This window comes from Pinus tabuliformis, chromosome X (genome assembly GCF_031772625.1).
Source record: "Pinus tabuliformis cultivar Carrire ecotype Pingquan chromosome X, CPIR1, whole genome shotgun sequence".
NCBI lineage: Eukaryota > Viridiplantae > Streptophyta > Pinopsida > Pinales > Pinaceae > Pinus > Pinus tabuliformis.
The window spans coordinates 466,797,246-467,085,603 of record NC_142308.1 but is presented as its reverse complement, the minus strand read 5'-3'; the positions used below and the strand labels follow the sequence as shown (position 1 = coordinate 467,085,603).

At 37.6% G+C, this 288,358-nt stretch overlaps 1 pseudogene; it reads right to left on the bottom strand.

Annotated features, from left to right (window-relative positions):
- Positions 1–73,514: 73,514 nt before the first annotated feature.
- Positions 73,515–227,555, bottom strand: LOC149140688 (DNA replication licensing factor MCM7-like; annotated as a pseudogene).
- Between the last annotated feature and the right edge of the window lie 60,803 nt (positions 227,556–288,358).

Sequence of the window (288,358 nt, the reverse complement as noted above, 5' to 3'; positions counted from 1 at the left end):
TTTGCAGGTCAGTAGGCCACGATGAGCGCACCTATAGAAGTTATGAAGTGATGATGGATTGGACTCATACCTACAGAGTTCAGACCAAAACACGGGCCCTCGATCAAAATGCAGGGATGGCGCGCACTAAATTTCAGGGGCTTGGATGAGGTCTAGGTGGAATGGGACCAGGAAGAGGTCGCAGACAACTGATATGTTACAATTGTGGAGGACTGGGGCATTATGCCTACGATTGTACAAATCTGATGAGACTACCATGCTTATATTGTACCCAGTTTGATCATGAGACAGAGTACTATCCCACACTGATAGCAAGGTTGCACGGTAAAGGAGCACTCCAACCACCCCCGACTCAGAACCTACAAATGATGAGGTCTGAGCTGCACGAGGAAGACCCGAATGTAAATATCATGCTCTGAAGTGGTATCATGATAGGAGATGACAAAGGCAAGCAACCCGAAGAGAGTGCCTGGGTTTGCAAGGCTCTAACAAAGGAACTAGAATCTGGTTTAGAGTGTGGTAAGGAGACATTCATGGAAGCTAGGAAGAGCTTCGTGGATGCCTCCACTTCAGGAAGTAAAGACAAACTGGAACCAGAAATGGACCCATCAATGCTCACTACATTTTTGGAGACATCCATGAAGCTACTGTGCAACAGAAAAGCTGTGAAGGGGCTACAAGAACTCATTACTAGATGCGCTGGGACCATGCCAGGAGAACCGCACGTAGTTCGGAAGCTCGGGAAGCACAAAACGTGAATAGGAAGAGAGATGAGATTGACCATGCAGATCGGGGAATATGAAATTGAACAAGTGATTTTGGATCTAGGATCGGACATGAACATCTTGCCAAAGCAGACATGGGAGTGCATGGGCAGGCCTGCGCTGCAATGGTCTCCTATTCAATTACGAATGGCGAACCAGCAAAAGATCCTACCTATGGGAAGATTGTAGGGAATAATGGTAGATATCGAAGGTGCGAGCGTGCTTGCATATTTCGAAGTGATAAAGATTATTGATGACAATAATCCCTATCCCACGCTACTAGGAATAGATTGGGCCACTGACATGAATGGAGTGATAAATCTAAAGAAGCACAAGATGATTTTCAAGAAAAAGTCACTATGCGTAGTGGTACCTTTAGAACCAATGGAAGGATCGTGCTACACAGATCCAGTGTGTGACTACGATAGTGAAGACGATCTAGACTGTATCTACAAGATAACCGCGCAGGAGCAGGACTGGGTAAATCTAATAGCGGATGACAGACTCTCGTGGGAGCGCGAAAGCTCTTGCACCTCAGATTCAGACGAGGAAATAGAACGATGGCAGAACTGGTTACATGAGGTAACCATGCTCAATTGTAACATGATGACAAGGTCGCTGCACTGCGTGGAAACAGAGGTAAGAGATATGCCTATGTATGAAAGGTTGAGTGAGGTGGATAATTTCCTGAACAAATTTGAAAGAGAAGTACCAGACCAACAACATTTCGACGCTTTGAAATGGGTACTGTGCGCTACGCCTGCAAGATGGTGAGGTACACATCAAAGAAGTTTTGAGGACTGGAACGAATGAAGAATGGTGATGTACATGAGGTTTGGAAAGCCTCACATGCGGATGAAATTCGAGTATGATAGACGAAACAACTCGCGCACCCACCTTTCCAGATGGGTACAGGCATATGGTGTGCAACCTGCATGAACGCACACCATCCTCATGATAGGAAACATGACCGACAAGCAGGAGCAGGCAAGACAATCGCACAAGTGACCCCTCCTATTCAGACTAGGAAGTATGGTAAGATCGAGCACGCAAAAGAATATTCACGTAGATGGTTTTGAAAAAATATGCAAAGCACTGAACACGTTCCACCATGTGAAATGAACTGACTCGGACCTGCACGTACCAGCGGTTATCTGGGCTTATAGGACCACATGCAAAACCCTCACTGCACGGGCACTTCTGAAGCTGAAGTATGAAGCAAATACTGTAATCCCTATGAAGCATGCAAAGCCTAGTTCATGCGTATTAGCACCAGTAGATACTAGGGTTCATGAAACCCTGAAAGAAGGGATCACACAGCCGCAGGAAACAGAACACATGGAACTTGAGGACGAAATCCAGTAGGGAAACTATAGATTCCACAAACTTGAAGAAGAAAGGGTATGGTTAAGGAAGAAAAGTGCTTTGATGGATGCAGAAGTCAAGAAGATGGAGGACAAAATAAAGAAATATTTTCTCGGATGCCTTGGCCTGGACCGCATATTTCTAAACACAATGACTAGGGTAGTGCGTTGCAAGTAATAAAGTACATGACACTGACCATAATAGTAAAAGCTAGAGATTCTCCATGCAACATGATGATTGATCGGATGAAATTTTTCGCAGGTGGTGCGAACACCTGACAAGCCGAGGGAAGGAAAACCTCAGCGCTCTAGGCAGTTGGAAGGGAGCGCGGGACTATAAACTATTTTGTCCCAGAGCTGTGCGACATTGGAGATGCACGTAGAAGTAAAGAGTCACAAGGTCCGCGACCATGCCTAGGCGGCTGTGTTGCCACGCGAGTTGGCTAGAAAGTGACCATTGAACTCATTATTCGCAATGGGATGCTTGACTTGAGGCCAAATGGAGTGGGTGGCAGGCATTTAAGATGCGATTTATGGGAAAAATTTGGGAAAATTTTCCACCAAGGGAGCATTAATGAATCAGATTTGGGGGGAGCGATCGAATTCAGATTCCAAAAGCACTATAAAATACAAAAGGCTGCCCAGTAGACAACACTTGGTCATTTGCGAATTGAGTTGTCGAGTAGAACCCTGATTGTTGTGAGCCAAGCATTGATTAAGCTCCTGAATTCACAAATGATAGATTGTTTCACAAATACAATGGAAACAACTAAAGATGGTATGGAGATAGCAGAAGTGACTGTCGAGGAGGCTGTGTAGGCCATAACTATGGGGGATGTTCCAGAAGGTGTCGGGATTGTGGCAGAAATCCTAAAATCACCACGCACACCAAGACCCAAGAAGGACAAACAAGTAATGGCTCCTGTACGCGTGTCCCCGCAGAATCCATTGCGCAACAAACTGTCGATGGAGGAGAAGGGGAAAGTCATCACTATAGAAATAGACAAAGAAGAAGAAGATCTACAAGATCTTACCATCGTAGAAGAAGAAGATGAAGGCATGGAGGTGGATACCCAACCTACATATTCTGCGACAAAACTACTTGCCTATGTCCCCTTGCGAAAAGGGAATGCCAAAGTGCCCAAGGACCTGGATGAGACTAAGACCTCGCTCTAGACCCCGCTCCTCCCAGATGGCATTGTGTTTGAAGGCACACACCTGGGCTGCATACCGAGCATGAAATTCAAAGATTGGGACCTTGCTAACCATGAGAAGTTCCCTCACCTTGAGACCAGAAACCTCATGAAGCAGAACACCACGGGGGAGATGACAACATTAGAGCAGCGGAAGTGGTCGCGTGGAGTGGAAAAGGTCGGGCTGTTGAACCTACTCTTGGTGCCGCATTTCCACTGCACCCTAATAACCATTTTCGTCATCAAGTAGCTGCTATGCCTGGTGCATGATGGGTGTTTATGGCTGGAGGAGCGCATCCCCATCATGACAGACTTGATTCATCGCGTCTCTTGGCTTCCATACAAAGGAGAGGACCCTGCGACCATATCGGAAGGGAAAGGTAATGATTTGGCCATCGCGGAGGCCATGAAGAAGAAGTACAAGCTAGAAAAGAAGAAGAGGGGCTATGCCATCTCCAACATCAAGGACAAAGCAGTACACATGGCAACCCAAATCCTCACAGGAAATGTTATGCACAAGTGCCATGCAAACGAGTTACTGGCACTGGTGGTCACACTGGCTGAGTAGTGCATGGAGGGGGTCCAGTTTAATTGGTCTGAATTCCTCTACACGAAATTTTTAGAGAATTTCTCCGAAGCCCAGGAACAAGGCAAAATGTTCCACTATGCATGGTTGTTGCTATCCATAGTGCTTGTAGCTTGGGAATTGCCGAAGGATAGTCAATTCCCCATAATTGATAGATATTTACCAAAGGCCGTGAAGTATGCTTCGCTCTGGGCCACGAAGGATGCTAAAATGATACGCGACAACAAGATCTTTTGGGTGTTCATGGAGATGAACATCAGAATGTGGACCAACTGTAAGCCGCGATTGTCACCCATGGTTTACAATAGTCTGTAGAGTTTTGCATAATTTAAGGCAGACATGCATAACATATATACTAGGGTCGTAAGGACCCGAATAAATAGTGGACAAAGCTACCCTTTATAGCCATTGACGATGCCATTTTCAATGTCCTGAAGGCATGGCCGCCAGAATGGTGTACTCCAAACATTACAGAAATCGAGAAGTTAGCAGCGCAAAAGAATAAAGACGAGGCCAAGCTGTGCATCGCACAGTTGGCCGAAAAATGAAGGAAGGAAACAGCAGCAATAGAAGTGCAGGTAGCGTGGGATGCGGCACAGAAAGCAGTCGAACAGGAAAAGGCTGTAGCAATAGTAGTGGCATAGGAAGCAGGCATAAAGGTAGGCGAGGGCCAAACAATGCCTTCGCAGGGGTAAGAAGCAGAGGAAGAAGAAACAAAAGAAGGAGGTGTGGACCCACGAACCACGTCCACACAGCTAAAGTGCCAACACTCAATAGATCTAGTAGGGTCATAAAAGAAGGTCAAGGCCTCGAAATTGTCCATTGACCCGATCACCTTAACCGAGGGTGATCTGCATGACATCGACGAGATGGTGCGTGATGTCACCAATGAGGCTCTCCAAGATTTCATGCAAGAGAACCAGATTATGTTGGGGGTCCTCAGAGCATAGTTGTAGGAATTACAGGTGCACCCCCTCAGGTTGGTACCCTTTCGACAAACCTCGCAGTCGGATCCATGGCAGTAGAGAGAATGTTGCATGTGCAGATGACGAACACAATAGTGCTACCAGAAGGGGCACTAGTGACATCAAATGAGGCCGACAGGCCTTCGGTTAGCACATTGAAAGGTCTCGATGTTAATCTAGCTGCCCTCCCACGTGAGACATTATATGTGTTGCAGGATGGGATAACTACAGAGCTACGAGCTAGGGAGATTCATGCGCTCCAAGTCCTCAGTGAATAGAAAATAAATATGGAACAACTAATCTTGTAGTGCGATGAATTGGTGTCACAAAATCAACAGCTAGTACAGGTGATAGATGACACTTGCCAAAGCATCCCGGAGTTGGCCATCCCAGTAGATATACTAGCAAAGGCATGGATCCATAGGCTAGTAGCAGGGGTCCGCGAGGCTAGGGAGGAAATGACAAAGGTTCAACTGGAGCTGAATCTTCAAATCGTCGAGCTATGGTTAAAAGCATAGCCATCCACTACCTCAGAAGTCAAAGAACAGCGTGCTAGTGCTATCACAGCGGGATTAGAGGAAATCGGAGGTGCAGTGCGAGACTGCACCAGCATGTTGGAAGAATCACTTGGGGTCCTCACAACTTTGTAGGAGGACCCAAACATCTAGCGCTCAGTGACAGAGGTGCAAGAGCTCCAACAACAATATGACAGTGTCCGAGGAACTACGTAGATGGTGGTCCTCACCCAGAGGCTTGTACGAATGCAACAAGCTAAAGAACTGAAGGAGCAGGCAGACAAGACACGACATAAGGAAGCAGTCCTAAAAGTGCACGTCTAGCCTTGGATGGATGAGGCTTTCACCATCATGGCAGACATCGAAGGCAAGCTCGCACACATGTAAGGGATGCACACATTGATGCAGAGAAGCACTCATGGCATAAATGTCTTGAAATAGCGTATGCAACAGATCCAGCAAGTAGTAGCTTAGTGCACTATTGACCTCCACGTAGTTCAAGAATAGTTGGAGGGACTTCACACAAGGATTGTTGTGCTGACAGAGTGACTCAAGGGCGAGTCACGAGGTTTGTGTTGGGGGCTTGTTGGGTATGGAATCCCCCCAAGGCATGTTTTTGGGCTCAAAGCCCAAGTTTTGACCCAATCTTGTTGTAAAGCTCCGTGAATTGCAGGTGCAGGACGTGAAAGTCTGATAGAGTCACAGGGTTGTCTGCCCTAGTTTTGTAATGTAACGTTGGCTCGATAGACCTACCCATGGTCCGTGGACCATGGGATTGTATAAATAGAGCGAGGCTCTAAGTAGAGAAAGGAAGTAGGAAAAAGAGTCTAAGGGACTAAGATGTAAGTTGAAGTATGTCTTTGGGTCTTAGGGTAGGAGAAGGCTCTGTAGCTGAGTTCCGAGAGGCTTAGTAGTCCGCAACTGAGTGCGCGGACCCTTGTAGTTGAGTGCGTAGGGTGAAGTCGAGTTTGTAACCAAGAAAGGAATTAATAAAGAGAAGTTTTGTTATAATTATGTGTATGTATTCTTGGGTTAATGAAGGATTAATATAATTTGCAAATATTTTGTTTATTTACTGCACACACTTGTATGAATGGTTTATATTGTTAAGTATACTTAAAGCACTCAGGTAGGTAAAGCTAATTAACTAACGTTGGAATACCATTGAGGTCTTGAGTAATAATGTAGAGCACGACGTTCAGCCCCTCGGTAGGGCTGCGCGAAGGTAGTATATCAGGCTGCGAAGTACGGGAAAGTGCGCAAAGCAACCTGCACGTAGGGTAAAAACACAGACCACTTGAACTCATCAGACATCTCCAGGGTGCAGAAACCTACTTCTAGAACCATCCCATACTACTTCGAGTGAGACCTCATTCCATGCTCCATGGACTGTTGCCAAAAGTGCCAGTAGTACCGAGATTTGTTTCGCTAAATTAACTCTGAACCTGGGTCAGGCCCCAATAAGCGAACAATAGCCTATTAGAAAGGGCTATCTAAGGATACACTTTTTTGGTTGCAAATGTAGTATTTGACCTACATTTTCCCATTTCCAAAAAAAATTCCAATTTGGGCCTCAAAATGGCTCAAGAAATTCAAGACGTGAAAGATACCAAAAATAGAAAACTCCCAAGATAGGAAAATGTGCTGAAAAATAGGAAATTAATAGAAAATTGTGTTGGGAGTCAAGTGGAATAAGTGGGTGGCCACCTATATCCTCCTAGCTCATTGTTCCCCCATTATGAGGCAATAATCCCTATTCAATTGAGTGACTTCAAAATATGGCAAAGCATTTACTTAACTTGGTCCTTAGTAAGCCACTTGCCTTAGTGTAATAGCTAGTTTTCTTTGACAACATGATACAACTAGATCATCTATTAGAGAGTGTTCTTAATATTTGTGTTAATGATCTGATCAATTATGTCCTAATAAATTCAATTTGAGTTGATTTATATTGGTTTCAACTGCTTAACAATGTCTAATGTGTCATATAATGGTGGAAATTATGGTTGAAGGCGATCCACTTTGAATATTGGGTATAGGCCAAGGAATTACGGGATATTGAGCTCGAAAGCATTGTCACCCACAACCTTGGCGATGGTGAAGGCTCAAATTTGATCCGTCGAAGCTTCTGGTGGGCTCCTATAAGGAATTTCTTCTAGAAATGCAACCAAACCTTGTCTCTACTTGAAATTTGTATGACACCCAATGTTAATCATGACATTGTTTGTACTTAGTATTAACCTTATGAAATATGTCTAGAACTTACCAGCGAATGTGCTGAATGAATTCAATAAAATTGGTGGCTTTAATAGCTTCATATTGAACATGTGTGTGTTATTCCCATGTAGTTGCAAGGCACATTGCAACATCAATGGGACATAATGGTTGAAATCCCAAGCCCACCAGAAAGGGGTTGTGGCTAGTTGAGCTATGGAGAGCTCTATTTGATCTATGTTGAACATATGGGAGAATTTCATGCCATGTTTGCTGATACTTAGAGTTATATATGTGTAATATGTTAATGCTTGTCATATTGATGAGGTTTTTCTGGCGATCAATCTGTGTGTAGAAGGTAGTCGACTTGGTGAGCTTGGTGTCCAACAATGATTGGAGGATCAACCAGAATACACTTAGAAGCATGCTACCTTGATCTGATATGATGGTATGTGGGATCCCAAAATGTACCGATACCCATTTGAATAAGGTTTGGTAGTGGCTCTCTTTGTGATACTCTTCTTGTACATAACCGATATGGTCATCCTAGAAAATATATTGATGACCAAAAACACACAGTCATTACCATGTTTGGTGGAAAGAAGGCCAGAAATATGGTCCATCAATATGGATTCTAAAGGCCTCCTAAGAGTAGGAAAAGGGGTGTACAGGTCTTTCTTCTTAATGACTTGGTAGTGGCACAGGAAGTGCAAGATCTGATATATTTACCGACATCTTGTTAGAGTTCCAACTAATAAAAATAATTTTTTAGTATCTTCACTATCCTCTCCATGCCAAATTGCCCAACTACCAGATTGTAATGTACCTCCCAATTTATCTTGGAAATATTTCTTGATGGAAAAAAAAAGGTGCCCTATGTAGCACATGAATAGTGTATCCTAGAGGAGGAAGTCTATAAGTTTTTTTCCTTCCATTGTCATTAGGTATGTGGCACAAAATTGTAGATCAATTTTCTATAATTTCATCCATTCAAAAGTCTCATGGCCATAATAGTTGAGAATAGTGTTTAGTGCCCCAACTAAGGGATTACTTAGGCAATATGCAACATCATTCGTGGTACCCTTCTTGTATTTAATGCTCAAATGGAATTTTTGCAAATATGTGGACCATTTCTGATGGAAATCATTTTACACAGGGGCTTCAGTCAATGAACCTCTGGCATAGCACATGTTTTCATGGCATACTAAAAAATACCCTTAATTTGACTATATATTGGAAAATACCTCTAACAATCAATTTATTTAATGCCTTACAAATATGAACCCAATACGCCTTCCCAATTTAAAAAACCCCTTCTTTCTCTATATATTGTAGGTATCCATCTTTTCATTAACATTTTTTATACCCTTTTATATTTATATCCCTAATAGAGTAACATGATTCCTCTCTTATGATCCCACATGCATTATACAATGCACCTTTTTTTTTCATATACAATTTAGATGCATATTAGTTCTCCCATGATGTAAAATTACTCAACCCACACTCAAGCACATATAACTATGATATATGGAATTTAGTGCTCTAAGGCACACAAATATCAACCATGTTTTAGGAAGATTGATTATGTGCATGTATATAAAATGACATATAAATTAATCTATATGATGATAAAAAATGAATTGATGAATCCTTATGAATAAATTTGCACCAAATAAGGTGTTCAAGCATAAGTCTAGACGTTCCTTCTAGATTATGAAGGAAATCCATCTAAAACTCATGTTCCCACCAATGTTTTAGGCTAGGAACAAAACCCATGAATCAAAACTATGAGATGGATAGGCTATGAATTCATATTGTAGGTAATCATGAATTATGCTCCATGAGTTCATTTTATATATGATTCTGGTGCAAGGTGTGAATGTCTACTTTTTGTATGAAAGAGATTAAAATATTGCAAGATAATCATTTCCTTAACTAATAAAATTAACCCAAAAGGTGCATGAAGGAGAAAATGATTTTCCATAAGTAACCTCCAAAATGATTGCATGAGCTGAACTCTCGATATATTTTACCACCAAGTGATGGATTTGTAACAACATGTAAAGCATGCTCATGGGAAGAATCCTTATGGAGCAAGAAGGTTAGGTTTAGGTGCAATATTGTAGAGATATACAATGCTTTGGATTAGAAAATGGAGCACAATTTCATAATGCAGGCCATCTCTTTATGATAAATTGTTCAGAACACAAATAACTATTAATTCACATCAATGAAAGAAATGGAAGTGCCGAGGACTACATAGATAAGCATAAAATATGCATTCATAGTTTATGTGTTGAGAACAAGTTGAAAAAGGGAGTTCTTGATGAGAAACTACACGTCTTAAAAAGGATGTCAATCTAGTCCCATATTTTAGTTTTGGTAGTGGAAAAATAAACCCTTATAATGACATGGTTATCTTCTAATTGGTACTTGTGAATAATTCTTTTTTCTGTTTTTTGGATTTTGCATGTAATTCACTTACCATGCATGCTTTCATCTTTGACACACATATTATACATTTGTGCAAAGAAAAATATGGGTTATAAGCTATATTAAATTTTTTGTATGAACATATAAAGAGACAGATGTGAAATAACAAATGTGTACAATAATTAATGGAAGGAACAAGAAGTTTTTAAAGAATATGTTATTATATGGGCATACGTACAAAGAGTGGTTTTGGACATGTATATTCATACCTTGGAGAACAAGCCAAAAACTAGAAGTTTGTGATTACAAAATGAAAAATTATTGAATTGTTGTCAATCAGGTTCCACATTTTATTTTTGGCATTGGAAAAATTAGTGACTTATATGTTGTCTAATCAGTTTTTATGAGCAACACTTTCTTGTTTTTTGGCTTTTGTGTGTCATTCACTTATTATGCATTGGTCACATAGACTAGATTTATTGCAAAGGTAACTATGGTTTTTAAGTTGTATTAAGTACCTTATACAAAAGGATAGATGTAGGAACAAATGTGCACAACTTCTCATGTAGAAAACATGAAGCTTATGAAGAAAATATTGTTGAATGGAAATCTATACAAATAATGGTTTTGAACATGATTGTTGGTGTTACTCAAATAATATAAGTCAATGGAAGTATGTACTTCTGCATAAAAATTTGTAATATTTGGCTCTCTTCAAATGCAGTGAAGAAATATTTGTTTTGCAAGCATACTTAGGGTCCAGAGCATCTAATTTATCAACTAATGACAAAATAGATGGATGATGCATGTTATTTCACAATCACTATGATGTTGGTGAACCCCATTTTAATTAGTTATTGAGTTAAAGGAAATGATTAAACTGAAGATGCTTCTAGAACAAAGTATCATAGGATACTGATTTATTCTCCTATTTCTCCAAGATTTCTTACTCTAATACCATTACATTCTCTTCTCTATAGAATATGAAACAATAAGCCTAACAATGACAATGTTGTCTGCAATTTTTTCCATTTTAAAGAGCCTGAAAGTTCTAAGAAAAAAGTGGGCTCTCAACTATTCAAACATAATTCTATTTCCTTGCTCAGAAACTCTACAAATTATCATATTTTATATGGATGAACACATTTCTCTTGGGTTTACTATTAGGGAGATAATAAAATTAACTTAGATATATCTTAACTCGATATCTATCAAGTACAAAGAGGAATCAAATCTCATTTCACTATAAAAAATGTTTTCATCTAAAGAGATTTGATCCCTATTAGCCCTTGTAGATTGGGAGTTAAAATGGATGTAGGCTAGTTGAATTGTTAATTATAAAGATAATTATTAATTTTATGTCCCATTCTATTTCTTATTTTTAACTTAATTTAATTTTAGTTTTGTTTTATTTTGGACATGTCAAAATGTTAAACAACACATTACATTTTTATGAGAAATGTTTTCGGCGATAATCACAACAAAATTCATTTGTCAATGCATTTCGAGTGTGGGTCATCGTCAGGACAATATGAAGAACTAGATCATGACAAAAAATTAAATAGAGAGACCAATCATTCAAACAGCTAGAAAGAAACAACTAATTTTGACCAAAGGAAATGACTAGAATTGACTGGACTACATCTAAATTTGACTTGACCAAGAGTTAGGGGAAATTTTATTAATTAGTTACTTAATTAATTAATTAGTTAATTTGTTAGATTTAATTATTTTTAATTAAATCTAATTGTAACCAAATATATCCGTTAACAATTAACTAAAATTATTCATGAAGCTAAATTAAGAACATTAATTTTTTTTAATCCTTTTTACACTTTAAAAGTAATTCACTATATGTAAAAACTTATATTATTATGGGATAAATTAAGGTAAAATTAAAAGTTTATTAATTAAATAATTAAATAGTTAAATTAAATTAGCTAACTTGTTTACCATATATATATATATTTATTTAAAAAAATAGTTATTATCTTCTTTTAATTTATATAAATACTCATATATGAAGGATTATGGGATAAGCTAGGATAAAAATATATAAATATTTATTAAACTATTTATTTAAATACATTTATTAAATAGATAATATGTTTATTAAACATATTTGTTTTTATTTAAATGTATACATTACTAATTCTATCTTGTGATAAATATGTTAATTAGTTAAAATGTTTATTAACTTTATATAATTCAAATGTATATGATTATAATTATTTATGTTTATAAATAAATTTATTAATTTATATATCATGTTTAATAAAAAAAAATTAATTAAAAAGAAAAATTATTAAGAACCTAACCTAATGATTATTAAGAGAAGTTTTGAATCTTCTTAATTTCAATTCTATATGAATGAAAATATATGAATAAGTAAAGGAAATTAGTACCAAGACAAAAAGGAAAAATAACAATTCAAAAGAGAAGGGAACATAGGGGAATTCAAACAATCCAGAAGCTGAGGGAATAAAGCAAGAAAAGAAAACAATCAGAATGAATAAGGGTTAAAAACAAAAAAAAATATATGAATAAGTAAAGGAAATTAGTACCAAGGCAAAAATAATCCAGAAGCCGAGGGAATAAAGCAAGAAAAGAAAACAATCAGAATGAAGAAGGGTTAAAAACAAAAAAAAGGGGGGGGGGGGGGGGGGGGGGGGGGGGGGGGGTGGGCGCGAACGAGGGCTAGGAGGAGAGGGTAGGGATCCAACAATTGCTAATCTTCCAGCCATCATCCCTGTTGAGATTTTTCAGCCTTCTTTCAATTTCTATGGCCTCCCTAAATTTACGATGGTGAAAAGGAGAAATCTTAGCAATAACCTTGGCCTCCTCAATACATATACGATGTGTAGTCTTCTCCACATGATCTACTAAGGCTAAAGACTGCATCTTCCCATGCTTAATGTTGGTTGCATGTTCATGAATCCTCTGATTAATAGACCACCCAGTTTCACCAATATAGGGGGTCCCATAGGAACAAGGAATAACATATACCCCTTTCATGTCCTTGTGGTCAATAGGGCCTTTTACAGATCTAAGAAAGCTAATGATGCTGTTAAGGGGTCTAAAGGTTGATGGGACATTATGTTTCCTAAGGATTCTAGCAATATTGTCATTGGTCCCTCGTATGAAAGGTAGATGCACCCTTGAGACTTGATCTTTAGTCTCTTTCTTAACCTTGGGACCTCTGCTGGCTTTAAGGAAATCTTTCTGACCTTGGTGCCTACTATATGAATTATTAGCAAAAAAATTAAGGAGATGGGATTTCTCTTTATCAAGGTTCATTTGATCAATGATTCTTAGTGCACTAGAGGCTAGTGTGTTGACAACACCTAATTTTTGAATAGGGAAATGATGAGAGTTACCATGAAGATACTGCTCAGTATGAGTTTTCTTTCGAAACACCTGGTGTCAGAAATAACTATCATCCTTCTTCAAAATGAGAACATTAAGGAAAGGTAGGTACCCATCAACTTCCTACTCCATAGTAAACTTTATGGAGGAAGATTGATTGTTGAGATGCTGGAAGAACTGATCCAACTCTTCTTGGCCATGAGACCAGATGACACAAGTGTCATCCACAAATCTTTTCCATAGCTTAGGCAGGAGACAAGCTGAGGCTAAATCCCTAGATTCAAAGTCTTCCATAAAAATATTAGCAACAACTGGGGACAGGGGGGAGCCCATGGCAACCCCACATGTCTGCTCATAGAATTCCCCTTCGAAGCAGAAAAGTGTAGAAGTAAGACAAAATTTCTACTAATCGAGTGGTATCAAGGTCAGTAAGGAGATTTATGACCTCAATGGCCTCCTTAATAGCAATAAAAGTGTAAAGGGATACTACATCGAAACTAACAAGAACATCATCCGGGTCAAACATTTTCTCTTTAACTCATTAACAAATGAAGAGGAGTCTTTGACGAAGGACTCTGTAAGGCCAACAAGGAGCTTAAGCTTCAAGGAAAGGAATTTAGCTAGGAGATAGGTTGGCCCTCCTATGGTATTGACAATGGGTTTCAGGGGGATGGCTTCCTTGTGGATCTTTGGAAGGCCATAGATCCTCGGAGTGATGGGGCTACTCTTAATAAGCTTGTGGCAAAAGAAACCCACAGTATTATTGGAATTTATAGCTAGAGCTACTGTTTTGGAGATCCTTTTCAGGGGATTCTTATTAATCTTTTTATAGCTACCACTATTACACAGGTGATCCAACATATTCATGTGATAATCCTCTTTGTTAAGGATAACAATAGCCCCACCTTTGTCATGTTTAAGAATGACAATGTCCTTATTATGGTTCAAGGATTTGAGGGCATCGAATTCATCCTTCCTAATATTGTTTATAGGGGGATTTTCATTCCTAAGGATGAAAACACAGTCTTTCCTTATCATGTCCTTAATATTATCAAGTAGACCCCTAATCGCAAACTCTATGTCACACATAATTTCTTCTGTAGGGGTTTTTCTAGGAGCTATGGCAAAAGACTGAATTTAATAAGGACATTACATTACATCTCTACCATATTTGACTAGAGAGAATATCTTAACACAAAGAAGACATCACTGTCTAAATAAAGGGTTTGTCCTCTTAGTATTTTATCATGTTTAATTAACTATAAATTGCCCCAAAAAGTGCAAAGAAACGTTGGTAGGAATATTAAAATAGTAGTTAAAATATTAAAGTTATATATTACTAGGAACACTTAAAAAAATATGCATTGAGGAAATTATCAAGAAAAATAAAAACAAGTTAACCACATTAGGAAAATCCATTAGAATAAAAAAACACTTTAACCATATTAGGAAAAACCATTAACAAAATTTAACTCTAAGAAGATGTCCATGATAAAAAATGAGGAAATCTTTCATTTCCATAAAATAGGAAATGATTTTCCTTTACAACATATGAGATCCATGGACCTAGACAAATTTCTCGAACTAACTAATTAGCTAAAACATAAAAGTAAGAGGAAAAATGGCCTTGCATGTGCACTTAACATACCTCCGATGTGACGTAGCCTATACCACTATTGTTGAGAATGTCTAGTGTTTGGAACTAATTCCAAAATATCCATTTCTGAGTTGATGTTTTGAGTCTTTAACAAGACTCATCAGCAGGAAAAATCCCTACTAAGAAAAGTGAGAAATGTAGGAGATTGATATAGAATGGACGGAAATGAAAAATTAAAGCGCCGACTAGCTAATAATTTTTATTTGAGAATTAATATATTTTATTTAAGGAGAATTAATAAATTACCATAAATTTTATTAGATTAATTAATAATGTTAATTATTATTATTATTGATAATTAATAATAATAAAGTGAATAATTATAATTATAATTATTGTTATTATTAATTTGGATTATTATTAGTATCAATTTTTTAATTAATACTAATAACAAATTTAATTAATATTAATAATAATGATAAATTATTATTATTAACCTTATATCATTTATTTATTATTATTTACAGGGAATTAATAAATTATAAATTTATATTATATTCATTATTAGTGTTAATCAGTATTATCAGTAATTAATAATTTTAAAGTGAATAATTCTAATTCTAATTATTGTTATTATTAGTATCAATTAATTAATTAAAATTAATAATAAGTTTAATTAATAATAATAATGATATTAATCATTATTATTAACCTTATGAGCTAATAATTATTTTTATAAATCCATCGAGCTAATAATATGTTGTAGTAGCTACAACCACCCTCCAAAATTTTGCCTTAGCTTCGTTTTGGAGCCTCCATGCCAACCTTTTGTAACAGCATGTCTTGCTTCGTCAAGTACACAAGCTTCAGTGATTTTCTTGCAAAATGACAACTTTCCAATCAAAGCTTGTTGCATTCCCCTCACAGGGTGTTTCTTCGGACTTGTTCTAGTTGTAGGCTGAGCAACTCCAACAAGAAATTGTGCAATTCTGGAGGGCAAACAACATTCCCTCCAGAATTTGCGCAATTCTATTTGGCAGCCAACTGGCTCCAAAATTACACAAATCTTTCAGTTAAGCCTCAGACAAAAAATTGCGTAGTTCCTCCCAGCAGGGCTACTCAGCCCAGGAATTGTGAAATCTGGGGCAGCAGTCAGATGCTCTGCCTGGGAATTGTGCAAATATTCTGGCCAGCCAACCCAGCTCCCTCCTAGAAATGCGCATTTTTTCTTCCTAGCTGAGTAGACTATTGCATGTGCAGTTGAGTTGACTGGTTCCACCTGGGACCAAGAAGACTTGACTTGCATGCATGGGCTTCTTTTTCCTAGAATAGAAAAGCAACATGCAAAAAGCATCCCTGGATTTGAGGGAGCTATTTTTAGCAATTAGAGGTTACATGCGAAGATTGTTTTAGAATCTTTCCTCGAAGTGTTGCTTTTTCCTAGATTTGTGGCATGCACATCATGAGCTTCAAACTTATTTATTCGATGCATCAGAGCTCATTTCTTCACATCGATCTTGGAGCTCTAACATCCTGCAACACATACAGGACTCGTCGACACATCCAGCTTAGCTATTCATGGTAAGTGGTCTCAACTTGTCTTTTGCAACATTTTTGTCGCTTTTTGTGTTTTCTCTTGTGTGAGTGATGTTTGCTTGATTCTTTTGAACAGTTGTTGTCGTTTACATGGATACTAGCTTGTACTAGCACCATTTCATTTTTCATTAGCATCTCACTATTTTTGCATGCATGAAACTGTTTTGCACGAATGGTTGCTGATTCAGTGACTCGCTTTACCCAAATGCATGCTATTCTATTTTCTGAACCTTTCATTCACTGTTTGCATGCATGATAATTTTCTTCTGCTTACACTCAGTATCACCATGCATTCACTTTCACATTTTCTTTTAGTTTCTCGTCGGTGGGTTTGGGCAGCGTTGGCCTAGACTTTGCATCACCAAGACAACATTGCGTAATCTTGAGAGGGAAGGCTTTTTATTCCTCTAAGGAAATGCACATTTCTACCTAGGAGCTATCCTCTAGTCTTACATTGTGCAATTCTAAGTGATAGTGATTGTTGGCCCATAAAATTGCGTAATGCAGTCACTGGGCCTACAACCACTGCCAGCTGAAATTGCGCATTGCACAATTCCAGCAGTGAGTAGGCTAGCCTGTATTATACATTCCATAAATCCATTAGCTAGTCAGCCTCCCCAAATAGCCCAGACTTCCTTTTGCGTAGTTTTTGCAGCCAGTCAGCTAGTCTCCTAGAAGAAATTGTGCAATCTTTGTCAGTCAATCCCTAGGTATGTTTCATGTCTTTCCTCAAGTTCACTTTGGTTTTCGCTGATATATTTATTTCCATGCATGTCGCTTTGTCTCCATACCTAGCAGGTGTTCATCTGCCTCTTAGTAGTTAAGGATCAATGGCCTCCAAGAGATGAGGATCAAAGGACAGTTACAGAAGTGCAACTGGAGCAGTGATTGAGTGAGTTCCTGCAGGTCTACCAATCTATGAAGATACCAAGCTAATTCTAGATAAGGACATCAAGATGAAATTACTAGAGGTCAATGATGTATTCACAGGCACATTTGGGGAAGATCTAGAGGACCGCCAAGTCTATGTGAACATTCTCAATTCTGGCTTCTACTAGATTTCATGAAGGTATCCCATGTTGTCATGCGTGGAAATGATATATTGGATCGTCTCGCAAACTGATCCTAAGGTGATGACATTGAGTAGTGTTAGTGGGACAAATATTTCTATCTTTAGGGAACAAGATTATGATTAGATGTATTAGATCTCGGAGCCTCTGACCCAGTAGCAATGCCAACTCCAGAGACACTTTGAAGAACTGGGTGAAGGAGTCGGCTAAATTCAAGATGACACCCAACCAAGTCTACGAGATGAAGATACTGTGGAAGGTGTATCAATACTTGGTCATCTTTCCATGTCAACTGTATGGACAAGAAAGCAGCGAAACCTTCCCACAAAGTTAGGTGATCGCGCTGGACCAACTAGCCAGAGATGGAAAAGCATGTAACTAGTCCGACATGTTGACTCATCAACTGAAGGAACATGTAACAAGGGCTAGGTAGCTACCCAAAGGTATGCAAGCAGAGATCTACATGTCCGCCTACATCTTGGATGCAATCTGTGCCCGACAGGAGTTCCTAGGTTTGAAGTGGGTATGGACACCGGTGGAGACTGCTGTGAACATTTATTTTAAGATGTTGTCCGAATGCATCTTCAAAGGAGTTATCACATGGCTATCCGATCATTTTGTCACCCTGGTTTACAAGATGATATTTGAACAGGGTCCACCCTACATGTCGAAGGAATCAATGAAGGGACTAATAGACATAGCTGATTGGTATGCTCACCATCCAACAACTTCATATGGATGTACAATGTGGAGAAGCCTCCGCATATTGTACCGAAGTTTTCCTTGGACATGCTCGTCATGTGGGCAGTAGCATATCACATCTCAGCAAGATTGATAGCTAGGTTACACAGAAAGAAAAAGTAACCTTGGCCAGCTCTTCCATTTTGCATTGGGTTATACGAGATTTGGTGTTTCAAGCATGCGGATGTCAAAGCATGCAGATCCATTCAACCTTCAAAGTTACAATCCATATGACTAACATTGTCTTGTGAAAGATTACTATGTGAGAGTATAGTTCAATTGGATCCAAGGGGCATGTCATTAGGCATAGGAGGACCCATGAGATATTGTTACAACTCCTCCATAATCAATGAACTCGCTAGCTTCGCTGTGGAATGGTTAGAGAAGCAACATGAAGCAACATCTCGGAGAGCACCAGAAGTAAAAATAATAATAGAGGCGAACATACCAGTGAGCGACAAGTAAAAGAGGAAGTTTGTCGACCACATGGAGGAAGATGAAAGCTACGTGTTCCGAGCTGATCCACTTGTGGAGAAAGAAGCTATGGATATAGAGGCAAAGAGGTGACATTGTGACAAGAAAAACACAAAAGGAAGAGAGAGAAATGGAGAATGGAGGAAACAAAGAAGGAGTTGCATGAGTTGAAGGAGCAACTCCGGAGGGAACAGGAGCTGCACAAATAAGAGAGGAAGTGTAGAAGAAATAGGTACAATAGCGGTGCAACATGCACAGACGAATGAAATTGTGCCTATACAATTAGTGGACTCATCAAAACAACTGGCATCACGCAAATAGGGTGAACCATCGTAGGAACAAGACTTTACTTAGGAGATAGAGCAAGCACTTGAATAAAAGGATACAGATATGGTGTGGCAGGAGTTAGAGCAAGACATCAACCTCATGCCTCACCACCAAGAGGTTGACCCACCAGCTTCACTGCATCCAAAAGAGGAGCAAGTCCCATGCGACCAAGGAGACATTAAGATCCTTGGAGATCAGCTGGAAGGAGAGATGCACAACACCTCATTTGATGAGTCTCAACATAGAGTTGTGAAATCTCACAGAGTGTCAACTACGGAATATCATACATCTCATGCACAGTATGAGGAATGAGTGGTTGTGTCTAACATGCACAAACATCTAGTAGCATTGGCCGATGCTACCAGAGCATATGCTGAAGATACTATCTCTAGTGTTCGCTTCTTGATAACTGAGAATGAGCGAATACCATAGGAACTATAGATGGCCAAGAAAGGAGGAGAGTTTGTTATAGCATCTGCCCGAGCAGAATTGAAGAAGGAAATATTGGACGAAGTATTGTCCCTTGATATAGTCATGCAAGCACCAAGTTTGGTACCGTGCATAACGCAGTCATCCATCTCAATTGATGGCAGCAGTGATGTGCCAGAAGAGCCCTTATCTTATCGAGCATGCATGTTGTTGTGGATTACATGTTAACATGGATGATGAGATACAAGGGACACCTCCTTCACTTGCCTAAGATGATGAAGCCCAGAGTGGTCGAGCTAAAGGCATGCATCCGAAGTTAGATCTGGAACTATGAGGATCTCCCGTAGCTCATCACTAGTCTATAGGTTTCCCATGCACGTGTATTCAAGAGTATGGATGTTGTGGTGCACGCACATGTGATCCCATCTATTGGGACTCTCACCTAGGTGAAGAAAAAGGCACAGGTTTGATTAGAGCTTGACTCATACTTTGACGAGTTGATGTGCATAGCCACAAACCCAGACTTGCTAATCAGTGAAGACACCATGCATAGGTGTGTTGCTAGTCCAGATGCACTGAATATATTGATGCATGTGCTATCAGATGAGTTGGACAGAGGAGCTCGAGTAGTGTACTCAGATGCTATGGAGGCAAGAGTCAGGTTCCAGAAAGATATCACCTTGGAGTATATGGACACCATCATGAACTACCGATCTTGGCATCAGTTCACTACATTCAATCATTGCGATGATGTCAAAGAGTTGGAATTCCAAAATTTATCTGAGTCATAGTGATGTCTTGAATGGCTTTCTCAAGCCATTTTGTCTCACATGGGTACATGTGCATTGTAATGTAGTGTCTTCTCAAGTGTAAGTTCGAGTGTCGATAGTTGGATGTAATAGTCATAGAGTAGGTGAAGAGTCATGAGGGTAGATGAACTGTCACAAAGGGGAATTTTCAGGGCCACCCCATCCTTTGCTATAAATAGTCCCTCATAACTCATTGTAAAGGCTTTTGGTCAGCCATGCTTCAATAGGAGTATCTTAGAGAAAGCTTCGATAGTATTGTAATGCACCTAAGTTTCTCCACTGCGCAGAGCTAGTATATATCTTTGGAGGAGCAGGCGCTTGTGGTTGTAATGTTCCATTATTGGAAATAGTGGTTGGACATGGATGTATTGTATGAATGGAACTTACACTTTTGAATATAACAGAGCCAACGCTTTTTCATGCATATGTTTTTATTTTATTTGGACTATTCTGGTTGTTTTAGCAATGTATGTTATTTAACTAATGCATTTGCTTATGAAATAGAGAAGGAGTTGCATGAGTTGAAGGAGGAACTTTGAAAGGAACAAGAGCTGTGCAAATAGGAGAGGGAGGCGCAACAACAAAAGGTACAACTGGGGGTGCAACATGTACAGATGGATGAAACTGTGCCCGTACACATAATGTATTCATCAGAATAGATGGCATCAGGAAAACAGGGTGAACCATCACAAGAGTAGGACTTTGCTCAAGAGATAGAGCGAGAACTTGAACAAATGGATATGGATATGGAGTGGTAGGAGTTAGAGAAAGTCATTGACCTCATCCCTCACCCATAAGAGTTCAACCCACTAGCTTCATCACATCTAGAAGACGAGCAAGACCCAAGTGACCAAGGAGACACTGAGATCCTTAGAGATCAGCCAGAAGGAGATATGCACAACATCTCGTTCGATGAGTCTCAACATAGAGTTGTGCAATATTGCAAAGTTTCAACTCCGAAAGATCATACATCTCCTCCAAAGTATGAGGAATGAGTAATCATGTCTGACATGCGCAAATATCCATCATCATTAGCCGATGCTACCAAAGCATATGCTGAAGCCACTAGCTCCAGTGTTTACTTTCTGATAGATGAGAACGAGCAAATGGTGAAGGGGATACAGATGACCAAGAAAGGAGGAGAGTTGGTTACAATGTTTTCCTGAGGATAATTGAAGAATGAAATAGTAGATGAAGTATTCTCCCTTGACACAGTCACGCAGGCGTTGTATTCCAAGTTTGGTACAGTGCATAAGGTAGTTGTCCATCTCAATGGATGGCAACAACGATGTGCTAGAAGAGCACGTATCTCATCTAATGTGAACACTGATGTTGATTACATGCAAACATGGAAGATGAGATAGAAGGGATCTCTGCTTCACTTTTCTAATATGATGAAGCCCAAAGCGGTCGAGCTGAATGCATGCATCCGAGTCAGATTTGGAGCTATGAAGGGCTCTTGCAACTCATCACTACTCTACATGTTTCCCATGCAAATGTATTCAAGGGTATGGATGTTCTAGTGCATGCACATGTGATCCCATCTATTGGGACTCGCACCCAGGCAAAGACAAAGGCATAGGTCTGACTAGAGCTTGACTCATACTTTGACGAGTTGATGCGCATAGTCACTAGCCCAGACCTGACAATTAGTGTAGACACCATAAACAAGTATGTTCTTGGTTCGACCATGCTAAAGAAAATCATGCACATTCTATGAGACGAGTTGGACAGAGGATCCCGAGCAGTGTACCTAGATCCTATGGAGGCAAGAGTCAAGTTCAAGAAAGATGTCAACTTGGAGTACACAGACACCATCGTGGACTATTGATCTTGGCATCAGTTCTCCATAGTCGATCATCCCGAGGATGTCAAAGAGTTGGACTTCCCATATTTGTTTGAGTCATAGTGATGTCTTGCATGGCTTGCTCAAGCAATTTTGTCTCACATGGGTACATGTGCATTGTAATGTAATGTCTTGTCAAGTGTAAGTTCAAGTGTCGATAGTTGGATGTAACAACCATAGATTAGATGAAGAGTCACGGGGGTAGATGAGTTGTCAAAAAGGGGAATGCCAAGGGCCACCCCACCCTTTGCTATAAATAGTCCCTCATAACTCATTGTAAAGGCTTTTTTTCATCCAAGCTTCGATAGGAGTATCTTAGAGAAATCTTGGAAAATATTGTAACGTGCCTTGGCTTCTCCACTGTGGAGAGCTAGTATATCTCTTTGGAGGAGTAGGTGGTTATGGCTGTAACATTCGGCTATTTGAACTAGTGGTTGGACATGGATGTATTATATGACTAGAACTTACACTTTTTAATATAACAGAGCCAACATGTTTTCATGCATATGTTGTTATTGTAGTTGGACTATTTTGGTTGTTGTAGAAATGTATGTTATTTAACTTACACATTTGCGTATGAACTATTTTGTATGCAATTGTATAAATATTGTTACATATGTGTTGTTGGTTTAAACATCACTTTGGATTTCTTGCTATCTTGCTTTCCAGCTTGTGATGCATCTTTGCTCTTGTTTCCCCTTCCAAGCCACGCATTACTACATGTTTCCAAGGGGTGGACTCACCTCACCCTTAGCGTGTTAGAACATCTCATGTGCCTGCCTTGACTTGCTACAACTATCAAACCCTTGCTACCAACAAGGAAATCTTACCTACCTCTATGCGAAATCGTGGTCAAGGCATTACTGTACGACCCACTGTTGGGACTCCTACACCAAATGGTTTGAGGTCTAATTGAGACTTCTTACCGAGGAGATCCCCTGACATGTTGTGTTATGAAACTAGCTCACAAAAATATAGAAAAGAAAGATCAACGCCTTATAAATCAGCCTCTTCAAAGGGGAAACCTCCTTTACATTACACAAATGAACAATTCTTGGATGATACAAATGACAAGTCCTCCTTTCTATATATAGTTGTCTAAGGGGTCATAATACAATTAGAGCTGACATAACAATAATAATATAAGGGCACAACAATAATAATAGTGGGCTTCTATGGGTCACAATAATAACAATATGGGTACTACATGGATATAACAATATAATAAGGGTGTTGAGCTAATTACAATAAGGGGTTACAATAGTATTATAGGGACCTAACATGCCCCTCTCCTTCAAAACGTGTCATCCTCAATGTTTGAGTAGTTCTGGATGCTTTTGTATAAAATTATCATCCTTCCATGTGGAATCTTTAGCGGGTAAGTTCTTCCACTTGATGAGATACTCTGAAATTGATCAATTTCATAGCTGTCGATTTCTTTGTTCTATGATTACTTCAGATTCTAATATGATTTTTCCTTCCTTCTCAAGTTTTCACAATATTTTTTGAACTGGGATCTTCTGTAACTTTTGAATGAGTTCCTGCCCTGCTTCGTCATTCTTCCATTCATCCCTTGCTTCATTTATCGAATTTGGTTGGATAATTATACCAACCTCTAGCATTTCGGCAACCATACTTTCAATTTCACTCCTTTGGGCATATGGATATCTGTTAGGCTTGATGTTTTTAGGAACACTTCCTAGAATCAAATGAATAGCATGATCATGATCACAAATAGGTGGGATGCCTTTGGGAGTCTCAAATACCTTGGAATGATTTCCCAAGAATTTTTGGAGATATGGAGAAATAGATGATTTTGATGTGGGAACCTCTAGAAAACATAATTGTGCAATTACACCTCTTTGTTCTTTCTTTAGAAGCTTTGTCATTCTATTAGAGATGATTATCTTTCCCGGTTTCCCTGTGATACCCCTTAATTCAACTTCCTTTCCTTCTGAAGAAAATTTCATCAAAAGTTCTTGAAAATTAAAAGCTATTGTACCCAAGGATTGTAGCCATTGGACTCCTAGTACAAGATCAACACCACCCATTGGAATGGAAAGAATTGGGCTATTCAATACATATTCTCCCATGGATAGCTTGATATTATGGCACTTTCTAGAGCAATTTATGGTTCCTCCACTTGCAACCATCACTTGACACTTTGGTGCTGGATATAGGAAGCAATTCAATTCCTTGGCTATCTTACAATGAATAAAATTATGGGTACTGCCCGAATCAATCAACACTATTACCTTTTTCTTCTTGATATGTCCTTCTATATTGATATTTTTAGGAGTGGTAATTCTAGCCAATACATTAAAAGATATTATCAGATTCATTTCTTGATGCTCAATGTGATCTTTCACTTCTTGAACCTTTTTCTTCTTGATATGTCCCTTTATCTTGAGAGTTTGAGGAGTGGTAATTCTTACCAATGTTTTACAAGATATGATCAGATTCATTTCTTATTTCTCTGGGGTTGGTTCCTGGTGTATATCCTCTTATTTTGACATTTCTTGATCTTTTTCTTCCTCCTCTTCACAATCTATGTAAAATAATTTCTTCTCAACACACTTATGACCTTTAGTGTATTTTCTATCACAATTGTAAGAAAACCCTTTTTCTCTTCTTTCTTCCAATTGTTGTCATGTAAACCTTGTAGGTTGTGGAAGGCTGGGAGAAAAAACACTTCTGTATTTATAGTTGTGAGTGGTAGGATTCCTTGTTTCCATAATTCTGCTTTCAATGTTTCATGCCAACCTGAATGCCTTCTCCAATGAATCAAGTTCCCAAAGAAAAAACCTCATGTTGAATGCTATCCTTTAAAGTCCCTATGAAGGCATCAATCTGTTGCTTCTCTGGAATATCATTTACCCTTATATTCAATTTTTGGAAGTCCTCAATGTGCTCTACCATTGAATCGTTTTGTTTGAGATTTATCAATTGGCTAAAGAAAGTGTTACTCTTTGTATCCTCATAATGTGCTATCATTTATTTCGTGAAAATTAACGAAGTGACAAGTGCTTTACGAGAACAAAGCCCTTTATACCATAAAAATTGATCTGGTTCTAAATATAAAGATGCAATATGTATCTTTTGTAACAGTTGTACACCATGTAGATCAAAATATTGCTCCATTTGTAGTATCCAATTTATTGGATCCTTGCCATCAAACTTCCTCATATTGCTTTTTCTTGATCTTAGGATCTCGATCTTGAAATGACTATAACTCTATAATTTCCAATGCTTAAGTTAAGAGCTATTGGCCTGGGATAGCCCTATGAGTCTTCTTTCTAACCATGCAAGTTTGATAGCAACTGGATTCCCGAAGAAAGAGTTATGAGCAATCTCTCGCGATGACCTAATTATACACTGGTTCACTAGAGTGAACTTGTATGATGTGTCACTGTTTCAATCTTAGGTTCTGAAACGGATACCCAACAAGCTACAGTCCGTCTTCTTCCTGCCACTTTTTACGAAATTTGAATCAGATGCTCCGAGAGAGAGAGTTATGACGATTTTCCCAAGGTCACCTATTTGGGATGTAATTCAGGGGCCTGCTGATCCGGACTTAAACAGGAACGCAACAAATTACAGGGATAACCATAAACATAGATATGCAGTGGAAATAATACTTCATTTCATTAATATAAAATACTGAAATATGCTTACAAACAGTACTGGAAATAAACCAGCTAGGGCGATGGTAGCTTATCTCTGAGAAGAGATGTTGTGGCTACATGCCTCTGAATTGTGTTACTTTGAGGCTTGAAGGCCTATTTATTGTTGAGAAATAATGGAAAACCCTTAACATTCCAAAACCTAACCCTAGAAGATGAAACGCCAAACTGTGGGCCCCATTTGGGTAAATTGGTACATCAACTTCCCGGGGTCGTAACTTTGGCATACGATCTCCATTTGACGCGTACAATAGCTCGTTAGAAAGATCTATCCGAGAACTACCACTTTGGGAAGGGAAACATTGGTCCATGTTGCCACCAGATTTCCCAAAAAACGTCATTTAGGGCCTCAAAACGACTACGGAAGTTCAGGACCTGCAAAACTTCTAAAAATAGTAAGTTGTGTTATAATTAAGGAAACTGAAAACGCTGAGAGAAATAATGGTGGGGGTCTAGGTGGACAGGGCAGGTGGCCACCAATATCCACCTGGATCATTCCTCCCCCCTTAGGAAGCAATGGTCCCCATTGCGTTGAGTTCCTCCATGAGATGAGGAAACTTTTGCTGAACTTGGTCCCTAGTGAGCCACTTGCCTTGGTGAAGAAGTTGGCTTGCTTTGACAACTCAATATAGTTGGATACTCTATTGGCGAGTGTTCTTGATCTGTGTGTCCATGATCTGATCAGTTGTAGCTTTTTCCATGCAATCTAGATTTAATTCTGTGGGTGTGAGCTGTTCTGCAATGTCGAATGTGTCTAGCAATGGTGGAAAGTATGGCCGAAGGCAGTCCACATTGAACACTGGGTGCAGGCCAAGGAGTGGGGGAATGCTGAGCTCAAATGCATTGTCTCCCATAGCCTTAGTAATGGTGTAAGGACCATATCAGAGTGGTCTCAGTTTCCGATAGGCTCCAGTAAGGAGTTCATTTTGAAATCCAACCAAACTTTGTCGCCCACCTAAAACTTGTGTGGCACCCGATGTTGATCATGTCGGTGCTTGTACTTGGCATTTGATTTCTCCAAATGTCATGTACCTGCTGGCGAATATTTTGGATGTGCTCAATGAAGCTAGTTTCCTTGTCTGTTTTGGACTGGACATGAGCCGAATCTTTGGGAGTAGCTGCAAGTGGCATGGCCACATCAATGGGGCATAGTGGTTGGAATCCCAAGCCCACATGAAAAGGGCTATGGCCAGTCGAGTTGTGAAGAGCTCGGTTGTAGATGTGCTCAACATAGGGGAGGCTCTCGTCCCATGTGTGTGGATGCTTTGAGTTTTACATGCATAGTATGTGCACAATCATCCTATTGACAACCTCTATCTGGCTATCAGTTTGTGGATGGAAGGCTGTGGACTTAGTGAGTTTGTTGTCTAGTATTGACCAGAGACTGGACCAAAATGTACTAAGGAACTGGATATCTCGATCTGAGATGATAGACTATGGGATCCCAAAGTGCACCCACGCTCGTTCAAAGAAGAGTTTAGCAGTGGCTTCTGTTGTGATATTCTTCTTGCAGGCTACCATAATGGCCATCTTCGAGGACTTGTCAATGACCACAAAAACACAGTCATTTCCATGCTTAGTGGAAGGAAGCCCTGACATGTAATCCATGGAGATGGATTCCCAAGGTTGACTAGGGGTAGCTTGATGGTCGGTTTGGCAATGGCACAGGCAGCACATGATCTGATGTACTTCCCAACATCTTGTCGAAGATTCGGCCAATAGAAATACTTTTGTAGTACTTCCACCGTTTTCTTGACCCCGAAATGCCCAGTAGCCCGGCTGTAGTATGCTTCCCAAATCATCTTGGCACGCTCTTTTAAAGGAACACAAAGGTGACCCAGGTGGCATAATAGGGCATCATGGAGGTGAAAATCTGGAACATGCTAACCCTCCAAGAGTGTCTGGTATTGTGTGGCCGAATTCTGGGTCGCTTTTGTAGAGAAGTGGCTAATCTGAAGTCTCATGCCCACAAGAGTTGAGCACAGTGGCTAACCATGATCGGTGGTCGACTAAGGCAATCTGCAACATTATTGGTGCTGCCCTTCTTATACTTGATATTCAAATGGAACTGTTGCAAGTATGTAGACCACTTCTGATGGCGATCATTTTGCAATTTCCCTTGGGTCTGTATGAACTGTAGGGGTCGGTGGTGTGTGTGGATGATCGTTTCCTTCCCCAAAATGTAATTCTTCAATTGTCGACAAGCCTGCACAATGGAATACATCTCTTTATCATAAGTGGGATACTTTTGGACTGTGTCTGAAAGTGTTTCATTGTGATATGCCACTAGGTGCTCGTGTTGAGTAAGGACTACCCCAATAGCATAGTTAGAGGCATCTGTCTCGACCTAAAATGGTTGTTGTAAATCTGGTAACGCGAGCACTGGTGCCATGCAGAGGTGATTTTTCAACTTTATGAATGCCTTTTGTTGAGATTCAGACCAAAAGAATTTTGCTTTCACTCCTCCCTTGGTAACTTGACTCAAGGGCCAAGTGATATGAGAAAACCCCAGCACGAACCTGTGGTAGAAGTTGGCAAGACCTAGAAAGCTGCGGAGCTCTGTCAGAGTGGTTGGAGATGGCCAATCCCGAATGACTTGGATCTTGGCTGGATCCACATGCACCCCCTGTTCATCAATAATGTATCCCAGATACTGAACCTGGGTCATGCCAAATGTGCATTTCTCCAAATTGGCACATAGCTTGTGTTGCCACAGTGTTTGGAGAACCTGTCAGATGTGGTGGGGGTGCTCTTCCCAACTCTGGCTGAAGATCAGAATGTCATCCAAGTATACCACTACAAATGAGTTGGTGAATGGCCGCAAGATGTCATCCATTAGCCTCATGAAGGTTGCAAGAGCATTCATCAATCCGAAAGGCATAACCAACCATTCAGAAAGGCCCTCCTTGGCTTTGAAGGCAGTCTTCCACACATCAGAGGGTTCGATTGGTACCTGGTGATATCCTGACTTCAGATCGATCTTGCTGAAATATTTCACCCCCTTTAGTTGGTCTAGGAGGTCATCAATCTGCGGGATCGGTTACTTATTATGGACAGTGATCTTGTTCAGTGGCCGATAGTCAATACAGAGTCTCCAAGTCCCATCCTTCTTTTGTACCAACACGATCAGGCTCCCACAAGGCAATGAACTCGGACGGATGTGACCTTTCTGTAGGAGCTCTTGAATCTGCCTCTTGATTTCATCGTTCTCCAGAACGGAGAGCCGATAAATTGGTTCATTGGGTAGCGGTGCACTTCGGGTGAGATCGATGGAGTGCTTGACCTGACAGTGCAGAGGAACACCTGCGGGGGAGGTGAAGATGTCCTCATACTCCTTCATGACCTTGTCCATCTGTAGTTGTCGTGCGGAGGGGCCCTGTCTGGAGGCTGTGGCCATCGTATTCTTCTTTCCTTAAGGGCATATCATCAGGAAAACAAATTTCCCGATTTTGGAAATGAGCTTACTGCATTGTTTTACAGTAATCAAAGAGATGGCGGTAGGCGGTGCTACCTCTGGTATCCTGTACAACTTATTTCCCAATGTAATAGTAATAGCAGGGGGCATTGATTCATACATAGCATGTCGCTTCCACAAGTATGGTTGTCCTAATAATACATCACAAACTTCAAGGGGAGCAATGTCACACAATACCTCATCCGTGAAGGGCTTGATGTTGTATGGAAAGCAACATTGCTGGCTCACGCGAAGATCCCGTCCTTGGTGAAGCCACCTGATAGTGTACGGTTGTGGATGTGCTGTGGTTGGTAAGCCCAACCGCTTCACGACCTCTACCGAAATGAGGTTCTTTTGGCTCCTGCTATCGACAATGAACTGTAGTGGGGAGTCCTTTACCCACATCTAGGAGTGGAAGAGACGCTCCTCGTCCTCTAGATCTTCAGGTTCATTTTTCTGGATCTTGGCGGTAGCAACAGTGGCGTTGGGATCTGCATCAATGATCTGCTTCCCTTTGTCATTCCCCTTGTCAGGTTCTGACTCAGATTCAGAACATGCATCTGATTCTGAAACATTTAGCTCAACCACCAGTGACTGCTTGGCCCGACACTCACTTGTGTTGTGAGTGGAGCTCTTATGGAACTCACACCATTTTCCCGTGTCCTTTTTCGACTTCGTGGCGCTATTCTTTGCTTGAAGCTTTGGCGGGTTGTCTTGGGCTGCCCTGCCTTGGCTTTGTTATTTGTTCTATGGTTTAGGGGCACCTTTTCCTTGCTTTAGATTCGCAGATCCAAAGTCTCGCTTCTTTTGTTTAAACTTCTGTTCGACCTTGACGGCATATCGGTATGTTGTGCGGAGCGATGAGATGTTCAGGAATTCTATTTCTTTCTGGATGTACTTGTGCAAGTAGCCGCGGTATTTGAGTATCAAATGTTGCTCCCAATCATTGATACCCAACTTTGTGTGAAGGGTATGGAAAAGATTGGTGAACTCCGGCACGTCTTGGTCCCTTCCCTACCGCAGCGTGGTCCACTGTATGTATTCATCCTCATAGCTTCTGACAGGGTAATACTGCTCCTTGATGGCATCCCAAAATGAATTCCATGTGGGTGCGGATGAAAATAGTGAGACGGTACTTTCATCCTTTTGCTCGCAGTAGGTTTCCCACTAGTCCTTGACATGGGGGGCTGCTTTGAGAAGAGTGAAAACAATATTTTCTCAACTCGAAAATTCATGAACAGAAAAATAACCCTCTAGCAGATTTAACCATTTATCTATGGCATCTGTGTCTATCTAGCCCTTGAATATGGGGATTTCAAAATTAACTTGTACCTTAAAGGGCATGGCGTTTCTAGAGTAGCTGCTGGAAGCCGATGTGTCACTTCTGGGTAGCCGCTGAAGGATTTGGGCAAAGTTGTCCATCATCGCGTTCTGTTGTTGCTCGAGGGCTTCTTTGAGCAAGATTTTGATAGGATCTCCTATCTCCTCATCTTTCTTCTCATCCTCCATGGGAGGCCGTTGGGATTTACGAGGCTGGTCTTGTAAAGGTTCAACCAGTTCAAGCCCTAACTCCTTATATCCCAACCTCGTTGGGGACATGCAAAGAAAAACAGAGAAAAAGCAGACTGCTCTGAAACCACTGATCCGGACTTAAATGGGAACGCAATAAATTATAGAGATAACCATAAACATATATATGCAGCAGAAATAATACTTCATTTCATTAATGTAAAATACTGAAATATGCTTACAAATAATAATGGAAATAAACTAGCGAGGGCGATGGTAGCTTATCTCTGAGAAGAGATGTGGTGGCCACATGCCTCTGAACTGTGTTACAATGAGGCTTGAAGGCCTATTTATTGTTGAGAAACAATGGAAAACCCTTAACTTTCCAAAACCTAAACCTAGAAGATGAAACGCCAAACTGTGGGCCCCATTTGGGTAAATTGGTACATCAACTTCCCGGGGTCGTAACTTTGGCATACGATCTCTGTTTGACGCGTACAATAGCTCGTTAGAAAGATCTATCCGAGAACTACCACTTTGGGAAGGGAAATATTAGTCCATGTTGCCACCAGATTTCCCAAAAAACGTCGTTTAGGGCCTCAAAACGGCTCCGGAAGTTCAGAACCCAAAAAACTGCTAAAAATAGTAAGTTGTGCTACAATTAAGGAAACTGAAAACGCTGAAAGAAACAATGGTGGGGGTCCAGGTGGACAGGGGAGGTGGCCCCCAATATCCACCTAGATCACCTAAAGAAACCCTAAATGCCTTGGATTGTAGCTCCAAAAATGTAGCAGAAAAAAATCTGAAATCCAGGCCTGAGCTTCACCACGATTTCAACTCAAATGGGTTTTAAATTTAGAATCTAAAACTTTGTAGAAAACAAATTATAGCAAAAATTCCACGATGACCTATTTGATGTGGAATTTTGGAGCTTACAAAAAACCTAACGTCCTCAGATCATATCTCCAAAAATATTGCGAGAAAATATCTAAAATTTGGACCCGAGTTTGAGAACAATTTTGTATCAAATGGTTTTTTTTTTATCATCTGAAACGTCATAAAAAAAAGGTTATAGTGAAAATTCCATGAATGCTTGTTTGGAGCAGCGAAACCCTAGAATCCAAAGCTCTGATACCAAATGTTATGAAACCAGCTCACAAAAAGATAGAAAAGAAAGATCAATGCCTTAGAAATCAACCTCTTTAAGGGGGAAACCTCCTTTACATTACGCAAATGAACAATTCTTGGATGAAACAAATGACAAAACCTCCTTTCTATATATAGGAGTCTAAGGGATCATAATATAATCAGAGATGACATAACAATAATAATGTAAGGGCACAACAATAGCAATAGTGGGCTCCTATGGGTTACAAAAATAACAATATGTGATCTGGATTTAAACACGAATGCAACAAATAACAGAGATAACCATAAACATAGAGATGCAGTGGAAATAATACTTCATTTCATTACTGTAAAATACTAAAATATGCTTATAAACAGAAATGGAAATAAACTAGCTAGGACGATGGTAGCTTATCTTTGAGAAGAGATGTGGCGACTACATGCCTCTGAACTATGTTACAATGAGGCTCGAATGCCTATTTATTTTTGAGAAACAATGCAAAACCCTAAACATCCAAAAACCTAACCCTAGTAGATGAAGCGCCAAACTGTGGGCCTTGTGTAAATTGGTACATCAACTTCATGGGGTCGTAACTTTGGCATATGATCTTTGTTTGATGCACATAATATCTCGTTAGAAATATCTATTCGAGGACTAAAACTTTGGGAAGAAAAACGTTGGTCAACGACCCATGTTTAGTGCCTCAAAACAGTGCCGAAAGTTCAGGACCTGAATAAATACTAAAAATAGTAAACTATGATACAATTTAAGAAACTGAAAGAGACAGTTGTGGGGGTCCAAGTGGGATAGGTGGGTGGCCACCAACATCCACCTGGATCAATATGGGTGCTACATGGGCACAACAATATAATAATGACATTGCACTAATAACAATAAGGGGTTACAATAGTAGTATAAGGACCTAACATGTTGGCGGGTTGAGCACCGTCAACATTTATTGTGCTAGAAAGACGGCCAGATGACAAGTTGTGTCCTCTTATCCTGTTTCAAACCTTTTCATATATATCATGGAGTCTTGCACTCTCCTCCTTCCACGATGTTTTTCGCATGCCAAATCTATTACCATCACGAGGGAGCTTTTCGATCTCTTATCCACATACAGGTATGATGGTGAGAGCGAAGTGGCATGGCCTGAGTTCTTACATGACTTCCTTTCCATGCTTCAAGAGGACGATGGATGTTATGACAAATAGGCCAGTTTTATGCTTGCATACACACTTCGCCAATCTCCAGATCGGTGGCTGTGCATCCTATCGGCTGATAGCTTGCACTCACTTGAGAACTTCTGTGATCTCATTGAAGACACTTTCTATCATTTTGATCCAGAACATATTTACCAAAAACTGTTACTACAATGGATGGCTCGACATGAATTTCCTATGGATTTTTGGCAGCGCTTCTGTGATTTATATTTTCAAGCTCTGAAGAGACAGATGACTTTTTTTTATCTTTGGGACTGATTCAAGTACTCTCTTAAGAAGTCTACTGATCCCAAGAAGAAGTTTGAACTCAACCCTTGCTCAATATTATTCAGTGATGGAGCTGCGCAATCATAGACGGATACGGTTACTATCACAAGTGACTCTCCATTGTCCCCTCATCAAACAACTCTACCACTACAGAGTGATGTGGGAGATCATGCTCGCACATCTGTTCAACTGTCACATCCTCCCAACATCACTTTGTTTAATTTTCATGCATATTTGGTTGTGATTCCATCGAGTTGTCATATGCACTTCGTACCACAACCTCTGTCTTCGTACACAATTGTTCCTCCAGATGATACTCTCTTGTGTTCTTCCATTCAAGACTCTCCACTTATTTTGAATGAGGAACAAGCCACTGATGGAGTTGGTTTTTCACAACCAAAATGCACTCTCATTCATGAGGAGTATAACTAGGAGCTTGAGCATCAACACTCGGCGAAGGATGAATCCCTTCCGTTCAAGCCTCCTCTGTTCTTTCCTAACATATTTGGTGAACTTTCCATCCATGATTTCGCATGTGTGTCTTCATCTACGGATGCACCCATTGTTGATCACTCATAGGACACACTGGATGTCATTCCATCATTCAAAAATGGAGAGGATAAGTTATTCGTTGAAAATCCACTTGATTTTTCATCTGCCTTTTTCGGAAACTCGAAGGATGAATTTTTTTGCTTCTCATCTACCCCTCTGTTTGATTCATCAAATCATGAGGATTTCGATGAAATCATTGATTTTTCTGATCATGGTTGTTGTGATCCATTTAATCCCATATTCGATCACGATCATGATTCTATTTTAGTTGATTTTTCGAAGCCACTGGTTTATGATAATCTGTTTAATGATGAAGTCAAAACCCACCAGACTATCGAGGCACTTCATCCTAAGCTAATGGTTATGTTAGGACCTCACTGTCTTGGGGTTGGTTTCACTTGTGATCATGAAATTGTTCAATCACATGAGGCTCCTCATCGCTCATCTGTATGCATTGAAGATCAATCTCACACACAGATCATGCTTCCTCCACTCAAACTGCATTATCCTGTCGATGATGCATTGGAGGAATCTTACATTGCAAGCGCACATTCACAATGCAAGTTGTCTTTATTTCTTTCATTTTCTTGCATGTCACAGTCAAGAGTATTCATATGCTTCCAAGTTGCATGTAGTGTTGCACAACACCGTGATAATTCCATGAACCACATGTCATGTACTTACACTCACTTATGTCCTATGGACACTTTGAAACATGGAGTGTGATTTTCTTCATTGGTATGTCTTTCCTATTTGTTGGTTCACACAACCAATGCGCTAACATGGGTCAACCAATGCGCTGGTGGCTGCATTGGAAATATCACTACACATGATCAGGCCCATGCACCGTTAGCTTAGGAGTAGGATTAGTTTTTTCTTTCAGTTTGTTTGCTGGTATGCTTGTTTGCTTACTTGCTTTGATTGTATGTTTTCTCACTTGTTTGCTTACTTTTATTTCACATTTGCTTCTGCTTCTGCTTTTATTTTTTGTTTATTTGTTTTTTTTTTTATCGTAACTTAGTTTCGCATGAAACCATGTATGACTCTTGAAACAAGCTGGGTAAAGTACAAAGAGGCCTTGTGCATCTATCACTACTTGGGTACCTGTCATCCTACCTCTGCATGAAGAACTAGTTAGTTTTAGTCCATCATACATCAATGGAAAATATGTATTGTTTGAAGTGAACCTTGGTGAAAACACAACACTTGCACGCTAATTAGTGTCACCTACTTTAGTCGATCATTTTGAGTTAACCTTGTTAGCTCAGTCAAGTAGAGTAAGGTTAGGGGGGAAACCTTAACAAGCACCTCAGAGGTATATAATAAACTACTTCTCTAAATGAACAACCTCTTATGCTCTCAATAAGTCATGATTGCTCTTTTGCCTCTGAAATGAATAAGTGCTATGAACAGTTATGAAGAAATGAAAAAATGAAAAGTGAAAAAAAAAGGTGAAAGAAGAGAAAGGCTTCCTGCATAGAGAGGTGATGCAAGTAACTCCATCGGGGTACTGGCTAGACTTGCTAGCAAAAGGGTGATGCTTGTGTTCCTGTGTGACTCCGCCGGGGTACTGTCCAGGCTTGCTGGCAGCAGAGCAACACCCGAGATGAAACTAAGACTCTGATGACGCAACTCAAATCGAAACAATTGTGTTTCCTTGGCTTGGAATGTGTGTCAATCGACCAAGATCTTGGCAGATACTACCTCTTGCAATCAAGCTAGTGTGGAAAATAGGATGAAGTGAGGACTGAACAATACTTCTGGAGGTGTTAGACTTGCTTTTCATGAACAAGGTCAATTCAGAGAGTTGGAGTTCTACCAGTGTGTCACCAAGTGTTGTAGCAGCTACAACCAACCTCTATAATTTTTCGTTAACTTCATTTTGGATCCTCCCTACCAACCTGCATGTCTTGCTTCATCAAGTACCCAAGATTCAGTGATTTTCTTGCAGAATTATAGCCTTCTAATCAAGTCTTGTTGCATTCCCCTCACAAATTGTCTCTCAGGACTTGGTCCAGCTGTAGGCTGAGCAGCTACCTCAAGAAATTGTACAATTTTTGAGGGAAACTAGCCTTCCCTCCACTATTTTCACAATTTTGTCTAACACCCTGTTGGGATCCAGAATTACATAGATCTGCCAGTCAAGCCTCACATAGAAAATTGCACAATTCCTACCAGTAGGGCTACTTAGCCCTGGAATTGTGCAATCCTGGGCAGCTGTCAGCTGCTCTTCCTAGTAATTGTGCAAATCTCCTGGCTAGCCAGCCCAGATCCCTACCACAAATGCACACTTTTTCCTCCCAGCTGAGCAGACTGCTGCATGTGTAGTTGAGTTGACCGGTTCAACCTAAGACCGAGAATACTTGACTTGCATGCTGGGGTTGTTTTTTTCCCGGAATAGAAAAAACGACATGCAAAAAGCATCCTTAGATTTTAGGGAGCTATTGTTATCAGCTCGAGGTTACATCCAAAGATCATTTTAGAATCTTTCCTCCAAGTGTCACTTTTTCCTAGATTTGTGGCATGTGCGTCATGAGCTTCAAATTTATTTATTCGACACATCTGAGCTCATTTTTTCACATGAATCTTGGAGCTCTAACATCCCACAACACATCTAGGACTCGTTGACACATCCAGCTTAGATATTCACGAGCAAGTGGTATCAACTTGTCTTTTGCAGCATTTCTGTCGCTTTTCATGTTTTCTCTTGTGTGAGTGATGTTTGCTTGATTTATTTGAATGTTTGCTGTCATTTACATGCATACTAGCTTGTACTAGCATCATTTCAATTTTTGTAAGCATCTCACTGCTGTCGCATGCATGAAATTGTTTTGCACAAATGGTCATCAATTCAGTGACTCGCTTCACCAAAATGCATCCTATTCTATTTTATTTTCAAAATCATCATTTTCATGCATGATCATTTGCTTCTACTTACACAGTATCGCCATGCATTCACTTTCACATTTTCTTTCGGTTGCCCATTGGCGGGTCTGGGTAGCCTTGGTCTAGATTCTGCCTCACCAATATAGCATTGCGCGATACTGAGAGGGAAGGATTTATCTTCCTCTTAGGTAATGTGCATTTCTTCCTAGGATCTGTCCTCCAGTCTTGCATTGCGCAATTCTGAGGGACAGTGACTGTTGGCCCAGAAAATTGCACAATGTAGTCACTGGGCTTGCAACCACTACTAGCTGAAATTGTTCATTGCACAATTCCAGCAGCCAGTAGGACAGCCTGGAGTGCGCATTGCGTAAATCCAACAGCTATCCAGCCTCACTAGATATCCCAGACTACCTTTTGTGCAGTTCTACCAACCAGTTAGCTACCCTCCAAAAAGAAATTACGTAATCTTTTCCAGTCAATCCCTAGGTATGTTGCATGTCTTTCATCAAGTTCGCTTTTTTTTCCTGAGAAATTTCTTGCTATGCATGTCACTTTGTCTCCAGATCTAGAAGGTGTTTGTCCGCCTCTTAGTAGTTCAAGATCAATGGCCTCTAAGAGAGAAATATCAAAGGACACTTATGGAAGTGCAACTAGAGTAGCGGTTGAGCGAGTGTCCGCAAGTCTACTGATCTATGAAGATACCAAGTTGATTCTAGACAAGGACATCAAGATGAAATGGAAAGTGGTCAATGATGTATTCGTAGGAACATTTGGGGAAGACCTAGAAGACCGCCAAGTCTATGTGAACATTCACAAGTCCAACTTCTACCGGATTTCATGCAGGTATCCCATGCTCCCGTGTGCATACATGATACATTGGATCGTCTCACACATTGATCCTGAGGTGATGACATTGAGAAATGTTAGTGGGACGAATACTTATACCTTCAAGGCATAGGATTATTACTAGATGTATTAGATGTCAGAGCCCGTGACCATCACGGAGACACCCTTCAACTTACCCAGTAGCAATGCGAACTCTAGAGACACTTTGAAGAACTGGGTGAAGGAGCCGACTAAATTCATGATGACACCCAACCAAGTCTACAAGATGAAGATATTGTGGCAAGCATATCAATAATTGGTCATCTTTTCATGTCGATTGTATGGCCAAGAAAGCATGGAAACCTTACCGTAGAGTTGGGCGAACGTGCTGGACCAACTCGCTAGAGAAGGCAAATCATGTAAATGGTCTGGCATGTTGGCTCATTAGTTGAAGGAACAGGTAACAAGGGCTCGAAAACTACCCAAAGGTATGCAAGAAGATATCTATATGTCCGTCCACACCTTGGATGAAATCTGTGACTGATAGGAGTTCCCGGGTTTGAAGTGGGCATGGATACTGATGTAGATTGTTGTGAACAGTTATTGTAAGATGTTTTCCGAATGTAGCTTCAGAGGAGTTATCACATGGTTGTCTGATCATTTTGCCACCCTGGTTTACAATATGATATTCGAACAGGATCCACCCTGCATGTCGAAGGCAACAATGGAGACACTGATAGACATATATGATTGGTATGCCTCACTATCTGACACCTTCATATGGATGTACAACACGGAGAAGTCTTTGCATGTTCTACCAAAGTTTTCCTTGGACATACTCATCATGTAGGAAGTAGCATATCACATCTCGACAGGATTGACAACTAGGCTACAACGGAAGAAGAAGGCACCTTGGCTTGCTCTTCCACTACACATTGGGTTATACGAGATTCAGAATTTCAAGCATGCAGATGTTGAAGTAGAGTAGATGAAGAAGTATCCATTCAACCTCCAAAGTTACAATCCATATGACTCGCATTGTCTTGTGAAATATCACTGCGTGAGAGTATAGTTCAACTGGATCCACGGGGCATGTCATTGGGAAGAGGAGGACCCATGGAGATATTGTTACAACTCCTCCAGACTCAATGAACTAGTTGGCTTCATTGTGGAATGGTTAGCGAAGCAACATGAAGCAGCATCCTGGAGAGCACCAGAAGTAGTAGCAGTAGTAGAGGCGAACATGCCATTGCATGACAAGGGAAAGAGGAAGATTGTCGACCAAATGGAGGAAGAGAAAAGCTGCAAGTTTTGAGATGATCCACTTGTGGAGAAAGCAGTTATGGCTATAGAGGAAAAGAGGCAACAATGTGACAAGAGAAATACGCAAACACAAAGAGAGAAATAGAGAATGGAGGAAACAAAGAAGGAGTTGCATTCATTGATGGAGCAACTCGGGAAGGAACATGAGTTGCGCAAACATGAGAGGGAAACACAACAAAAAAAGGTACAATAGGGGGTGCAACATGTATAGACGGATGAAACTGTGCCCGTATAGGTAGTGGACTAATCATAATAGCAGGATCAGGTAAACATGGTGAACCATCATAGGAGTAGGACCTCACTCAGGAGATAGAGCAAGCACTTGAACAATGGAGATGGATATGGAGTGTCAGGAGTTAGAGCAAGACATCAACCTCATGCCTCACCACCAAGAGGTCGACCCACCAGCTTCACCACATCCAAAAGATGAGCAAGTCCCAAGTGACGAAGGAGACACTAAGATCGTTGGAGATCAACCAGAAGGAGAGATGCACAACATCTCATTCGATGAGTCCCAACATAGAGTTGTCCAATCTCACAGAGTGTCAACTCCAGAAGATCATACATCTCTTGCATATTATCAGGAATGAGTGATCTTAGTAGAGTTTAGGCTTCTGTGATCCATATCAAGTTTACAAAAGATTCTTCGGTGAAGATCACATGAACCATGAGTGATCTTGTCTGATGTGCGTAAACATCCAGCAGCATTGGTCGATGCTAACCGAGCATATGCTGAAGCCACTAGTTTGAGTATTTGCTTTATGATCGCTGAGAATGAGGGAATGGTGAAGGAGCTACAGATGGCCAAGCAAGGAGGAGAGTTTGTTACAACGTCTGCCTGAGTAGAATTGAAGAAGGCAATACCGGATGAAGTATTATCCCTTGATACAATCATGCAGGTGTTGTATTACAAGTTTGGTACCATGCATAAGGCAATTTTCCATCTCAATTGATGGCAGTAGCGATGTGCTAGAAGAGCATGTATCTTGTCAAACGTGCACACTATTGTGGATTACATGCAAACATGGACGATGAGATACAAGGGATACCTACTTATCTTGCTTAAGATGATGAAGCCCAGAGCAGTCGAGCTAAAGGAATGCATCCAAAGTCAGATCCAGAACTATGAAGAACTCACGCAGCTCATCACTAGTCTATAGGCTTCCCATGCATGTGTATTCAAGAGTATGGATGTTGTGGTGCACACACATACGATCCCATCAATTGGGAATCTCACCCAGGTGAAGACAAAGGCACAAGTCTGATGAGAGCTTGACTTGTACTTTGATGAGTTGATGCACATAGCCACCAACCTCGACTTGCCAATCAGTGAAGACACCATGCACAAGTATTTTGCTCGTCTGGTCACGCTAAAGGCAATGATGCACATGCTATCAGACGAGTTGGAAAAAGGAGCCCAAGCAGTTTACCCCGATGCTATGGGGGCAAGACTCCTGTTCCAGAAAGATTTTACCTTGGAGTACATGGACACCATCGTGGACTACCAATCTTGGCATCAATTCGCTATAGTTGATCATCGCGAGGATGTTGAAGAGTTTGACTTCCCACAATTGTCTGAGTCATAGTGATGTCTTGCATGGCTCGCTCAAGCCATTTTGTCTCACATGGGTACATGTGCATTGTAATGTAATGTCTTTTCAAGTGTGAGTTCAAGTGTCGATATTTGGATGTAATAGTCATAGAGTAGATGAAGAGTCATGAGGGTAGATGAACTGTCAAAAAGGGGAATGTCGAGGGCCACTCGACCCTTTGTTATAAATAGTCCCTCATAACTCATTATAAAGGATTTTTTTTAGCCAAGCTTCAATGGGAGTATCTTAGAGAAAGCTTGGACAGTATTGCAATGCGCCTTCGCTTCTCCACTGTGGAGAGCTAGTATATCTCTTTGTAGGAGCAAGCGGTTGTGGCTATAACGTTCCACTATTTGAACTAGTGGTTGGGCATGGATGTATTGTATGACTAGAACTTACACTTTTTAATATAACAAAGCCAACACATTTTCATTCAAATGTTGTTATTGTAGTTGGACTATTCTGGTTGCTATAGCAATGTATGTTATTGAACTTATGCATTTACGTATGAACTATTTTGTATGCAATTGTATAAATCTTGTTGCAGATGTGTTGTTGGTTTAAACGTCAATTTTGATTGGTTGCTATCTTTCTTTCCAGCTTGTGATGCATCTTCATTCATGTGTTCCATTCCATGCCGCGTACTATTACAGGTTTCCAAGGGCCGCACTGACCTCAGCCTCTGTGTGTTGGAACCTCTCATGCACCTTCCTTGACTTACTGCTTCTGTCACACCCATGTTACCAACAGGGGCATCTTACTTGCCTCAGTGCGAAATCACGGGCAATGCATTACTGTACGACCCACTGCTTGGACTCCTACACCAAACAATCTAAGGCCTAATTGGGACTTCTTACCGGGGAGATCTCATGACATGTTGGCAGGTCGAGCATTGTCAACATAATAATAATTATTAATAAAGTTAATAAAAATAATTGCTATAATTGAATTAATCATTGTTGTTATTAATTTAATAATTATTATAAGGAGTAGTGTTATCATTAGGTTAGATTATTAGAGAAGTTTTAGATGATATGATTGTTAAGATTAGGAATAAATAAGCAAGGAAAGGAGGGAATAAGGAGAAGGGATGTAGAGAGAAGATTAAGAGGGAAAATGAATGTGGAGGAGAGGGATGAAGGAAAGGTCAAATGAGGTCAAAAGTGCAGGAGGGAGCAAGGGAGAGAGGTACTAGTCAAGGTTGTGAGACTTGAGTGAGTAAGGGGATCCAACTCCTACTTACATCCATACCCCCGTCTCTATTAAGATTGCGAGGATGCTTTATAATTTCAAGGGCTTCATGGATCTTACGCTTATACTAATGTTTTTCTTTGGTGATAATTTTTGTGTCTTCAAGGCAAACCTGGTGGCAAGTTTTTGTTGAGTGTTTTGTAAGTGTAGAATATCTAGATCTACCATTTCCAATGTCAGTGCCATGTTCTTTGAGTCTAATCTTGAAGGATCTTCCCATTTCACCAATATAACATTCTCCACATGAACACAAGACCTTATAAACCCCTTTGTGATGGAGGTGATGAACACTCTCTTTTACAGATCTCATCTTTTGTTTGATATTTGTTAGGGGCTTGAAGGAGGTATTTATATTTTTATTTTTGTGAACCCTGGCCAGCTTATCTATGACTCCTTGAATTTATGGAAGGTAGGCCTTATTATTAGAAGGTTGAGTGATTGTCAAAGAGGGTCTTGCTCCATTTCTAGTTCTAGCTCTTTTGATGGTTTTTATGATATCCTTATTTTTATATCCAATGCTAGCAAATATCTTCAAATATTTTATCTCCTCTTCTACATGCTCCGAGTCTGAAATCCTTAATGCTCTAGTGAAGAGGGTTTTGAGCACCCCCATCTTTTGTGTTGGATGATGGTGTGACTCAGCATGAAGGTAGTTGTCCATGTGTGATTTCTTCTTGAACACCTTGTGTCCTAATGATCCATCTTCATTTCTAAGGATGAGAATGTCAAGGAATGGGATGAAATTGTTTTCTTCAACCTCCATAGTGAAATTGATGTCTTTAGATAAGTTGTTAAGGTGGTCTAGAAAGTTTCTTAACTCTTCATCTCCATGTGGCCAATTCACACTGGTGTCATCAACAAACCTAATCTAGTATTTTGGTTTCAGAGGGTAGGTTTCCAGGGCTTTCTTTTCAAAATTTTCCATAAAATATAGGGGCTAATAGGGACCCCATAGGCACTCTTGATGTTTGTTAAAATAATTCACCTTGGAAGGTAAAGAATGTGGAATGAAGACATATCTCCACAAGCTTCACAGTGTGAGGGTCTGTGACCTCTTTTATCACTTGGATAGATTCATCTAAAGGAATTTTTGTGAAGAGTTGGACAACATAAAAAATTACAATTTTATCTCTAGGATCCAACTTCTCCTTCTTTATGAGCTCCACATAATGATTAGAGTCTTTAATGTATGAATTTATTTTTCCAACTAGTGGAGCTAAGGTGCTTGCAACATATTTGGCTAATTCATATGTGGGTACCCCTATAGTGTTGACAATGGGTCTTAGGGGGGCTCCTTCTTTAAGAATTTTAGGGGCTGGTGGGCTCCAGTATTGTAGCAATAATGCTACAACTCCTGGGGCTTCCTATCTCTAATTTTATCAACCCGGTAGTTCGTACAAACTTGGAAGCGACGGTGCTGTATGCACAAGTACTAGCTCTTGTCGCAGCTGTCACTTGGTCAGCTAGCACAAGTCCGCTAGGGCTCAAGCCAACTTCTATATGCTCTTCAGAAGAAGCTTTCTAAATGATGGACGAAGGCTATCTCAATGGAAATTGATCTACTTTGCAAAAGTGAACTGAAAGCCAACCAAACCATGAAACTCTAGTGAACCCTAATTTGACTAGTTTGACCTTTATGATGCAATAGTGAAAGTGCAAATGTCTAAAAAGGATGCCATTACTTCTAATGATGTGAAATGCATGAACTCAAACTACTTTTATGAAAAAGAACATTGTTTTTGTATTTTTGCTTAAGTGGATGGAGTGATTATGAATGTGTTTCTTATTAGGGTTTGGATGTGCAAAGGTGGTGCGAAGAGAGAGAAAGCTTGGGAAAGGTCAGGATGGCTAGGAGAGGTCCCAGAGGGTCCCCAACATCAGTCCACAGAAGTCTACAACGTTCAGATGCTCGGCAACCAAGTTTGCAGGCTTCTACAGGATGTCTGCAGGGGATCCTACAGGAAACTAAGGAATTCTACAGGAAGTCTGCTAACTTCTACAGGATGTGCTGTAAGTGGAAGTTTTGGGTGATGGTGAAGTGATGGAACGGTTTGGGTGGATAGGTAAGGTGGAGATGGAACTTGTGATGGCTCAGGGGCAGAGGAATAAGATGGAGAGAGAGTGCACGAAGTTGGTTGGTGGATAGAAGGATGGCAGCAACGAAAGGTCAAAAAGATGAAGCTACGTGGAAATGGATGAGTTGGAAGGTAAACGAGCTGAACAGAGGTCGAGTAGGTGGCTTGAGGAGAGGTCAAGAAGAAGAAGAAGGAAGTAGAATGATATGGAGCAGTGTAAATAAAACAAATGACTTATGTCTTGCACCAAAAACGAGAATTCATTAACCAGTGCTACCTGTGCTATTAAATCAATAAACAGTGATGTAAATCATGAAGAAAAGTCGTGCATGGAATTGCAATGACGAAGTATGGCTCAAGAGCAAAAGTGCATGGAAGGATCCACGATTAAACCGACTGTGTTGCAGCTTGCATGAAAGTAGAAAAGACTGCGTTTTTTTTTTTGGTGGTTGGTATAGACTGCACCCCAATCCCTAAACAGAGATGGCAGTGATCTCTAACAACCTTTTCTTGGAGCTCCAGTGGATTACAAACCTCCTATCCTAATCTAAGCAGCTGAAAGTAATTTAACCATAAGCTAATCCTACTCAATCTTATTAAAGAAATCAAATCAGCAGACTGTGTTCTTGAAATGCATATCAAAACAAGTAAACGAAGTGCTGGAAAGAAAGGTAAATAACACTACAAGAAGAGGAGATCTATTGCTCTCAGGTTGGGCCCTAACCTGAGAGCTATAGCTCCCTTAAAAGCTCAGAATTAGATCCAAATCTGCTTGCCTTTATTCATAATCAAAAGTCTAATGTCATGCCAAAACTGGCTTACAAAAACAAACACCGAGCTATGCTCAAGAATTACAATATCAGTCCAAAAGTTCAAAAAGCTCCTAACAAAGGCTACGGCCTTCATATTTATACAAAATGAAGATCAAGTTGGCTTCCTCCATTCGTGGAGCTTGGCTGTCCAACTAAAAGTCAAACTGCTGTAAAACTGTTGATCCTGTAGAACGTGTTGGCTACCTTTAAGCTCGGTGGGGAGAGCTGTTAAAGCTCGGAGTTAAGGTGAAAATCACGAGGAGGGTCATCAAGACTGTGGACAACCTCCCTATGAACCTGCAATGTCACCTTTGCTGTCTCCTTGTCTCCTTTTGCGTGGTATTTTGCTCTCTTTAATGCCAAGAACCTGAAATCATCATGTATTAGTCACATAGATATAATGCCTGCCCTTCTTCCTACAAACAACACGAATATACTAAGAAATGAATGCATAAGTGGTAAAATATGAATGTTTGAGCAAGGTAAGTAGGCCAATATGAGCCCAAATTGTACCAAAAATTGGGGCTCATCAGGGGCCTCGTAAATATGAGGGGTAATTTCACTGTTTGGAGAAAGGCGCTTCTCTACTTTATCATCAAGGTTAGAATCCTTGATGGCCTTTCTAACCACCTTGATAATATTAGAAATAGGGTTTTCTTTGAGTCTCTTGTAGCTGCCACTATTATACAGGTGGTCCCTCATTTTGGTGATATATTCTTCCTTGTCCATTACTATTGTTTCCCCCCCTTTGTCTGATTTGAAGATGACAATGTTATCATTGTTTCTAGGGATTTTTAGTGCAATTTTCTACCCATGGCTCAAATTTCTCTTTGGAGGTTTTTCCATCCTTAAGATACTAGAAAAATCCTTCATAATTTGTTCCTTATCTTCATCCATTATACTTTTGATTCCATCCTCACGGAAGGAGATGGTATCTTCTATTGGAATATGGGCCGGGGATATGGAAAAAATTAGACCCTTAGTTAAGACCTCCAATTCTTCCTTACTAAGCTCATAAGAAGAAATATTTACTACATCTTTTCAACCTATGTTATGAGCGGAGATGTGAGAAACATTCATAGTGAATTCTTTTACAGCCTTGAGTTCTTCATTTTCATTTTCAGTGGAGATATGTGAGATGGTATCGCTTGTTTTAGAGTCTGTTAGCCTCCTATACCAATAGGGTTTCATATTTCATGATTGACAATGGAAATGCTAAAAATGATCATATTTGATGAGTCAAAGGTTCCATTTTTTTTGGTGAACAAAAGCAAAAAGTTAAAAAATGTAAAGAGGGTATGCCTTAAAAGAATAATCAAAGGGCAAGAAAATGATTTGGTCAAAAGAAAAAGAATTGAGATGAACCCCAAACAAAGACCAGGAAAGTGGCCATTCAAAATGCCACTGCTATCTTGATGTATGGCTCAACAACTTAATCTGGGCCATGCCATCTTTTAAATTGCTTGTTTTAGAGTAGGTAATGAGTACCTGTTCAAACAGTTTAAGATTGACAGATGATTAGCTGGATAGAGAAAGAAAGGTGCCCACTAGCTTAATCTAGGCCGTTGGAAGATATAAGGGTAGATTTAGATAGGAGGGCAGCAAAAAGAAAAGAGCACATGAGGGTTTGCAAGTCTAAGTGCACCCTCCCTGAAGAAACAAAAAATGCTAGGAAATAAGATGGGTAGGTAGTGAGGTTGCAGAAGCATATCTTCTCTCATATCACTGGCCTAAGCAAAGAAAACACATGGTGGCCAGTATAGTTCTTCCTATTCAGCATTTTGGTGGCAGCAAAGTGAAGCATGTCTAATTTCCCAATCATTCCCTATCAAACTTCTTTCTAACATCCCACTATCACCTTTGTTCATAACAGAAATCAAACTCATTTGTTGATTCTCGTTATATAGAAGAGCCACATTTCTTGTGAAAAATCTTTTCATTTTGATCTACTCTCATAACTAAGTTTGTTCCCTAAAAAGCTTAGTGTTTGCTTCCTCTCTTCCATATCTCCCATCCAATACTAACTACTAACTCTATTATTACTTAACTCCCTATGTTCCCCTTTTTCCCTATTATTATATCACTATTGTATAGAAAAAACCCCAAAAATATGTATATACCCCTTCCCCTAGGCAATATAGTCTTATAGTTCCAAAAGGTCAGAGCGCAAAGAAATTGAAGCGCAAAGGGAAAAATATTGCTAAACTATGTCTCGGGATTAAATCAAGACCTGCTTGGTTTAACAGCCCTAAGCGCGTTTTATTAAATCAAATGTCCAAAACCCATTTTGTTCACAAAACATTGCAAAAACCCAAAAACCCGCCTATGGCTAAAGTTCTGCCCTGGCGCGCATTCCCAGAAAAAATAATTCTTTATTGTCCACATCCTCCGTATCCATCCCACACCTCCATAGTCCGTCGACCGTCGGATCTGGGCCCTCCCATCTGACGGCTCATAACAATTTCGGACCGCCTCCGATGCCCGGACGATAGCACCCGAAATCTGTCAAAGCATGACGTCAGGGCTTGGATGCGTGTCATCCCCAAATTGTATCGGGCGACCTCCTGCCAAAACCGCTCCTGTACCATAAGCGGTCCGACGGAACCGTTTACCGCTTGCCAATTCCACCATACGTCACCCATGTGTCACCCCTACGTCACTGCCACTTCGGCATCGCATCACCACCCCATCCACCATCGCTCCGAGCTGTCTGCCATGTCACCTGTCCACGTGGGGTCGCCCACCGGCCGCCACGTCATCATTCCATACCCGACCCCACCCATGACATCATGCTGACGTCATCCGACAAAAACACGCCAAAAGCCAAATTTTCACTATTTTGCCCGAAAAACCCGTTTTTCGCGTTATTTGCAATTTTCACTCACTGTACTCCTGCATGAGCGAGTACGTCGTTTACCTGCCAACTTTGAAGACTGCTCCTAGCTGACCGGCGCCCCGAATTCACCTGCATTTCCACCATTGTGCCAAGTATACCAGGTATTTATCAGTTTCCCCCCTCCGCACCTGGTTTTTCACATAATTCACTGAAGAAAATAAGAAAGGGAGAAAGAACAGTAATAACCAGAAATCCTCGTGAACCATTGGTCTTTCTCCACACTGAAGCTCAATTTCACCCACAGAGCTGCCACATTGTGCCAAATTACCACAAATTCACAGTTTGTTTGCGCATTCGCAAATTCAAACCTCTGCTACACAAATTCACCGAGAAAGTGACTCTCAAATCCCAGCATTTGCTCCTTGAGTTTATCCTATGAGCATTTTGACTCAGTTTTACCCCAAATTTTGCCTCTTCCCCTCTACAAATTGCCCTGCTCATTCAAAATCCACTACTCTATATTGTTGAGCCCAAGGAAAACTTCAAATACAATCCCAAATTCAGTTGACCATGGAGACTCCAGTGGCATTGAACATTGCCCCATTAAATGCCCCACACAAGAACCTGGAGTGGTTAGCCCTTGCTTACAGAGATTTTCAGATGAGAGAAACTGTAGAGAGGACAAACAAATACCATACAGACATAGTTTGTGAGTTGAGAAGGAAGCATAGAGATGGTACAGACCTCCTGGGAATATGGAAATCCAATTTGCCAATTTATTATCTCCCTCAGGTCAATGAATTCCCTGATTTGATCCACCAGTGCCGCTCAAAATATGACCCCACTCAAAGAGCTGTTCTGAGTCCTTCAGGCTCTATCTTGTTCCATATTACTCCTGAAGCCATAAACCACATGCTGCAGTTCAAACCTACAAGACCACTGGTGCCTCTTTCCATGCAGCTTTTACTAGAGCAGGGTGCCAAGCTCTCCAACTCACAAATAACAAGGATTGCCCAATTGTTTATGCGCCCAAAGTACCAGCCCTTACGGCCTCCCCCTTATCTGCATGACTGGTTCAATGACATAGGGAGACTGCTGGTAGACATTATATCCTCCATCCTAGGCTTCAAGACCAGTGAGTTTGTAGATGAGACAACACTGGTGGGTCTATCTATTTTTACTCCAGGACAGCCCCTTGATGTCCAGTATGATTATGCCTCATTCATAGCCAACAAAATTCATGAACAGTTCATGAATTTGGAGAGAGAGAGGGTTTTCGAGTACACCTCCTACATATATCATCTGTTTCTATACAATCAACCGGACAGCTTTCCTGTTTCCCTCAAGAAATTGGATGCAAAGGGAGACAGAAGATCTGTAATATTCTGGACATCAGTATGTCATCACATCAATTTTTCACCATACAACTACTGTGAATTTATTGACCTATTCATTCATCCAGCCTTGTCACTGCTGCAGAGTTCCCCTCCTCTTAGGCTCACAGATGATATGCAAAAAATCCTTCAGCTGTCCAAGAACTATAGCATAGGGGATTGGTACTTTTACCAACACCATACAGTGATCAGGATATATGGCTGTGAGTTATCTCCATACAGGCTACCAAGATATGTCCCCATGAGACTCTTTGCTCTAGAGCACTTCAGACAGTTCGGCAATGCAGATGCAATCCACTTCCATAGCGAAAACAAGAAGGAACAGCTCAAAATTAAGCATCAATTGGGTCCATTCATTTTTAACAAGAGAGAAGAAGCTTGGGATGAGGCAGATCAAATGCTAAAAGCCCTCCAGCTCAAGACAAGCTTCTATTGGGCACCCTATGACCCTAACCACTTCATAAGCCTTAGAAGAATCAAGCACAGGCTTGCTACATATGACCACATTAGCATTCCAGAGGTTGAATAATATGCTAATCAAATAGAGTGGAAAAAGGGTACATTAGTGGAAGATTATAGTGAAGACGAAATAGCAGAGAAAGATATTAAAACTTTAGAAAAGGTAGTTGACTTGGAGTATTTTCGACAGGTCTGGTCTTCAGGTATTCAGCATCGTGGAGAAGCTGCTTCTTCATCCACCATTCCTCAACAACCTGCCAAAACAGCTGATCCATCAGCAGACATGACTAAAGGCAAAACAGTGCAGCAAGAAGAAACACCTCCAATTGTGGAGCAGCAGGAAAGCAGAGCCAAACAACCTGCCCACACAGAACAGCAAACACATGAACAAATTCCTCCAAGGCAGGAGGTAACAGTTGACTCCTCTGTATTACAGACACCTGTTAATGAGGACAGAACAAGGAAGAGGGATAGGCAAGAGGACACTCCTCTAACTACCTCTATGGACCAGCAAGGAGAAAAGAGACAAAGGTTAAACCCTTTTTCTGAGGAGGAAGTACCAGAGAGGCCAATTGACAATATGCCCCCTCCTAGTATTGAGACATCCACCAGTTCTTTACAGCAAGGGCAGGACATTCCACATGGGACAGAGGTCAGCTCTTCTAGGCAGAAATCAAAGGCAGACTCCAGCATCAAGCAGCAGTTTATTGATATAAAGAAAAGTAATGAGCCCCTCAGGCACCAAATCTACAACCATCTCCTGAAAATGGTGCCAACAAATCAGCAGAGATTAATGTCTGCCTATGACATCCAAGAGCAGAAAATGACTCTCAGTCATTTCAGGCCTACCATGCAGCAACCTCAAACAGCTGCAGATTACATCAGAACTAATCTGGAAATTTTTGCCAGAGATATCCACCCCTTGGATCAAATTGAGCTACATAGACAAACAGGGGAAATGATATATTCTACATTAGCTGATAAGACCCTGTTGGCACACCAACTACAAAATTCTCTACACAACACTGCAGCTCAACTAGAATTGGAGAAAGCATCATCTCAGGCCAAGGACAACAGAATCAAGTCCTTGGAAGAGATCATCATAGAGTTGGGTCATGATCCAAAGGACCCTAAAGGTGTGCAAGCATTATTGAAGAAAAGGGATGAAGATATAGCAGCAATGAGAAAACAGATCAAGCTGCCAGCTGGCCTTCACCCTCAAACTGGAGAAGTAGCAGAGCAGAAGAAGGTTCAAGATGTAATGTCTCTACTCCTGAGTTTATACAAGAGGCTAATGGAAACAAAGAGTGCACTAGAGGTGGCACTAAAATCAAGACAAAGTGAGACACCAATGCAGCCTGCACAAACATCTGCATCTATTGAAGATGTGCCACTTTCCACTACTACAGCAACACCTCCTACAGGACAGACATCAGAAATTGGTCCTTCAACATCAGCACCAGCAATAGCACTAGATCAGGGACCCAACCTGAGTATGCAGAACATGATGAAGGAACTGGAAGCCTTGGAAGCACAGATGGCAGAACTGAATGAGACTAAAGAAAAATTGGCCACAGTTAATGAAAAGTATGACAAATCCAAGAAAAGTGTAGCTGAAAAGACAAGGGAAGTAAGGGCTCTTGAGAAGAAAATAAAAGGACTAGAGAAAGAGCTCTCCCTTGACAAAGTGGTAGTTGAAATCAAGAAGATCCTGTGGACCAACATTGGTCAATATATAACAGACCAGTGGCAATACATAGAGACTATCCATGAGCATATGGATCTAATAGGCAGGGCCCAAAAAGAAAGCCAAAGAGCGAGAGCATCTCTTGGAAACATGCCTGAAATAGCCAATAGGATGATCAATGTCCTGAATAACCGCACTGGCCCTCAGCTGGCAGCAATGGGTATCACTAACAGGACTGATACCATTTTACTAGTGAAAAGAGTGCTCACTCTAAGAAATCATGTGCAAACATTGGACATGAGGTGTCAAGAGATGCAAATGGAGGTTAACAAATTCATTGAGAAGATCACAGCATTACATAATAGAGGCCTTCCCAGCTTAGTAACCAGTGCAGGAAGGTTACTATCTCATGAAAATTATGCCAAGAGGGTAGACACATATGCCACAAATCAAATCACTGCAGCAGCAAGTACCACAGAGGGAACAGGGCCTCCATCTGGGCAGGATCTCTATGACAAACTAGAGAATTTATTCTTCATTGCACATGAGATCAGACATCTTTTTGAAGTGCCTCCAAACTACTACAAATACACTGAGTAGATGAGATTCTAGGCATAATTTTAAGGAACCAATTGCCTACTCAGGAATGGTGGACAGACATGATACAAACACTGCTGTAGAAAACAGATTGTCCACTATATTTTTGGATTTTCATCATAAAAGTCAGCAATTTCAAAAGTTAATACATATTTGTTGACTGGGAAAGCAATTGAAAAGGCCAACTCAACAATCCAGCGTGACCAGCAAAGGCAAATGATCACAAAAGCAGATGACGGGGCTGAGATAGCCGCACCTCGACAGAGCAATAAAGAGCGTATCATTCAGAATGAATACAAAGTGCCCAACCGACCCGGCGGCCTCCAAAAGTCAAAGAATTTCTGACAAACTGAAAAGGCATTCATTGTATACTTAAAGTAGCAATAACTTTTGTATCTGCTATTTTGAAAGTTGGTGAACGTAGTTATTAAGCAAATGACTCAGCGTTAAGATATTTTGTAAAAATGATTGTATATATATCCCCACGCATGAACTTGCTGGGGTTGTTGATTTTTCTTCTGAAGAAGTTATGTTGTAAATTTCAGAATTTTAATACAGGGAGCTAATGGAATTTCTAAAGTTCTGAGTTGTTTCGATGTGTTGTGGTGTGATTTCTTGCTGCTACAGGATTCCTATGCTATTTCATGGCACAATAAGTTTTCTGAACCATCTTGTTATGTATTTCGTTCTTTCATAATCCGTTCATGCTCTATATTTCACATGTTTAATAGCACAGAAAAAGAATAGTTCAGGATTTGTTCATTAAAACACCCTAAACTCAATCTATGTTGTTATGAATGTTTTTCTTCAGTATTAGTTATGAATGTGTAATTCTTAGTTGCTCACCTTCATGCTAAAACTTTCACAGTAAATATTGTTCAGGAATTCAAGTCTGCTCCTGAGTGATATTTCCTTTCCCCACATCACCAACTTAGTGAAAGATTCTTAATTGCCTCTCACTGGCTGGACATATTCCATATTCACAAATTGAAGTTTGTTTCATGATATATCTATATGGCCCTGCAGTTTCATCACTCTAACTCAACACCTCAAACAACACATAATCACAGACTCCATAGCCCAATGGACTGAACCTCCTGAAGATCTCATCTCAGCTGCTAGAAGACATCATTCAACCAAAACTTTAGACAAAATACAGTACATCATAACTAGCCTAAAACATTATCAAAACAAAGCTAAATCCTAAAGAGAGAGCCCTCTCTGATTGCAGGTAGGCTAGGACCTGTGATCCAAAGATTGGTCTGTGGTTACCTCGGCCGTATTCCCTTAGGAGTCAAAGGGAACAACCTGAGTGATAACATAACTGGCGACTCCACTGGGGAATCGAACTAATGTGTCAACTGCTGTCTGTTCTAGATAGTGGTTCCAAAATTTAAGCATTCCCTTGACCATTCTGAAAATATTCTCAAAAAATTACCAAAAACAAGTTCAGAAGCTGGCTCCTAAAAAGAGAACTAGGCATACAAGGTCAAATCCTGACCCAAATCCTCCACCTGTTTTTGATAACCCTAATTTGATCCCTAAGACTCTTAGGAACCAAAAGGAACCAGAACAATCTCCTGAATCCAGCCCTGAGGCAGTTCAGCAAAGTTTTATTCCAACCCCTGCTAAACCATCAGTCCACCTGCATATAACTCATTCTTCCCCCTCTTCCTCATCCACTTCACAAAATACATTGTCTACACCTAATACACAAACTGCTATTGCTGTCCCTCTTGTTCCAGTTGTTCCCTTTCCACCCGTTGTCCCATTTATTCCTCCAAATATGGCTAATCGTTATGCACCCCTTCAGTTACCTGGTAATCTAGGGGCTATGCCTCAGGACTACAAAAGCAAGATTACTTATTTTGATGGGACCAGTACATACACTACCTTACAACATACCAAGAAAATGCAAGATTACTTTGAAAACTATGAGATAGATGATGATGATGTGGGAATGAAAATTTTTGTACAAAGTCTGACAGGTGAAGTAAGAACTTGGTTTAGAGTGCTTGTTGCAAATTCTATACCTGATTCAGGTGCTCTTTATCAGTCCTTTCTGAACAGATGGGAAAAGAAAAAGGATCCTCTACACATTCTATCTGAATATGACACCATAAGGAGAGGCCCTCAAGAAACTGTCTTGGACTATTGCACTAGATTCAATATTATCTATAATGCCATCCCTCAAAATCTTAGGCCTCCACCTGATTTGGCATTGATTAAGTTCCCTGATGGGTTTGATGCTGATATGGCATATAAACTAAGAGAAAGAGCCCCTGCAACCCTGGCAGACATGCAAAACATAGCTGTAAGCGTGGAGGCAAATCTGATTGCTAAGAGAAACTTGGTAAGAACTGAAAGAAGAACTACTTTTAAGGAAGAACCCTCATCATTTGAGCAAAAGCTAGATGCAATCATCAAAGGTATGGATAGACTTGGTGATAGAGTGGAAACCATAGAAAGAAAATAATCATGGGAAGGTCAAACAAGCAATATTAGAAATCCAAACTTTAGAAAGAATCAGAATCCCAACGTTGGAAGGACTGATCCTGACCAGCATGTCAGACCTCCTTTCCAAGAAAATTATGCTGAGGCTTCAACATCTAGTGAACCTAATGAGGACCCTCACATCAACCTAATGGGTTTGGACAGTGAACATCAAGTATTCTTAACACAAGAAGATCAAGAGGTTTACAATGACAATCAATACCACACTAAGTCAAGAGAATCATTTGATTTCAAAGAAGGTTATGATGCAGCTGTGTATGAGGTACACAAACAGTATAAACTAAGGACCAGAACGATAGATGTACCTGAAACTCTTAAACCAAAGGACAATAAGCTGCCAAAAAAGATCAATGATAAGAGTACTCTCCCACAATCAGCTGGCAATTCGAACCCACATTCCTCAGAAGTCACTGTGGAGGATATTTCAGAGCAACAAACATCTGAAAAACAGCCAGTCCCACCTCATCCAGCAAAAATGAAGTCAGATAATACCCTTGGAAGCAAACATGGTACCAATTTTATTCAAAATCATACCAACCATGAACAAAAGATCATTGATAACCCAGCTGAAAAAGAAAAACCTGCTGCACTTAATGCCAAGATGCAAATTGAAAAGCCTTTTAACTTGGAAACAGAAATAAGTAAACTTAAGATATCAGTTCCTCTCTCGGAATTAGCCAAACATGAAATATACAGACAACAGATTAACAAGTCACTCCAAGTATCAGACAATAAAGATGTTGTGAATGTCCTAGATGACCAACCAGAGTTGCTGTTCGGACCTGAGGTTAATGGAAAAACAGAAAATGGAGGGGTTCCACCCTTTTATGTCAGTTTAAACATCCATGATAAGGTTCTGCATAATGCAATGTTTGATTCTGGGGCCTCACACAACTTAATGCCCAAATCTGTAATGGAAAAACTTGACCTAGACATCACAAGACCTTATAAAGATCTATTCTCATTTGATTCAAGCCAGGTTAGGTGCTTAGGATTGATTAAAGATTTATGTGTCTCCCTGGTCCAATACCCAACCAAAACGATATTGATGGATGTGGTGGTAGCTGACATACCTCCTAAGTATGGCATGCTCTTGTCCAGATCCTGGGGGGCCAAACTCCAAGGATCTTTGCAATTAGATATGTCCTATGCAACCATCTCAGTCTTTGGGCAGCCAAAGAGATTATACCGTGAAACTTTGATGAAATATGTGGTAAGCAGTCAAGAGAAACCCCAAAACTTCCCAATCTATTCAATACACTCTGACATGGATTCATTTATTCTCTACAATGCTGACATCTGCAGCAAGGCTTATTCTGAACTATTAATAGCAGCAGAGGTAGAGAAATTAAATGAACAAAGTGCCCCCCAACACCAAGACACTTTAGGTGCCACTGATAAAACTAAGGGACATGATATACCAAGTGACCTGCAGGAAATAAATATGCCTATGATGCAATTCTCTAAAAATCTAAATCCAAGTCTTGAACATGAGACCTTATGGTACTTGGAATTTGATGGTTCTGTAAACAAGTTAGGAGCTGGGGCAGGAGTCTGGATCCATAATATGCACAATGATCAGGCTGAAGGTCATGCATACAGGTTAAACTTCCGATGTACAAACAACATGGCTGAGTATGAGGCCCTTCTGCTAGGTCTCAAACTCATAAAAAATTTGGGAGCAACTAAAATTTCAATCTTAGGGGATTCAGATCTAATCATACAACAAATTAAAGGAAACTTTACTACAAATGATTTAAGGTTGAGAGCATATAAGGCAGCAGCTATTCAGGTACTTGACACCTTCTCACAATCACAGTTGACTAAAATTTCCAGAGAACTCAATCTTCATGCTCACAGTTTGGCAACCTTTGCCAACACTTGTAAGTTGCCTTTCAAACCCAATCATACTTTTACTGCCGAAATCAAACACAGGCCAGTAGTTCCAGACAACATCAAAAACTGGCAAGTCTTTGAGAGTGACACTCAGATAAATAATTTCCTCACTCTAAAAGAGGAATTTTCTGGCATTAACATTGACTCAATCACTGGAGATGATCAACCACAAGCACACATCAATACACAGAAAATATCAGCTGAAACAGCTAATCTGGTTTTGCACCCTACCACCTTCAATAACGAAAGTATACAACAGCTGGGTCAGACAGATGAAGATGAATTGGCTGAAACAGAAACAGAGGTAATTGAGTTGAAAGATAATGTTTTGCCCACAGGTTTAACCCCTTTGGAGGATCTGTTTGATTCAAATGATATCTCAAGAAAACCAAAAATGCAACCATTAAATGCTGAAATAGAAGATTGTAACATTGGGACTCCAGAAAATCCCAAAATGGTTAAGTTATCCAAGGCATTACCACCTGAGCAGAAACTGAAATACATTGAGTTGTTTAAAGAGTTCCAAGATGTCTTTGCCTGGAGCTATGAGGACCTCAAGTCTTATGATACCTCAGTCATCCAGCACACTATACCTTTAAAAGAAAATCAAAAGCCTTTCAAACAAAAACTCAGAAGAGTGAACCCTGTGCTCCTGCCTCTCATTGAAAAAGAGGTGAAACATATGTATGAAGCAGGAATCATTGCTCCAATCAGATTCTCAGAATGGATATCAAACCTAGTGCCTACTAGGAAAAAGACAAGAGAAATTAGACTGTGTGTTGACCTAAGAAATTTAAAAAAAGTCTCTCTCAAAGACCATTACCCCTTACCAAAAATGGATCATATCCTGCAAAGGGTAGTGGGAGCCTCTAGGATCTCATTGTTAGATGGCTTTTCAGGATTCAATCAGATTCTAGTACATCCAGATGACCAAGACAAAACTGCCTTTACAACACCTTGGGGAACTTTCAAATATGTCAAAATGCCTTTTGGGCTTAAAAATGCAGGGGCTACTTTCCAAAGAGCTATGGATATAGCCTTTGCCAAGGAAATTCATGACTTTCTAGTGGTCTACCTGGATGATCTAACTGCCTTTTCAAAATCAGACCAAGAACACTTATAACACTTGAGGCCAGTTTTCACAATTTGTAGAAAATATGGCATATCTTTAAATCCAAAGAAGTCACTGTTTGGACTAGAGGAAGGTAAACTCTTGGGACATATAATATCAAAAGATGGTATTAGGATCGATCCAGACAGAATTCAAGCCATCCTACAAGTACCACATCCAAGAAACATCAAGGAACTCCAAAGCTTCTTAGGAAAAATCAACTTCTTGAGAAGGTTCATTCCAAATCTGGCTGAGCTCACAAGACTGTTAAACAACATGCTAAAAAAGGAATCCAAGGTCAAATGGACCTTAGAAGCTAGACAAGCCTTTGAGGATATTAAAAAAGCATTGACAAATACTCCAGTCCTAACAAGTCCTAGATTTGATAGAGATTTCATCATTTTTTCCTTTGCTTCTAAGCATACAATTGCTGCTGTTCTACTACAGAAGGATGATCAAGGCTGTGAGAAACCTATTGCATTCTTTAGTAGAGCTCTTAGGGATGCACCCTTGAAATATCAGATCATGGAAAAACAAGCCTATGCACTAGTGAAAGAAATCAAGGACTTCAGAGTCTATATCCTCTACTCCCACATCATTTCCTATGTCCCAAATGCAATAGTGAAAGACATTTTGACCCAAGAAGGAATTGAAGGTAGGAGGGGCAAATGGATCGCCAAAATCCTAGAATATGACATGGAAATCAAGCCTACCAAGCTGATAAAAGGACAGGGTCTAGCCAAGTTGTTGGCTGAAACAAATTTTCAAGCTCTTGACATTAATGAACTGGACAATGAACAGGAGATGGCGACTCCACAAATCAACCAAACCTTTATGCAATCCCCCTGGTATACTGATATATGTTTTGTATTGTTAAACCTGCAAGCTCCTCCAGGGTTGTCCAGGACTAAGAAAAGGTTCTTGAAAATGAAAGCGTCAAAATTTTGTATTATTAACAATGATTTGTTTTGGAGAAACCATGAAGGGATCTTACTTAATTGCTTGACATTGGATGAAACTGACAATGTCCTCAAAGAATTTCATGCAGGTGACTGTGGAGGACACCTATACTGGAAATCCACAGCTGATAAAATCCTAAGGGCTGGTTTTTATTGGCCCTCTTTGTTTACTGATGTGAGAACATTTGTAATGTCTTGTCACAAATGTCAAATCTTTGAAGGGAAGAGAAAGTTGTTGCCTTTACCACTCAAACCTGTTTCAACTGAAAGACCATTCCAGCAATGGGGTCTAGACTTTATTGGTGAAATTCACCCCCCATCCTCTGGCCAGCATAGGTGGATTCTGACTACTACAGACTATTTCACCAAATGGATAGAAGTTGTCCCCTGTAGGCAGGCCAATGACTCCATTATCATACAATTTCTAGAGACCAACATCTTGTCCAGATTTGGCTGTCCAGACAAAATCATCACAGACAATGCTGTTGCTTTCAAGTCCAAAAAAATGATCAGCTTTTGTCACAAATATCATATGACCTTAGGTCATTCCACAGCCTATTACCCTCAAGGCAATGGCCTAGCTGAGTCTTCCAATAAAAGCCTAATTAACATCATCAAAAAAGTGTTGGAGGAAAACAAAAAGAATTGGCATAAGAAGTTAATGAATGCTCTATGGGCAGATAGACTAACCACCAAAAGATCCATTGGTACAAGTCCATATGAACTAGTTTATGGAATGGAAGCAAGGTTTCCTTCATCTCTAGGTGTTCCTGTAATCAAGTTGCTGCAAGAAATACAAGCTGAACCAAATGACATTCAGAGAAGGATCAATCAAACAATTCACCTGCAGCAAACAAGGGAGGAAGTCTATGAAAGAACCCAAGTACTGCAAGAAAAGCTCAAAAGAATATTTGACAAAAGAACCAAAGCTGAAGACTTCTCTATAGGAAACAAAGTACTAAGATGGGATTCCAGAAGAGAGGACAAAGGAAAACATGGGAAATTTGACTTCTTATGGAAGGGACCTTATGTGATTTATGTTGTACAAGGTAATAACACTTATTTTCTAAAGAGCTTGGATGGCTCAAACACTGAGGAAGGCCCAGTCAATGGGAGAATGCTCAAGCATTACTTTGATCCCCTCTGATCAAGCATTGCTCAATTGTATATTGTACATAAAATTGTATTTCAGTATGTTTATTTTCAGTGGATAGATAGATCTCCAAATAAAGCAAATTTTGAGAAGAACTAAGGTGCTGTACTATTTTGATAAATACTATTCAGTATTGGCATGGGAGAATGAGAGAAAGTACTTGGAAATTATCTAGAAAATGAGAAATGATCAGAGAAGCAAGGCAAAAGCAGGGCTGTAATTTCACAATAGATCAGCTTAAGGAGTATTGCATGCAAGTTTCATGGATTTAGATACTCAGTCTTCAACAAAAGGAAAGGTCAAAATGCAGAAAGGTGGAAAAGAAGGCAATCTGACCTGCTGATCTTGACTTTTCATCTGGAAAAGTCATCCCCAAGTGGAGCCACTGTTAGCCTCCTATACCAATAGGGTTTCATATTTCATGATTGACAATGGAAATGCTAAAAATGATCATCTTTGATGAGTCAAAGGTTCTATTTTTTTTGGTGAACAAAAGCAAAAAGTTAAAAAATGTAAAGAGGGTATGCCTTAAAAGAATAATCAAAGGGCAAGAAAATGATTTGGTCAAAACAAAAAGAATTGAGATGAACCCCAAACAAAGACCAGGAAAGTGGCCAATCAAAATGCCACTGCTATCTTGATGTATGGCTCAACAGCTTAATCTGGGCCATGCCATCTTTTAAATTGCTTGTTTTAGAGTAGGTAATGAGTACTTGTTCAAACAGTTTAAGCTTGACAGATGATTAGCTGGATAGAGAAAGAAAGGTGCCCACTAGCTTAATTTGGGCCCTTGGAAGATATAAGGGTAGATTTAGATAGGAGGGCAGCAAAAAGAAAAGAGCACATGAGGGTTTGCAAGTCTAAGTGCACCCTCCCTGAAGAAACAAAAAATGCTAGGAAATAAGATGGGTAGGTAGTGAGGTTGCAGAAGCATATCTTCTCTCATATCACTGGCCTAAGCAAAGAAAACACATGGTGGCCAGTATAGTTCTTCCTATTCAGCATTTTTGTGGCAGCAAAGTGAAGCATGTCTAATTTCCCAATAATTCCCTATCAAACTTCTTTCTAACATCCCACTACCACCTTTGTTCATAACAGAAATCAAACTCATTTGTTGATTCTCGTTATATAGAAGAGCCACATTTCCTATGAAAAATCTTTTCATTTTGATCTACTCTCATAACTAAGTTTGTTCCCTAAAAAGCTTAGTGTTTGCTTCCTCTCTTCCATATCTCCCATCCAATACTAACTACTAACTCTATTATTACTTAACTCCCTATGTTCCCCTTTTTCCCTATTATTATATCACTATTGTATAGAAAAAATCCCAAAAATATGTATATACCCCTTCCCCTAGGCAATATACCCTTATAGTTCCAAAAGGTCAGAGTGCAAATAAATTGAAGCGCAAAGGGAAAAATATCACTAAACTATGTCTCGGGATTAAATCAATACCTGCTTGGTTTAACAGCCCTAAGCGCGTTTTATTAAATCAAATGTCCAAAACCCATTTTGTTCACAAAACATTGCAAAAACCCAAAAACCCGCCTATGGCTAAAGTTCTGCCCTGGCGCGCATTCCTAGAAAAAATAATTCTTTATTGTCCGCACCCTCCGTATCCATCCCGCACCTCCATAGTCCGTCGACCGTCGGATCTAGGCCCTCCCATCTGACGTCTCATAACAATTTCGGACCGCCTCCGATGCCCGGATGATAGTGCCTGAAATCTGTCAGAGCATGACGTCAGGGCTTGGACGCGTGTCGTCCCCAAATTGTATCGGGCGGCCTCCTGCCAAAACCGCTCCCGTACCATAAGCGGTCCGACGGAACCGTTTACCGCTCTGCCAATTCCACCATACGTCACCCATGTGTCACCCCTACGTCACTGCCACTTCGGCATCGCATCACCATCCCATCCGCCATCGCTCCGAGCTGTCTGCCATGTCACCTGTCCACGTGGGGTTGCCCACCGGCCGCCACGTCATCATTCCGTACCCGACCCCACCCATGACGTCATGCTGATGTCATCCGACAAAAATGCGCCAAAAGCCAAATTTTCACTATTTTGCCCAAAAAACCTGTTTTTCGCGTTATTTGCAATTTTCACTCACTGTACTCCTGCATGAGCGAGTACGTCGTTTGCTTGCCAACTTTGAAGACTGCTCCTGGCTGTCGGCGCCTCGAATTCACCTGCATTTCCACCATTGTGCCAAGTATACCAGGTATTTATCAGTTTCCCCCCTCCGCGCCTGGTTTTTCACATAATTCACTGAAGAAACTAAGAAAGGGAGAAAGAACAGTAATAACTAGAAATCCTCGTGAACCATTGGTCTTTCTCCACACTGAAGCTCAATTTCACCCATAGAGCTGCCACATTGTGCCAAATTACCACAAATTCACAGTTTGTTTGCGCATTCGCAAATTCAAACCTCTGCTACACAAATTCACCGAGAAAGTGACTCTCAAATCCCAGCATTTGCTCCTTGAGTTTATCCTAGGAGAATTTTGACTCGGTTTTACCCCAAATTTTGCCTCTTCCCCTCTGCAAATTGCCCTGCTCATTCAAAATCCACTACTCTATATTGCTGAGCCCAAGGAAAACTTCAAATACAATCCCAAATTCAGTTGACCATGGAGACTCCAGTGGCATTGAACATTGCCCCATTAAATGCCCCACACAAGAACCTGGAGTGGTTAGCCCTTGCTGACAGAGATTTTCAGATGAGAGAAACTGTAGAGAGGACAAACACATACCATATAGACATAGTTTGTGAGTTGAGAAAGAAGCATAGAGATGGTACAGACCTCCTGGGAATATGGAAATCCAATTTGCCAATTTATTATCTCCCTCAGGTCAATGAATTCCCTGATTTGATCCACCAGTGCCGCTCAAACTATGACCCCACTCAAAGAGTTGTTCTGAGTCCTTCAGGCTCTGTCTTGTTCCATATTACACCTGAAGCCATAAACCACATACTGCAGTTCAAACCTACAAGACCACTGGTGCCTCTTTCCATGCAACTTTTACTAGAGCAGGGTGACAAGCTCTCCAACTCACAAATAACAAGGATTGGCCAATTGTTTATGCGCCCAGAGTACTAGCCCTTACAGCCTCCCCCTCATCTGCATGACTGGTTCAATGACATAGGGAGACTGCTGGTAGGCATTATATCCTCCATCCTAGGCTTCAAGACCAGTGAGTTTGTAGATGAGACAACACTGGTTGTTCTATCTATTTTTACTCCAGGACAGCCCCCTGCTGTCCAGTATGATTATGCCTCATTCATAGCCAACAAAATTCATGAACAGTTCATGAATTTGGAGAGAGAGAGGGTTTTCAAGTATACCTCCTACATATATCATCTGTTTCTATACAATCAACCTGACAGCTTTCCTGTTTCCCTCAAGAAATTGGATGCAAAGGGAGACAGAAGATCTGTAATATTCTGGACATCAGTATGTCATCACATCCATTTTTCACCATACAACTACTGTGAATTTATTGACCTATTCATTCATCCAGCCTTGTCACTGCTGCAGAGTTCCCCTCCTCCTAGGCTCACAGATGATATGCAGAAAATCCTTCAGCTGTCCAAGAACTATAGCATAGGGGATTGGTACTTTTACCAACACCATACAGTGATCAGGATATATGGCTGTGAGTTAGCTCCATACAGGCTACCAAGATATGTCCCCATGAGACTCTTTGCTCTAGAGTACTTCAGACAGTTCGGCAATGCAGATGTGATCCACTTCCATAGCAAAAACAAGAAGGCACAGCTCAAAATTAAGCATCAATTGGGTCCATTCATTTTTAACAAGAGAGAAGAAGCTTGGGATGAGGCAGATCAAATGCTAAAAGCCCTCCAGCTCAAGACAAGCTTCTATTGGGCACCCTATGACCCTAACCACTTCATAAGCCTTAGAAGAATCAAGCACAGGCTTGCTACATATGACCACATTAGCATTCCAGAGGTTGAACAATATGCTAATCAAATAGAGTGGAAAAAGGGTACATTAGTGGAAGATTATAGTGAAGAAGAAATAGCAGAGAAAGATATTAAAACTTTAGAAAAGGCAGTTGACTTGGAGTATTTTCGACAGGTCCGGTCTTCAGGTATTCAGCATCGTGGAGAAGCTGCTTCTTCATCTACCATTCCTCGACAACCTGCCAAAACAGCTGATCCATCAGCAGACATGACTAAAGGCAAAACAGTGCAGCAAGAAGAAACACCTCCAATTGTGGAGCAGCAGGAAAGCAGAGCTAAACAACCTGCCCACACAGAACAGCAAACACATGAACAAATTCCTCCAAGGTAGGAGGTAACAGTTGACTCCTCTGTATTACAAACACCTGTTAATGAGGACAGGACAAGGAAGAGGGATAGGCAAGAGGACACTCCTCTAACTACCTCTATGGACCAGCAAGGAGAAAAGAGACAAAGGTTAAACCCTTTTTCTGAGGAGGAAGTACCAGAGAGGCCAATTGACAATATGCCCCCTCCTAGTATTGAGACATCCACCAGTTCTTTACAGCAAGAGGAGGACATTCCACATGGGACAGAGGTCAGCTCTTCTAGGCAGAAATCAAAGGCAGACTCCAGCATCAAGCAGCAGTTTATTGATATAAAGAAAAGGAATGAGCCCCTCAGGCACCAAATCTACAACCATCTCCTGAAAATGGCGCCAACAAATCAGCAGAGATTAATGTCTGCCTATGACATCCAAGAGCAGAAAATGACTCTCAGTCATTTCAGGCCTACCATGCAGCAACCTCAAATAGCTGCAGATTACATCAGAACTAATCTGGAAATTTTTGCCAGAGATATCCACCCCTTGGATCAAATTGAGCTACATAGACAAACATGGGAAATGATATATTCTACATTAGCTGATAAGACCCTGTTGGCACACCAACTACAAAATTCTCTACACGACACTGCAGCTCAACTAGAATTGGAGAAAGCATCATCTCAAGCCAAGGACAACAGAATCAAGTCCTTGGAAGAGATCATCATAGAGTTGGGTCATGATCCAAAGGACCCTAAAGGTGTGCAAGCATTATTGAAGAAAAGGGATGAAGATATTGTAGCAATGAGAAAACAGATCAAGCTGCTAGCTGGCTTTCACCCTCAAACTAGAGAAGTAGCAGAGCAGAAGAAGGATCAAGATGTAATGTCTCTACTCCTGAGTTTATACAAGAGGCTAATGGAAACAGAGAGTGCACTAGAGGTGGCACTAAAATCAAGACAAAGTGAGACGCCAATGCAGCCTGCACAAACATCTGCATCTACTGAAGGTGTGCCACTTTCCACTACTACAGCAGCACCTCCTACAGGACAGACATCAAAAATTGGTCCTTCAACATCAGCACCAGCAATAGCACCAGATCAGGGACCCAACCTGAATATGCAGAACATGATGAAGGAACTGGAAGCCTTGGAAGCACAGATGGCAGAACTGAATGAGACTAAAGAAAAATTGGCCACAGTTAATGAAAAGTATGACAAATCCAAGCAAAGTGTAGCTGAAAAGACAAGGGAAGTAAGGGCTCTTGAGAAGAAAATAAAAGAACTAGAGAAAGAGCTCTCCCTTGACAAAGTGGTAGTTGAAATCAAGAAGATCCTGTGGACCAACATTGGTCAATCTATAACAGACCAGTGGCAATACATAGAGACTATCCATGAGCATATGGATCTAATAGGCAGGGCCCAAAAAGAAAGCCAAAGAGAGAGAGCATCTCTTGGAAGCATGCCTGAAATAGCCAACAGGATTATCAATGTCCTGAATAACCGCACTGGCCCTCAGCTGGCAGCAATGGGTATCACTAACAGGACTGATACCATTTTACTAGTGAAAAGAGTGCTCACTCTAAGAAATCATGTGCAAACATTGGACAGGAGGTGTCAAGAGATGCAAACGGAGGTTAACAGATTCATTGAGAAGATCACAACATTACATAATAGAGGCCTTCCCAGCTTAGTAACCAGTGCAGGAAGGTTACTATCTCATGAAAATTATGCCAAGAGGGTAGACACATATGCCACAAATCAAATCACTGCAGCAGCAAGTACCTCAGAGGGAACAGGGCCTCCATCTGGGCAGGATCTCTATGACAAACTAGAGAATTTATTCTTCATTGCACATGAGATCAGACATCTTTTTGAAGTGCCTCCAAACTACTACAAATACACTGAGGCAGATGAGACTCTAGGCATAATTTTAAGGCACCAGTTGCCTACTCAGGAATGGTGGATAGGCATGATACAAACACTGCTGTAGAAAACAGATTGTCCACTATATTTTTGGATTTTCATCATAAAAGTAAGAAATTTCAAAAGTTAATACATATTTGTTGACTGGGAAAGCAATTGAAAAGGCCAACTCAGCAATCCAGCGTGACCAGCAAAGGCAAATGATCACAAAAGCAGATGACGGGGCTGAGATAGCCGCACCTAGATAGAGCAATAAAGAGTGTATCATTCAGAATGAATACAAAGTGCCCAACCGACCCAGCGACCTCCAAAAGTCAAAGAATTTCTGACAAACTGAAAAGGCATTCATTGTATACTTAAAGTAGCAATAACTTTTGTATCTGCTATTTTGAAAGTTGGTGAACGCAGTTATTAAGCAAATGACTCAGCATTAAGATATTTTGTAAAAACGATTGTATATATATCCCCACGCATGAACTTGTTGGGGTTGTTGATTTTTCTTCTGAAGAAGTTATGTTGTAAATTTCAGACTTTTAATACAGGGAGCTAATGGAATTTCTGAAGTTCTGAGTTGTTTCGATGTGTTGTGGTGTGATTGCTTGTTGCTACAGGATTCCTACACTATTTCATGGCACAATAAGTTTTCTGAACCATCTTGTTATGTATTTCGTTCTTTCATTCCGCTCATGCTCTATATTTCACAGGTTTAATAGCACAGAAAAGGAATAGTTCAGGATTTGTTCATTAAAACACCCTAAACTCAATCTATGTTGTTATGAATGTTTTTCTTCAGTATTAGTTATGAATGTGTAATTCTTAGTTGCTCGCCTTCATGCTAAAACTTTCACAGTAAATATTGTTCAGGAATTCAAGTCAGCTCCTGAGTGATATTTCCTTTCCCCACATCACCAACTTAGTGAAAGATTCTTAATTACCTCTCACTGGCTGGACATATTTCATATTCACAAATTGAAGTTTGTTTCATGATATATCTATATGGCCCTGCCATCTCTCTAACTCAACACCTCAAACAACACATAATCACAGACTCCATAGCCCAATGGACTGAACCTCTTGAAGATCTTATCTCAGCTGCTAGAAGACATCATTCAACCAAAACTTTAGACAAAATACAGTACATCATAACTAGCCTAAAACATTATCAAAACAAAGCTAAATCCTAAAGAGAGAGCCCTCTCTGATTGCAGGTAGGCTAGGACCTGTGATCCAAAGATTGGTCTGTGGTTACCTCGGTCGTATTCCCTTAGGAGTCAAAGGGAACAACCTGAGTGATAACAGAGTCACTCTCAATATTGACCCACTGTGGGATGTTATGATTGCTTACTGCGAATTCTAATGGCAATTTTCAAATTTGTGTCCATTGATAGATCCCCATGAAGCTTCACATGTTTGATGATCCATATTTATCCATCAAGTATTCACTACAATTACTAATTTCTCGATGCTTGATGTGATTACTTTATCTTTCTTTTCATCAGTTTTCTCGGAGGAGATATAGGTGTTGGAATTGATTCTCACTAATTTGTTCCCTTCATTGCGTTGGTTAGAATAAATTCTCATAGAGATGTTCCCTTCATTATGTTGGTTGTTTACGATGATCTTCCCATTTTCCACATATCTTATATTCGAATTTTCTATTTTGTTATTTACAGTGTCTCCAGGGGCGTTATTCAATCTACCAGATGCATCCTTTTTCGCAAATCCAAAAGTGAGCTGATGTGAATTTATTTGTCAGAAACCTCTCGATTTTGGTTTTAGTTTATATATTTTCTTATCTTGCTTCTCTCTTTCCAAACACCCTTCTCTCTTAGCTTTAAGAGTTGTGTCCACATCAACAGTCTTCCATAGGTCAAGGTGAAATCTCTACGTAAGTTCAAGGTGCTTCAGAGATCAACAAGTTAATAAGGAACATAGATGTTAGCTGGAGAAAGATGCTAAGTTAAGAAAGACATAAAAGCCTTGTGGGAGAGAAAGGCAAGATTTTATGAGGAAAATCCTCAAGGGAGAGAAACGAAATTTTTTTGGGAAAAGCCTAGGCAAATGGACAAAAAAAGATCCATGAAAGTGGGACACTACTAATGGAAAAAATATCATGAAAGAGGGTACTAAGCCATAAATCTTTGACCTGTATTTGACCTATATACTTAGTTAAAACACATTATATCCAACTTGTAAAACTCAAGGTCGATAACTCAGACCTCATAATGTAATAGCTATAGGTGTATATTAAAAGGATTTTTATAACCTCAATTGTGTTGCATGAAAATATACAAAACATGTATGCTCCTTGTGGAACCATCTCCATCTCAATGGATACAACAAACATATAAAGTGATATTGAAAATCAAAGATGGAAACATCAGTCCTTGTCGATCCAATTACACGTGGTTTCTACAACACATAGGAGATATAGGGTTAAGACTACGTTGATGACGGAAAGATCGAGATAACAGTTATCCACACTGACTTCTTTGCTCGGCATCCAGATCAACAGATAAAACAATAGAAAGGTGGAACTACAAATTGAAAAGGAAACAACATTCGTAAAGGTGATTTACTTAGTTAATTAAATTGGAAAGTGACGTTTTTCTTTAAATCTATCGCTAAACCAACATCTAACACCCTTTTTCTTATAAACTCAAATTCTTTAAGGATATATCAATAAAATTTAAATAACAAAAAACCATAACCGTGAGTGCACTATAGTTAATATTCTCGTGGGATTCGGCTTGACTACCTTCACTTGCTCGACCTTGTCCCATTAAAATCAGCCATGCAATGGAGGAATTTGACCAGGAAAGAAACATTTACATCATACTAGTCCCTTGTCAATATTTTCAACTAACAACACTGGTGTTTTTAACCTATGCTCAGACTCCATCTTGCAAATGTTGGGGCTTTCTTATAGTATTCCCTTTTCTATAGTTACTATCTTTTATGAACCCCATGAATTAGAGTTTTAATTTTCTTTGTGCATGTTTTTTTCATGGCTTAAGGATTGTAGGAGGGAGGTAGGAAAACACGAGCCACGAATTCAAAACACAAGACAGACTAGGAAGTCGAACTTGATGTTTGACAAAGTTACATGCTAAATACCAATGAATTCCCTATCCATGACATATTTTATGTTTGTGTGGGGCTTAGAGTCACCAATCTACCACTCCTACTATGAAGTATTGCCAACGTCCAATTAACGACTTTCTGGAGCCTTATTGAATGCGGTCAAGGCTCTCTCACAAGATAATATGGTATAGTTGAAATTTGCATTGGTCATGGTTTTGATATGAGACACTGAAATCCAAAGGAAAGGGTGAACTCTTACCCACCCGAACCACAACTTTCGGCTGAGGTACATAGGCTTCAGTTCCACATTCAACACTAAATGAAATACACATAGAGTATGAAATACCATTACACCAATGACCTGATCTTGCGTACATCATTCGAATCCACCATAAGCCTTCTTTTACAACTACCAACATCTTTAGAAATTATAAGAATAAACTTTTCATGAGAATATATGTATAAATATTGCTTAAAAAGCTGCCTATAGGCATGTAAACTTGAAAATCGATTCTATCTTCCTTTTTCAACATCTAGCGATCTGAACCAGGGTTTTAAACTACTATTTTTTTTAAGTGATCCCCTTAAGAAAATGTGAAACACAATCAGTTACATGACTCTGAAGCAATATAAGAACTTCATTTTTCATTCAAATATCACCTTATCTATTCCAAAATCCATCCTTTACACAACCTGAGTTAAAATTATCTTAGATTTGAAATAATCAATATAATATTAATATGTATATAACATGGCACATATCATATTGTATTATATTATATATGCTATTGCTTCGACATCCCCCTCCAATAAATCATTTTAAGATTTAATTTCAACCTTTGTGGATTTTGGAATATTTGTCTTATAGCAATTTATAACTGAACCCTGCATTAAACTTCTTAATGGTGTAGGACCTAGTTTAGGACCTTCATATCTTACAGAGGTGGATTGGCCCATAGGCCGCAATATTGGAACTTAGATCTCCGATACCATTTGTCACATACACCCGAGCAAAATACTACAATTTGCTTCTTTGCTCTACTAGATCCACAATGTGGACTTTTAGATTCAATTAATAGTCTTACATTCCATATCAACCCTTAAGCATAAATTACAACTTGGAGAACAAAATACATCATGGCATTCAATCAATAAGATTTGAGCATCCAAACTTCATTTATATGAGGATTCAACATAAGCATTAATGGAATGTTATCATGAATATACTATAACTAGCATTGCCATAATCATGATCATAGTCCTATTGGCATAGTCAAAAGTATTACTTATGCAATATGAATAATTAGCTAAACGAGCCTCAGTGGATAAAATTCACCTCATGAAGTGTAATGCATAGCATAAGCAACCTAAACCCCACATTATATAGTTTCACGACTTCAACACATAATTACTCCTCCTACATAGTTGTCTCATGCATAATTATTCATGATTATTCCATCATCTTAAGAACAAAGATTATTCATTCATCATACAGTCACAAATTTGAAAACATCAAGAGTAATGAATCATAAGATGGCAAATGAAATTGTACTCATAATTTTAAAGATGAGACAACAAAAAGAGTAAGGGGCCACATATAGTACATCCCAAACAATTGAAGTAAACTAGCTTAGCTAAAGAGAGTCACTTGGAAACCCAAGCACCACCACCCAACTAGAACTCACTTCCTCCAATTCACCCCCAAACCAAGAGTTATTGACATGGATAAGCTGCCTCATGTTGATCTCTTCAATGGGTATTTAATACCCTCTTTCATGATATGGTTTCCATTAGCGGCTTCCCATTTTATGGATATTTTTTAATCCATTTTCCTACGCTTTTCTTAGAAAAGCCCGCCTTTCTCTCCCATGGGGCTTTTCCTCATAAAATCTTTCCTTTCTCTCCTGCAAGGCTTTTATGTTTTTCTTAACTTAGTATCTTTCTCCAGCTAAGTAGCTTAATGTATATATATCTCCAATCCATTAATCTTATCTAGAATTGGATGTAGAAGTCTTCTCATGAAAGAATTATCCCTTCCCATTCACCAATGGGATTTGGAAAGGATCTCATCTCTTGGTGTCCCGCTTTTCCAAGTGATAAAATTATTTTATTTATTTAATAATCAAGTTTTTACTTTTCTTGTTACACATCATACCTATATTTTCTTAGCTTATGTTAGACGAGTTTTATATACAATGGAGAGGTGTTACAATTATGTTGGGAATCATTGGAAACTAGAGCATATCCTCTCTACCTTTGTCCCAGTAGAAATTATTGGCATATAAGGTTCATTGATGCTTTCTATGATGCTATCTTTGCATAAGGTGTCACAGAGTTGATGAACCTAAGGATAGAGAGACTTCATTTGTTTAGGAGGGGATTCTAAGTGAGATTGTAGAGGGTACAATGATTCTTATACAGTCAGATAATATATCAAACATGTTTAAAAAGTGTTTGTAAATGTGGTCATGAGAAGCGATTCTTACCAAAATAAATTATATGAAACACACTTACACGATTGAACATAGGAGTTGGCATGAACCCATATGCAATATGAATGATGAAGGCAATGAATCTGCAAAGGGTATAAACATATCATTTGATGGATTTCTTAATCGAATCATTGTATTTTCATGCTAAGTTTCTCTAGGAATCATTTATCAATGGTTGAACATGTCAAATCCTTCAGACATAACCAGAAAATGATAGTAGTGGATTGACAATGGAATTTAGGGAAAATGTCATTATGTTAGAATGGATCTAACATAAAAAGGTTGAAAGGTGGAGAACTTGAGAAATAATAGGCCTTTGGTCATCTAGATATACCTATATAGTACCATGAGAAAGAGGCCATGAAGTGAGTAGAGATTGTTGGTGGAAAATTTATAGAAAACTATAATTAACAAAGTAATTATCATACCCTCAATGAAAGCTTTAGATGAAAAATCATTGACACTTTGAGCATCTCAATTGACCTAATTACTATTCAATTGGAAACATAATTAACCATTATTACACTATTTACATAAAAAAAATATAATCAGTGAGAGTATTCCCTTTGTGCCTTATATCAGATGTTGCCTTGAAGGACGCAATACCTCATTAAGAACTTCAGAAAACCATACATAACTATGATTATAAAACTAATTTTGATTCATCGAAGACTACAAATAGACTTAGATTAAACTTATCTTATCCTTGAAGATTAAATTAGTTAATATTGAATTTATGAGACAATAAAAGTTATGGCTAGTGTAAGGATCCTCAAAGTTTGACTTATTTTCCTACAAAAATTTCATGTTGCATCTCTACATATCATCCCAACCTTTCAATTAATAGAAAAAGTAAAAGTTACATAGGATGCCTACCTATATTAATGGAACAGTAACTTTGTTCCTAATATTTTCATGTGACATGCCCATGAAAACTTTTTCATAGTTTAGAATATGGCATTATTTAAGAAGCTATGTTAGTAATAGTTTTTTTCCCCATTTACCATTTTCAATAAAGTAAGAAACCATATCAATTTTCCGATACAAGGGTTATTTTTTCAAATCTTTCCACCTAGAAATAAGATTGTTGTAGTTAAAAATAATTCAGAGCATACATTTCCTTATTTCAACCTTTCCTATCTACCTAGTTCCATGCCTTGTTGCAAAATTAAATTTCATATGGATCTTTGTTGTAATTGATGAGAATTGGCCACCAATTTTCTTTAAATTAAAGCATAAGAAATAGTTGAAGGTTAAGCTTATAATCAAGAAAGATAGAGGAAACCTTGTATAATAGAAACTATATGGATTTTATCTAGAAAGACATATTTTTTACATAATTACATATAATTAGGAACAAGGAAAAGTACAAAAAATTATCTCTCACACACATCCCTCCATAAGTAAACACCTAAAGATAAAATTTGAAAGAAAGAATAAAGTCAGGACAACAATCATTAAGATCACTAAAAAAAACAAAAGGGCTTGAAGAGACATATATGCTATCTCTCACTTGAAACTTACAAGCATTCATTCAGAGGTTTCTAAAACATTGATTTATAATCCAGAAAGTTATCTAGTATAATGGATAAACTCTTTTGGCTTGAACCCAGATGAGTATAAGTGTCCAAGTCGTTTCTCACCGTTGAAAGAGTATCTACCATCTCAGGCCCTATAGCCACATAAAACCACCCCCTTCCCAATGTTCGAGACATAGTCACTCTATATATCCCAGTTATATTACTTCTAGTGTTGTGACTACCTTCCCATCCATTGGCACATGATTCCTGAGCGACAAGATCGAGTTACTTTTCATCATCATGTACTCCCTTTGTGTTAATTCTTGGCTCATATTCAAGTGCAATTGGAATAACATGAATTTGAGGGATTTCTGATACACTGCTTGTATCTCCATTTCCCTCGATAAGAGAATTATCTACTTCATGAGTTTTATAAAATTTCCAAGAATAAAAATACAAAACGTTGTTTTGCACGATAAAACTCCCATGTGATGAAAATTCATAAAAGAACCCTTGATTGTTTTCCTAGTGTCCTATACATGGAATTCCACATGCAATTACTATTCATAAGATAATTTTGGACACGTCTAATCTCGTGAGTTTTCCAAGAGGAAAATTAGCCTTGAGTTTCATATTAGTTCAGGGACATCTAAAAAGAAAAAGTCACTTTTCTAAAAGAGTTGAACAATGAGGATATTTATTTTACAACTATAGGATACATTATTCATTTGCTGGAAATTTTAGGCATAAAAAAAAGAGTATCAAATGTACTGGGATCAATTTTACACACGTTCAATGTTGCATACTCTTTCAAGAACTCCCTTAGTTTAGCTTCAATGTAAGCCTACATGCAGGAGACCCAATTAGATGCATTTAAACCAACCTTTATTAGGAAATTTGAGCCAATGCTATTTCTCATGCTTTAAACAATATATGGGGAGTACCTTTTGACAAATCCAATTCAAGGCGTTAGCATAGCAAACATATATAGTATTCATTCTCAAAGCTTCATCCCTTATGATAAAATTGATGTCAGATATGGCACCTAGACCAGTTTGATTTATTTCTTCAGCATATAAGGTTAAATTTGACATTTGCATAAGCCTGAGGGACTCATATACATCACTTTGAGCCACTTTTTTTGAGAATCTAAGTCTTCTTAGTGCATAGTGACCAATAAATCCATACAAAAGAAACAAAGACATTAGATTTTGTCAATAAACAAGTTTTTGAGATTAAAAGGCCAAATTTGGATTAATGTTATTGCTTAGTCACAACTCCACTCTAGTGTTGAATATATGAGAACTTGAAAAATCACTTCTTGTGGAACTCACATGTAACACTAGGTAATTTTAAAAGGAATAGAAAAATTACCATTGAGATGTGAAAAATTCTTAGAATTCTTCTCGCAGTGGTGTAAGAATCTAGTGCATCACTTTGTGCTTCTGCTTGTCTCATGGAAGAAGAATCACTAAAAATATATTCCGTAATTTCTTTAGGCACATAAGGTGATACTCGATAAGCCCTAGAAAATATTAACCATCCTAATATTAAAAAGTACTCAAAATTAGAGTACAACAGTTTGAGCATCAATATCTAAAGGAGAGGTGACAATAACTCACCTGCGGATGGAAGACTCAAGAGGAGTACATCCTAAAGATGGCGGCTCACACTTTTGAGGCATGTATAACACATGTATTTCAATTTCTAGATCATTATCCATATTGTATTTATCAAGTATTTTCCACAGCAAGTCAAAATGAGAAAGCAATGCTGGAGGAAGATTGAAATTCTCTGTAGGTTTTCTTCATAGATCATATCGACCCTTGTGATAATGAACAACATAGTATAAAACAAAACTCAAAATTAAAGTTCCATCACAGACTAGGATATAGTGTACACTAAAATACCAAAAAGAAAACATGAACCATACTCTCCTTTCAAGTGAAGAGTATATAAAGAACTATTAATTAGCCATGGAAATAAAAGTAGATAAAAAAATTTGAGAACACTATAGCTAGTTAAAGCTTAAATGAAAAACTAGTAATCGAAAAAAGATAATGTAAAATAAGGAGTATCTAAGAGAAAGGAAACAAAATCAAACTAAAAGTAGACTAATCCTTTTTGACCAATTTGAGTTCCTAAATAGGAGAAAAATTAAGGCCACTAGGATCTTTATAGAAGTCAATATAGGAGTTTAAAGAGGTTTCAAATTTCTCCAACCTCCAATGTATCTGAAGGGTTTACAACTCCAAAATGAAAATCTACCTCATACTTTTGATCCAAGATCCTGAACTGAAGAGCACATCACAAATTTAACAAGGAAAAGTTGGAAGAAAAGACACACAAAAGATTTCGTTAAGAAAAAAAAGATGAATGGATCCCCCAATAAGAACAACATTCTGATTACATGTATCTTGTATAAAAAACATTGATAAAACAAAAGCCTTTGATTCTATATAGGACACCTTCCATGCATCTGACTAAGTTTATGCAACTCCAAGAAATCTAGAATTTAGGACATTCACAAACTCATATTAATGGTAGGACCTCATATGAAGATACCTTCAAACTATATGATAAATTTACATACTAGGAAGGATTAGAGGTAGCCAGAAAAGTTGTATGTGCATTTAGAGAGGTTGTTATGCCCAGCTTCATAATACTCATAGTGTGTACCTCCAACTCTTCATGAATAAGAGTATAATCTATCCTATTCATCTTGTCAAATTTCATATATAGCACATATACCCATGTCGACAAGCACCCAATTCATCACATACAAGATCCAATATTTGTGTCAATTCTCTGATGGTGCCCAAATATATATGTCGGTAAAACCTCTAATGCATTCAATCTAAAATAAAATAATTTCCTACTCCAAATAAACCAACAACTTAAAAATTGGAAAGAATAAAACAAGGAAATATAGTAGGGCCCCGCATTTAATGACCATTTGTTTGGTGACTAAATCCCTTTGAATAACCTTTGTCATACCAACACCACTATAACAACCCTAGGTTAAAAACTCATGTAATAAAGGTTAATAAAGTAAAACTAAGATGAAGGTCATGGGACACGTATTCCAAGTTGAATGTTGGGAAAATCATCGTAGTGGGTATTACTTGTTGTTTATTATGGCTAAGGGAAATTGGAAAAGGCAATGGAAAAAGCTTTGAAAAGGAAAAAAAACATTATTGGCATTTTATTTATGAAAATAAAGGAAAATATGAGAAAAGGGAGGTCAAAACTCACATGTTACATGTGAGGAGGAAATTGAAGGAAAATAATGGAAATTGAAGAAAACAGAGACCTCAACAATAGAAAGGCTTATGGGGATATGTTCACAACCTTTTTTCAGTTTAGTATTGGATTTTTTTTCAGAGAGGAGAAGGAAAGAAAGTAAGAAAAGGAAGGATAAGGAAAGCAAAGGAAAGCAGTGATCAAGAAAGGAAAGGTTGGATCAAGGAGGTTCAAATGGAATGCTTGCACATAACATGTTGCATGTATGATTTCCTAGATATTCTTGGCATGCATGGTATGTGCATGTGTTTGTTTGGTAGTTTTGTTGTCATTGTCATGGTTTTTCCAAGTTTCAAGAGTGGTTTTAGCCTTACATTGCTATTTCCAGATAGTCATGGTGTGATGGGATTCTTTCTTGGTTGAGCTTTGGATTGTCGAAAGGTTTTGGATCCAGATGATGCGGTCTTAGGAAAATCCAAAGGGTAGGGGGTGGAGATGGTTTACTCTTGTAATCGCTCAATAGGTGGGTGGAGATAAGAAAATTGTTCAAGGGATGGTGAAGGAATTGTTAGGCATCCAAGCTCGGTTTGGTGTTGTGATCTCGGGATTGATTTAGGTAATATCACAATATGGTGAGGGCAGAGATAGTTTAACCTCTGGACTCACTTGGCAGTTTATGGATTGGTTTATCCCATGAGATTCCACATTCATGCTTGGAATATGGAATAGAGATGATTGGCTAAAACAATATTTGGTTCAGCCCAATCTATGGTCGGGTGGTACATGGAAGTCCCTAACTTGGTTAGATTTTGCACATGTCAGTAAGAGCTAAGTTTCTCTTGTGTCTTATGAGTAAATATAATTATTATTATGTGGTTTTAATGGTTGTTATATCATATTTAATTATCTATATGATGGTCATAAGCATGGCTTTATGAAGACCTAAGTTATAGCTCATATCATGTTTGGTTGATAAATGACAGGTTAATGAATGCATGATGTAATTGGTATTATGGAAGCTATTGTGAGAAGGCATTAATCCTTCTTGGTAAACCTTAGATAAGTTTTAGATCTCTATATTCAGATATGCATTCATGACCTGTAGATTTCATGTTCATTTTTATCACCAAAAAATGATCACCTAGCCATTTCTAACTAGGTGGATCGAAATACACCATGTGGGATTAATTTTACCATAGTAAAATCACTTTCATCATAGGAAATAATTTAGTAAACCATTTTTATTAAATTATTTTCAAATTAAAATTAAGAAATCCCATGAGAATAATTAGATAAATCATTGCTTATTTAATTTTCTCTAGGAATAATTATTAAATCATTGTTTGATAATTATTGCTTGACACATTTGACTAAATCCCCCAATAATAATGAAATAAATCACTATTTATTTATTATTCCTTAATTCCATTATTGGAATAATTGTTAAATCACTATTTAATAATTATTTCAATTTCACCATTCTTAATCCTCACGAAATAATTAATAAATCATTTTATTTGTTAATTATTTCTAAATAAAGATATTTGGCTATTTTGAATATCTTTTCCCTCTCCAAAAGATATAATAAAGTATTTGTACCGGTTAGATCTTGATCTAGTCAATATTATTTTATTATTCTCCATTTACTGATTAACTCAAAACGTTGTTATAAATAGGAGGGTTTTCCATTCATTCTTCACCATTATCATTATGATCGTCATGCTTATCGTCCCTTTTCATCTAAGCTCCCACTTGAGTTATAAAAATTGTTTTGGGTTTTTCACACATTGAGTGACATAAGATATTACTGAAACATTAAGGACATCAAAGGACCCATATCATGGAGGGGGATTTCCATACCCTTTTGTAGATCTCCTTCACCAGGTGTTATCAATAAAATATTTATTATTCATTTTAAAAGGCTTTCCATTTGGGCTATTATATTGGATATATATTGTTGTTTGCGATTTTGGATTGCATATGTTGTTTTTTTGCATGTTTTTCTAGTTTTATTGTTGCATATCTGAATTGTAAGCAACCACAAATTATTGTTAGGGTCATGTGTCATCGGTGACTTAAGTGGAATTTTTTTGGTACATCTTCCAAGGAATTTTATACTAACAAATGGCGACTCCACTGAGTCATTAGCTACACAATTGTTAACAAATGATGACTCCACTGATGTAATAATTCAGTTGATGGGTGACTAAAGTTTCAGTAAATTTCATGGTTTCCTACAACTATTTATAGCCTCTCAATTTCTATTTATATTTTTCTTTCCTTTCTGTCAAATTTTTTGATTCTGGTGGTTTTCTAGTTCTTTCCATAGGTCACAAGTACCAGCCGAGTAGGATATGGAAAAATCTATATGAGATTTATGAACCGAGAGTCCAAGGAGAAAAACACACTTTTCAGCCCCAAATATGGATTCCAGAGCACACTTTTTGGCCCAATAATTGTGTTTTCCACTATTTCTAGGTCAATACCTCTGTTTTGGAAAATTTCAGATTTTTTTTTACACTTGTTGAGAGTGATGTGTGTAGACTAGGAAGGGTTTCTTATCTCTGTTTCAATCTCCCTTGGGCATAGATTCTCTTAGTTTTTCTCTTTGACGAAGAAAAAACCCCCCTAGGGTTTAGAGTACACCTCCACATTGTTAGGAAGAGATTGGATGGGTGAGGAGTCTAGGGTTTCATCATTTTCTAGCCATTAATTTTCAGAGTCTAATCCATTAATTTACAACACTTATGTATATATTTATTTTACATTTTCTCCTTTAGAGTTTAGGTCTTTCCTTTCCCCTTGAGGACCCCCTTGAGAATCCTAGGTTTTAGAGCTTCATACCTATCCTTTACAACATTTGTCACCTATGACTTTGTTGTGTGTCTGCACCATTTACAATAAATTAGTGCCTATAGATATCAGTCCCTTTGACATTAGGTATTTTATGCGTCTTTGAGTAGCTTGTTTTCCCTCTCTTGCTTAGCTACTTGATAAACGTTTTGGGTGGCATTTTGTGTGCTTGATTGGTTGTTTATTTTTCTGTCATTTTCAATATATTTACCACATTTCAACACTTTATTTTCAGTAGCACATGTCATCATAAAACATGCTCAATTAAGTCATCCACTTGACACATAATTTTCACACACTCACACACTAAGCGAACATGAGCTTGGTTAACACTGCCAAGCCAATACTTGAAACTGTACACCTTAACATATATAGATTAAGTCCACTTGGGAACCAAGGCCAAACAATCTTTGTAGTTAAGGTGTAGGATCGGTGGGATAAGCTTCCAATAACACCATAAATCACTCACATTGATACATAGAATTTGAAATATTAGGGAGCTTAAAATGCTTCACCATCCCATGGTCAAAAGCCATAGTGCATGAGAAACCTAATTCAGAGGGTTAGGCTAGGTCATCATGCAAGCAGTTCACCTCAGGGCTGCCCAACCTATCGTAGGGAACCCCATGCATCGGCTGATCACCAAGAAGCTTAAGACTCGACCAACCCCATGGGATGTAGGTAATCATAGTGACCAATCTTAGGAAAACACCCTATAGGACTGGTTGTGGGAAGCAGTTGGTCCTCAACCCTACGTTTCTCTAGATGACTTTGCTGGTGGGTGATGAGCTTCATCATTGGATAATTATATGAGCCTTAATTCAGCTCCTAGCTTAGTCAAACCAACCTTTCTCACAACTTATTACATGTTTTTTTATTATATTTTGTTTATGAGATGAGTTAGAGTGGGATATCATCCCTAGTGGACTAATATGCATTGAATGCAAGTTTGAAGGAGGAAATCAAGGAATTTTGGCAAAGACTAAGGTTGAAACTCAAATGAGAAAAGGGAGAGGGATTGTAGGAGGTAAATCATCCTCATTCACTTCTCCCCTATTTGAATATTCCTTCGTTTATCACACTAGCTCGAAGTGCAAGCAGCCAAGTCATGAGGATTAGAAGGCAACCAAGAAAGTGAGACATAAAGAGCTAGTTTATCTCGAGTTTGGGAGCCAAGCCTCCCTAATTTTAAGGAATTCGTTGGGGACTTCAGTTGTATAAGTAGAGAGGCCTAGAGCCTCATGAGGATTCAAATTTTAGTTGTAAAATTCTAAGTTATTTTCAAGCTCCAGACTTGTGGAATATTTTGATGTAAGTTTTTGTTTTGGTAATAAGAATGAGTTTTGTTTTGAGCCAGCACTGAGTTAACTCAGAGGGATGAAGATATTGGGTTAGGGCCCAACCCTAGTAGCCAAGGCTCCTATTTTTTATCTGTATGTTTAGCTTAGTTTCATAGCTTCATTGCTAATTTGTCTTTAGAGGTATTTTCATTGCAAGTAGTGTAGATTTGATTGGTTGTTTATTAGTTTGCTTCCACTTGTGCCTTAATTTAGTAGTAGGTTTGTAGTGATAAAAGAAGCACCACAAGGCTTTCAACAGGTGTTTTGGCCTCGCTTCTTCCCTCTGGGATCATGATTTGAGGAAGGGACCCTTATGCAGCCCCAAAAACACAGATTTATATTTCTTTCATAAGCTTTAAGAGTTTACTATATTGGATCAGTTTTTCGAAGAAGGATTGCATTGCCATCTTTTCTATCCATGATTGCATTCCTTTCAGCTACTTTCCTCATGCATAAGATAGACAATTAGTTCATTAATTCTGCTTTTCTAGCTTATGAGAATGCTTCTTGTTTACATGAATTCTTGGAAATTACACATGTTTGATGCAGAGTAGGCACTTCAGAAGTAGACATAGATCTCATAGAAAGCAACCACCTTCCAACTCCATTCACCCATAGGCATTCCTCGTTTCCATCAAAACCTTCACCAATTTCATCATTTTACATAGAAATTTCCTCAAGCATTTTGAGTGAATCCAACCATCTCCTAAACTTGGTTTTGGGTTTTGAGTGATCCTAGGCCTCTTCTCACTCCATTCCACCCATAAACTACCTTCCCCAAGCTTTCCATCACCTCCAACACCCATTGTTTTGCTCACGGCTGCATCATGTAGAAATACAGGGAATCCTGTAGGTTTCTAGTACATCCTGTAGGTTTTCTTGTAGTGGTCTGTTTTGAGGCCAAATTGAGGGAAAACCTCTAGGAAGCCTCCAAAGGTCACCCAAGGGTCTCCCATACCATCCATCCATATCCTAAACCTTCTAGCCATCCTCAAACATCCTTAAACCACCTGTCACATAACCACAAGAGATTAGTTTACATATTTGATTTTGCATGAAAATAACGAAAAGACAAGAATAAAGTTATTTTAGTCCCTTTACTTGCACAATAGTGATGTTTGATGATTTTAACTTCCATATTTAGAAAGCAGCATTTGGTTCATGTTAATTTAGCATTATTGCAAAGCATAGTTTCTTAGCAGTTAATTAGGAAATGGTGTGATTTAGTATTGAATTTCATTATTGCAATAGATCAGCTCTCTCTTAGATTAGATTTCCCTTTCTTTCATCAAGAAACCAAGATTCTTTTGAGTCCATAAAATTCTAGCTTGAAAACCCCCGGTGGTCTCTCGCCAGCTGAACAAGTGACAAAAGGTAGAACCATCACTTTTACTTTTGTATACAGCACTGTCACCTCCAAGTTTGTACGAAACCTAGGTTAATAAAGTAAATTTGGTAGCCTAGGAGTTGCATCATTCTTGCTGCAATACTAGTGCTCATCACTTTTTGGCATCGTTGCTGGGGAGGTGCCTGAGTAAAATGTGATTACTTTTTTCTTTCTTCTACTTCTTGTTTCTACTATTCTGTGATTAGTTTCATTTTTGCAAAAGTAATTTAGTTTGATTTCCAATTTCCATTCTTAAAGCTTTCCTTTCCATTCTACAAGTTAGATTTCAAGAAATTAGTTAATATTTTCATTGAGTTAGTAGTTCTCATTTAGTCTACAATTTTAATTCTGCAAGATAGATTTCATTTCAACAATTAGTTTTTCATTCAGTTAGTAGTTTTCATTCCATCTGAAAATCCAGTTCTACAAAGCACTTTCAAAATTTGAAAAAAATCACAAAACCAAACCAAAAACATTTCCTTTCATGCCTCATAGGAATAGGTATAACTTAGGGAAAATTTTGCCAAATACCCCCACTGCATCCAACATCCAACCTTCCCTCTTCTTCGGTGGCTATGAACTGGAGAAACCCTTAGGTGAGCAATCAGACATATTTGAAGAACCCACAGGGGAAGAAAAGAACCCATTCTTACCGAGCTAATGGCTGAAAATAGAAATGACAGAGGGAATAGAGAGAGAGTTGAGGATTCCTTCCCCATCAAGGAAACCAGTGGTGACACTAAGATGAAAAATATAAGCCCCTCTACCCTTCCTCATTTCCATGGCATGACCAGAGAAGACCCCGACACTTTCCTATTTGAGTTTGTTGTTATATGCCAAACCTATGAATATACGGATGATGAGCAGAAGTTGAAACTATTTCCATCTACCCTCAAGAATGAAGCTTTGCGCTGGTTCATGGGTTTAACTGGGGATAGCATTACAACTTGGGCTCAAATGCAGTAAGCCTTCAACAATAAATATAGAGACTACTATAGGTCTAAGGATACTAAAGAATGAATTTTTAGGATGGCCTTAGGCAATGATGAATCCCTATAGGATTATGAAGAAAGATTCTAGCTTAGTTACAAAAAGGCCATGTGCACACTTGACCTTGAGTCACTAAAGCTGGTCCTGCTTAGGGGAGTAAGGGAAGATCTTTTGGATACCCTACACTTGTTAGCAAGAGGAGATATCTAACAGTTACCCTATGAGGATATCAAGACTGTCTTTAGAAACCATTCTAGGGCAGCCTAGAAAAAGGGTAGGGGTAGTCAACCTATGGTCAGTAAATCCTCTTCCAACTCAGCCATCAAGGGTGAAATTGGAAACACGCTAGAAGATTTCAAGAGTGAGATGCTACAAACCCTTGCCTTACAAATGGACACTATGCACATTAAGATAAAGCAAGAGGAAGCAGAGGGAGCCTTAACAATTTTTATCCTAGGTGCACCAAGAGGTACCCTAGGAATGAATGTCAATTAAATTCTATTGAAATCTGCTCAGTCTATGAAGAAAACCAATCCACAAACAAGTGAGTTGAAGGGGTCACTGAGAAACTCTGCTACATAAACCAAATGAGACCTCATGGGCCTGGGCCATACTAGTAGGGCATGCAAGGGTCATCCCATGCATACAACAACCCCAACTAGACCACATCCATACCTTCTTGGGGACCCCCTGCTCATCCTTCCTAGTCTACACCTCCTCTGTGGTCCTTTGCATCTCAGTATCACTCCTAGCTAGCTAGCCAGTCATTTCAATCATATTCTCCGCCACAACCTCAGTGGAATGCACCGCCCCAGGGGTGGAGGCGCCAGTACAACAATGTTCCACCTTTATTTCCTTAACCATATGCCCAACCACAACTGTTACACTCTGATCCACCGAAACAACCCCAAATGACTGCCCATCCAAATCTAAACCCGAACAACAGACACACACAACAAGTATACATTGGAGAGACATCATATCTAGTTTATGCTATGGAGATCTAAGAAATTAACTTGAGATCTGGGAGAGTTCTCCTGGATAACCAACCTCCACCTCCACCGAGGTAGGTTGAAGAAGAAAGAGAGGAAAGCATTCTTAAAGTAAATCCACCCTTTCACGGGAGATTAACTCAACCGCCCTAGCCTACCCCAGAAGAAAGTAAACTTCTGGGAGAATTGAAATATCTACGTGTAAAGATTCCACTTCTCCAAGCAATAAAAGATGTGCCTATTTACAATAAGTTGATTAAGGATAAGTGATTCAAGCATCCAGGGAGGCAAAGAAAATATGCCCCTACCATTAATGTCATTAGACAATTATCTGACTTAATGCTGGGGCAGGTAATTTGTCCAAAGTATTTAGACCCTGGAAGCCCTGTAGTAGATGTGCACATCAATGGCACCATTGTCCCACACACTTTGATCGATCTTGGGGTTGCCATTAATGTGATGACCAAGGACATTATGCTCAAGCTCAAGCTCCAAGGTTCATTGAGAAAGACCACAATGGTTCTGCAACTTGCAGACTGCTCCACAGTGACCCCTGAGGGGATTTTGGAGGATTTGATGGTCTCCATTGAATCTTGGGAGTACCCTGTAGATTTCCTAGTTCTCCAACCCAAGGCTCAGATTACTCGTTACCCTCTCATCCTTGGGAGGCCTTGGTTGGCCACTACTGATGCTTACATCAGCTGCAGAGCTCGGAATATGACCATCAAGAATGGGCATATCCTCAGGAAGTTAGTCCTATACCCTCTTGCTCAGCCATCTCTAGAACATGATTTACCGTTATGGCTGGAAGAGGAGGAAGAAGATGAAATTTATATTACCCAACTCTATAGCTTAGAAACAACCATGGGAGGAGGACTATAGGATGAAGACAATTTGATTGAACACCTACTCCAAAGTGCAACTCCCAATACATTTTCCCTATAAGTAGTAAAGGAAACCAAAAAAAAGCATCCAATTGATCTGTACTTGGCTTCCAATCCTCTTTGTATCAAAACCATAGAATTTGGCCCTGCGAAAACTTTGAAAATCAATCCATCTCTTTCTGTTCTCCAAGAGGGGAAGTTGTGCAACATGCTAAAGGAACATCTAGATGCCTTCGCTTGGAGTTACAAAGAAATGAAGGGAGTACACCCCTCAGTGTGTACTCACCATATTTATATCAAGGAAGGTTGCAAGCCAATCCGGTAACCCCAAAGGAGGATGAATCCAGCTCTTAAAGACATAGTCAAAGAAGAACTACAAAAATTGCTAGATGCAAGATTCATTTATCCTATCTCTGACAGTGAGTGGGTCTCCCCTCTGGTGTTAGTTCCCAAGAAAAATGGTAAGTGGAGGATTTGTGTCAATTATAGGGAACTGAACAAAGCCACAAAGAAGGACCATTTCCCTCTACCTTTCATTGACCAAGTGCTAGATGGTCTGGCAGGGAAAATATTTTTCTCTTTCCTAGATGGATTCAGCGAGTACAACTAAATCCAGGTTAGCCCGGAAGACAAGGATAAAACCACCTTCAGTTGTCCTTGGGGCACTTTCGCCTATAGGGTCCTTCCTTTTGTCCTATGCAATGCTCTTGCCACCTTTTAGAGAGAATTCCCGAGTATCTTTGCTGAGTTTCTCCATGATGTGGTAGAAATCTATATGGATGATGACTGAAGGGACCATGCTGGGTCATTCAATATCTCAACAAGGACTACAGGTGGACCTCGAAAAAATAGCTATTATCGAAAGGGTCCCACCTCCTCAAAAGAAGAGAGATGTCAGAAGTTTCTTAGGATTAGTTGGATACTACCGAAGGTTCATAAAGGACTTCAGCAAGTTGGCCTCTCCTTTATTTGGGTTGTTGGCCAAGGAATCTGAATTTATATGGTCAAAAAGCTGTCAAGAGGCCTTGGACATCCTGAAGAACAAGTTAACCACTGCCCCAATTCTCTGAGGCCCAAATTGGGCCCTTCCTTTTCACATTCATGCTAATGCCTCACACAAAGCCATAGGAGCAACCCTAGGTCAGATAGATGAAAATTTGCCTTATGCCATTTACTTTATCAGTAAGAATCTATCAAAGGCTGAACTAAACTACACAATGACTGAAAAGGAGCTCCTGGCTGTTGTGAATTCATTGAACAAATTTAGGCATTATATTACAGGCTATCAAACATTTGTCCATACTAACCATGCTGCAATCAAATATTTAATGAATAAACTCGATGTGAATGCTCATACTATAAGATGGTTTCTTTTATTACAACAATTTGATCTAACTATTGTTGATAAGCTTGGGAAGGAAAATGTTGTTGCAAATTTTTTTTTCCAGATTAACTTTGCCTGCAGGTGAAGAGGGAACGGTTGATGATGAGATACCAGATGAGCACTTGTCTGCCATTTCAATTCTCTCTCCATGGTTTGCTGACATTGCAAACTATTTGGTATCTGCACAGTTCCGACTAAATTTGTCCTTTGAAGAGAAAAGAAATATTATAAGGAAGAGCACCCCCTTCACTTGGATTGGGTGAAATCTCTTCAAACTTAGCCTAGATCAAATATTGAGAAGGTGTGCCAGGGAGGAGGAAGTCTTTGACATCCTTCTAACCTATCATGATGGGCCTTATGGAGGTCACTTTGCAGCAAAGAGGACAACATTCAAAGTGTTACAATTAGGCTATTATTGGCCCACTCTTCATTAAGACGTGAAATGATATACTAGTCAGTTTGATTGGTGCCAAAGGATGGGAAAGCCTACTCTAAGGGATGAAATGCCTCTGCAGCCTCAAGTGACTTTTAAGCTGTTTGAAAAGTGGGGCAGGACTTCATTAGACCTATTGACCCTCCTTCCAAGAAAAAATATTACATCATTGGGTGCATTGACTATTTGACTAAGTGGGTTGAAACCAAGGCAATTAAGGCAACAACAGAGGAGAAGGTGGCTGAGTTCTTAAGGGAGAATGTATTTTACAAATTTGGGTACCCTAGAGAACTGGTCACTGATCAAGGCAACTAGTTTACCTCTAACATGTTTGAAGACTTGCTCATCCAGCACAAGATCAAGCATAGGACCACCATTCCCTATCAACCACAAGCTAATGGGCAAGTGGAGGTGACCAACAGAGTGTTGGAGGGCATCTTGACCAAAGTGGTTAACAACAACAGGAAAGATTGGGTAGATAGACTAGTTGAGGCCACCTGGGCCTATAATACCACCTGGAATACCACCACTGGATTCACACCCTATGAGCTGGTCTATGGGAAAAAGGCCCTGCTATCCATTGAATTTGAGTATAACACACTAAGGATGGTAGCCCAACTAGATCTAGATCTTAGCAGTGCACAAAAAGAGAGATTGCTCCAGTTAAATGGTTTAGATGATTTCAGAATGTAGGCCCTCCTGCACACTAAGGTAAACCAACTTCAGAGGAATATATGACACGATGAAAACATTGAGGATAAACAATTTCAAGAAGGTGATTGGGCCTTGTTATATGATTCAAGATATAAAGACTTTAAGGGCAAGTTGAGGAAAAGATGGCTAGGACCTTATGTTATAGAGAGATGTCATGATAATGATTCAGTGTAGATCAAAACCATAGATGAAAAGGCCATTCCTTTACTTTTTAATGGGAACCGATTGAAATTTTACAAAAGACCATTGTCAAAGAAAGAATTCATTGATGATATCAATAAAATAGTGATGGTAGTGGAGAAAGTTTCAACTCCTACCTCATCAAATCACTCAGAAAAATAAGGACTCAGGTGAAAACCTCCATGAGGCCACTGAGTCCCACTATTGGGTTGAAAAACTCTTGGGGTGATCCAATGGTGTCAATAAAGGAAAAAAGTGAATATAAAAAGATCCCTTGGTGAAAACCTCTCTTTAGGTGCCCAGGGCAAATAGCTAGGATGAAAACCTCTCAGAGGTAGCCTAGTTGTTTTCAAAAAAAAAAAAAAAACAGAGAAAAAAATCGTGAAAATTTCTATTTGCAGGTTAGCAAGGAGGACGACCAGAGAACAAAGGAGGATAAAAAAGGGACCTATTTCACTCACATTTTTATTTTTCCACTCATTTTCATTCATCACTCCACCATTTCTTCCATTTTTTCACTCCTTTGATTCAGTTTACAAGGGGATTGTGTCTTCTATAGGATCCCTTGTAAACCTACAGGATCTCCTGAAAACCTACATGATGATCCTATAGGAATCACAGTGGCTCGAGAATCCTACAGGAAGTGACCCTAGGGCAAAAAAAATGACCTACTATGTCAAAGAAATAACACCCCTACATCAACATTTCATTACCATACCTATGTCCATTTTCATCACCCATGTAGTGACCATAAAAAAATCAGTTTCAAAAAAACTAATAATAATAATAATAATATATTTGTCACAGTCTTCAAGAAGAAAAAAGAAAAAACATGAAACAAAGAGCAGAAGGGAGTGGTACCTGAGTATATCTCATTTCTCCACACTCCTCGTCTTCCTCTCGATCCATGTCACCATCCTCAAAGTCCCAACAAAGTGTATGATTAAGAGTTCTGCGGGAGAAGCAGCTACAGGACATCCTGTAGTAGTCTATCCCACAAAATACAAATCATGATTGTAGCAAGCTTCCAACATAATGATCCAAGAGAAGAAAGAGCTCCAAAGAAGCATCACCACCAACATCTTCAACACTAGATACCTGCACATCAAAGGAATCATCAGGGAGAAAATAAAAAAAAGGGAAAAATAGCATGTAACCAACACACAGCAAACACCTCTGGCCTTCAACAACTACAACAAGGGTTAGCACCATAGGTAAGTATCTCGCTTGCTCTCTCATTTGCATAATGTAGTCAAAAGATGTAAAGGTTATGAGTAAGTTGGTTTATAAGAAAAAGGTGTCCAGTTAACTTGGCCACCTTCGTTCAGTCGATGAAGACAAAACAGTTGGTCCTCCCACACCTGGCAATAGTCAAGTCAAAAAAGGAGAAGATTAGGACAAAAATAGTTAAGTCTACGGAGGCATGAACTGGGAGTTGATTACGAGGAGGGGGAAACGATAAGGTTGTAGTGGCAGTCCAAAAACAGAAAATGTACCTTTGCTGCCAGCACACCACCTCTCATAACTCGGCCATAAGAAGAAATATTTGTTGATCCCCATCCACTCATGCATACATTTCCTTGAGGCTCACTCTTGCAAAAGTCACTCTCATACCCAGGTCACAGGCCATCTATTGAAGATGAAAACTCCATCGTTTTTCTACACAAGACTTCCTACAGGATTGCACCGGAAATCCTATAGGATTGCATACAGGATTCCTATAGGATACACAGAGATAGTCTACAGGATTGGCTGAGAGGAGTTTCAGTGGGGAAAACGCGGGGGTTGGCCACAACAAACACTATGAAGTGGTAGGATCTGTAAGTACTTCCCCTTTTCCTAGTGAATTGAATAAGAAATCCCCTAGTTTGATTGAATTTGGCAGCTATGTAAGGGAATTGTATACACAGTGATTTCAGTTATTTACTGTTGCATTTAACAATTGTATCAACCCTCTCATTTCCTCAAACTTCACAAACCAAGATGATAGGAGAGTTTAATAGAATGGATCCCAATAACACTATGAGAATTCAACAACACCCTCAGGTGCTAGGAATATTCACAGGGCATAATTGGATGGGGTATTTTGAAAAATTAAGAGGGTATGATGATGAAGTGGCTCGAAAGTTTACTCTCTCCCTCATTCCACTTACCAGAGTCCATGCCACTTTTGTGGTAAGAGGCCTCTCCATGGATCTCACCCATGAACTCATCAGCAGAGTTACCACACTTCCTCTAGGAGTACCATGGAGGAAGGAAGACAAGGGAGATAGCAAGATTTTGAAGAGGAAATTCCTTTTAGAAGATGAGGAACCCATTGAGGAAAAGAATGGAGTAAGGAGAGCAAGCTTGCCATATCCCTGGAACAAGGTGAGCTACCAACTTATCAAATACATATCATGTGAGGGTAGGTATAATGTGGTCTATGGTTATCACTTTAAGCTTCTTAAAGAGTTGAGGTTTGGAGCAGAAACACCTCCTCACCACAAGCTCAGCATACCATACTTCCTTTTGCAATCACTGACAGACATAAGCATAAAGGTGCAAGAGGGAAATTTCCAACAATTAGCTCATCATGGTTTAATCAGAATCATCATAGAAGATGCCCTCCAAAACCTCAAAATTCCTATCCAATGGTCAGTTTTCAGAGACATGCTGACAGAGGAGGACATCAAGGCTCTCACATATGATGTTAGTCCTACTGTCAGTGAAAAGGCTGAGGAAGAGACTGAAGCAGAGGAAGAAGAAGCAGAGCAGGATGAAGATGAGATAGATGAGGAGGAAGATGAAGAATAAGAGGAGAAAGAGAAAGAGAATGATGAGGAAATAGAGGAAGATGACACATAAGAGACTGATAAACAAGATGAGGAGCTAGAAGGAGAAGAGGAGAGGAAAAATAGAGAGGAAAAGGAAAATGAAAAAGAGGAGGTAGAAGATAAGGAGGAGTCACCTAGGGTGTCTCTAGAGGCCACTGAGAGAGAAGCAACAGTTGCTCTCACTATTCTTAGCACCACTATCAAACAAAAAGGAAAAACACATACACAAACCCCCTTTTATTTCAGGAGAAGGAAAAGCACAAGGATAAGGCAGGGGAAACCCCAAACACCAACTAAAATTCCCATTGTGATTGAGGACTCACTTAAATAGAAAGAGAAAATGCCTCCTCCTAAGTCTCCTATCACCTATGTGAGAAGGCCTATAACTAGATCCACCTCATCCAAAGGAAAATCAATCATACAGGATACACTGCAGGACCTACAGGAAGCTGAAGCAGTCCTACAAGATACTTTTTTAAACCTATACGAGACTAAACAATTGGATAAAGAGGGAATCCTACAGCAAGAAACCAAAGAAGAGGACCCAAAGTTAAAGTAACCTAGCCCCCAACCAAACATTGACTCTTACTATAGATTTATTGAAGGGGATAGGTTCATTCCACAAAAAATTGCTATTCCACTATTTTTTGAGCTTGAGAAGGAGAGAGCCAGAACACATCGATGGATGCAGATTTCCAAATCCAAGGGGGTGGAAGACATTGGTCACATGGGGGAGAAGCTCAAGGAGATGGGTAGAGAATTAAGTAGCTTGAGAGACAGAGAGGCCATAATGAGAAATCAGTTAGAGACATAAAATGCATGGTTAAAAGGATGGCTGCAAGAAAGGGAGAACCAATTGACATGTATGGCCCATCTCTCTTTGGAAGTAATCTAGTGTAGGATGCCACCTAAATCCTATGCCCTATACCTTGAGGAATGTTGGGTTGTGTTATATTCTTTCCACGACTAGCCCACGTAGTTAACTGGGCGGCTAGAAGGGGGGTGGAGCCCCCCCTTCGTTTCGTCGATTGCGTAGCAGGGGGTGTCATAGGGGGTTTGAGGGGTGCAGGTAACCCCACTCTATGGGGTCCAGGGCAGTTCCCCAGAAAATTTTGGTTTTGGACCCTACATTAGGTTGGGCAGACCTACCTATGGTTTTGTGCATGTTTTTCGCACATGGTTTTGGACACGATGATTTTTGGTCCATGGTATTGGATGCTTCGACATGTATAAATATGTATTGTAACATTGAAAGGAACATAATGAAAAATCAAGCTGGTAGTCCCAGTTTTGGGATCCAGAGGAAAATCTCTGTGTATATGTGTTTTATGTGTTATGCTCTCACATTATTTATTTTTCTATGTTATTAGAATTTGTATACAGATAATTTCTATACGGGGTTAAAACCTACAAGGAACAGTGGCTACAGTTCCAAATTGAGAACCTAGCACTAAGGAGCACTACACAATTTTAGGACTACAGGCAGTTCATTGATCTTTGTGATCAAAGCACACTAGAAGATAGGGCCAAGATGTCTGATTTTTATTTTCATAATATGGCTTTAACAAACATGAATGTATGGGACGCTAATGCCAAGCTAGGAGATTTACAGTTGATGGCTTTGGCATCATAGATGAGCCATGAGGAAGCAAGGGCTGCAAAAATGAAAAGGACATTGGAAAGAGAACAAACAAAACCTCTTATGATCAGAGCTGAGCAGTCCAATCCAATGGCTCTCATTAGCAACATAATTTAATTTCAAATGATCCTCAACTTGCACCCAGGTATCTCGCTACCCAAGAGCAAGTATTTTCACATTTTGAGGAAATGTTCAGGTTGTTAAGGGATGACAAAATACATGCTTGCCTGAGGAGATGGAACACATTTCCATACAGCTTAAAGATAAGAGAGTACCACTCTCCTCAAAGGATGATAGAGGCACTGAACATGACACCCATGTCCAAGAAATCTATGCAAAGGCTCAAAGTAAATTGGATTGGCTTGAAACTCATTCCACCACTACTCTTAGGAATGTTAGAAGGAAGGAAGGAAGAAGAAGAAAAGAGGTAGTGGGAGGAGGTACAAAAGAAAGCAGGTTTCTATGAACAATAAGGGGAAACCACAACAGAGGCATGGGATGTCAGGGAGGCCACTAGAGTTATGAAGGATATGGATATTGATAGAGTTTCTCAGAGTATGAGCAACACTTTCAGTAGGGTCGTGATGATGAGCCTCATCAATCGATAATTATATGGGCCTTAATTCACCTCATAGCTTAGTCAAACCAACTTTTCTCACAACTTATTACATTTTTTTTATTATATTTTGTTTATGAGATGAGTTAGAGTGGGATATCATGCCTAGCAGACTAATATGCATTGAATGTAGGTTTGAAGAAGGAAATCAAGGAATTTTGGCAAAGACTAAGATTGAAACTCGAATGAGACAAGGGAGAGGGATTGTAGGAGTTAAATCCTCCTCATTTACTTCTCCCCCATTCAAATATTCCTCCATTTATCACACTAGATCGGAGTGCAAGCAACCAAGTCATGAGGATCAGAAGGTAGTCGAGCAAGTGAGAGACAAAGATATAGGTTATCTTGAGTTTGGGAGCCAAGCCTCCCTAATTTTAACGAATTCGTTGGGGATTTTAGTTGTAAAAGTAGAGAGGCCTAGATCCTCATGAGGATTCAAATTTTTGTTGTAAAACTATAAGTTATTTTCGAGCTCCAAACTTGTGGAAGATTTTGATGTAATATTCTGTTTTGGTAATAAGAATGAGTTTTGTTTCAAGCCAACACTGAGTTAACTCAAAGGGCTGAAGCTCTTGTGTTAGGGCCCAACCCTAGTAGCCAAGGCTCCTCCTTTGTATTTGTATGTTTAGCTTATTTTCATAGATTCATTGTTAATTTGTCTTTAGAGATATTTTCATTACAAGTAGTGTAGATTTGATTGGTTGTTTATTATTTTTGTTCCATTTGTGCTTGACTTCAGTTGTAGGTTGGCAGGAATAAAAGAAGCACCACAAGGCTTTCAGAAGGTTTCTTGGCCTCTCTTCTTCCCTCTGGGATCATGATTTGACGAAGGGACCCTTATGGAGCCCCAAAAACACATATTTCTATTTCTTTCATAAGCTTTAAGAGTTTACTATATTCAATTAGTTTTGCAAAGTAGGATTTCATTGCCATCTCTTCTATCCATGATTCCATTCCTTTTAGCTACTTTCCTCATGCATAAGGTAGACAATTAGTTCATTAATTATGATTTTCTAGCTTATGAGAAAGCTTCTTGTTCACATGACTTCTTGGAAATTACACATTTTTTATGCAGAGTAGGAACTTCAGAAGTAGATAGATATCTCATAGAAAGAAACCACCGTCCAACTCCATTCACCCATAGGCATTTCTCGTTTCCATCAAAACCTTCACTAGTTTCATCATTTTACGTAGAAATTTCCTCAAGCATTTTGAGCGAATCCAACCATCTCCTAAACTTGGTTTTGGGTTATGAGTGATCCTAAGCCTCTTCTCACTTCATTCCACCCATAAAATACCTTCCCCAAGCTTCCCATCACCTCCAACACCCATCATTTTTCTCACGGCTGCATCTTGTAGAAATATAGGGAATCCTGTAGGTTTTTAGTACATCCTATAGGTTTTCCTGTAGTGGCCTGTTTTGAGGCCGAATTGAGGGAAAACATCTAGGAAGCCTGCAAAGGTCACCCAAGGGTTTCCCACACCATCCATCCATCTCCTAAACCTTCCAGCCATCCTCAAATATAATTAAACCACCAGTCGCATCACCACAAGAGATTAGTTTTCATATTTGATTTTGCATGAAAAAAAAAAAAAAAGACGAGAACATAGTTATTACAGTCCCTTTACTTGCACAATAGTGATGTTTGATGATTTTAACTTCCATACTTAGACAATAACAAATGGTTCATGTTAATTTAGCATTATTGCAAAGCATAGTTTCTTAGCAATTAATTAGGAAATGGTGTGATTTAGCATTGAATTTCGGTCTTTTTCATTATTGCAATAGATCAGCTCTATCTTAGATTAGATTTCCCTTTCTTTCATCAAGAAACCAAGCTTCTTCTGAGTCCATAGAAGTCTGGCTTGAAAACCCCCAGTGGTGTCTCACCAGTTGAATAAGTGACAAAAGGCAGAACCATCACTTTACTTGTGTATACAACACTCTCACCTCCAAGTTTGTACAAACCCTAGGTTGATAAAGTAAAGCTGCTAGCCTAGGATTTGAAGCATTATTGCTAAAATACTACTGCTGATCAGTGGGGATGTGATACTATCAAGTAAAATTTCTTTGGAAGACCATATGAAACAATAGATTTACGATTGTTTGAGGATTTAGACCACCAATATGTTAGAGGTCCTTTTCTTTGTTAGGACACACTTTCTTGTATTATGTAACACCCTCCTCCCACATCTATCCAGGTAATCGGACAACCAGAGTAAACATGTGACAAGAAGTTACTATGATATTAGTCAACCTCCTAAGTCACCTTAAGGAAGTTGAATAGATGGAGACACAAAATACAAACCTTCCACATCAACAATAGGATTGTTGGGTGCAAGAATCACAATTCAAGAGACTCCTTCAACACTTAATTATCAACCTGAGGGTTTCGTAAACTTACAGGTGAAGCATAGGAAATGCCAGAAATCATACAAACTTTTCCAAACTCTGTTCCTACTTCTTAAAATCACAAATTTATAGAATCGAGAGAAAATGATGATCAAGCGACAATTGATAATCAATGAAAGTCTGGTGCTAGAATAAATGAAAAGTACTTTTGCATAAACTAAAATGGATTCTTAATTCACTGTGAACAATATTAACTAATGAAATGACCCTTTATATTTACCTTCAGTGAGATAGTGTGATAAATAAGTTATTCAGTGTATCTGTCTTCTTTAAAGATATTATTTCCTACACTAAACTATTATTCCTATACTACAACAACGTTCCTGTAACCAAATGTTGTGCCTACACTAGAATGAGGTTTAGATACCGAAAGAATGTTTTATGCTTGTACTGAAGTTTTGACCTTCCTGCAGGAACTCTAAGTATCTGGGCTAGAACACTCTGATCCTGTATCGGATCTGAGGTTCCTGCACCAGATAATCAGTATTTCTGCACTTGGTTTCTAGATTACTTTCAAAAACATAAAAGGCATGCTAAGTGAAATAGTGTGCAAAGAAAACTGAATTTCAAAGTAAATTCTCACAAGAAGAAAGATGCTTCAACAAAAATTGTATTCTAGACAGGAAATGATTTTCAAAAGTTAAATTAAATGTTTCTTTAAAATAGAAAACTCTTCTATATAATTACGAAAATTATCTGGTTGTGTAAACAAGATTTTCCTGAGATAGTTGTGCATATAATTTAGATATTCCTTTTAACATTTTAACTCAAAAGGCTCATTTAATAATTAATCATGAAATTCAATCCTTTCTTCGAAAGTGTTTAGTGCAAGCACAGACCTGTAAGTTCCTACAATGTTTATTCCATATTCACCACAACACAATTAAATCTTAAGTGAAACCTCAGATATTAATAATGCCCTTAGTTTAGAAAAAAACAACAATCTTGTGGTAAGGAATAAAGAACTTTTGTGAAAGGAAAGGAGTAAAAGACTTGCGAAATTGAACCAATGAAATCAATTTTGCAGAACCAGAAATGCACTAGTATAGGTAACGTGCTTGTACCGATCTTGCAGAAATGAAATCAAGCATTATAAAGGAAAGCTTATGGAAATTGAAATCAAATACTTCTAAGCCTGCACACAACATATCCGTAACATAATAACTGTAAATGAAATCAAATCGGTGACTTGTGAGGAAAATCAAATTAAAGAACAAATTCACGCATGCACTGTAAATTAAATTAACACACTTTTAAAGAAAGGGAGAACGAGCTGGATTGGCTGGGCCCTGGCCAACCAACTCATTTCCATATTACGAAATCGAGAAATGAAGTCAGTCAAAGATTCATCCCAATGCAAATGGAAAATGAAACTACGTACTAGCAGATTCCTTTATATTAGTTTCAAAAGCAAAAATACATCTTAGATCTGTGATCTAGCCCTGAGAGGCGATACTCCAAAATAATTAGAATCTCTTAGCAAAATTTTACCATAGCATCACTTCTTAATTCCTATCAAATTTTTACATTTTATACAAGCCTTAAGGCCTACGGACGTAATGAAATCATAACAATAGCTTAAGTAAGCCTTTCAGTTGTTTACAAAATACTAATATAAGATATTTGGCTGAGGTCCTGATCTTCAATCTGCTAATTTCTCTCCTGCTCTGAGCCCAACTCGAAGTCAACTAATTCTTTACTAAATATACGTGTCGGTTGGTGAGCTATAACAGCAGTGCAGGAATCCTCCCGCAGGTGCAGGAATCCTACCAATGAGTTGTCACGGGAGTGCATACATGGACTAGCCGGTGCAGGAATCCTAGTTGCACTTAACCATTCTATCACAATGATTAATACATTTCTTTATCAAATATTTTAGGAAAGACAAATATTAGTTGCAAGGACAATTAAACATATAAAATCCATAAATAAGTAATTAAGTCCATGACAAGCCTTTAAATATGAAAATACAAAGAGGGTGTAGGAATGTGCATGATTTTAGAGAAAGGTACAAGAATTAATAGGTTCTTAGGTTAAAACAGAGGCTTAGGTCATGTGTCTAGATTAGGATACAGGATAAAAAATAGAACAATTTAGCCTACCAACATCTTCCCATCCCTATTTTGTTGTGTGTACTCACATAACCTTTACCTGCTGCAAAAAAACAAAAACAAGGGAGCCTTCTTTTAGTCCTATATTTGTATGCTAATTCTTGCTTTCACTATCTTCCTCTTCTTTCCTTGAGCCTTCTTAAGTCATTTTTTCACCTTTCTAAGAGAACTATAACACTTTGATGCTTGGAATTTCCATATCTTCACTTGGGGTTTTTTTCTCCTTCAATTCTCCTTCTAGCTCTGTGTTTTTCTGTTTCCGCACTGTCCCTTGTTCTTTCAAAGTCCGGTTCAGTACCTCAGCCCATATATATGTTGCTTAAGCTCTTTTGTCTGACTGTTCAGGTGGAGAGCGGTGTATTCATTAAAAAATTCTTCTTGTGTATGAGTTTTATCGACAGTTGACTCCATACTAGTGTCAACATCATCGAGGTCGATATCACCCTTGTCATCAACCTCCTGCATTTCAATATCATGAAGGGTTTCAGTACCCTGCACTTCAACTTCCATTGGATCATTCAACAGGCCTTTATTTGCACTTGCACTAGGTGTCAGCATTATTTTCCTTTTCTTCATTTTTCCAAGAAAAACCGATAAGGGTGTGATGTCTTCTTCATCAATAACCCCCTCGATAATCACCATATAAGCCACAACATCTGCAAGCATTGTAAGGTTGTTTGCGGCCACTGGAGGAGGTTGGGAGTCATCTAAATTGATTAGGGAAGTCGATTGAATGTGGGATTCATTCAAAGAGGTAGTCCTCTTGACCAAGCTTCAGGTCCTCCTTTTTTATGTAGACGAGGTTTCAATAACAAGATTTTACTCCTCTACCTACACTAACTCTTCTCTGTTCTTAGTCTTGGTAGGGCGTAGGGTTAGGGTTTCAGGCTTCCCCTTCTTGCTTGCACTCTTCTTGTTGGAGGATTTCCCTGCACCTCTTTTCTGTAACTTGTTCAAAAATGCTTCCCAGGTCATATTATTGACCTCCAATTCCTTCTTAACTAAAATTGCAATCAACCCATGATGGTATAACTTGCGTGCAACTTGGCTCATCTTACCTCTCTGAACTCCTTTTGACATTTTCTCCAAGATTCTTAGCAAGAAATAAGGGAAATTGATAAGCTTACCTGACTCGAAATGTAACAATAGTCGAATATGATACAAGAAGGTCAATGAGTAGTGACCCTCGCAGGTGAGTAACTTCTGTAATATTTATAACAAGACTTCTTATTTTCCTTGCATGGCGCTACGTGGTAGTCCTTTCTTCCAAACCACTTTTTGATTTATGTCAACCACAAACCAGCGCTACTTTTTCTTCTCGATCTTCTCCTTTTTGAACCACTGCACACCTTCTGTTGGTAATCCCATGGCTTGTGATATAGATTGTTCCGTTACTTTAAATTCCAGTGATCCTACCTTGGCTCGACTCCCATCAAAGGTTCAAGAAAAAACTAATTCTACGACCTAGTCAAAACCATTAAATTTTAGTAGAAATGGGAGGAACCCAGATTCCTACAAGAGTGGAAGGTTGTTCTGGTGTTTGGCCGTCTACTATTGGAACAGGATCCAATTCTCACAGGCACCATCCTCAATTCATTGAACTTTGGCTAAAACGTTTTAGAAATATCACATGTTCAGGATTTAGGAGCTTTGTCTAAAATGAACCTTGTCATAGCTAAGCTATCCAACCACCACTATATTTTCCACCTCCTAACTGTCACACTTCATCATTAAATGTAGACCTTGGGGTGGATGCAATAGAGATAATTTGTGGTACAAGAAGAGATAATAATTAGAGAAGGCAGTCGTTAAGGTGCCATGATTAATATGAAAATCATGTGTGGTATGGAATGAGGTCAGGTCGTCATTAACATGTAACAAGTTTTTTTTAAAAAGGTAAGTATGGGATGATGGGTTAAATTGTACACATCCCACAATCACTTCATTATTTCACATAAGGTGTACATGGTACTTTAAAAAAAAATATTTCATAACTTAACTATCCTTGTACTTAGAAGATTTGCTTCCTATTTTAGCAGATGATAAAGCAAATATTGATCATAATAAAAAATTATTGAATGCTATCAATCTAGAAGTGGTGTAGTCATTCTGCCTGCACACGATTTTCATGAAACAAGAATAAACTTTCTAGATGCGCATTCTTGCACCAGGTATTCCTACACCATATTACAATTTTTTTCACTAAAGACCATTGTTCTTGCACCAGGACATGTAGTTTTGTACTTGGGAGTGCTCAGCAGTGCAGATTTCTACAGTTGAATAGTTTTGCAGCTAACATTCCTGCAATGAACATTCTTGCATTGAACATTCTTGCACTCAAACAGTCCTGCAATGAACATTCCTGCACTGAAAATTTGTGCACTAAACACATATACTTGCACCAAGGATATTGAGGCCAATAAAAAATTCTGATAAAATTCATAGGCTGGATTATGAAAGATTTGTTGAATCATAAAGGAGGTTTTATTTGCCAGCTTTTCTGTATCAATACATGCCTTTTGATCTGCTTCATAAGCTTGAATCATATTCTGCAATATGATCCATGAGGGAGAAAAGAAGTGGGAAAGGGGGTAAATTTTCAGAATGGGAAGGAAATTATGACAGGGAATTCAAGAGTGAGACTACCAAGAGGGACATATCGAAAAAGGGATCTGGGAAAAAAAATTTAGGGCAAAAAGAGGGAAGAACGAAATGAGACAGGGACAGTTTCCATGTGAAGAAATGGGTGGTAAACTTTATGGGATAGAAAGAAGAAAAATAGAGGGAATTTTATGAAAATGGGAATAAAAGAATGGTAGAATTTTACCTGAAATCTACCTCAATAGTGTTGAACCGAAAAATAAATGCAGTGGAAATTAAGTGTTTCTTCAATAAAAATTTCCATGTCGTTATCCCAAACTTGGATAAGGGCTTGGTTCCTCCACTTGAACCTACTTCTTCTTGGTGACAGTAACCACATATAAAGATCAACCAACATTCCCATTTTATTAAAATTTGATCTTCCTGCAAGCAAGCTAGGTTTCAGGCTGATCCTTCTGCAATCATGTCAGTAAACTAATTTTCACGACCATAGGAAAAATATTTTTCTTGTTTTTTTTTTTTTTTAATTTCAGAGAAAGAAAGAATCAAATTTGTAATAGGTTGGCATGGCCACCTATCATCTTCACTTCCGATTGCTGCTATACTTGTTGCATAAAATATTTCTTTGCAAGGCACTGAAAACATACCTTAAGCCTATGCTCGTTCACAAGGAATACTTAATCTCGCCCTTTAATAGTTTTGATTTCTACTGCTCCATTTTCAAAAAAAATCACCACTTCAAAAGTTCCCATCCAGCGTGTGTGGAATTCACCTTTAAAATTTTTAAATATGGAGTCGTAAAGGAGTACCCAATGACCTGGTTGGAATTGGTTATTCTTGATGGACTTGTCATACCACTTCTTGCACTGTTATTGAACTAATACATTCTATAGAACAACATCTCGTCTAAACTCATCTAACTCATTTAATTGTAGTAGACACTGTTGTTGTGCCTCTGAGAGATCTATCCCCAATTGAACTGCAGTCCTAAAGGTTTTGATCTGGAACTCTATCAGCAAAAGGACTTGTTTCCCTACATTAGCTCATATGGTGTATGTCTTGTGTTATTCCTCCAAGTGGTCTGATATGCCCATAATGTTTCCAGTAATCTGCTGGCCCAATCCTTCCTATGCATGTTCACTATCCTAGTGAGTATGGACTCAGTTACCTTGTTTGTGGATTCCACTTGACCATTTTCTTGTGGGTGGTACGGTGTATATTTATTGTGTTGAATTCTGCATTTATCCATCCATCATAGCCTATACCAGATTAGAAATAAATTGCGGTCCATTATCAGAAGAAATTTCTCTAGGCACACCAAATCTAGTAAATATTTCAGTAAATAAAAAGTATACAACAACTTTTTCAGTAGAAAAAGAAATAGCTTTAGCATCTACCCACTTTGTAACAAAATCTGTACAAACCAATATATGCTTTTTATTTAAATATGTCGAGTTTATGGGTCCCACAAAATAAATAGTCCATTTTTCAAAAGGCTCAATCATAACCTGGGGACATAAATGCATATGATTGGCTTGTCTTGGTAGACCCATTCGCTGACAAATATCACATCGCTTGACATATTGTTTGGCATCCTTAAACAAGGATGACCAAAAATATCCAGCTCAAAGAATCTTCTATGCAGTCCTCTTATCAAGGAAATGGCCTTTGCAAGGTTCATCATGTGAAGATTTAAAGATTTCAAACACTTCTTCCTCTCTTACACACCTACAGATAATGAGATCTAGTCTAGTGTAAAATAGGTCTCCTTGAACCCAAGAACATGTAGCACTTTCCTATATAATATTCTACTTTTCACGAGCGGATAAGTGAGGTGGTGTTCTTCCAGTGACTAAATAACGGGGATTTTGTTGACACAACAAAAATATGTTCATTAGGGAAATTATCATCAACATGAATTACTTCACCAGTCTTATTTAACTTAGAAATATAATCTGCTACAACGTTAGATTTTCCTACTCTATCAACAATATTAATATTAAATTCCTACAACAAAATTAACCACCTAGTCACTATACCGCTAGCCAATGGTTTATTCATTAAATATTTTATTGCAGAATGATTAGTATGCACAAGGAATTCATATCCTGTAATGTAATGTATGAATTTATTAACAACAAAAATAACAACTAATAAATCCTTCTCAGTTATTGTATAATTTAGTTTAGCGGGTGACAAGTTTTTGCTGATGAAGTAGATAGCATAAGACTATTTGTTTTCTTCCTGTCCTAAAGCTATGCCAATGGAAGTATCTGAGGCATCAGAGGAAATGTGAAATGGAAGGGACCAGTTTGGTCCTCTCAAAACTGGTGCCTGTACTAATTTTTCCTTTAATGTCTCAAAAGACTGTTGGGAAGAAAGGTCACTATCCTTAGCTAAAAGTCGAAAAAGGCGGGTAGCTATCCTAGAAAATTTCTGAATGAATCTTCTATAGTAGCCCGCATGTCCCAACAAACCTATCACTTCCCTTCATGTTTTGGGTGCAGGAAGACACAAAATAACTTCTACGTTAGATGGGTCAACCTGGATACGTTTTTCAGAAATGAGGTGGCCAAAAACTACTCCTGTGTTGCACAGTAATATACACTTTTTATCACTCAAGGCAAGATGAGCTTCTTGGCAACGAAAAAGTACTTTTTCTATATTTTTGAGGGCTTCCTGAAATGAATCACAAAACACAAAAAAGTCATCCATATAGATTTCCACACACTCAAGGTTAGCAAAAATGGCCAAAACTTCCCTCTGAAAGGTAGTTGGGGCATTACATAGCCCAAAGGGAAGCACTTGATAAGAAAATTTCCCCCATGGGCATGTAAAGGTGGTTTTGTCTTGATCCTCGAGTGTGATCTGTATTTGGTTGTAACCACTAAATCCATCTAAAAAAGAAAAGTACTTTTTACCGGCAAGGGTATCAAGCACCTGATCGATGAAAGGAAGGGGAAAGTAATCCTTGAGAGTGTCTTGGTTCATTTCTCGATAATCAATGCAAATTTTCCATCTCCCATCTTTTTTCAGCACCAACGCCAATGGAGAGACCCACTGGCTATCAGAAATAGGATAAATATAATCAACATCTACAACATCTCTTAGAGCTGGGTTCATATACCTTTGGGGTTGTCAGGCAGGTCAAGCCCCTTCTTGAATATAAATGTGGTGAGTACAGGTTTTAGGAGGGATGCCTTTCATGTCTTCATAGCCCCATGCAAAGGCATCAAGATGGTCTCGCAACAAACTAACAAGCTGCTCTTGTTGAGAGGAATCCAGGTCTAAACTGATATGTAAATATTTTCCTGGACTAATTTCAACAAGAGTGGTTTTGGGTTCAAGAGTTAAAGGAGGTGCTTCTAGAGACGATAGTGAGGAAGGTTGGGGATCATGACTTTCCTAAAAATCCAGACTAAAGATCTGACACAATGATTCAAAATTTGGCATAGTGTCTAGATTATTCAGGAAGTCTCGTATCTCACCCTCCTGAGTTAACTCAGTATGATGATGTATCATAGAAATTGACTGAGTCTCCTCATCACTATTGTAATCTAGCCATAAGGTATCTTGAAGCTCCTGGATAGATCTAGTAGGTGGATATAAGGTGACTTTCTTCCTAGAGTCCCCATGTGAAATGTACATGTCACCAGAATGACATCCAATGTAAGCATCAGCCATAGCAAGCCATGGTCGTCCCAAGATCAAGGGATGTCCTCCCACAGGATTCTTTGGCTAAAGCACAATGAAGTCTGTGGGATATTCCCAAGAGTCTATTGAAACAACCACATCATCCAACACTCCTTCCGGCTTGATCTTAGATCTGTTTGCCAATTCAAGCACAGTGGGAGTAGGACGAATATGGACCAACCCAAGTTGATCCATTGTTTGCTTGGTCATAAAATTAATGGTTTCCCCTAGGTCTATAAGCACATTGCATACAAGGACATCAGTTATCTGAATAGAGACAATAGGGTTTCTAGGGTTAGTGTATTTTTCGATTTGAACACACCCTGTCATGAACTCTGCTGCTCTTCCAACAAATTGAATAGTTTGGGGTTCTACTCTTTTCCTTCTTGGCTTCTTGAGATAGAGTTATCTAATTATTTTGGTACAGTTGGGGATCTATTTGATATCTTGGATCAAAGGGACCTTTATAAAAATATTCCTAAGCTTAGAAGCCAAACTAGACTCAGGAATGTGGTCATTCTTCTCCATAACTAGCCTCTCTGGATAGGGAGGCTAGTTTGAAGAAGATGGAAAAGGCTCAGAAGGTATAGGGATAGGTTGAATGGTGACATTTTTCCTAGAATGGCTAGGATTTTCCTCCTTGCCTTTCTCTTCAATAATCACCATGGGTTGTTTTTGTTTTTCTGATGTTACTACCTTCCCCAATCTCAGTTGGAGGTCATTGACCCCAACTGGCATGGAATGATAACTAGGTGGAAGAAGCGGGTTCATGGAATGGATCATTTGTACCACTTTGTTATTGGGATTTGGTATGGGTTGAGCAGGCAGTTGAGGTGGTCGAAAAGGTGGAGGTAAAGGTAATGGTGGCATAGGCTGACTTAACTGGGGCAATGATGGTTGTGGCATTGGGTAAGGTGCATATGTAGGAGGATATGATTGCATAGGTGCAGGATAGGAATGATGTGAATGGTTTGGCCCTCTCCAACCTTGTTGCCAAGATTGGGAGGGTTGTCCATACTGATAGTGGTTCCCATGCTACCAATGTTGAGAGTGATTAGTGTTAGGATAGGAATATGGATGTGCATTATAACTAAAAAAATGTGGTGGAAGTTCAGGAGCCATACCTGCACTTACCTGAGGCCAATTTCTCCATACTCCCATAACATGCAATGACTAAGGTTTAGGCTACCCTCCCTCGAATACTGCTTTCAATGCAGGTATGGAGGGGAATTTTTTGGTGCCATAGTTCTCTACACAAAATACACATTTATTAGTTCCTTTAATATCATCAAGACATTCTTTCAAAGGATGATTTTTCCTACATCTTGGACAAAAATAGACAATGACTCTTGTTCTTTTTCAAGTTTTTGCTGAAATTTCAAAGAGTCTACTTGTTTTCTAACAATATTCATTATTTCAATTTTCATATTATCTATTTTATTCTCCAAACCAATAATCATAGCATCAGTAGATCCAAGTTTGTTATTTCTACTTCGGATTCCTTTACCAGATCTAGATTGGTTCCTTGAGAATTTCCTGCACAGGTCACAAATTTGATCAAAAGGTTTTTGAGCAATATCCCCATTTCCTAACAAATTTAAATTATTCCTAGCATCATTAGCAAGCCCACGTAAGAGCAAGGTTATGATGGTACTTAGATCAAATTTGTGCTTCAACCTTTCAAGGATATATGATTTTTTTTCCAAATAGTCCTCCAAGGTCTCATCATCACATTGTACAATGGTGAAGATCTCGTCCTGCATCTCTCTAGTTTTACAATATTCCTGATATTTTAAGAAAAATACTCTCTTGATTTTCTCCCAGGAAATTATAGTGTTTTCTCCTAATCCCATGAACCAGCGTAGTGCTATGTCCTTGAGAGTTTTAGGAAACAGCTTTAACTTCTGAGCATCTGATGAGTAATCATAACTTCTACATAAGATATCAAGCTCAAATATAAAATAATCTGGGTTCTCATGTACCTTAGCGTGGAAATGAGGAAGAGTCGATGGACGAATATTTTTCATTTGCATGACTATATCTAGATCCATGATTGGAAATCCAAAGGTGGATTGTTCCTCATTTACCTGATTTTCTCGAGTTCCCTTAGCATGATCTTCATGTTTTGCCATTTTAATACCTCAAGATAATCCACTCTCAACAAGCTGAAAAGGCCGACTATGGGTCAATAAGTTTGAGGTCCAACATTCTCCTTCTTCCCCTTAGCTGGTTGTGTCACACTTGAACTACTATTTCCAAAATCCAAGTGGACTATTCCTGCATCATGGGTTTTTTTTTGTTTGGAATTTTTTCCTACAAAAGAATACCCAATATGCGAAAAAGTTTCATATTTATGAGTGTTTCCTTGGCCCTTATTAGGCTTCAGACCCCTGCCCATTTTAGTCATTCATCTCAAAAAATGACAAAATAAAAACTCAATAAAATGCAACAATTAAAATAAGAAATCAACACTCATAAAATCCTTGAAGCAATAGAAGCACATTGCAGAAAAAAATATTGTAGACTTACCCCTATTGTTAGGCCCCTATACTACTAGTGTAACCCCTTATCGTTATTAGTACAACCCACTTATTATATTGATGTACCCATGTAGTGACCATATTGTTACTATTGTGCCACATAGAAGCCCACTATTGTTATTATTGTGCCCTTACATTATTATTGTTATGTCGGCTCTAATTATGTTATGACCCCTTAGACTCCTATATATAGAAAGGAGGTCTTTTCATTTGTATCATCCAATAATTTTTCATTTATGTAATGTAAAGGAGGTTTCCCCCTCGAAGAGGCTGAATTCTAAGGCATTGATCTATCTTTTCCATCTTTTCTTGAGCTGGTTTCATAACATTTGGTATCAGAGCTTTGGATTCTAGGGTTTCGCTACTCCAAACAGGTCATCGTGGCATTTTTGCTATAACTTTTTTTCTATGACATTTCAGAAGTTTCAAAACAAACCCATTTGAGAAGAAATCGCACTGAACTTCGGGTCTAAATTTTAGAGCTTTTTGCGCTATATTTGCGGAGATATGATCTGAGGAAGTTGGTCTTTTTTACAGACTCCTGAATTACATTCCAAACAGGTGACCTAGGGAAAATCGTCATAACTTTCTCTCTAAGCATCGGATTAAAATTTCATAAGAAGGTACGGAAAGAGGACGGACTGTAGTTTCTTTTATATCTTTTTTAGATCCAAAGGTCGAAACAGTGACTCGTGGCACGTCGTACAAGTTTTCTCTACTGAACTAGTCTATAATCAAGTCACAGTGGGAGATTTCGCATAACTCTTCCTTGGAGAATCCAATTTGGGTCAGACTTGTGGCATTGGAAAGAGTACACAAAGGGCTATTGCAGGTCACAAATTCAGAACTGGAAGGTTTGAAATTACAGAGTTACAGTCATTTCAAGATCGAGCTCCTAAAATCAAGAAAAAGCGATATGAGGAAGTTTGATGGCAAGGATCCGGTAAATTGGATACTACAGAGGGAGAAATATTTAGATCTAAATGGTGTACCACTATTACAAAAGGTATGTATTGTATCTTTATATTTAGAACCGGATGAAGTTTTATGGTATAAAGGGCTTTGTTCTAGTAAACCACTTGTTACATGGTCTATTTTCATGGAGGAAATGATAGCACATTATGAGGATACAAAGAGAAACACCTTGTTTAGCCAACTGATAAATCTCAAACAAAAGTGTTCAATGGAAGAATACATTGAGGACTTTCAAAAATTGAATATAAGGGTAAATGATATTCCAGAGAAGCAAAGGATTGATGTCTTCATAAATACTTTAAAGGATAACATACAACATGAGCTTCGTCTTTGGGAACCTGATTCATTGGAGAAGGCATTCAAGTGGGCAAGAAAAATTGAAAGTGAAATTATGGAAACAAGGAATCCAACCACTCATGACTATAATTATGTAAGTTTTCCTTCTCCTAGCCTTCCACAACCTACAAGGGTGACACCACAACAATTGGAAGAAAAAAGAGAAAAAGGGATTTGTTACAATTGTGATAGCAAATTCACTAAAGGTCATAAGTGTGCTGAGAAGAAATTATTTTACATAGATTATGAAGAGGAGGAAGAAAAGGATCAAGAAACATCAAAAGAAGTGTATATTCACCAGGAACCAACTTCAGAGAAATAAGAAATGAATCCGACCATATCTTGTAAAGCATTGGAAAGAATCACCACTCCTCAAACTCTTAAGATAGAAGGACATATCAAGAAGAAAAAGGTTCAAGAAGTGAAATATCACATCGAGAAAGAAGAAATGAATCCAACCATATATTGTAATGCATTGGCCGGAATTACCACTCCTCAAACTATCAAGATAGAAGGACATATCAAGAAGAAAAATGTTCAAGAAGTGAAATATCACATCGAGCATCAAGAAATGAATCCGACCATATCTTGTAAAGGATTGGAACAAATTACCACTCCTCAAACTTTAGAGATAGAAGGACATATCAAGAAGAAAAAGGTTCAAGCAGTGAAAGATCACATCGAGCATCAACAACAAGTTCTCCAAGTTTTAAAGGATAACGCCACTTCGGTGCAAAATCAAATGAAACAACAGGTAGATCAACATCGTAGTGAAAAATGTTTTGATGTAGGTGATTGGGTATTTTTACTCCTACATCTCAAGTAAGCTATTTATGAGAAGGAATTGTTGGCAATACTACATGCACTTAAAAAACAGCGACCTTACCGAATGGGAAGACTCTTCAAGGATGAGGATGTGGAAGCATTGTTTTGTGCTATTTCTATTATCGAACCAGATTTGATAAACAAAGCAAGGGATGAATGGAAGAAGGACGAAGAAGTATGGCCACTTATTCAAAAGTTGCAAAATATCCCAATTCAAACAATATTTCTAGAAATTGAAGAGGAATGAAAAATCATATTGGAACCTGGAGCAGTGACAGAAACAAGAACCTGACAGCTACGAAATCGATCAATTTTAGAGTATCTCATCAAGTGGAACAACTTACCTGCTAAAGATTCCACATGGAAGGACAAGAATTTTATACAAAAGCATCAAGAACTACTCAAGCATTGAGGACAATGCTTTTTGAAGGAGAGGGGCATGTTAGACCCCTATACTACTAGTGTAACCCCTTATTGTTATTAGTACAACCCACTTATTATATTGATGTACCCATGTAGTGCCCATATTGTTACTATTGTGCCACATAGAAGCCCACTATTGTTATTATTGTGCCCTTACATTATTATTGTTATGTCGGCTCTGATTATGTTATGAACCCTTAGACTCCTATATATAGAAAGGAGGTCTTTTCATTTCTATCATCCAAGAATTGTTCATTTATGTAATGTAAAGGAGGTTGCCCCCTCAAAGAGGTTGAATTCTAAGGTGTTGATCTATCTTTTCCATCTTTTCTTGAGCTAGTTTCATAACACCTATTGCTAGAAAAAAATGTAAAAGTCTTACCAATTTCAAATCGCCTCCCTAACAACAACACCAAAATGTTGGGTGCAGGAATCGCAATTCAACAAACTCCTTCAACACTTGATTTTCAACCTGGGAGTTTCGTGAACTTGGAGGTTAAGCATAGGAAATCACAGAAATGATATGGACTTTTCCAAATTATATTCCTAGTTCTTAAATCACAAATTTACATAATCAAAAGAAAAATGATGATCAAGCGGCAATTGATACTCAAAGAAAGTTTGGTGCTGGAATAAATGAAAAGTACTTTTGCATAAACTAAAACAGATTATTAATTCATTGTGAACAATCTTAACTAACGAGATGACCCATTATATTTACCTTCAGTGAGATAGTGTGATAAATAACTTATTCAATGTATCTATCTTCTTTAAAGACATTCTTTCCTGCACTAAACTGTTATTCCTGTACTACAACAATGTTACTGTACTATAAAGTTGTGCCTGCACTGGAATGAGGTTTACATACCGAAAGAATGTTTTATTCTTGTACTGAAGTTATGACCTTCGTGCAGGAACTCTAAGTCTCCTAGATAGAACACTCTAATCCTGTACTGGATTTGAGGTTCCTGCACCAGATAATCAATATTTCTACACTTGGTTTCTAGATTATTTTTGAAAAAATAAAAAGTGTGTTAAGAAAAATAGATTGCAAAGAAAATATAATTTGAAAGTAAATTCTCACAAGAAGAAAGATGCTTCAACCAAACTTATATTCTAGACAGGAAATGATTTTCAAAAGTTAAAGTAAATATTTCTTTAAATCATAAAACTCTTCTATATAATTATGGAAATTATCTCATTATGTAAACAATATTTTCTTGAGATAGTTGTGCATATAATTTAGATCTGCCTTTTGATGTTTTAACTCAGAAGGTTCATTTAATAATTAATCATGAAATTCAATCCTTTCTTTGAAAGTGTTCACTACAAGTACATACCTGTAAGTTACTACAACGTTTATTCCATATTCATCACAACACAATTAAATCTTAAGTGAAACCTCAGATATTAATAATTCCCTTAGTTTAGAAACAAACATCAATCTTGTAGGAAGGAATAAAGAACTTTTGCGAAAGGAAAGGAGTAAAAGACTTGCAAAATTGAACCAATGAAATAAATTTTTGCAGAAGCAGAAATGCACTAGTACAGGTAGCATGCTTGTACTGATCTTGAAGAAATGAAATGAAGCATGACAAAGGAAATCTTATGGAAATTGAAATCAAATACTTCTAATCCTGCAAACCATGGATCCATAACACAATAACTGTAAATGAAATCAAATATGTGACTTGTGAGGAAAATCAAAGTAAATAAAAAATTCATGCATGCACTTTAAATTAAATTAACACACCTTTAAAGAAAGGGAGAACGAGCTGGGTTGGTCGAGCCCTGGCCAATCAACTCGTTTCCCTGTTACGAAATTAAGAAATGTAGTGGGTCAAAGATTCATCACAATGCAAATGGAAAATGAAACTACGTACTGGCACATTCCTTTATATTAGTTTCAGAAGCAAAAATACATCTTTGATCTACGATCCAACCCAGAGAGACGATACTCCAAAATAATTACAATCTCTTAGAAAATTTTTACGATAGCATTGCTCATTAATTCCTATCAGAGTTTTACATTATATACAAGCCTTCAGGACTATGACCATAACGAAATCATAACAATAGCTTAACTAAGCCTTTCGACTGTTTACAAAATACTAAACTAAGATATCTAGCCGAGATCCTGATTTTCAATCCACAGATTTCTCTCCAACTCTGAGCCCAACTCAAGGTTAATTGAACCTTTACTAAATATATGCATCGGTTGGTGAGCTATCATGGGAGTGCAGGAATTCGACAGCTGGTGGAGGAATCCTACCTACACTTGACCATTCTATCACAACGATTAATATATTTGTTTATCAAATACTTTAGGAAAGACAAATATTAGTTGCAAGGATAATTAAAGGTATAAAATACATAAATAAGTAATTAAGTCCATGACAAGCCTTTAAATATGAAAATAAAAAGAGGGTGGAGGAATGTGCATGATTTCATAGAAAGGTACATGAATGAATAGGTGCTTAGGTTAAAACAAAGGCATAGGTCATGTGTCTAGAGTACGATAGAGGTTAAAAAATAAAACAATTTAGCTTACCAACAAGGACTCCCAAGAACTATCCCAAGCTCTCGAGTAACTAGCCCCTGGGTCCCCCTGATGTTTTAGACCAATTAACCATCAAATTATCCCATGATATGAGAATTATAGCATCCAGGGGACTCTGGACCCTCCCAAAACATGGCATGCTAGTGTCTAGAGACTATTTTTCTCAGTATTGATCCAGCGTCCCCGAGATTTGAGGAACTTTTTCAGTACAAAAAAATAACAGGGGAATGATGATACAAATACAATTACTTGAACATGCCCTTGACTAGAACCCTATTAGCCATGACAGGAATTTCGTTAAACAAGTCACAAATATGTAATCTACAAGTGTAAACAACATATCTGAGCATAGGAGTCTCATTCTTATATGAGAATCACTAATAACAATTTTTTCGTTTTATCATTATTTTCATTATCATCTATTAGGTCATAGATACATTGTTCATTCATTTACTAATCAAAACATGAGAAAATCCATACATCATCATTATCATAACCAACATGATAACCAAATAAATATCAACGATACATTAACCATAAGATCCACATATAAACCGATACATTTATACGTAATATATCAAGGAGATAAACTCTTATTAATGAATGAAAAATCCAACATGGGATGGGCCTACCATGTTCCACCCAATGGTAGAATGGTTGACCCAAATCTCTCTTCATCCATTCACCCCCATGAAATATTCCAAGCATTAATGTGGTACTCAAACTGTTAGTGCCTAAATCTACCTCAGGCTGAAAAGGTAGGATCCAGGGCCAACATCAAACCACTCTCAGCCTGGTAGCTAGCCCTACTAGGTCAGGAGAGGGCTCTCTCCGGGTCAATCTCAGAAAATTATGATCAATGAGGGCTTGATATGACTGATAGAAATACTGATCTTAGGCTAGGTATAAGTGCAAGAGAGTTTGATTTAATAAAATGATGTTTTGTTGGCTCAGATGGAAAGATAGATTTTCGGTGCGGGGATTGAGGCTTAGTCCTGGAGAGATCTCAATGGGGCAAGGTAGGCAATTGTTTTTGGCACTTAAAATTGAATGAGATGGAAGGAATAGAATGGTGAGCTGTTGAAGAGGGCAAGAGCAATCATGGATCCTCCCCAAACAACAGAAAACATCAAGAAACTAAAGCAAACTTCAAGTAGAGCACTGCAATTTCAATGGATTCTACTTACACTCTTGTTTGTTTAGTTCAGAAGAAACAAGATAGAGAATGGCATACATAACACATAAGAAAATTCAAAATTACAGAGAAAAGTACTGTACCAAGACAAATTGCCACATGGATCCCAAAGAGTGCTGCAAATCTTGGTCTCAATTCCTTAGCCAAAATGTTGATATGAGTGTATAATGAAGCTCAAGGCTTTCTCAAGAGTCCAACCATGCTAATGACTGAAAAACAACATAATATAGACAAAAATAGCTCATCCTTGCCTCTAGGGGTCGAGCTCACATTTTTAGGAGCTGTTTCAACTAATTCTAAACTGAGAATTAGAAATTAGGCAATGGAACAGCATGCCTCTAGAAACAAGGGAACTGATTCATTCAGTTTCAAACAACTTTTAAACTGATGAATCTACCTCTACAAGTGAACATTTGACATATTTACATCATGATCCATCAATGTACATTAAATTACATCATAAATTTGGCATTAGGAAAGTGAAAAAGTCAAACTGGCCAAAGCTGGGCGAAAAAAAGAGCAATACTTGGTCAAACTGGCAATTTTTCCTCTATGTGTCGCGCCTGATTCTCTATGCATATCGCGTGTTTGGACCCACTTCTGAAGGCCTTTCTGGTGTCCAAATTCACTCCAAGTGTGCTTGTTGGAAAGGTCTGCTTGTCTAATTTCCAATCCAAGTAGAATTTTCCAATTTGGACTCCATTTTCCCCTCCAAAATTCAGTTCTCCTAACACTGCTTCCTGTTTGTCAAAATAGGGGCAGTGAAGTCACTTTTTGAGTGTTTTTAACCTTTTTGAGGGCTCAAAACTTGTCCAAATTTCTTGGCCATCGGTATGAAAGCATAATTTTTCATGAAAAATCCAAAAATGCTAAGTTTTTGTGCTTTGGAGACTCTTAGCAAAAGCGAGCGCCACGTGGTGCGGCACATAAGGTAGAAAATCCTATTTTTTGTGCCAAAAATTTAAAAAATGCAAAAATTACTCCAAATTTTTTTGAAATTTGGGTTGTGTCTTCTCCATAAAACATTTTTTTGGGCCAAGGAAGCCTCAGCCAATATCTAAAGTCCTTCATGCTCTTTTTGCCTCCTTGATGCTCTCTTCAACTTTGCCTTTAAACTCCTGATTCTTGCTTGGCACACCAAGTTCCTTGACAAGTGATGATATGACAAGTTTCTAAGCATATTCTTCTCAATGATGGCCTTTTCTAGCTTCCTCTCCAAGTGTGTATTGGCTCTTTCAAGCCATGACTCCTTATCAGCATTAAGCTCCTGCTCAAGTGAAGTGAACTCCACCCTCCTCCTTTGGGCAGATTGGCGATTCTCCCAAATGTTTTGCAACTCCATAATCACTTGCTAGTCCTCCAACTTATTATTCCTTTGCTCCAAGTACTGTATTGTCCATTGGGCTCTATCCAAATTGATAGACAAGGCATCAATGTCTTCCTGCTGCTCCTGAATGATTTCTCTAAGATTTGTGCTTTGTGGGCCCATATCAGTATCATCACCCTCAATGAGAATGAAATCAATCTCCTGCTCACCTGATGGTCCTTCCTCCTATAGTGGCCTCTTGCCTTTGTCCTGAACCTATTGTGCTGATGATGAAAGAGAGGCCCCTTCCACCCCGGGTGGAGATAACACTCGCTTTGCTGCTGGAAACAACCGTCTAGTTCCCTTCTGATAGGTGATAAACACTGGCATGCTAGCGTTCTATGTCTCATGACCCTCGTGCTGATAAGAAGGTCCACCTGTCTCATGCAAAGCCTCTGAAGGTCCTTTTGGAGCTCTAGAAAACTTGCGAGAGATGAAGTCCTCCCAAGTGATGCCCTGTAAGCCACACTGATGAATGACCACAATTTTAATGAGAGAAAAATGGTAAATACTGTTAAATTGCTGCTGAGGAGTCTTGTGTTGCACTAGGGTGGTTATCTTCTCTATGTTTTGGCACATGAAGTAAGGGATGTTCATCATCCTTACACTAGTAAAATGCATCAACAGCCTAATATGATAAGCATACAAGCGTGAAAACCGGCCCTCACAGCTGAAATACCTCATGATCAATTTCATCAAAGGAGCATAAGCATCTTTGAGGTACTGGAAAGGAAATACTCTGCTGAGTTGTCTCAAATAGCCCAGTTTGATGTATGGTTCATAATGCTATCGGTCAATTTGTTGCTTCTTGTTCCATTGCTCTCCGATATTGGGAATACCGGTTGCTAGTGAAATGGATTCTGGTGTTAATGTAAAGGTGACACTAGCTACAGTGGCTTGACCATCATGTAAATGTAGCACAAAAAAATGAGCCAACTCATGATGAAACTGAATGTAAGCAACCTTCTCACAAAATTCATAGCAGGACTGATGATGGAAACAAGAGATGGCAAGAGGGCAGGCCTGTAATTCAACAAGAGTGGTTGGTTCTTCTCTAATATGTTTGCCACCTCTATGAGGCCTCCTGGGTGCATGTACCTCTGTAGGTGAATCACTGTGGTTCTCCTCTTCATAATCATATGAAGGATCAGATGTCATATCTACTAGTGGATGGACTATTTTGGTGTTGTCTTGATGAGACATAGGCGAGTTGTGATGTGCTTGAATTTTTCCACCAAGGGAAATAGTGATATGAGGGAGGAGAAACAATGAGGGATTTAGGGACTGTTGGGACAAGTTTAATTAGGGAAATAGGGAATGATTTGGGAGTTTTTGTATAGGACTAGGGTTTGGGAATTAGAGAGTATTTCAGATTTTGGGAAAGGGGATTTGGGATATGGAATTAGTGAATATAAGGGTGTGTGACTTTAGTGAATAGGGAAATCAAGGGAAAAATGGAGCAAGGGAATGTGAGGTGGGAGGAATAACTTGGAAGCCAAACAGTTAATACAAAACCCTAGCACTGTTTTCCTTGGTAGGGTTTGATTTTTCTATCCAACACCATAAGACAACCACCATCAAACAAGCACTAATATTGGATGAAAAGTAATGATGGAAGCCCAACTTACTTGTACAAGTGATGATCCATGAGATTAGGGCGATTTGGAGCAAGTTTTTGGAGTTTTCGGCTTGCTGGCTGTATGCACTGCACATCAAACCCAATGTACTACACCTGCTAAGTGTGCTGCGCCCATGCAATTTTGAACTGAAGGTCGAAGCCCAGTGCACTGCGCCTGCTACGTGCGCCGCGCCACCTGCCTAGTGCGCCGCGCCCTTGTTTTTTTGGCTGATTTTCACCAATTCCTCTCTCTTGCTCACCAACACGACTTTGCCTTGCTTTCACTTTGTCTTGGAGTGCAAATGAATTTTTCAAATGAAGAAATGACTTATATATGGAGCTTTCAAATTTTTGGCTTATAAAACCCATTTTTGCAATGTTTTGAAAATGACTTTGTTTTTGACTCTATTTTTGGACTTTTTTTCACTTTATTAAAACTTGTGATGGACTGAATGACCTGTGCTTTATTTGTTTTGCAGGTAGTTGGAGCTACTAGGGCTAGGGAAAGAGACCAGGGTTACAAAGGGAGTGATTCACATATGAAGAAAATCAAATTACATAAATTTGTAACATAAAAGCAAAATTACTTTGTTTTTCCTCAAAACAGAGTTTTGAGGAAAGACACATCTCTGAGCACTTGATGATGAAATTTATTGATGCTGTAACCTCCTCATGGCCTGCTAGTTGTTATTGGACACTTTGAAACACCTTTTGATGAAACCCTAGACCTAAATGACAATGAAACCCTAAAGCAAAAATCCTTGCAATCTCTAAGACAAAAGATGACTATATATGCTTTGTAATGAACAAACATGAGCCAGCAGGTAGATAACATGAGGGAAATTGTAGGAAAGCCACTACCGTCAGGTGATCCATGCGCCTAATGGAATGCAGCTGACTGAGCGGGACACCTAATATGCAATGAAACAAGAGGATTTGATCTTTGACAGAGGGATGAAGATACCGACACTAACACAAACCAAAGAACCAACAAGGGGATCTCGAGGCTAAACCACCTCACCATCATCGATAAAAACTAGGATTTACTATAATGCATCTCAAATCACTAGGCCAACACATTAAAAATGTAATAAAATTCTTTACCGTGATCTCCACCGTATCACTAGGCCAAAACAAGCATGGATGCGATCGGATTTCTCCACCTACAGTATAAGGAATTTTCCTGCCTCCTAGTCTCTGAGGCTTTAGTGCAATCCACATTCCAATCTAAGGATTACTAGCCCCTAAACTGAGACACCACCCTCTATGATTTACCATATATCCTACCATTCACCGAAAAGTATTCCTAGGCCTAATCAAGGGCAACCACCTCTAGGCTTTACCGTATATTTACCACATATCCCTCCATTCATTAGTTGAGGATTCCTAGGCCCACTGAGGCAGCAAAAAATCTAGCTTTACTGCAACCCACAGTCTAGTTCAGGGGTTAATAGGCCACGTGTTCTATCATTCAAAGATCCACCCCACTTAGCTTCGCATCCATCTTGTAATCTATCTCAACAAAAATATGAGAACCCCATCACACCATGGCTATCCAGAAGTGGAAAGCCTAGGCTCACAACACTATCACACTAGGAAATACCCATTCCATAACAAGAAAGAACCACATGAAATACCATGAATGCAAAATATAGCAAGGATAAAACACATGCAAATCAATACTTATAAATAATCCTATTGTATTTGCTTGATTGTGCTCTTCCTTGCTTGATCCTTCCTTCCTCTTGACTTATTTTCCTTTCTTGATCCAATGTTGAGAAAAATCTTGCCAACTGATCATCAAAAGCCTTTTTATTAATGAGGCCTCTATTTTCTTCATTTTCCATTATTTTCCTTCATTTTCCTCCTCACATGCAACCTGTGATATTTCACCTTCCTTTTCACATAATTTCCATTACTTTCTTAAATAGATGTTCTACAAATGCCATTTTACTTTCCAAATCCTTATCCATTTCCTTTTCCAATTTCCTTTAGCCATAATAACCAAAATGAACACCCATTTGAATTTCCCCCCCATTTAGCTTGGAATACGTGTCCCATCAACTGTGGCCTTATATATTTTTTACATGGATTTTTAACTAGGGCTATTATAGAACCCTCCCCCTTGGGGGATCATTGTCTTGAGTTTTCAATGACACCTATAGCCAACACGACTACTGAAAACAAAACATACTACCCATCGAGATTTATAACACAACTCGTTGCAGTATTTATAATGACCATATTCTAAAAAATGCCAAACATATTGTTGGGTCGATTTAACCACTGTTAATTTGACTAAATCGCAACCATTAATTGTCAACCCAGGGTAGGTGTGTTTGTTTCAAAGGATTATATATTGTCTGTGCCGATACACTTCATCCAAGAGTAAAAATGAAAGACAGAAATAAATGTCATTGAATTTAATTGCAGAAAGTAACGCTCATGCAGAAATAAAAAATTATTCTACAGAAATGAAAAGATTCTTCATGTTGAAATTGAAATTTAAAAGGACAACCAACTCCCTTTCCTAGATGTCCTCCTCACCAAGAGAAAGGGTAACCTGAACCACTAGGTCTTTAGAAAACAAACTCACACCAAAAAATATCTTCACTCAAATTACCATCACCACCCAAAATAAAAATTGGGTGTTACCAAAACCCTAGCTACTAGAGTTTCTAGAATCTCTAACCCCGAACACTTAGTGGAAGAACTTAACTATTTCTACAAAGTCTTTAAAAACAATCGTTATCAGAAAAACATTATCCAAAAAATAATTAAAGAAGCCACAACCAAAATTCAAAAAAGAAAATCTCTTGAAAACCCTAAAATCTCCTTACCCTATATAAAAGGAACCACCGACAAAATTGCTAGAATTCTCACCAAGCATAACATCATGGTTGCTTTCACTCCCCCAAACACCATTAAAAACATGCTTGATTCTGCCAAAGACTTAATTAACCCAGAAAATCACAAAGGAGTATACTTTATTCCCTGCTCATGTGGGAAAGTGTATATAGGTGAAACAGGGAGATCCATGGGCATAAGGTTAAAAGAACACATAAATGATATTGCAAGAAATAGGTTAGAAAAATAAGCCCTAGCAAAGCATGCATGTTCTTCCTCACACTATATTTTCATGGAACATGCAAAATTAATTCACAAAGAGGACCATTATTTAAAAATAAGGGTGAAAGAAGCCATTGAAATTGAGAAATCATCCAACACTATGAACAAAGATGATGGGCTAAAACTAAGTAATACCTGGAAACCCTTATTAAATAAAAAATAAATAAATATAAAACTTAATTAATAATTAACAAGCATTCATAAATTAATATTAAGCCTAATTATAATTAATAGCCTACCCTATTTAAATTTCTCATTTAAATAAAATTAATTAAAATCTGAATAAATAAACCATCAACATTAATTTTAAATTTAAAAGTAATAAAATGAATTTAAACTTTAAATTTAAAAGTAATAAAAGGAATTTAATCTTTTAAAATTACTTAATTTTAGATTGATATATTCTTTAAATTTATCATAACTAATATTTATACATTTATATATAATATCATTAATAAATCCAAAAATTGAATTCACCCTTGATTAAATTTCTCATTAAATAATAAGAAATTAATCATTTAAAAAGATGACATTAAACATTTCTCTCAATTAACTATTAACTATTAATTGCTCCATGCTTTCATGCTCTCTCTTCTCAAAATGTAGATCACATTGCCCTGATGATGGACTCACTTAGTTAGTCCGAAACGTTGGTTATAAAAATGATAACAGGTTTTTCCACAAATATTTTTAAATTCTACCAACATGTATGGATTCACTCTTTAATACTTCATGTTACCAAGGAAAAGGCATGCCACACACCATACCACTAACTACACCAGCGGACTAAATATTATGCTCAAATCAACCCTGCATGAGAACATATCAAAAATTTGGAAACAGAAATAAACCCATTATGAAAATTACATGGTGACGGAAATAACTTCACACTTACTGAAAGGAACAATGATTAACCTACCACTATGCTACTATTGTTGCTACAATCCCTGCTAAAGAGAAGGGCCCTTCCTCCCTAGCAGAGCATAGGGATGAAATGTGAATTAGTTAAGGTCCCAACACCACATTTGTAAAAACATCAACAATTTTATTCCTTGTATTAAAATGGTTATGAATTACAAAAGAAAAATCATGATACTATCCCATTTACATGGAACTGAGTGCCCTTAATAAGATTTACATGCCCAGAATAAGAAACAGACGATTCATGATAATCTCACGATCTCATACTGATCAATATCAAGAGAGAATAGAAATCATTACAACAGGTTCTAAATACAAGTCCTATTTATGTTACATCATTTTTCGAAATCACAACTGCCTTGATTCCTTAACCACCCATAGATAATAAAATCTTTACGACAGTTGTCCTATGGAATAGTACCAACAGTCCTAGATAGTTGCAATGTAATCAACATCCCGCGGTGTAACAACAATGCTTGAGGTGTAATAGCAATTCGAGGTGTAACAATAATGGTCTGAAACAACAAGTACTGAAAACTCCTTTGTGAATTATCACACCATTGTTCATCCTTTGGCCATCGACTTTGGATCATCACCTGAAAGAAATAGAGCCAAAGAAATTTTCCATATTTGTCTCGTTTGGCCATAAAAAAGATATCACCTAATTTATATTTAATAAAAATGACAAAATAATATGTCATAACAAAAATGGATTCTTATAACTAGGAAAAACATAATTATGATATAAAGTCCATAGGTTCGAAGGTGAAATGGTCAAGGATGGGGGGAAAATGGTGTCCAAAATATGCACAAAGCCTGCACCCAACACATATCATTTATTAGAGCTTTATAACATAGCTCATTACAGTATTTACAATAACCACATATACACATACACATTTTCTTCACCCAACAAATAACCATAATGTCTATGGAGCTTTATAAATCTCGCTCGATAAAATATTTAGAATAATATACACATATGCAAATTTTCTCAACCAACAAAAAAAGGATACAATGGTTGTATCAATCAACAAGGGAATCCAGAGGCTCATACTTCCACCCTCAAGTAATACCAGGATTCACCTCCTTCATAGGAAGTCCAAAATCCACTACCAAAGTTAAACTGAAACCAATGTCCAACGTTATAATCCCACACCACTTTTCCTCTTAGAGAATAGATACCAACTCATTGTTCCAGGGTACACTCCCAATGTGCATTTGATTCCATCTAGAAATGCTAATGACCAAACGAAATCCATTCCCGGACTTCCCTTCTCTGCTACATAGTCCCTCGAGAAATCAAGTCACCCCCTTCTATCTAGTCATACACCTTCCAAGTTTCATTGGCACCCCTATCTCAGGAATTCCATCCCTTGGCAATCTTTCCTGACATCAGAAGTTCCAAAAACAAAGGCATATCCCTTCCTTAAAACCATCATACCAGTCAATGGTCATAACATGCTCATGGAAATCAGTGGACACTACTGGGTACCAGTGTCCCACAATGGCCCTGCTCCTGAAGTCATTTACTAGCATACTACTCCCTGTTCTAATTTTTTTTGTTATTGTTTCTAATTCTTGTAGTCGGTTTAGAGAGCTCGAGGAAAGGAACTAGGGTTCTGAGAAATCCCTCGACGGTGCCGACGGTACAGCGGAATACGCTTAGGCACTGTAAGGAAATCTCTGTGGCGTGACAGAGCAGCAGGGGTTCAGCGGGGTACAATGGAACATCCTCAGGGGAGGGCGTCCGAGCCCTCCCCTTCACTGCACGATCCTGAGCAAATGGTCATTTTTGGATCGGTAAATCAGGAAATTCTAAACAAAGGGAAAAAGCATCAAGATGATGACAAGGAAACCAGAAATCAGAAGAACAAAGACAGCAACGCACAAGAAGGAGAAGGAACCCCAGAAGAAGGCCCGAAAATATCCTCCTCAACATGCCGACCTGTGGCCAAAGAACGGCCACGAATAGAGCTGCCGGGAGACAAGATTGACAGAAGAATAGAGTACATGAAAGATCATGCCCTCAGTGGAAAGTTCATAGGGTTTTGGCCAACTGAGAAAGCCTTATATGGCTGGATAGCGGTGAAATGGAAACCTAAAGGAGATGTCACTCTCCAGCTAGGGCCGAAAGGCTTTTTCACCGCTATCTTTTTCTGCCTAGAGGACAAATATAGGATTCTGGGAGCTGGGCCTTACTTTTTCAACTCAGCAGGACTATATCTGAGGGAATGGATTCCAAGATTCAATCCAGATAAAGAAGATCTCACTTGGGCGCCTGTTTGGATCAGATTGTACTCTCTTCCAGATGAATACTGGGACGAGGACATTCTAAAGGGCATAGGAAATGGAGTGGGAGAATACATCAGGGCGGCAGAAGAAACCAAATCCCGTAAGTATATCTCCTATGCTCGAATATGTGTTTTTATTCGCCTGAATGAAGCTCTACCAGAGTCGGTAACTCTTGCCCACCGAGACGAGGAATGGATCCAGCCTCTTGACTATGAACATGTGCCCTTTCGTTGCAGAAAGTGCCATGCTCTGGGGCACCTCTTCAGGGACTGCCCTCAAAATGTCAAAGCCATCTCCCCTGACCCTTCTGAAACCCTAACCCAGGATGGTTTTACCAAAGTCCCCAGTCGGAAGCGCTCGCATAAAAAGCCCCAGAATGGGTCTAAACCCCAGCCTAACAAACCCCAAGACCCAGCATCTAAGAACAGCTTCGACATTTTGGCCCAGACCTCTGAAGATCAACCCCTGATCTCTGAGACCAACCCAACTCGCCCATCCTCCTCATCCCACCCCCCTCTATCTGATCCCCCTCCCAAATCCCAGCCTCCCATCATCATCCCTTCCATTCTCAGCAGAAGTCAGAAAGAAATGGTGGAGATTCACAAGGACATGGATGTTGATGGAAAGGCAGACCTCCCACAGGACTCAGAGATCAATATAGAAGAAAGCAGTCAAGTGCAACAAATGGAAGAAGAGCCAGAAAGCATAGATCTACACGGGTTGGACATTCTGGAATTAGAACTAGCTTGCAAAAAGAAAGCATATGATACAATATCTGAGAATCAACTCAACAAGCTCGAAGTGGTCATCTCAAGAGCCTACCACCAACACTAGCTAGGGATACAACCGGGAAGTCAGTGGGATGGCAGCCTGCGTCCAAAAGACACAAAAAAGAGAGGAAGGAAAACAGATCTCCAGAGAACAATAGAGATTGGGAAAATCCTGGTAGATTCAGGCAGATATGCTAAGTTGACGAAGTACTACAGGCCCTCCAACGCTAGTTGAACCATGAAGCTTGTGTCCTGGAACTTAAGAGGGCTTAATAGCCCTGGAAAACTCAGGATGTTAAAAAACATGATTAAAATGGAAAAGCCGCAGATGTGCTTTCTCCAGGAAACCAAGTGCAATAGCTCCACTCTGGGTAACATACTCTCAAAAGCATGGCCAGGGTGTCGATCGGTTGCTGTAGATGCCTCCGGAGCCTCAGGGGGGCTTGCGATTGCATGGAATACCCAAGCGGTAACACTCACAGATCTTCATGCCTCTCATCATCTCATACAGGCGGCCTTTCATATATTGGGCACCAATATTCATGGTAACCTATCAAATGTATATTTTCCGCAAGACACAGGAAGCAAAATTGCGCTCCTTGATACTATAGAAGCTCTGAGCATTAACAGAAGACATCCACTATGGATTGTGGCAGGGGACTTTAACATGATCACCAAAATCGAGGAAAAAATAGGAGGAAGAATCAGAATGGAACCAGAAGTTGCTCGCTTCAAGGACTTCATCCAAACTGCTTCCCTCATAGACATGTCGTTCTGTAATGGCACCTTCACCTAGAGCAATTGCAGAGCGGGCAAGAATCAAATTGCCTGTAAACTGGATCGCTTTCTCATATCAGATAATGCGGTGCATCTTGGAGGAGATTTCTCAGCAGAAATACTTGCACACACTGGGTCAGATCACTGGCCGATTGCTCTTCAATGGCAGAGACCAGGGGATTTGACAAAAAGACCCTTCCGCTTTGAGGGGTTTTGGCTTACGCACCCTGCATTCAAGGACTTTGTCAAGACCATTTGGGCTTCCTTCGTCCCCCCAGAAGGGGCAAAAATGTATCAGTTCCAACAGAAGCTACGATTTCTAAAAAGTCACCTAAAAAGATGGAATAGGGAGACCTTTGGAAATATATTTAAGGCGCAACAAGAGCTAAATCAGGAACTGGTGGATCTCCAACAAAAGATAATCACAGAAGGGCACACGGAGGCAACCCTGGAACAGGAACGGCTCATTCACAGTCAACTCGAAGAAAGGAGAAAGCAGGAGGAAATCTACTGGAGGCAAAAGTCAAGGGTCAGATGGCTAAGGGAGGGGGAGCGTAATACCAAATTCTTCCACAGAACTACGGTGCAGAGAAGAATGCATAATAATATACCCTTCATCTAGAATCAAGAAGGGGCAAAAGTAGAGAAGCATGAGGAAATCGAAGAGGTGCTCCTCAATCATTTCCAACATGTCCACCATGAACAAGTAGAAGATCGGCAACAGGCTATAGGAAAAATAATCAGCAATGTGCCAAAACTCATCACGGAGGAACATAATGAGCTTCTCATGTGCCCTATTCTTCTCCAGGAAGTGGACGAGGCAATGTCCCAGCTCAAAGAAGGAAAGGCCCCGGGCCCAGATGGCTTCACCACCACATTCTTTCACGCTTTCTGGGACATGATTAAATTGGAGGTTTGGCAGCTTGTTGAGGAATCAAGGGCTCTGCGCTGGCTTCTCCCCTCCCTCAACTCCACCTTCATCACTCTCATCCCTAAAGAGGAGAATTCTATTACCCCTGACAAATTCAGGCCAATAGCTCTATGTAACGTCATCTACAAAGTTATATCTAAAGTTATTGCAAACAGGTTAAAACCCCTACTACTGCTGCTCATCTCACCGGAACAGTCAGGGTACGTGGAAGGAAGACAGATAATGGATGGCATCCTCCTCACGCACGAGATTATTCACTCTCTCAAGCATTCTAAACAAGCAGGTATGTTACTCAAACTGGATCTCTCTAAAGCGTTCGATAAGCTCAGTTGGACTTATATCCAACATATGTTAAAAGCCTATGGTTTTTGCTCCATATGGATACGCTGGATTATGAGCCTTATCACTTCCACTCATTTTTCAATCCTTGTGAACGGCATCCCCTCCCGCCCATTCAAACCCACTCGAGGTATCAGACAAGGGGACCCCCTATCCCCCTTTCTCTTCGTTCTTATGGCTGAGGGTCTTGGTAGACACATCAAACACGCCCTCCAATCTCAGCAGCTTAAAGGCATTTCTGTTCACAACACCCCTGCTACCTCTCATCAGCAATTTGTTGATGACACCATGCTTTTTGGCTACCCCTCTGTCCAGGAAGCCTCTCGCTTAAAAACCCTTCTCAACGACTTCTCTGAAGCCTCTGGCACCCATGTCAACTGCTCCAAGTCGCAGATTTTCTTCTTCCACACTCCCCCTTCGGTCAAAACTGTTGTCTCTCGCATCCTTGGCTTTCCCTCTGCTTCTCTCCCCTCTAAATATCTAGGAGCTCCCCTCACTGCCTCAGCTATAAAGCAACCCGCATGGCACTCTCTTCTAGAGAAGCTTGATTCCCGTCTCAACCTATGGACTTACCGATCTCTAAATCTTGCCAATCGGGTGGTGCTCATCAAGTCTGTCCTACAAGGCCATGCCTCTCTACCTTTTTTCTATCCTGGCGGCACCAAAGTGGGTCCTAAAAAGAATAAGGAACTTACAGCGTGACTTTCTCTGGGGCAGCTCGGCAACCAATCGCAAGTGGGCACTAGTTAAATGGACTACTGTCTGCATGCCCAAAGACAAAGGCGGCATCGGGCTAAGGGACCCAGAGTATAGCAACACCATCATGAACGCTAAGATCTGGTGGCAATGGATGACTAATCCAGAAAAGCCGTGGGTAAAAATCTGGACTGCCAAATATGCCAACGACAGACCTCAAGAAGAGCTCATCAGATTTATTCCAACCGAAAAGGGGTCGCTAATTTGGAACGCGGCCAAGCAGCACTATCAGCTCATTCAACAGCACAGCTTCTGGGAAGTTAGGAATGGTCGCATGGCGAGATTCTGGACAGATGCCTGGAACCAAATGCCCAAGCTCACCAGTGTTCTTCATCCATCTCTGATACCAGATATGCAGGAACAACAGCACGTTAAAGTCCAACAATTTTGGATGCAGGAGATGGAGCATGGATTCAGAAAGTGGAGACAGAGTAACCAAATACTCATCAATACAAATATACAGGAAGCAGTAGAACTTGAGAAAGAATTAAGGAAAAGAAGCATATGGCATGATGAAGGCAATGATATCCTCAGATGGGGATATCTACCCAAGGGGACCTACACCACATCCGAAGCCTACAAGTTAGTCTGCAATTTTCCCACTCCGCCGGATCCACTATGGAGTAAAATATGGGGTCTAGGATCATGGCCCAAAATCTCCTACTTCCTCTGGTTGGTAGGGCATAAAAGAATTCTCACCTGGGATAAGTTAAGGAGACGAAATTTTCATGGCCCCTCAATGTGTCACAACTGCCTTCAAAACGAAGAAACTCTTCAACACCTCTTGGATACCTGCTCTCTATCCAACCAGTTATGGGAAAAGGTGAGCTTTAGATGCCAAAAAAGATGTAAAGGGGATAACGACATCATCAATTCCATCAGACAGTGGCCAAAGAACCCCTACAAATGTGAGATCCTCAATCACCTGTGGAATATCATCCCGGGAATCGTCCTATGGAACATTTGGAAGGAGAGAAACAAGCGCATATTCAAAAACAAGCGCTCTTCCATTGAAGAAATCTGGAACAGGCTGCATGGGAATCTCAAAGAAACGATGCTGCTTCGTTCATGGACAAAAGAGGATCTCCCTACCACTGATAATGAGAAAAACATTCTCGACAATTGGCAACTGCAGCTGCCACAAGAAGATTCCAAGCATCACCCATCTAATAACAACATCAAGGACAACAGCTGCTGGAACGCCCCTCCTATTAACTCATATAAACTCAACTTTGATGGGGCCTCCAAAGGCAATCCTGGAGCAGCTGGATTTGGAGGTATTTTGAGGAACCATGAAGGTACTCCTCTGCAGATCTACTTTGGAAATATAGGGTGGGACACCAACAACTCCGCAGAGCTAGAGGGGCTCTGGCAAGGACTCTTGCTGGCCGGGAACCTCAACCTTCAACCCTTGATTGTAGAAGGCGATTCCCAGATTCTCATCAATATGGCAACGCGCATCCAGAACGGCTCTCAAGCCAGGAAAGTTGCATCTAGCTGGAGACTAGAAGCTAGACTAAATAACATTGCTCATGATCTGCGCAACAACAAAGCCATCTCTTTTCATCACACAAAAAGAGAAGGCAACAAGATTGCTGACCTCCTCGCCAATATTGGGGTAGAAAATGAACAGATCCTCCTATCAGGCAACATGGATATCATTCCAAACAATCCCCAAGCCCAGGAGTGTGAAAGCCTTATCCAAAAAGAGGCAGGATCCCCGGATGCGGGTGTTAGCACGCCTGGCAGGGAAAGGCCACATGCCAAGCATGTGCCGCCTCGTGTTCATTTAAGGAATTCATCGCCTCTTGCCGCCGAGGAATGAAAAGCAGAGACGCGAGCTCAGTGCATTCAATGCAACCTAAGGTGAATCGCTGTGGTAGCAGAGAGCAGTTATGGAGGGCAGTTATCGAGAGAATTTTGAAAGGTTTAAGATGGGCAAAGGATTGTTGCAGGTCCATTCGTGAGGCAAGGCTCACGCAGTGCAGATTCTTGTGGGCAATCCTCTCCTACAGGCTTCCGCTCCTGTTGTTGCAGACGGCCATCAAGAAGCTAAGGGACATCTCAAGTTCGAATTCCCTGTGGGTTGCGGTTTATGTGCCATTGAGCTTCGTCCCAGATCTGCTGGGAGGGGTCTCAATTACGTGGGAGGGCGATTCAAGCAGGGTAAATCTTCATCTGACGCTCTGCTCCACGCCACCAACATCTCAGCAAATATGGTCAAACCAAGGCAAAGGTTACTCAGTCGGAGAGGCACCGCTCGTGGAAGTTCTTCGCGCCACCCCGCAGCGGAATCCCACCATCACTGTTGTTGTTGTTTCTGCTACAGAAGAGCAGGGGCCACCCCCATTCAGGTTAGTCAATTTATGGATACAGGCAGTCCCAGTGCTGGACCGCCCTCTCTGCCAGCGTTTGGGACTGCCATTTTCACCCTTGGAAGCATTAATGCACACGTCTCGGTCCTATTCATTAAGGACTCTCAGCAAGATGAAGGCGGTATGGGCAGTATGGGGGCGCTCCCAGATGAGCAGCCGGAAATTGTTGAAGAAGAGCCAAAGGGAGTACCTGAGCAGACTCCCATCCAACCTCAGGAGAAGGAGGCGTCGACCTCCCAGAAAGCCGCAGCGGAAGAATGGGAAGGCTTCCCTGAAGGCCACGGGTGGTGTAGAATTATCGAGGAGAAGCCAGAGGATTAGCATCCTGCGGCACGCTCCGTCATCCTCCTCTTTTGCTCAGGTCCGATATAAGTCTCTAGTCTCCGTCTGCGTTTGGTATAGGCCGAGTGTTTCTGTCTGGGTCTCTCTAGTTCATATTTATGTTTATGTATGCCATAGTCCTGCTTGCAGGACTCGTAATTATGCTGTCAAAGGTCCTCTGTCGCCCCTGCGAGGGAAAAATCTCTGTTTCTGTTTTGAAGCCCCTGCGCGGGCCGTTCCTGCTTGGTCTGATTACAATTTTGTATGGTGTCATGGGTCTGAAGAGGTTTTGTCTGGTAATGCTGCCCCTGCAAGGGCTAAAATTGAGTTGCAAACTGCTAACCCAAAGAGCCACAGTCGGCCTTGGGCAACTTGACTTTCTGATTGTAATGTTTTCCTGTACATAAATTTATAGAATAGTATAGCTTTAACGAGAAAAAAAAATTCTTGTAGTCGGTTTCAACCACCGAATTGGACATTTCATGCTTTCCTATACCAAGCACATAATTTCCATTAGATTCAAAATAAACTGAAATAACTTCAAATCATACCTCATTGGTGGCTCGTTAATAATGTATAGGTGCAATTCTATTCGCTTCCTGTCACAACCATTAAATCTACATCTTTGACCAAATCATCATGTATACACATATCACATCACGTTAGCTCAAAACACAACCATCGTAGATAAAAATCATAAATCACATGTAACCATCGTAAACCATAATCATAGATCACATGCATAATAAATCTGAAATAAAATATGGATACATATCATTTAATCAATCCTTAGCTTCTGTCATTGTCTTTATTCTGTACTCACACCAGATCGGTTTCCACAACCGACAAACACCTAGTCCCTTCTCCTCAACCATGTGCACATACACATAGTGTGAATCACACATATACAACCACATATGGTATATAACAACATTCAATACATGCACCTACATGTGACATACAACACATACACCTACACCTAGTGGATGACACAATACAATACATATGCCTACATCCAGTGTACACCACAACACAATACATACACTTACACTCAATGTACAACAAAATATGTATTCGTACACATAGTACAACATAATGAATACATATGTCATGACACCATGATTACACAATTCACATACATAGTACCACATGCCTGCAACAGAACATGTACGACATGTGCACAATACCATATATATATTAGTACCATATATACAACATCTACACAATACCACTTGCACAAGGTGTGCGCAACATCATACGTACACGACACCACCTACAAAACATGTACACAATGCCACATGGACATCATACCACCTTTACAATGTGTACACAACGCCAGATGTACAGAACACCACCTGCACGACATGTACACGACACCACATGTACACAACGCCACATACATGACATGTACATGACACCACCTACACACAACACCACATGTACAATCATGCACAGATCATGATATGTACATAGCACCACATGCACAACGTGTACACAAAAACATGTGTACATAGCACTGCATATACAACATGTACATAGCACCATATGTACCCATCACCACATATACAACATGTGCACAACACCATATGCACACAATATCCCATATCCATCATGGGAACAATATAATATGTACACAACATCGCATATTCAACATGTACATAGCACCATCTATACCAAACATTGCATATAAAATATTTACTCAACATTATTTGTACATACCACTTTGTACATAACATTGGATAAGAAACATGTACACATACTATATATAAAAAACACCGCATGCGCACAGTCATCACAGATGCAACATGTACAACATACACAACTTTAGTACCACACATCCAAAACCATATTGTCTCTACCAAGCAACATTACTTCTAGTGTCTCATACATGCTTGCCCCAACATGTTGCAGACCACACTGCTTTCATTTCACTGATGTATCCCTTAGAGTTACCTGTCATAACATAAAAATAGGCATAATATAAGCATACAATATCAATTCATATCCTCATGATATTGACCTTGTATATTTTTCATGACTACTCTCCCAACTTGATTCCCCATAAGACCAAGAACCTCATCATGCCATTCACCTACATAAGAAATCATTCCTCCACAAGAATGGTCCCTGACAACCTTGTCGGATAGTGACATAGATACATGGAGACATACATACATATACATAAAGATTAGCATAAAACAGTCATGATCTTGTCAAACAATGACATACATACACACATATATACATATAAATATTAGAATTAAACCAACATGATCAATGAAGACCCTATGAGACAGGACATACATACATACATCTATACATATATAAAAATCGACATAATCATGATCACAACATATTTACCATATATCATATGGTCAAGGTTAAGAGTACTTCCTTTATCTGTTCACATCATGCTCAACATTGAGAACAACGATTCCCAACATAGCCAAGTCATCGGACACCTAAAGTCCATTTAATTTACCTTTCTTAATTACTTTTCTCATGAATGTCTCGCTATCGTCCATTTACACCAATGGACCCAACCAATCTAATTGGTTGTCATACTCTTGCCTTCAACTTCCCTTATACATGCACCAAATTCATCTGAATCTTACATTTCCTACTAGATTTCATTCATCTCTCCTCAAGATCCACCAAATTTCCTCTTTCCCAACCAATTCCCAAGACTCAAAACATATAATTCAATACCAAGGAGGAAGAAAGATAAAACCAATAACAATACGACACCACAAACAATGTGGTATGGCCATACACATATGTAAACAATGTCACAATCAAGCACAAGAAATTGCAAAAGACCAAAAGAAAAAGACTAGCAATAAACACAATGAATCAATCCCCATCCAAAGCCTCCAAGGAAAATCCCAAGCTGAGCCTCTTCATAACTTCATGGCAGTCTCCTTTTCCATGCAATCCCTTTCATCATACTTCCATAAACACAAAATTGTCGGTGCATAAATAAACATAACAATACACTAGTTATTTTACCTTCCTGTCCCAAGAATGCTGCCTTGTAATGGAACATATCCATGTCATCTCTCAAGGAACTCCAATTCCTTGACGAATCTAGCTATAAGTATAAATTGGCTGATATACCTGCCAAATACATGTTCATGACTATAACACATGTCTGCATAATGTCATACAAAATCAAGGTTAAGAATACTTCCTGTATTTAAAGCACTCATTAGTTTGGAATTAGGGTTTCCAAACATAGCCAAAGAAATTCTCACCCAATTCCTTTATTTTACCTTTACTCTATAGCAACCGAGTCTTACTATGTACTATTACATCACCCAATGGATAGTTATTTAAACAAATAAACTATTACCTTGTCAAGTTAATACCAAGCATGTTTCCCTCCAACTGCTCACACATGTCCGTCTCATGTTCCAAAGATCAACACATCATGCATATTAATTTGAAATCAACATTTACCAGGTCTAATAACCATTTCATATTGAACAATCAACTCTCACTCATCAATATTAATACATACTACTACAACAATCACCTATTTACACTCAAGTACATGTCAGTTATCTCATGACATGTGTGTGATTAAAACCATCTTAAAACTAGATCATTCCTTCAAGCTATCTTACATACACATAGTCATATTATGAAATTCATCAAACATTCAACCAACATGCAAACATACCATGTTAAATAAATCAACTAGATGACATAATAAAAATGAAACACTTAAACATCAAATAAATGACACAATCAAATAGTCAAGCACCAAATATATGACATAAGCAAACTCATACCTTAATTTATCTTAGGGAGGCTATCTTATCTACACAATCAAACTATATTAGCACGATATAACTTCACAAAATATCAACTCAACCATAAATAAGGTCATGATATCCATAATAATAACTAGCTAACATGTTCAAATCATAAACTCATAAACAATTTTTTTGATACATAATAATCACATTTGCACAGTCAGTCTAGATTAGTATGACATTATATCACAGCATACTAACTCATACCCTAATGTCATAACCCTAACCATTCGCATAGACCAATCCAAATTAGTATGATACATATAACCTCAAGGTCTTTATGTAATAACCCTAATCATCAAGTTACTAGCATGTAACAATGACAAATATATATTATGCCGATCAACAACATATAACCTAATCATCAAGTTATCTAACATAAAACTAAAATTACAATGCATACAGCCACATGTTACTATCATTCATGACTATCAAACACATGTGCATATGACTACACTAATAAACTAGCATCTATAATGTATGTAACCATAACATCAATAGAATGAGGGGCATACACATAATCGTAATGCATATAAAAATCCTTAACCTACATATCTGCATGCCCAACATACAACTTGTAGGATGGAATGCTCTTGCCTCGAGGTCCAATGGTGCAACTTCACTTTGATGATTTACATCTCCTGCTCTATCTCAGCCAAAACATTAGCATCATAACATACCAATATCATCATGATGACCTAATTTCATACGATGACCTCACAATGCATGTCCTACCTACCATACATGCATAACCATAATCATGCCAATGCATGCATAATATCATATAGACACCAACATGTATAAAAAATTAATATACAACAATACACTCATGATGACACATTCCTCTACAACACCATCAACACTCACATGGCGACATCACTACAACCATGATCAACACCATGAAAATGCAACAAGCACAAGGACTACATGCATAAGGAAAACATATTCAACCGACATGAATGCATGAACAACACACCGCCCATCTAGTCCGAGGGGCAAACCGTGCCCTAATACCACTTTGTGGTATCAAATATGACCCAAAGAGAACACAACCCACTCTACTACAAATATGTAACACCCTCCTCCCACATCTACCCATGTAACCATTCAACCGGGGTAAACATGTGATGAGGAGTTACTATGATATGATTCAACCTCCTAAGTCACCTTAAGGAAGTGGAATCAAGAGAGGCACAACATACAAACCTTCCACATAAGCAATAGGACTCCCAAGAACCATCCCAACCTCTTAGGTAACCATCCCCTGGGTCCCACTGAGGTTTTAGACCAATTAACCCCTAGACTCTTCCATGATATGGGCATGCTAGTGTTCAGAGGGCTCTAGACGTTCCCACAGCAATGTATGCCATCGTCCAAGGACTATATTTCTCTATGTTTTTCTAGTGTTCCCAGGATTTGAACCACTTTTTCAGGCCTAGAGCTCATACCACTTCCCAGAATTAAATGACTCCTTTAATATAGAAAGATAGCAAGGGAATGATGATACAAATACAATTACTTGAACAAGCCCTTGACTAGACCCCTACTAGCCATGATAGGCATTTCATCAAAGATATCACAAATATGTAATATAAAAGTGTAAACAATAGATCTAAGAATAGAGGTCTCATACATATCTGAGAATCGCTAATAAGAATTGTTCCCTTATACCATTAGTTGCATTATCATCTTGTTGGACACCTAATCCTCTATGGGTTGGTGTGGAATGTGAACAACCATGGGAGTCCAAGGGATCACTTGGAATATGAATCCAAGGGTCACATCAATGTACTATAAATGTATATCATGTCAATAATATAGGCACTCTAATTTTTATCTTCCAGATTAGCTGTTTACATTTCATGTATGTTTAACATGGTATGAGAGTGGGTGATCTCCTTGCCTGCTCAAGTAGGAGCCACTTGTTTATATAAGCTTGTTTTTCGATGGCCTTTCTATACATGCCAATTTTGTACCTCTTCCCATTGTCCTAATATAGAAAAATTAGCATTTTTCCCTCATACGCAAGGTTGCAGGTCTTAGATATCTTCCTTTGTAACTTCTATACATTCATATAACTATCAGTTCTATGATTCTGGGTGTAACGCACATTCTAGCAATTGGAAAATAGAGGCTTGGGTATTTTAAGAGCTCGTCAACTCTATAGAACTTGCCTACCATTAATTTCTCTCTTGAACTTGTTAGTTATAGACATAACATTTTTCTTCTTTGCTTGGGCGCTCACCTGGCAGACCATTTCGTTACTTTTCACACCATTCCACTTAATTATTCTCTTTCTCCTTAGTCTATTCCCATTGCATTGTAACCGATATGTTGGTTGAGAGAATCTCTGTACGATTCTCTGTGCTATGAGCTAAATCATTGTTGTGCTTCCAAACGTTGTGTAATACTCCAAAAGAAGATCCTCTCACAAACTCCAAACACTGCCTCCATACTCCACGCAGTGGAACCCCATGTTGCCATACCATCGGCTCTGCTCTAGACCCTCTTCCTAATTAGAACCACATGAATAACCCTTGTAATATTCTCCATTTTCATTAGAATGGTGGGGCAATAGAAAATCGTAGTCTTGCTGCCTAGGAGCAAGGGACTCACCTCCTCCATTGTAGGGGAACTCTTTTTCTACTTCAAAGCCATTGGTCAGCATATAAAATCCTCAAATAGCTAGACTTCCCCTTCAAAGCACCCAATGGGTATGGATATTTTCGAGGAGTTGTTGATGACAGAAGAGAAAAGAGAAAGAATGGGACGCATGTCCTAACAATAAATAAAACATGGGCCTCTAAAGCCTATGTTCCTCTCGGCGACTTCACATGGGGAGTGGTCCCTCTTCCCAAGATATTTATCGATGACGATCATTCCTTCTCCAATAGCCTTTGCTTTCTCGTTTGAAGAAGAAGCATAAGACTTTCTCCTTTGAAGAAGAAGCATAAGACTTTCTCCTTTGAAGAAGAAGCAGAAGACAACTTCTTCTTTTCTTTCCCCATCTGATGAAGATTCAGCTCAGTCCTTTGAAATAAATCTTCGAAAATATTCAAGTGTACATTGTAGTATTGAGTCTCTTGGATACAAAGCTTTCAATTCATTTAGAGATGTATCCAGCTCTTCTCTTATATACAGGGGAATCATGAAAAATTAATCTCAATATTTGTAGACTAAATATGAACAAAACCCACAGGATTCACAGGGCCTTTAATGGTGAAAATTGTAACGGATGACTATCGATCGAAGAGTTTGATAAGCGAGTGGGAAGTATTTAATATCAAAGTTGAGGTTGCTACGTTGGGTGTTGTGTGAATACCAGGGGCAAGTAGGGTGTGTGAAAAATCAACACAGTACGTTTCCATTTCAGAGGAAGTGACCTTAAAACGCTTCTTAACAGGCTTGAATTTTTCTCCTAGCCATGGTCTTGGTTAATGCTCTGAGCATGTATGTCGATTGGCAAGTCTATGGCTAATACTTTCATGAGGAAATAAACTTCATTTTAGGTGTTCATATATGTGCGATGGTTCACCATGACTAAAGTGTTGAACTTATGGAGTGTTGTTATATATATGTATCAGTGATTTTATATACACAGTGTTGATATAGTGTTGAAGTCGTGCAAGGATGATAGCTTGAGCCTAACCTTCTTGTTCCTACTCCATTAATGCACTACACATTGGAGAGCTAGGAATCAGTTTGAGAATGTTTCATTTACTTTACCTAGAGAAAAATTTATAGACTTAATGGAGTATTAGAGTTTTTGAAAAATCTGATACAATCTACTACTGATAACACGATCCAAATTAGTATGGAAAATCTCTTGGATATTGGAACCTGTTTGAAAAATGCACATGAAAATATAGAGCTTTTGCAACTTGAATCACAGTTACAGAGAGATGAGCTACATTAGCATAAGCATCATGACACCCATCAGCAGCTGGCAAGGAGTCAAATCGGTAACATTGAGGTTGACTCCCAACATGTGCCCAATTGAGGAGAAAATTTTCATGCAAATGCAGAAATTCGGCCTATACTTCCCAAGCCCATCATCAGACCTTAGGAAGAGATTTTAAACAACAATCACATAAAAGGTCTTGGATATTATAAGGAGTCATCCTTTCATATTCCAGACTATTCCAAGCCCATTCAATTTCAAAGTGTTGGGCTTCTTCATGGAGGTTCACCTTCACTTGTTCCAAATTTTGCTCCTCCACATTCACAGCCAAAAGTTGTTAAATACCAAAATTGTGACAAAGTTGGCCATATGAAAGATCATTGCTTTAATCTTCATCCACATGAGCACTATCATAAAACAACTCATTATTCAAATAGATTCTTAAAAAATAATCCTCTTGCAAGAAAATGGATTAATATTGGATGGATCACTTCTTGGAAATGGGCTTCAACAATCAAGAAGATATTTTAGTCATATGTCAGAACTTGTTCTAGAGTGTTGAACAATCTTTCAATTGATTTTTCTCCATCATCTCACCTTGTATCTGACAGGGGGGAAGTGATGGTCATCTAACATCAAGCGAGCCCGAGCCACAACCTGCCATACAAGATTCAGAGTTGTAGCCAGATATATAGTTGCCACTAAGCATGCCATCAATTGGTGGTCAGCCTTAAACCATCTATGTGAGGTTAAGACTTCCCTTCAAAGAATTGGGGACACTTACTTTAGTAGAAGACTTCAACTTATTTCTAGTTTTGGAAAAGTTCCAGGAATTGCATTAAGCATTCTAGAGTTGGTGGTCATCCTTTAACCATTGTAGGTTGTATACCTCCCTTTTTTAGGTTGAAGGTCTCCCTCTCCAAAGAATTAGGGACACTTCTTGTTGCAGAATATTTCAGCTTCTTACGAGACTTGGAAGAGTTCTGGGATTTACACTAAGCATTCCAATGTTGGAAGTCATCCTTAAACCACCCCCCTTTATACCAACATTTCAGAGAGCACATTCAACCTAGTGTTGCCATGCATTTTTGCACATTTTGTACAAAAGCTCTCTTCTTGGACTAATACATACCCCTTCGGATTAAGGGGGGAATGTTGGACACCTAATCCTCTATGGGTTGGTGTGGAATGCGAACAACCACCGAAGTCCAAGAGACCACTTAGAATATGAATCCAAGGGTCACATCAATGTACTATAAATGTATATCATGTCAATAATATAGGCACTCTAATGCTTATCTTCCACATTAGTTGTTTACATTCCATGTATTTTTAACATGGTATCAAAGCGGGCGATCTCATGTCCTAATCATGTATGAGCCACTTGTTTATATGAGCTTATTTTTCTGTGGCCTTTCTATAGATGCCAATCCTGTACCTCTGCCCATTGTCCTGATATAGAAAAACTAGTGTTTTTCCCTCATACGCAAGGTCACAGGTCTTAGGTCTCTGCCTTTGTAACTTCTCTACATTCATATAAATTTCAGTTTTGCGATTCTGGGTGTAACGCACATTCCAACAATCTGAAAATAGAGGCTTTATAGCGATGCGTAGTCCGATCCAAGGATCATTGGGCCCTAAACCAAGACACCACCCTCTAGGCTTTACCATATATCCCGTCATTCACCAGAAATGATTCCTAGGCCTAATAAAGGGCAACCACCATCCTGCTTTACCGTATATCTCGCCATTCACTAGTAGAGGATTCTTAGGCCTACTAAGGAAACACAAAATTTGGCTTTACCACAACCCATAGCCTGGTTCATGGGTTACTAGGCCATGCGTTCTATCACTCACAGATCCACCTCACACAACTTCGAATCAATCCAAAAATCCAACTCAACCAAAACATGAGAACCCCCTCACACCATGGCTATCTGGAAATGGAAAGGCTTGACTGAAAACATTGTCAGACTAGGAAATACCCATGCCATAACAATAAAGAACCACATGCAATACCATGCATTCCAAATATAGCAAGGAAAACACACATGCAAATTGATGCCTCCAAAGAATATTGTTGTAGATACTTGATCCTTCTCTTCCTTTCTTGCTCCTTCCTTCCTCTTTCCTTATTTTCCTCTCTTGATCTAATGATGAGAAAAATCTTGCCAACTGGTCCTCAAAATCTTTTTTATTAATGAGGCCTCTATTTTCTTCATTTTCCATTATTTTCCTTCATTTTTCATCCTCACACGGAACCTGTGACCTTTCACCTTCCTCTTCTCATAATTTCCATTATTTTCTGAATAAATGTGCCACAAATGCCATTTTCCTTTCCAAATCCTTAGCCATTTCCTTTTCCAATTTTCTTTAGCCATAATAACTAAAATGAACACCCACTAGGATGTTTTTCCTACCCTTCATCTTGGAATACATGTCCCATCAACTGTGGTTGTATATGTTTTTTACATGGATTTTTAACCAGGGCTATTACATATTAGGGTAACATCATTAATATAGTTAGTTTACACTTGCACCACTGCACTTGGTTTTTTCTTGTTGTTTGTTTCTCTTTTACTCCTATCATCACCGTTTAGTCTTAAGAGTCATCAATGTCTTGACATCACTGCACCCCTTAGGCATTTATTGCAGAGAATTTTTGGTCTTCACCCTCAAGTTTTGTTTGGACATATTACTCCTCCCTGTTGAGTTAGAGTACATCCTCCCAATCCTCCATCGAGTCCTCATTCTAACTCTGGTTCTACTGGTTCCTCCAGTTCTTCCTTTGATTCCCCGTCTTCTCCACCTTGTACTCTCACCATGTCAAGCGCCAATATGGGTACAAGAAACTAAGGTGGTAACCTAGGTACTAAGCAAGGTAACCCCCCAAGTGGAACCCCTACTGGTATCGTCACTCCTATGCCATTGCTTCCTTTTATGTATGGTTTTAGTCTCCCTAATTTCATCCATCTCATCAATGATCCTCTTCTCCATGATCCCAATTGACCAGCGATGCCTACTAAAATTCCTTCATACATGCCAAATTTTGAAGGTAATCGTAGAGAAGATCCCACAAATCATGTTCGCTCATTCCATATGTGGTGTTCATCCAATTATATCATTGGGGACTCCATCCGTCTTCTCTTGTTCCAACGCATTCTTACTGGAGCTGCTGCTAAGTGGTATGTTGATCTACCCAAAGCCAATCATTCTAGTTTTACAACTCTTGCCAAATATTTTCTTTCCTATTTCCAGTTACCTCTCCGTTATGACACTAGTACCAAACTATTGGATTCTTTCCATCAAACATTTGCCACTCAGCTCTCTGACCATGTTCAAGAATGGTGTTGAAGGAGGAGCATACATAGAGCTCCTAAATTCGAAGACCTTATCTATTTGGATTGGTTCCCTACATTTCTTTTGGTCCCCATTGCTAAAGATGTTTCTTCTCACTTCCTCAAGTCTAAGGAAGATACACTCCAAGTAGTCTTGAAATTTGATCTGATATATGCCTAGTTAGGTTATGTTGATACTGTCATTCCCTGTTTGTCTTGGCTTGACATTGCTAATGCACTAGGGGCATCTCATGTCCTTGATGGTAATGTTGGAACCATTTCACACATTCAAATTCAACCATATGCTCCACCTCTAATGAGTTATGGTCAACCATTGGGAGGGACCAATTCCTCTTACACCTATCCCTCCCCCAATATTCCACATGGCAACTCTTATCTAGGTCCCAACAGGCCATATTCATATCCCCATCCACATTAATATATGCCAGGGCCAACTATCACTCCACCTATTTATCCTAATGTTTCCCCATCTCCTTATTATATGTATGCAATGCCTAATACTCCTGCCCCACCGACCCTAATGCCCTAGCTCCCCATGCCTCCTCGATCTCTACCACAGCAGCAAACTCCTTCACAAGGTTAGGTGTTTTCTTAGCGGAGAACGAAAAATCCCCCTAACCCCAAGAAAAGGAACAAGGAGAAAGTAGAATAGAACCAACAATATTAAGGTAATCCAAGTAGGCAGGGTCCACCACCTAATGCACCTCAGGGAAGCCAACATAATCTTGCAACCCAGCAACAGGGAAGACAACCCAAAAAAAAGGGTCTTTGTATGAATAAACATTGTTCATGTTGCGACGTGTATGGCCATTATACTCATGTATGTACCCTTTTACCTTATATGCATCAAGTATGGGAAGATCAAGTAATTCCTTCTAGAGGATCACAACCCATAGCTCCTCCTCCTCCTCCTGCTTCATCTCAACTAGTTGTGCTTACTAATCCTTTTCCTCACCAACGATATCTCACTACTCAACCTACGCAAGGTCATGTATCTCCCCCACCTCTACCATATGGTCACCACAATTATCATATTATTATGATGTATTCCGATGAGGTCAATACCGAACAAGTCAGCCTTCAGACTTGATCGCGCCAATATGATAAGCCACCTACTATGTTAGCAACTGAGTCCCAACCCCAAGTTTCCACTGACCCTTTATCATCATCCAATGGTATCATACAAATCCCTCTTCCTATGGTAGAGGTTATTCCCAAGATCCCCAAAGGTCCATTACATAAAAATGTTGCTTCTGCTAAAGTTGCCCATACATATAGCATAGTAGATGACTTGGCGCAATATCCTACTAAAATGTCAATGTTGGAAGTCCTCCAGATGTGTCCATCCCAATGGAAATCTATACTCTTTTCTTTTGGTGTTTGTATCCCCATGATGATCGTATGATTTTCTTTGACGTTGACAAGTTGGAACATCCTCCCCTACCTTCATCCACTGCATTCCAAATCCTAGTCTCCATATGAAATGCCACTATCCAGTGGTGTATCATAGATGAAGGCACCTCCACCTATGTGATGGATGCTAGTGTTTGCAAGTGACTTGGTTCATTGGACCTATCCCTATCCATTATCACTCTCCATGCTTGGGATGTTCATCCCTCACAAACCCTTGGCTTATATCGCAATTGTTTTATCACTGTTGTCGGAAATACCTTCTCTATTGATATTGAGGTCATTGATGCCCCACTAGATTATAACATCCTCTTGGGTTGTAGTTATACCTATTCTATGTCAATTTCCACATATTTCGTTCACCATAATATGTGCTTCCCTCATAATGGAAAGATCATCACTATTGATCAACTGATGTACTATGATACTAAATATCATAATTCACCTAAGTCCACTATCTCATCGATGACTGGGAATAACATTTATCGTTCATCACCAATGTCACTCCTCGAGTCTACAAATATTCCATCTTTCTTGGTGATTATTATGCTCCACCACCTACTTCTTTTGAGCCTATCTCATCTAGCGTTTACATGCTTCAACCATCACGGACTGTCCAAAGGCAGTTTAGTATGCCTTCACAATATCCAGCACCTCCACAACTTGTTGTTCCCAACTCAACCCAACCTTCCGGTACTACTCCTGAAGGTCCTCTTCGTTTTGCTACTATCTCTCCCAGTCCTTTTCATCCTAGAACCATTCCCCCAGGTCTTAACCATCTTGGAGTAGTTCCCCCAAGTAATTACCCTTATTGTCAGATACCATTCTTATTTCCACCCCCAAGAGTTTATTCTACACCTGTTATTGCTACATTTAGTTTCCATAACATTACCTTAGGGATCCTAGTCCCATACATTGATCCTCTTGCAAACACTCCCCTTGATCAACTCAAAACTCACATTGATTTAACCCCAATTCAACCTATTGTTCCTACCCCTTCCTTTGCTTGAGTTCCACGACAACCTCAAGAGGAACCTACTCCTATTAGTAAAGCATTTGGTGAGGGGGGAAAGCCTAGAAAAAAGAACCAAAGATTAGGCACCCCAAACAAGTCTAACTCCTCCTACGCTTCCAAATCGTACTCCTACATATACTTTGTATGATATTGTTGGTCATGCCACCAATAATTGTCCTGAACTCCCTCATATCAAGAATGTGGTCTTTGATACCATCCATGATTCTAACATTCATTTGGTCCATGTTACCTTACCTGAGTCTGCTAAGAAGAACAAATAATTATGCATGAATCACCCCTGTTATTTTTGTGATAATTATGGCCATTATTATCATAGTTGTCCCCATCTCAAAAAATTTCGTCATACACTTCAAATGCTTCACGAATTAGAGGTCGCGCATAGTGATTCAACCTCTCCTCTACCTAAGGGTTCTTACCCCACTCCTATGCTAGACTAGGAGCTCCCTCAACCACCCATCGTGATCCCTCCCCCTAATGTTGAGATCAAGGATAGTGCCACTCCTATTATCTACCTATATTCATACACGAGATTTATATGTTGGGACTCTCTAGATGTCTCTATTGTGATTCTATTGAACCTTCTTCAATGAATACTTCAATCTCAACATTGGTAGATGTCACATCTACTAGTCACTTTTCTTCCAGCCTTCACAATGTGTATGTGAACTTTGTCTATCATGAATATACCTTAAGTAACTCGTCTTAATCATTTGGTTCGTCTTCCTCCAATCCCACTATCTTCCATTCTAATGAAGACATCATGGAAGCCATGACTACCCCTGATTATCCTTGGGATGATATGTGCCATCATGCATACTTCCTTCTGTAGCAAACCCATGACCAATATGCTATGGAATCCAAATACTTCATTCATGGTGACATCTATTGGCTCAAAAACTGCTTACTTAGAACCCAAGAATTAGAACCACATCCACCTTGTGGTCAAGGAAAATTTTAAGGATGGAAAATTTTCTTGAAGTTTAAAAAATTGGCGAATCTCACTAATCCCTAATATGCAAATTATAAATGTTTATTGATATATTTGTACAATTATTAAAATTTATAATTATTTTATATATAGTCTCTATATAATGTTGGCGATTTTTAAGGTAAAATAATTTTATATTCTAAAATTTGGGCGAATCGTCTTTTATAAAATTGGAAATTGGCGAATCTTTTTTGTGGAAAAATCATGTAAAATTAGCCCACTGGGCGAACATTAGCCCCTAAAATTTTCCATGCTTGTGGTCATTACATTTCCACATAATGTTTGGGTAAGGGGGCATCCACTTTCAAGAGTCCAGGGCAAGCAATTCTCCCCAACCCTCGTAGTGCATTCGGTAGTGTAGACTTTGGTACCATTATTGTTCCCCACTTAGAAGAACCACTAAAATCTCATATCCCTTTAAATCACTCTAGGGATGATCCACTTAATCATTCCTCAATCTTACATCAACAAACTTATCCCTTACACGTTGTTGTTGGTCAACCACCATGTTGTGTAGGTGAGCCTCAGTTCATTATATCCGATGCCACTCTTTGGCATAATGACACCATGTATGTGAACCTAGAGATTCAGTTCATTTGATTCATATATGCTATACCACATGATATTGGTAATCCACCATTTCCTTTCTCTTACTGCATTCTTTATCCATTCTTCCCATAATAAGACATCTATAACATAACCAAATGGCAAACCACATCATCAAAATGTGTTTAGAGTCCACTATCTAAAATACATTCGGCATACTCATAAAATGCTACATCTATCCATACAATACTTAGGGGAACATATGCCCCTACATCTCCTCACCATCCTCTTAAGAATCTTGTGCCAATAGGGCCGAATGCTTGGATCCATTATTTTAGCACTTGGTACAAAATGGAACTCCAAAAAGTCATCAAGCTAGGGGCATCATTCCCACATTTTCATACTAGATCAGTTCCCCTCGACCACATATGCTAAGGGGTAGTATCTCATGCTTGGGGCCATGATGGCCCTGTTGTGCTATACAACAACCCTCCCCATTTCAAAAATTTTATCTAAAACTTTAACAAGAAATGGGTCCCCTTTTTAGAACTTAGATAAAATCAATAAAACTTTTAAGAAATCAATAGTTGTGATAAGTCTTTTGCTTTTAGGTTAAGTTCAATGACAATCACAACTTTGCAAAAACTATACAACACATGAAAATCCTTATGAAAAGGTCCGATCCAATTTAAATATTAAACAAGACCTTGTCATAAAACAAATATAAATGAATGTGTCGCATCCTTTGTTTAAAATATAGACTTAAGGTTTCCATTGGCAATCACCGATGCGATAACGCCATCGGAAAGCGCATATCGCAACTTATCAAGGAATCATTCCAAGGGGTCATATAAATCTTCCGATGCGATAAGCCAATCACAATCGGCCATCGCTGAAAGCACGAAACACATAACAAATGCCCATTTGGAATCTGCCGATGCGATTTCATTATTGGAAAGCATGCTTTTCAATAAAGGTGAAATATAATCGTTAAGTGAATGTTTGCGGGTCTAAATTATAAGTCAATTATAAATAAAAAGCAAAATGTTTTATTCAAGTGATCTCGCTTACCATCTATCGCAATCAGAACTTTACAAAGGAAGCAGTTAAGCATAACGATTATACCTCCCGATCTACGATATGCGATTAATCGCTTATCGCTGATCGAGAAGTTACGATATTTATTTTAAAAGAATCGTTATCAAGATTCGTGATGCGACATATCTTTATGGCATTTAAGTGTCACTTTGGCAGTTACGGAAAATCATTAATTAAGCAATTATGGTTGAATCCTTCAAGGATTTCATCCGTGGTAGTGTAATATATCAAATCCATAACACTCATTGTGCTTAATTGTCGTTAATCTTGTATACTGTGTATTATATTTGAGCAAATATTTCCTCTGTTTCGTTGTGCAGAGCAAGTCTGAATTTATGAATCCAGCGAAAATGACAAAGAAATCAAAGAAACCAAAGGTTCCCATCATAACCAAAGAGGAACCAGTAAAAAAGGTCTTGATAGCTGATACTACCTGCCTCGGTCTGGGCCAGGCTTCATGGGAAAGCATATATAATTTACTGGAAGCTGAGGATCCAGAAGAGATTGAAGAAGAAAAGGGAACAACGGATTCCACTGACAAGTCAGAGAGTACTCTTAAGGATTTGGCCAGCTCTTATCTTCACAGAATAGCAGCCCGCGCTAAAATATTACCCTACAATGACTTGGTCAGATGGATAATTGAGAGTATCAGCATAACAGACAGAGCATTCTTTACGGCTGATGGAAGGATGTTCGGGTCATTCAAGGTAGAAGATATCAAAAAGATGTACCATTTACCTGAACAACAAGGCATATTTGGAATCCTTTGCCAAGGAAAATGCCATGGAGTCAGACCCTATCAGGAAGGGGAGGCATTACCCAAACAAACACAAGCATGAATCATTGGGTATGTACTCCGTAGACTCCTTAACATCTCCTTATTGCTATGTTTCTTCTATGATATGCAGACTCTTTGGATTCCATGATTCGACTAGGTTTTCTATAAAAATGGTGCCTTTAATGGAAGCAGTAGTTAACTCTTATATCATGGATTGGGCAACCATTTTATCTGATAAAATGGCCAACCAATCCTTGATTATACAAGAAACAAGTATGTGACTACCCGGGTAATACCCCCGTTTTATATGAGTGCCTACATTTTGGACACCATCTGCTTCAATTCTGATTACCCCATTTTAGGTTGGAAATGGACTCCACAAGACCCAACCCCCATTCATATTTATCATAAGGAATTGTGGAAAGCCCATTATAAAAATCATCTTTATAGAATCTGTCATGGTTTCGTCTTGCCTGTTCATTATGCTATATTCAACAAACCCGCTCCTCGGTTGACTGATGAACCTAGTGTTGACCAAACATCAATTGGTAGTTGGTTCGATGAAGAGAAGTTCACCTACATCAGAATTTTTGGTAGCACTACTGATCCACATGTCCTCCCCTTATACATTCCTGATAAACTATTTTCCAGAGAAATAGCTTATCAAATAACAGAAGCAAGGATGTCAAGGAACCTAAAGGAGTCCAAAAAACAAATGTGGCCTTCATTCCCCCTCCGATGTGGTACTTTCACACTACATGACTTCAAACATGCAGAGAAGGAAGCTGAGAAAATTAAAATGTTAAAGTTAGCAATCATCCCAAAGAGAAATATGATCCAAAAGTAGTCCCCTACAATTTCACCTCTCATGTCAAACTTGCCAAGTTTGAACATGAGAAGGATGATTATGATGATTTGTTCACTTCAACTGAGTTATTTTCTCAAGTGAAACATCTAGAAAAAATCAAATTGGGAGCAGAGGGATTAGAGGAATTTTTGAAGTTCAGGACACAGAGGTTGCAAACACTACCTCTGGACTTGTTAAATACTACCTCTATGGTGCAACTGGAAGGCCACTGTGAAGAAAAAACTATTGAAAAGACTCTTGAAAAGGAAAAGAGCCCTGAAAGGGAGTAGACAAAGGAAGGAACTAGTGATATCCTTGATACTGATATAAATATTGATCCTGCTTTAATCAAGGAATGGGAGTAGTTCGATCTAATCATCAAGAACCCGAATGACTCCCAAGAGCTCACTACACCAAAATCACCCGCAGCACAAAAGCTTGAGGTTATTAGCATATCGATTGAAGGGACAAGCGACCTACCAAAGATTCAGCATGATAAAGAAATCATTCCCGAAAATCCTACAGAGGATATTGTACTAAAAATAGAAGAAATACCACCCCTAGATGTATTCTATAGTCTGAAGCATAGGGTTGTGGTTAAAATACAAAGAAAAAAGAGGAAAATTGATCAAGGACCTCTTCTAACTCCTCAGGCTGAAATGATGAATGTTTTATGGAAGGCAGAAGTCAATCCTTCTAAGGATTTAACTAAATTATCTCAGTATGCAGGGTCTTATATAGCAACAACAATGGACAAAGCTTCAGAGGTCATCCAGCTAATCAGGGAAAAGGATCAAAGGATCACTCAACTTGAAGTGAAATCGGCAGAAGAACAACAAAGGATTAGTCAGCTTGAACAATAGCTAGCAGAGTAGAGACAACAAAATGAGCAACTAAAAGAGCAGTTGAAACTAGAGAAACAGAAGATTGATAAGCAGACTCTCCAGAAACAACAGAAGTTGTCTCAAGAACTAAGAAGGCTTCAGATGACAATTGAGTAGGAAAAGAAGGCCAAGGAAGATCAAATTGCACAAATGCAATTACAGATAGAAAAGTACAGGGGTTATCCACAGGTTAGTGAATTCAGAAAAGAAGCCTTGGAGATAACCAAAGCCTTGTCTCGGTAGTTGAACATCCTTTGCCATAATATATCATTGGCTGACCCATTGTGCAATATATCTGCATCAATGGTTGACACCGGACTGGAATTAGAAAAAGCAGATGAAAGGATAACAAATTTTCTTTCTTGGAAAGATTCTGAAGAAGGAATGGCTGCCAATTTGCCAAAAATACAAGAATCGCACAAGGAAATCCTATTTTCGGAATGGGAGTCCCAGTTAATGAAAGCCAAAAGAGCAACTTCTAGATCTAGAGCTGCAATGAACGGTGTAATCGAATTAGTAAATAACAGTTTACATATGTCTAATTTGATCTCCGATTGCTCTCCAGGTAAACTCTCGAAAGCAAAGGCACTGGAACATCATTGGAGACAGGAGCTGGCAAGCAGAGAAAAACAGATCAGAGAAGTGCAAAACTTGACATGGGATACATTCTAGTTTTTTCTAGTCAAGCCACATAGCTAGCAGATGGCCATGAAATGCCTTTCCGACGCAGTCAACTGCATGATTCCTGAACTCTCCGATGCCACCTACACAGCCCAGCTACATTCCAAGATGAGTCAACCTCTAGAAATCCAACCAATTCTTGCAATCTATCAGCTACAAAAACAAGAAAGGAAGAAGATTCAACGAATTAGTTCAATTGCTATCGCACTGCTATTTTTATAGCAAATCCCAAATTTTCATGTCTACAGTTTGAATAACTCATAGCGATTTTTGTTGATAGTTAGTTTTTTATTTTTATTATTTAAGACCTTTTCATGTATTTAGAAAGGGTCCTCAATTTGTATAAAACTTGACTTGGAAGTTGCACTTCTGTACTTCTAAATATTTTTTATCAAAATTGGATCAAGGTTCTGCATTTTTGTGAAAAAAGCTTTTTAAAGACCTACACTTCTATATTTCTTGGAAGTTTTCTCAAATAGGAAAGTGGAATCGGAGTGTTGTTTACATCAGAAGGATTCAAATGCATGCAGTACTTCTATCATTATTTTTGTCTTATTTCTTTATGTGCATGAACATTTATTAAAAGTTGCTACTGTTGATATATGTATTCTTTTTCAAATGATTCTTTATTATATCATTTCTGAAGATTGAGAATTGTTTATTTCAAAGGATATATGTCAGCGATATATGTTGTGATGAATGCGATAATGTTTTTATAATTACTTTTTTTAATTTCTTAAACAAAGTAATCATTATATGAATGCATCTTTATATTGATAGGTAAGCCATCTATATGATTATTTATCTTTTAGGAATAATTAGAAATCGCATTGTTTATAGAATACCTGGGTTTGATTAGTATATTTGTATATTTTTGAATTGTAGGATAAAACAGTTATCACCTTCATTACACATTATAAAGAAATCACCCATCAACTCATACATCATTGTCAAACTGGTCCCATTATATCCAATCAGAGCCACCATACCAAATGGAAAAGGAGTTGCACTAAGGTCCGGACCAGGTGGTTTTCCCCGATGTTGATGCTAGGATTTTAGAGGCATCAACATTTTTGGCACTAGAAGGAGGGCATGAACTGTGAATGGTGAGAAAATCCAAATCCATAGTCCATTCTGAGAGTAAATCTCCCTCACCATCTCCTCCAACTTCTCCCTCGCATTCTAAATCTCCCATTTTCAAGCAAGAAGTTGAAAAGACAACACCCACTACTGAAAACTTGAACACATCGGACAATTCTTCCCTTGAACCCCCTGAAGTTCAGTCTTTGATTCATAAACTTCAAGGGTTTTCAATATCTCAAGAATAGTCTGAGTTATCCCAAGGCAGTGTGACTTCGCAATATATCCCTTCTTAGCCTCTTACAAGATTACAGAGCGAAAATCTTGGTATCAAACCAACAGAATTTCCTCTGCCTAGTCAGAAAAGAGCTAGGAAGACACCTTTAGAGTTTGACAGTGAGACTCTTTCATCATCATCATCCATCTCATCCAAACCATTGCAAAGTCAACCATCCATTCCCCAACTACACATCATAGTCCAAAAGGGTACAGGTACTCCGATATCCTCTACCCAACCACTTTTAACTACATCCTCACTTTCTTCTATTGTTAGTGCGACAATGGCACATAATCAACCACAAATTAGGCCATGGAAAAATCCAGGGGTAGTCATAATGCCTACACCCTTGAGTCAATTACTGGCCCATCTTGAAAAGTGGTTACCAAAGTTTAATCTTGATATTGACATACTAGCAGAAGAACATATAAACAATTTTATGTTTTCAATAAACATGAATGAGGTGACAGAAGAAGATGTTGTTGTTAGTATTTTCCAATACACCTTACAAGGAGCAGTTGGATCATGGTATTTTTCACTAACATCAGGTCCATTAATAGTTGGAATGCTTCCAAGAGTAGTTTTTAACTAAGTTCGAAGATGATAGGTCCATGGTGACATTAATCAATGATCTCTCCAATATTAAAACTGAGTCAAAAGAACCCATTAAAGATTTCAACTCATGATTTAATAAGCTCTTAAATAAAATTCCTGCTACGTCTAAGCCCAGTGAAGAAGTCTGAAGTGAATGGTATATTTCTGCTTTACCTTCGAATATAGCCATCTTCGTTGATAGGGCTGCAAAGCCCACCTTAGCAGAGAATATGAAAGAAGCGATCGCCGTTGAAAAACATATTATTGCTTTAGAAAATAAAACCGCTCTTGAAGAAATAAAGTCCAAAAAAGTTACTTTTAAAGATGATTCGAAAAATAAAGCAGCTAAAGATCCATATGATATGGAGGGTTTGCAAAAATTTCTGAAGACTATGTCCAACGAAATGGTAGAGATAAAGAAACAGGTAGCTGAAACCTCCACTAAAAAACCATTTAGGAACTTCAAAAGAGTTGAATCAAAACCACCTAATGCCATATCTAATGTAGAATTAGATCCAGATGACGATGAGGATGAAGACACAATTTTGTCATCAGAGGAAATAGAAGAAGATGAGATAGTTGAATGTCACATATGTAGGACTTCATTTTTCCTAACTCTGATAATGAAAGTGAACAAGAAGCTCTCCCAATAAGTACCAGAAGTAAAATCGCTGCAGAGTCTATTCAACAACCAAAAAGAAGAAAATACAAGCCCTACTACCAAAGATAAGGCTCCCATTAAGAAAACTCCAGTTTTGCCTACCCAAAATCAGCCATCATCTTCCAATCCACCCTCATCATCTAAGAAATTGGTAGTCTCTGACTCTATGGATTACAACATTATTGGAGACATGAAGAAGACTAGAACAAACATTTCTTTATTTGAGCTTAGCAAGCTCAAACATCAACAAAAATTGTTTCTCAAAGAGTTAAATGCAGTGCCTTCTTCTCCTCTTCCAAATGTTGTATTTTCTAAGGCGGCTAAAGGATCAGGTAAGCCACCATCAGATAAAGTAGATGCTACTGATGCTGTTTTGATCGGAGATAGATCTAATTCTCATACTCCTTTTCTCTTAACCTATAAGATCTACAATATAAATCTGCACAACTGCTTAATAGATTTAGGGGCTTCATCAAACATAATGCCAACCTAGGTTTGCTCAAAATTAAACATTGAGCCCCAAAAATCTACGGTACATATTGTTCAGTTAGATAGAACTAAGGTTCAAGTCTTAGGAGAGATTAATTCAGTCATCATTAGGTTATCAGCTAATCCTACACTAGTCTAGAGAATTGATATATTGATTACTGACATCCCTGAGTTTTATGGTTTAATTTTAAGCAGGGATTGGTCTGAGAAAATCCATGGTTACATTTCTACTGATTGGTCTCATATGTGGCTTCCCTATAAAGGGAAACCAAATCAAATCAAAATCAATTGGGAGAAGCACATGACCCATACTGTAACAGAGTTTGAGTAGGAAAACCAACCGATAGCTTTCAATAACAACATTCTCGGAAATTACTCAGTCGAATCATTCTTTGGTAATTTTAATGCTCAATCATCACCTTTTTCTGTTAATAGTTTCACATCACAGATAGAAAATTTCTCTCATACGGATACCTCAAGGTGTGTTACTATTGCTGAGGAATTTGTAAATAAACCTGTAGATAAGCCTATATTTTGGTATTTATATTTTGATGGATCAAAATCTAATGACAGTGCAGGAGGAGGATGTATTTTAGTTAGTCCTGAAGGGGAAAAACTATGCTATCATGTAGACTATAATTTGAGTGTACAAATAATGTTGCGGAATATGAGGCATTGATTCAAGGGCTCTATAAAGTAATAGGCCTGAAGATTCAATATCTAAAGGTATTTGGTGATTCTGAGATTGTCATCAAATAGGTAGGAACACTATCCATTGTCTTTCAGGACATCTCAAGCATTATCAGTCCCTAGTTCAAGACCTCATATCTCATTTTCTAGCATTTAATATTTCTCCTATCCCTAGATCTCAGAATGCAATAGCTGATTTATTAGCTAATGTTGCTTCTAAGCTCCTTCCATCTAAGGATTACAATCCTAATAGGTTTTCAGTTGAATTAATTTTTAGACCATCTATTCCAGACAATGTCACCAAATGGCAGGTATTTAATGACGATGAAGACATTTTAAATTTCTTAACTTCTGAAAAATCTTATGATGACCAAATTATTGATGAAAATGATCATGATCTTCAAATAAAACAAAGACCAAATGAGAATTCTATACCTAAATCTATGGTCAAACTTGAAGATCTCTATGATATCAAAGATAGGTTCAAAAAAGTCACTAATGCAAAAATTCAAATTTCTATTTTGAAGTTTGAATTAGTAAATCTTGGCACTCAGTCTAAACCACAAAATGTTAATCTAGGACTAGGGCTCACTTCAGAAGAAAGATTTTCTTTTATCAGATTTTTAAAAAAATATAAAAATGTTTTTGCTTGGAATTATGACGATCTGAGAATGTATGATACTTCTATCATACAACACATCATTCCAATGATTTATGAGGAGAAACCTGTCAACAAAAATTGAGGAAAATTCACCCAAATATGGAGAGTCAGATCAAAGCAAAGTTGAATAAACTTCCCCAGTCAGACATTCAAAATGGGTTTCAAACTTGGTACCTGTTGGGAAGAAGAATGGTGATTAGGATTTGCATTGATTTCAAGAATCTCAATAAGGCATGCCAAAAAGATAATTTCCCATTACCAATAATGGAGTATATACTTCAGTCAGTAGCTGGTTCAGAGTTGATGTCTTTTCTAGATGGTTTTTCTAGATATAATCAAATACTGGTACATCCAGATGACAGACTGAAAACTACATTCAGAATGAAATGGGGAACATATGCGTATCAGAAAATTCCTTTCAGTTTGATTAATGTTGGAGCTACTTTCCAAAGATCAATGGATATAACATTCAAGGGTTTGATTAACAGGTCAGTGGTTGTCTACCTAGATGACATAACTATCTTTTCCAAGAAAAGAGAAAATCATCTACATGATTTGAAACAAATCTTTGAACGATGTAAAAGGTACGGTATTTCTTTAAATCCCAAGAAATCATTGTTTGAGCTTGATGAAGGTAAAGTCTTAGGATTTATTGTATCTAAAGATGGCATTTACATTGATCCAGACAGGATCAAAGACATTTCTGATATTCCTCTACTACACAATAAAAGATCAATGCAATCATTTTTAGGACAGATAAATTTTATAAAAAGATTCATTCCTAATTTTTCTCAGATTGTTTTACCTTTACAGACCATGATTAAGAAAAACTCAGTTTTCAAATGGGGACATAATGAAAAAGAAGCCTTTGATTCAATCAAACAAGAAATCATTAATGCTCTTGTGTTGAATACTCCTAATTTTTCTAATCATTTTATTTTGTACACTTTAGCCACTGAAACATCTTATGCAGCTGTGTTAACGCAAATCAATGATCAGCAAATTGAAGCACCCATCTCCTTCAGTTCTAATTTACAAGGTGTTGAACTTAACTATTCCAAAGTATAAAAACAAGCTTTCTTTGTGTTTAAATCTATCAAAAAATTTAGGCCATTCCTCCTAAAAAAACACACAAAAGTAATAGTCCCATTCTCTGCAGTGAGACAATTGCTAGTCCAAAGGGAAGTAGGAGAGAAGAGAGCCAACTGGGTTACAACATTACAAGAGTATGATATGTTGGCATTATGTTTCAAGTGTTGTCCTTGATGGCAACTCACTCAGAGGTTGGTACAGGTGATGGCAACTTGATCAGAGGACAGATCTCAGTACAGCAGGACAAGAAAGAGATATACGCAGGTTCAGCAAGGAGAATCCGCGTGTACACGCAGGTTAGCTTCAGTAAAAGCGCGTACATGTGAAAAGTACCTTTGGTCCATGGTAGTTAGACCTTGGAAGTTGTGCCTATGGTTTTGGACCATAATGTCTCGACAGACGTGTTGATCCCTAGTTTCGAGGTTGATGGTATTGTGTTTCTATGGTTTTGGCTCTTGGTATTGAACAAGGCCTAAGGCTATATAAGGAGAAGATCACTAGGCAAAGGTGTATGGATTGTGAGTGTCTGACGCAGTGAGAGGATCTGGTATTGCTGGTTATCTGTTCGGGACGCTTGGCAAGGGTCGGATCTGACAGCGAAGGCAGAAGTAATCATTTCTAGATCTGCATGCGGGTTGCCTTTGGAGAAAGCGCGTATACACGCGGTTTTGGTACAGTGAAGTAGCGTATGCATGATAAGGGTTAATATTTCTGGTTGCTGCTGATTCTGGTGGTTGTTACAGAGTTCTGGATTCTGGTTTGGGTTCTGTGTTCTTGATGACAGGGTTTCAGTGATACGGTATAGGGTTGTTTAATGAATTATGATGCAAGTATAAGTTGATGATTGTATTGCGGTAATGTTTGCTTTGTACTCTTGGATCCAGTCTGAAAATTGATGAAACGTGGTCCCTGAAGGTTGTAGGGTCAGCACCTACGTACTAGTAAATGGATCAGCTAGTACAAGAGCTGATGGGGTTGTAACTCCCTTCCAGAAGTAGTTGGAAAACGAGAGAGGGTTGTAGCCCTCTGCAGGTTGTAGCCTGCGTACTGGTAAAGGACTGCACCAGTACATTGTAAAAGAAGTTTCTCATTAAAGAAGAAAGAGACGAATTGCAGCAGGTGGTTTTCACCCACATTGGGTTTCCACCTTATATCATGGTGTTCATGTGTGTGGCTCTTGTGTGATGTTCTGTTCTGTTATACTGCGCCTGTTTACTGTTAAATTGCTTAATAATGTTCTGATGCATTTACTGAAGATTAAGCTAACTGAATTATAAGATCTCTGGGTATACGCTAGTTGCATTAGACACAGTCGCGTGTACACGCGGGTTCACTTATCTGAAGTCGCGTATATGTTTCTGAGTATGAAATTGAAAAGTTTTATCTGATCTGATAATACTGATTCACCCCCCCCTCTCAGTATTATTTCCAACAATTGGTATCAGAGCGGGACCTTCAGAAGAAGCTTGATCGCTTGAAGGAAAAGATCCATCAAAATGGCTAATCCAGAAAGAGAGGCACGCATCAGGCCACCAGTCTTTGACGGGAACAATTTTACTCACTGGAAGATAAGAACCACTGCATATCTACAGTCTCTTGGAGCAGAAGCTTGGGGAATCGTAGAAGGAGGATACAAATTCCCATCAGCAACTCCTACAGATCCAGCAGAGAAAAAGCAATATGAGCTCAATGCCAAAGTAGTTACTGTCCTATTGAGTACTTTGACTCAATCAGAATTTATGAAGATCATGCATTTCAAATCAGCTAAGGAAATATGGGACAAAATCGTTACAAGCTACGAAGGAGATGATCAGGTAAAAATAGCAAAGCTTCAAACTCTCAGAATCCGGTATGAAACTCTTAAGATGCGAAGTAATGAAAGCATAGCTAATTATTTCCTGCGTATGGATGAGATTGTGAATTGTATGAGGGATCTGGGTGAAGAATTTGAGGAAGTTGTCTTAGTTCAAAAGGTTTTGAGATCTCTGTCTACTAAATTTGATTCTAAAGTATCTGCCATAGAAGAAAAGGAGAATGTGCAGAAAATTACCATGTCACAGCTTCACGGGATCTTAACTGCTTTTGAAATGCGACAAGAGGTACCACCAGAGGCCGCATTCGAAGTATCAGAGGAAGAAGATGAGGTAAATTTTGTCAAGAATCTTGAACGGGGAACTGGACGGTTCAAAGATAAGCTACCTTTCAAATGTTTTCTATGTGGTAGAGTTGGTCACTATGCTGCTAGATGTCCTCATAACAAAGGAAAGATATATGAAGAAGATGGTAGAAGCTATTATACCCATATTAAAAGTACATTAAATGATAGTGAAGATATTAGAAGTCTCATGGCACATAAGAAGAAGAATGCTTCATCCAATAATAGCGAGGATATTAAAAGTCTCATGGCACATGAAGAGAAGAATGCAGAAACTGAAGAAGTTGCCAAATTAAAAGAACAATTGGAGACAGAAACCAGGGTAAGGGAGAAATTGCAGGATATAGCAAAAGATCAGAGCACAACTATTCAGAGACTTGAATCAAAGATCCTCTCTCTAAAAGAAGATCTTGAAGATCAAAAACATGAAGTGATCAAACTAAAGCGACAAGTGGAAGAAGGGAGAAAAGTTGAAGAAGACCTAAGGAAGCAGTATCTAAAAAAGGAAGAAAAACATCAAGTTGAGGTAAATATCTTGAAAGGTAAACTAGAAGAAAAGGATAAGCTCTTACGATTTCAAGATAGTTCTAAAGTCTTGGATGATATTCTTAATAGTCAAAGATCTCCTGCTATCAAGACTGGTCTTGGTTTTCATGAATATGTTGAAGGTGAATCTAGTTCACAAGGTGAGGCAAGAAACTCTAATGAGAAATCTGAAATGCTCAAGGAACAACCAAGGAAAGAAATTCCTCAAGGAAGATCCTTTACTCCTAACTATGGACGTGACAGACGATTATTTCCTCCGCTGAATAATGTTGAATGTTATGTATGTCATAATCTTGGACATGTTGCAGCCAGATGCAGAAGTAGAATGGTTCAAGAAAGATCATCGCATCCCAGGTATTTCAGAGGGTATTGCTTTGCCTGTAATGCATATGGACACAAAGCAATTGATTGTGATAGAAGGAACATGAAAAATATAAGGTGTTATACATGCAACAACTATGGGCATAAAGCAAGGGAATGCAAGAGCAGATTTCAAAATTCAAGACAAGGGGACCATACATCATCACAGTTGCAGGAATTGAAGAAGACAGAGACAGAAAGGTGTGGGATAACTCAGTCAGCTGACATAACAGACACAGGGGAATCTGAAAGTGATGAAATTCAGTATTCCATCCTGCATACGCTAATATAATGAAGACAAGTCGCGTATATACGTGAGTTACAGGCTGCAAAGTCGCGTATATGGAGAAAGGGCAGCAGAACAGACCCAGGTTCAGTCATGGTTGGCTCAGGCTCAGGGGGAGCAGAACAGACTCAGGAAATGGTTCAGACATGGTTGGCTCACACTCAGGGGGAGAATATTCTTCAAATAATTCATTGTTGGCACTATGGTTAGAAGTTGATGATACATCTTGTTGTTTCATCAAAGGAATGGTATTGCAGGCTGATGCTTATGATACAAATCTGAATGGCTGGTCTTAGAACTTGCATCTGCTCAAGGGGAGCGTGGATAGATTGGTACACTTTGGCATATACAAAGGGGGAGTCAAATCAAAAACTTCAGCATGTACTCAGGGGGAGTATGGACAGCAGTATGGACAGTAGAAGGTATACCAAAGAAGAGCATATCTTGGTACGCCCTTTGCCCTTGATGTCAAAGGGGGAGAGTGACTTGGTGTGGTGGTTGCCATCAAGTCCAAAGGGGGAGATTGTTGGCATTATGTTTCAAGTGTTGTCCTTGATGGCAACTCACTCAGAGGTTGGTACAGGTGATGGCAACTTGATCAGAGGACAGATCTCAGTACAACAGGACAAGAAAGAGATATACGCAGGTTCAGCAAGGAGAATCCGCGTGTACACGTAGGTTGGCTTCAGTAAAAGCGCGTACATGTGAAAAGTACCTTTGGTCCGTGGTAGTTAGACCTTGGAAGTTGTGCCTATGGTTTTGGACCATAATGTCTCGACGGACGTGTTGATCCCTAGTTTCGAGGTTGATGGTATTGTGTTTCTATGGTTTTGGCTCTTGGTATTGAACAAGGCCTAAGGCTATATAAGGAGAAGATCACTAGGCAAAGGTGTATGGATTGTGAGTGTCTGACGCAGTGAGAGGATCTGGTATTGCTGGTTATCTGTTCGGGACGCTTGGCAAGGGTCAGATCTGACAGCGAAGGCAAAAGTAATCATTTCTAGATCTGCACGCGGGTTGCCTTTGGAGAAAGCGTGTATACACGCGGTTTTGGTACAGTGAAGTAGCGTATGCATGATAAGGGTTAATATTTCAGGTTGCTACTGATTCTGGTGGTTGTTACAGAGTTCTGGATTCTGGTTTGGGTTCTGTGTTCTTGATGACAGGGTTTCAGTGATACGGTATAGGGTTGTTTAATGAATTATGATGCAAGTATAAGTTGATGATTGTATTGCGGTAATGTTTGCTTTGTACTCTTGGATCCAGTCTGAAAATTGATGAAACGTGGTCCCTGAAGGTTGTAGGGTCAGCACCTACGTACTAGTAAATGGATCAGCTAGTACAAGAGCTGAGGGGGTTGTAACTCCCTTCCAGAAGTAGTTGGAAAACGAGAGAGGGTTGTAGCCCTCTGCAGGTTGTAGCCTGCGTACTGGTAAAGGACTGCACCAGTACATTGTAAAAGAAGTTTCTCATTAAAGAAGAAAGAGACGAATTGCAGCAGGTGGTTTTCACCCACATTGGGTTTCCACCTTATATCATGGTGTTCATGTGTGTGGCTCTTGTGTGATGTTCTGTTCTGTTATACTGTGCCTGTTTACTGTTAAATTGCTTAATAATGTTCTGATGCATTTACTGAAGATTAAGCTAACTGAATTATAAGATCTCTGGGTATACGCTAGTTGCATTAGACACAGTCGCGTGTACACGTGGGTTCACTTATCTGAAGTCGCGTATATGTTTCTGAGTATGAAATTGAAAAGTTTTATCTGATCTGATAATACTGATTCACCCCCCCCTCTCAGTATTATTTCCAACATGATATAGATATTAAACCAGCGAAAATTGTAAGAGGACAAGGTTTGTGTAGGTTATTAGCAGGAGCTTCTAATATTCTAGAACATGAAGATTCAGATAATGCTCTTCAAGTAAACGAGATAAGTATCATGAATTCTGAATCTTAGTATGCAGATCTGGTCTTTTATTTAAAAAATGGATATGCTCCTCCTCGTTTCAGTTACAAAAACAAACATGCCTTAATATTAAAAGAAAAAAACTTTGAAGTCATTGATGATGTGGTATTTAGAAGGAATTATGATTCAATTTTGTTAATATGCCTTGAAAAAACTAAAGCACAAAAGGTTTTGCAGGAATTACATGATGGTCCAGCAGGTGGACATTTTGGAGGTGATACAATAGCTCACAAGATATTACATGCTGGATATTATTGGCCCACTTTGTTTAAAGATGCCCATGACTATGTAAGGAAATGCAAGATATGCCAAACTGCTACTGGGAGACAAAGGAAACTAGCCTTTCCTTTACAACCAGTGAACATTGAGCAACCATTTGAACAATGGGGGCTAGATATCATAGGAGATATTGGTCCACATTCTTCCAAGAAACACAGATACATCCTTACACCCACGGATTACTTCACAAATGGGTAGAAGAAATTCATTTGAAGGTAGCCAATTCTGATGCAATCATTGAGTTCATTGATCAATTCATCATTATTAGGTTTGGTGTACCTAATGCCCTTATTTTTTACAATGCATCTTATTTTTCTGGAAGTACCATACTTGAATTTTCTCTTAAGAGAGGATTTAAATTAAAGTATTCTGCAAACTACTACCCTCAAGGTAATGGTTTGGCAAAATCAACTAATAAGAATCTCATTAAGATTATTAAAAGAAATGTTGATCAGAATTAAAAGAATTGGCATAATTCTTTGATATTTTCATTATGGGCAGACCGCATAACTCAGAAGGCCTCTATAGGTACTTCTCCATTCAACTTAGTGTATGGGAAAGAAGCTGTAATACCAACAAACTTAGCACTCCCATCTCTAGCCCTAGTACAATTTATTGAAGAAAATCCTTCGTCCTCTATTCAATTAAGATATGATCAAATCCTTAAATTAGAGGAGGAAAGGGAAAAAGCCAAAATCACACATGAAAAACATCAATAGGTCATTAAATCTTCTTTTGATGCAAATTCTACTGGCCCAAAATTTTTACAAATTGGTGATCTTGAATTGAAATGGGACAAAGCACACGAAGACAAAGGAAAACATACCAAATTTCAAAAGATGTGGCTTGGACCATTTCAAATCATTGAGAAGATAGGCTCATCAACGTTCATACTGCAAGACCTATCAGGAAAGAGAGATTCTCTTCCTGTCAATGGGCTTATCTTGAAGAAATTCTTTACTTAAGGAGGTAACCCCTTCTTACCTGTAAATATTCATTATGCAAGTTTGTTTATTTTAAATTTTTATTTGTAGATAATAATGTTGTAAATAGTCTTCCATTGACCTTTTACTATTGGAAAGTTCTTTAAGAAAATATTGTAAATACTTACTTTCAATAGATGGAAACCTTTAAGGAAAAGATTACAGTTTTAGAAAGATAGATAAAATATAAAACTCTGAGAACCTCTTTTAGATTTGTAAAATCTTCACAAGCCTTGAAAATACTGTAAATCATTCCAAGTTTTAAAGAGCCAAGAGAGGTTATTTGTAAGAAGTAAAGACTTTTCCAGACTTAGTATCTACAACTCTAAAATTGTCATCCATAAACTCTTAAGGAGAAAGTCATTCACCCCATCCACTAAGTTTATGATTTTTCAGAGTGTAATTCTAAAATATGTCTGATATAAAAGATAAGGGGTCTCATCATGAGCCTGCTTACCATGATCATAGGGAACTAATTAAATTGACATTACCAATACTGCATATCAAAATAGGGTAATGGATTATAATCATAAGACAAGGGGTCTCATCACGAGCTAGCTTGTTCAGTTCAATTACAACCAGTGAATGGCATTGTCAACAGCTGGCCACCAAACCAGGACAATGGCTTTTTATCTTTTAAAAAATTGAAAGAATAAAAATCAAAAAAGAAAAAAATATATGTAAACATATCTTTTTGAATTTATCTTTCAAAAGTTATACTCTTAGATGGATGGGACAATGAATGATTAAGTGGTTAAAAGGTAACCCTGTCGAGACTATAAATGTCTGCTGGCAGTAGAGGCACTACCTGTGACAACAGAGTAAACTTAAAAGCTAAGTTGGAGAAGCCCCCTGCTTTATCTATATCAACCAATCAAAGCTTGAAGAAGCCCAGAATGTTTTTATTTTTAAGATTGGAAAAGAAATTACAAAAAATTGTCATTATATTCAGAGTTAATTTTTATTTAACTATTCTTAGATGGTTTTCTTTATCCTCAATGGTTTCCAAATTAAGAAAGTTATAGATATTGCATTGTTTTCTCAGAGATAACTGTTTCTCCTAGTGAATCGCCAATTGTTGTGCTATACAACAACCCTCCCCATTTCAAAATTTTTATCTAAAACTTTAACAAGAAATGGGTCCCCTTTTTAGAACTTAGATAAAATCAATAAAACTTTTAAAAAATCAATAGTTGTGATAAGTCTTTTGCTTTTAGGTTAAGTTCAATGACAATTGTAACTTTGCAAAAAATATACAACACATGAAAATCTTTATGAAAAGGTCCAATCCGATTTAAATATTAAACAAGACCTTGTCAGAAAACAAATATAAATGAATGTGTCGCATCCTTTGTTTAAAAGATAGACTTACGGTTTCCATTGGCAATCACCGATGTGATAACGCCATTGGAAAGCGCATATCACAACTTATCAAAGAATCATTCCAAGGGGTCATATAAATCTTCCGATGCGATAAGCCGATCACAATCGGCCATCACTGAAAGCATGAAACGCATAACAAATTCCCATTTGGAATCTGTCGTGCAATTTTATTATTAGAAAGCGCGCTTTTCAATAAAGGTGAAATATAATCGTTAAGCGAATGTTTGAGGGTCTAGATTATAAGTCAATTATAAATAAAAAGCAAAATGTTTTATTCAAGTGATCCCACTTACCATCTATCGCAATCAAAACTTTACAAAGGAAATGGTTAAGCATAACGGTTATACCTCCTGATATGCAATATGCGATTAATCACTTATCGCTGATCGGGAAGTTACGATATTTATTTTAAAAGAATCGTTATCAAGATTCACGATGCAACATATCTTTATGGAATTTAAGTGTCACATTGGAAGTTATGGAAAATCATTAATTAAGCAGTCATGGTTGAATCCTTCAAGGATTTCATCTGTGGTAGTGTAATATATCAAATCCATAACACTCATTAAGTTTAATTGACATTAATCTTGTATACTATCTATTAGCTTTGAGCAAATAATTCCTCTGTTACGTTCTTCTGTTTCGTTGTGCAGCGCATGTTTGAATTTATGAATCCAGTGAAAATGACGAAGAAATCAAAGAAACCAAAGGTTCCCGTCATAACCAAAGAGGAATCAGTAAAAAAGTTCTTGATTCTACCTACCTCGGTCTAGGCCAAGCTTCATCGGAAAGCATATATAATTTACTGGAAGCCGAGGATCCAGAAAAGATTGAAGAAGAAAACAAATAGCGGATTCCACTGACAAGTCAGAGAGTACTCTTAAGGATTTGGCCAGCTCTTATCTTCACAGAATAATAGCTTGCACTAAAATATTACTCTACAATGACTTGGTCAAATGGGTAATTGAGAGTATCACCATAACAGACAGAGTATTCTTTACGGCTGATGGAAGGATGTTTGGGTCATTTAGGGCAGAAGATATCAAAAAGATGTACCATTTGCTTGAACCACATAAGCAATACAACAAGGCATTTTTGGAATCCTTTGCCAAGGAAAATGCCGTGGAGTCGGACCCTATTACGTAGTGGAGGAATTACCCAAACAAACACAAGCATGAATCATCGGGTATATACTCCGTAGACTCCTTAGCATCTCCTTACTACTATGCTAGTGCTATGATATGTAGACAATTTGGAGTCCATGATTCGGCTAGGTTTTCTATAGAAATTGTGCCTTTAATGGAAGCAACAGTTAACTCTTATATCATGGATTGGACAACCATTTTGTCTAATATAATGGCCAATCAAATCCTTAATTATAGAAGAAACAAGTTTGTGACTACCCGGGTTATACCCCCGTTTTATATGAGTGCCTACATTTTGGACACCATCTGTTTCAATTCTAATTACCCCATTTTAGGTTGGAAATGGACTCCACAAGACCCGAACCCCATTCATATCTATCATAAGGAATTGTGGAAAGCCCATTATAAAAATCATCTTTATAGAATCTGTCATGGTTTCATCTTGCCTGTTCATTATGCTATATTCAACAAACCCACTCCTAGGTTGTCCGATGAAGCCAGTGTCGACCTAACATCAATTGGTAGTTGGTTCAGTGAAGAGAAGTTCACCTACATTAGAATTTTTGGCAACACTACTGATCCACATGTCCTCCCCTTATACATTCCTGATAAACTATTTGCCAAAGAAATAGCTTATCAAATAACAAAAGCAGGGATGTCAAGGAACCTAAAGGAGTCCAAAAAACAAATGTGGCCTTCATTCCCCCTCTGATGTGGTACTTTCACACTGCATGACTTCAAACATGTAGAGAAGGAAGTTGAGAAAATTAAAATGTTAAAGTTAGCAGTCATCCCAAAGAGGCAGTATGATCCAAAAGCAGTCGCCTACAATTTCACCTCTCATGTCAAACTTGCCAAGTTTGAACATGAGAAGGATGATTATGATGATTTTTTCACTTCAGCTGAGTTATTTTCTCAAGTGAAACATCTAGCAAAAATCAAATTGGGAGCAGAGGGATTAGAGGAATTTTTGAAGTTCAGGACACAGAGGTTGCAAACACTACCTCTGGACTTGTTAAATACTACCTCTATGGTGCAACTGGAAGGCCACTGTGAAGAAAAAACTATTGAAAAGACTCCTGAAAAGGAAAAAAGCCCTGATACTAATATAAATATTGATCCTAATTTAATCAAGGAATGGGAGCAGTTCGATCTAATCATCAAGAACCCAAATGACTCCCAAGAGCTCACTACACCAAAATCACCCGTAGCACAAAAGCCTGAGGTTATTAGTGTTTTGATTGAAGGGACAAGTGGCCTACCCAAGATTCAACAGGATATAGAAATCATTCCCGAAAATCCTACAGAGGAGATTGTACTAAAAATAGAAGAAATACCACCCCTAGATGTATTCTACAGTCTGAAGCACAGGGCTGTGGTTAAAAGACAGAGGAAAAAGAGGAAAATTGATCAAGGACCTCTTCTAACTCCTTAGGCCGAAATTATGAATGTGGTATGGAAGGAAGAAGTCAATCCTTTTGAGGATTTAACTAAATTATCTCAGTATGCAGGGGCTTATACAGTAGCAACAATGGACAAAGCCTCAGAGGTCAGCCAGCTAATCAGGGAAAAGGATCAAAGGATCACTCAACTTGAAGTGCAATTGGCAGAAGAACAACAAAGGATTAGTCAGCTTGAACAATAGCTAGCAGAGCAGAGACAACAAAATGAGCAACTAAAAGAGTAGTTGAAACTGGAGAAACAAAAGATTGATAAGCAGACTCTCCAGAAACAATAGAAGTTGTCTCAAGAACTAAGCAGGCTTCAGATGACAATTGAGCAGGAAAAGAAGGCCAAGGAAGATCAAATTGCACAAATGCAATTATAGATAGAAAAGTACAGGGGTTATCCACAGGTTAGTGAATTCAGAAAAGAAGCCTTGGAGATAACCAAATCCTTGTCTGGACAGTTGATCATCCTTTGCCATAATATATCATTGGATGACCCATTGTGCGATATCTCTGCATCTGTGATTGAGAAGGAAGTTGACACTAGACTAGAATTGGAAAAAGAAGATGAAATGATAACAAATTTTCTTTCTTGGTAAGATTCTGAAGAAGGAATGGCTGCCAATTTGCCAAAAATAAAAGAATTGCACAACAAAATCCTGTTTTCGGAATGGGAGTCCCAGTTAATGAAAGCCGAAAGAGTAACTTCTAGATCCAGAGCTGCAATGAACGATGTAACCGAATTAGTAAAAAACAATTTACATATGTCTAATTTTATCTTCGATTGATATCCAGGTAAAATACCGAAAGAAAAGGGACTGGAACATCATTGGAGACAGGAGCTCGCAAGCAGAGAAAAACAGATCGGAGAAGTGCAAAACTTGACATGGGATACATTCTGGTTTTTTCTAGTCAAGCCACATAGCCAGCAGATGGCCATGAAATGCCTTTCTGACATAGTCAACTGCATGATTCCCGAACTCTCTGATGCCACCTACATAGCCTAGCTACATTCCAGGATGAGTCAACCTCCAGAAATCCAGCCAATGCTTGCAATCTATCAACTACAAGCACAAGAAAGGAAGTCGATTCAATGAATTAGTTCAATCACTATCGCACTGCTATTTTTATAGCAAATCCTAGATTTTCATATCTATAGTTTGAACAACTCATAGCGATTTTTGTTGATAGTTAGCGTTTTATTTTTATTATTTAAGACCCTTTCATGTATTTAGAAAGGGTCCTCAATTTGTATAAAACTTCACTTGGGAGTTGAACTTATGTACTTCTAGATATTTTTTTTATCAAAAGTGGATCAAGGTTCTGCATTTTTGTGAAAGAATCTTTTTAAAGACCTACACTTCTGTATATTTTGGAAGTTTTCTCAAATAGGAAAATGGAATCGGAGTGTTGTTTACATCGAAAGGATTCAAATGCATGTGGTACTTCTATCACTGTTTTTGTCTTATTTCTTTATGTGAATGAACATTTACTAAAAGTTGCTATTGTTGATATATGTATTCTTTTTTCAAATGATTCTTTATTATATCATTTTCGAAGATTGAGAATTGTTTATTTCAAAGGATATATGTCAGAAATATATATATTGTGATGAATGCAATAATGTTTTTATAATTACTTTGTTTAATTTCTTAAGCAAAGTAATCATTATATGAATGCATCTTTCTATTGATAAGTAAGCCATCTATATGATTATTTATCTTTTAGGAATAATAAAAAATCACATTGTTTATAGAATACCTGGGTTAGATTAGCATATTTGTATATTTTTTAATTGTAGGATAAAACACTTATCACCTTCATTACACATTATAAAGAAATCACCCATCAACTCATACATCACTACGAAACTGGTCCCTTTATATCCAGTTGGAGCCACCATACCAAATGGAAAAGGAGCTGCACTAAGGTCCGATTCGGGTGGTTTTCCCTGATGTTGATGCTAGGATTTTAGAGGCATCAATAGGCCCCTGGCCACCTTCTCACTTGATTCAAATAAGTCTCAGCCTATACCCCAAGGATCTAGGTATGGTCGATTATCCTTTCATTCCATGGATAGTTTATCCTACTAGCCTCTCTAGAGAGCCATATTCACATCACATATTATAGATTGTTGATACCAAACATTCAAACATTATAATATATGTGATGACTCACTTACCACCCAGCCCATATGCTTGACTTGGTGGGTGGGGATGATACTAGACATTCTCTAGTAGTTCATTCACGTGTTTCTCTTTCCTTAATTCTTCACTAGGAACCATCATTCTAAGAAGCATTAAGGTCATTTTTAGAAAATTAAGGTCACCTAAATGAAAGTTGTAGATCGTGATTCTGATGATCACTTTGTCTTCTATGATGTCCACAATATTTAGGGCCTTCTCTTTCTCTCTAAATTCTCCAACAGCTCACTATGAAAATGAATTGGACTTATGGGCAAGAATCCTTTTCATTGGAAAAACCTGAGTTTTTTCATCACCCATTGCAACCAAACCATAGTTCAGTTTGATGAATTATCATGACCACTAGAAATCTCTTAGTGAGCTATATAAAGGGCCTCCCTTCATTTTTGGTAATTTGAAACTTCACCAGGAAGCCATTTTCCATATGGTCTCACTTGGCTGCCTATTAAAATCAAATTTCTTCATTTGAGCAATCTATACTTTGGTACCACTTTATTTGTACATTGGTTGAGCCACGTGTCAATTTTAGTCATGAGTAACCATCATTTAATCATGTTTTATTGTCCCCTCTTGGCCTCCCCTATCTGGCAACATCATTGAGTCACCCTTGTTCAGAGCATCTGAGATGAGTGACCCTTGCATCTATGGAGTTTTCTTCACATCCCCTTGAGTCTAGTTACAATGTTCCATGCATCTTTGTGTCACATCCATCCCATTGTATTCATATTTTTCCTCTATATATACTTCTCCATCTTTGAAAAGCCCCCTGTCTTAGTAATTGACCATCCCCTCGAGAGTCGAGTTAATCACATCCAGTTCAATCATACATATCATGCTTTGACAAGGGAAGTCATCAATCTACCACACATTTCATTTCCTTCCATCATCATCCCTGGTGTCAGTCCATCAGTCGCTCTACTGTGATACCTCATGATTTTGTTAAGGATTCCTCATTGGCTTAACTTTGGTGGGCCCTTTTATATCGATTTTAGCACATTTATTCCAGAAGTGTGGTCTAGAGGGGTGTGTACCTTAGTTCCAACCTTCATGTTTGTTCCGTTCCTTGGATCAAGCAAATGGAATCATCATTTCCCATTGACTTGGTTATTTTTCATGTGCTCAATGCCAACTCTTTATCGCATGCTTGAGAATCATACACTTGAAGGTTCAGTGATCTAGACGATTGTCGCAGTGATTACCAGGTGTGTGTGAGATGTTCTAGACCTCATGAAGGGGTGACCCTTTAGGTATCCCCACACATGCTCAGATGTCCGCAGGTGTTGATCCAGCCTCAGATGCAGTTCTGCAGATGTGATGGGATCAATTTCAACTGCCTATAGTGCTAACATCATGAATGTGTCCTTCAGATGATCCATTCAGATCTTCATATTTGTTTGCTATTTAGTGGGGATTCTTTGGCTATGATCCCCCCCTCATTGTATCAGCTTGATGGGAACTATATCTCTTGTACTTAGATGTTATTGTATTCAATCTTGTCCTATGTTTAACTAGGAGCATTATGTATATGGGATTCATTGTATTAGTTTATGGCCCATTGATTCTAGCATATCATGTATCATGTACTTTTTAGTTCAATCCCACATTGCTAGGATCACCATTATTATTGTACGTAGTTATCTTGGTGGGTATGGGTATGCCTCCCTTGCCTCAATTGAAAACATGTACTCCAACATGAAAGGAAAGAACAAAAAGCAACCGAGAAGAAAAATCTCAAAACCCAATAGCAATATGAGACCAAAACAAAGTGGCATGGCCATGTACAAGATGTTAGAGTCGGTCTGTTTAGCCCTCCGTCAAAGATCAAAACTCTTTGTTGCATTTCATCTTTATCTGTCTCGCTCATTTCACTCAATTTCATTTCGCTAGGGAGCATGCCATTGTTTGACGGAAGGGTTTGGTGTTCTTGTTTCCCTCATGCTTGTACCTTCCTGGGCTAGTCAAAATTTCTCTATGTTCATCAAAGTTCATTTCAATCATTCATAGTCATTATGCTATTTTGGTCAAAAAGAAGTTATTTTCAGAGTCTAGGTCTAGTGGTTGGTCTTCAAACATGTCGAATAATGCCCGCAGGCCATGAGGATGGTTTTCGAAGAGGTTCTTAGTTCAAAAGTTCATCATCAAACACATTTGAGGACATTTCTTGTTCAAAACTCTGTTTTGAATAAGAAATTGTCGAATTCATTTTTTGTAATAATCATGTATTTTTTCCGCCATGGAGTTTTCAAAGCAGGCTCTGGTTTTCCTTTGCCAAACATCAACGCCATCATCCCTGCACAAATCAACCAAGAGGCTATCATTCCAGCTCAGAAAATCAGATGGAGATGAAAAAAAAAGTTCACATTTGAAAAGTTCGGAGAGCCAAAGTTCTACATTATTGGAAAGAGAATTTGTCAAATGAAAACAAAATAAAAAAACCCATGTCATAAAGATATTTCTTGTGTCTTCGTATATTTTTCCCATACCAAGAGTTATGCAAAGGGTCAAAGTCTGCAACAACAAAAAGTGTGCTATCGTAAACCAAAAATCAAAGTTCAGGTCATAATATTCATTATTTCTACAATCCATTTGCACGCAAGAATCATTAGTTAAGCCAAGAGGAAAATAGTGAAGGGTGAAAATAGAGTTTTGGAATCGGACTGTTGCTGAGTTAGGCTACGCGGCGCATTGGGAGCAGGCACATCACGGCACACTGGGCCTCCTGCCTCAGTGTTATTTTTTAATGGGCGCGACGCACATGGCCCGTGCAGCGCACTGGGTGTGCGCGCGGCGCACATAGGTGCCATCGCCGGCATAGCCATCACAATAGCCGTATTGACTGTTGGGATTGTAGGAATATGTTTTTATGATTGGAAGCAAAGGAAAAGAGCTGATAAGGCCATTGAAACGCACGGACCATTCGGTACTGGAAGCAATAACTCGTAACCCTGGAGTTAAAAAGATTTCATTCATTGCTCACTCACTTGGTGACTTGGTAGCAAGTTACACGATTGGGCGACTATATGAGCCACCTTCAAATGGTGAAATTGCATGAGAAAATGGTGGGAAGTTGATGGACGTTGACTTAATTCACCATAATAAAGAGCAATCAAGGGGTAAAATTGCTAGGTTGGAACCAGTCAACTTTATTTCTGTTGCAACACCTCACCTCAGTTGTAAAGGAAAAAATCAGCTTCCAATGCTTTGGGGTGTCCCTATCTTCGAAAAAATTGTGTGTTTCGGTGCTCATTGGGCTGTGGGGAGATTAGGTCGTCACCTGTTTCTCACGGACAATGATGAGGGGAAATCACCATTGCTTCGTCGCATGGTGAATGATTGTGGCAATCATCATTTCATGTCTGCTTTACGGGCCTTCAAACGCCGAGTTGCCTATGCAAATGTGGTCCATGATAAAATAGTAGGTTGGAGAACCTCTTCAATTAGACGTGAAAGTGAGTTGCCACAGTTGCAGTCTCCCTTGGATAACAGATATCCACATATTGTAAATGTGGAAAATGAGAATGATGATATAAGTAGCCGCTTCAAATCAATGCTATACAGATCCAGAAGAAAAGGAAATGCTGGGGGTCTCACACAGGTCCCTTGGCAGAGAGTTGACGTCAGTTTTCAGAATAATAAATACGGATTTGTTGCTCACAACACTATCTAGGTGAAGTATAGTTGGATGCAAACAGAATGGCGTTCATGCAATATTTCACATGAGCGATAATTTTCATTTGTAAAGAGTAGGCTTATTATTGAAAGACAATGCCAAAGGAAGATCTGTGGATCATGAATAACATGCTTTGCGAAGAAGCCCTTAACACTAGTATATCTATTACTCCCTGGTCTACCAAGTACAATTAATGCTGATTGAGCAGATTAAGACAACGAGAAATTCTTGAAGAAGCTCAAGAATCGTATTGACAGAGTTGGTAGCCAGCTTCCAACTGTAGAAGTCTGATTTGAACACTTGACAATCGATGCCGAGTATTATGTTGGTAGCAGGGGACCTAAAATCGTTGTGCTATTGTGGGGCAATTTTAAATCCAATTTAGTTGGCTCTTTTGAAGCCATGCCTACATCATTCTCTAAAATTCTAGTCGGTGATCAATTTTGTGAGTGCTTTCAGTTTGAAGACTTTACAAAGTCAAATTTCATATATGAATCCTATATCAAATCAATCTTCAAAGGGACATACAGGTTCAACATGCGACCATCGCAAAGGCAGAGTCAAAGCCCTTCGTATCTCTGTGATCTACTTAGCAAATATCTGAAGTCTGTTCTAGTGGTATGAAGAAATGGAATTAGGACTAAGTTCTTTTATATATTTACGAGCTCTGTGTGCAGGTTTCAAACAGAGAAAAGCAATGGGACGAGTGGGGACTAAGGCAAGCTAAATTGAAAAAATGGTTTGGAATGCAAAGACATCCCAGAGGACACATTATTTCAACTACCAAAACAGAAGTGGCATGATAGCCATGATAAAGAGAAATATCAACCGGCTCACATTAATGCCTCTGGTCATGGTGCAAATTTTACCAGTAAAAATTGCTAACCATGATCTATTGTGGCGTATTGGTTACAGAGAGAGATTTTAAAGTACTTTCCTACATAAAACTATCAGCCACCAAGCTTGGATATCGACCTTCCAAATCGATAGCTTCCCTGCTTTCCAGAACAGAACAGAAAATAAAGAAAGATTATTGAAACAGTTAAAGCAGATTTGGAGAACTCATATAGGAATGATCAAAAGAAAAATGATGAATTAAAGAGGCAAAGGGATGAGGTTATTTATCACAAGGAATAAATTGGAAAAGAAAAAACAGATATCGCAAAACAATTAAATGAAGTGCTTGCAGAAAAATTTCAGGCAACCATCGTAGAGCTTGAAACTGAAAGGAAAGCAAGGCCTCTAAAGTGGCTAAAGGAAAGTGAAACGGTCAAAGACCGAACGCACAAATGTAAAACATATGACAATCAACCGTAGCAGAAAAATAAGCCACGGGGCCTATTTTTGTCTTCAGTTATAATTTGAAGGGATTCACACCTACAGATGTCACCTTTTCAGATCCGAGTAAAAATGTAACGATGCTCCTTTTAGCGAGGGTTGGCCTTTCATCTTCAGTTAGTAATGATTAAACAATCCCCTGTTTTGGGTCGATCCATTTTCCTGATGGTAGATTTTATTTATTATATGAAAAATCATTTATAAAGAGAGAGTTTTGAAAACGTGTGGAAGAAAAAAAAAAAAAAAATAGCACTATCACTGTACAGTTTTGACAGAGAAATAATTAAATGGTGCAGCTCTGATTTGTAAGATTCTTGCGGTATGAGTTTAGCATGTGTTTCTTCTTTATGTGTCATATGTTTTTGTTATGTTCACAGTTCATTCATAATCATTTTCAGCTGAATGCTTTTACAGTAAGAAAGGTAGAATTCATTTCTTGCTCTGCCTTGAGGAAGTGTTCAGACTTTGTGTGTCTTCTTCTGCCTGAAAAGGATTCATTGGTTAATGCCCTTTTCAGCTTCTTAAACAGTCTTTTCATCCCATATTATTTCAAACTTGATTGCTAAAACCTCATGCCTATCTCGCCTTATGAAATTCTCTGCACCTTTGATTAAATCTCTCTGCTCATGCTGTTCTTTGTCCCATACAACCCAAAAACTTAGTCATTTAATCAAATATCCCTCATTCATATCCTTTTACTAGCCTAAAATCAGTTCCCATTTTAAGTCATCTCGGACTCTATTGATCATTTTGTCAAGATAGACCCGAAGAGAGCCCTCTCCTGTCCTCGTAGGGCTAGCTACGAGGCTAAGCTTGGTTTGATGTTGCCTCGAAGCTCGCCTTCCTTCAGCCTAAGGCAGATTCGAGCGCTAACATAGTGGTGACCATACTAGGGAACGAAGTTTACTTGTAGATTGTCTTACCCCAGTACTTCCAATCTAATTGTTGATGGTGGACAACGGTCAGACGCAGCAAGGTTGAAATCATTCACATGGTGACTTCATTCACTAAAAAATCCAGCAGTCAATGCTTCATGGTGACTCTACTATAGAGAGATCAGTAGCTTTAAGATATTCAAGATGGAATGGGTTGCAAGAAGATACGCTCCCATGAGTCGAGATCACATTCCAAGCTTTCCAAATAAAATTCTGAAGGCAGATTGGTCAAGGTATTTGCCTACGTTTAAAGATGATGGTAGGAAGGATGCTGCTTTACATCTAGTTAGATTTCACATGCATATCCGCAAGTTGAAGGTTGATTTTCCTGAAGATTGCTTGATGAAGATATTCCTGGCCACTTTGGAAGGTGAAGCCCAATCTTGGTATGAAAGTTTGCCACCTGCTTGTATTTACTGTTTAAAGGATTTTCATGCCATGTTCATTGAAAGATATAAAGAATCTTATCCATCATTAAACTTAGTTCAGGACTGTTGCAAGCATGCTTATGGTTTTATTGAAAGCCTTGAGAAATATTATGAAGATGATAATTTCATGGATGAAGAGATCATGGAAGCCCTGTATGAAAATCCGTTTCAGCAGCACACAGAAATCTTAGAGGATACTTATCAGCAGGTTGAAGATTTCCATATGGCTGAAAATGATGAAAGAGAAAGTTTCGTTTCAGATCTGTCCATAGAAGAAGGCAGCATGCAAGGAAGTCCAGTTCTAATTTCAGAATGTGATAATGTCAAGACAGCTATTTCAGATCCAGATTCATATCATGATGACCAAGAATACCTTGTGTTGAATCCCATAAAGAAGAACTCTGTTGTTGAGATCATCTGGCATGAAGAAAACAGAGTTACAGATCTAAATGCTCTCATCTCACCATAACTAGATCTTCATGAGGAGGTCATCCAGTCAGCTCATGAACAGCAAGATGAGATCTTTGCTCAAGTAAGTGAAAAAGTGCCTCTGGATGAATTTATGGTAGATGATAAAAATGTTAGTGTTGGGTTTCAAGAATCATCCAAAGTTGCTTTTCTCATGATTGATGAATGTGATGAATGTAATGAGAATCTGGCTGTCATATCATGTCGAGATGATCAGAAATATATTCAGACTATAGCCGACCAGACCATTATGGATTCCATTTCAGATTCTTCTTCATATGTTTCGTGTTTTGAAACGTTCTTTGAAGAGGAAATATGCTCATCTACTTATTCAGAATTTTTTGAAGACCAGGAATGTGCTCTTATTTATGAAGAAAAATTAGAAGCAAGAGAAAAAGACATCTTGTTTTCTCAGCAGGAGGTGGCAATGGCTTCATGTTTTTCAAGATCCTCTGGCAAGTTTGTTGTAGCCAGCAGTGAAGGTGATTATTGTAGTGTCAGTGATGAAGGAGATCATGGTAAATTAGACTTTTGGAGACCCACTTACAAGTATCTATTGTTGACCAGAAGATCTGATCGGAAGAATCAGTCAAGAAGCCATCTTCTTGATTGGTTGCATTGGCATTTTGATATAGTTTGAGGATATATTGTCTTGTAAGAATTACATGTGGCCATGTACTGCCACCAAGCTTTAAGTTTTAAGTCCAGGTCTTTGCCATTTTGAGTTAGTTTGTTAAAGTCAAGTTTTTTTTAGTCATTTTACCAGTCATTTCAGTTTAAAGTTGAGTTAGTTTGAGTCAAGTTTCAGTCAATAAATAGAGTCATGTTGGTTTGTTGGAATAATGGACTCCATAGCCCAATGGATGAAGGCATTGTCTGCTCTCCCAAAGATCTGCAGTTCTTGGCACCTCCAGGGAGCTACCATCCCCATTGGAGCCAATGTTAGAGTCGGTCTTTTCAGCCCTCCGTCAGAGATCAAAACTCTTTGTTGCATTTCATCTTTATGTGTCTCGCTCGTTTCACTCAATTGCATTTCGCTAGGGAGCATGCCATTGTCTGACGGAAGGGTTTGGTGTTCTTGTTTCCCTCATGCTTGTACCTGCCCGGGCTAGTCAAAATTTCTCTATGTTCATCAAAGTTCATTTCAATCATTCATAGTCATTATATTATTTTGGTAAAAAAGAAGTTATTTTCAGAGTCTAGGTCTAGTGGTTGGTCTTCAAACATGTCGAATAATGCCCGCAGGCCATGAGGATGGCTTTCGAAGAGGTTCTTAGTTCAAAAGTTCATCATCAAACACATGAGAGGACATTTCTTGTTCAAAACTCTGTTTTGAATAAGAAATTGTCGAATTCATTTTTTGTAATAATCATGTTCTTTTTCCACCATGGAGTTTTCAAAGCAGGCTCTGGTTTTCCTTTGCCAAACATCAACGCCATCATCCCTACACAAATCAACCAAGAGGCTATCATTCCAGCTCAGAAAATCAGATGGTGATGAAAAACAAAGTTCACATTTGAAAAGTTCGGAGAGCCAAAGTTCTACATTATTGGAAAGAGAATTTGTCAAATGAAAACAAAATAAAAAAACCCATGTCATAAAGATATTTCTTGTGTCTTCATATATATTTCCCATACCAAGAGTTATGCAAAGGGTCAAAGTCTGCAACAATGGAAAGTGTGCTATCTTAAACCAAAAATCAAAGTCCAGGTCATAATATTCATTATTTCTACAATCCATTTGCACGCAAGAATCATCAGTTAAGCCAAGAGGAAAATTGTGAAGGGTGAAAATGGAGTTTTGGAACCAGACTGTTGGTGAGTTAGGCTGTGTGGCGCATTGGGAGTAGGCGCGGGTGCACTGGGCCTCCTGCCTCAGTGTTATTTTTTAATGGGCGCGGCGCACATGGCCCGCGCGGCGCACATAGGTGCCATCGCTGGCATAGCCATCACAATAGCCGTATTGACTGTTGGGATTGTAGGAATATGTTTTTATGATTGGAAGCAAAGGAAAAGAGCTGATAAGGCCATTGAAATGCACGGACCATTCGGTACTGGAAGCAATAACTCGTAACCCTGGAGTTAAAAAGATTTCATTCATTTCTCACTCACTTGGTGGCTTGGTAGCAAGTTACACGATTGGGAGACTATATGAGCCACCTTCAAATGGTGAAATTGCAGGAGAAAATGGTGGGGAGTTGATGGATGTTGACTTAATTCACCATAATAAAGAGCAATCAAGGGGTAAAATTGCTAGGATGGAACCAGTCAACTTTATTTCTGTTGCAATACCTCACCTCGGTTGTAAAGGAAAAAATCAGCTTCCAATGCTTTGGGGTGTCCCTATCTTCGAAAAAATTGTGTGTTTCAGTGCTCGTTGGGCTGTGGGGAGATTAGGTCGTCACATATTTCTCACAGACAATGATGAGGGGAAATCACCATTGCTTCGTCGCATGGTGAATGATTGTGGCAATCATCGTTTCATGTCTGCTTTACGGGCCTTCAAACGCCGAGTTTCCTATGCAAATGTGTCCATGATAAAATATTAGGTTGGAGAATCTCTTCAATTAGATGTGAAAGTGAGTTGTCACAATTGCAGTCTCCCTTGGATAACAAATACCCCCATATTGTAAATGTGGAAAATGAAAATGATGATATAAGTGGGCCAAGAGTAGCCGCTTCAAATCAATGCTATACAGATCCAGAAGAAGAGGAAATGCTGGGGGTCTCACATAGGTCCCTTGGCAGAGAGTTGACGTCAGTTTTCAGAATAATAAATATGGATTTGTTGCTCACAGCACTATCCAGGTGAAGTATAGTTGGATGCAAACAGAATGGCACTGATGCAATATTTCACATGAGCGACATTTTTCATTTGTAAAGAGTAGGCTTATTATTGAAAGACACCGCCAAAGGAAGATCTGTGGATCATGAATAACATGCTTTGCGAAGAAGCGCTTAACACTAGTATATCTATTACTCCCAGGTCTACCAAGTACAATTGATGCTGATTGAGCAGATTAAGACAACGAGAAATTCTTGAAGAAGCTTAGGAATCGTATTGACAGAGTTGGTAGCCAGCTTCCAACTATAGAAGTCTGATTTGAACACTTGACATTCGATGCCAAGTATTATGTTGGTAGCAGGGGACTTGAAATCGTTGTGCCATTGTGGGGCAATTTTGAATCTGATTTAGTTGGCTCTTTTGAAGCCATGCCTACATCATTCTCTAAAATTCTAATCGGTGATCAATTTTTTGAGTGCTTTCAGTTTGAAGACTTTACAAAGTCAAATTTCAGATATGAATCCTATATCAAATCAATCTTCAAAGGGACATACAGGTTCAACATGCGACCATCGCAAAGGCAGAGTCAAAGCCCTTCGTATCTCTGTGATCTACTTAGAAAATATCTGAAGTCTGTTCTGGTGGCATGAAGAAATGGAATTAGGACTAAGTTCTTTTATATATTTACGAGCTCTGTGTGTAGGTTTCAAACAGAGAAAAGCAATGGGATGAGTGGGGATCCTACCTCTTATTACCTTCATGTCCTTGCTCGTGGAACTAAGGCAAGCTAAATTGAAAAAACAGTTTGGAATGCAAAGACATCCCAAAGGACACATTATTTCCGCTGCCAAAACAAAAGTGGCATGATAGCCATGATAAAGAGAAATATCAACCGGCTCACATTAATGCCTCTCGTCATGGTGCAAATTTTACCAGTAAAAATTGCTAACCATGATCGATTGTGGCGTATTTGTTACAGAGAGAGATTTTAAAGTACTTTCCTACATAAACTTATTTGCCACCAAGCTTGGATATCGACCTTCCAAATTGATAGCTTCCTTGCTTTCCAGAACAAAACAGAAAATAAAGAAAGATTACTGAAACAATTAAAGAAGATTTGGAGAACTCATATAGGAATGATCAAAAGAAAAATGATGAATTAAAGAGGCAAGGGGATGAGGTTATTTATCACAAGGAATAAATTAGCAAAGAAAAAACAGATATCGCAAAACAATTAAATGAAGTGCTTGCAGAAAACTTTCAGGCAGCCATCGTAGAGCTTGAAACTGAAAGGCAAGCAAGGCCTCTGAAGCGGCTAAAGGAAAGTGAAACGGTCAAAGACCGAACGCCCAAATGTAAAATGTATGACAATCAACCGTAGCAGAGAAATAAGCCACGGGGCCTATTTTTGTCTTCAGTTACAATTTCAAGGGATTCACACCTACAGATGTCACCTTTTCAGATCCGAGTAAAAATGTAACGCTGCTCCTTTTAGCGAGGGTTGGCCTTTCATCTTCAGTTAGTAATGATTAAACAATCCTCTGTTTTGGGTCGATCCATTTTCCTGATGGTAGATTTTATTTATTATATGAAAAATAATTTGTAAAGAGAGAGTTCTGAAAACGTGTGGAAGAAAAAAAAAAAACCAGCACTATCACTGTACAGTTTTGACAAAGAAATAATTAAATGGTGTAGCTCTGATTTGTAAGATTCTTGCGGTATGAGTTTAGCATGTGTTTCTTCTTTATGTGTCATATGTTTTTGTTATGTTCACAGTTCATTCATAATCGTCTTTAGCTGAATTCTTTTACAGTAAGAAAGGTAGAATTCATTTCTTGCTCCGCCTTGAGGATATGTTCAGACTTTGTGTGTCTTCTTCTACCTGAAAAGGATTCATTGGTTAATGCCATTTTCAGCTTCTTGAACAGTCTTTTCATCCCATATTATTTCAAAATTGATTGCTAAAACCTCATGCCTATCTCGCCTTATGAAATACTTTGTGCCTTTGATTAAATCTCTCTTCTCATGCTGTTCTTTGTCCCATACAGCCCAGCAACTTAGTCATTTAATCAAATATCCCTCATTCATATCCTTTTACTAGCCTAAAATCAGTTCCCATTTTAAGTCATCTCAGACTCTATTGATCATTTTGTCAAGATTGACCCAGAAAGAGCCCTCTCCTGTCCTCGTAGGGCTAGCTACGAGGCTGAGCTTGGTTTGATGTTGCCTCGAACCTCGCCTTCCTTCAACCTGAGGCAGATTCGAGTGCTAACACAAGACACAAACAAAACTACAAATCAAATGTAACCAAATGACAAAGGACCAAAAGCATGAATCTAACAATGAACATCATGACTCAATCCCCATTGATTCCCAATACTTCCAAAGGAAGGTTGAACCTATGCCTTGTTCAATATTTCACGGCAATGTCTTTTTCCATGCAACTCCCTGCATCATGCTACCATAAACACATACTTTCAGTGTATAAATAAATATAAAAATATACTAGTTACCTTACCTTGTTGTGCCATGCACGCTTCCTTGTAACTAAACATGTACATATATCATTTCTCAAGGGACTCCAATTCCTTAACAATTCCAACTATAACTAGAAACCAATTATGGTTAAGGTTGTTGTATGTAATATATGTCATTATGTTGTTGTTGGTATTTTATGAGGCTAATAATTTTACCAAGATAGATTAAGAGATGATGATCATCAAAGTGAGGTTGTAGTTGTTATCACTCCTCTGGATCTCCAAGGCTAAGGAAGAGTCCAACTGAGGTAACAACAGACCAATATTTTGACTTGGCAGCTAGCCCTACCATGATGGATAGGGCTCTCTCCAAATGATCATAGCAAAGAAGGTTGGATGGATTAGGGTTTCAGGCTAGATATAGTAGCTCAGGGTTGTTTTGATTTGATTTAGTTGGGGTAGTCACTGGATGAGTGAATTAGGTCAGAGAATGAACTAGGTCAGGGAAAAATAAAGTCAGAGTTGCAGACATCTAATGGGGAAAGGTAAGCAAGTTAATTTAACACTATGTAGTATAGTGATGAAATGGTTTAGACTAGTGAGGTCCTAAAGAGAGCATGAAAATCATGAATTATTTTTAAACTGAAGAAATGAAACAAATTATGATGATTTTCCCAAAACAGAGCATAGAAGATGTATTCTGGTTATCACACCTTGAAAATTAAACATATTTGAAGTGAAATGGATCATGAAAGTTACAAAACATTCATACATATGTAACTGAAGATGAAACAATATCAAAATACCATGCCATAGGAATCCCACCAAAATAGCTGCAACTCATCCAATATATTCCATGCCAAAGTCTGAAACACTAATACAATATCCAATGGAGTCCAACCTGTAGAATGATTGAGAAATTACATGATATAGGCTTCAAACCAACTCATCCTAGCCTCAGGTCATCGAATCCATGAGAGGAGGAGTAGTTACAACAAAAACTGAACTGATAGCTAGGGTTTAGGGTGGTCAAAGCGACTCATCCCTAACTTTTTTAAATTGATTCATTACAAATCATGGAGGCCATTTACCTAATGTACTTACCCTAGGTAATAGTAAAAACATAATAATTACATCAACCACATCAATTACATCAGTAAAACATTGATTTCCCATAGGTAAAAATCAATTTTGTATAAGAACAGTGAAAAACTGGGCCAACTGTCAAACGTGCAGTGCGAGTGTCAAACACGCAGGTGAGATTCAAATGCATAGCGCCATCTTCTAGCTCACTTTTACCTACCTTCCTGATGTCCAAATTTAGCCCAGGATAGCTCATTGGAAATCTTATCATGTCTAATTTCCAAAACTTCCCTTGGTTTTCAAAATGGGCTTGATTTGACCCTCCAAAACTCCATTCTCCCAAGACTACTCAAACGCGCAGCGCCTGGTCTAGAAATGAGGCAAAAACATGATTTTTAGGTGGTTTTTTTCCTTTCTCACCTACCAGTTTTGCATTCCAAGGTTGGAAACATGGTTTTCCTATATTCCTTGGTCCTTCTGAATCCACTGGTGGCTTCCATTCCTCCAACAAGTGCCTCAAAAAAGTGCGCAATGCCCTAGACCAAACAACTAATATGAAATTGTCTCAAAAAAGATAGGAAAGACAATATTACAAAATTGAGCCAAGAGTGTTCAAAATTGGTCAAGAAGCTGATGTTTAGTGTGGCTAGGCATGGAGTGAAGCCTTTGAAAGTATATCAAGCTTCTTATTTTATTCTTGGTTGTTGGGTTGTGTTATATTCTTTCCACATAGTTAACAAGGGGTTTGAGGGGTACGTAACCTCACTTTATGGGGTCTAGGGCAGTGCCTCGAAAAATTTTGATTTTGGACCCTATGATAGGTTGGGTAGACCCACCTATGGTTTTGTGCATGATTTTTGCACATGTTTTTTGGACACGATGGTTTTTGGTCCATGGTATTGGACGTGATGGTTTTTCGGTCCATGGTATTGGATGCTTCGAAATGTATAAATATGTATTATAACATTGAAAGGAACATAATGAAAAATCAAGCTGGTAGTCCCGGTTTTGGGATCCAGTGGGAAAATCTTTGTGTATATGTGTTTTATGTGTTATGCTCTCGCATTGTTTATTTTCTATGTTTTAGAATTCGTATGCAGGTAATTTATGTACGAGGTTAAAACCTACATTTGGTATCAGAGCTATTTTTGGCTTCAAGGGGATGCCTTTGTTGCTAAGGGGTTTCGCTTAGGCCTGTGGTAGAACCTGTTCAGTGGGAGATATGCAAGATCGATTTTGGTGGTGAAAGAAGATGAGCCATGGAAAGATAGAGATTGAGAAATTTAATGGTCAGAGTTTTGAGTTGTGGAAACTCAAGCTGGAGGATCTGTTGGTGGATAAAGATCGGTGAAGCGGTAGATCTAGGTGCTAAACCAACAGGAGTGACCGATGTAGAATGGAAGAAGTGGGATCAGAAGGCAAAGAGCACAATACGATTATGTGTCCTAGATTCAGTATTTCTAATTGTATCAGGGGAAGCTACGACAAAGGCTTTGTGGGACAAGTTAGGGACTTTGTACCAATCTAAGTCTCTCCTGAATAATCTTTTCCTGCGGAAAAAGCTGTATAACCTGAGGATGAAAGATGGAGACTCAGTGACAGAGCATTTGAATGTATTTAATACTATGGTAATTCAGTTAGCATCTGTTGATATTAAAATTTCAGATGAAGATAAGTGCATCAGTTTGTTGTGTTCTCTACCAGATTCGTGGGATAGTCTGGTTATTGCAATAGGTAGCAATGCAACTGCCTTGCATTTTGGTGAAATAGTCTCATCCTTGCTGACGGAGGATATGATATGGAAAAATATGGAGAGCCAGAATGGTGATGCCTTGTCTGTATGAGGACGGTCCCAAAATAGAAACAAAAATAAGTCATTGAGTGGGAGATCTAAATCTAGAGAGAGATCTAAATATCCAGGAAAACTTGTAAAGGTGGTGTGCTGGAAATGTGGAAAGGAAGGGCACTTCAAAAGGGACTGCAAATCTAAAGCTCCTAATAAAGGAAAGGGATTTGATGATGCTCTTTCTACAGAGGCAAAAACCACCTCAGATGAAGGTGGGGATGTGTACTTGGCTTCTTCAAGTACACATGTAGATCATGAGGCATGGTTGATTGACTCAGGTGCATCATTTCACTTCACTCCCCATAGAGAGTGGTTCTGCGAGTATTATAAATATGATGGTGGTGATGTCTTCTTGGGGGATGACAAGAAGGCTTGAATCATTGGTCGTGGAAAAGTAAAGTTGAAGTTGCAAGGTGGAAGGGCTATAACACTTTTGGATGTTCTAGATATTCCTGCATTGGCCGAAAATCTGATTTCTCTAAGCAAGCTGGATGATGCGGGTGTAAAAACAGTGTTCAAGAAGCATACTCGCAAGATGGTTCGGGGAGCACTCATATTGATGCGGGGAGTTTGGACTGGAACTCTGTACAAGCTACAAGGTAGCACTATTGTTGATGGCTACAATAGTTCTGTGGTTCCTGAAAGTGGAGAAGAAAATCTAGTGGTCTCTGGAGAGGGGACAATGCTGTGGCATCAAAGGCTTGGACATATTGGAGAGAAGGGCCTTCAAATACTTCATGGTAAAGGTATGGTTGAAGATATAAGTAATAGCTCTCTGGATTTTGATTTTTGTGAAAATTGTGTATATGGGAAACAAAATCAGGTGAGTTTCCCCTCTGGAGGTAAGAGGGAAAAACAAATATTAGAGCTTGTGCACAGTGATGTGTTTGGACCTGTGAAGGTTCCATCACTGGGTAAGTCTGTGTACCATGTATCATTTATAGATGACTTCTCAAGGAATACATGGATATATTTCCTTAAGAAGAAATTTGAAGTCTTTGACAGGTTTAAAGAATTCAAGGCTCTGGTGGAAAACCAGATAGAGAAGAAGATAAAGGTGTTGAGGACAGATAATGGTGGAGAGTTTTGCAGTAAGGAATTTGAAGAATTATGTAAGAAGTGTGGTATAGCACCGCAGAAGACTACTCCATATACACCTCAACAAAATGGAGTTGCAAAAAGAATGAACAAGAAGTTGATGGAAACAGAGAGAAGCATGCTCAGCGGTGCTGGGTTAGGACATGAATTCTGGGCAGAGGTGATGGAGACAGCATGTTACCTAGTCAACAGATCACCTTCATCAGCGTTGGAGGATAAAACTCCACAAGATGTATGGAATAGTAAGAAACCCTCTCTTTTACATCTAAGGGTATTTGGATGTGATGCATATGTACATGTTCCAAAGGAGAAACCAACCAAGATGGATAGTAAATATGAAAAGTGCATCTTTATTTGGTATAAGGATGGTTTAAAGAGTTATAAGTTTTGGAACCTAGTAACAAGGAAGGTTGTGTACAGCCGAGATGTCGTGTTCAGAGAGGTGAAAGATGTTATTCAACATGAAGTTCAACCAAAGGAACCTAAGAAGATAGATTTTGAGCTAAAGGAGGAAGAATCAGACTCTACAGTAGAGGAGGAATCAAAAGATGAAGAGCCACAAACTCCATGTGTTAGAAGATCAGTTTAAGAAAGAAGGCAACCAGAAAGGTATAGTCCATCTGCTTTCTGTTCAAATTTTTCTTTATCTATTATTGATTATGATCCAAGAACTATGAAGGAAGTAGTAGATTCAGAGGATGGAAAACTCTAGAAAGAGGCCATGGTTGATGAAATGGCATCTTTGCACAAAAATGAGGCTTGGGATATGGTGGAGTTGCCGGCTGGAAGGAAACCCATTGGCAACAAATGGGTGTTCAAGAAGAAGACAAATGTAGAAGGAAAGGTGGAGAAATACAAAGCTCGGTTGGTAGCAAAAGGTTATTCCCAGGTGCCTGGAATTGATTTTGGTGATATTTTTTCTCCTGTTGCCAAGGTAACTTCTATTAGATTACTTTTATCTATTGCTACTGCTTTTGATTTTGAGGTAGAACAGATGGATGTGAAGAAAACATTTCTTCACAGGGATCTAGAAGAGGAGATATACATGAAGCAACCTGAAGGCTTTACAGTGAAGGGTAAGAAAGAACTGGTATGCAAGTTAAAGAAGTCTCTATATGGGTTAAAACAGTCACCAAGGATGTGGTATCAAAAATTTGATATATTTATACGGGGACTTGGCTTCACCAGAAGCAAAGCAGATCATTGTGTGTATTTTAAATTAGTTGGTGACCGTGTTATTTATTTGGCCCTGTATGTGGATGATATGTTGTTGGTTGGAAATGACAAAGAAATTATCCAGGATTTGAAGACCCAATTGTTTTCCAAATTCGACATGAAAGATATTGGTGTTGCAAACTATATTTTGGGCATGGAAATTAAAAGAGATCGGGAAAAGAGGAAGCTCTGGTTAAACCAGAGGAAGTATGTTGAGACAATACTACAAAGGTTTAATATGTAGGATAGTAAACCGGTGAAGGTTCCTATTCCTGTAGGTGTAAAGTTATTTGCTGAACAGTGTCCCAAGACACAAGAAGAAGAAGAGGATATGTCTTGTGTTCCATATGCAAGTGCAGTCGGTAGCTTGATGTATGCAATGGTCTGTACTAGACTAGACATTGCACATGCAGTGGGAGTATTGAGCAAGTTTATATCAAAACCAGGGAAGGAGCATTGGATAATAATGAAGCGGGTTTTCAGGTATTTGCGTGGCACTAGTAGTTATGGTTTTTGCTACCAAGGAAGACCAGGATTGGACAAAGTTTTGGATATCCATGGCTTTTTTGATGCAGACTGGGCTAGAGATTTGGATCAGAGAAGATCTACAAGTGGGTATGTGTTTAACCTATTTGGAGGTGCAATCAGTTGGATGAGTAAGAAATAATCTATAGTGGCACTATCAACTACAGAGGCAGAATACATGGCAGCCACTCATGCAAGAAAGGAAGTAGTTTGGTTGCAGAGATTGTGTTCAAGTATGGGGTTAGTATAGGGAGCTATAAGGATAGACTGTGACAGCCAAAGTGCAATTTTCTTGGAAAAGACCCAGCTTATCATTGAAAGACAAAGCACATTGATGTTCAGTATCACTTTATGAGGGATATGATAGAAGACAAAAAGGTGTTGCTGGTAAAGGTGGACACTTTGAAGAATACTACAGATGCATTGACCAAATCTGTGAGCTCTGCGAAATTCTCTTGGTGTAGAGAAACAATGGGCGTTTCAAGGCTGGAAAAATGACTAAGCTCTCCTATGGCCCCCTGTGGAAAGAAAACAACAAGTGGGAGAATTTTGGGTTGTGTTATATTCTTTCCACGTAGTTAACATGGGGTTTGAGGGGTACCCAAAACCCCACTTTATGGGGCTGGGGCAGTGCCTCAGGAAATTTTGATTTTGGACCCTATGATAGGTTGGGTGGACCCACATATGGTTTTGTGCATGATTTTTGCACATGTTTTTTAGCCGCGATGGTTTTCGGTCCATGGTATTGGACACAGTGGTTTTTCAGTCCATGGTATTGGATGCTTTGGTATGTATAAATATGTATTATAACATTGAAAGGAACATAATGCAAAATCAAGCTGGTAGTACCGATTTTGGGATCTAGTGGGAAAATCTCTCTGTATATGTGTTTTATGTGTTATGCTCTCGCATTGTTTATTTTTCTGTGTTTTAGAATTCATATGCAGGTAATTTCTATACAGGGTTAAAACCTACATTCGTAAGTTAGGGCTTCAATTCTTTCCCTAGTAGCCTTGAGCTTTGCCCTCACTATTTAATTTCTTCGATAATAATACTTTGCCATATTTCTCCGAATGTCAATGTCCCTATTGGTCTAGTCTAGGAGCTTTTCAAGATGGTTGTTCACCCTCTCAAGCTAATTATCCCGGTTCTCATTGATCATTTTGGAAAATTTCTCATTTGGAGTGAGCTCATGAGCTAGTTTAGCCTCTTTCTGTTTTTCTAGCTCCAATGCTCTTTTTAGGCCTCTGGTCCTTGGCCTTCTTCTAGGCACCTGTTCGTCCAGATGGTCACTATATTCTCCATATGATTCATCAAGTAAATCCTTAGTCTTTTAAGCCGCCCTCTTTACCTTGATGAGCTAAATCTCCATGAGCTCATGTTTGGTCTCAAACTGCTTTTTTTCTTGCTCATAATAGGAGATGATGTATTTTGCCCTCTGCAAGTTGACCTAGAGCTCCCTAATGAGTTCATCCTTTTCTTTGATGACAATGTTTTTTCTCTCACTATCATCATGCTCACTTAGGTCAAACAAGTCAAAATCTTGCTCTGTCTCATGGAGATCCTCTTGCTGCTACTGGATCTTTGTCTCTATCGTCTTTTCCTTAAGCTTATGCACTTGCGTTGCTGATGAAGAAGGTAAGGCCCCTCCCACAATCTATGGGGAAAACACCTGCCTATGTCCCCTTTGATAAATATGTGTCAAACTGCCCAAATCAGCCCCTTTAGGTTTGCTGGCCTCACCTTGTTCAATGTGTTCTTGCTCTCCGATTTCATCTCTGTTAGGTGCATGAAAATGCTCATGGAATGGTAATGATGGAGGCGATGTGAGGCTGACTCATCAGAAGAGGATGAATTATCTATGGGCTAATATGGAGGAATGGAGGTGGAAGGATGAGATGATGAAGGGATGCTTTAAACATTCTGAGTAGATGAAGGAGTGAATATGGGATTAGCTATGAAGGTACTCCATGCAATGTTGAGTTTCTTAAGATGATAAAGGACTATGATTTTAATCAGGGAATGATGAAAGAGACTCTACATTTGATCTTTATACTCCCTCTTTTGGGGAATGTAGGCCATCTTCTCAACACTCCAAAAGAGATAGTAGGGTGTATTGAGCATTTTTACCCTAGTGAAATGCATTAAAAGCCGGATATGATAAGAATATAGCCTAGAAAATCTACCTTCACATGAAAAATATTTCACAATAATCTTCATCATTGGGGCATATCTGTCAAGGAGGTGTGAGGAAGGAAAATACCCCCTTCATTCATTTCAGTACCTTCATTTCATGTAAGGCTCATAATAATGTCTCTCCAAATCACCTCGTTTAAACCATTTCTCCCCAACATCTGGGATTTTGGTAGCAGATGATATAATGGAAGTAGATAGAGTAAAAGTAATACCCACCAGAGTGACTTGGTTGTCTTGGAGTTTAGCTATGAAGAGCCTAGTCAACTCAGGATGGTGTTGGATTGCCTGAACTTGCTCATATAAATCATAAAAACCTAGCCATTTGAAGGATGTCACAGTCATACGAGATGCCAAGAGTTCCCTGAGGTCTGTGGGCTCAAATCTATGTATTTTTCCCCTTTGTGTATTTTCTTGACCTTTGTTTCTTCTCTATCTCTTTCCTCTTCCTCACTGTGTGGTTTGTATTCCTCATCAGCCATGGTGTTTAATATCAAACCCTAGGTAGGTAGAAGGTAGTGGGAACGTATGGTTTCTGCCTGTCCCTATGCTGGAAGGGGAAATGACGTGGGTAAGAGTTAGGGCCTAGTGATGAGTTGAAATCATTGTATATGGCATCATTCGATGGTCTTAACTCCTAAAGATAGACTAGATAGAGTGAGGTAGTGCTTTTTCCAGAGCCAAGAGGAGTAAGGACCCCATTGAGTTGAGGCACCAAAACCCAGAACTCGCCGAAGGAATTTCTTAAAGGAATTTACACATTTTCACCCACACTAGAGCCCGAGAAAAGGTGTTTATGCGGACGAGATGATGATAGAGGAAGAAGGAGTTGAAGGGGAAGAGTAAATATGAAGATGATGGGTGAAGGGATATATATGTAATGGAGGGGGATAAAGGGTAGTAGTATGATAGCCTGGGGATAGGGGAAATTGTCTATAATATAGGGGGTTTGGGAGCCTAAGTAGTTGTATCACCTAGGACTTAGGGTTTTGGGACAAAGGGTTAGAGGGTATCTAGGATAAACATGTCTAGGGAAAGGGAAGGAAGGTGTAGGAGAGTGTGTAAAAGGGATTGAGAGTGAAAGGTAGTTTCTGGGGGAAATCTAGGGTTTATATATCGAATAAACACCAAATATTCAATTAAATCTTTAAAACACTTTGGGAGTGACTTGAGGAGGAAGAAAAACACATTCCTTAGCTGCTACTTACCTGTTTGGAGGTTGAATGCACTTTGGAGGAGCTGAGGAGATGAATTTAGCCTTCCTAGACAAAAGTGCAACGCCAATGCAGAGTGCACGGTGCCTTAGGAAAGCACGCAACGCCATAAGGGAACGCGCAATGCCTTAAGGAAATGTGAGCACTGGGTAAACGCACAACGCCAAAAGAGAACGTGCAATGCTAGAAGAGAACGTGCAGTGCCTGCTCTATTCTGCTGGATTTTTTCCTAGACTGTGAAAAGGGTCTCTTGGGGTTTTCTCAATCAGTGGTAAGAGGCAAATGAATTTGAGTTTGAAGCTAAGAAGTCCTTTATAACTGAGTGAATTTTATCTTTTAAATTTACAACACACTTTCTAATGTTTTATTTCACCTTTTTGACCTCTTTTCTAATTTCCTTTCTGACTTTTTCCTTTGCAGGTGGATGATGTTGGAGTTTTGGAAATATTTACTTTTGAATTTACTTGGATGATATTGGCAATAGAGTTTGAGTAAACAACTAGGAATAGTGACTTATTACATATGATAAACATAAAATTACATAAATAAATAAAATTATTACATCTCTCTTTTTGAAATAAAATTACAATCTGAAACAAAAATTTTACTTTTGGAATGAAAATTAGAGCTTTGGCAACCATAGTTACATGCTTGGAAATCCTCTTTGAATGAAAAAAGGACATTGTTTCTTTCACTCTCATGCTTTTTCTGACCTTGTGCAGTGAATGGTGTTTTTATTGGACCTTGGAGGAATGAAGCCTAGTGGCTTAATGGGACCTTGAATAACCAGACTTCATGTAGACTTGACTCACACAAGACATGATGAAATGAGCTTTTAAAAATGAACGTATGCTCAGTAAGACACAGGAAGTTGTGCCAACAAACATTGATTTTTTGAGGGAGAATGGGATTTTGACTAGGGCTACCACCACTGAGTAAATTGTTTCATGAGGACCTAGGTGGAATGATAAAAAATTTCAACATGGGACAGTAATATGATATAAAAGAGGAATTTTGATCACTGATGGTAGTATGAAAACACTGACTCTAACAACAACATTAGATATTGGGGCAAAATCATACCATCATACAAGTTTGTATCTTGGGTATGTACGTATGCTGGTTAACGGTTATTATATACATTATGTTTATATACATGCCTATCATTCTATCATTGTTGTTGTTACATGCATGATATATATTAGTTGATTAATGCATTCATATGCCCATGCATCTAAGGGTCATGAAAGGTAGAAACTTATTTTTATATGCATTGCAATAACATGCATGGAAATCGTGTTATTATTATTATATATGGTCATATGGGTGAGAATTGTTGTGTTGATGGTGCTTGAATGATAGTTAGTTCTTTATATTATTATGTATCATGCATATCTAGACTAAATTATGTTGATGTGATAGCCTCCTTTGAGACACATTGAGGTAGGAGTTTGACTATGTCATCTATTTGGTTTACCTAATATGGTATGTTTACAAGTTATCTGAATATTTGAGTAACTGTATGATGTCACTATGTGTTTGTTAGATTGCATGAAAGCATGATATTGTTTTAAGATGGTTGTACTAACTAAATATATGTTGATATCGTTGATATGTACTTGAATACAAGTGGGTGCTAGTTGCAGTATTATGATTTGTGACAGTAAGTTGATTATGACATGGATGTTAGTCTTGGTAAAGGATGATTTCAAATTTATAGACATGATGGCTTGATATTTAGAAAATGTGGCTAACATTTGTAAAGAGTTGCAGGGAATCATGCTTGGTATTAGCATGACAAGGTAATAATTGATTTGTTTATGTAACTAATAGGTCAGTGATGTGATAACACAAAGCAAGACTCAATTGTAGCAAGGAAAAATTAGTGAAACAAAGGAATTGGGTGAGAATTCCTTTGGCTATGTTTGGAAAATGCAATTATAATGAATGAATGCTTTGCACAAATACAAGAAGTATTCTTAACCTTGATTTTTTCTAACATTATGTGGATATGTGTTAGATTGATGAAAATGTATTTGACAGGTACCACAATTGGTTTCCAGTTATAGTTGGAATTGTCAAGGAATTGGAGTCCCTTGAGAAATGATATATGTACATGTTCAGTTACAAGGAAGCATGCATGGCACAACAAGGTAGGGTAACCAATATATTTTTATATTTATTTATACACTAAAAGTTATGTGTTTATGATAGTATGATGCAGGGAGCTGCATGGAAAAAGATATTTCTGTGAAATATTGAACAAGGCATAGGTTCAACTTTCCTTTCGAAGTATGGGGAATCGATGGGGATTGAGTCATGATGTTCATTGCTAGATTCATGCTTTTGGTCCTTTGTGATTTGGTTTCATTTGATTTGTAGTTTTGTTTGTGTCTCTTACATGGCCATGCCACTTTGTTGTGGTGTCATATTGCTACTAGGTTTCGAGGGTTTGCTTTTGGTTCTTTCCTTTTATGTTTTGAGGGTATTGAGAATTGGTTGGGAAGGAAGAAGTTAATGGATCCCAGGGAGATTTGTGTGGTACCCAACATGTAAGATAAGTCCCAGATGAAGCCCAGTGCATGTATAAGGGAAGTTGAATGTAAGAATATGATAGCCATTTGGATTGGTTGGGTCCATTGTGGCAAATGGATGGTGGCAAGACAATCATGAAAAAGATAACAGGAAAGGTAAAGTAAATGGATTTAATGGATTGGATGCCTTGGCTATGTTGGGAACTATTTTTCTCAATGTTCTGCATGTGATGCATGGATAAAGGGAGTTCTCATAACCTTGACCTTATGGTATCTGGTAATTATTTTGTGATCATGATTATGTTGTTGACTATATATGCATACATGTGTGTATGTATGTCATTTTTTGGTAGGTTATCAGTCATCATTCTTATGGAGGAATGATTGCTTATGTAGGTGAATGGCATGAGAAGGTTCCTGGTATTAGGCGCGAAGAGTATCCCTGAAAGATCTAAGAGGTTAGTATCATGTGGATATGATTTGATATTATGTGTTTTTACTATGGCTATGTTTATATTATAGATTGGTAATCATGAGGGATATGTTAGGACCTCATATTGTCCCTTTTTGACCATACATTTTGCCATGATATCATCCTTTTCAACCTACATTTAAAAGTCCTTGTTAGTATTTTAACCCAATTATCCCAAAGGTATGTAATGATTCTTCTCATCACTATACATTTAATTATTTAGCATATAATCATGATATCTTCATACTTAATATTTAAAATTGTTAAGTGTTGAACAGTTAAAGAATGATGTGCAGTCCATGTTGCTGAAATAGCCTAGAGTTTGCGAGACTATTTTTGCAGTTGCTGAAACAATAGAAACGACACGCAAATCTCGAAGATGAAACAGTTGAGATTTGCATCCTAAATTTGACAGCAACAAAGGAACCAGACTGATCACCGAGGAAGCTGTTACAGTGGATGTAACGCCTATAATCTAAAGACAGTATTACTGTAACAACATTTTGTTGACAGGAAATTGATTTCCCTATTTTTGTATAATGGGTTAAAATAGAATTTATAATATAAATCTTTTGTAATAGATGTCTCCTCTTTATAAAGAGGAGACATCTACATTAGAGGGGGGATGGTGGAAAAAGGCTCAGTTGAAGGAACAGGACTACAATTATTTTTGTAATATGACATATTGATGGATGAATAAATTTTTGTTCTGAACATCTTTTTCTAGTTCTTGTCTCCTGGGGAATCTTGTGAGAAGGACAGGGCCCACCTTCATCACAAGATTCACCCATTATATTTCTGCAGTGTGTCAAGTGTGTCTTCTATTCATGCCTTGTTAACAAGAACTGTTTGTTGAATATTGTTTATAATACCTTTGCTGAAACTCCGTTTCTTTCTCAATTGATTATTGTATTATTCAAAGTTAATTCATGAGTGTTTCACCAGTGATTAAGTTACAGAGTGAATTTGCAAGCTTGCTAATCAAAGGCAGGTGCTGGAGATTCCCGCTTGGGGGATAGGGTCCTGACTCTCTGTTAGAGCACAGCCATTGTTTTCCTTTGCAGATTGATTCTTTTCCATTATATGACTCTTTGAATGAAATTAAGAATTCTTTGATAGTTATTTGCAATAGAGTGTAATTTTTGTAATGCAGAGTGGAGCTTCAGTTTGTTAAAGTAATGTGTGATTTGTTTGTACTACAACTTTTGTTGCTTTTAAAATTGAGTGCATATAGTACGCAGTTGCCTTTGAAATAAAAAGACTTCCCTAGGTTGACAATTTATGTAGCACTTTGTTGTTTAATTTAATAAGAAATTAAAGTGACCAACATTTTGGTGCTGTTACCGGGGAAGGAAATTATAGATTTTAAAAGTACTGATGATTTTCTTGTAGATATGCAGGATGCATGAGAGGACGCAAGAAAACTAATCCTACAGGTGGCAAGGGCAAAGGAAGAGGAGGAAGAAAAACTTTCATCGATGAGATTATTTCAAAAGCTGAGACATCCCAGAGGCTAAGCTCTCGGAGGCCACAGACTCAGCACTCTCTCCAAACGGACTACCAAACAGAGGAAGTAGTGGGACCTAAAAGGGTTGTAGAAACAGTAGAACATATCGAGGAACTAGTGGAGGAAGTTGAAGAACCAGTAGAAGATATTGAAATTGAAGAACCAATAGAAGATATTGAAGTTGAGGAACCAGTTCAGGACATTGAGAGTCCAACGGAAAACACTAAAGACCGGGCAAGTGCATCAGGAAAGCAACCAATGGATGGAAACAATGAAGGAATCTTTGGTGGAGGACGTATAGGTGAAGGAAGATATGAGAATTCTCTCTCCACCTTGGAATTCCATATTGAGGAACTTCCCAGAGGTACAACTCCTATGAATAATATTCCACTCTCAGCCCTACCTAACTTCCATGGTTTATCCTCTGAAGACCCTGATGAGTTTCTTTTCGAGTTTGATATATTGTGCAGAAGTTATGATTATGTTAATAATGCTCAAAAGTTAAAGTTGTTTCCAGCAACACTAAAAGGAAATTCACTAAGATGGTTAATGATCTTGGGAGGTCATGTGATCACAACATGGGATCAGATGAAGGAGAAATTTCTGGCCAAATACCAAGACTATTGCCGGACGAGAGAAAAAAGGGAGGAATTATTCAAGATGGTTCAGAAGGAAGATGAAAATCTGGAGGACTTTGTGGAAAGACTCCAGTATAATCTGCAGAGATCTGAGCACCCTGATGTAAGTAAAGATATTCTTAAAACAATATTATTGAAAGGGGTAAGGGATGATTGTTTAGATATGTTAAATATGCTTGGTAAAGGGGATATATCTAAAGAATCATATGATGAAATCATTAACCTCTGCAAGAGGTGTTCAAGAGGAGCTGCAAATAAATCAAAGAGAAGGGATAATACTTATTCAAGGGTCCAGAAATCAGCCAGTGGAGGAGTAACAAGAGCTGAAATAGGTAATCTACTTGAAGAATTCAAGACTGAAATGTTAATTTCTTTTGCTTCACAGATTGATACCTTGCAGGTTAAAAAGAAGCAGACAGAAGCAGAAGCTGCTTTGGCCATTTTCTGCCCTAAATGCAAAGAAAAATACCCACTGAGGGAATGCCCACTGGACAAGGTACCAATCTGTACCATTTGTGAGAAGGACCATGAAACTCAACAATGCCCCTCTTTACCAGGGATAAAGGCAACGTTACAACCAACTGAGGAGGAAGCTGAAGCAGTTTATCTGCTGACACAGAGGAGGCAATGGCAACCACGAGGACAAGGTATGAACTCTAGTATGCCCTTTAATCACTGGAATAATTATCCTTCTTTTAATCAATCAAATTACCCGCCCTTTAACCAAATGCAATACCCACCCTTTAATAAAATGAATTTCCCACCCATGCAGCAAACAAACCCTCCCTCTATAGACCCTGCAATGTGGATGCCCTGGCTTCTATAGCAATCTTATTTTAACCAATGGAATCCAAACTGGAGAGCTCAACAAACTCCGTTCACAAACCAATTTCCTCAGTTCCAGCAACAAATTTCTCTCCCGTCAGGTACCCCACTGAATAATCAAACCATGAAGCCTCAGCTGCCTATACAATCGAACCCTAACCCTAATAATAATAAAGTTGTGCAAGTCATCGACATTCAGAACCTGCCTACATCTCCCGTGCAATGTAATGATATTCATTTACGATCTGGGAGAGTAGTTGAGCTGATTATAGATGATATTACCTCTTCCGACTCTGATAAAGAAGAGACAGAAAATAATAAATCATCTAATAAGGATGCTGAAACAATCAAGCCATCCTTTAATAAAACTGCTGAAACAGCAGAGCCACCATTCCCTGAGCGTTTGGCTCTCACTAAGACGCCTGAGCCACCTGCTTTTAACCTTTTAGGGGAATTGAAGAATCTGTATGTTAAAATTCCACTTTTACAAGCACTCAGAGATGTGCCAATCTATGCCAGAACTGTCAGAGACATTTTCATGAAGAAACCAGGTAGGAAGGCTAAAGATCCCCTTACAGTTCATGTGATGGGTGATCTAGCTACTTTAATGTCAGGAAAAGTTCCTCCTATAAAATATGGTGATCCTGGTCACCCCACGGTCACAGTACAGGTCGAAAAAACTATTGTTTCACGAGTTTTGGTAGACCTAGGTGCTTCAATAAATATTATGACCCTTGAAACTGCACAGCTGTTACAGTTGAAAAATGTAATTAGAGAGACACCAACTATCTTGGAATTAGCTGATCATTCCAAAATAAAACCAGAGGGGGTTATTGAAGACCTGATCATTTCAGTCGAATCCTAGAATTACCCAGCTGACTTTGTTGTATTATAGACTAAAGCAAAGTTGGGGGGACATCCCCTGATTTTGGGGAAACCCTAGCTGGCTACAACAGATGCTTTTATCAGCTGTAGATTAGGTTCAATGACAATTTTGAATGGATGTGAAACTAAGTAGCTTATGCTGTACCCTCAAGCTACACCTATGATTAACAATGATGATTCTGTATGGTTAGACTATGAGGATAATGATACTCAACCCATTTTGACCATTGGACAAGCCTTAACTCTTAAAGACACCACAAAAGATGAAGTAATTAGTAATTTTATCTCTGAACCTTCATCAGTTACTTCTGAAACATATAATCAGTTAACTGAAATTCTGGATCCTGAAACACAAGAAAAGATTAAATCTAAAAATTTACCTCAAACATCAACTGCTATCTCCTCTAAAAGCATAACAGTAGAAATTGAACCTGGCAAAACATTGAACATAAACCCCAATTTATCAGATGCTGAAACATAACAGCTAATGAAGTTGCTCCGTGAGAAAGAGGAAGCATTCGCATGGGACTACACGGACATGAAGGGGATCTCTCCTGAATTATGTACTCAGCGTATCCATATTAAGGAGGGGGCCTGACCAGTTTATCAACCCCAGCGGCGAATGAATCCCAATTTGAGGGAAATTGTTAAGGAAGAACTTCAAAAGTTGCTTGATGCAGGGTTTATATACCCCATATCTGATAGTGAATGGGTTTCTTCATTGGTAATAGTACCTAAGAAAAACGGGAAATGGAGAGTGTGTGTAGGTTATAGAGCTTTAAATAAAGCTACCCAAAAAGATCATTTCCCCTTGCCATTTATTGATCAGGTGCTAGACAGCTTGTCAGGAAAGAAATTCTTTTCCTTTTTAGATGGTTTTAGTGGATATAACCAAATCAGAATCACACCTCAAGATCAAGACAAGACCACCTTTACTAGTCCTTGGGGGACTTTTGCTTATAGAGTTCTCCCATTTAGTCTATGTAATGCTCCAGCAACGTTTCAAAGAGCAGTGATAGGAATCTTTTCTGATATGCTTAATGATTCTTTGGAGATATTTATGGATGATTTCACCCCCTATGGTGTGACTTTTGAAGATGCACTACAAAACCTTGAGAAATTACTTAAACGATGCATACAAGCTAATCTTTCTTTGAGTACCGAAAAATGTCATATGATGATGAATGAAGGAATTGTACTAGGACACTTCATTTCATTCATTGGGATTCAAGTGGATCCATCCAAAGTACAGGTAATTTAGACCCTTCCTATTCCTAAAACATAAACTGATGTAAGAAGTTTTTTAGGAGATGTTGGATATTACAGAAGATTTATCAAATTCTTTTCTAAAATAGCTTCTCCTTTGTTTGTGTTACTTATGAAAAATGCTGAATTTAAGTGGACTGATGCTTGTCATAAAGCATTTGATGAACTTAAGCATCAGTTGTCTACAACTCCTATTCTGAGGGGACCTGATTGGGCACTTCGCTTTCATAAATTCTGTGATGCTTCGGATACTGCAATGGGAGCTGTCTTGGGTCAAGAAGAAAACAATATTCCTTATGCTATCTATTTCATTAGTAAGAATATGACCCATGCTGAGCTTAACTACACAGTTACCGAGAAATAATTTTTAGCAGTTATTTATGCTATTAATAAATTTCGACATTACATTACTCGTTATCCTACTTTTGTTCATACTGACCACTCAGCTATCAAGTATTTAATGAATAAATCTGTTACAAATGCTCGAGTTACCAGGTGGTTATTGTTACTACAAGAATTTGATATTACAATTGTGGATCGACCAGGTAAAGAAAATGTAGTTGCTGATTTCCTTTCTCGGATAAAAATTGATGATAATACTCCAATAGATGATTCATTTCCGAATGAATACTTGTTTCCAGTATCTGCTCACTCACCATGGTATGCAGACATTGCCAATTATCTAGTTGCAGGGAAGCTACTAGCACACCTATCACATCAGGAGAAAAGAAGGATCATTCAACAAAGTGCTAGGTATAGCTAGATAAGTGGGTGTCTTTTTCATACAGGACTTGATCAGGAAATCCGAAGATGCATTAGAGAAGATGAGGTTTATGATATATTGAAGGCTTTTCATGATGGCCCTTATGGTGGGCATTTTGCTGATAAGAGAACATCACATAAAATTCTCATGATGGGTTATTATTGGCCCTCACTTTTCAAGGATGCAAAGAAATATGTCAGGGCCTGCGACAGTTGTCAGAGAATGGGCCAACCCAATTATAGAGATGAAATGCCATTGAACCCTCAGGTAATACTTGAACCCTTTGAAAGATGGGCTCTAGATTTTGTAGGGCCCATCAATCCTCCATCCAACCAAAGAGTTTATATATTGGTTTGTACAGATTATATGACTAAATGGGTGGAAGCTAAAGCACTTATTAACGCTAATGAAGAATCTGTTCTAACCCTTTTATTTGAAGAAATCTTCGTTAGATTTGGGGTGCCTAGAGAACTAGTCATAGATGGAGGACCTCCTTTCAATTCTCATGGTTTTAAAGCTATGCTTCAAAAATATCATATCAATCATAAAATGACTACACCTTACCACGCCCATGCTAATGGTCAGGTGGAAAGTACAAATAAAGTCATAGAAACCATTTTAACAAAAACAGTGAAGGAGAATAGGAAGGATTGGTCTCAAAGACTACCTGAGGCATTATGGGCTTACAGAACTACTTGGAGAAACACTACAGGTTTTTCACCCTATGAATTGGTTTATGGTAAAAGCATTGTTTTTCCTGTGGAATTTGAAATTAAAACCTTAAGAACTGCTTTAGCTGTTAACCTTGATTTGACAGATGCACAGATAGCTAGGTTGCAGCAGCTGCAGGAATTGGATGAAAAAAGGTTGGATGTCATCCATCAAACAGCTATGATTTAGCAGCAAAGAACCAGGTGGCATGATAAAACTATTAAGCATAAGTAGTTCTAGAAAGGCAATTGGGCTTTATTATATGATTCCAGGTTTGAAAATTTTCAAGGGAAACTACGAACAAGGTGGCTGGGACCTTACGAGATAGATACTATTTTTCCTAATGGAATAGTAAGGCTCCTAATAATTGATGGTTCTAGAACTCCATTATTAGTAAATGGGTATCGGCTTCATCTATACCAGCACCCAGTTTCTAAGGAGGATTTTAAGGCCACTTGCATTGCAGATTCACATTATATATTTTTGGGGGAGCCTCTTGCCCTTCATTGCACTTAATCTCTGAATTATATATTCTTGTATTATTATTAGATTAGATTACTTAACTAATAATCCTTGTCAAGGGCTGCCATATTACAATTTATTATTTTGCAAGTCTTAGATTTGGAGGCTGGCTGAAGGAACAATTGCATTACAAGTAGGATCAAGTTTCAGCTTGGGAAACATTGCTATTCCACTTCAATTCATAATCTATCCACTCATACTACCCTTCAGAAACATTTTCCTATTTTTCTTTAACAAAAGCATCTCTTTTTCCTGTTGCTGAAACACCAATTTTGCCGTTGCTGAAACACCAATCTTTGCCCATTTTCCCCGTTGCTGAAACACCAACTTTACCCCATTTTCTCCATTGCTGAGACACCGATTTCTCCATTGCTGAGACACCGATTTCTCCATTGCCAAAACACCAACTTTTCCATCTTTCCGAAAAAGCATCAATTTTCCCATTTTTCTGTAATTGAGGCATCAATTCCTCTCAAAAATGACCAATACATATCACTTTCCATTGAGAGAATCAGCCATTCATTCCGATAATTGTGTTCCTTCACTATTACCTCCTATGAATAGAGAAAGCCTTTCATATAAATACCCTCATATCTTACAATCCTTTCCCATAACCATTGGTGATCTATTAAACGATGAGATTATACTTTCAACACAACAATCGAAGGTAAAATGTGAGGTATGCGTGTTTATGTGTAAATATTAAACTATAGTTAATGAGAAGATTCTGATATGATTGCTCAAATCACCGTACATTCAAAACTTATCATTTTAGCCACAATTTAGGGGGAATATCAAAATTTTGCAATCACTACCCGATATGCCAATCACTGTCGTTTTTATTACGATCGTGTTTCGTCACCCCGTCTCTGTCTTATTATGTCATAACCTCATTTGCAATATCTTACTCTGTCTCGACTGTGGTAACTTGGCTCTGTATTGTGCATTTTACTGAACTGATAACTATGGGAGGTAACGTTGTTCGAAATGAACCTGGTTCAATGGCTCTATTGGAATTACACCCAAAAGCATATCAAATTTTTCTGCAAGCAGGCTAGGTGGATTATTTCCGAAGGCTCGAGGAATTTGATTCTTAGCAAGTCTTAGAATTCACACGTAATTTAAAGGAAGGTTATTCTACTGTTCAGGGAGTGCGAATTCTAGTAACAGAGGAAGATATAGCACAGGCTTCAGGATTACCAGCCGATGGCATTCGTTGGTTCGACCGTAAACACATCATTCTGAATGCACAGCAAGATTTTCTTCTACCTAGGGAGCGGATCGAACCTAAAGGCAGGGGTGTTGCACTGCATTCATTACCACCTCCATGGCCAAAGGTTGCAGAGTTTGTCAAGCACTACCTCACTTGCGAAGGATGTTACCAGGTAGTGTACCAGCATGACTTTGTGTTATTGAATCATTTAAGACATGGTCGTTTATTAAATATGCCATACTATCTACTTGGGTGTCTAAAGAATATGTCACATTATTCCATGAATGCAAAGTACCCACTCCTCTCCCTCACTCACCATCGCCTGGTTCAGCTTCTAATCCTGAGGGGCTTTGCCCTGTAGAATCCTCCTCCCCTTAACAACCCACCCCAGGAAGCTGCTGAAATCCCTCAACCAGCAGCTGAAAACCCCCAGGAAGCTGCTGAAATCCCTCAACCAGCAGCTGAAAACCCCCAGGAAGTTGCTGAAGTTACTCAACCAGCAGCCAAAAATCCTCAAGAAACTGCCGAAATTTCTCAAGCAACAGCCGAAACTCATCAAGCAAGCCCGTACCAGTCCTTGCCCGGTGCGAGATAGGTAATAAATTCCTTGCTTTCCTAACGTCAAGCAAGCAATAAATTTCAATTTACTTATTGGGTGGGGGGGTATTGGTCGAGCCTTGCCGGGGGCATCCTCTCCTTATCAGTCGAGCCCCCTGTCGGGTCCTTGCACTAGGAAAGCAAGGACAGTCACCCGTGATACTTAGTCCAATTGACCCCTCCATTGCATCAACCCCACCCCATAATTTACCTGGATCATCCACTCCCACTGTCCATATCCCCAGCGATGATTCAGACGATGACATTCCCCTGGCTAAGCTAAAAAGGAAAAGGAAAAGGCAAGAAACGGTTGTGCCCCCATCAAAAAGACGAACAAGGGCCTCAATTAAAGAAGCTATCACTTCTGATGTCCCTCCTACCCTAGAGAAGGCTATCCATAAAAGAAAAACCACTATTTTTCCTGCCTCCTTACCTCGAAGATGAAGGAGGACGTCTTCTGAAGCAGCAACAGAGACCGCCACCCCAAATTCCCCACCCATTATCCTAAAACCCCATACCCCACCAAACCCCAAATCCTTACCTTCCTCACCCTCGGGTACCGAAATGCAAAATGTTCAGGATTTTGTGACATCATTCCTTTCAGAAGACGCAGCTGCTCCACAAGAACCAGCTGCTAATTTATCAAAAGTAGAGACCCAAGAGGATGTACAACATATAGCTATCCCACAAGAACCAGCTACTGACTCAACAGGTGTTACACAAGAACCACCTGCTGAGGAGAAAAAGATAGACGACCTAGAGGTAGCTGCCCAACAAGAACCAGCTACTGACTCAACAGGTGTTACACAAGAACCACTTGCCGAGGAGCAAAAGATAGACGACTTAGAGGTAGCCGCCCCATAAGAACCAGCTACTAGTCTAGTAGGTGCTACACAAGAACCACCTGCTGATGATCATGATTAGGAAATAGATGAGGACATAGCAGCTACTAACTCAACAGGTGTCACACAAGAACCACCTACTGGTAAATAGGAAATAGATAATCAACATGTAGTTGTCCCACAGGAACCAGCCACTGGCTCAGCAAGTGTCACACAAGAACCACTTGTTGATGACCATGACCAGAAAAGAGACCAAGACTTGGCTACTATGGACTCAGCGGTTGATACACAAGAGTCACCTGCTGATGAGCAAAGTGTAGATAACCAGGGTACTGCACAAACTATAGCTGTTACAGAAGAACTGACCACTCAGTCGGTTGATATGAAAAATTCGTATGTTCAGGAGGATATAACTGTTAGAGAACTAGCTGATGACCCAACAGTTGTCACACAAGAACCACCTGCTGAAGATACAAATAATGAAGATACCAACGAACAACGATCTTCCCATCCACTTGAACCACCTACAAAAACTGCAACTGCTATAGAAGGCCCTGTCACGTTAGCTTCCCTTCAACAAGAAAATGAGTTCCTAAAAGCCAAGATTCAAGTTTATAAGCAGGAGCTAATGATGGCAAGGGAAGCCTATGAAAAAGAACTTAATCTATATACTTTAGCTCAGGTAGCATTTGCAGCTAAGAAAAGTGCGGAAAAGGATCGATATAATGAATACATGTGCAACCAATATGGTGATCTCTATTCTCGAGCGGGTTATAGGATAATCGAAGTCCCATTGCCTGGACCCACTCTTGCATTTACTCCTGTTATAGTTAAAAAGGAACACCTTGCTGTTACATAAGAACCAGTAGGGCCTTCAAAGATTTCTGAAGAAGTGAAACCGTAAGTATCCTGGCCTACCCAAGTCGTTAAAGCTAAAAATCCTGCACCAATGTCTGCAAAGACGGTGTTTACCCATACTGAACCTTCGTGTGTAGAGACTGTCTTCACTCAGACCTCAAGCATTCAAGAACTCAGGGATATATGGAAGAAAGAGTATGCCCTGTCGTAAGAAAAGGCATTGTAGGAACATAAATCATTATGGCAAAATCATGAATATAGAAATTGGGAAGTCCTAGAACAGTTCCTTGCACAGCATAAGGAAAATAAAGAGTTGAAAACTAGACTGTCTCTTATCTTTGAGTTAGTTCAAAGACTTCTGGCCACCAGGAAACCATCCTTTAACTATTCTGTGTTTCTAGCAGAAGGCCTAGCATTCCTCCAAGTAAAATCAGTCAGAGATGGACGACCTCATGAGGTGTCTACACCCGAGCAGTTTATTGAAACCTTTGCAGCAACGTCAGTCAGTGAACAGAATCTATTATGTGAACTCTATCTCCATAATGAAGCCATCCCAGAGGATAGAGAGCTTAATTTGATTCCTGTGGCTGGTGACATTTAGATTATAGCCTTTTTCTCTTTTATGACCAATCACCTCACGTGGCAAAACGCTTTCCTTTCAGCGAAACATAATGGAGAAAATCGCCTTCTGTGGATCTGAGCTAAACCATAGAATGCTGTTGTTTTCATTGCTGAACATCATCAGGTTATAGGAGAACCATGAATGACTGAGCATATCAGAGAATTACAGGCAGCAGTGTTAGAGGAGTGTCAACAGTATGTCAAAAAGAAAGGACCTCTTTCCATACAGGCAAACAATTTGTTCTGGGAACATTGCCCTAAGGCGAGAAGGGAATACCATCCATTTAACCCTCTTAATCTTCACACAGCAATTTCACAAATACCTAATTACGTTAAATGTGTTCAACATTGTGGCGAAAAATGGTTGGGTTATCATTTTCATTTCCCACTTCTTTGGTTGCTAGTACAGCAATATAAGGCCTACTTCAAGGTGTCCAGAAAGGAGGAGCTTGCAGCATGGCAGAGATTACAGAGTGTCCAGGGCTTCAGAAATTCGGCTGATTGCACCTTCTATACTTACTGTATAATTAATTTGCACTGTACATCCCAGTACTCCGATTCAGACTCAGAGTAAATGTTGCATGAGGACATGCAACTGCTTCAGTTGGGGGGAGATGTTAGGACCTCATATTGTCCCTTTTTGACCATACATTTTGCCATGATATCATCCTTTTCAACCTACATTTAAAAGTCCTTGTTAGTATTTTAACCCAATTATCCCAAAGGTATGTAATGATTCTTCTCATCACTATACATTTAATTATTTAGCATATAATCACGATATCTTCATAGTTAATCTTTAAAATTGTTAAGTGCTGAACAGTTAAAGAATGATGTGCAGTCTGCGTTGCTGAAATAGCCTAGAGTTTGCGAGACTATTTTTACAGTTGCTGAAACAATAGAAACAACATGCAAATCTTGAAGTTGAAATAGTTGAGATTTGCATCCTATATTTGACAGCAACAAAGGAACCAGACTGATCACTGAGGAAGCTGTTACAATGGATGTAACGCTTATAATCTAAAGACAGTATTACTGTAACAACATTTTGTTGACGAGAAATTGATTTCCCTATTTTTGTATAATGGGTTAAAATAGAATTTATAATGTAAATATTTTGTAATAGATGTCTCCTCTTTATAAAGAGGAGACATCTACATTAGGGGGGGGATGGTGGAAAAAGGCTCAGTTGAAGGAACAGGACTAGAATTCTTTTTGTAATATGACATATTGATGGATGAATAAAATTTTGTTCTGAACATCTTTTTCTAGTTCTTGTCTCCTGGGGAATCTTGTGAGAAGGACAAGGCCCACCTTCATCACAAGATTCACCCATTATATTTCTGCAGTGTGTCAAGTGTGTCTTTTATTCATGCCTTGTTAACAAGTATTGTTTGCTGAATATTGTTTATAATACCTTTGCTGAAACTTTGTTTCTTTCTCAATTGATTATTGTATTATTCAAAGTTAATTCATGAGTGTTTCACCGGTGATTAAGTTACAGAGTGAATTGGAAAGCTAGCTAATCAGAGGCAGGTGCTGGAGATTCCCGCTCTGGGGATAGGGTCCTGACTCTCTGTTACAGCACAACCATTGTTTTCCTTTGCAGATTGATTCTTTTCCATTATATGACTCTTTGAATGAAATTAAGCATTCTTTGATAGTTATCTGCAATAGAGTGTAATTGCTGTAATCTAGAGTGGAGCTTCAGTTTGTTAAAGTAAGGTGTGATTTGTTTGTACTACAACTTTTACTACTTTTAAAATTGAGTGCATATAGTACGTAGTTGCCTTTGAAATAACAAGACTTCCCTGGGTTGAAAATTTATGTAGCACTGTTGTTTAATTCAATAAGCAATTAAAGTGACCAACAAGATACATCAACATAATGAGAGCATTGTGATCTGTGGCATTTTGGGATAAGAATATATGGCGGAGAGACACTCAAAGCAAGGTTTCGTGGAAGAGACAATGTAATCTTTGTGTTAGAGTCCTATAGTGATAGGATTCATTATTTTGAATTGGCTAAGGTTAAGCCTTGTAATATTCTACGTATATTTGCTTTCTGCAAATGTTTTCCTATTAAAAATTAAAAAATTTAAAGAGTTTATGTCCTAAAAGAAATATCAAAGGACAAAAAGAATAAGAAAATATCAAAAAATGAAAATATATGAACCCCCCCCCTAGAAAAAAAAAAAAAAAAGATCATGAAAGTGTGCAAGTCTTAATGCCACTACTATTTTACTACTTCACTGTCTTAAATAATCGTTGTGTGCAACTTGTCATACATGACACAACCCATGGTAGTCAAACTACTTAATCTTGACTATTTCATGCTTTGAATTTTATGTTTATAGTTAGAGAATAAAATCTGACCAAACAACTTAATCTTGGCAGATCATTAGATAGGTAGAGAAAATAAAAGGAGCTCATCAGTTTAATCTGAGCCCTTGGAAGATATAAGGTTAGAGGTAGATAATTTATTTTTCAAAATAAAAATGAATGATAAGGGTTTGGTAGCCTAAATGCACCCAAATAAATGAAGAAAAAAAGTTAGGGTAAGTAATGGTTAAGTAGAAGAAAAGTTGTTGAAGTATAAAGTTGATTGGACAAAAGCACATTTATCATGCTTAATTATATGTTTCAATGTGCATGAGCAGTTAAGAAAACAAAAAAAATGGTTTACAAGTTGATTTAATTAACTCCCCCTCATTCATTTCATCTCTATACTTACTAATTTCCCCATCCACAAGTAAGTTCTAATACTAAAAATCCTTCAAGTCATAAAGGCTCAGAACATTTCTCTGACTTTTGGTGAGACCAGACCCTTGACTTAATGACTTATGGACATCAAGTGTTAGAATTCCCTTCATAAAATTCATTTCCCTTCATTACCCTAATAAAACCCTTTTTCCTAAGGTTAAAATCCATTTGCCTATGAAAAGTAAACAACCCCAAGTTAAAATTCATTTCATTCAAAATACCCATAAAAAGATTTTATCCTAAGTATAAATTGTATGCGAATAAAATGCACAAATATTACATTATGCTTACTGGTGTGTTCACTCTACTCATTTCATTTCATTTCATATTAATTTTTAACATAATACTATAGCTCCCTATATAACTTTTCCCATATATAAATAAATCCCTTATGTAATACCCCAACCCTTAGTTTAGCTATAAGCTATACTTTTATCCCATATCCCCGACAAAACCCTCTTAACTCACAAATTTTTGGTAAAGTTAAGGTAATCCTGTCATTAAACCCTACCTGATCATTTAATCCCATGATTAAATCCTAAAATAATACCAAACCACCAAGGATTAAAGCCCCGGGCACCCCTGAAAGCTCTACCCATTTCACCCATGCACATCTGTCACCCGACTATCGTCCAATCGCTAGCGCCCAATCCAACGATCCACAGCAATATCGGGTTCACCCGATGTTCGACCTTTACCCACCCAATAAACTGGTTTTGCCCTATCCCCCATCTGCTACGTTTCAAGAGCTAACATAGATCAGGTGACCCCTCCAAAATACCGCCTCCTCCATGAAAGCGGTGTGATGGCTTGGGAAACCACTTCCCCGCCCAACCCAAAAAAACTGCCTATTGTTCATTTGTAATTTGTTGAAGATACCTCAACTGCAACATCCCCAGACACAAGAAGTATTGGAAATAAAAAAAAGACATGAAGAGTTGATGGACTTAGTCCTTAATCTAAATGATTAGTTGAGGGAGACAAAAAAGGAATTAGATAGCCTAATCTAATCAAAACAAATTGATATTAGCACTAGCTTGGTGAATGCCATCCTAGCAGTCACTATGGATGTTCCTTCCACATTGATAGCCTCATCGGCTCCCACAACTCCAATGGCCACAACACAACCAGTTTCCACAGAATCTACATCAGCAACAGGTACATTAGGTGAAGAAGCAGCAAAGTTGGTTAAAGCTATGCAAGAAATGTCCATACATACAACATAGATGAATAAGCTCAAAGAGAAAGTGACAAACTTGGAAACTGATTACAAGATTGCCAAAATCATGCACAAATAAGAAGTGCAAAAAGATGCCAAGATGAGTGAAAGATTGAAAGCCTTGGAAAAGTATTTAACATGCAAAGAACCCCTTGGGTAGGCTAAGGAACAACCATGGGCCAATATCATTGACTCTGTCAATGATATTTGACCATCTATTCAGGTTATTTTTGAGCAAGTAGAGTTGATAAAGCTAGCTACAGAAGCCATCAAGAAAGTAAAGGAAGAACTAGGACAAATGCTAGAAGAGGCTACCGGAATATCCAATTCCTTAATAGTAAGAATAAGTATGAGCTTCAGGGATTGGAAATAGAAGATAGAACAGAGACAGTTTTGGAGGTTAGAAAGGTCCTCTCCAAGAGGAACTTAATGCAAAACTTGGAGGACAAGTGTGAGAATATGCAGATAGGCATCGACATATTTATGGCTAAGTTCCAAATTTTGAGAGAAAAGGGATTACCCAGTCCCTTAGTGATTAATGACAAGCTCATGACATAGGAGGATTATAACAAGAAAATTAGAGAGGTAGCAAAATATCGTGTGAATACATCATCAATAAAGGCATTGCCAATAGGCAAAGTACTCTACCAGACATTTGAAAACTTGTTTTACCTCCAACATGAGGTAAAACACTTGTTTATCAATAAGCCTACTTTTTCTAAATACACCGAGGCAAATGAAATATATAGGAGGATGCTAAAAATCCAATTACCTGATGTTGAAACATGGGAGAAATTAATTGATTTACTATAGAAATATGTAGTAAAAAGGTTAATGTACAATGAAAGTAAAACAACATGGTAAAAGGATGAAGACAAATTAGCAGAGTCAAAATGTATCAGTGTCAAAGCGTATCGGATGAAAGCCTAAAGTAAATGAAGCTTCCAGCATGAAAGATCAAACAACAAAGCAACATAAAGGGCTCAAAATCAAACCATAAAAGCCAACAGTACCAAAATAAAAGGGACAACATGAAGAAGTTTAATAGTTGTCTCTATCTTCTTGCAAGAAGATATTTTCTTTCCTAGATTAAATTCAAATTAGTTTGAGAAAATTTGTAATAAGATTTTGTATAAATAATTCACAATTCGAAGTACATAGGGTGGATTCTATTAGACATTTCTATAGACTCTTTGATCAGAAGACCCAGAAGGTTATTGTATCAATTGATGAGCGAGCAAGCTAGATTGATTAATAAAGATCAGACTTTTCCAAGGATTCATGTGTTGAGTGAATTTCAAACAAGTATTTTCATGTGTTATTGTCATTTTTCTCAAAGTTATCATAATCTTATATGTATTTCTCAATCTAAATGTCATAATTGGAATAATATTTCAGAACTTGTTTAAACACACTCTGTCTTAACAGCTAAGCATTTGAATGTTTTCTTCTGATATTTAAATTAAAGAATTCTTAATTGCTCTTTGCTTTATATTGATTTCATGAATAATCCAGGTTAAAGGATTCTTAATTTCCCTTTGATCTCGATTACCCCTTCCTTCCTCATTCATTATCCAGGTCTGAGAACCCTTAACTTCTCTCTCACCCCGAGTGAAACCTTTTCACCCCTCTGTCTCAAATATTTGAAATACACTCTACTATCTTGCCCTTGGAACATCCCCTTTAATGAGTTAATCTAGTTTTGCTTCCTTATTAGTTGACTCCATAGCCCAATGGTCTAAAAGACATCAATTTATCCATTTGTCTAAGCAGATCCCACCACCCAATCTCAAATACAAATCAAAACCCCTTGAACAATCATAGCTAGCCTAAAACATCTTAACTAAAACAAAGTTAAATTTTAAAGAGAGAGCCCTCTCTGAGCATCAGGAAGGCTAGGTCCTGATCTCCAAAAGCAGATTGTGGTTACCTTTGGTTTTTCCTTCTTATTACTTCAAAGGAATTATCAGAATGATAACACTTTGGATGTGTGGTACAATTGTTGTGTATATGACGTACATGTTGTGCATGTTGTACTTGTGATGTTGTGTATCTACGGTCTTGTGTATATATTGTGTTGTGTACATGTTGTTTATGTAGTGTTGTGTACATATGGTGTTGTGCACATGTTGTATGTGTTTTGCTATGTGCATATGGTGTTGTACGCATGTTGGATATGTGTTGTTCGGTACATGTAGTGTTATGCGCATGACTGTACATGTGGTGTTGTGTGCATATGGTGATGTGTACATGTTGTACATGGGGTGTTGTGTGCAGGTGATATTGTGTACATGTCATGCATGTGGTGTTGTGTACATGTTGTACATGGGGCATTATGTGCAGGTGGTATTGTGTACATGTCATGTATGTGGTGTTGTGTACATGTGGTATTATGTACATGTCATTCATGTGGCGTTGTCTTCACATTGTGCAGATGGTATTGTGTACATTTGGCGTTTTGTACACATTGTGTAGGTGGTGTTGTGTACATGTGGTATTGTGTACACGTTGTACATGTTGTGTTGTGTATATTTGGTATGGTTCTATGGGTATTGTGCAGTTGTTGTATCATGATAGGTGTATTCATGGTATTGTACAGTGTGTGAATATATGTATTGTGTTGTACAATTGGTGTAGGTGTATGTGTCGTGTTGTACAACGAGCATAGGTGTATGTGTCGTGTCATACACCTGGTGTAAGGGTATGTGTTGTGTTATACACCAGGTTTAGGTCTATGTATTTTGTTGTACACCAGGTGTAGGTGTATGTGTTTTGTTGTACACCATTTGTAGGTGTATTTTTCTTGTTATACACTGGACATTAGTGTATGTGTTATGTTGTACACTATGTATGTGTATGCATTATACAGTGTGATGGGACAAATAGGCATGGAACTCTCTGGGACCTTTTTGTTGTTATTGATGGTTGATGAGGTTTAGTCTTTGCATGCTTTGATTTATTGATATTGAGGGTTTAGGCAGTTTAGGTGGGATACCCTTGTTTCTATTAAGGGTTGATGCAGTTTAGTCTCACGATACCTATGTTGCTGATATTGAGGGAGGAGGAAGTTTAGTCTCAAGATTCCCTTGTTTCTTAAAGAGAAGGCATTGGGTTCCTACTAGGTTTGGAAAATGATTCAGTGTGTGTATGGAAAGGATAAAGGACAAAGGAAAAAGAAAAACAATCATTTGAAAGATAAGTATCAATATTTTATTTCAGTTTTTAATTATACATGTGATCTATGATTTCGACTTATGATGGTGGCATGTGATTTTTAATTTTGATTTATATGGTTGTGTTTGAGCTAATTGGATGTGATATGTTTATACATGATGATTTGGTCAAAGATCTGGTTTGACTTGTTGTGACAGGAAGTAAATGGAATTGAAAGTGTACCTTATTAATGGGCCACCAATGAGGTATGATTTGAATTAGTTTCAATTCCTTTTAGTCTAATGGAAATTATGTGCTTGGTACAGGAAAGGAGGATAATGCCCAGTTTTGGTGGTTGAAACTAACTGCAAGAATTAGCAGTAGTGGAAACAATAATAGAAATAGGTAGTAGTATGTTGTTAAAGAACTTTAGGAGCAGGGCCATTATGCGACACTGGTACCCAATAATGTCAATTGATTTCCATGAGCATGCTATGACCAACATGATGGTTTTGAGGAAGCGATATACCTTGGTTTCTAGACCTTCTGATGCGAGGAAAGCTTGCCAAGGAATAGATCGCCCATGACAGGGGAAATTGGGGAACTTGTATGGTGAGTGACTGCACAGAGGGTGTTGACTAGATTCCCCGAGGGATTATGTTGCAGAGAAGGGAATGCCAAGGAATGGATTTATTTTTTCATTAGCATTTCCATATGAAATAAAATGTACATTGGGATTGTTCCCTGGACCAATGAGCCGGTAATTGTTCACTGAGAGAACAGGTATTGCATGAATCGTAGCATTGGACATTGGATGCAGCTTTAACTTTAGTAGTGGATTGTGGACTTCCTGGGAAGGAGGTGAATCGTGGTAATACTTTGAGGGTGAAGGTGTGAGCCTATGAATTCCCTTGTTGCAGATGCAAGCATATTATCATTTTATTTTCTAGCTAGAGAAAATGTGCATATGTGCATATGTGTATTTTATTGTAATATTATATCGAGTTGGATTTATAAAGTTCCATAGACAGTATGATTATTTGTTGGTTTAAGAAAATTTGCATAACTACATGTGGTTTTTATTTTAAATATCATAATGCGTTATGCTATATATCTCCACTACACCATATGGTTTTCATGTTTTCAATAGGTTGTTCATTATAAATACTGCAACGAGCTAACTTATAAAGATCCATGAGTAGTATATTTTGTTTTTCAGAGGTCTTTCTTGTTGTAGGTGTCATAGAACACTGAGGAAGATGTTCCCCTAAGTGGGAGCAATTTGTAATAGCCCCAGCTTAAAATTTCATGTAATAAAGGTTAATAAAGAAAAAATAAGACCAAGTTCATGGGACACATATTCCAAGCTAATTGTTGGGAAAAGAAACCTAGTGTGAATCACTTTTTGTTTATTACGGCTCAGGGAAATTGGAAAAGGGAATGGAAAAGGATTTGAAAGGGGAAAAGGCATTATTGGCATTTTATTTTTGAAAATAGAGGAAAATAGGAGAAAATGGTGGTGAAAGGTTACAGGTTGCATGTGAGGAGTAAATTAAAGGAAAATAATGGAAATTGAAGAAAGTAAAGGCCTCAATAATAGAAAGGATTTTTAAGATCAATTCACAACCTTTTTTTAGTTTAGTTTTGGAATTGGTTTCAAAGAGGAGAAGGAAAGCAAGAAATAAAAGGAAGGACAAGGAAAGCAAAGGAAAGAAATGATCAAGGAAGGAAAGGTTGGATCAAGCAGATTCAACTAGAATACTTGTAGGTAACAAGTTCCATGTATGGTTTCCTAGCTGGTTTTAGCATGCATGGTATGTGCATGTGTGTATTTGGTTCATTTGTTGTCATTTGCATGGGTTTTTTCTAGTTTCAACAATGATTTTAGCCTTTCCTCACCATTTTTAGATAGCCATGGTGTGATGGGATTCTTTCTTGTTTGAGCTATGGATTTTCGAAAGGTTTTGGATCTAGGTGAGGTAGTCTCAGGAAAATCCCAATTGTTTGGGGTGGAGATGGTTTTATTTGGGAAGCCGTCAAAAGGTGGGTGGAGATAGGAAAATTCCTCAAGGAAGGTGAAGGAATTTTGAGGCATCTAAACTTACTTTGGTTTTGTGATCTTGGGACCAGTTTAGGTGAGATTACAATATGGTGAGGGTGGAAGTGGTTTAATCTCTGGATTCCCTTGGTTGTTATCGATTTTTTATCCCATGAGATCCCACATTAAGCTTGGAATATGGCGTGGGGGTGATTGGTTGAAAGAAAGAATTGGTTCAACCCAATCTATGGTTGGGTAGTACATGGAAGTCCTTGACTTAGTTGTCTTTTTCACATGTCAATAAGAGCTAAGTTTTCATTTTACCTTATGAGTAAATATACTTCTTATTATGTGGATTTAATGGTTGTTCTGGCATAGTTAATTATCTGGTTGTATGATGGTTATAAGCATGGTTTTATGATAGATCTAAGTTATGGCTCTTATCATGTTTGGTTGATAAATCACAGGTTAATGAATGCATGACCTAATTGGTATTATGGAAATTATTGTGAGAAGGAAATAGTTCTTCTCGGTAAACCTCGAATAAGTTTTAGATCTATATGTTTATATATGCATTCATGACTTGTAGATTTCATGTTCATCATGTGTTTGATGGAATGTTTGTCATTGTTAGGCTTGGTTAAGTCAAGTACTTGATAAATTTTTGTGTTATAGGTTTTGTATTTGTGTGATTTAGTTTCTTGGAAAGTCTCATCAAGTTTTGGGCACTGATATGGAAAATATCCCTAAAAATGTGGCTCAAATCTTGTGGTAGAAGACATAGAACTGGCTAAAAAAGACTGTAGTCTACCCCTTGCAAGCTTATGGGAGTGGATGGAGGCTTACAATTGCATGGATGTAGGATTTTGCATGCAACTAGGAGGTTTTTAGTAAAAAATAAATCTAGCTCAGGGTTTGGGCACCTGGAGGGGTGGTTAAGCTCCTGTAGGTCCTATATCTTTTGAGGAAGGTGAGTAAAGTTTTAAGTTGTTGAATCCATTTCCTTAAGGTCATATAGGAGGTTGAGTCTTATCATAGTGACCCTCAAGTCACGTTAACCTCAAGAAAATCGATGAAAGTGGGTAAATGTGGGAGAAGGTGGTTACAACCATTACTTCCTCGACCTATGGTGCAAACACCTCGAGGTGCCACACTGATCATGTGTTTCAACAAATTACTCTTTGAAACTCCAAGATATCCCATAAAACATACATGAAAATCACCTCTTATCTATAAGTAAAACTAAAATGTGAGCAATAAATATAAATTTTCCTTTGTAGACAAAGTCTTCAGACCAGATAAGTGAGAATAACAAGTATTTTTTCTCAGATAGTCACCAAGAGGATAATCAAGTTTCTCTGCTAGGTACCTATAATACTAGTGTATTCCCTTATTGTTATTGTCAATGTCACTCCCTTATTTTTATTTTTGTACCCATGTAGTCCCAATATTATTATTATTGTGCCCCATAGAAGCCCATAGTTGTTATTGTTGTGCCCTTACATTATTATTTTTATGTCAGCTTTGATTATATTGTGATCCCTTAGACTCCTATATATAGAAAGGAGACTTTTTAATTTGAATCATCCAAGAATTGTTCATTTGTGTAATGTAAACGAGGTTCCCCTCTTGAATAGGATAATTTTTAAGTCGTTGATCTATCTGTTTGTGCGCTGGTTGCATGAAATTTGGTACCAAAGCTTTCGATTATATGATTTCGCTTCTTCAAATAGGTCATATTGGAATTTTCTCTATAACGTTTTTTATACAAGTCTTCATAAGATGATTTTTTTACCAAATGGAGCTGAAAACTAATAGAACTTCATGTAAAAATTTCAGATCTTGGTTCGCTATATTTTCAAAGATATGTGCTGAGGAAGTTAGGGTTTTTTCAGGCTTCAGAATTCTGTCTCAAACATGAGACATGGCGAAAATAGTCATATATTGTTTTCTACGAGGATTTAGAGGCTGAAATTTGTACAATCTGAAATTGCAAAGGACGCTGTGTAAAAATTTTAGATCCTGTTTCACTATATGTTCACAGATATACTCTGGCGAAGTTAGGATTTTTTCGGGCTCTAGAATTCTGTTCCAAACATGTGACCTAGGGAAAATTGTCATAACCTTCGTTTCAGGCACAACATTTGAATTTTGTAAAATGTGGTTAATAATGAATGGACCATAGTTTTTCATGTAGAAATTTGAGGGCTGAAGGTTGAAACAATGACACATGGCATCTCGTACAACTTCGCTCTACTCAAATAGTCCATAATCAGGTCATCGTGGGAGATTTGGCATAACTCTTTCTTGAATAATCCAATATTGATCATACTTGTGGGGTTGGAAAGAGGACTCATAGAGATACCATAGGAAGGAATTATAAAACTTGGAGATCCGAAATTGTAGAGTTTGAATCATTTCAAGATCGAGCTCCTAAAAGCAAGAATAATCTGTTTATTTTTTTTTTAAATTGCATAACTTGTATTTGAAAAATCAGTTTGAAGTGATTCAAAGGGCATAGTGAAGAATGGATATCATTGTTTGATTTCAAAATTCTCTGAATCAAGAAAATGAAAACACCTAGTAAGCAACCAGAAAGCTCTACTATGATGCATGAATAAGAAGAATAAATGCAACATAATATATAAAAATTACGAGAGTGTAACAAATTTCGCTCTCACAAAGAGTAACTACAAATGAAATGGAAGCTAATATGGATGGTTTGAAGAATAGATTAAAATAAGACATAGAAGGTTTCAAGGATGGCATGAAAGCTAAAATGGATGTGTTGTAGTGAAAACACAACACCCCCATTTTATTCTATCATAATAGACACGGGGACCCATTTTTGCATTTCATGTAGGCTTTGAGTATGATTGCATCATTTCAAGTCTAATTTGTCTTTTATTTACACTTGTTTTATTTTTATATTTTGCCTAAGTTGGATTAAGTTTGTTTTTTAATAAATTTTTTAAATAAGTTTTTCTAAACATCTTGGATTAATGAATAAAACATAGCCCTGATACCAACATCTTCATTATTATTAGTGTATATATTTTCCAAAAAGTGGCTTTGGCTTATATGATAAAGTGAAAGAGTTCTTTTGATAAAGTGACTATAACATATAGGAACCCCAAGACTTATCAATATCAGAAGATTCCTTTCAAAATCCTCGATATCGTAAGTCTTGGCCCCATTCATCAGTGGCTTCAGTTTATGGGATGGAGGATTAATCAAAATACCACATACGACGTAACCCTCCTCCGCTCCCTTATATCAGAGAATAATATATTGGAGCTTTGTTATGTGTCACCACTTAAAAACTCTGATCTTTGATATGTGATATCCATTCAACTTCGACCTCTGAATTTTGATAACCATTCACCTCCGATATTCCTAAAGGCCTCTACTCTGATATGATGATATATAACTCTGCCAATCTCCGAACTCCGATATGTAAATTCCCTCGATCTCTGAAATTCCTTCGATCCAACCTTCGGCATACCATTCATTGCGATAAGTGAACCCGATATGCGTATTAACTATGATTTTATAGGAATTTCATGTCCACCTTAATACTAGAACTGTGTAATCAAAACAATTGTAAATTTTTTGATATTAAACCTCTGATATTACAGATCTAATATAGTTATTAAAACCAAGTTTAATATGATTTCGCTTCCACTCCATATCAGAACTACCCAATATCACAAATACTTCATGTTGTCTCATTTTAAAAGTTGCGATGAGCTTTTATCTAATACCACACAGTTATTGCCATGTGTCACTCCTGCTTTATTCATTATTATTATTATTGTAAAATTCCACTTAATTAAAATTAAAAGGTGTTAGGGAATAATTAAAAGTAATATGTATATTTGATTTTTCCATTATTTTTAATGTCCTAATTTTGATTTCTCTGTTACAGGGAAATGCTTGGCCCAAATCGAATAAATAATATGATCAACAACCACTCAATCATGTGTTAAGATCTAAAACAAAATAGAAAGAGGAAGTCAAATCAAAATATTAAATGAAGACTAATATTGTGATAAGCATGATATTGTCGGCTAATCTACTCAGTGGTTATCAACAAAAAATAAGTCAAACTCAACAATGCAGTTCTAACCTAGGAAGAGTTTTCTAACAAAAACTAAAAAGGCCAACATGTGGACAGAAAATCAATCCTTTGGCTAAAGAACATCACTTCATGACAACGATTTATAGATTCAACTTTCCATTTCTCGACAAAATCAGGGGAGATTGTTATCTCTATAAATCTGTATAAATACCCCTGTATTCAATCTTATGAAGAAGCGACGTCGTGATTCACACACCGGGGGATTCTTTGTAATAATTTGATGTTTTGCTTTCACACTATTGTAGAGTGCAAAGATTTTTGTTGTAAAGATTGTAGAGAAGTTATGGCTCTTATATAAATGAGCTTTGCACTATTGCAAGTACTTTCATTAAGGGTTAGATCTACTCTCGGAACTGTGGTAATAAACTTTTGACATCGTTTTAATTAATTCTTATTCTTGTGTACTATTACCAAAATGCAGGATTATTGTATCACTGTTAAAGTTTTATTTTTGTTTTTGATCTTTATTCTAAATAATATTATGTTCATTTGATATTATGCACTATTGTTGTATCATTGACATTTTGTTGTTGAAACTTTTTTAAAGCTATCTTTGGAGGGTAGAATGAGATCAGAATCAACATTAGTTCATGCAATATTCTTGTGGTGACTAATAACTATTTGTTATTCATTTGCATGCTTCTTTTACTTTCACTTGTACTAGTTAATGTGAACTACTTTATTTAATTAATACAAAATCACATGATGAATTATGTCAGTTTTTTCCCCATGTTTTATGTAACTTACTCTTAGATTAGGAGAGTTTTATCCCATTCTAGTTCGAGATAAGTTTTTCATCTTTTAGAATAGTTCTACATCTACATCTTAGTTTGCATCACTTCCCCTCTCAAAGAGGTAGACTTTATTTGTGGCTTGGTTGAGCCCCAGATCAACTTAAGGATCACTTTCTTGCTTGATCAACAAGAGGGATGATCTGATATCTCTTCTCTATTTGTACGTGAAAGTCATATTTTAAGCTAGTGGAGATAGAGGGAAGGTAACTGAACCTATTTTAACTAGTCAGAACCACCATTTCAACGTTAAAGGAGATCCTCAAAGTAGCCGACCGGGTTCTCTCACTTATAATGTTGTACGCAGAGATTTTTGAGGCTTCAAAATTTTTGGCGCTTGAAGGCGGGCTTGAAGACTTGTTTTCTTTTGGATTTTTTCTATTTTAAAGATTTTATTTTAATCATAACGGATCCTCTTAAACTTCCCATTTGGAGTTATATCTCTCGACGTGCATCTGCCAATACTCCACCAGAAATAGTAAGACAATTTTCAAAGGTAAAGTTTAATGGTAAGAGGAATACTTCTGCATTTGATCATGCCTTACAATTTATTCAAAATTTTTCAAATTCTACTTTTCATGATATTGATGAAGGTATTCTATGCAGGATTTTTACTCTTACATTCTCAAGAAAAGCCAAAAATTAGTGCCAATCTCTTCCAGTTGTCTCTATTCACAGTTGGGATCAATTTATCACAATGTTCCTTTATAAATTTGATGGTTATGATTATGAATAGGTATGTGATGAATTAGAATATTTATGAAGATTTGAAAATCAATCTCTCATAGGTTTTACTGTTAGATTTCAATTAATTTGCTTAAGATTCAAATTGGAAGATGAACATTTAGGAAATGAATTGATAGATTGGTTTTAATATATTTTTTCTAATCCTCCCATTTCAAATCTATATGAAACAATTCCAAGTTTTAGTGAATCATCTTCAACTTCCATTAACATGACTAAAAAATCTGATATGGAGAAACATGTTAATTACGATGAGACTGCTACAACCATATATAATATATTTCTCCATTTCATTCATACTTCTTATAGTTTTAATGATAACTTAAATTCTTTTTCACATGTTAATGAAACACAATCACCTAACTTGGAACAATTAGACAACTGATTGCAAGAAGAATCAGCAGCCTTGAAATTAGAAAGTCAACAAACAAATAACAAGCGCGAGTACCAATTGAAGAATTAGACAAAATGTACCTTGCTACATAAATTTATGGTTTTGCTCACACTGATCAACTGAAAAATTCCAGGTATCCCAACAATAATCTTCATGTAAGCATGATCAAATAACTAAATAATAAATTTGAAATCTGTAATAGAGAGAATGCAAAAGGTTCTACAAATAGAGAAATATTCAGGTTTATTGTTTCTAACTCTCATTTTCATCTTTATCCTAATATTTTTAGCAATTTAGTTCCTTTTCATATTAATGATATTTAAAAAATCAAATAACTTGTTACAAATGAAGTTCCATTCAGTATTCGTCAGGCTAAATAAATATTCAATGATCGTTCTTTCAATTTTGAAAAGAATGTGCCCAATTATTTTACTTGTTTTGATGGGTCTCATGGGAATGCTAATTATTTTAATGAATGTTATGAAGTATCTTATGATAATTACTATGACATTAAAGATTTTTATTTATCTTCTTATAAATTAAATCCTCATGATCAAAGTCAAAACATACTTGAAAATGAAGAGTAACTCAAGTCAGAAATTGTTTCAACTAGTTCTCATTTTCAAACAATTAATGATACTCATGATTTTAGCATTGAAAAACCCATTCCAATCTATTATCTTTATGATAATCAAATTCTTACTTCTATTCATAATCCTCACCCTCTCTTTATTTCATCAAGTAGTTTTGGAAATCATTCTAATTCCATTATTCTGGCCAATCCTTGTGAAGAGGAAATCACTTCAAACTAGTCCCAATTGTATTGTAACAATAATTATAACAATAGTGTAAATTATTATTTGATTTCATCATTGTTCATTCACTTATTTTCCTCGATTTCATATGTATTTTCTATTATCATTTTTCATTCTTTTGATATCTTATGCTAGCATATTGAGTAGTTCAATATTGAACATTCAATGGATGCATTGTCTGAATGGGAACATGAAGTTTCAAATAATAATCATGAACATCAAGAGCCATTAATCTTCCAATTTCAATTGATGCTCATCTCTTATCAATTGCTTCTTTCTTCTAAAAATCAGTGCCAACAAGAGCGTGTATTCTTACAGCATGACTAGTAATCTAACACAATTGTTGATCTTCCATCATATATACATAAAACTGACAATTTTATGCATGTCTTTTCATTTAAAAGAATGTTTTCACAATATGACCTGTTATCCGCCTCTTCAAATCAATTCCAATCTCTAACTAATATCCATCCATATTTTTATGATCCCATCGAGCTATGGTTGGAAGAAAATCTTCAAGAGAGGGTGAACGTAAATAAGCTACTTCTTGTACATATATTAACAATATATGTGCATAATATTCTTATATTGATTTCTTTTGTTTTAATTATATTTATGCATTTATTATTAATGTTTGATCTATATATTCATGCAGAAAATAAAATTCTTGAATGGCTTCATTGGAAGTATGATTTCACTTAGTCTTAGTCTAGTTTTTAGATTAGGATAGGTGTTGGTTAGTAGTAGTTTAAATTAAATAATAATATGCTTTTGAAATTTGATTAATACATGGGAGAAAATGAAGATTCATCAGGTAAAATTATGAACGAATTATTCTGGATACATATTTTATGTTCATCCTTATCTAGGTTGCAACTTTATTTCATCTTTTCTTTTCTATTTTAATCATTATTTCTTTCTTTCTTATATTTTGTTGTTCTTCTTTTAGGTTCCCATGAATTTGATTTGTAGAATTAGCTTTTCTGGAAACAAAGATTTTAGAAGAACAATCATCGTATGATATTAGTGAGTTTCCTCTTGTCTTAATTTGGTTATATTTTTAAATTGATTGTTATTCTTATTCTTAAAATTCAATCTTTAGAGACTTGCAAACTATTTTTAAGAAAGATTTACAAAAAAAAACCCTTGTCAAAGGATACAATAATAACTCTAAATCAATAACTATGCTTTGAAACAAAAGAGATTTACTAACAAATCATCTTACAAGATAACATCAACATAATCTCATTTTTCCTCTATTTATCTTGTAAGATGTATCTCCAAGTTCATTCTCTTGATTGTCTTATATTTTATTTGATAAGCATTTTAGTCTTAGTTGAATTGTCTTTTCATTTCATTTCAAAATAAAATGGAGTAATTTTTTCTCTTTCAACTTGGCATAATCACTGGGTGAGATGTTTTTATGCTCTAATTTATATTAACGAAACCTAATATCTACGGATCTCTTCAATGAAGATGATTTCATTTATGTTCATTTTCAACTTTCCTAACCAAGTAGAGTCTCTAGTTTTTGTTCTTTGAGTTTAAATATTTTTGTTATTTGTTAATGAAATATATTTAACCCCTTCATTTGAAGATAGTAAAACACATTTAACGACAGTTACTTAAGGTCATGACTTCTTTTGGCAAGCAACTTTAATCAAGAGAATAGTAGTTAGCTTAAAAAAATTTACGCCATCCCTTGATTTTAAGGAGAATTATGCCACCCCACATATTATGTAATCTCTATGAGATTAACTATAACCATATTTAAACATAAAAAAAAAATGGTCAATTGTAGGATAGGCAGTCGCATCACGAACCGACCTACCATGATCAAAAGTTCTAACATTGTGACATTACCATTATTGGTCACCAAGACAAGGTAATGGATTTCAATCGTAATGCTAAAGGACAAGAGGTCTCATCAAAAGTTCACTTGTTCACCATGTTAGATTTTGTGAATGGAATTGTCATTAGCTAGTTACCAAGTCAGGACAATGATCTTCATTTGGCATTCAAATAAGTTTAAGATGATCTTTTACAACTATGCATTTATTCCTAATAGATGGGACACTAGCACCTAAAAGTGTTAAAAGGCATCCATGTTGAGGATATAGACTCCTCCTGGCAGAAATGGCCATGCCTATGGTATTGAAGTTAAATTAATACTATGTTTTCTTGATTAGCTTGTTTACTTGAAAACTAATGTCCAACTAAGTTGGCTCTTGTACACATAAATTTATTGAAACATTGACTTCATGGGGTAAATGTTTACATGTTCATGAATGATAATGGTATATTTATTTATGTGACAACATAGAATAGGGACAAAATGGTTAGTATATCTAAATTTTAGCATTTCAAATTATCTACTTATGATTCCTTCAATTTTAAACTAAGTTATGTATCTTTATGATAAAGATAATTGCTTCTTCCCGGTGTGTCTCCATTGTTGTAATGAAAACACAACACCCCCATGATATTTTATCATAATAGATATGGGGACCCTTTTTTGCATTGCATGTAGGCTTTGAGTGTGATTACATCATTTCAAGTCTAATTTGTCTTTTATTTACACTTTTTTTATTTTATATTTTCCTAAGTTGGATTAAGTTTGTTTGTTAATAAAATTTGTAAATAAGTTTTTCTAAACATCTTAGATTAATGAATAAAACATAGCCCTTGAGCCCAACATCATCATTATTATTATTAGTGGCTATATTTTCCAAAAAGTAGATTTGGCTTATATTATAAAGCGAATGAGGTCTTTTGATAAAGCAACTACAACATATCATAATCCCAAGGCTTATTGATATGAAAATATTCCTTTCAAAATTCCTTGATATCATAAACCTTGGCCCCATTCATCAGTGGTTGTAGTTTATTGGACAGAGGATTAATGCAAATACAACATACCACGTAACCCTCCTTCGCTCCCTTATTTCAGAGAATCCCATAATGGATTTTTGTTATGTCTCACCACTCAACATCTCTAATCTACGATATGTGATATTCATTTGCCTCCAACCTCTAGCTTCTAATAACCATTCACCTCTGATATTCCTAAAGGACTCCACTCTAATATGCTGCTATATGACTCTGCCAATCTCTGAACTCCGATATATAAATCCCCCTGATCTTTGATCTCTTATAGGCCTTTGCTCCAACCTTCAACATACCATTCCTTCATATAAGTGGACCCGACATGCATATTAACTATGCTTTTATTAGAATTTCGTGTCCACCTTCATATTGAAACTATCTAATTGGAACAATTGTAAAACATCTGATATTATGAATATGATATAGTTATTACAACGAGTTTAATATGATTTCACATCCGTTCGATATCAGAACTACCCAATATCACAAAAACTTCATGTTGTCTCATTTTAAAAGTTACGATGATATTTTCTCTGATACAGCAAGGTCCTTGCCATGTGTCACTCCTGCCCTGGTGACTATTATTATTATTATAGAATGCCACTTAATTAAAATTAAAAGTCATGTCTGTATTTCAGCTTTTGGTTATTTTTAATGGCCAATTTCAATTTCTCTGTTACAAGGAAACACTTGGGCTAAATCGAATAGATCATTCGATCAATAGGCACTCAACCATGTGTTGAGATCCAAACCAAAATAGACATAGGAATTCAAATTAAAAGCTTAACTGAAGACTAATACCGTGAAGGGCATGATCTTGTCGACGAATCTGCTCAGTGGTTATCAATAGAAAATAAATCGAACTCAACAATAGAGTTCTAAACTAGGAAGATTATTGTAACAGAAACTGAAAAGGCCAACACGTGGGTAGAAAATTAATCTTTTGGCTAAAAAACATCAATTCATGGAAAAAAGTCCCAGATTCGACTTTCAATTTATCGAGAGAATCGTGGGAGAATGTTAGCTGTCTAAACTTGTATAAATACCCATGCATTCAATCTTATGAAAAGGGGGGGTCACGATTCACACACTGGGGGATTCTTTGTAACCATTTGATTTGTGCTTTCAAACTATTATAGAGCATAGAGAGTTTTGTTGTAGAGATTGTAGAGAAGTTATGGATCTCTTATAAAGGGAATTTTCACTATTGCAAGAACTTTCATTAAGGGTCAAAGCTACTCTCGGAACTGTGGTAGTAAAATTTTGACATGGTTTTAATTGATTCTTATTTTTGTGTATTATTACCGGAGTTCAAGATTATTGTCTCATTGTTAAAGTTTCAATTTTATTTTTTTCTGGTCTTTATTCTAAACAATATCATGTTTATTTGATATTATGCACTATTGTTGTGTCGTTGACATTTTTTCTATTGAAAATTTGTTAAAGTTATCTTTGCAGGGTAGAATGAGATCAGAATCAATCTTAATTCATTGATATATTCCTGTGGTGACAAATAACTATTTATTATTCATCTGTAGGGTTATTTTAATTTAAATTGTATTAGTTAATGTGAACTACTTTCTTTAATTAATACAAAATAATATGGTGAATTATGTGATTTCTCCCCCCCTGTTTTAGTTAACTTGCTCTCAGATTAGGAGATGGCTATCCCATTCTAGTTCGAGATAGGTTTTTCATGTTTTATAATAGTTTTGCATCTACATCTTAGTTTGTATCATGTCTGTTAGCACCTAAATCTACCTCATGCCAAAGGAAGGTAGGTCTAGGGTAACATCAAACCATGCTTAACCTGGTAGCTAGCCCTACTAGGTCGGGAGAGGGCTCTCTCCTTGTCAATCTTAGTTAAATTATGGAAACTAGGGCTTGAGATGACTGAAAATTAATGCTGATTTTAGGCTAGGTATATTTTCTTAGAGGATTTTGATTGATTTTAATGGTTGGTTGCTGGATCAAAAGAGGAAGGTGGCTTTGGGTTCGGGAAATCAACTCAGATTTGCAGAGGTTTTTGTGGGGCGAGGTAGGCAAGTGTTTTAGCACTTTGAATTAGATGTGATGGTAAGTCTAAATACTGGTGAGGAGTTGGAGAGGGAATGAAAAGTTCATGAGTCCTCTTCAAACAACAGAAAACATTAAAAAACCATATGTATCCTCAAGGCAAAGCAATGAACATCAATGGATTCCACCTAATTCTCTTGATTCATTTAGTTATGAAGAAAGAAATAGATGGTGGCACATTTACACATAAGAAAAACACTAAATAACAAAGGGAGAAATAATGCCAAGACACATTACCACAAGAATCCCACAAAATGTTTCAAAACCCTAGTTCATTTCCTTGCCAAACTGCAGAAGTGATTTACAATAGTGCTCAATGCATCCACAACAGTCCAACCTTTACAAATGACTAAGAAAGTACATTATATAGGCATCAAACCACCTATTCTATCCATCAGGGGTCGAATCCATGAGTCAAGGAGCTATTTCAACAACATCTAAACTAGGAACTAGAAAATAGGCAGTGGAACAACTTGCCTCTAAAATTATGGAAACTAATTCATTCAACCTCAAAATACCTCTAACTGATGTATCTACCCCCACAAGTCATTTTTCATCAAATTTACATCATTTTACATGATTTACCATTACAAAGTTACCAAGGAGAAAAGAAAAAGTCAACTGATAGTCAAACTGGGCAAAATTCTGGACAAACAGGCAAAACTGGCAAAATTCCTCCTATGCGTAGCGCCACTGATCTATGTGAAACGATTTTTCTAGGCCACTTTTGGAAGGCCTATTGAAGTTCAAATCAGGTGTAGAATAGCTCATTGGAAAGCTTGGTGAGTCTACTTTCTGGAACAATTTGAAAATTTGGATTTAGAGTCCATTTTCCCCTCCAAAAATGGAATCTCCCAAGACTACTTCCTGTGTGACAAAAAAGTGGCAGAGAGGGCACTTTTTGGGTGTTTTTTTCCCTTTTGGAGACCCAGAACTTGTCCAAAATTCTCAGCCATTTTTTATCATGCATATTTTTTCATGCAGATTCCAAAAATGCAAACCTTTTTGTAAATAGAGGCCCCCAACAAAAGAGCAGAGCCACTGCTGCTGAAAAAACCTGCTTTTTGCTTCAAAATTTTCAAAAATGACAAAAAATGCTCCAAATTTCTTGAAATTTGGCATGAGTGATCCTTTTTAGCTACTTTTCTAGGCCAATGATGCTTCGGCCAAGATCTTGAGCTTATCTTGCTCATTTTTGCTTCTCAAAGCTCTCTTTAGCTTAGCCTTTAACCTCTTCACCCTTGTTTTGCAAAGTTTGTTCTGGGCTAGCTAGTGATAGGTGGTATGGTGCAACATTTTCTTCTATTTGTTGGCTTTCTCAAGCAATTTCTCCAGGTGAATGTTTTCCCTCTCTAACCATGATTCCCAGTTAGTCTCAATTTTTTTCTCAAGGGATGTCATTTTGATTTTTCTTCTCTTTGCCACTTGCCTATTTTCTCTAATTGTTTGCAGCTCCATAATAGCTTGCATGTCTTCCAGTTGTTTGTTCTCTTCCTCAAGAAAATTGATAATCCATTTGGCCCTCTCAAGATCAAGAGATAAGGCTTGTATTTCAGCCTCCTTCTCTTTGATAATCATGTCTTTGATTTTTTAGCTTTGAGAACCCAAATCAATGTCATCCTCCTCAACCAAGACAAAATCCATGTCTTGCCATTAAGTAGGGACCTCCTCATGCATCTGTTGCTTTCCTTTGTCTTTGCCCTATACCTGTTCACCTGGAGAAGAAGGAAAAGCCCCTTTCACCTCCGGTGAAGATAGCATTTTCCTGTGGTCCATGGAAGAAAACGAGACCCCTTCCACCTCTGGTGGAGATAGTACTCACCTGGCAGTAGCAAAAAGCCTCCTGGTGCCTCTTTGATAGGTGACAAATGTTGGCACACCTGTAGTTTCAGTCTCATGAACATCTGGCTGTCTTGAAGGTCCTCCTTCCTCTTGAAGCACTGATGGAATTACATGAGGGCCTTTTAAAATCTCATGTGCAATGAAGGTATCCCATGGTATGTTCAGCAAGCTTAGCTGATGCAAGACAACAATTTTAATCAGTGAGAAGTGCTAAATGTTGTTGAACTACTGAGGAAAAGGTTTCCTTTGCACATATAGGGCCATCTTCTCAATATTCTTGCATATAAAGTATGGGAAGTTCATCATCCTCACTCTTGTGAAATGCATCAACAATCTGACATGATATGTATATAGGTGGGAAAACCTCCCTTCATAGGTAAAATACTTGATAATGAGTTTCATGAGAGGAGCATAAATGTTCTGCAAGTATTTGAGAGGAAAAACCCTGCTGATTTGCCTGTGATAACCAACCTTAATGTAAGGCTCATAATGCTCTTTGCCCACATGCTGACCCTTATTCCACTATTCACCTACATTAGGGATGCCTGTTGCTGCTGCAATGGTTTCAGGTGTCAAGGTGAAAGAGACACCAGCAAGGTTCACCTGGCCATTGTGAAGATGAAGAAAAAACAACCTAGTAAGCTCATGATGATATTTCACCCTCTCTACCATTTCACAAAATTGATAACAAGACTGGTGTTTAAAGCAAGTTACAGGAAGAGGGCAAGCAAGTAATTTTGTGAGAGTGGTGGGCTCCGCCCAGAGCATTTTCCCTCCTTTATCTGGTTTTCTTGGTACATGAGCTTCTCGGGAAGAATCACTAAAAGTTTCATCTTCCCTCTCATAGTCTGAATCTGTCTCCATGCTTATGAATTTGGAGTGAAAACTGATGAGTATGAAGAGATTTTAAAATAGGAGGATGAATAATGTGTATAGGAAGTGAATGCTGGTTTCTTTTGAGGAATGAGAGAATGATTAGTATTATGAATGTAGATGAGGGTTTTGATAATGAAATGGATGTAGTGAGGGAATAGGAAGTGGGACTTAGGGTTTGGGAATAGGGTATAGGGTTAGGGTTTTGTAAATGGGAGTGGGGTTTGGGAAGTGAGTGTTAATGATTTTGGGAAAGGGGAAGGGATTTAGGGAAAATAGTTTAAGGGAATAGGGTGTAGGAAAATAACCTAAGGGAATAAAAATAGCAGGAAACAATACCATTTGCCAATCTTAGGAGACAATTTGGAGGATAGCTAGGGCTTAGTTTTTGAGACATGAAAATCACCACAACTGATGAAAAACCCCTTGCTAAACAATATGAGAAGCTTTACTTACTTGATGAGAGGTCAATTGAGGAATTTGAAGCAAAGGAAGGTGATGGGAATCGTTTTGATACTGAATAGACAGGTGCGCAGTGCTGCCTCTTAGGTGCACTGTGCTGCCTCTCAGGTGCGCAACACACTTTATATGTGTAGTGCCAGAACAATTCTCAATGGAAAACCTACGCCAGGTGTACAGCGCTAGGTAGGTGTGCATCACCAAAGCTCAGGGGCACAGCGCCGACAAAACTTTGGGATTTTTCCTCTGTTTTTGCCTCTTTCTTCAAAAACACGATTTCTTTGCCTTTAGCTCATTCACTTGCAACAATGAAGACTCAAACACATGGATTGGCCTTTATATCCCCTTGCTTTTAATTTTTTCATTAACCAAACCCACTTTTCTAATGTTTTGCTAGCTTTTTCACAAATGCCCTGTTTCACTTTATTTCTGACTTTTGCCTTTTTGCAGGTGGACTTTTACATTGATTTCTTGCATGGCAGGAGTGGATCTTGTCACCAGGTCACCAAGAACAGCTTTGAATACATATTACATATAGAAACATTGAAATTACATGAAATTTTTACAATAATGGAAAAAACCCTGTTTTCACCTCAAAATAGAGTTTTGAGGTAAAACAAATTTATTGAGCATAACAGAAGTAAAATTTATGATTTTATGAGTTTATTTATCCTCCTCATGTGCCTACTGACCTTTTATTCAGTTTTGGATGACCATGATGCCAAACCCTAGACCTAGTGAGACTAAAACCCTAGAACTGGTTTTTATGAATGAAATGAAACTAGATGACAGTAAATGACTAAAAAATTGTGTGAACAGGTCAGCAGGTGAATGTCATGAGGGAAATTGACATGAAACCACTACCATCAGTTGATCCATGACCTAATGGAATGCAACTGATCGGATGGGACACCTAACATGCATGCAAAAAGAGCAATTTGATCACTGATGGAGGGATGAAGATACCGACACTAACATTGGCTCCAATGGGGATGGTAGCTCTTGGGAGGTGCCAAGAACCATAGATCTCTGGAAAAGAAGATAAGTGCCTTCATCCATTGGGAAATATGGAGTCAATAACTTCAGAACACTAAAACAAATACCTTGACTCAAAACTAACTCAACTATGACTCAAACAACTGACACTAAATAACCAAAGACTGAAGCCAAACATTCAGCTTTATAGCCTTCACTTCGGGCCCCAAACTGAATGAATGATGACAGTGCAAACTTTGCAATGAAAGAAATAAAATGGTATGTACAATGACAAAATGTGACAACAGAAAACTTCTCAGAGATAGTACCATTTTAGAAGCCGACCATTTACCAGCCCTCCTGGACAATCTTCCCCATTCATTTCTTTGAGTAGAAAAACATTTTGACCTCTATATGCAACAATTCTATATGGTCCCTTCCACAGGTTCTCAAACTTGCTGTGCTTGCCTTTATCCTCGTTTCTGGAATCCTACTTGAGCACTATATCTTCAATCTGAAATTTGTCTGCCTTTGCCTTCTGGTCATAAATCTTCTTAATTCTCTCTTGCAGCCTGAAGTTATTCTGAAAAAATTCCTCTCATCTGCTGTAAATGGATCATTTGGCTTATTCTCCACTGAAAATGATCTTCCTCGATGCCAGCTTCCTACGGAAGTTTAACAACCAGGACTACGAGAGATGTTGGGAACACCATGTCAATATCATATACAATCTCAAACGGAGACATGCTGATTGACTTCTTTTGGCTTACTCTATCCACCCATAGTGCATTAACCAATTTTTTATGCTAGCTCCTCTTATTGGTTTCTAGCAGCCTTTTAATGATGTTGACCAATGATTTGTTTGAAGATTTAGCCAATCCGTTACCTTGTGGATAATATGCAGTAGAATGTCCCAAGGTAATTTTGTATTTGCTACAAAAGTCAATCATCTTTTTGGACTTGAAAGTGGCTGCGTTATCTGTAATAAGTTTGTTAGGATAGCCAAAATGTGAAAAAATATTATTTTCAAGAAACTGAATTATTACCAAGTCTGTAGCCTGCCAAGTGGGGGTTGCCTCAATCCACTTTGTGAAATAATCTGCTGTTGTTAAGATCCACTTGTGCTGAGTTGAATATGTGGGATGAATCTCTCCAATAAAATCTAGGCCCCATTGCTGAAACGATGCACTAAATTCGACTGCCTTGAGAGGTAGAGGCTGCAACTTTCTTCTTCCCTGAAAAGTCTGGCATTCATGATAGCTTGTGACAGTTTTATAAACATCAGCAAACAGGGTAGGCCAATAGTACCCTACTCTCAAAAATTTTTTAGTCGTCGTCTTCCAAAATAAGTGACCTCCACAGTCTCCCTTATGAAAATCACTCATGACTTGTTTTGCTTCCTCTTCGGTCAAACAATTCAGCAAAATGCCTCCAAGATCCTTCCAATAAAGTGCATTGTTCAAAATGCGAAATCTAGCAGCCTTAAGTTTCAGAGTTCTACCTTTATTTTTAGCCATCCTCGGTGGCGGTGAAAGGTGCTGAAGCACGTATACAATATCTGAATACCAAGGAAAATAGAGAAAAATTTTAGATACCTGAATCAGGGAACTATCTTCATCTTCTTTGGACATGTCTGCAATCAGGTTTATGTCCAAAGCATGTAAATTAGACTCTGCCATCAGCTTTGCTAGACCTTGCCCCTTAATTAGCTTTGTTGACTTTATCTCCAAGTCATATTCTAGCAATGCTGCGATTCATTTGCCTCGCCTCCCTTCTGGATCTGTTTGTACCAAAACATCTTTAACCGCTGCATTAGGGACATAAGCAAGAATATGAAAGTGTAAAATATATACCCAGAAATCTTTCAAATCCTTCACCAAGGTGAGAGCTTGCTTCTAAATAATGTTATATTTCAAGGCTGCATCTCTTATTGTCCTACTGAAAAAGGCAATCGGCTTTTCCAGTTGATTTTTTTTATGCATTAGAACTGCTGCCATAGTATGTTCAGAAGCGAATGAAAATAATATAAAATCCTGTGAATAATCCGAACTGATCAATATCGGGGTTGAAGAAAGAGCCAACTTTACTAGGTTAAAAGACTTCATGGATTCTTCGGTCCACTTGACCACACTATCCTTCTTCAACATATTTGTAATTTCCCTCAAGTGCTCAGCTAGATTAGGCACAAAACGACGTAAGAAGTTCATCTTACCGTTAAATGCTTGAATCTCTTTCTTATTATGAGGAAAATCTTTTTTCTGTATAGCTTCCACTCTAGCAGGATCGATGCGAATTCCTTCTTTTGATATTATGTGACCGAGAAGTTCCCCCTCATCCATGGCAAACAAGCTCCTTTTGGGATTGAGTGATATTCCATATTTTCTGCAACACTGAAAAACAATTTTCAGATGGTAAAGATAATTCTCATCTAAATTTGAAAAGATAGTCAAATCATCATGATACACTACTAAAAACACATCTTTTTCATTTGCGAAGGCGATGTCCATGGGACGTTGGAATGTTGCTCCAACATTCTTTAAACCAAACGGCATCTTGGCATAGTGGAATGTTCCCCAAGGAGTGGTGAATGTTGTCTTGTCCCTGTCATCTTCATGAACCAAAATTTGATTGTAGCTGGAATACCCATCGAGCAGCGACATACGAGATGCTCCAACTACTCTTTGGAGTATGTGGTCCATTTTCGGCAACGGGTAATTATCTTTCAATGACACTTTATTCAAATTTTTGAAATCTATGCACAATCTAATCTCACTTGTCTTCTTCCACACGGGTACCAAATTGGAGATCCAATCTAAAAATTTGATTGGAACAATTATACCAGCCTTGTACAATCAATTCACCTCTTTCTCTATTGATGGCAGCAACTTCGGATTTATCCTTCTCAACTTTTGGTGAAATGGCTTCTGATTTGGCTTAATTGGAATGATATGCTGAATTATACTTTTTTCGTACTCCTTTAAATCTGTATAGTCCCATGCAAATACATCAGAAAATGAAGAAAATAAACTAATGTATTTAGCTTTTACCTGAGGAGGTAATGCCTTTGACAACTTCACCATCTTTGGATTTTCTGCTGTTCTAATATTTACATCTTCAACACCCTTCTCGGTTGGCACTAAGCTTGGCTTCCGGGCTACATCATCTTGATCAAATAATTCCTCTAAAGGTATAAGGCCTTTAGGGATGACATTATCTTTCAACTATAAGACTTCCATCTGATTTACCTCTATTTCTGGTTCACCATCATCTTGCTCACCATCTATAGAAGTGTCTTTATATTTGCCTTCATTTTGTAGAAAATCTTCAATCTCTTTGTCATCCTGAAACACCTGCCAATATCTTAGATTATCAGGGATAGCTGGGTGATGCTTCACATGAATTTCAAACTTATTGTTTGAATTCATTGGGATCTTTAAGTTACTTGCAACTGTGGCAAGGGAATCTGCAATAGCATTTTGTGTACGAGGGACACATGTCAAAGTATGATCTGGAAACAACCTAAAAATATCTAAAGCTGCATTACGATGAGCCTTCATTCATGGATGTTTGTCTTGGTATTCACCCTTGACTTGTTTGATTACTAATTTGGAGTCACCATAAACTGAAATTCTCTTTGCATTCAACTTCTTGAGGATTTTCAAGCTTGCAATCAGTGCCTCATACTCGGCTTCATTATTAGAACAATCAAAAGCCAATTTATATGAACAAACTCTTACATTACTTGGGACTTTATTTGGTAGGAAAATAGGGTTGCGTATCCAAATACCAATTCCTACACCATCCTTACCTACTACTCCATCAAAATCCATACTCCACAAACCGGCTTCTTCCTCCAAGTGCTAGAATTATGCCTGCTCTTCTACCTTTGGCTATTGTCCATCAATTTTCTATTGCTGGCGAAATGTAGACTGTCCAGTGGTACTTTCAAGCCTTTGTCTCTCTTGATCAAATACTGCCCTGAAATTTTCTGTTATCTCTGGAATATCTTCCACTTCAACTAGTTGACTATTTACATCATTAAAACCACTGTCAGAATAAAGAACAAAAGATTCTAGATCTATATGTACATAGTTAATTGGATGATTCAAAGGTTTCTCCTTGCTTGTGATCATATACTTCATCTTCTTCTCCCTATATAATTTTCTCAACTGAACAAACACGGGAATAGTGGCATAGGAGAAATCTAACTGCAATATCCCTTTGGGTTTTTCACCCGACGACTTAGATAAAAGCATGCCAAATCTACGGGGAATGTCAACCACAACTACATACATGAGAACATTCTTTGTTGGAACCTAATCTAAAGACACTAACAAATCCTTAATGAGACCAATACATCTGACCCTACCAGAATCAAAGGAATAAAGATCATGATATTTGCAAGTGATTTCCAAACCCAATTTTCCCATAATTGCCTTTGGCATCAAGTTGTGAGATGCTTCTAAATCAAACATGGTGTTGTGAAAGACATAATCATGCAACCTAAGGTTGATGTAAAATGGGGCTACTTAACTATCCTTAGATTGGCCTTCTAATGCTGGACCAAAAATAAGCTCGGGTTGGTCATCTTCTACATTAACCATATCAGACAAGGGATCTACATTCAAAATATTTGACACTTGACTCTTATAATTTAGCCAGAGGTATCAACACTTTTAACTTAGTAATCTCATTCCCTAAGCTAAATGCTGTAGTTTTATCTATCTCTTTGACCGAAGCATCCTTCTTTTCAGACTTTTCCTTTGCTGCACTTGGTTGATTTGACTTCTCATTTGCAGATTGTACTTTGCTGGAAGAAGGATCTATTGGTTCCTTTCCTTTTTCTGAACATTTGGAGAATCATTGTTTGGTTGCGCTGCTTCCTTCCACTTTTGAATTAGATTGATTGGTACATCCCTGCTCTTAAGTGAATATTGTCTTTGCTACACTATCAGTGCATTCATATATCCCCTCTGCTATTCATCTGATTCTTCTTCCAGGGCTGTTTCATTGGCTAGTATAAATCCTCATCTTTATGTACAGCCGGGATTTCTGAATATTCCTCATCCTCTGTGATGTAGATAGGAAAACCATCTACTGTAAAAAAGTGATTCTCCTCTCTTATTTGATTCTCATCATCCTCTGACTATGGGCCATGCACATAGTTTTGTTGTAGTGGTGTTTTGACTTACTGTTGTGCTGATTGATCTTGCGCTCTTTGCTCTCACTGTTTAATCCTGAATTGTGGCTGCTGCTGACCATGAAAATTTGGATTTCTGATCGGTGTCTCGGGCTTATCTGTAATGGTGAATCTATCAAACATTTTCTCAATTTTATGAAGTAAATGATCTGAGGAAGAAGCTTCTTCCTTTATGGTCACCTTCTTCTCAGTCTTTGTCCTAGCTCTCTTAGCTAGTAGATTTGCCTCCACACTCACTGCAATTTTATGCATATCCTCCAATGTAGCAGGATCTCATTCTCTCAATTTGTATGCCATGTCGGGATCAAAACCATTAGGGAATTTTATCAAAGCTAACCTCATCAGTGGTTTGATGTCAACTGGAACAGAATTATAGATAGTATTGAATCTTACACAGTAATCCTGAACACTTTCACCAACATTCGTCTTTATATTTTCATACTCGGAAAGAATTTGGAGTGGATTTTTCTTTACCTCCCAATGATCCAAAAATTGTCTCTGAAGAACCTGCAATGTATTGATAGTCCTGGCGGGCAGTGCTCTGAACCACTTTCGTACCTCGCCTCCAAAACTTTGCACAAATAATCGCATGGTCACATTCTCTTCATCTATCTCATGAAGATCAAAGAAGTCATTCATCCTGTCCACATGCTGCTGCACTGTGATACCTTGGGTAGCATCAAACAATGGTATTTTACTTTGGTAATCAGCAGGCATAGCATCCAAGTTCTGTGGAAAAACGAGAGGTGCATATCTGGCAGCCATTGCTCGAGGTGGATTGGAAACTAGCCTTGGAGAAGCAGGAGGATTTGTAACAATAATGGCAGTTGATGCGATGGGTGTATGAGGTGTTGAAGGAGGTGAAGAAATGATAGATGTTTGAGGTGTTGAAGGGGGAGAAGAGACAACAGATCTCTAATCAGATATGGTGGGCTGAACGGGAAGGGTGGGGATAAAAGGAGGTTCAGTATGAATTTCAGAACTAGACAAAACAACAGATGAACCCAGAGTAGCAGATGCAGATTCTAAGAGCTCGGGAATATTGGTAGCCACAATAGAAGTTTGAAGATTCAAAATATAAGCATCAATTGATCTATTCGCTCTTTCAGTTTCAAGATATTGGAAAAACTGCAGATTTAAAACAGTATCACCAACTGCACTTTCAGATTTAGTTTCAAACAAAGATAGATCAAAATGTTCATCAAATGGGAGATCTTCGAGGTATTGAAAAATGACCGGGCATGAATGAGATCTGAAAACCAGTGCTGGACTCAAAGAACTTTCTTGCCTGATAATTATTGGAATGAGATTTTGGTTTTCATACATGGGAGGAGGATTAGAATCAGGATTGGCCCTGGTGTATCGTCTAGAAGCTAGTGTGTTGAATTATTCCCAAAATTCAGATGGACATTACAATCTTTTCAGCCTACTGAATTCTAAACCTATCATCCAAAAGTCTAGAATTGTTTTAATGTACTGGGGTAATATTTTTCAGTTCCTTCCCCATTGGAGTCACCACTATGTTGGCACCTAAATCTACCTCAGGCTAAAGGAAGGCAGGTCTAGGGTAACATCAAACCATGATTAACCTTGTAGCTAGCCCTACCAGGTCGGGAGAGGGCTCCCTCCTTGTCAATCTCAGTTAAATCATGGCAACTAGGGCTTGAGATGACTGAAAACTAATGTTGATTTTAGGCTAGGTATATTTGCTCAGAGGATTTTGATTGATTTTAAGGGTTGGTTGCTAGACCAAATGAGGAAGGCAGCTTTGGGTCCGGGAAATCAACTCAGATTTGCAGAGGTTTTTGTGGGGCGAGGTAGGAAAGTGTTTTAGCACTTTGAATTGGATGTGATGGTAAGTCTAAAGACTGGTGAGGAGTTGGAGAGGGCATGCAAAGTTCATGAGTCCTCTTCAAATAGCAGAAAACATTAAAAAACTAAATGTATCCTCAAGGCAGAGCACTGAACATCAATGGATTCCACCTAATTCTCTTGATTCATTTAGTTATGAAGAAAGAAATAGATGTTGGCACATATACACATAAGAAAAACACTAAATAACAAAGGGAGAAACAATGCCAAGACACATTACCACAAGAATCCCACAAAATGCTGCAAAACCCTGGTTCATTTCCTTGCCAAACTGCAGAAGTGATTTACAATAGTGCTCAATGCATCCACAAGAGTCCAACCTTTACAAATGACTAAGAAAGTACATGAGATAGGCATCAAACCACCTATGCTAGCCATCAGGGGTCGAATCATGAGTTAAGGAGTTGTTTATATAACATCTAAACTATGAACTAGAAAATAGGTAGTGGAACAACTTGCCTCTAAAATTATGGAAACTGATTCATTCAACCTCAAACTACCTCTAACTGATGTATCTACCCCCACAAGTGATTTTTCATCAAATTTACATCATCTTACATGATTTACCATTACAAATTTACCAAGGAGAAAATCAGAAGTCAACTGATAGTCAAACTGGGCGAAATTCTGGACAAACAGGCAAAACTGGCAAAATTCCTCCTATGCATAGCACCAACGATCCTATGCACAATGCTTTTTCTAGGCCACTTTTGGAAGGCCTCCCAAAGTCAAAATTAGGTGCAGAATAGCTCATTGGAAATATTGGTGAGTCTACTTTCTGGAACAACTTGAATTTTTGGATTTGGAGTCCATTTGCCCCTCCAAAAATGGAATCTCCCAAGATTGCTTCTTGTGTGGCAAAAAAGTGGCAGAAAGGGCACTTTTTGGGTGTTTTTTGCCCTTTTGGAGACCCAGAACTTGTCCAAAATTCTCATCCATTTCTAAGCATGCATATTTTTTCATGCTGATTCCAAAAATGCAAACCTTTTTGCAAATGGAGGCCCCCAACAAAAGCGCAGCGTCGATGGCGCTATGCACCTGCTAAAAAAACCTGTTTTTTGCTTCAAAAATTTTAAAAATGACAAAAATTTCTCCAAATTTCTTGAAATTTGGTATGAGTGATCCTTTTTAGGTGCTTTGCTGGGCCAATGATGCTTCGGCCAAGATCTTAAGCTTATCTTGCCTTGTTTCTTAAAGCTCTTTTTAGCTTAGCCTTTAACCTCTTCACTGTTGTTTTGCAAATTTTGTTCTAGGTTAGGTAGGGATAGTCGATATGGTGCAACATTTTCTTCTCTTTGTTGGTTTTCTCAAGAAATTTCTCCATGTGAATGTTTTCCCTCTCTAACCATGATTCCTGGTCAGCCTCAATTTCTTGCTCAAGGGATGTCATTTTGATTTTTCTTCTCTTTGCCACTTGCCTATTTTCTCTAATTGTTTGCAGCTCCATAATAGCTTGCTTGTCTTCCAGTTGCTTGTTCTCTTGCTCAAGAAAATTGATAATCCATTTGGCCCTCTCAAGATCAAGAGATAAGGCTTGTATTTCAGCCTCCTTCTCTTTGATAATCATGTCTTTGAGTTTTGAGCTTTGAGAACCCAAATCAATGTCATCCTCCTCAACCAAGACAAAATCCCTATCTTTCCCTTCAGTAGGGCCCTCCTCATGCATCTGCTGCTTTCCTTTGTCTCTGCCCTATACCTATTCAACTGGAGAAGAAGGAAAATCCCCTTTCACCCCCGGTGAAGATAGCATTTTCCTGTGGTCCGATGAAGAAAACGAGACCCCTTCCACCTCTAGTGGAGATAGTACTCACCTGGCAGCAGCAAAAAGCCTCCTGGTGCCTCTCTCATAGGTGACAAACACTGGCACACCTATAGTTTCAATCTCATGAACATCTGGCTATCTTCAAGGCCCTCCTTCCTCTTGAAGCACTGATGGAATTACCCGAGGGCCTTTCAAAATCTCATGTGCAATGGAGGTATCCCATGATATGTTCAGCAAACTTAGTTGATGCAAGACAACAATTTTAATCAGTGAGAAGTGGTAAATGTTGTTGAACTGGCGAGGAAAAGATTTCTTTTGCACATATAGAGCCATCTTCTCAATATTCCTACATATAAAGTATGGGAGGTTCATCATCCTCACTCTTGTGAAATTCATCAACAATCTGACATGATATGTATATAGGTGGGAAAACCTCCCTTCATAGGTAAAATACTTGATGATGAGTTTCATGAGAGAAGCATAAATGTTATGCAAGTATTTGAAAGGAAAAACCCTGCTGATTTGCCTGTGATAACCAGCCTTAATGTAAGGCTCATAATGCTCTTTTCCCACATGCTGACCCTTATTCCACTGTTCACCTACATTAGGGATGCCTGTTGCTGCTGCAATGGTTTCAGGTGTCAAGGTGAAAGAGACTCGAACAAGGCTCACCTGGCCATTGTGAAGATGAAGAACAAACAACCTAGCAAGCTCATGATGATATTTCACCCTCTCTACCATTTCACAAAACTGATAACAAGACTGGTGTTTAAAGCAAGTTACAGCAAGAGGGCAAGCAAGTAATTCTGTGAGAGTGGTGGGCTCCTCCCAGATGATTTTCCCTCCTTTATGTGGTTTTCTTGGTACATGAGCTTCTTGGGAAGAATCACTAAAAGTTTTATCTTCCCTCTCATAGTCTAAATTTGTCTCCATGCTTATGAATTTGGAGTGAAAATTGATGAGTATGAAGATATTTTAAAGTATGAGGATGAATAATGTGTATAGGAATTGAATGCTAGTTTCTTTTAGGGAATGAGGGAATGACTGGTATTATGAATGTAGATGAGGGTTTTGATAATGAAATGGATGTAGTGAGGGAATAGGAAGTGGGAGTTAGGGTTTGGGAAGTGAGTGTTAATGATTTTGGGAAAGGGAAAGGGATTTAGGGAAAATAGTTTAAGGGAATAGGGTGTAGGAAAATAACCTAAGGGAATAGAAATAGAAAAAAGCAATACCCTTTGCCAATCTTATGAGACAATTTGGAGGATAGCTAGGGCTTAGTTTTTGAGACATGGAAATCACCACAACTGATGAAAACCCCCTTGCTAAACAAGATGAGAAGCTTTACTTACTTGATGAGAGGTCAATTGAGGAATTTGAAGCAAAGGAAGGTGATGGGAATTGTTTTGATGATCAACGGACATGTGTGTAGTGCTACCTCTCAGGTGCGCAACACAATTTGTATGCGTAGCGCCAGAACAATTCTCAATGGAAAACCTGCGCAAGTTGCACAGTGCCAAAGCTCAGGTGTGCAACGCCGGAAAAACTTTGGGATCTTTCTTCTGTTTTTGCCTCTTTCTTCCAAAAACACAATTTTTTGCCTTTAGCTCATTCACTTGCAACAATGAAGACTCAAACACATGGATTGGCCTTTATATCCCCTTTCTTTTAATTTTTTCATTAACCAAACCCACTTTTCTTAGAATGTTTTGCTAGCTTTTTCACAAATGCCCTATTTCACTTTATTTCTGACTTTTTCCTTTTTGCAGGTGGAATTTTACATTGATTTCTTGCATGGTAGGAGTGGATCTTGTCACCAAGTCACCAAGAACAACTTTGAATACATATTACATATAGAAACATTGAAATTACATGAAATTTTTACAATAATGGAAAAAAACCTGTTTTCACCTCAAAACAGAGTTTTGAGGTAAGACAAATTTATTGAGCATAATAGAAGTAAAATTTACGATTTTATGAGATTATTTATCCTCCTCATGTGCCTGCTAACATTTTATTCAGTTTTGGATGATCATGATGCCAAACCCTACACCTAGTGAGACTAAAACCCTAGAATTGATTTTTATGAATGAAATGAAACTAGATGACAGTAAATGACTAAAAAATGTGTGAATAGGTCAGCAAGTGAATTTCATGAGGGAAATTGACATGAAACTACTACCATCAGTTGATCCATTACCTAATGGAATGCAACTGATCGGATGGGACACCTAACATGCATGCAAAAAGAGCAATTTGATCATTGATGGAGGGATGAAGATACTGACACTAACAATGTCCTCTCTTAAAGAGGAAGACGTTAGTTGTGTCTTGGCTGAGCCCCAAATAAGCTTAAGGATCACTTTCATTCCTAATCAGGAAGAGGGATGATCTGATGTCTCTTCTCTATTGGTAGGTGAAAGTCATATTTTAAGCCATCAGAGATAGAGAGAAGGTAACTCGACCTATTATAACCAGTCAGAACCACCATTTCAACGAAAACGAAGTTGCCCTAAGTTTCTCACTAGGTGGTCTCCCTCATAATGTTGTATGAAGATATTTCCAGGCCTTTAGTAGGATGGTATAGAAGAGAAAATGAAAGGCAACATGGAATATTTGAATAATGGTTTAAAAGCAGACATGGAAGGTTTGAAGGAAGGTTTGACAAAGTTGCTACAAGAAATGCTTCCTAATGTTGAAAAGGTATTAGATGAAATTCAGGATGAGAACTAAATAAATGTTAATCATGATTTCATATACTCTAACATTGGATTGAAGACCAAACATATTCCAAAGATCAATATGAGAAAGTTTTATGGCAAGGATCTGGTAACATGGATACTAGAAATGGAGCAATATTTTGATCTTCATAATGTGAAACACACACAAAAGGTATTCATTACAACTTTATATTTAGAACCCAATTAGTTTGTATGGTATCGACGGATTTGTTCTTGTAAACCATTTGTCACTTAGTCAATTTTTACAGAGGAAATGATAGAACATTATGAGGATACAAAGAGAAAAACCTTCTTTATTCAATTGATAAATCTTAAACAAAAGGGTTCAATGGCAGAGCACAGTGAGGAATTCCAAAAATTGAATATAAGGACAAATGATATTCCAAAGGAGCATAGGATTGATGTCTTCATAGGGACTTTAAAGGATAACATCCAACATGAGGTTTGCCTTCGGGAACCTGATTCATTGGAGAAGGAATTTAGGTTGGCAAGAAAAATTGAAACAAAAATTATGGCAACAAAGAAGCCTACCACTCATTACTATAAATATGGAAGTGTTGTTGCTCCTAGACTTCCACAACTGGCAAAGTTAACACCACAACAATATGAAGAAAATAGAGCAAAAGAGATTTGTTACAGTTGTGATAGAAAATACACTAAACGTCATAAATGTGTTGAGATGAAATTAATTTACATAGATTGGGAGGAGGAGGGAAAAAAGGAATAAGAAACATCAAAAGAAGAGGATATACACTAGGAACCAACCCCAAAGAAAGAAGAAATGAATTCGACCATATCTTGTAATGCATTGAAAGGAATTACCACTCCTCAAACTCTTAAGATAGAAGGTCATACCAAGAAGAAAAAGGTAATAGTGTTGATTAATTCAAGTAGTACCCATAGTTTTCTATGGATAGTGACGTAATATCAACCTATCTATGGGATAATATGTATTGAATATTATAATTCTTTCCATTCCCATGGGTGGTGCTGATGTTGTACTAGGAGTGCAATGGTTACAATATTTGGGTGTGATAGTTTTAATTTTCAAGAACTTTTCTTCATTTCTTTTGGGAAGGAAAGGAAGTTGAATTAAGGGATATTGCAAGGAAACTAGGAAAGGTAATCATCTCTAATGGCATGAAAAAGATTCCAAGGAAAGAAAAACAAGGCATAATTACACAACTATGTTCACTAGAGGTTCAAACAGTGAGATCATCTATTTCTCCAAATCTCCAAAAATACTTGGACAATTATTCTAAGGTTAAAGTAGTGGAATATCAAAACGAGAATCAACAACAATTTCTCCAAATCTTAAAGTATAACCTCACTTTGGCACATAATAGAATGAAACAACAGTCATATGAACATTGTAATGAAAGAAATTTTGATGTAGGTGACTGGGTATTTTTATGGATACAACCATACAAACAAATTTCCTTCAAGAAATATAAGAAGGATAATAAATTATCACCAAAGTATTATGGTCCTTACAAGGTGTTGCAAAAGATTAGTACTATGGCATACAAATTGGAGCTTCCTACATCTTCCCGAGTGCACACAATTTTCCATGTTTCATGCTTAAAGAAGGTTATAGGTGAAAAACTCCCAATTCAAAAAATATTGCCAAAACTTGATGAGGAAGGAAAAATCATATCGGAACCTAAAGAAGTCACGGAAACGAGAACTCGACAGCTATGAAACCAATTAATTTCAGACTATCTCATCAAGTGAAAGGACTTACCCACTGAAGATTCCACATGGGAGGATGATAATTTTATACAGAAGCATCGAAAACTACTCAACCATTGAGGAAAACACATTTTTGAAGGAGAGGGGCATGTTAGATCCCTATAATACTAATATATTCGCTCATTTTTATTGTCAATGTAACCCCCTTATTGTTATTGTTGTGCCCATTTAGTCCCCATATTTTTATTAGTGTGCCCCATTGAAGCCCACTATTGTTATTTTTGTGCCCTTACGTTATTATCGTTATGTCAGCTCTAATTATATTGTGACCCCTTAGACTCTTATATATAGAAATGAGGTTTCTTCATTTGAATCATCGAAGAATTGTTCATTTATGTAATGTAAAGGAGGTTTCACCCTCGAAGAGGATAATTTTTAAGTCATTGATTTATCTATTTGTGAGTTGCATAACATTCTTTGTAAAAACTCTTCAATAAAATAATTATATCTTCATTCCACCCTTGATTTTTCTAGTTGGGTCACCAACAAGAAGCAGAAGGAGGGATTTTTTTATGTCCTGATTTCCAAATATTTCTAGAGCTAAATAATGTGCAAGCTTGTTGTAGATATCCCCATCCTCAATAAGTCATTCTATTTTTTCTTGCTCGACACCTTGTAAAACATACCTATGAGTGTTTTAAATCAATGAATAAAATTATAATTATAGATAAATCATGTATCAAATAGAAAAAAACCCATCCATAAAAGCATTGTCAAATGAATTATGAAAGGAGTGACTAAATTGTATTCATTTGCATGGTTAGATCATTAGACTGGTTTCAAAGTGAAAACATTTTAAATTAGATATTGGCAAATGAGGGTAAGTGACAAATAATGAATAAACACTAATGATTCAAAAAGGAAGGGTTGATAATGAATCTGGACTTATTTGACTACTAAGACACATAATTCTATACGAGAATACCAACGATCCCTAATTAGTGCAAGGTGTTTGGCTATCACAAAACCCTTCACTTTGTCTTTAAACAAAATTGAATCTCATTCATGAAAAATGAAAGCAATAATGGTTGAAATAATAAAAAAACATTGTAGCTAATCTTATCTTTAATTCAAATTAAAGATTAGTCTCTCGTGTTTGGAAAATGAAGCATCTCCATATTCTACTTGAACTACAAGGGAACGAGGAAGATGACTTTACAAAAGAGAAAATAAGGTACAATAGGTCTTACTCTTCATATATTTTCTTAAAATGAGTAATCATCATTGCTTCAAGATATGTATTATCCACCAATCCTGTTTGCATTGCTCAAAATCCTGTATAAGGAATAGGAAGATATATTCCATAGATTTGCAGTAGGTTGCCCGACCCAAAATGAGGAACCCATTTTCATCTGTGAATGTCTTGTCATGTTTTTAATTGTAACAAAAGTAAAATCTTATGCAGAAAACAGAAAAAATGTAAAAACTTGACAGAGAAAACACACCTTCCTCATAAGTTCACCTCTTATGTGTATTTTCATTGATATAGGTATATTCCCTTTGGGCACGTGCTTTGACAACTCCTGAATTTTATTCCACAATGAGATCAATCAAATTAGATGTATAGTTACTTTTGTTTGAATTTTTTTTCTAGGAAATATCTAGTATTATACACAGTTTCACGAAAAGCTTAATCTGCTTTCATTAACAAAATGAAACAAGCAACCCTCAACTCGCAATGCTCAAATGGGTTGAATTTTAATAGATCCTGAAAAAGAAACCAAGAGTAATCTGGTCAGATAAAAGTAATCGATGAATACATAGGAAGTGTAGACTTAATTCTCCAATAAGTCATAATCTAGGTTTACATAGCAATCACATACTTGAATACCAAAGGAAAATCCATTGCATTATTAAATTTGCTTAGACAACAATGAAAATTAATCTCCTGATAAAGTCCATACAACTTACCAGTCAGTTCAATAATATTGTAATTGATAATGAAGTTAGGAATCAAAACAAATAAACTACCTAAATCATGGGTTTTTGCATCTTTTAAATAGATAACTGGTACTTAATCAAAAGGTGATGGAGGTGTTAAATTTTATGGATATAATGTGACCGTGCGATTATACACAAGGTACATTCATGAAGGGGATATAAACTATTTTGATAATTTAAATAAGGCACATGTATGGTTAGTTTGAGTGTAACACACCCCCTTACATTCCTAAACTTGGAGTGGTTAATAGGTAGACCCAACTCCCGGAGTACAATTAAGAGAATGGGATCTATAAGTGCCTCAATATATATATATATATATATATATATATATATATATATATATATATATATATATATATATATATATATATATATATATATATATATATATATATATATATATCTGTGTGTGTGTATGTGTGTTGAGGGACTTCTAGAACCCATTATCTTAATATATATTATTGGTGATTTCAATTGGACACACGCATAACACATAGATGCTAAGATCAACTCTTGGAAGCTTCCCTCTTTTTGGTTTAGTTGGATTTTTGGTCTACCTCTTATGTTTAAGCCCGTTTGGTCTATGGGTTGCTTCTTATGTCTAAACCTATTACATAAGTGAAGACTGTAAACCTATTTTACCAACTAGAACATATTCATAGTCTACATTAAATTAGTAATTCTTGCTCCATTTTCTAGCAATTTTTCCAAGTGTACGCCCAACTAGTGACTATCAATTACTTGAATACATAATAGCTTGGATAAAAAGGGATGAAACAAACCCAAATAAATAAATATGTGAAAATTATGCCAATAGTAATTGAAAGTTGTTCCACAAAAAAGAGGCTTTATTCAGTTACAATTAATATTTCTAGGGCTTTACAAGTCACTTCCATCCATGCAAATATGGCTCCTTAGCAAACCATGATGAAGCTATATTCCCAAGATGAAAAACATAATAAAATAATAATAGGAAACTCACTTTATTTACAGTACCATGAGCTCCCCACAAGTGCTTTAGAGCTATCTCGGCTATATATATTGGTACCTTGATTTACCACAACACATTAATAACATCAGAGCATGGGCAACATTAATGCAATAACTACCATATCAAAGGTTTTGGAGGAGGAAGGGGATGTGAGGGAGTGGGAGACTGACTATGAAAGATATGTCTCCCATTCCAAACCCTACTAACAATCTATCCAAGTACAATAATAAATCATTATGCTACAAGGTAAACATTACAACAGTAAATGAGAAGTACTTTATGTTCTTTGGTTGTTCCTCATCTTATTCCCCAATTGAAAAGTTGTGCCTCTCATCAAATATTTTCTTTTGCTTCAAACTTTGTTCCGGGAGAGATCATAGGTATATATTGTATGAAAGTTTGTGAAATATGGTTAATAGGTGGCTTGATTTTCCTTTTTGGAGGCGATATGGCATGTTATAAGAACTTTTCTTTGTATTTTCCTTTCCCAAACCATGAAATAGAAACTTATGCACTCTTTCTTTGGAAAAATAAAATCAATTTAAATTTTCATACCATTCACCCTATCATAAATTCTTGTAAATCCAAAAGTTGCAATAAATAAGATACCATTCAGCTTAAAATACCCCTTGGATTAGACGCATATGTTGCAAGGCCCATCAAACGGATATATATCAATATAGGAAAAAGCAGGAAAGAAAAGTGCCATAGCCCTTCCAATCTACCAAAAGCACATATCTCAATAAATTTGTAAACAATTTGAAAACCAACTACGATCATTTATCAAAAATCCTCTACTGATACTAATTAATGTTAATTCCATTTACTGAAAGGAAATGCCTAAAAGATTATTGAGGACTCAATTTTTAATAATACCCAAGTGCAATTTAACTGTTGTATACACGATTCATATGGCCAAAATATAAATACTTCTAAAAAGACTCTCATGGCACATTTGAACTACAAAATTTGATTTGTGTAATTCAAAAAATAGGAAAGCCAACAACAATACAAACGTTCAAAATAAAATGAATTTCATGTCTTAGTTGATCTGGTGCAAATCATTTGACTTGACTGAGTGAAAACCATCCCGATTGAACCTCGTGCCTTCAGATCCTTGATATCATTTCTATAAAGTGAACCATTAATATAAAAAATCAAGGAAAACATTAATATTTAGTGAGAAGAACCACATACTTATCTGCAAAACATATTCATACAAAAATCACCAAGTCTTATTTCTTTTAATGACTAAATGGACCAACTTCAAAGGAACCACAGTAGAAGGCATGCACTTATCTCCAAATTGTATATATGTGTTGAGTTAAGGGGTATATAAATTTATATAGGTATGAAATTTTATTGTTTTTATGGAGGAAATACCAAATTAATAATTGAATGAAACACAACTACAAAAATATGAATGCCTAGTGAAAGAAACTTACACCAAAAAGTAGGTAGAAAAAAAGGTTGAGTTATCTCGAACATTCATCAATTGAACTATTCACTAGACCTAAAGCCAATAAGTACAAAATTAACATCAAATTCATACAAACAAATCAACAAAAATACAACCAATAATTATTTATAAATGATCTAACATATGGATATACATAAGGAAAGTGAAAGTAGAATGTTTTGAAAATTAAAATTATTCAAATTCTTAACAAAATCTAAAAAACTTTGTAATCATTTTATTCTAATTTGTATGTATCATTCCTAGCATTGTATCATAAGTTTCAAATTTCTATAAGATATTCAAGTTGTACAAAAGCATGATCTGTCAATCATACTTATACATGTGTCGCCACTTTATTCTACTATACCAATGTAATTGAAGCTAAATGCCTTCTAATATATACAAAAGGTTGATGTAATTATGGGTAATCAAACACCCTATTACCATCCTTCTTCCTTATTCTGTGAACACTTTGAATGTACCATGTTCTACAAGAAGAAAATTGTTTTGTACTTCGAGGAACACCTTTTATTGTAGTACATTTAGTAGGGGGGATTGAGTTGCTTTCAAAAAACACCCCACAATATGATCCAATTGAAACACCCTTTTGTGGAGCCTTCCCATATTCCCTAAAGTAGACCCCATTTCTCACTTTCATCAACCTATATTTGGATAATGTCAGATTTCCATTCAACTGACTAACTAATGATGCTTTGAACATACCCTTACCATCAAGATCCACCACTAGTTTTATAGTTTTGCTTACATTTTCATCAATGGTATCTAAAATTTCATCCAACTCATGTCTCCACTCACTATCCATTAAATGTAATTCACTTTCAGTGTATACCAATGAGGAAAAATATTGGAATATAGAGTTGGAACAACTTGACCGAGAATCATCAACTACTTCGTCAACAATTTGGAATGATGGAGAATTTTGATCCTTTGTCCATGGTCATTGGCTAGAGGTGTTGGCGGGAGATTTTCTTTTTTCACATGATTATTTTTCAGGAGATACTTCTTGGTTTACATCTCTATGGTGTTGATTATGAGAAAGGGAGAACATGTCTCATACGATGCGCTATTGGCATTATCTTCAGTGTTGATATGGTCCTTTTCCATTGATGTCAAAGGAGGAGAGTATTTGGATAGATAGAGATCAACTTCAGAGTTGCATCTTCATTGTTTGACAGTGTATGGAGATCAACCTTAGATGTTGGAGATCAGATTTAGGTTGACATCAATGCCAAAGGAGGAGCTTATTTGCATTGATGTCAACACGGTCATGGTATTGCTAATCATATGCCTTATGTCTACCTAATGATGATAGTGCTCTTCATGATGTGTGATGAGTGTTTTGCTTGATGGCCTTGCTGGTTGGGATTGATGTCAACATACTTATGACTAGACCTAGTGTAGGAATGGAGGCTGAGTAGAGATGGATTTTATACATATTTTGTTGATTAAAGGTGTTGCTACTTTAGATGGTTGGATTGGTTCTATAGGTGTTGCATATGCTTCTACATGTGATGGAAGCATTGGAGTTGTTGTTACTTGTGTTGAGATGTGGTTTTATGTGTTGGAGGTGCCTCTATTAGTGTTGAAGGTAGTTGGATGACTTGATGATGTTGGTGTAGGAGTTGGAGATATTGCTACAGGACTTAGAGATGTTGCTACAGGCATTGGAGGTGTTTAGATAGGTTGTTATTTCTGCTTAAGGAGATGAAGGTGTTGGCCTTGGTGATGAGGTTGGAAGACAATGGATTGCTTGTCACTAACTTGTTGTAGGAGTCCTTAGCCTATGTCAGCAGTTGTAAACTTGTTACATAGGGTTGGAGGTGTGTTTAGAAGATGATGAAGGTGACCCTGAGTTTTTGCAATGATATGGGGTTGAATTGGTTTGAGTTTTCCTTATCCTCTACCCCAGTCACATCAATGATGGGTCATTAGTGTGACTAAAAGGCTCCAATCAATGGGAGGTACACCTATGCATGCGATCAGTCGAATTTTCATATGCTTGTGTGTGTGACCAAAGGAAAACACATAAATCTCTCTGGATACCTCATCCATATCAAATAATTTTGGTATTGTGGCAATGTTCTTGATTGGAACATTTTGGTATATGATCATAAAAGGTAGTGGGGCATCTAGAAGCTAATCAAAGTTGAAAATATATAATGGAAGGTGGAGTTAGGAGCTTTATTGAGTCAATGAGATGAATCTAGATCAAATCAAGCATATCAAGAGAGTTGTGAAGCCCAGTAGTTCTTCATAATTATTGATTTGAGCACCTTAGTCAATCCATATATTAGAGGAAGTTCAATTTTAGTATGGTTGATTCTCTTGATGTGTTGAGGGAGTGTGAGAGAGAAGAAGAGTGTGCAAGTTGTGTGAGTTGTATTGTAGAATTTTGGAAGCAGTTTGCAGATGTTGCTGCAGATAGAAGAATATGTTTTAGCCATCATATTTGTGCCGTGAGTGAGAAGGTGAAGTTTAAATTACTAGAGGTGTGTGGAGAGAATTTATTGCAGTTTTTGGTGTATTTAGAGGTTGGAGATTTGTTTTTTCATTGTGTGATTTGATGATATGTTGTTGAAGTGTTCATGTTGAGAAAATATCTGTTCTAGTGTGACAATCTATGAAATGAGAACCACATAGAGGAGTGGAGTTGGAGGACTCCGGTGAAATAAATATGAGTGAGAATTTTTCTTATTCTAATGGTGGTTGGATTTTTCAGTAGAAACTATGCAAGGCTTTTTGGTCATGGTGTCTTCTACAAATCAATGTTTATAGAGTTTATTGATAGTTCTGGAGTACCTGGGCGATGATCGTTGATTATGGTGGTCTTTAATGGATGGTAGTCCATAGATCTGCATTAGAAAGATTCTCCATTTGATAGTAGTCATGAATATATCTATGTAAATATTTTTCTTGACTAATAGAATATTTGAGAAGCATAGCAGCAGTTGGTGGTTTTGTTTCCCTAAAGATGGTTTTCTACCAGAAATTTCTGTGTCCATTGTGTTGATTTCTTTCTTCATTTCCAGTTTATGTTTGATGTTGTGGTCTATGGTTTTGTGTTTTAGTTCGTGCATGTTTAAAGAGTAATAATTTGGAGAAAAAATTATAATTCCCTTCATTGCCGATTCACTCACCCCCCTCTCAATAGTGATCTAGTTTCCAACAGTTAGGTTATCAAAGTTATGAATGGATTGATGAAGTTATTTTAGGATTATTGTATGTCTTTTCATCTTGGAAAAAGCTTTCTATCCTATTCAATTTCATCTAGTTTATCTCAAATAACATTCAAGAGAAGTTTATAAAATTCAATATAGAAAGAAATTCCAAACATCAATATATGTTAATTTACTTATTCTTATATCACCAAGCTGAGAAGTTTCACATGCCACAATAAAAGCTATATTCATAGTGGAGGCTAAAATTTCTTATTCACTAGAGCTCATTAGTCAGAAAGAATTCAAAAGATTATTCATTCAATTATTTTGTTAACTAGTTCCTATACTTATCATTATGTCTTCTGAGCAGTTATGTAGTCCCAAGGATTTCAACTAAAATTAAGACAATTTTACATTTAAGTGAACAAAAAAAGGGTAGCAGATTGGTATCTGTGTCAGAGTTTCACATAGATTAGGATTTAAGGTTTTGAATTGTCACCTTATAAAGTACCAATATTTCTTCAACGAAAATTTTTGCTTTGGAGTTCATAAGGCAGAGCCTAGATGTAGATGAATTTCATTGTATGTCTAGATAATATAAACCTAAGTTTAAAATAAAAGCTCATATTAGTTCCTTTATAGAAAATACTAGAGTAGTTGATAAAGAAGCAAAAATATTATTAAATCAAATGAAGTTTAAAATGAGTTTTAGCTGGCCTTATGACACTTTGGGAATAATTTCATCTATCAGACTTGAGTAGAAGTTTGTTCCTTATATTCATTTCTCAAAGAGAGAAATTGACCAGTATGTTAATCGAAAGGTTTGGGAGGAAAATACTTTATAGGAGGTTGAGAAACAAGTGTGAAGTCATACAATGGTAGAAACCTCTCATCTAAAATAAAAGGGTATGAAAAGGACAAGTGAGATTATTTGTCCTAGAATTTCAGGTTCTAAGTCAACAAAATGTAGAATTTTCAAAAGAAGAAATACCAAGTAAGTAGAACAATAATCATCTAAAGAAAGGAATAAAGAGGTTACAACTATAGTGATGGTGTCAATTGAGCCTTTGTTTACTCTACAATACATTGAAGAAATAGTAACTAATGCATCTTCTTCTCATTTATCTAGTAATCAAAGCATTTTTGCTAAATTTAGAGAGATGAAGAAAAACAATGTGCTTCTAAAGTCAACTACATATGCTTAGTTTTGTAATAAAACTTCCTCTAGCGAAAAAAAATTATTTGCATTAGATCCTGATACTAGACAGTTTCAATTGGCATTTCTTGAGCCAAAGATTCTAGCCCCAAAGACTGTAGAGGACTACAGAAATTCTTTGTTTTCTTTTGATACTAAATAAATTCACCCTATATACAAGATAGATCTACATAAGCAAGTGGGTGAATTGATCTACTCTTCTATAACAAGTATGTTATGGATGTTTGAAAATTCTTTGAATAACATTCATTCTCAGCCGATGTTGGAAAAGATGACACCATTGGCAAAATGTATAAGGATAAAAGTTTAGAAGATATTGTTATCAAATTAGAATTGGATCCTAACAATGTTGATACAACTCGGGAGATTATAGAGAATAAAAATGCAGATATTCAAGCATTACGCAAGAAATTAAAGTTACCAACAATAGAGCATCCTCAAGCTCACTAAGTGGGAGAAATTGAGAAATAAAAGGAAAACATGTTGTGTATGATTGTGGATTAGAATCTGCAAATACATAAAATGGAGGCTGAGATAGAAAGTCTAGTAAAGGAAAGATAACAAAATGTTGGTACAAGAATTTTATTAGTAGAGACAGGATCAACAATTCATGATTGAACAAAACAATTATCCAAAGCAATGACTGATTTATCTTTGAGAAATGTGGGAATTGAAAAGTTGAAGGCATCATTGCAGAAAGCAGAGGATAATAAAATAAAAGAAAAAAATCCATACATTTCAAATGTGCGAAAGAGTTTGAAGCTTACAAAGCATCTTGAAAAATATTTAGATTAATTAGTTAGTGGACAAAGTTTGTCATAAGCTAAACAACAACTTTGAATAGACATAAATTCTTCCTTTTCAAATTTATGGTCATCCATAGAGATAATTTTTGAACAAGAGAAAGTACTGGTGAAAGCTAGATCTTCCATTGGAAGCATAGTTACTGATCAAACAAGAACTATTTTTTCAAAATGAGAACTCTGGCCAAAAAACCCAAAAAAACATGAAAAACAAGCTGACAATGAAAAATGTTGATGCTATAATACCATTTTTTTTTATTTTAGGGTAAATTTTCAACATTTTTTAAAACTAGAAGTAAAGACCCATTTTTTTGTGTGTAAAAGACACCCTAAAATGAAAAGTGTTGATGTTAGAATAACATATTTTTTCTACATTTTGAACAATTTTTAATAATGATGTTAAAAATAAAATATCACAACTTCGGAAAATTTTAAATTTCCAATGATTTTCACACATGGTATTAAAGATAAAATATCATGTCTTTGAGAAGCCTTAGAATTCCAACAATTTTTAGGCATGACATTAAATTTAAAGTATCACGTCTTTGAGAAACCTTAAATTGCAACAATTTTCAAGCATGTGGCTGAAGAAAAAATACTTATAATTATTTTCAAACATAGTATTAAAGATAAAATATCATGACTTAGAAAAACATTAAACTCTTGACAAATTTTCAACCATGAAATTAAAATCAAATATTATAACAACAAAAAGATCTTAAGTTTTCAAAATATTTCAAGCATGACATTATGGAAAAAATTTATGACTAAAAAAAATTAAAAAATGAACACGTGAATAAAAGAGTTATTATACCAAGAGTAATTTACCTTTTAAATGCTAAATGTATAGTGATTTTAAAATCATAGCCTAAGACAACTTGATACATTGCAACAAAAATTTAAAAATCAACCATGAAATTGACATGTAGTGTAGGTGAACTCGAGCCATTATAATGAAAACATAAAGACAAACCATGAAATTGACACATTCTCGGGGCACACTCGATTCATTATAATCAAAAATTTAAAATCAACTATCAAATTGCACATAACGGGATCAAGTTGTTAGTCAAGCATCGACATGGAGGCTGCAAAAAAAAAAAAAAAAACCAAAATAATAAATAAACATATAATTTAATTAAAATGAAAAATTAAAAAAAAAAAAACAAAAATTCAAATATTGAAAAAAATAAAAATAATAAAAAAACACAAAAAATAGTACAAAAGATAACAAAAATTGAAATATTGATAAAAATAAAAATAATAGAAAAAACACAATTTAAAAAAATAATAATAACAAGTAATCAAACATAAAACAAAATTAAAAACATGAAAAAAAAAATAATCAAATATAAAAAAGACAAAACAAAACTACAAAAGTATAAAAAAAAAAAAATTAACTTTTAGAAATAAAAAATTTAAACAAAAATAAATAAAAGAAAATAAAAAACCAAAAAAAAACGTGAAAAAAAGCCCAAGGGTGTAGATTTAAAAAAAAAACACATAATTTAAGGAAAAATTAAAAATTAACAAACAACGAATCATAAACAATTTTTGTAGAAACAAAAAATAGAAATAAAAATTACAATATCAAAATAAAACATTAAAATTAAAAAAATATAAAAAAAATATTGAAAAAAAACTAAAATAATAAAAAGGTATATAAAAAAATTAAAATGAAAAATACAAAAGAAAACAAAAAATCAAATATTGAAAAAATAAAAACAATAAAAAAATACAAAAATTAATACAAATGAAAGTAAAAATTCAAATATTGAAAAATAATAAAAACAATTAAAAAAACAAAAAAAATAATAAAAAATAATAACAAGTAATCAAACATAAAAAAATAAATTGAAAAACATGAAAAAAAATATCAAATATAAAAAAGACAAAAAAAACTATAGAAATGTAAAAAAGAAAACAAAATTAACTTGTAAAAATTGCAAATTTAAACCAAAAAGGAAGAAAAAAAATATTTTTTTTGAAAAGAGATAAAATCTGGAAAAAGGATAGAAATAAAAATTACAAAATTAAAATAGAACATTATTAAAAGAAAAATAAAAAAAAAAAATTAAAAAACCAAAAAATATTTTAGATGCTTTTTTGGTTAATTTTTAATTTTATTTCCTTAAATTATATATATAAATTTTATTTTATTTTACAATTTTATGGTTTTCCTTTTATATATTTGTTTATAATTGATTTTTTTTTGTCAGGATTTTTATTCTTATTTTTATGTTTCATTACCAATATGAAAATCACCAACATTTAAAAAAAGCATGCACACTTAATACATTAGAAAATTTAAAGTGTAAAAAACAAGCCCTTTAAACAAAAAGGTTGATGTTGCATCAACACTTTTCAAAATCATGATGAAAATCACTAACATTTTAAAAAAAATTTCCATACTTGATACATAAAAATAATTAACGTGTAGAAAATAAGCCCTCTAAAAAAATGTGTTGATGTTGCATCAATACTTTTCAAAATTAGCATGAAAATCACCAACATTAAAAAAAAATGTTCATACTTCATAAGAAAATTTAAAGTTTCAAAAATATGCTAAAAAACCGTGTATTTGAGTAACCACTTTTCAAAATCGGGTGATTTTTTTGCTACCTCAAAAAAATGGGTAAATGGTAATTTTCTCATTTGATCAGTAACTATGTTTGAAGATATCAAAGAAGATCTAGATAATAGACCTCGAGAAGCAGCCATAATCATCAAAGTTCTAAATTCAAAATCCAGGCAGGAGTTAGAGGAAATCATAATTGAAGATAGGACAGATGTGGTCTTGTAAGTGAAAAAAGTATTCACAAAAATAAATTCAATGCCACATTTGTATAACAAATGTGAAAATTTAGAAGTTCAGATATAGAGATTTCATAAAAAATATATATGTTTTTCAAGAAGAATGGTGATGACTTGCCTGTACGAGGAAGGTCCTAGAACATAAACAAAAATAACTCATCGAGTGAGAGATCTAAATCTCCAGGAAAACCTGTAAAGGTGTGTTGGAAATGCAGAAAGGAAGGGCACTACAAAAGGGACTGTAAATATAAAGCTCCTAACAAAGGAAAGGGATCTGATGATGCTCCTTCTGCAGAGGCGAAAACCACCTCAGATGAAGCGGGGGATGCATACTTGGCTTCTTCAAGTACACATGTAGATCGTGAGGCATGGTTGATTGACTCAAGTGCATCCTCTCACTTCACTCCCCATAGAGAGTGGATCCGTGAGTATCAGAAATATGATGGTGGTGATGTCTTCTAGGGGATGACAGGAAGGCTAGAATCATTGGTTGCGGAAAAGTTAAGTTGAATTTGCAAGGTGGAAGGATTAGAACACTTCCGAGTGTTCTATATATTCTTGCATTGGCTAGAAATCTAATTTCTCTAAGCAAGCTCGATAATGCAAGTGTAAAAACAGTGTTCAAGGAGGATACCTACAAGATGTTAAGGGAGCAATGGTATTGATGTAGGGAGTTCAGATTGGAACTCTGTACAAGCTGCAAGGTAGCACTATTGTTGTGGGTGCAATAGTTCTATGGTTCCTAAAAGTGGAGCAGAAATTCTAGTGGTCACTAGAGAAAATACCATGCTATGGCATCAAAGGCTTGGACATATTGGAGAGAAGGGCCTTCAAATACTTCATGGTAAAGGTATGGTAGAAGGTATGACTAATAGATTTCTGGATTTTGATTTTTGTGAAAATTATGTATATGGGAAGCAGAATCGGGTGAGTTTCCCCTCTAGTGGTAAGAGGGTGAAATAGATATTAGAGCTTGTGCACAATGATGTGTTTAGACTTGTGAAGGTTCCATCACTAGGTAAGTATGTGTGCCATGTATCATTTATAAATGACTTCTCAAGGAATACATGGATATATTTCCTTAAGAAGAAACGTGAAGTATTGGGCAGGTTTAAATAATTTAAGGCTCTAGTGGAAAACCATATAGAGAAGAAGATAAAGGTGCTTAGGACAGATAATGGTGGAGAGTTTTGCAAAATGTAATTTGAAGAATTATGTAAGAAATGTGGTATAGCATGGAAGAAGACTACTCCATACCCACCTGGTAAAAATGGAGTTGCAGAAAGAATGAAAAATATGTTAATGGAAAGGGAAAGAAGCATGCTTAGTGGTGTCGGGTTAGGACATGAATTCTAGGCAGAGGCAATGGACACTGCATGTTACCTGGTCAACAGATCACCTTCATCAATGTTGGTGGATAAGACTCCACAAGAGGTATGGACTAGTAAGAAATCCTCTCTTTCACATCTAAGGGTATTTGGATTTGATGCATATGTACATGTTCCAAAGGAGAAAAGAGTAAAGTTGGATAGTAAATCTAAAAAGTGCATCTTTATTGGGTATAAGGATGGTTTAAAGGGTTATAAGCTCTAGAATCGAGTAACAAGGAAGGTTGTGTACATCCGAGATGTGGTGTTCATAAAGGTGCAAGTTGTTATTAAACATAAAGTCCAACCAAAGGAACCTGAGAAGATAGAGTTTGAGCTTAAGGAGGAAGAATCTGATTGTAAAATAGAAGAGGAACCAGAAGAAGAAGAGCCACAAACTCCGGTTGTGAGAAGATCAGCTCGAGAAAGAAGGCATCTAGAAAGGTATAGTCCATCTTCTTTCTGTTCAAATTTTTATTTATCTATTACTGATGATGATCTCAAAACTGTGAAGGAAGTAGTAGATTCAAAGGATGGAAAACTCTGGAGAGAGGCCATGGTTGATGAAATGGAATATTTTCACGAAAATGAGGCCTGGGATCTGGTGGAGTTGCTGGCTGGAAGGAAACCCATTGGCAACAAATGGGTGTTGAAGAGGAAGACAAATGTAGAAGGAAAGGTGGAGAAATACAAATCTCGGTTGGTAGAAAAAGGTTATTCCCAGGTGCCAGGAATTGATTTTGGTGATGTTTTTTCTCCTGTTGCCAAGGTAGCTTCTATTAGATTACTTTTATATGTTGATGCTGCTTTTGATTTTGAGGTAGAATAGATTGATGTGAAGACAACATTTCTTCATGTCTTCAATGTGCGAAAACCATGCACAGAACCACAGGTAGGTCCACCCACCTAATATAGGGTCCAAAAAAAATCTGACGATCTACTGTCAAATTACATATATCTAAATAGACAGCAACAAATATCACCCTTCTCACTTAATCAATCAATCAATCAGACTCAATCTCCTGATGCATTCAATTGTACTTTCATATCTAAGAAGACATCATTGATAGACAACAGTAAAATAGTAGCACTGATCAGATAGATCAGTCATCTTTGAACAACTGGATTTTCTTTTTGCATACACTACTTGGAAGTGTCGAACCAGCGTGTGTATGAGCCTTCACCAAGGCGAACTAACATACAGATCTATAGTTAATTTTTTTTAACTTTGCAGCTATTGCAGCCTTCAGATATACCCATATCATATCATTTAAAGCACAAAATGTTTGTTAACACTCAGATCTAGCCTATCCATTATCAGATCTCATTATGATATTGATCCATCATTAGATCCCATTCATCATCAAACACTTAGGTGCATACTTAGTCCAAATTAAGCAAATCATCAGAAACCCATAACATAAATAATTTATTTTTATCTAACACTTCATAAGATATTCATTACTTATGCTCTTAGCCCTTTGATCGTCTCCTCCTTATATAATTTTATCCTTTCTCAATACCTCAGACCAAAACAAACTTAGAACCTTAGTATTTTTAGACGGGATCAAATAACTATTACTCCACTCAATATTGTGGGCTAATACCATGGTATTGACCCTAGCTATTCTTTCACCTTAATTTCCTTAATTTTTCGTCTTATGCGCACTTTTCTTGTTGAGAAAGTGCATGCATAAGTATATGCTCTTTTTGTATAGTGAACCCACATCTATACGCCCATTTTGTACAGTGAATCCATGTATACAACTTAACATACCTGAAAACATTATTTTTCTTCAACTTCTTGATTCTGATCTATAGTGCTTTGTTCCAACATCTTGTTCTTTTGTATGATTTCCCTGTTACCTCTGAATTGACCTGTTATAATGTGATTTTCCATCATACATCACTTCTGAATGGATTTCTCTGAACTGCCCTACATTTTGTCACATTTGTAAACACAACTTCCATGCATTCTTTCACATCCTGTTTATACTTTTATCAATTACTTCATTCATCAAATATCAAGGAAAACACACACTAACAATATCCATGACAACACACACTAACAATATCCGTGACAACACACACTAACAATTTCCCAGTATCAAATCCTTGACCACTATTCTCTTCCATCATTCTGTCACCTCTAACATGTAGATTTATCTCTACTCCATCATTCTGTCACCTCTAATCTGTCCTGTAGATTCATCTAGTTTCCATATACTTGTTTTGGTACAAGTGGGTTGCCAGCAAGTAAAACACATGCATCATAATGCCAAAAATATCCCCCTTTGGACTTGATGGCAACTACTTTAGTGTTTGCTCACCTTAACCTGTAAATAAAACCAAGTTGTTCTAAACATCAAGCTACTATTCAAACACAACTCTTCAAACACAAAGATAATCTCCCCCTTTGACATCAATGGCAAAGGGTTGACTGACCAATGTTAAATGAAGACGTCCATATCTAAATAGCTAAATATGAACATTGATCATGATCCCCCTAGGCATATGTTGAATTATTTGATTAAACTACCCCTTTGTACATGCTGAGATGCACTATACCATCCATGCTCACCCTCAACACATGCAGAGTCTGCAAAAATATTTTCCAAAAGAATCACATGACTCTATAACTCAACTATGTGAGTATGATCTTCCTATCACCAATGACTCATACATACATCAATCTCCCAAACAAGTGGGTGTTAGAAATTATATATTATGGAGCAATGGAACACATTAAATATTGCAGAAATATGAACATAGAAAACGCATAAAACAAGAGAGACACAGATATACGTGGTTCACCAGTTTGGGCTACGTCCACCCTGAACGGCCAGTCCTTCCTTTCTATTATCTAGCAAAATGAAGAGACACAACCTACAGCAGATCTGCTGTAATATCCTCTGTTTTCTCTCACAGTCTCACCTCTCTATTTCCCGCTCACGCAATACACATCTATTACACAGCCTCAAATACAATGCCCTCATACAAAGAGAGGGGTTACCTTCTAGGGCAAAAAACCCTAAACTAAACACAAGTTCTACCATCAGATCATCCGCCTAATGAACGGCCCAGATTGACTAGAAATTACTATACTTTTACAAGGCAATTTTAAAGCTGTTTTTAGCTTCAGGGGCGCTGCCCCCGAAACCCCCCACCAAGGGGGGGCTCAAAAATGGTCGCAACCACCCCCCCTGGACTCCCCCTGCAGCAAATATTTTACGGGCGGCATTGCCGCCCCCATTTCAAACTGGGGTCCAATGTGGCGATACCTTTGAATATAGAAGATAATCAGGCTCCACACCCAACAGTGGGGATATACCAAATGACTCAACCACTCAACCAAGTGGGATTACATATTTCACATGATTTGAAAATTCCATCCATGATTGAATACGACAATTATTACATCATAGGTTTTTACATGAACTTTACATCAAATGATATACATGACATTTATAACAAAGACCAAAGATCTAAATAATACCATGATAGTCATCAGCAACCGTCATACACCATATATGATCTGCACCATAAAAATCTATCAGCATCATCCATACCAGCAACATGTATATGTCCATCATCAGTTCCCAAGATATTACAATGTAAATATCATCAACCTGTGACAAAGTATGCCGCATATAGATATCAACTCATCCTCTTGATCTCATCAAGATCAACTTGCTCTGTTTCCTTACTAGAAAGAGCCTTATCATAACCTTCCATGAATAAACTAAGCATATGCCATATCTCCAAGAAGTAACACAAAATCATTCACATCATATCATATGTATGTGAAAACACCATAGTCGTCATCTATGATCAGAACTGCATGATCTTTCCACAAGAACCCTCAATATATCAACCATGTATCATCACTAGGGAACATCCCACATCTGATAAGCATCAACCATGATAATCAACATATGTGAGTATCAAACCTATCATCATAAAGTAAGAAGTCATCATCATTATGTCTCCAAATATCCATGTCTTCAAATAGCTATGTCTTCATGAGACCTACAATAACACCATTCTCTTGGCCAACCAACAATATTTATCAATATGCAACTTAAGTAATTATCCATGTATCCAGCATAATGTGTATCCATCAAAGAGATAGCAATATGTATCTAGCAAACCATGACCTCGTAGTCATTTGTTAGGCTTTCTTGATACCATCAACAACAACAATCCTCAACAACGTCAGAGCCAAGAACTATATGAATCCTCATCCATAACTGCACCATATGAAGTTTATGCATCTTTGAAGGCATGATGACAGCAACATAAAAGAAATGACATTTATCAAATAATGAAGTTGTGTACTTAAGCTTTCTTCTTCTCCTTGTCTTTATGAAGATCACCATGTAAGCAACATACCATATGTACTATATGCATTAGATATGACAGTGCAAAATTGGCACAAGTTAAGGGGGAGAATATGCTATGCTTATAAAATGCATTGTTGGGATTATGTTTAGGAGTCTTAGGTACTTATGTTCTTGAAGTGTTTAAATGATACATCATGCTATGCTGTAGCCATGAGTTTCCTATGATAAAATCTCAAATGATACTTATATTGCATATATCAGTAAGGATCATCAAGCCATCATCATCAACTAGTTATACATCAAGTCATCAACAACTTATGAGGGTAAAAATCACTTCTACATATCATCAACAGATTGTAATCATCATCAATCAGAACATAAAGGATAATTGGTAATTTACTGAACCATATTAGACCCCTTTTCTTGAGTCTGTCTTACTGCTTCTACATCAAACCAACCTATACATGACTGTGCAGCTTCTAACTCACGTATATATGTGACTTGTATTCATGATAGCTACATATGAGAATTACAACAATGAAATTTCATACTTTCAGTTCCTCCTGAGTCTATTCTGTCTGTATACTGAATTCTGTCACGTTTGTCTGACTGTAATTCCTTCTCCTTCTATACCTTGGAGTGTGATGATGTTTTCTCCTTTTGGTATATTGGCCAGAATTTGCTCTTGCATTCTTTTGCTATATGCCAAAACTTGTTACAAGCATAACATCTTATATGTTTCATATTCCTTCTAAAGAAATAAATGGCTTTGTGACCAAACATATTTCAAGAAAAACAATATCCCTTAAAATACCTAGAAGTTGATGATGTTTTTGTGTGACACCTATTAGCTTGAACCATTCTACTTCTACATCTTGCTGCAACATGTCAAAAATTATGACATATAAAACATTCAACATTATTCATCAAATGAAAGAATTGATTAACACTTCTGTTATCTCAAAATCAGGCCCTGGAAGGCTGCAGACCATGAAGACTTCAAGTAACTATTTCAAACCAACTTTTGGCTGAGGCTTAGCCTCCTCAACCTGAGAGGGCTCTCTCAAAGGTTAATGATTTTGATAAAGATTAGATGGCTAACTCTATGAAACAAGTATGAAAAATATGAATGGTGGAAACACATTAAACAAAACTATCCATTGGGCTTATGGAGTCAACAACACCTCAATATAACAATGAACTCAACCTTACATGGAAGTCAGGGCATTCAGCGTTTAAATATTCAGAACATAAACTCATATGGGACACACAGTTTATGCATGTATACAGGAAGTCAGAGCACATTCAGTGAATTCTGAGTGATTATACATCCATACCACTGTAAGAATTAAGAAAAAGGACAACATCACATATTCTTAACATGAAAAACCCTTCATGAATCCTGAGAAGCAAAGTCAAGCATCTATTATTGAAAATGAGTCATACATATGCCAAATACAAGTTTTTCCATAAAGATTTCCAACCCTTTGTACATCAGATGTTCTTCTATATATAGAGTTATTTACATACTTGGATTCCTTCCTCCATCATGAGGGGAATTCGAATTTACCATCAGTGACACCTATTCTAACCATAAAACAAGACTTTAAATGCATTTGACAACTAACTAGTAGTCCTAGAGACCTAATACAACTAGGAGTGTATCTCCTTATTATGATTACAACAACCTTATCTAAACATTTAAAACATTCTTTGACACCTAAAACTCCATGAAGTCGAATTTGATGAAGCCTCCCACGTTGTCACCCAACTGCTGATGACAAACCCTAGAGATTAGGGAACATGTTTCCCTGTTTTTAGGTTTAGATACTTGAAAATTGGCACGTGGGACATAGCTTTTATCTCCTCATCAATGACACATTTTACGAAACTGAAGGAGGTTTTTGTAGCCCATGTTTTCTAGAACAAAAACCTCTCCTAGTTTTTTAAAACATTCCTCCAGCTGTTCAGAATCTGTCCTTGAAAAACACGTGTCAAACAGGAAACTGTCCCTTGCTCTGTTCTGGCTGAAATATAGGTCTTGGGACAGAGGTCATAACTTCTCGTAAAAATGTATTTCGAATAACTGAAGGAGGTTTTTGTGAACCAATCTGTGATTAACAAAAACCTCTCTTGGTTTTTTGAAAAACTTTTCCTACCGCCTAGAATGTGTCTTTGAAAAACAGGTGTAAAACAGAGAAATATGCTTGTAGAAAACTGCACCTACAGCAGTTTCGTAGCACAAGTTTGGTCCTTCATTTCTCCCAGATCATAATGGATTTGAAGAAAGTGGAAGAGGTTTTTTTACTTTAGTATCTTAGAAATAAAAACCTCTTTCAATTTTCAGATATGAGTTTTCAACGGCTCAGAAACTCTTCTAGAAGTTGACTAGTAAAAACAGGGAAACAAAACTCCTCCTTTTTAGAGTTTCATTCTTATGCTCATCTTTGAATCCTTCTGCTGACCATGCTGTCTCTTTAATCACATGAAATGAATTCAATCAACCATAGACTCTGCTCAAATACTTGTGCTAAGACAAAACTTCTTTAATGGTGCCCGGAACATTATGAATCAATACTAGCTATGAAAGAATGACCATTTTCATAACATAGACTTTAGAGTTCATGGATGTTCTTCTTGTCCTTGTTTTTCCCTTGCTTGATGTTTATACCTTGTAATTAATCCCTTTCAGCTGCCCATCCTCAAAAATATATCCTTTTTCTTCTCAATATTTGCCCACAAAGTCATAATATGCAGCTACAGCAGTTTCGTAGCGCGCTACGAAACTGCTGTGTAATTCCAAAAACACAGTTTAATGCCAAAATTTAGCTTTCTTGAGCTTTATTTTCTATTAAAAAATTCTTTCAACTGTTTCAAGACCTTCCAACACTGAATGGGAATGTTTGAAAAGATTATTCCAAGCAAACTTACCAAAACTTTGAGGCATATCCTTTCTTGAAGTGAGATTTCTTTATGGAGATCCTTTTTGCTGGTTCAATTATATCTTTAAGTCTTCAACCTGTTTCTTCTGCCCTTGGTGGTACCTCCTGTACTTGATTGAATTGCTACCTCACCTGATAGCTGCTTGATTCGCTGCCTCGTTTGATGACAATATTTTTTCAAATTGAAATTTTGCAGATTTGTTTCTCATGCAAGGCTTACAATCATCATTACAATTGTGCATATTTGGCTTTCCTTAGAACTTGTATTCCGTATTTACCAACGTACCTAGTGGTTGTGATAATGGAGATAAGTGGTTGGACGTGATATGTGGAGTGCATGAACTTTGTCCTCAAGCTAGTATGAGAAATTTTGGCATTAGAATTTTCAGTGATAACAACTTCCATGGTTAGGAGTAAATTATTTTTTTTGAAGACTTTCTTTCCTTGGTTGTTGATGGGGTTGACCTCTTATCTCCTTGTTTAGCATTTCAGATTTTACACTAGAGTTCCTTGCTTCATTTTGTGAGCTAGATTCACCTTTAATGGTTTCATGAAAACCAAGACCATATTTGATGGTAGTAGACCTTTGAATACTAAGAATATCATCCAAAATATTAGTACTATCTTGAAATCATAAAAGTTTCTCCTTTTCTTCTAATTTACCTTTTAGGATATTCACCTCAACCTGATATTGTTCTTCCTTTTCAAGATACTTCTTCGTCATGATTTCTTCAACTTTTCTTCCTTCTTCCACTTGTTTCCTTAATTTTAAAACTTCATTTTATTGTTCTTCAAATGCTTTAAGTAGTTCTTAATTATGCTTATTTGAATTTTTAAGATCTTCTTTTAGAGAGACAACCATAGCTTCAAGACCTTCACAATAATTGGTTCTCTCTATAATTTCTTGGTTGCTGTGTCCTTTTCATTCACTTCATTTCTCAATGATGTCACTTCATCCTACAACCTTTGACTTTGATCTTCCTTTTCTTTGCATTGTTTCTTCATTTTCTTTCATTCCTCCAACTAAGTTTTTAACCTGGTAGCTTCTTCTTTCTACGCACATTCCCTTTTATCAATTAGATCTTTTTGACATTTAATTATGTCTACCAACATTTTAAATTAAACCTCTATTTGATTTCTTTCTCTTTCACCCATTAGAGAAAATTCAGTTGTTTCGCTGTCACATTCATTATCTTCAAATGAACAGAGAATTGTAACACGAGAGGACAACAAATTCATACCTGATAATTCTTTTGGCTGTTCATCTTCATTCTAAGGTGATTCTAAATCTAAAGAGTTTCTTCCACATAATAGCCAATTGTCTCTCCTATTGTTACTGTTCCTTTTAGGTGTCTTATTCTTTTGAGGAGCTTTCTTCTTTAGCTTCTTTCCCATTGTTTCTAAGGATCTCCTTCAAGTGATCAAGCTTCTGCCAAAGGACCTACTCTGATACCAGTTGTTGGGAATAATCCTGAGAAGGGGGGGGGGGGGGGTAAATTAGTACTTATAAATCAATAAATTTTTCCATTTCATAATCAGATTTATATATGCTACTTCAGTGAAGGGAACTTGCATGTGCACACAATTGTTCTTAAGGTAACCAACGTATATCTAGTGAACTTGTGATTTAGTTAATTCATCATATGTTGATCTTTAATCAGTGCATAAATACTTTATTAAACATTAAACAGTAACCATGTGCAGTAATATCAGAATAAACCATCACACATCAGAAACACAAATGAACGCCAAGATTTAAGGTGGAAACTGAATGCGGAAGAAAAACCACCTACTGATGTTGTCTCTATCTTCCTTTTAATATAACGAATAAGTTGTTTACAATCTTGTACTGGTGCAAAATCATACCAGTATGCAGGAACCCACCTGTAGAAGGCTACAAGCTTCTCTCATTCTACAACTTCTACTAGAAGGGAGCTACAACCCCCTAGCTCTTGTATTGGCTAATATGTTTACCAGTACGTAGGCGTCAGCTTACCATCTTCACTCGTTTTCGAGCTGCTACTTGAAGGGAGCTCCAACCCCATGATCTAATCACCGACCACTACTGGCAGGAAGCTTTGACTTCCTCATTGAAGGCTTCAACCCTTAGTATCCTCCAGGGACCACATTTCACAAATTTTTAGACTGGATACTCCTGGTACACAAGAACACAATATGAAGGCCACGTTTCATCAAATTTTCATACTGGACCCATTAGTAACATTAAAGATCAAAATCAATCACCGCTACAATAAATCCAACAAATACATCCACATTAACTAATCATTGAAACTCAATCATCAATATTTGATATAACTAAAACCCAGCCATCAATCTCTGAATTAACCATAACTAAATCAATCAATCATTGAACCTCTGACACAAATGAATCAACCATTCATTCAAACCTTAATAAAAATTCAACCAATACACTAGAACAGATAGATCACAGTAACCAATACACAGATCTGAACCTAGAACACTGCATCAACAACCAAAACCAACTATAACGTCAAAAATCATGTTTCAGAATGTATACGCTACTTGAATGAAGCCAATGTGCATGTATACGACACTTCCTTTAACAAAACCTGCATATACCTGCAAAATTACTAAATCATAAAAAACTCTAAATGAAAATTGTTCCAACCAGTAACAATCTAACAATCTAATGTCAAATTAGAGATATCTAAAGAGACAACATCAAGTATCACCCTTCTCACTTAATCAATTAATCAATCTAACTCAATCTCCTTATGCATTCAGTTCTACTTCTAGATCTAAGAAGACATCACTGACATACATTAGTAAAATAGTAGCACTCATCATATAGATCAGTCATCTCTGAACAACAGGTTTTTCTTTTACATACGCTACTTGGAAGTGCCGAACCAACATGTATACGCGCTTTCACCAAGGTGAACGATCGTACAAATCTGTAGATAAAAACTGATAACTTCACATCTATTCCAATCTTAGATATACCCATAGCATAGCATTTAAAGCACAACATTTGTTAGCACTCAGATCTAGCCTATCCATTATCATATCTCATAATGATAAGTCATTATGATCCTGATCCATCATTAGATCTCATCCATCATCAAACACTCAGGTGCATACTTAGTCCAAATCAAGCAAAGCATTAGAAACCCATAATATGCACAATTTATTTTTATCTAACACTTCATAAGATATTCATTACTTATGCTCTTAGCCATTTTATCTTCTCCTCCTTATATAGTTTTAGCCTTTCTCAATACTTCTGACCAAAACAACACTTAGAACTTGTACTATTCTTACACGGGATCAAATAACCATTAATCTGCTCAAAATTGTAAGCTAATACCATGGTATTGACCCTAGGTATTATTTCACCTTAATTTCCTTAATTTTTCATCCTATACGCGCTTTTCTTCTTGTGAAAGTGTGTGCATATGTATACGCTCTTTTTGTATAGTGAACCCGCATGTATACACTTTTTTTGTACAGTGAACCCGCGTATACAACTTAGCATACATGAAAACATCCTTTTTCTTCAACTTCTTGATTATGATCTGTAGTCCTTTGTTCCAAAATCTTGTTCTTTTGTACCATTTCCCTGTTACCTTTGAATTATTGTTATAATGTAATTTTTCATCATACATCACTTCTGGATTGATTTCTCTGATCTTCCCTACATTTTGTCGCATTTGTAAACACAACTGTCGTGCATTCTGTCACATCCTATTTATACTTTTATAAATTAGTTCATTCATCAAATATCAAGGACAAGACACACTAACAATCTCCCTGTATCAAACCTTTGACCATTATTATCTTCCATCATTCTTTCACCTCTGACCTGTAGATTTATCGCTATTCCATCATTATGTCACCTCTAATCTGTCCTGTAGATTCATCTAGTTGTCATATACTTGTTCTGCTACAAGTGGTTTTCCATCAAGTATAACACATGCATCATAGTGCCAACATATAGTTTTCTCAATCTCATGAATAAAAAGGGTAGGTACTGTGCAACTGTTTAGTTATATTTTTTTAAAACGGGGAGTTATTACTCAAACAGTTACTCAACAAAATGTTTAGGACTCTAGTTTTGTAAAATATGGTTAGTCGGAATTTTCATAAACAAATCCCAAAGGATTTTATGATCAACGTGATTATGGTAGTGTAGTAATTAAAATTTTATGCCATGAATATCGACTTGAAAATGTATAAAGTCCTAAAGAAAATCTATAAAGTTTAGTAACTGAGAATATGTATAATGAGTAGTAAGAATTTAAATAAATAAATCACCTAGGAAATCATAACGATTTTGGATTACACAGTCCTGAGAGAATTCAATTTAATAACTGTAAACAAAATTTTCCATAATAAACCACAAATTTTATGATAGCTTACTACTATACTAGCGAAACAACTACCGAGGAATGTTGTTAAAATTTAAGGAAACAATTGCTAACAGACAAAGTCGACACACACTTAGAAACATTAATATTTTTCCAAACAAAATAATTTAAAATAAGAAGAAAACAATTGATTCACAACTAAGAAAAGAATATGTATATCAGAAGTATGATGAACTCGAAACATTATGAAGTACGATGGACACCAAACATCATGGCTAAAATTTAATACTCAGTTATTGCCGAGTAGGGCTAAAATAACAATAAAATTCATTATAACAGTTTTGAATTAGCATAACTGAACAAGCATACATATAGCAGTGTTCGAAGTGACATTATGATTTTGAAAACAAAGGCTACAAGCCAATGTCTCCAAATCAGGATTACCTTTTACAATTCTACCATAGAAAATACAATTAAAACCCTGTTATTCCTACTTGACAACTAATATCCGTAAGGGTGTATAGAGGCACTCTCTAACACTAGGAACCCTCTGTAAAAAACAACAGGAAAATTCACAAAGAGGTCTCTTAAACCAAAGTACAAATGGGTGTATCACCAAGTTAACCATAAAAGACATGTAATGTACCCACCCGTAGTGAAGAGGAAGCGTGTTAACCATTTTGTAAGAAAATTAAATGAGGCGAACTGGAGTTGTAAGAGTGCGAAAAATGTGCCTGTCACATGAAAAAAAATAATAATAAATGAAACGATAAATTAATGTCGAATCTAGTGAAAGAGATAACGATATAACGTTGGAATGGGATAGAGTATACCTGCATAGGTGGTGGACTGGGTGTTGAGTCATATCCACTTCATAAAAACACAAAAACTGATCAGTAAGCCAAAAACTAGAGAACATTTCAAGGAGAGTATGAACTGGAAATTCAAATAATAAAAGGAGAAACATTATTCCCACAAAAGATTACTTGGAAATTCTCACCTAGTGATGTCATTGTCGGATCAATTGTTTGACAGAGGAAAGAGGAACATATGCACCTTGCATATTAAAAAAGGAAAAAATGAGAACCTGAAACCTTAAGAATTAATGAATTGAAGTGGGAAACAATTCTATTTTTTTTAAATGAAACCATGAACAGGAATTAAGCTGCCCAGGTGAGAGGATTGTCACTATTAACGCTCTTTCGAACCTACAAGGAGACACTTCTTAATGAAAGAGGGAGTATATAATGACGTAAACCAATGGAAGTGTTAACAATTTATTTCTCGATATTTGAGTCTCCTAAGAAGATTCATGCATAGCCTTAGTTGAAGCATAGCCACAAAGATAATCATTCCACAGGAAAAAATGCACCATTATAGAGTAAATACAAGTGTGAAGGGAGGGAAACCACATGAGAGGTAGCTATCATAGGGAGGATTGTAGGGTTTAAGAAAGAGAAAATATCCACCATAGATCCAAACCCATGCCTTCCTAACCCTTGATCTATTGCAGTACATAAATCCTTGTGTAGGCATGTGAAGGGTGAAGGTATGTACATGGGCAGGGATGACTTGGACATAGATGGGTGGATGAAGTAGCGTATTTCTTCACACTTGTAAGTCTCATAGTGAACCTCAAAATTAGAAGAAAATAATACATCGTGTCAAATTTAGTATATAGTTAAATAAAATCAATGTCCAGGAAGCATTATAGCGCTATTAGATCAAAAGATTATGGTTGATACACTTTAGTTGAGACACTATTAAACATATCAAATCAAAGCCTGATTATTAAGTATATATTAAAGGGGATTCCAAATCATATCATATTCACATCAGATATATTATTTATATAGGCGGATATATAGAAAAAAAATTGAGTCTATGTGTTAGGAATAAGAATGGTTTATTTTGTTATTCTAGGCATATGACACTATCTATATATATGACAATTGCAAAAATTTAATTCTTTTTCTTAAGATATTTTGGGTATTTCCAGTATGATATATTTTACATTTTTTTTTAATGGTAAATTTAATCTTTAATATAAGAATGATTTTGTCAGACTAGGCATAACTCTGAATAAAATTGTTGTATTTGCATTAAGATACAACATAGATATATAGAAGGAGAGGGAGACTATTGGGTTTCATCTCCCAATGTTTCTTCATCTTCTAAATTATTTTATTTATGATATTTACAATATTTACATAATTTCGTAATCCCAAATATTACGTCTCAACATCCCCCCCTTAATCTGAAGGGATGTTTTTGAGTCCAAGCATCATTTTGAATCTTTAAAACTTTTCCCTTCTAAGCACTTTGGTGAATATGTTTGCAATCTGCTCATTTGTAGAACAATGTCATTGGTGGATGGTTTTGGCCTCAACTTGATGTTGAATTAGATGGTATTTTGTATTGATGTGCTTCATTCAATCATGGAACTTTATGTTCTTGGCCACATTTATTGCAAAAGTGTTATGAATCAAAAGATGAGTTGAATGTACTTGTTTGTCCTGCAAATATTCCAGAATTGTCTTAACCCATATAATTTCCTTTGTTGCTTTAACTTCTTCTACATATTCTACATCAATTGTGGAATCTGCTGGAACTAATTGTTTGCATGACCTCCAAGAGACAATTCCTAATCCAAGACTCATAACATAACATGAAGTAGCTACTCAAGTTTCTTTATCTCCACTAAAATATTAATCATAGTATCCAATAAAGCTAAATTCATCCATCTGTGGATACTTGAGTCCAAAGTATTGAGTTCCCTTCAAGTACATTAAAACTCTTTTTGCACTAGACCAATGACCCTCACAAGGTTTTTGCATAAATGTCTAGACTGGTAGTAGTTAGGTAGTTGATAGTTCCTACGAGATGTGTATGCTTTTTTGCATCCACAAATTCTTTTCCTTCAGTGGATGTGAGATTTAAATTCTGCTCCATTGGAGTAGTCAAAGGATTGCACTCAGCCATGCCAAACTTGTTCAACATATCCCCAATGTACTTCTTCTTAGAAAGTAATATAAACTTTGGATGTGGGGTTACCTCAATACAAAGATAGTAATAAACATAGCCAAAAAATGGCATTTCAAAACCTTTCCTTAGTTCTTTATTTATGTATGCAAGGTAGTTTTCATTGTTCCCTATAATCAAAAGATCATCTACATACACCAAAATATATACAACTATTTTTCTAGTTTTCTTGACAACCAAAGTTGCATCATCAAGGTCATAATGTTTGAAATTGAGTTTCAGAAGATGTTTAGTTAATTTGTCATACTAGGATTGTGGTGATTACTTGAGGCCATAAAAGTATTTTACAATCTTGCATACGTTATGTTCTTAACCTTCACAACAAATCCTTCTGGTTGGGACATAAAAGTATTCCCTTTTAGATCTCCATTGAAGAAAGTAATTTTTACATCCATTTGATGGACTTTCCAACCGTTTTGAGCTTCCAAGGAAAATAGTGTCTGCATTGTATCCCATTTTGTTGTGTTTGGGGGGTCGGGGGGTGGGAAATCTCCTCATAATCGACCCCTTCCTTCTGCAAAAAATATTTTTCCACGAGTGTGACTTTATGCTTGATAAGTGAGCAGTATAATTTATACTTGTTCTTAAGGACCCACTTGTAGCCTATTGGTTTGCTTCCTAATGGGATATCAACTAGCTTCCAGGTCACATTCTTTATTAAAGCATCATATTCTTTCTGCATCACTTCTTTCCATTCATCATGAGAAGCGTCTTATTTGAAGGAAGTTGGTTCAAAATTTGTAGATGAATTTAATTATCCATCATATGAAACATCCATATCAACAAGTGAATCAAAATGTTTTGTTGGGATTATGAATTATGTGTTGTCCTTGATGGCAACCTACCTGATGAGTTGTCCTTGATGACAACCTACTTGATGAGTTGTCCTTGATAACAACCTACTTGATGAGTTTTCCTTTGATGGAAACCTACTTGATACAGATGTCAACAGGATGTGTCTACATGTGACCAAGTGTTTTGACGAAGGCATATCAGTTTAGAGACAAATGATTGATAAATTTGAAATTTCATGAAGTACACACGGGTCTTGTTAAGAAAAATCATTTACACAGGCAAGTATGAAGAATCAAAGGTGCGTACAATTTCCGTACCATGGTATTCTAAATACAAAAGGTCCTTACCATGGTATTGATCTTAGGAATGGATTTTTTGATCCCGTCTAAGAAAACCATCAGCTGGAGTATGGTTTTAACCTATGGTATTAGATAAGGGCTAGATATATAAGGAGATGGAGATAAAAATGGTATTAGGTGTGCAAGTGATGAATATTTTATGAATAGTTAGATCTGAAGAAAATATGCATGTGATGGGCTATTGATATTTTTCTTGATCTAAAACTAAGTATTCACCCAAGAATTTGATGATGGATCAGATCCAATGACAATATTTATTATGAGGTAATTTGATCTATGTTGATGGTGTCTTAACGCATCATTTTTCTGTGTATGTTGAGATCTGGGTGTGTCTAAAGTTTTTCGTTGCAATGAAGGTTTGAGTTAGAAATTGTAAATCTATACGGCGTTTTATAGCTTGCAATGTGCGTACACATGTGAGTGTGATTCTAGTAAGTCGCGTACATAGGGGTTTGTCTCCTGAAAAGTGCATATACACACAGATATGCTTTATGGAAAGCGTGTACAAAAATTAGGGTTTTGATGAGAAGGATGTTAAATTAGTTTAATTAGTCTTATTATGTTTATGTTGTCTCTCAATGAAGCCTTCTTGATGATTTGGGCTTAAACAATGATGTTTTGGTTCAGGATTGGTTGATTGAAGAATGATGATGATACTTGTTGTTTGTGATTGAATTTTAGGGAATGTTGTGTGACTATTTCAAAATGATGCAGTAGTTCTATGTATGACACAATGTTTAGTTCAAGACGACAATGGTTCACTTTCAGGATTCAATGGTTTAAGATCTATACATGGGTATGCTTAATGGAAAACACGTAAAAACATGGGTTTGTTAATGTAAAGTATCATACAAATTTTGATATATGGTTGATCAAGGTTTTTGTGATGTACACTTTGTTGATTGGTATTCTAGTTACAATGATATGACTATTTCGGTTGTTTATGTTTGGGTTTTAGTTGATTGGTTGAATTTTACTTTATTCAGTTGATTCACTAATTGGGTTTTAGTGATTGATTGATTCAGTTGGGTCAGAGATTGATGATTGAGTTACAGTGATAAGATTTAGTTTTGAGGATTGGTTTTGAGCTTAAATGTTGTTAGTGGATCCAGTATGAAAATTTGATGAAATGTGGCCTACAAGTTGTTATGTGTTGTAGCAAGTGGATCCAGTATGAAAATATATGAACGTGGTCCCCGAAGGAGTTGAGGTTTGGAGCCTTCAATGAGGGAGTTGAAGCTTCCTTCTAGTGGTAGCTAGTAAATCAAGTCAGGGGGTTAGAGCTCCCTTTTGGTAGGTGCCGGTAAACAAGATCAGGGAGTTGGAGCTCCCTTCCCGTAGGAGCTGGAAAATGAGTGAAGGTTGTAGCCTTCTGCAGGTGGGTGCATGTGTACTGATATGAGTTTACGCCAGTACAAGATTTAGGGGGTTAGAGTTCCCTTCTAGTAGGAGCTGGAGAATGAGTGAAGGTTGTAGCCTTTTACAGGTGGGTGCCTACATACTAGTATGAGTTTGCACTAGTACAAGGTTGTAAAATATTTTATTTATATTGAAGTAAAGACAGAGATGATAACAATAGGTGGTTTTTTCCCACATTGAGTTTCCACCTTAAATCTAGGTGTTCATGTGTGTTTCTTATCTATGATGGTTGATTCTATTCTTACTACACATGGTTATTGTCTATTTAATGTTTAATGAAGTGATGATGCATTAGCTCAAGATAAACAAAAGATGAATTAACTCAAAAATAGGTTTACTGGATATATGCTAGTTGTCTTAATAACAATTGCGTACACACATGGGTTCCCTTTAGTAAATTCACGTACACAAATCATGATATGAATTTGAAAAGTTTAATGATTTTAAAATTCTAATTCACGCCCCTCCCTTAGTATTTTAATCAACATCTTATACATCAACTCCATTTTGTCTATTTGAGCTTCTTTTTCGAGTCTTTCCATCCTCACCAGGACGAACACATTCAAGTGTCTTTGTTAGCAATTTTGGAGGACCTTTATAAGATGGCCTAGGTGGCTCATTTGACTGATATAGGGATGAATCAATATTTAGCCTCCTAATTCTATCAATTGCATCACTCAAATTTTCACCATGATCAGTGGTTGGAGATTCATGCAGGGGAGAGAGTGCTTCAAAATAAGATTCCATATATTTATCCAATATAGGGATCCACCCTTCAACATGTGGAATCTCATTATCAAACTCTTGAAAATACTTTGCATGTCCGAATCTACCCAAGAGATCAAGCTACTTCTCAACAACATTGTCAGTCTTGGAAGATTCAAGAAAGATCACATCTCTAGATATTATAAACTTCTTATTCAATTCATCATACAATATGCTTTTTAGGTATTTGAGTACCCCAAGAAGATAACTTTTCAACTTCTTACACTGAGCATGTTTCCTTGTTCCTTATGTATCAAGGCATAACAAGTAGAACCAAAAACCCTAAGAGCCTCACCAAAGGAATGTGTCTATAACACATTTCATAGGGAGTCCTTTTTTTTATAGAATTAGATAGACAATTATTCTTTATATGCATAATGCATAAAACTACATCAACCCAAAACATCATGGAACATACCATATTGAAGATTGTCTTACTCATTCTTTCAACTACTCCATTATGTTGGGGATTATAGGGCACAATTGTTTGATGTTTGATCCCATGCTTGCGAAGATAGTTTTCAAATTCATTTGAAGTGTATTCCTTTTCATTATCAGTATGAATAGAGCCAATATGATATTGTGCATCATTTTAAATCCATGCAAGAAATTTCTTGAATGTTTCAAAAGCTTCATATTTGTTCTTCAATAAATAAACCAAACACATTTTGGTGTATTCATCAGTAAATGTCATCATATATTTATTACCATTTGCAGGAGGAATAGGCATTGGGCCACATAAATAAGAAAGAATGATTTCAATATTTTTATGTGCTCTAGAATGAGAACCATGAAAATATTGTTTGTTGTGATTTCTAATGTAAAATCATCACATTTCTTAAGTTTATTAGGAATTGTAGGCAAACCATTAACACCATTTTGCTTCAAAAAATGAAGGTTGTCAAAGTTCAAATGTCAAAATCTAGCATGTCATAAGGGACTTGATGGAAGTGTACTTTCATCATAGTGAGAATTATATGAAAAGTTTTGTGCATGAGCAGAGGTTCCTTGCAGCTTAAGAAGTCTTTCTTCTTCTGTAGACGTCAGGACAAATGAGTGATCTGATGCATTTATGACCTGAGCCTTTCGATAAAATAAGTGAATGGAGTGTCCTTGCTAGTGGATGTGGACCAAAGACAATAAGTTTCTCCTCAACTCTGTGAGGTATAGAACATCATGTAGAAGAAATTTTGGAAGACTAGGCAATTTGAGCCTGATGGTGACAAGCCTTGATGGCTTGAGTTTTGAATTATTTTCAAAGTATACTTCTCCATCAACATTGTGAGTGAATTTTTCAAATAAATCTATTATAAAAGCAACGTGGGAAGTTTCTCCTGAATGAAGTGACCAAATATATTTCTATCAAGCAAGTGAAGCATTGAATAAGTCTTCAGTTACTCCAATGTTGTAATGTGACACAACATAATGAGTAGACATGGGTTCTTTTCCTTTCCCTTTACCATGTGTTTTAATATTTTATTCATTTATTTCATGCTCAATTATTTCCCAATGAAACTTACATGTGGAAGCATCATGTCCATATCTACTGTATCATATGCAATGAAGATCAAACATTTCCCCTTGGAAACCTTTGCCCTCCTACCTCTAAAATTATTTCTTCCTCTTCCCCCTTTTCCACCTCTTCCTCTAGAATAATCATGTGCATGATTCTTCTCTTTTTGTGCAATGCATACAACTTCTTCAAAACACTGAGGAGTTGTATTCATCCCAAATACTTCTCTCTTTCAACAAACTTGTTTTCAAAGGAGTCAAAGGTAATCTCCTTAATTTTTCACTTGCTTGCAATTGCTCAAGATAATATGAATAAGTGGGGTATAGTGCCTTGATATAAGATATGAGAGATTCAAGCCAGTAGTAACTCCATACATTTGAATTAATTTGAGAATATGAATATATAAAAGGAGAGGGAGACTATTTGGTCTCATCTCCCAATGCCTCTTCGTCTTCCTTTTACTTTTATTAATTACAATATTTACATCATTTTACCTAAACCCACATATTAGGTGTCAACATTCCACCCATTAATACAAAGGGATATTGGAGAGTTGAAGCATCATTATGAATATTTCAAACTTTTCCCTTCCAAGGTCCTTGGTAAAGATGTTTGCAATCTGCTAATTTGTGGAACAGTGTCATAAGTGGATTGTTTTGGCCTCAACATGATGTCAAAGCATATGGTATTTTGTATTGATGTGCTTTGTTCAATTATGGAACTTTGGGTTCTTGGCCAAATTTATTGCAAAAATTTTGTCAATCAAAGGAGGAGTTGAGTGCACTTGTTTCTCTTTCAAATCTTCCAGAATTTTTTTGAGACACATAATTTCCTTCGTTGCTTCAGTTGCTGCCACACATTGTGCTTCAGTTATGGAATCTCTTGGAACTAATTATTTGTGTGACATATAGGATACAACTCCTGATCTAAGACTCATAACATAACCATAAGTAGATATACTAGTTCCTTTATCTCCATTGAAATATGAATCAGAGTATCCAATCAAGCTGAAGTCACCCACCTATGTATACTTAAGCCTAAAGTCTTGAGTTCCATTCAAGTAATTTCGAACTCTTCTAACAACATACCAATGACCCTAATAAGGCTTTTTCATAAACTTAGAGAGGATTCCAACAACAAATGAAATGTTTGGTATGGTAGTAGTCAAGTAGTTGATACTTCTTGCGAGTTGTCTATACTTTGTTACATCCTCAAATTCTTTTCCTTCAGTGGATGTGAGCTTCAAGTACTATTTATATTGTAGTAGTCAAAGGATTGCACTCAACCATGCCAAACTTATTCAATAGATATCCAATGTACTTATTCTAGGAGAGGAATATAAACTTCAGATGTTAAGTTACATTAATACCAACATAGTAGTGAACATAGCCAAATTGTGTCATTTTAAAGCCTTTCCTCAATTCTTTCTTTATGGATGTAATGTAGCTCTCATTGTTCCTTTTCATGAGAATATATTCTATAGATACCACAATATATAAAACTATTTTTCCAACTTTCTTGAAATACAAAGTTGCATCATCAAGATCATAATGTTTGAAATTGAGTTTCAAAATATGCTCAGTTAACTTCTCATACTAGGATAATAGTTCTTGATTGAGATAGTACAAGGATTCTGTAAATTTGCATGCTTTTTTTTCATGGATTTTAACAACAAATCCTTCTACTTGGTACATAAAAACATTCTCTTCTAGATCTCCATTCAAGAAAGCAGTTTTTAAATTTAACCATTTGATGGACTTTTGAACTGTTTTGAGCTACAAAGGGAAAGAGTGTCTAGATGGTAGTCACTTTTGTTGTGGGGGAAAAAGGATCCTCATAGTCGACCCCTTCCTTCTGTGAATTTTTTTTTGGCACAATATTGGATTTTTTATTTTCAAGTGAACCATCTGCGTGATACTTGTTCTTCAATGCCCACTTGCAGTCTATTGGTTTCGTTCCCAATGGAGGATCAACCAGCTTCCAGGTGCCATTTTTTATCAAAGCATCATATTATTTCTACATTGCTTCCTTCCATTCATCATGAGAAGCGACTTATTTGAATGAATTCAGTTCAAAATATATAGAAAAATGCAATTCACGCTCATAAGAAACATATCCGATCATATGGGTCTCATACTTATCTAAGATTCACTACGAATAATTGTTCCCTTCTATCATTAGCTGCATTATCATCTATTAGGTCATAGATACATTATCCATTCATTTACAAATCAAAACATGAGTAGATCCATACATCATCATTGTCATAATACATGCTTATAACCAAGATAATAACAATAGAAATATCAAGGATACATCAACCATAGAATCCACATATAAAACAATATATTTACACATAAGATACCAAGGAAAGAACCTCTTATTAATGAATGCAAAATCTAACTCGGGATGGGACTATTGCATTCCACTTGACCATAGATTGGCTGAGCCAAGTCCCTCTTTAGCCAATCACCTCCATGCCATATTCCAATCATGAATTTGGGACTCAACCCAAAAGAAATAACCAAGGCATCCCAAGGCTAAAGCACCTCACCCTCATCAATAGAAACTAGTCTTTACTGTAATCCACACCATATCACTAGGCTAACACAATAAACATGTAATAAGAGGATTTAACATGATCTCCACTAGATCACTAGGCCAAACTAAGCATGGATGCCACTGTATTTCTCCACCTACACTGTGAGGAGTTTCCACGTCTCCTATTCTCTCACTGTTTACCACAGTTCACACCGGATCACTAGGCCCTAAATTGAGACCCACTCTTCGGGGTTTACCACATATGTCATCCTAGGATTACTAGGCCTAATGGAGCACTGACCTCTAGGCTTTACCATATATCTCTCCATTCACCGGTTGAGGATGTTAATGTTTGAGTAGCTAATTGGTAGGTACTCCAAGCCCTAGGATTTAAGCATTGGAGGACAAATCACCACAAGAGTCACTTGTGGGCTTAGAACCCAAGGTATGGGGTTTTTCACTAAAGTGTATTTTAGGCATTTCCAAGAGAAAATTTCTACATCTGATGGCATGAGATGATAGAGGGAGGAAAGGAGAATCTAACACTTCAAGAATCATTGAATTCTGAGTTGTAGAAGTGGAGATATGAGTTTTGGAAAGTAATTTAGGGGTTGATGCCATAAGTGTTAAGGTCAAACTAAGATTTTTTTGGGCTCATGACAGATGGAAACACCTAAATTATGACGTTTTGGAGCCTTTCTATTTGGTATAAATAAAAGGTGATAGGAAGGTGAAAGATCATCCAAAAAGTGCAATGTACAAGAACAAAATGAACTCGTTGGAGGCAAGGGAAGCTTTGTCTTAGCCACAACAAAGGAGAACTAAACATCGTAATAATAGAGGTTTGTTTCAGGGGTCTTTTTTAGGGTCGTGTTGGCTGTAAGGGAGGCCGAGGTAGCTCCCTAGAGGGTCAAGGCAAGGGAAGGTTGTTTCAGCTTGCATGGAGGTATTCTTAGGTGCATAACTCTTGGTGAAGGGCAGCTTAGGCTACTGTGGGTAGGCCGGAAGCACTACCAACTGTTTGGAGGATAATGTAGGGTGTATTGAGGGTTGTATATTCCTAGATCAGTAGCTAAAGGAGACAACACTTCTCCAAGGCTAGGAAACAACGAAGGAGGGCTATTTTGTTGACTGATTAGGGGCTATTACAGAAGTCAAATATGCCCTTAACAAACATAGTCATAAGAGAAGTGGCACAGACTTGGAAAATAGTCTTAAGGTGTGTTGGATCCATGGTTTTGGGTTAGTTTTGGAATATTTTACATTGCAAGTTAGGGGTGCCATTTGGAGGACTTTCTGTCGAGCTGAAAAGTTGATCCTAGGAGTAGAATCTACAGTGAAGTATTGGGCATCATTGGTCAAGTGGATGGCATCATGTTTATAGCCCAAAGTATCCCTAAAGAAGCTATCTTGAAGTGACAAAGAGGATTTGAAGGTTGGGTGAAGATTGGTACCGAAGTGCAACAATTTGATGGACTAGAGTGACTTCTAACCTGGTAGATCAAAGCTCGATAATTGGCCAACCTAGAGAGAATAATTGATGAGCCCCTCTACAATCTATAGAAGTGACTTGCAGTAGTGTTAGGTGGCATCCATCTTAGAATCTCTATGTTTTAGACTAAGGGGTATCTAGTGAGCCATACGAAAGTGAAGGACCGACATGACAAGATATGACATCAAGTCTGTGCAACATGTTTGTCATTGTATCATGTATACCATAGACTGTTGTACTATTTAGATTTTACTAAATATAACAAAGATTGGGGTTGTACATTATTGTATAATTTCATTAAAAATTTGTGTATACTTGTGCGATTTACTGAGTAGTTATTGTTGATATTTTTGGTTTATCAGCATCAAATATTTTAAGATTCTGACCTACACCCAATATTGTGGAAATTCAACAGAGGATCCTAGGTACACAGAGCTAACACAAACTATGACTTTACCACAAACCACTGTCTGGTTCATGGGTTACTATGCCATGTGTTCTATTATTCAGAGATCCACCTCACTTAGCTTCGAATCCATTTGAAATCTAGCTCAACCAAAACATGAGAACCCCATCACACCATGGATATCCGAAAATGGGAAGGCTAGGTTGAAAACAATTTCACACCTAGAATAACCCATGCCATAACAATGAAGAACCACATGCAATACCATGCATACCAATTCTAGCAAGGAAAATAGACATGCAAATCAATACCTATAATGAATCATGTTGTAGGTGCTTGATTGTTCTCTTCCTTTCTTGCTCCTTCCTTCCTCTTTCCTTCTTTCCATTTCTTGATCCACTGCCAAAGTGCTCCAAGAAAAATATGTGTCCAAGAGTGAGAGAGAGAGAGAAAAAAAATAATGAGAGAGATGCAAAATTGAATTGAAAAAATGTACCAACTGATCCTCAGAAGTCATTTTATTAATTAGGCCTCTATTGCCTTCATTTACCATTATTTTGCTTCATTTTCCTCCTCACATGCAACCTTTGACCTTTTACCTTCCCTTTCTCCTAATTTTCATTATTTTCATAAATAAAATTCCAATTAATGCCACTTTTCCTTTCATGTGCCTTACCCATTCCCTTTGCCAATTTCCTTAGCCATAAAAAACCAAATGAACACCCACACTAGGATGTCTTACCCAAAATTCATCTTGGAATAAGTGTCCCATCAAACGTGGCTATTATTTTTGCCTTTATTAACTTTTATAACATGGAATTTTCACTAGGTTTGTTACAACCCGACACCATCCTTAGTGGTCAACCACACCTATACCTTAGAAAAACTATTGAAAATCAAATATACTTCCCATGGAGCATTATCACATATCTCAATGCATTATTTATAATTATCACAAGCTCAGAAGCAATCAACATGACAACATAACAACATGAAACTATTATGATATGACACCCATACCGCTGATTGGAGCTTTATAACATAGCTCATGGAGGTATTTACATCGATATACATATGTACATATATCTAAAAATCACACCAAAACATATGCCAAAACATATACCAAACTTCTTTGCCTCAACTGGCAAACAATAAAGGATACATAGCCCTCATCTAATCTACCATCTCTCATGTAGCTTCATCGGGCCCAAATTGCTTCCACTACACTTTATCCTACTCAATTTTTCGGTTTCATAGCATGAACACATTTCTCTAAAATGTAAACTGAGGCTCTGGCAGAAATTATCCACCTTGCTCCACCTGCAATATAGACCAATCAATCACATGATCAACATCTTTAACATACTTCTTAAGAAATGACACGTGGAAAATGCCATGGAATTTTAATGTTGGAAATAGTGTTAATTGGTAGGCTACTGGTCCAATCCTATGAATAATCTTGAAAGGTCCATAAACTTGTGGTACCAGCTTGGTACATTATCCAATACGCAAGGCTCTCTTCTTTAGTTTGATATGAAAGTACACTTGTCCCCAACTTGGAACTCCTTCAACAACCTATTCTAATCTATGTAGCTATTTTTCCTATTGTGTGCTACTTTCAAGTTCTTCTTGATTACCTACAAGTCCTATTCCATTTTTGCCAACATGTTCAGTCCAATCAACACCCTGTTAACTGAATAACTTGAACTAATGTGAGTAAACAACTACGCCCATACAGTGCCTCACACAGACTCATCTTCAAAGATTCTTGATACCCATTGTTGTAAGCGAACTCAACAAGTGGAAGATACTCTTCCCACTTTCATTGCTGATGCGTCACGTACATCCTCAATATGTCTTCCAATATCCTATTGACCCTCTTAGTCTATCCATATGTGTGTGGATGATAAGTTGTAATGAAGGCCAATTCTGTAAAACTCCTTCCAAAACTTGGAAGTGAACTTCGCATCCCCATTTGACACAATATTCTTTGGAACACCATGCATTTTGAATACATCTCTCATGAATACATGTGCTACATTGCTAGCTGAGAATGTAGACTTCACTAAAATGAAGTGCACAACCTTTTTCAACATATCCATAATAACCATGATGGAATGATGTTGTCTCACTACCCTCAACAAACCTATGGTAAATTCCATCGTAATGACCTCCCATTTCCATTCTAGAATTGCAATCGACTATAGCAGTCCACCTAGATGCTTACACTCTACCTTTACTTGTTGAAAACCCAAGCACCTAGCCACAAAATCTACTACATCCTTCTTCAGATTCGATCAATAATTATAAAAAATCACTGTTGTCAGTGTCTTTTGATAGCTTGGATGACTTGAATGTGGTTTCACATGAAACTCCATCAACATCACCTTGTTTACCTCACTACTATCTGGCACATATATCTTGTCTCTAAAACTGACCAATCCATATGTCATGAGATGATAGTCCACATCATGTACACATGCACTTGTATATGTACCACCACCTATACTCTACTTCAACCTATGCACAATCTTCATATACCTAAAATCCTGCTAACGTACCTACAAGATCCTAGTCTATAAGTCTACCCCATTAGAGCTCATAGCTGCTATATGATTCACATATATCCACCTTCTAAGAGCATCTACAACCCTATTCTTTTTCCCCTTGATGTATTTGATTTTAAAATCAAACTCATTAATCATGTCCAACATCTAGCTTGCCTGGAATTCAGATTCAGCTGGTCAAATAGTTATCTCAATCCACTGTGATCACTCATTAGTACAAACCTCCTGCCAAGAATATAGTGCCTCCACATCTTCAATGCATGTATGATCATTTATAGGTCAAGATCATGCGTCAGATAGTTCTACTTCTGCTCATTCAGTTTCTGTGACTCATATCACACGACCTCTCCTTCCTACATAAGGAATCCACCAAGTCCTCTCTTGCAAGCATCTATACATACTGACAACTCTTTGTATGGATCTCCAATATTTAAAATCGGTGCATGTGTCAACAACTACTTGAGCCACTAAAAAATGGCCTCACACTCCTTTGTCCATTCAAACTTCTTATCTATCCTCTACAGTGATGTAATAGGATAATAAATTTGTGAGAAGTTCTTGACGAACCTTTTGTAATAAACTACTAATCCAATGAAGGATGTCACCTCATCTACACTTCTAAGAGCTACCCACTCCATGATAGCTCTGACCTTTTTTGGATCCACTGTTATTCCCTTCTTGGAGATAATATGTCCCAGGTAATGTACCTCAATCTAAAAGAAAATAAACTTGATGAGCTTAGCATACAATTGATTCTCTCTCAACAACCTCAACATTACTGCTAAATGGTCGGCATGCTCTTCTCCATTTTTAGAATATACCAATATGTCATCAATGAAGATAATAAAAAACTTGTCCAAATAGGTACACAATATACTATTCATCAAACACATAAAGGTAGCTAGAGCAATAGCCAAACTGTATGGAACCACAACAAAATCCTAATGCACATACTTGGTTTGGAAAGTTTTCTTGTAAATTTCCTCCTGTTTAATATGTATCTGATGGTATCCTAATCTCAAGTCAATCTTCGAGAACATTGCTACTCCCTTCAGTTGATCAAACAAGTCATCGATCCTCAGAAATAGATACTTGTTCTTGATGGTCACTTTGTTCAAGTTCATATAGTCAATGCATAATCTTAGAGTACCATCCTTCTTCTTCACAAACAATATTGGTGCACCCCAAGATGATAAACTTGGCCTAATATATCCCTTGCCAAGCATCTCCTTTAATTGCAACTTCAACTCTACCAACTCCGGAGTGGTCATCCTGTAAGGTGCTTTTGATGTTGGAGTTGCCCCTGGTACCAATTCAATAGAAAAGTCTACTTCCTTGTTAAGTTGAAACTCTAAAATATATGTGGGAAACACATCTTGAAACTATTGTAGGACTGGGTGACTGCTCAAAATATCTACATCCTCAACTTCATTACCTTTGTCCCTAGAAATATGTACTACCAATAACACACACCCTTTCCTCTAACTACAATTTTCTTGCATAGATGTCACCATCCTAACTGATGTGAATTTCTTCTTTCCTTGTAAGACTCTTGGTTCCCCATTGTCATCCAAGCACTCAATGTATTTATTATAAAAATCCACCTTGGTCCTATGAAGGTATAGCCAGTCCATACCCAATAGCGTATTATATGATACCAATGGAAATATGTTCAAGTACGCTACTGTAGACATGTGATTCAATGCAAATTCACAACTTCTTGCCCAAATTTGATGAACTCTTTTATTTTTACCTATAGCCAAATGGTCTAACCAAGATTCTGCATGCACTTCTTTATTGAAACCACACTTATCCACCAAGTAAGGACCAACATAACTATAATTAGCTCGATGGTCAATCAAAATAGAAACAAATTGATCACAAAGCTTACCGTCCATCTGAATGATAGATGCCTAGTGGTCTGCCTACCTATTATCCAATGCTACATAGATATGATGAATGTTTTTTCCAACATATCAGACAGTCTGTGCCTCCTGTGCACTATAGATTTGAGGCCTACCACCTTGACTATGTGGACAATATCCCTTACGGTGTTCCTGACTGCATGTCCAACACTCCAACCGTCCAGTACCATCACCTCTATGTTGTTGTGACCCATGTCTCTGTCTAACTCCATTCAAGTTCTTTTGTGGTGCCACATTTTCTTTCTCTTCTACATTTTGAGGCCTTGTTGTTTTCAGCTATCATTTACCTTTATCTTTACCTTTCCCTTTCCATCCTCACTAATATTTATTCTTACTCTTTGAATGCTCATAACAATTCTTTAATTTCCTAATAAATTCCTCAATTGACCGAGGCTCATCATACCCAATCTGATTTCTAAATAGTAATGGGAAACCACTAACAAATTGTTGAAATTGAGCCTTCTTATCTTTAAGATACGGTACACACCTGAATAGCTCTAGGAACTTAGTCATGTAATTTTCATTTGTCTTTGATCCAATATTTAGCTCATATAATTCTTTGGCCTCACTGTCGTAGTACCTTTCTCACAAATAATTCTTCCTGAAAATCTTGTTGAACTGATGCTAACTCAATTCCTCTATCTTGATGTCTATGACCCGCTTCACATCTTCCCACAAAATATCTTCTTTCCCTCTCAGGCTAAAGAGAGCCACTCTGGCCTTCACATTCTCTATGATATTGTTCAACTCTAATAACTTATTCATCCCCAGTATCTAAGCCTTTGCATCCTCTAGCCTCTTCAATTCTCCATCAGAAGTAGGTGGTTTGCTTTCCTAAATTCATCTAGCAAGGATCCCCTAGCACTCATCCTATAAGGATGATAATGATGACGATCACAATGCCTATGAGAACCATAACTACAGTAGGACTTTTGTCCATCAGCTCTCCTATCTGGAGTATCCAGCAACCTACCATCTCTAACTGTCTTATCTCTATCCGACCTGTGACCACCATGATACCTACTCCCATATGCCCCATTAGTTCCATCCTCCTATCCATGGTTGATCCAAAGTAGACCCTATTGCTACAATTCTGAAAAACTCTAAAGGTGTACTTCATTAACCTCTTCTTGTTTCTCTTGTGCTTGCATGAATTTTTCATTGTCTACCTTACAACTATTGATTTATTCCTTCAAGCTTCTCAATATGTCTCCTAAATTAGAAGAGTGCCCAACACCATGTTACTAATCTTGCTAGTCATTTTGTATCTCTTTTCTACAAAGCATACTATGTCAGATAAACCAAATCACAATAAACCAACGTACATTAGAAAAATTCAGGGATGATATCTCATCTACAAAAGTCAACCAAATTAGTGTAATACATGTAAAAACATAATCATAACAACATATAAACATATAACCAATAAGTGTATCAATGCATAAACGTCATTCTAGATAGAGTCTAGTCATCAATGCATGACTGTATCAACTACACATAGCATGACCTCATGCATGATAACAACAACCATACCAATGCAAATTTGACAAAATGCAAGCACTGACACACATAGTAATGTATAACCAATCATACACTCATGATGACACACTTCACAACAACAAAATCCTCTTTCACATGGCGACATCACTATAACCATGATGACACCATGCATATGAAACAAACATATATACCATAAGATGACTAACACACATGCAACTGACATGAATGCATGAGAAACGCACACCTCCCATCCAATCCAAGGGGTGAACCATGCTCTGATACTACTCTGTAACACCCTTATCCCACATCTACCCAAGTAACAGGCCAACTTGGGTAAACATGCAATGCGATGCCACTATGAAGGGATTAAACTTCCTAGGTGACCTTGAGGAAGTGGAATCGACAGAAACACACTGCATAAACCTTCCACATCCGCAACATAACTTAAGTAGCCAACCCAACCACTCAGTTAACCAACCCCTCAGACCAACTGAAGTTTTATACCATTAAACTCCCAGAAAATCCCTTTATATGGGAAATAATGTGTTTAGGAGGCTTCAGATGCTCCCAAAACATGGGTATGCATGCGTCTGGGGACTTTCCTCGTCAGACCTATGCCTGCAACTCCACGATTTGTGCCACATTTTCAAGCCTAGAGCCTAGGTCACTACCCAAAACTCATTGAGACTTTCATAAATGAATTTACACAACATAACAATGATTCACTTGCAAAAACAATGAAAAAGTATAGACTGGTCCCCTACTAACCATGACAGGCATTTCATCAAACATGTCACAATTATGTAATCTACAGGTTTAAACAACATATCTGAGCATAGGGTTCTCATACTTATCTAAGAATCTCTAAGAAGCATTGTTCCCTTATATCATTAGCTGCATTATCGTCTATTAGGTCATAGATACATTATCCATTCATTTAGAAATCAAAATATAAGGATAGTCATACATCATCACTGTCATAATACATGCCTATAACCAACATGATAACAACAAAAATATCAAGGATATGTCATCCATAGAATTCACATATAAGCTAGTACATTTACACATAAGATACCAAGGAACGAACCTCTTATTAAGGAATGAAAAATCTAACCTAGGATATGACTACCATGTTCTACCCGACCATAGATTTTTTGAGCCAAGTCTATCTTTAGCCAATCACCCTCGTGCCATATTCCAAGCATGGATGTGGGAATCAAACCAAAAGAACCAACCAGACCATATCGAGGCTAAACCACCTCACCCTCATCAATAGAAACCATGATTTACCATAATCCACACCATATCACTAGGCCAACACAATAATAAGGTTATAATACGCTTTACCATTATCTCTACCAGATCACTAGGCTAAAATAAACATGGATGCCACCTGATTTCTCCACGTACACTGTGAGGAATTTTCATGTCTCCTAGTCTCTCGAACTTTACTATAATCCACAATGGATCACTAGGCCCTAAACTGAGACCCACTCTCCAAGATTTACTCCATATCCCATCCTAGGATTACTAGGCCTGATGGAGAGCACCCACCTCTAGGATTTACCATATATCTCTCCATTCACTAGTCGAGTAGTCCTATGCCCACTGAAGTAACACAAAATATGGCTTTACTATAACCCAGAGTCTAGTTCAGGGATTACTAGGCCATGTGTTATATTATTCAGAGATCTACCTCACATAGATTTGAATCCATCTCGCAATCTAGCTCATCCAAAACATGAGAAACCCATCTTACCATGATTATCTGAAAATGTCAAGGCTAGGATGAAAACACTGTCACAACTAGAAAAACCCATGCGATAACAACAAATAACCACATGCAATACCATATGCAAAATCTAGAACACACATGCAAATTGATACCTACAAAGAATCATGTTTTAGCTACTTGATCCTTCTCATCCTTGATTTCTCCTTCCTTCCTCTTACCTTGTTTTCATTTCCTGATCCAATGCTAAAGTGCTCCAAGAAAAATCCACGTTTCCAAGAGTGAGAAATAGATAGAGAGAGAGAATAATGAGAGAGCTCCACAACTGAACTGACAAAAGGTAAAAACTAATCCTCATAAGCCTTGTTATCAATTAGGCCTCTATTTTCTTCATTTTCCATTATTTTCCTTCATTTTCCTCCTCACATGCAACCTGTGACCTTTGATCTTCTTTTTCTCCGAATTTCCATTATTTTCATAAATAAAATGTCAATTAATGCCACTTTTCCTTTCCAAATTCCTTAGCCATTTCCTTTGCCAATTTCCTTATCTATAATAAACCAAATTAACACCCACAGTAGGATGTCTTGCCCAACATTTAGCTTGGAATAAGTGTCCCAAAATTTGTGGTTATTATTCTTGCCTTTATTAACTTTTATTACATGGAATTTTCACCAGGGTTGTTACATTGATAGAACTAGATGGACACCTATTGTTTATATACACAACACATAGAACTACATTAGCCCAAAACATCATTTTCACATTTGTGAAAAACATCATGGAATGTATCATATTGACAATTATCATGTTAATTCTTTCAACTACGCTATTCTATTGGGGATTATAGGGCGCAATTGTTTGATGTTTGATCCCATGCTGGAAAATATAGTTTTCAAATTCATTTGAAGTGTATTCTTTTCCATTATCATTGTAAATAGAGCCAGAATGAGATTACACATCATTTTCAATCCATGCATGAAAGTTCATGAATGTTTGAAAATATTCACATTTTTTCTTCAATAAATATACCCAACACATTCTGGTGTAGTCATCAATAAATGTCATCATATATTTATTACCATTTTCATAAGGAACAAGCATTGGTATAGACAAATTAGAATGAACGAGTTCAATTTTTCTATGTGCTCAATAATGAGAATCATGAAAACACTATTTGTTGTGCTTTCCCAAGATAGAGGCATCACATTTCTTAAGTTTCCTAGGAATTATAGGCAAACCAATAACACCATTTTTCTTCAAAAAATGTAGTATTTCATAGTTCAAGTGTCCAAATCTAGCATTCTATAAAATACATGATGTAAATGTACCTTCATCATAGAGAGAACTATATGAAAGGTTATGTGCATGAGAATAGGTTCCTTGTAGCTTAAAAAGTATTTCCTCCTCTATCCATGTCATGACAAGTGAGTGATCTGATTCTTTTCTGATCTTGATCTTGCCATCAAATATATGAATAGAGTGTCCTTGCTGGCAGATGTGGACCAAATATAGAACGTTTCTCCTCAACTCTGGGAGGTATAGAACATCATGTAGAAGAAAGTATGGGGGACCTGGAAATTGATCCTGATGGTTCCAAGGCCTGATGGCTTGAGTTTTGGCTTGTCTGTAAAGTATACTGCTCCATCAAGATTATCGATTAATTCTTCAAATAAATATCTTATGAAATTGATGTGTCAAGTTCCTCCTAAATCAAGCAACCAACCACCTTTGAATGAAGCAAGTGAATCATTGAATAAGTATTTAGTTACTCCAATGTTGCAATGTGCCACAACATAATGAGCGGATTCAATTACTTTACCTTTTCCTTTGTCAGGTGTGTTACCCTTCCGTTCATATTTTTCATGCTCAATTATGTCCCAAGGCATCTTACATGTGGAAGAAACATATACATCTCTATTGCATTGTATGAAATGAAGATCAGATCTTTCTCCTTGGAAATGTCTACACCCCCTACCTCTAAAATTCTTCCTTCCTTTCCCTCTTCGGACACTTCTTCCTCTAGAAGAATATTTTCCCTGATTCTTCTCATTTTTCTCAAGGCACACAACATCTTTAGTATATTGAGTAATTGTCTTCTTTCCAAAATACTTCTCTCTTTCCACAAACTTCTTCTCAAGGGAGTCAAAGGTAATCTCTTTAAGGTTGCCACATGCTTGAGATTACTCAAGTTAATGTGAATAAGTGGGATATAGTGCTTTGACATAAGCCATGAGAGGAATATATATTTCAATGCCAATCACTTTTATGTCATGATAATTGATCTTACTTATGATGCTAAGGCAAGAGGGTCATAATTTTTTAATTCAATATGGAACAACTTAATCATCAATCAAACAACTTCAAGTTTAGAGTGTGTCATACAATTCCTTCAACCTCTTTAAGGATTCAAAGGTATTTGAAAATGGCCAAATATGTCGACTCAAATCTTCATTTACTGATGCTACAATCAAGGCATAGGCCTTTCTGTTCTTTTTTTGCCAAATGGTAAGCTCCTTATCTGAACTGGGATTTTCTAGTGCGTTGCCTCCTCCTTCACAACCCCCTTTCCACAACTCATTAAAAACGAGGGTGTGTTTTATCATCTGATACCACTCATGGTAGTTATATTTACTAGTGAGAACTTCCCCCACAATGGATATGAGTGAATGCATTGTAAATTGGCCTCGAAATAATTACAATATTTGCCAGAACATTGATGTCCTTATAATAAATAATCGACTATTTCTCAAAAGATCGACAATTGAGAATGTACGATCTCAATACACCTTATGTAATTTCACACCACATCTTCATTAAAAAGTAAAGAGCTCAACCACATTCATATATCATTATTCATATGCCATGGCACCTTTTGTATTCCTTAAATCCATTATATATTGCATACATGTGATTGAATTCACTTTAATATTCGCTTTTCATATTTCAAGTTAATATTTCATTTATCATGGCATATTCAAGACATATGCCAGGGAATTATTAACATCCACAAATAAAATTCACTTTCATAAAAATGACCAATGCAGCACGACATTTCAAAAAAACCCAATGGAACATGGTATTTCAATAGTCTTAATAAAACACATGCACTCACAATCTCCACACTGATATTTAAATACACCCATGAAAAACTTGTGGTACTTGCTTTCACTCATATCAGGAATATTTTTTGTGTGACCAACTTAATTTCTCCATCTCCCAATGTAACGGAATTTCAATCCTCCTCCATGCCTTGGCTCATTTTTTACATGCGTGAAGGTAGAGGTTACAACTTCAACTCTCATTAATGTTAAAGAATAACTACTTCAATCCTTGACATTTATGTCTTTATAGTTGATATTCCCAGTCTTAAGTCCAATGGCATCACGGTTCAAGTGGAAGAAAATAATATTATTGAACAATAGTGGTGAGCGGAAGTGGAATGGGAGAGAAAAAAGGCTCGTTATTTTCTTTCTGATAATGAACAACTCCACTGTAATTTCACACAGAAAAAATGGGTGTGAGACAAGTGCTTATTTAAGAACCTTTCATCTATAGTACTACGCATATGTCAAATGGGAAAGGTATGGCATAGAAAATTCCTGAAGGTTGCAATAACAGTGAAATTGAGGAATAGGAATTATTGTTTGGCATAGAAAATAAAAAATATCTGTAGGAGTTACAAGAGT